At 47.6% G+C, this 288358-nt stretch overlaps 3 protein-coding genes and 1 pseudogene across 5 annotated transcripts; 3 read left to right on the top strand and 1 right to left on the bottom strand.

The window, feature by feature from the left end:
• Nucleotides 1-23514: 23514 nt before the first annotated feature.
• On the bottom strand, nucleotides 23515-27473 carry LOC129387479 (uncharacterized; annotated as a pseudogene).
• A 23334-nt stretch (nucleotides 27474-50807) lies between these two features.
• Nucleotides 50808-53283, top strand: LOC126540781 (solute carrier family 22 member 13-like). Its single transcript, XM_050187626.2, has one exon. It carries the CDS (start codon nucleotides 50962-50964, stop codon nucleotides 52687-52689), a length of 1728 nt encoding a protein of 575 aa, XP_050043583.1. The 5' UTR covers nucleotides 50808-50961; the 3' UTR covers nucleotides 52690-53283.
• Nucleotides 53284-66779: 13496 nt separating this feature from the next.
• LOC126540279 (uncharacterized) lies at nucleotides 66780-70923 on the top strand. Its single transcript, XM_050187087.2, has 3 exons — nucleotides 66780-67749; nucleotides 68564-68710; nucleotides 70185-70923. The coding sequence occupies exons 1-3, from the start codon at nucleotides 67738-67740 to the stop codon at nucleotides 70800-70802; spliced, it is 777 nt and encodes a 258-aa protein (XP_050043044.1). The 5' UTR covers nucleotides 66780-67737; the 3' UTR covers nucleotides 70803-70923.
• Nucleotides 70924-103805: 32882 nt separating this feature from the next.
• On the top strand, nucleotides 103806-213571 carry LOC126540270 (transcription termination factor 2-like). Of its 3 annotated transcripts, none has more exons than XM_050187074.3 (17): nucleotides 103806-104187; nucleotides 104991-105633; nucleotides 111438-111702; nucleotides 112622-112761; nucleotides 115937-116050; nucleotides 116863-117119; nucleotides 126240-126415; nucleotides 133649-133713; nucleotides 137570-137652; nucleotides 138256-138347; nucleotides 139336-139465; nucleotides 142301-142468; nucleotides 158562-158623; nucleotides 174380-174533; nucleotides 184022-184104; nucleotides 198779-198853; nucleotides 213324-213571. In XM_050187074.3, the coding sequence occupies exons 1-17, from the start codon at nucleotides 103936-103938 to the stop codon at nucleotides 213457-213459; spliced, it is 2895 nt and encodes a 964-aa protein (XP_050043031.1). In that variant the 5' UTR covers nucleotides 103806-103935; the 3' UTR covers nucleotides 213460-213571. The 3 variants fall into 3 exon arrangements, 2 of the variants coding, with proteins under 2 accessions (XP_050043031.1, XP_050043032.1); XM_050187075.3 differs by having other exon boundaries at nucleotides 111495-111702; XR_011892886.1 differs by lacking the exons at nucleotides 198779-198853; nucleotides 213324-213571 and adding an exon at nucleotides 175081-175224 and having other exon boundaries at nucleotides 184022-184105.
• The last annotated feature ends 74787 nt before the right edge of the window (nucleotides 213572-288358 follow it).

The raw sequence follows: 288358 nt of genomic DNA on the forward strand, positions 1-288358 counted from the left end.
AAGCCGAATACCTGTTCTGTAGCTTGATCTGGAATTCCTCTATTTTCCCTCTTACCGCTAACTCATTGATCGACTTCTTATGTACCAGCTGCTTCCGTTCCCTCCTCAGGTCTAGGCTAATTTGAGTTCTTACCATCCTATGGTCACTGCAGCGCACCTTGCTGAGCACGTCCGCATCTTGTATGATAGCAGGGTTAGCGCAGAGTATGAAGTCTATCTCATTTCTAGTCTCGCCGTTCGGGTTCCTCCACGTCCACTTTCGGCTATCTCGCTTGCAGAAGAAGGTATTCATCATCCGCATATTATGCTGTTCCGCAAACTCTACTAATAACTCTCCCCTGCTATTCCTAGTGCCTATGCCATATTCCCCCACTGCCTTGTCTCCAGCCTGCTTCTTGCCTACCTTGGCATTGAAGTCGCCCATCAGTATAGTGTATTTTGTTTTGACTTTACCCATCGCCGATTCCACGTCTTCATAGAAGCTTTCGACTTCCTTGTCATCATGACTGGATGTAGGGGCGTAGACCTGTATAACCTTCATTTTGTACCTCTTATTAAGTTTCACAACAAGACCTGCCACCCTCTCGTTAATGCTATAGAATTCCTGTATGCTGTGAATGGTGATGTGAGTGGTGATGTGAGTGGTGGCGCTGGCTAACACTCCCAGGGTTGTACAAGGAAACATAAATACCCAAGAAAGTGGATGGGGAAACGGCGCCGCGGTAGCTCAATTGATAGAGCGTCGCACGCGGAATGCAAAGGTTATGGGAGCGTCCCCCACCTACGGCAAGTTGTTTTTGCATCCACTTTCATTTCCACTAATTTATAGTTTCTTTATTTCATTTATTAAGCACAAGTAATTTCCCTATGTTGTCCTTGGTGTCAGTGTTTGTTGTCTTCTTATATGACTGACAAAAATCGGGTCCCTCGGTTAACCCCCTTTCTTCTCTTTTATATAAATATATACATAGGGTGTTTCACGTAACTTGAACCAGGGATTTTTAAGAAGTGGGTAACTGTAGCCTAATAAAACCAGCGACATACGGTTTGCCGTCAGGTGGCACTATTCAGAGTATTTTTTTTTATGTTCCGCTTAATTGGTTACTTAGCTAAGGCCAATTATGCAATTTTTTTAATATTCATTTTAGGACCAAGTGCTTATCGTTGCGTTGTAGAGGAGTTCAGAAACGACCGAACCAATTTTTTCTGGCGAAGTGCATGCTGCGTGGGCATTTTTTTTTTCAGCGATTAAAGAAAGCCGGCGAAATATGAAATAATAGCACGTCACTGCGCTCGTGCGCTACACAAACGGCGACTAAACCTTCGGTCACCTCAAAGAAAACTTCACCGAACAAGGCATCCCAACTGCAACCAGTTTCGTGTCACTGAAACTAGAAGTGGGGTTCAACTGATATGATTCTATCAAGAATTCAAATACATCCTTCTCAATAAAATAGATCATGAAATCACTCTTTGTGAAAAAAACTATAACACAAGTAGTCTGGTCGCTGTCTCTGCTGTGGTTAAGGTCGTTTCGTAAATAAATTAATATGTAAATATATCTGCGTAATTGAAAATGGTACATTTACAGAAGGCTTATAAAGATGTCTGCGTTTGTGTGAGGGTGGTCATGATAGGTTTGATGCTAATAAATGTGGTCAAGTACTGGAAAAGCTTTTGAGAAACACTACCATAGATATGCGTCATGTAGCGTGCTTCTTTTGCTAGCTCGAAGCAGCCAATTTGTGCATTTTCTCTCTCTACGGCATCAGTGCCGGGGACAACAAAACACTGATTTTGCAGAGATGGCTGGGACCTGCATGACGAGTTGGACAGGCGCTTTCCACAAGGTCTTCCAACCACAACTCTGAGCGATGCACAGCATCAGCAGCCGCCACCACTGGACCCAGACGTCATCTTCGAGGAGCACTTCAGGCGTGCCCATGCCCCACTGACGTTCCCATCAGCTCAGCCTAAGACAACAGCACAGTGTGTGTGTGTGTGTGTTTCTTCGACAGTTTGAATAACAGCCTCCAAAATGGATGCTGCAGGTAGACTAAATGAGGCTAGTCTAGTGTGAGATTGTTTTGAAACCCTTAGTATTCGAATGAGCAATACGATTCTGCGGTAGTTTTTAATGTGGAGAACGTTTGTGAAAGTTAGTAAACGGTATTTGCCTGAGAGTGGCATAAGGCTAAGCAAACATCACCAAGTCTGCAGAAAGAAAATTTTTTGGATGAAGGCAAATTCACCCTGCTCCAGTTTATGCCTTGGACCAACGCCTTTTCAAGGTAGTCACGATATGTTAGCCGAGCTGCTCAGTTTAAATAGTGTGCTTTCGGGGATTATCTAAGTGCAGTTGCTATTTGTATATCTTTAGCGTGTCAAGATGGGCTGTGATGTATCCCATAATACAGTAGACTGTGTTTACCTGAAGATGTGTTTATCTGAAGTTTCATGTAAGCGAGGAACGCCAAAATCACTAACAATCGCTTTATTCGAAAAGCGTCCAAGTGTTTTGATATTACTTCAGTGAAAAAATTGACTTTACTGTGCACTCTGTATGATATTGTAGCTAAAATTGTAGCTTCTTTCGCAAGGTTGTACTCATGCGCGAAAGAATTATCAATAACAATGCGCAGTACTCGGGTTCAAAATAGCACTGCAAACTTTCATCTTTGTCTCTTGCCCTCAGGTTCTCAACAGTACTGCACACTGGAATAGTGAAAGCAATGTCTTCATCAATACTATCATAGTCCTTGCCGAAAATTTCACTTAATATCCATTGTCTCCTCAGGGTAGGTGACCAGGGCATTATCCGAGGTCTCTCATTCGTCGCGATGCGAACGAAGTAGTGGTGGCAGCCTGACGGCAGCAGCCTTGCAGCTTCGACATTTTTTAGTTGCATGAACTTGCCTCCATCTGCCTGGTGGATTGGATTTTGTTCATTATTTATAGCATCATCATTTGACAAGTTTGTTGTACTTTTCATGCTCTATACGCCAATGAGCTAGGTGATGGTTTTTAATAAAGTTCCGTTTAACCGGAGTTCACAAAAATATGGGTGTCGTTTAACCAAAGTATTGTGCCTTAGGTCGGCCAACCATACTTGTTCATTTTTTTAAAACTTCTTGTGCGCAATACAAACGGGGTCGAAGAAAAGGAGCAACACAAGGACGAGCGCTTTCTAACAACTGGTTTTATTTTCGAAGAACCACCTGCTTAAACACCCACAGATCTGAGCGATCTAGTAAACAGAGCACGCCTATAGCGCATATAACAACACTTGTAATAATATGCCGCGGAACAACGCTACCTGGTCAACATAAGAACAGCAAGGCGCATAAAACAAGCGCTTACGATTAGTCTAGCGCATGACGCCAGCATCACAGCGAGCGGGTACCCAGCCTTTCTGAAACGATCAAATTGCTCAAGAAATGCAATGTTTACAGTGTGGTGACATGGCTTCAACAACGCTGACCGAAAACACCGAATGACTATACCATTCTTCACAAGCCTGGAATGGTTTGAGACATTTGAGCTTAAACTATAAAGTTCTGTTCTCGGAAGTAAGGCATTCCAAATTGGGAAAGCGAGAAATTGAACAATGTTTTTATTTTATTTTATTTTTATGCCTGCTAGGTGTTCGCCGTTCTAGTCGTGCAGATATTTGCAGTCGGTTGGATAAAGTGCAGATTCATGTACGTACGTACATAAAATTAGGTTTCAAAGGCATACGGGAGGTTATTTTTCCTGTGAAAAAAATTGGAGGGTGCTACATGCGATGTAAGACTCGCCGCTTATAAAACTTTTGTAAGGCCACTTCTTGAGTGTCAGAGGTATGGAGCCCTCACCAAAGTTATTTGAAGAAACAATTAGAGAAAATTCAGAGGTACGCGGTGCGCTTTATATGCTCCCGATATCGAAGGACTGATTCAGCCACAGAAATTCTCCGTTTTTCTAAAACGGACCTGCTAGAAACGCGTAGACAAAAAAACTGATTGAAATTATTATTCCAAATACTCCAAGGCCAAATAAATATTAGGAAGGGAACATACATACTGGCACCTGGAAAACGGAGCTCCAGAACTAATCATAATCGATCTATCCAAGCTTACACCGCTCACACTGATACATTCAGGTACTCCTTCTTCCCCAACGTAATTGAAATGTAGAACAAGTTACCGATGTGTGTTGTGGAACATACTGATCTGTCTCAATGCAAACAAACTCTGGATGACTATCTGTGCGAGTGCGCCGCTAGATTCCGATTTATTCTGTGTTTGTGATTATTCCATATGTTCTTTTCTTTTATATTTTTTCATAACCCTCTCTGTAAGGACCCTCGCAATAGGCTTGACAGTATTGTTAAAAAATAACTAAAATAAATGCTAGTAACTGCTGTATTTCAGCGTTTGTAACATATTTTATGTGTTGAAAACAGTATTCGAAAACTGATATTGTTCTGTAAGAGATAACTTGCGCTTACATGGCTATATAAATTTGTCCTTTGCAACATTGCCCTCAGGAGGTTCTGATATGTGTGCAAGTTTTCCATATCTCCAATAAACATGTTTTATTATTTTGCAATGATAGGCGTACGTGCATCTCTACATTTCCTCGCTATCAAAAAACAAAAATAAAAGGAAAGCAAGGGCAATTTGATTGCATGCTGATAGAAGTAGTGTTGCCAATGCAAACTAACAAAGCCTGTTTCATGTCACAAAAAAAGAAATGTTAGCTTTCATCCGTATTTGTGTCTTTAATGATGAAAATAAGGGTTGTTCTGCAGTGTTCTAAATGAATTAAGGTACAGTAGAATTTCAATGATAGCAATCTCTCGGGCCGACACAAGAGTTCATATCACGCGAAATTCGCATCACCCTATGCACAAAAAATTTGAAAATTACCCCATTTATACTTAAAGTTTGGCAAGTGAAAATTAAACATTTTTACAGGCAGTTCCTCGTAGAAATTTTTGTCGCAACTGCCAGTTTTGAGCCATCCTACATATAGGGCGCTTGGCAAATGTGGTATCAGGCGTGATAAAGCATAAAACATTTCGTGGGAACTCTTACGTGAAATATTATTACGAAGCATGGTAGCTTAAGAAGGCAGTGGGAATACACAGTTCATTTGTCCTGCGCAGTCACAATGTTGTCAAATAGGCTAAATGAATTTTCTGTTTTCAACAAATACTGTCGGCACTGTCTTTTGAATGACTTATAGCCATGGACCTTCTCGTATAAGACTGCTAAAGGCCTTTGAAATGTGAGCCAGCCAGCTTTATGACTTTGACCCTGCACAGCTGGAATGCATTATGGCCTGTTGGAAATCGCACCGCTGGCACGAGTTGTTGCAAACTCAGCGCTGACACCCGTTGTTGCAATCGGGTCGCAAGCCCCAAGGGTAGCGTTGGCCTGGCGGCCTGGGGCACTGGAAGCATCCGAAGGTCTCGGCAAAGCATGAGTCGACTGGTAACAGAACAACTGGTTTATTCTAACATCGCAAAAGAGCGGGCGGTCAGGTCGACCGAAGTGAGAGACGGGAGAGCACGTAACTCGACAGAAGAAATCGGAGCCTCTCTCTCGGCGTCCGGGGGCAGCTGCTCTTATACTTTCGCAGTTGAGGGCAAGAAGGAAGGCCTCGTGACGAGACCACGTGACGGCGGGTACGGACAGACTGAGAGACACGTTGAGACGAGTGTAGTGACGCATCGCCAAGCTGGCGCCTGTCAGACCTCCTCGCATCACACTTGGGGAGCTCCTCTCCCCGGCTGCCGCGCTTTGACAAGCGTGGGCACACACACACACACGCACACACGAAGACACGTGGCACTGAAACACGCCTGGACGCGCTTGGCGGGGAGACTGCGGGAGCTCCGAACGGGCCAAAATGTCCGCCGCTTTGAACGAAGCTCCGGCGTCCGTTGCATCCGCGCCGGCTATACCGCGCGTTGTAGGCGAAACGTAACAGACCGCCCCGCCGGGGGAAGGAGATCCCGATGGTCAGGGGACTGCATCCGCTGTCCGGAGGGATGTCGCTCGATGATGCTCATAACCGAAGTCGGGCGTCCTTCGGCGTTTCTTGAGCGCAGCGCACAGAGAAGGCCTCGTTCTCTCGTTCAGGTTCACCCAGGACACTGCAAAGTGACTTCGGGAGAGTTGACATTTTTGTTCTCGTTCCCGGCAAGCGTTAGAACTACGCCGAAACTCAACCGCTCAGTCAGCAAGCACGGCACAACCCTCACTAAGCCCTGCCAGGCTCTTTCCCCTTTTTTACTACTGCCTAGTTCCTTACAGTAGTTTAGCAGCACTCAGAACACGTCCACAAATTGGAAAATTGCACGAGAAAGCACATCATCACTTTGAAACACTACACAAAAGCAATATGTTAAAAATCCTGCCTCAGGAAGAAAAACATCAGTAACAAACAATTTTGAGGCTGATTCCCACGTTAGGGGCTTCGACTTAAGCCATCGGCGTTACCGTTGAGACTCCCCTTTTTGTAACGCACCTCAAAGGAATGTTGTTGCAAAGCGAGGCTCCAGCGCAGGAGGCGGCCATTTGTGGAAGAGATAGTCTGCAGCCATTGGAGAGGGCAGTGATCCGTCTCGAAGCATGCGAAGCGGAGATCGCAGCGAGCGACCGTACACCAGCTCAGCTGGCGAAAACCCCGTAGCCGCATGCGGCGCGGTCCTTAATGCAAACTTCACCCCAGGCAGACACAGCTCCCAGTCAGTTTGATGTTCAAAACACAATGCTCTCAACACGCGCTTCATGACGGAGTGGAGCTTCTCAACGGAATTCGACTGTGGGTGGTACACTGAGCTGTCTAACAGCTTTACCCCACACCTTTCGAGAAAGGCTGTCGTCAAAGGGCTAGCAAACACTGTGTCCTGATCTGACTGGATTTCCGCAGGAAAACCAACTCGCGCAAATATGGACAGTAGTGCATTGACTATCTCAACTGAGCTGAGTTCCTTAAGCGGTACTGCTTCAGGGAACTTTGTCGCTGGGCAGATCACAGTCAAAATGTGTCTGTACCCCGTGGCTGTTACCGGCAGAGGTCCCACTGTATCAATAACGAGCCGTCTGAAAGGCTCCGTAATGATAGGTACCAACTTCAACGGCGCCCTCGATTTGTCCCCTGGTTTGCCCACCCGCTGACAGGTGTCACATGTCTTCACAAAGTGGTCTGCGTCCCGAAAACACCCTGGCCAATAGTACTCTTGCAAGAGACGGTCCTTAGTTTTCTTAACTCCTAGGTGTCCGGACCACGAACCCCCATGCGACAAGCGCAACAGATCCTGACGATAGCATTGAGGCACGATCAGCTGATCGAACTCCACTCCTCTGCGGTCTAGATACTTTCGGTACAGGACCCCACCTCTTTCCACAAAGCGAGCATTTTTCTTGGCGATACCTTCCTTGACAATGCAGCGTATGTTTTCTAGGCTGCCATCCTTCTTTTGCTCGGCTATCAAAGCCGCCCGGCTGACTTTTAGCAACCTATTAAGTCCGTCTGACGTAGGCGCGATGAGCAAATCTGCAGATAGCTCTTCTAACTTTCCCGCATCGGGAATTTCCTCTCCAGTATCTGGTGCCTTTAACGCTACAGGCTCAATTTTATTCAGTTCGGACGTGCTCTGAATATCAGCTTGCTGCACCTCTGACCCTTTCTCATTGTTCGACAACGTCGGCCCCGCAACTACCGCCTTTGCAGCGAGCTCCCGAACCTTCGATCTGGTTAAGGCCTGAACGCTAGCCTCACCAAACAAAAGCCCCTTCTCGCGCAGGAGGTGATCGGACCTGTTCGAAAATAGGTACGGGTACTGGGGGGGCAGCATAGATGACACTGCGGCCTCTGTCTCAAGTGCTCCGAAAGGTCCTTCAATAAGCACTTTTGCTACGGGCAGACACACGCTATGAGCTTCCACGGCTTGCTTGATCCATGCGCACTCGCCCGTGAACATATAGGGTTCCACGTAGGAGGGGTGAACTACATCCATTGTAGCTGCGGAATCGCGAAGCACTCGGCACTCTTTCCCGTTCACGAGGAGGTCTCGCATGTAAGGCTCGAGAAGCTTCATGTTCTCGTCAGTGCTGCATAATGACAAAAACAGGACTTTTGTTTTTGTTTCTGGACACTGCGGCGAAAAGTGACCCGGCTTCTGACACGTATAACACACGCGCGCTTGCCTCGCCTCGAACCGTTTTCTGCGTTCGGCTTCGGCTGCCGCCGTCTCCTTAGGTTCGGTCGGACACTGCGCCGAAAAGTGACCCGGCTTCTGGCACGTATAACACACGCGCGCTTGCCTCGTCTCGAACCGCTTTCTCATGGGCGTGAACTTCGGCCTCTCAAACTTCGAGCCAAATTCACCCTTTTGACCGTCCTTAGCTCCGCGAGCCCGACGCGTCACAAACTCCTCGGCTAGCTCAGCGGCTCGAGCCACCGTACTAACGTCTGGCCTATCCAAGACCCAGTACCGCACGTTCTCAGGTAACCGACTATAAAACTGTTCTAGCCCGAAACACTGCAGAACTTTCTCGTGGTCACCAAACGCTTTCTCTTCTTTGAGCCACTCCTGCATGTTTGACATAAGCCTGTAGGCAAACTCTGTATATGACTCACTTTTGCCTTTCTCATTTTCCCGAAACTTCCGACGGAACGCCTCCGCTGACAGCCTGTATTTTTTTAGCAGACTCGATTTCACTTGGTCGAAATCCTCTGCCTCCTCTCTTTTCAAGCGAGCGACTACGTCGGCCGCCTCGCCGGGTAACAAAGTGAGCAAGCGCTGTGGCCACGTTTCCCGAGAGAACCCCTGCTTCTCGCACGTTCGCTCAAAGTTAACCAGGAACAAACCAATGTCCTCTCCAAGCTTAAACGGCCGCATCAGGTCAGTCATTTTGAACGATACTCGTTCTCCTGCACCGTGTGCCTGACTTCCATTACGAGCGCGTTCCATTTCTACCTCGAGACGCTTCATTTCCAAAGCGTGTTGACGGTCGCGCTCTTCTTTTTCTTTCTGTTCTTTAAGTTCGCGCTCCTGTTTCTCTTTTTGCTCTTGAAGTTCGCGCTCCTGTCTTTTTGCCGTCTCCCTCTCCTCAATGGTCTCAAGGCATTCCGACAGCTCGTCATCCTCAGCCTCTAACTCAAGAATAGCCCTTAGCAGTTCTGGTTTTCTGAGTTTGTCTGAGACATCCAGACCCAACTCTCTTGCAAGCTCCAGCAATTTCGGTTTGCGCAACGACTTCAAATCCATGGCTGCTATGAATGCTGCTTCCTCTACTGCCTTCTATTGTCTTGCCGCAAACTAACCCGGCAGCAACGACAACCACAATTACCAGCTCTGTTTCTGACACTAACAAAAGCCTGGCAAAACTCAGAAGAAGAAAGTCCCGCACTCACCAAACCTCGCAGCCAAGAATTCAGCGCAGTCGTTCCGCTGCAGGCAACCAGTCATCACACAGGGCTCGTTGCACTGCTCCCGGATGGTCGTTGTGCTGCTCAGCATACAGTCAACCGCATATCTTCGCTGCTGGCCTCCGTTGTCGCTATCTCACCGCTGGCAACCAGCTATTGGATATCCCACCGCTGCCACCAGCTGTTGGAAATCGCACCGCTGGCACGAGTTGTTGCAAACTCAGCGCTGACACCCGTTGTTGCAATCGGGTCGCAAGCCCCAAGGGTAGCGTTGGCCTGGCGGCCTGGGGCACTGGAAGCATCCGAAGGTCTCGGCAAAGCATGAGTCGACTGGTAACAGAACAACTGGTTTATTCTAACATAGCAAAAGAGCGGGCGGTCAGGTCGACCGAAGTGAGAGACGGGAGAGCACGTAACTCGACAGAAGAAATCGGAGCCTCTCTCTCGGCGTCCGGGGGCAGCTGCTCTTATACTTTCGCAGTTGAGGGCAAGAAGGAAGGCCTCGTGACGAGACCACGTGACGGCGGGTACGGACAGACTGAGAGACACGTTGAGACGAGTGTAGTGACGCATCGCCAAGCTGGCGCCTGTCAGACCTCCTCGCTTCACACTTGGGGAGCTCCTCTCCCCGGCTGCCGCGCTTTGACAAGCGTGGGCACACACACACACACGCACACACGAAGACACGTGGCACTGAAACACGCCTGGACGCGCTTGGCGGGGAGACTACGGGAGCTCCGAACGGGCCAAAATGTCCGCCGCTTTGAACGAAGCTCCGGCGTCCGTTGCATCCGCGCCGGCTATACCGCGCGTTGTAGGCGAAACGTAACAGGCCCCAAACATTAGAAAGCTAAAGTACCGAATAATACCACTGCTTGCCTTTTTGACAGTGCAGTATACTGCAATGTTTTGATCACATCATCTACTCTACCTGTGTTAGCGTTATATCCGGTGATTAAAAAAATTTGACCTTTCACCGCGACATCTGAGGTACGTTTTTTTGATTATCTCACTAGTACCATTTGTTTGCGTTCCATACCATGAACGTTAATTATACGCGACTGAAACAGTCTTGTAGTGCTTATTGTTAGTGACACGATTACTTTAGCATAGCAATTAACTCGGTAATCGAAAGACGACTTCCGTGCTTTGAAAATGAGTAGAGTGAATAAAGTATCAAAGGTACTGTATAAGTCTCGGAAAGGTGCAGCAGTACGAGAGCGCCTGAAATCGCCTCATCTTATTCCATGTTGTTAAGAACGGCCCAGCTGAGGTGCAAGTTTTGCCAGCCAGTTGCGACAGCGGCGTCAACTTTCCTGGAACGCCACCGCAAATCTCTAGCCACGGCGTCACTAAGTCGACTGTGTGTGAAGAACAATACGCGCGTTCTCGACTCTCCGTCGCTGGATCCAAGATGAGCGCGACAAAGCAAGCTTTGTGCCTGAACCCGCCACCGCCATCCTGGTCTGCTGTGGACGATGGAGACCCCGAGGGAAAGTAGTTCGAGGCTCCTTCCCACGCGCCGTTCAAGAGGCAAGACGATGGGCACCTGGCGGTGCGCTACGGGGGTCAACTCGGGGAATAAAAGGCGCCTGTCCTGACGTAAGCCCCGAGTTCTACGAAGTCCGTCTGGCCTCGGTGTTCCGGACCGTGAACCTGTGCGCAAGTGTGTGTGTGTAAGCCGTCCCGCAGAGAGGCGGCTTGTTTACGATGAATGGACGAACGTTTCCCTCACCTTGGGATTGAGGGAGGACCGAGTGTTTATAAGCCGCTGTTGTGCGGCTGCTCAGTGTACTGTCTCAAGCAGTTATGTTAGACTGATGTACTTTCTCTCGCAGTCATGCTAGACTGATGAACTGCATGTAGATACTGTAAATAAACCCATATTCCTCGTTCTCGATGAGAAGCAGTCCTTCCCTTCAACAACGTCCTCAGCGTGGATAAGTTGGACGACGGCATGGGCCAGCTACCATCTAATTCATGCCCGACTCCAATCTTGACAACTGATTACGAGCGACGGGATTGAGCCCCCAATCCTAACAATGTATCGTGAAAGCACCGATTCTTTCGCTGAGCCTAGTAGTTTGTCCTATATGAAATAAAGTAACCTCTTCATTTTTCGGATGTATCTACTGCTGTCAAGATTCTTCTCTTTAAATCGGCGTGCCGAAGATCTGGGCGCCAGAAAAATGCGTTCAAATCGCGGTTGCGATCAATCTGTACAAAATGTTGGACTTTGCGGTACACTGGTAACTCAATGATAGCTTGCTATCATTACTGTGTTGCAAAGAAAGCTTTGCATGCTGCTTCAGCCAGCAAAGTGCTGTCCGACAAATTCTTCGGGCTGGTGGCGTATTGAATGATTTCCTCACCAGTTTCTGCAGCAGGGTGACTTCCAAGATGAAGAGTCTAGACCCCCGCAGGGGCGTCTGCGTCAGCAGGCGTTTGGTGTGTTGCGACACCACGGACCCGAGCACACGAGGGTTGGACCCTCCCGCGTGTAGCCGTGCGCGGCTTAGCAGTGTCTGGGCAAAAGAGGATCCTGGGGGTTGAGCCGATGCTGGGTGTTTGGACCTTTAAGGCCCCCCGGCGGAGGCAACACACCTCTTCGGCCTCGGCTTCACATAGACGGCACCTCCAGACTGACCCACCTGGAGGACATCGGCAGTCGCCTTTTCCTGTCTCTCCCTCCTCGAATCTTCGTCTTTATCTCTCACTTTTTGACCTTTCCTGTCTCCTTCTCTCTTCTATTTACTTCCTTTCTCCTGGCGGAAAGGGTTAACCCTGTGTGGCTATCGAACCTTGGGTACACCATATTCGGTTATAGTGACGGCGTACGACTGGCGTCGAGCAGGCTTGCATGCAAGCTCTGCCGCGTCCCCTCGTTGGGCTCCGTGGTGGGCGGTCGGCGCTGTTGCCGAATGTAAACATTTTTTCCATGGAGACTTCTTTCCCCAAACTTCCTGATCGCCCTCAGAAACGAGGGCGCACCGAAGATTTATTCCAGTTTTTCGGACGCCAAATCCAAAACTTCCCCCGCTTTAACGTTATTCACTCTGAAAAGACAGACAAACGAGTTCGAACCATTTCACCGTTCCTTGTGTCAAAGACCTTGACTGACATTTTCGGTCCAGGTTACAAGGCGTCGAGGATGGCAAGCGGCGACCTCCTCTTGGAGCTCCGCGACCAGAAGCAATATGACAAACTACCGAAGCTAGTGTCATTTGGGGAGACCCACATAATAGTAACACCGCACCGTACAATGAACACCACCCGCGGTGTTGTGTCGGATGACTTGCTTGAGCTAACCGAAGCGGAGCTCCTGGAGGGCTTCAGCGATCAAAATGTGATCAATGTCAGAAGAATTAAGATGAGGCGAGAAGGTAAAGAGATTCAGACGAAGCACTTAATAATCACCTTTGGTTCAAGTGTCTTGCCCGAGTCAATCGAGGCCGGGTATATCAAGCTCCGTGTCAGGCCGTATGTGCCAAACCCACTCCGTTGTTTCAAATGCCAGCGCTTCGGCCACAGCTCGCAGAGCTGCCGCGGCCGCCAAACTTGTGCTAAGTGCAGTGCCCAAGAACACACCACTGAAACTTGTGAGAACGCTCTCCACTGTGTAAACTGCGATGGGGAGCACGCCGCGTACTCGCGGTCGTGCCCCTCCTGGAAGAAGGAAAAAGAAATAGTAACGATCAAAGTAAAAGAGAACATATCGTTCAAGGAGGCACGAAGGCGGGTTCCATACCTGCCAAAGAAAAGCTTTGCCGAAGTGGCGCGTCAGGGGGCAGCGTCACAACGGCCTCCGGCGGCTGTCCGACCCACAAACAGTGAGTCGGCAGTTACGCCATCTGCCCCCGCGGCGGTTGCAGCTAGCGCTGCTCCGCCAACCCAGCAGACGGGGCCATCGAACCCGAAGGTGGGCGCAGCCGAGGCTGCCCTAACCTCCGAGGCCCCTTCCAGCGCTGGCAACGGCCGGCGCAGCCAAATCCCTCAGGGAGCCCCATCGACCTCCGGGCTGGGGGGCGCAGGGGTCTTGCCTTCCGGGGCAGGACTCTCGCAGAAAACATCTCGCTCGCAAGAGCGCTTGTCCGGCGTCTCACAGGAGGCAATGGACACTACACCTGTCCTCAAGGCGCACCAAACGCCTAAGGAGCGCCGAGGTTCGCTCGAACGCTTCAGAAAGAGCAAAACCCCTATTACAGGGCCTCGAAAGGGTTCTGTAATCTAAGACATCCCTTCCCTTTCCGTAAACACAGCACTAATTTAATTTAAAATATGGATACACAAATCATTCAATGGAATGTCAGAGGTCTACTTAGGAATCTTGATGATGTTCAAGAACTCATCCATAAACACAATCCAAAAGTGCTGTGTTTACAGGAAACACACTTGAAATCAAAATACACAAACTTTCTTCGACAGTATGTTACATTTCGCAAAGATCGCGATGATGCTGTCGCATCATCGGGCGGTGTTGCAATTATAATTCAAAAAAGCATAGCCTGTCAACGTGTACAGCTACGAACGGCCCTTGAGGCAGTGGCGGTTCGGGCTATTCTGCTAAACAAACTTATCACTATTTCCTCGCTTTATTTTCCCCCACATTATAAACTAAGCAAACATGAATTTCAGTCCTTTATAGATGAATTGCCAGAACCCTATGTTGTTCTTGGCGATTTCAATGCGCATAACTACCTGTGGGGCGACCCTCGTATAGATGCGCGAGGACGTCTTGTCGAACAATTCCTTTTTTCTTCTGGTGCGTGTCTATTGAATAAGAAGCAACACACATATTACTCTCTAGCAAACAGAACCTATTCTTCTATAGATCTTAGCATAGTCTCCCCGTCTGTACTGCCTGAACTTGAATGGGAAGTTACCGACAACCCTTACGGCAGCGACCACTTCCCTATGCTGCTAAGATCACCGAAAGAAAACGAATATCCACCACACGCTCCTAGGTGGAAGATTGAGACAGCTGATTGGGAGAAATTTCGATCTCTTACTAGTATCTCATGGGCTGACCTGTCTTCGTTAGGAATTGATGCTGCAGTCGAGTTCTTTACAGCCTTCATAATATATGTCGCATCTAAATGCATATCAGAAGTAAAAGGCTTGGCCTGCAAACGGCGTGTCCCGTGGTGGAACGACGATTGTAGTATCGCTCGTAAAAAACAGAACAGGGCGTGGGGGTTGCTACGCGCTTCTCCCACTGCGGAGAATCTTAGCAACTTTAAGAAAGTAAAATCCCAAGGCAGGCGAACCCGCCGACAGGCCAGACGAGAGAGTTGGCAGAAGTTTCTATCGAGTATTAACTCGTTCAGAGATGAGGCCAAAGCCTGGAAGAGGGTCAATAGGATAAGAGGGCGACAAGCATATGCACTCCCTTTGGTAAACACAGAAGGCGATACCCTACAAGATCAGGCGGACTCACTTGGGGAGCACTTTGAGAGCGTGTCAAGTGCCAACCATTACTCGCAATCCTTTCTGAAATATAAACAAATAGAAGAATGTAAGCCACTCATGAGAAAATGTCAACAGAATGAACCATACAACTGCCCTTTTAGCATTGCCGAGTTGAAAGCTGCCTTGAGCCCATGCAAGAGCTCTGCACCGGGATCTGACAGGATCATGTATAAAATGATCAAAAACTTACATAAAGACACCCAAGTTACACTAGTCACAATTTACAACACCATTTGGTCTGCGGGATACCTCCCGACTGCATGGAAAGAAGCCATTGTGATCCCGGTTTTGAAACAAGGCAAAGATCCTTCCTCAGTGGCAAGTTACCGCCCGATAGCCCTGACAAGTTGCCTTTGTAAGGTATTTGGAAAAATGATCAATCGCCGTCCCGTGCATCTCCTAGAGTCCAGTAAAATGCTTGACCCATTTCAGTGTGGTTTTCGGGAAGGACGATCTACAACCGACCATCTTGTGCGCATCGAAGCGAGCATTCGCGATGCCTTCGTGCACAAGCAATCTTTCTTATCTGTATTTCTGGATATGGAAAAAGCTTACGACACAACCTGGCGGTACGGAATCCTGCGCGATCTTTCCGCGCTAGGTATCCGCGGCAATATGTTAAATATTATAGAGAGCTACCAGAGAACCGTACATTTCGAGTGAAAATAGGTCCTGCACTGTCGCGTACATTCATACAGGAAACTGGGGTACCCCAGGGTGGCGTACTCAGCTGCACGCTCTTTGTCGTCAAAATGAACACGCTTCGTGCATCTTTACCACCAGCTATTTTCTACTCCGTCTACGTAGACGATATACAGATAGCTTTCAAATCATGCAACCTTACAGTATGTGAAAGACAGGTACAGCAGGGCCTAAACAAGCTGTCCAAGTGGGCAGATCAAAATGGATTTAAAATCAACCCGCACAAAAGTTTTTGTGTTCTCTTCACAAGAAAGAGAGGCTTGGCACCTGATCCCTGTGTAGAACTGGGTGGACAACAAATTCCTGTTAACAAAGAACACAAATTTCTAGGTGTTATCCTTGACTCCAGGCTTACCTTCATTTCGCACATAAAATGTCTTAAAGCAAAATGTCTAAAAACCATGAACTTACTTAAAGTTCTATCCCACACTACATGGGGTAGCGTCAGGAGGTGCCTGTTGAATCTTTACAGGAGCCTAGTTCGATCACGGTTAGATTACGGTGCCGTAGTATACCACTCTGCCGCACCGAGCGCGCTTAAGATGTTAGACCCCGTTCACCATCTGGGTATCCGTCTGGCCACTGGCGCATTTAGGACAAGCCCTGTTGAAAGTCTATATGTAGAGTCGGATGAGTGGCCACTCCATCTTCAGAGAACAAACATCAGCTTAACGTATTTTCTCAAGGTTCGCTCTAATAAGGAACATCCGTGTTTCACAACCGCTAACGACTTGACGTGTGAAACACTTTTTCATAACAGACCCTCTATGAGACTTCCTTTCTCACTGCGTGCAAGAGAACTTAGCACGGAAATGGATGTCCCAGTTCTCGAACAACGCCTAATGCCTCCAGCTAAGGTAGTACCGCCCTGGGAGTGGCAGCTGATAGAGTGTGACACATCCTTTGTAGGGGTCACTAAACATGCGCCAGAGACACATATCAAAATGCATCGCTTGGAGCTCCAGTACAAGTACTCTTGCACAGAGTTTTACACAGACGCTTCTAAGTCACATGCCGGGGTGTCCTATGCAGCCATTGGTCCATCCTTCTCGGAATCTGGTGTACTGTACCCTGAAACAAGTATATTTACGGCTGAGGCCCATGCACTATTGTCGGCTGTGAAACATATCAGAAAATCAAATATTCAAAAAACCACTTTATTTACAGACTCCTTAAGCGTCGTGAAAGCCTTGAAGTCACACTGTAAACACAGAAACCCCGTAATAACTGAGCTCTATTCCATTCTCTGTAGAGCGTACATGTCTAACCAGCATGTCATTATATGCTGGGTGCCCGGACATAGGGGCATCGAGGGTAACGTTCTAGCAGACCGGATGGCCACATCAATTTCGTTGCACGCAGCTAATCCAACTTCTTCGGTCCCTGTCACAGACCTGAAGCCTTTTTTAAGAAGGAAACTGCGAAACCACTGGCAACGTAAGTGGGACGCAGAAGTACATAACAAACTGCACGTGATAAAGCCACAATTAGGTTCTTGGCCCTCCGTAACAAAATCACGGCGAACAGATGTCCTATTCTGTCGCCTCAGAATAGGACACACATTTGGCACACATAACTTTTTACTCACTGAAAACGATCCTCCAACCTGCGGTAGATGCGGGGAGAGGCTGACCGTCCTCCACGTCCTCCTGGAGTGTCGGGCAGCCGAATCTGAGAGAAAGAAGCATTTTCCCCTAGCATACCGGCAGCAGATCCCCCTTCATCCCGCAATGTTACTCGGCCCAGAACCGCTATTTGATACCAACGAAGTCCTAAGTTTCCTGAAAGATGTTGTCCTGCATGTTGTTAGCCCCACATGTTCATAGCGGGTCCTCTCTTCAGAGGATGCCGCTGTGACAGCTCTTTGGTATAGCACATGCCTCTAGGCCCTTGTGTTTCAAGGGCTCCGGTGAGGCAGCAGTGCTCCAGGTAATTTTTCTATCTCATATATCTTCTATTCTGCATTATTCTTTTACGATGGATTTTAATGTTCATAGTACTCGTCATTAGTCATCGCCATAATTTTATAGCACGTAGATTTTACGCACTTTACAGCGACAATTTTTAGGCCAGTTTACAGCCAAGTCACATCTCCATAATACATCGTCAACGTCACCACTTGTCATGGCGCTCTTTGGCCAAACCTGGCCCTTGCGCCATTAAACACCACATATCATCATCATCAAGAGTCTAGACAAATGAAGCCACCTCATCACGAGTGTCACTTGGGTTCAGAATTATCTCCAGGCTGTGTAGAGCTTCGTTTGCGAAAGCATGAGCAAGGAATACCTTCCTACCCAATAAAAATGAACAAAGCAGTTTGTGACACACATGAATTCTTGATTGCGTTGCTGTCTATCTTATAGTATGTTTGACGCATCCATTACAATATGCTCACGACATTGCACCAAATCTGCCTAGTGTCCTACGTGTAGGACTTCACTTTTTGAAAGGTCGTGACGAAGTTTCAGATATCTAGTATAAGTATCCAGTAGTATATGCATTTTCTCTAGAATTTAGGCAATAACAAATTTAGGCAAACCAAAGTTTGCATAGACAGTCACCTCGTGAATGAGCCTCATCCTTCTCTATAAGCAACTTCTTGTGTAACGGTAAACAAAAGCAGTGTACGTCATGTTGAACACCAGACATGTATGGGTTAAGGGGGGACGCGGTAGTGAAATAGCTGGCTTGCTAAATATCACTGATTTTCTTAATGTTCCTTACGCAGTCATAACACCTTCCTTTTGTAGCGAAATATTTGGAAGAAAAGCGCAGCAAAGTTTGAAAATTGCACTTCTTTAGTATGTTGTCTTCGAAATTGGGAATACAATCGGGATTCGGGAGGTGCTATGAGTGATAGCGACTTCAGGATCGGTCCACGTATGGAGAGTGCTTAATGCCTACTTCACCTCCGCCGAGGGTCGGCCCGGCATTGCACTATCTTCGGGATCGGTCCACGTATGGGTAGTTTTGTGTCTACACACGGGCACGATCCTGGGGGAACTAGCCCTTAACAACTCTGCTGTAAAAATTGCAAAGTATTACTTACACACAACCTACAGACCTTATAGCGTCGTATTGTAATTTGAATATACGAGAAAGCACAATTCTATTGCGCGTAAAGACAAGCCCCTTTTCCAGCGTTTGTACGAGTCGGAGCGGCAAGCCCGGTTCCTTGCGACACCATCCAGATGGCGCTCGCCTCCGCGCATCCGCGGCCCACTCAGGAAGCCGCGTTTCTAGCAGAAAGCTCGCCTTCGTGCGTAGCCATCGCTGCAAGCCTTTCCCGCTAAACATCGTAAACATTACGGTTACATAAGCCGCAGTTGCCAGGAAGTGTGAGCAGCAGTCAGGGGTCTTTGAATATTATCGCTTTCCACTCTTAAGCTTAAGAGTCCTTCAAATATTTTTACAGCGAAGCTGCTTACTTCTACCAACCGGCGATTCTTTCGTGACGGTTCACAGAAAACTCGGCTTTCTCGAAATCGACGATTTAGAGCAAAAAACACATGTAACGCACGCGCACACGGGCGGCATGGTGTCATTGTGCGTGGTAGGTCGCGGCGAGAGTCGCGATCCGAAGTGACCGGCTACGTTGGAATAAAGGCCTCGAAACGAAGTGACAGCCACTCTGCCGGAGTCGCCGTCTACGCAAGAAGCGTGCGTGACTGCGTACACGTTTAAGTCTCACCCGGTCGACTGCGGCAATGTGTGTGCCGTGAAAACCCGTGATGGAATCTTCACCGTGTACATTTTGCCGGGCACTTCCAAGACCAACGTAGAGCGGTTCATGCGAACGCACTTCGCGGTGTTGGCGAGAGATAACACTACGCCTTTAGTCATCGTGGGGGACCTTAACGTCGACATTTCGAAACAGGAAAACAATTGGTTCGTAGGCTTTGTCTTCGAAGAGTTTGTACTAAAGAGTTACACAAAAAAGAAACTACCAACCACCATCCGTGACTAGTGTGTCGACCTAACGTTGGCGAAGAACTTGGCAACTGTCAAAACCCGAAGACATCTGTGTATACCACAACGACCATGAAGCCGTCGTGAATGTCGTTATGCAATAAATGGTTATACACTGTACTTTACGGCGTACTCACTTCATTCGTTAGACTAGAATAGGTTGAGTGGATGGTAAGCTTCGCTGGCAATCCACCTTCACAGAGTGGATTGGGCCTTCAAATTTTTGGTATGTAGCCCGGTTTGTTGGGCTTCCGGCGTATCCTTGCTTTCCTTCAGCTCTTCGTCATGGCACCACATGCAATATTGGACTACGGCAAAGTGAGAAATCTTGTTTTACACTGTGCGACACATTTCAAGCAATTTAAGCTTACGGTACGAAACCGAGACCTGTGACGCAGTTAGCGGAAAACAAACACCTTGGGCGTTCTGGCGCAGTTAATTTGAATTAATGATTTGTACTGGAAAATGTTTGCGATGCTTTCTATGTGCCCCAACATTACTGTAGCTTATTTGGGTAGCTTTAGGGCACGCTCGCGGCACCCAGCTTTGTGACGCACTTAGCGAAAAGCAGCTTGACTGCGTGACGCAGTTAGTTTGGCGTGTGCTGGATCTTACTGGGACACGTTCGTGACGCTTTTTGTGACCCCCAACCTTATTGCAATTTCGTTACTTTTTGGGATGCTTTAGAGGGACGCTCGCCGCACACAGTTTTGTGACGCAGTTAGCGAAAAGTAGCTCGGCCATGCGACGCAGTTATTTTCGCGCGCACTGAATCTTAGTGGGACAAGTTTGTGACGCTTTTTATTGTCCCGCAGCTTATAGCTCTCTCGGTACTCACGCTTGTCGAAAACGCGACGAGCGATGGCCGAGTCATAACACAGGGGTGTGTTGCTTGCGCCGGCATAGCACGCAAAAGATAACGCCGAGCAGCCCCAAAAAATTAGTGCCCTTCCACTATGTGAAGAAGGATAACCAGCGAAGCTGTATTGGGATGACTATATTGACAACTATATTGATTAATACGGTTATCACTATATTGATTGAATAAAGACACATACATACGCAACTTCGTGGTTGTCTTATTGTCTTTTTTTTGTCGCATTCGTTACCACAGTGACCATAGCTTTGTGCTCGCTGTGGTACAGTGCGATCGGTTGTACTATGCTAGACACGTTCTTTCCAAAGGTTAATACTATTGGGGGCAAGGACCCACGGTGTCGCCATCTTTCGGAAGCGCCTTGCTTGCGTATATAAGGGATAACAATGCGCGCATCTCATGGGTTTGGCTGTTGGCGCTCAATAAAAACACGCGGGAGCTCTCCCGAAAGTTTCTGTAAGTACTCTCGAAACGGAGGAAGTTTTTTCTACTGTTGAAATGATCTTGCAGAAGAAGAGAGCACAGAATGGTTTACATACACTCTCTCTTTACCGAATACGTACAGTGAACGCTGTTACCCTCTCGACCGGGTGAGGTGAGGCTTCACCGCAAGAATCAGGAAACGACGACGAAGCCGGGTATCGTGATAATGAAAAACAAGAGAAAAGTTTGTTTTCACTTCATTGGCACATGAGTGTGACTCTCATCTGAGTCTTGAGCGGTTCTGATTAAGACGGGGGCCAGCATGGCCTTAAACAACCCTTTGTGGTCCTGTGGTTGCCGACGTCTTCTTCAGGAGCCTGTGGAATATTAGCGCTTTCTTCGTCCATCCTTTTGTGTCAGCTCGGGAGGACGGGTTGACGCCGTTTCGGAGAAGAGGGCAATTATGTTGACCAGGAGACGCCCGTTTGAGCGCTTCTCACACTTGACAGGACGAGGTCCAAGCTTACCGTTACAGCCTTTTCTGGGACGAGACAAATCATCTTGTTGTGGAAACGTACGCCCGAATGTCTATCACATTTGACAGGTCGATCATAACAGCCTATCCGCCACCACAAGAGGTCTCTAAGGGGCTGCAGTATCCAAGCGCCTCGAAGAGACCGGTAGACTTCGTGCCGCTTGCTTCGCTTCGCCGATCGTTCCAAGGCCTGCCTGGTGATACCTTCTGCAAATAAACCGCGCCAAGCCCTAGGCACTATGAACAGAGAGCACCTAACTAACCACGAGAACTGCCAAGTTCACACGTTCTTCACATAATACCCTGTCAGAAACGTACCTGCAGCCCTCGTTCGAGATTCCTGAAAACTAACAAGGAAAAAAAAACTATTCAGTGCGTATTTCAACCAGCCTAATGCCTAGCATATTTATGTTTCCTTTTGACTGAGAACGCATTGAAACCCACCAATAGCGTTAATCATAAATTCAAAACGGGTAAGCAAAACATCTTCAAAAAAAAGCAAAGAACGAAAAGGGGCCCTATACAGCAAACCAGAAACTTATCGGTGCGCCTAATTCGACAATTATTACCTCTTAATGCGCACTCGATCGGACCGCTGTCTGAAGGCCTTCGGGCCTCGCCCAAGGCAACAAAGGGCGCCAGGTATACGCTGCCTTCTGTCGTCGTCTGCTACTGTGTGCCCGCGGCTTGTCTTTTTGTCCCAGAAGAGGAGGGCGTAAACGCGGGAAGAATTGCCAGCCTCGTTTTTCCCTCACTCTCGCGGCGCATTCTACTGCAGTGACAGTCTGATTGGTCCTGTACGTACACGCACATCTCCTCCCGGTTGACCTTTTCAGCCGCACTCGCAGAGACGCGTTCTGATTTGTTGTTAGATTACGCTTTCGTTTTCTCAGCCGCCACAACGAGCCCTTTCAAGTTCTGCGTGATGGCCTGTTCTCTTGCCATACGTGCTGCGGTGTGGCGACTTTCTCTATTACTTGCTCGGCCGAATACTTGGCTCACTTGATCTTGCGCTGTTTAACCAATTTTTGCCATGCCTGGCGGTCGCGTAATGCACCTCTGAAGTTCCTGAGCGTTGGGTTCCTGCCCTGCTGGACCGCCCTGGCATTCTCCTCTCCTTTTGACGATTTCGGAAAGTCGTCCAAGTGCGGAGCTATGAGTTTTTCAGCCCCTCCTTGAACCTTTTGGGGCTATTTAATCTGGTCTCGTCTCCGCAAAGAACGTCCTTGTTTCTACTTTCTCCGACGTAATTGCTGTATTCTTCCGTCGCGATTCCTTCTTTAACAACCTTCAGTAGGTTTAAAGAGCTTTGCGAATGTATCAGTGGCAAATTAGTCTCCAATTCCTCTGCTAGCCCTTGCTGCGGTATTCTCACTGACCCGGATGCCTCCTCGCTAGCGCCTTTTTCACCAATTTCACTAGCTATGGTCTGTGCTCCCCGAGTGTCTCTGTCACGAGGCATCTTTTTGGCTTCGTTGCCGCGATTTATCTCCGCCGCGATCTCTTGAGCCTTGGAACGCGCGAGAGCTTGGACCGTATGGTCGCCAAAACTAAGGCCCTTTTTCTTCAACATCATTTCCGAGTGATTTCAATATAAGTAGGGGTAGTGTTTCGACAGATTTGGCGATACTGCTGCTACAGTCCAAACGGCCCTTCAATCTTTACGCTGGCTATGGGCAAGCAAACACTATTCTTCTCGACTACCTGCCGGATCCACGCATATTCCCCGGTGAAATCCTCAGGTTTCACAAAGGCAGGGTGGGCACTGTCCATTGTCGCAGCTGAGTTGCTAAGTACTTTACACGGCATTCCATTCACTATTAGGTCGCAAAGGTGGGGCTCTAAGAGGGCCAAATTGTCATTGCTGTAGCGCGGGTAACAACAACAGACACAGTAGGTGCAAGCAATGGAATGGTTTATTGAAGGTAGCGTGGCTGCTTTTAGTCCGTACGAATCAGTAGGTGCATGCGCACTTCGTGATGCGATAGGCGGGCTTGCGATGACGCGATACGGCACTTCCTCCCCCTTAGAAGCCCAGCCTGTCAGGTGGTCTCCTTGTGCGCGTAGAACGCCTAGGAAGCCCTAAGCCTGCCGGTACACTTGAGGTTGCTTCACTGGAAGCAAGGGATGTACCAAGTGATCCGTCTGACGATGTTCAGCGTCTTCCACTGCAGAGGGTTGATTACACTCTGACTTGGTTGTCTCCAGGTCGAGTTGCGCAGAATTCTTGCTTTACTTCATCCGCTGCGAGCCGTGACTGCACTTGGTCTACGTGACGGCGCTACACCCCTCCTGTGGTGTCCACCGTGACCATACGCCTACCTCTTGTTGACGTCACCGTGCCGGGTAACCATCTCTGGCGAGCCTGATTGTACTGCCGCGACCAAACAGGCGCTCCCGGTGAAAAGATTTGCGGCAACGGTGCCGGGGGGCTGCTCACCGTGGAATCCCGTACCACCTCTTCCTCTGGAAAATGTGCACTTAGGCGGGTCCTGGGTTGAAAATCCAGCAACATCTCCGCGGGCGACTTGCCATCTCGAGTCGGTGTTGCCCTGTAGCGTAGCAAGAACTTGAAAATACGACTGAGCAGACTTCCATCCTTATTTTTCTTGATACCTTCCTTAATGGTGCGCACTGCACGCTCCGCCAATCCGTTTGACTGCGGATAGTATGGAGCGGAGGTGACATGACAGACATGGTTATCTTTGAAAAACCTTTCAGTCACTGAACTGCGAAATTGTGGCCCATTGTCGGAAACGACTGTATGGGGCAGACCAAAACGCGCGAAGATCCCTCGCAGTACTTCGACTGTAGTTTCTGCACTTGCTGTTTTAAGAGGTACTGCCTCTATCCATTTCGTTTCCGCATCCACCACCACCAAGATCATGTGACCTTCCACTGGCCCTGCATAGTCGATATGCAGGCGAGACCAACGTTTGTTGGTATTAGGCCAATTTGAAGGGACCTGTACCGCTGGCATGGGCCAACATTGCACGCATTGCTGACAGCTTTGTACCAGCTTGTCTATGTCGTGGTCCAATCCGGGGTACCAAAACATCGTGCGGGCCAGGCGCTTCATTGCAGTCATGCCTGGGTGGGTGTCGTGAAGTTCTCTCAGAATAAGTGCCCGCACGGTCTCGGGCAAAACTACGCGATGACCCCAGTATATTAGTCCTTTACTCACAGTGAGTTCGTATATGCGGGTGAAGTACGGCTGAAGGCACTGTTGCTCCGGTCCCAGCTGGTTTGGCCAACCACAAAGGATCCACGTCTTCACCTGTCGGAGGAGCATGTCCTCGCTCGTGCTGTCTGCCAACTGCTCTGCGCTAAGAGAAAAATCTGTCAAAGCTTGCGCATGTAGCACATATTCGACGGAATCATCTTCACCACGGTGCCCTTGCTCCGGCAGCGGCAAGCGGCTCAAAGCATCGGCATTCGCGTGTAGTGGTCCTTTCCGGAATTCTATGTCATACTGATACGCTGATAAAAGGAGCGTCCAACGCTGTATCCTGGCCGCCGCCATCTGCGGAATTGGTTTCTCGGTATGGAACAGCCCTGTCAACGGCTTGTGGTCCGTTATCAGACAAAATTTATTGCCGAAAAGATAGTCTCTGAACCTTGTCACACCGAAAACTAGGGCGAGCGCTTCCTTTTCTAGTTGTGAGTAATTTCGCTCCGCCGGCGTCAAGGTTCTAGAGCGAAAAGCTATCGGATAGTCTTCGCCGTTGATGCGGTGGGACAGCACTGCGCCCAAGCCGACCGATGAGGCATCGCATTCCAGTCGAAGGGGTTTTCGCGAGTCATAGTGGACCAGAAATTTAGCCTTGCCTAAGGCACTCTTTGCTTCTCTAAATGCGCTGTCCTGGGACGGCCCCCATTGCCACAACACCCCCTTTGCCAGCAAGCGATATAAGGAAGCCAGCGTCGTTGACAAGTTGGGCAAGAATTTAGCATAATAAGTGACGAAGCCCAAGAACGATTTCACCTGGCTTACCGATGTTGGCTTCGGCGCGGCCAGTACCGCCTCGAGGTTATCTTGCCGAGGATGAAGACCTTTGGCATCGATGCGGTGCCCCAGAAACGACACTTGTGCTTCCCTAAACCGGCACTTGGCTTTGTTCAACTTCAGGTTGTCTTCACGAAGCCGCTGAAACACCTGCCGCAGTACTGATGTGTCGTTTTCCTTTTCCGCCACAATGATGTCGTCGAGGTACACTTGAACATTCGGCAAACCTTGCAAAATCAATTCCATGCGTCGCTGGAACAAGGCGGGGGCTGAAGCCATCCCAAACGCTAGGCGATTGTAGCAGTAAAGGCCCCGGTGTGTGTTGAGTACCGCAGTCTTTCTGGCTTCGTCGTCCAGCGGCAGCTGATTGTATGCGTTGCGTAGCTCCAAAGTGCTGAAGACTTCGCCTCCCGAAAGAGCCGCAAATATGTCTTCAACTTTGGGCAGGGGATACTGTTCCAAGCGAGACGCCGGGTTGACTTAACTTGAAGTCGCCGCACAATCGTATATCGCCGTTCTTTTTAGAGCGCAGCTCTTTGGCGTCCGTTCCTGGGTTTCGCGTCGTCGTCGGCGTTGTCGTCGGCCTCGTAACCAGCTCCGCCCCCCTTTCATCCCCCCAGCGCTAGCAGCGACCGACTGATACCGCTGGATGCCGCTGACGCCGCTAGAGAGTCAAGAAAACGTGACTGCATAGAACACCGTCGTCGCCATGCAGAAAGAGGAGGAAAGGGTCCCCCCCCCCCCTGTTCTTGTGTGGCGGATAGGGTGCTCTTCAGTTGCCGACGCGCCGGTTATTTCACGTAGGCCCCGGCACGTCGACGAATACGTGACCACCTTCCCACGGCTAGACCTGGTTCTTAGCGCTGCGGAAGCGAGGGTATCATATTGTTTGTGTCGGCATCGGCGGCGTTGTCCCTGAAACCAACTCCGCAGCTGGGGTTGACTCACTATCGGCGTCAGCGGCATCAGTCAGTCGCTGCTATCTCTTCCCTCCTCCCTTTATCGTGTTGTCCGCTTGCTGCGCGCGCTTCTGCCCCCATCGTTTGCCGCTGGGTGTACACGCCGCCCCCCTCCCCCCTCTTCCTACGAGACTCCGGTTGTCAAAGCGCCGGCTCGAACTTAATTCCTTTCTTCGCTCCTCCTCCAATGCAACCCCTGTGCGGTGGCAATCAGAGAGCCAGATCGGTGGCGGCGGATCTGTATGTGCACCGCCCGAGCCGAAATTGCCGCTGCCGTTCGCCCTGTGCGGTGGCAATCAGAGAGCCAGATCGGTGGCGGCTTGACATAAAGACAAACAGCAATTTCCTAACACTTATGCGGGAGAACATCCCGTTCCTCTCGCTCGTAACGCGTCCCACGGCTGTGACAACCTCGCGAGGCACTTGTATAGATCTCGTCTTTGAGAATCAAGCATTGGTGTACCAAGTCGAACATATATCAGTCTATTTCTCCGACCACAAAGCTTCCTTCATGACTGTCAAGAACTGTTAGTGGAGTCTTTGTTAAAGGAATACGTGTGAAAAATAAAAAAAAATTCTGTGATAGCGCATACATGTGTTGCTCGATTTCTTTGCCTCAATCTATCGAAAAGGTGAAACAGCTTATTTGCTGCGCTCAAATTTCGCATTAGGAAGTAACGTAATCGTCGGTAATTTTTTTGCTACCGGAACCACCGGTGTTGCCCAATCTGAAATGCTTATCGGCGAAAGCACTCCGTCTTGCACAAGACGGTCGAGTTCGGCCGAAACTTTGGAGCGCTTGGCATAAGGCACTGTACGTGCCTTGCAGAAACGTGGGCGGGCTCCTTCTTTGAGGTGTAATTGCACAGGGGGGCCCTTGCAACAGCCAAGCTTGTTCTCGAAAAGATCCGAAAATTCATCGAGCAGCGGCGTCATCTTGTTATCACGAAGAACATTTACTCTTGAGGTGGTTCTAGTGTCCCAGAAGGACACACCCGCCTTACGGAAGGCCTCTATCGTGTTCCGGCCGCAGAGCAGTGGGCCGTTACATGCCACCACGATTAGCGTGCTGGTCACAACAGTCGATCCAGACTGAACCCTCATGGTTATCTCGCCGACAACTGGCAATGGCCCGAGGAAGCATGTTAAGCGGAGAGACGTTTTTTCCAGTGCCGGCCACCATTTGCAATGTTTCTTGAATATGTTCTTCGGTATGACGCTGACCGGAGAACCCGTGTCTAGAATCATTCGCAATTTCCGGCCTTGCCATGTCAACTCTTCCTCGAGAGGCTTCAACGTAGCTCTGTCGGCGGAGCTGTGAGCGACAAGAGCAAGCAACATTTCTTCGCTCTCACCTTCCATTTCCTCGACGGCAAAGGCACCACGTTCTCGAGGGCGGCAACTGCTGCAAACCTTCGCCAGATGACCTTTCCTGCCGGTGGTGGCACTTGGTGTTTCGATGACGGCACATGTGTGTTGCGTGGGGGCCGCCGCAACGCTCACATGAATGGTTGTCCTTTGCAGTGTTCCACTTCGTCCAGGGTCGTCGTCCTCGCTGCGACTGTACAACATTGATGCTGGTTCCCGTAGTCACTGGGTCTGCTCCTCGCATGTCGCGAACGTCGCCTAGCGCCTTCTCTGAAGCTATGGCAAATTCTTCTGATTCCTCAAAAGTTAGCTTTTTCCGCGTTAATAGGCAACGTCGTGCGTCGTCGTCCCTGATTCCGCATACTATGCGGTCTCGCAGCATACGGTGCAGCGAGTCGCCGAAGTTGCAACTTTCCGCCAGTCTCCGAAGGTCGGCAATGTATTCCCGAACGCTCTCTCCGTCCCTTTGCTTGCGCATGAAGAACGAGAAACTCGCCGCTATTTCATTAACTTCAGGATTGTAATATTCCTCGAGGTATTCAACGACTTCATCGTAAGTCTGGCTGTTAACCGACACGGTTGGAAGGCGTCCTTGCAACATGCGCACGACATTATCGCTCAATGAAGACACCAGCAGAGCTCGGCGTTTGGCCGTGTCGGTAATTCTATTGCCCTCAAAATAAGCTTCCAGCCGTATCCTGTACGTGCTCCAGCTGCTCACTGTCTCGTCGAAAACCGGTGGGCGAGATGCCATCATTCGATCCTGTCAGTCGCTGACCATGCTCACATGAAGTCCCACCCTCGTCGCCACTGCTGTAGCGCGGGTAACAACAACAGACACAGTAGGTGCAAGCAATGGAATGGTTTATTGAAGATAGCGTGGCTGCTTTTATTCCGTACGAATCAGTAGGTACATGCGCACTTAGTGATGCGATAGGCGGGCTTGCAATGACGCGATACGGCAGTCAGCGCCGTCTTTCACAAAAGAAAAAACTATTCTAGGCTGTCGACAGCCGATCGCAAAGTGCTGGATCCAGGCTCCTGGAAACGGGAACAGACGACCGGCTTTCTAGCCTCCAACGCCTTTTCTGCTTTTCTTTCGTCTTTTACTGCGGTCTTATTCCTTAATTACCGGGCTGCATGTCTCTTGTAACACCTCCCGCTTTTTACTCTTTGCCGAATTTAGTGACTGGCCTGACGCGTGTTTTCTCGGATTCGCGACGTGCTGCAAGTTCATCTGCTAGCACTGCAGAACGTTCCAAATCCTTTTCGCTCGACCTATTTTGAATCCACAGGCGCATCTCTTCGCTCAAAGACCCATAGACCTGCTCCATGCAGATTAACTCAATACCTTGTCGTGCCAACCGAACGTAACTTCCCCTTTAGGCACTCAATTAAATTGGGTTTCAGGCTGTAAGTGAAACCTTGAAAAGACTCGCGCGGTGGTCTAGCTGCCTTACGAAAACGACTACGGAAAGCCTTCGCTGAGAGCCGATATTTCCTTAGCAACACGGCTTTTACTTTCTAATAGTCATCTGCGTCATCTCTCGTTAGCCTTGCTATTATTTCGGTTGCTTCGCCACGAAGAACGATCAGAATCTGTTGTGGCCAACTTTCTAGTGCCAATCAGCTTTTCTCCCAGGTTGGTTCAAAAGTAACGAGAAACAATCCAATGTCATCGTTTACCTTGTGCGACGGCATGAGATCCCTTATCTTCACTCCTGCTTCACCTGAACGTCTTTCATTTATTAAGATGTCATTTGCCGATTGCATAGCCAGATCACGCTGTACATCTAGTTATTTCAGTTTTAGTTCCTGAGCTCTCGTTCTTTCTTCTGCAGCTCTCTGTTGCTCTCGTCCCTCTCTCACCGCAACTTTCCTTTGATCAGCACTTTGCCTTTCCTCTGCAGCTGTCTGCCTTTCCACTGCAGCTCTTTGCCTTTCTTCTCCAGCTTTCTGTTCAGCTTTCTCAGCTCGTTTCTGTATTTCTTCCCATGCTTCTGAAATTTCGTCCTCAAGAGCCCCGCACTTCTCAGTCGCCTCAACAAGCTGCGGCTCTCCCTGACTTTTCCTGACCTCAATTCCCAGATGTTCAGATAGTAATAACGAATCTGGCTTTTTCCGTTTGCTCAAATCCACGGTCAATCCCGAACGAGGGCTTTCTTACCCTGCTGTGACGAGAGGAAGCTTTCAACAGGAGCCTGCACGCACAGAAACTATTGTGTAGTTTTAGAAAACACGAGCCAAAGCTTGACAAATCCTCAAAGAAAGACAAGCGCTCACCATTCCGCTGAAGCCAGGACGAAGGGCGGAGTATCCCGTAACTGCCAACCAGGTGGGGCTTCATCGCAAGAATCAGGAAATGACGACGAAGCCGGGCATCGTGATGATGAAAATTATAGGGTCTCTTAAGATATCTCTTAAGACGTGAACGGCGAAAGTCTACTCTTCCTCCTTTTATCATTCGCCTCATTAGTAAGCATTTCTATCATTTGTAATCAATTGTAGTCGTTACAATTCGTCGTTAGACATATTGATCATTAGTATACATCACTAGTCATTACAAGTCATTTCAGTCATTATTAGTCATTACTACTCACCACTAAGCATTTTAGTCATTTGTAATCAATTGTGGTCATTACAAGCCGTCGTTAGACATGTTGGTGATATCATAGTCATCAGTAGTCATTACAAGTCATTTCAGTAATTATTAGCCATTACTGGTCATTACTAAGCATTTTTAGTCCTTTCTAATCATTTGTAGTCGTTGCAATTCGTCGTTAGACATATTGGTCATTTCGCAGTCATTACAAGTCATTTCAGTCATTATTAATTCCTGCTCACTAGTAAGCATTCTTTAGTCATATTGTAATCAATTGTGGTCATAACAAACCTTCGTTAGACACGTTTTCATTTCGGAGTCATTATAGTAGTCATTGAAGGTCATTATTAGTCATTACTAGTCATTATTAACCTCTTCTTTAACTAGTCATTATTAACCTCATTCTTTAATGTTTCTTTAATCAGTCTTCATACGGCGTAATGATGCTTCAGTGGACACTCTGGCGGTCAGGTCTGCTGACACAAACTTCACCATGAGCCTAGAAAGGCTTTCGCCGTAAAAAAATAGAAAAGTTTGTGTTCACTTCATTGGTACCGTTGTCAGATAGGAAGAGGAATTGGCCCCCGGAGGTGCCGCGTCCCAGAACTTACATCTATTCATCAACCCGACATCATTCGGTACATTGACCCCGGCTCTTCCGCTCTACCCGGGTTGACTGGGCGGGGGGCTTTGGTTCGTGCCAGCGGTCCTTCCAGGACAAGGGGGTTGCTGTGGTGCAGTGCGACTAAGCTACTCCCCACTCAACACACAAATAGCCATGTCGGTCTTACAGGACACGAGCCTGACATACCCTCGGATTGCCTTAACACAAAATAGGTCAAGGTATACAACAACGGAGACCACCAACGCCATCTGCGTCGCAGCGCGACCACGCGGGGGTGTGCCACGACGGGTTCCGCCTCCTGGTTCCACTGAGCCAAACAAAATCCCGTGGATCGACTGGCACACACTGCCAAGTCGAGCGACCTTAGTAGCATGCATCATAACTTAATGGAGAACTTTCCACCTGACTCATCAAAAATCACGGCAAGACGAGCCCACACCTCGAGGAACTTCTTGTCGCCCAAGTGATGCCGCTCCCGGGTGAGTTGGAATCAGACCTCCTTCCGTGCTTTCGCAAACACTTCGTGAACGCCCGGCGCCCGCCGCCCGAGAACCGAATCACAGCGTGCCAACCAAACTTGGTATGAGCACTCGACAAGAAGACGCACGAACTGGTTGATCACCTGCTTAGGCAAAGGGTGCGAAAATCGAACAGTCTGGTATGAAACACCTGGGAGACTAAGCGCTGGAGAAGAGCTGCGGGAAGCAAACACTGCGTAAAGATATGAACCAAATCCTCACGACCGCTACAGAAAGGGCACAATCCACGAGCCGGAATGGCTGTGAAGGGCCTGTAAATCAACGGCAGGCACACTAGCACCAGGCCGTAGACGAACGTAGCTCGCCTGGCGTCGGGCAAACTAGCCGTAATGAGCTTCCAGCTTCGCCTATGGATGGACAGACCGTACCTTTAGCAACGCAGGGGGAGTCATGGGGTGAGGATATCGACTAGTTCTTAGATTGGAGTTGGAACTACATCGATGCCGGGGTGAGTGAACTTTGCGGAAGCATACTAGAGTTGGCAGCCACCGGATAAATGGTGGACGGGGAACCTGAGCGCGGCACACAGTGGGAAAATGTGCTTTGCGAAAATAAACGGAGTCGGGTATTGAGAAAAAAGGAAATAAAGCTTCGAGTCAGGAGCATATCCGAGTTAAGAGCGACCTGGGTCCACCTGACGTGTAGTGTGTAGCCACGATGCCCAGGTCAGAAATTCCGAGTCTTCGCTTATCCTTGGGCAGCTTAGGCACCTGCCGAGCTACGCAACCAGTTGTCCCTTTCCAGAGGAAAGGAAAGAGTACCCTTTCCGAGATAAGCTAGATTGGGTTCAGACAGTAGACACACACGCCACGTACGTAAGGAAGGAAAACAGAAGTGAGCGAAGAATTGTCGCTCGAGCCGTCAATGGACCTAACATCGCGCTGAATTCCTGAATCCTGGTTTCAAGCTTCTCCTTAGCTTGCTGACAGTTTTCAGGAGACAGACCGTCTGGATCGAATTGGAAACCTAGAATGCGCAACCGCGTTTTCACGGGAAGACCATGAATGGGCTGCGGACTGGACGGAGTGGAGTTCAAATAGATGGCTGTGCTTTTCGACATATTCAACCTTGCACCACTCGCCATGCAGTAACTGTCCATGACATCCAAGACGGTGCAAGCTGATGCCTCGTCCGGGACGATAATAGGCAAGTCATCCGCATAGGCAAAGTGAGCATGCGGAGGGGAACCTGGTGGAAGTATGAGCCTGCCAATTCTACTGTCAGAGGACAACCTATGCAGAAGCTGTTCACTCCGACCCAGAAGCTTATCGTGCGGATAGAAAGCAAGCAGAACGTCGCAATACTGAGCACCCATAGCGAAAACATGGCAGCTAGGATACGAGACATCAACACTGTGCATTACGGCGCCAAAGAGTATGCAGTGGCAACATATATCGCACCACCGGCGAATTCAGCTTGTGGAGTGGCCGATGGCATCCCTCAGGGAACAACGGACACGGAGCTCATGCGCGGGCTGTACGCACACAGAACACAAATCCTACAAGCGCCGAGGGTAGCGATATGGGCTTGTTGGTCGGTCATCGTAGAAAGGTATCTGTATAGCGCAACAAAACAAGGACGCAAGAAGAAAGGATGACAGACGCGCTTGTCTTCGTCTTCGTTTCTTCTTGTGTGCTGTTTTGTTGCTCTATACAAGTACACTACAAGCGCGGATGCAAGGATCATGTGGGACCGCATTGATCACTTTCGAGGGAAGAACGGTGCCGAGGTACATTACCTTCGACGGAGGCGAGCTACGCTGCCTACCCTATCGACACACGCTCAAGGTATACAACGCATGCCATTAAATGGGGCATCGAGCCGACGTTTGCACGCACCCGGACAAACCCACCTGCGAAAGATGCCGTGCAGCATAACCTAGTGATGGACACGAGTCTAAACTGAAATGTTCGTTGTGCGACGGCGATCATGCGATGGCGTCGAATGAATGCCCCAAGAGACTGCTACCTGCGCCGCGCTCGTCGCACAGGCCGCGCAGGAACAGGCACACAAAGAAAACGCCATGGTGGAACAACTGAGCAAGGGTCGCAGACAGCGATCCTGATTTCGGACGCGCTCCAGGTCCAGACCCAGGGTGGCATCGCAACAGCGAGGCGGCAGCAGATCCAGGTCCAAGATCAGAACCAGGTCCGGCAGTAGGTCGAAGACCCTGAGTCATGTGGGCTCCCAGGAACAACAGGTGAGCTGACCAGAACGCTGCCTGCCGAAGTCACAGAGACAAAATCACAAAGCCAAGCAACACGTACAGCCACCACGAGACACAAACACGAACAACACTGCACAAGCGCTTGCGGCCCTAGCGCAGGAACTGCGCTTAGAGATAGCCGAATTTCGCGCACAACTAAAGGCGGAACGAAGCCGAAACAAGCCACCAGAACCAGAAAGTTTGCCCGAACACCGCCACCGCCGTAGCAGCGCGCGTCCACTCCCTCGATAATGGACGAGAAGGTCGAGGAAATGAACACCGAGACGCTGCCCGAGCCGGATCCGACAGCGCGTCCACATTTCAAAGCGAGAGTAACGGCTTGCGAAAGCGGTATTCAGGAAAACAGGAAAGCCATCCAAGAGCACATGTGCAAATGGAGAAGAGTTTCGACGAGCTCCGGCACGTGATAACGCAATTACACGAGGTTTTCACCCCTCTTGTAAACGATCAACGCCATAAGAAGCCGCGAGTCTATCCACACAGAGAGGCAGCCCTCCAGCAAATGCTACAAGAGGATCAAAATGGCCATAAAACCGAATGATCAAAATGAAGGGATCACCTTTTGGCAGTGGAATTGTGGCTTCACTCGCAAGATGGCGACGCTGCTGCAGTACAATGCGAAACAAGACACACCGCTGGACGTAATAGCTTTACAGGAAACAGGAAATCAGGAACAGGAAATCATCGAGTATCACACTCATGCAGCAGCAGAAGCACGTAGGGCCACACTCACGAACAAACACCTCACCGCAATAGACCACACTTATGTGGTCACTAAAATAGTACCGCAGCGCAGGGGAAACACGAGTCTTTTTGTACTTAAAGGGACACTAAAGGTTACTATGAAGTCAAGTTAAAGTGATAAAACAATGTCCTAGAACGTCTTAGGCGTCAATATAATCGCGAACAGAGCTTTAGTAACCGAGAAATTGAGGTCAATGCATGACACGATTTGAGACCCCCAGCGACATTCCGGTACTAGCCCGATGACGAAGGCACTCCTCATCATAATTTACGTCACTAGTACTCAACTACTCGTATTAAAAAGATAATTTCATTAGGTTATAAAACGGAAGAAAATGCTACTTGTCTACTTCTGTTCGATTCTAAGAAAAAATAACATTTTGACGTTACCCTTCAGTAGTATGGGTGGTCGACGGGTTTCGTTTTCGCTCGACTCTGCGCGCTCGACTCTGCACCGCGCGCGCTTTGGAGCTTCTGTTGTTTCATTATCGCGTCGTGCTACGCTGGTTCTGTTGGCTCGCGAAACTTTCATTTGGAACAAGCAACGAGAATGCCACGTCCATGTGACGTCGTGGGATGCGCGAACGGTCCGCGGAACTTGGCCAAGGGGCAGTTGCAGCGGCGAATCCAACGTTACTTATAACTGTGTGCCAACGAGTGAACCTCTCCGTTCGAAGTGGTTCAGTGCCGTACCTCTGCCACAGCGCTTTGGCAAAGAGCTGAAAAACGCATAGTGTGCTCGCTGCACTTTCGTCCAGAGGATTACGAGTTCAACGCCGACGCACTGAAGTCGTGTGGAGTGCCTTTCAAAGCAATGCTTTCCCGTAGCGCTGTTCCGTTCGTCTTGCCTGTATTGTCCAAAGCGCAAGAACTGCAGGTCGAAGACGGGGCGGTGAGTGCGGCATTTGGTTTTCACGAAGGAAAAGCTACAAATGTACGAATATGTGCAGCCATGACATACAGTAGCCGTCGTAGTAGTACGCAACGACGCCAGCAGCGCGAGCCCTCAGCAGCAGGTCACGTTAATCAGTGCTTTAATCGCTGAAGTCGAGCCCAGCATCGCAAGCCAATGTCTCGTTGCCAGGGTCGTCCATCGCAACGAGCGTCAAAGCTGGCGTCATAAAAGAAAGAAGCAGCTTATCGTGGCGCGCTTTCCCTTCCGCTAGCCACCATAGTTCCGCTTTCGTGCTGCCGTCGGCTCTGTCTTGGCTCTGTTTCTGGCCGCGCGTTTACCTTTTGCACAGAAAAGCGTCCCTTTAATAGTGTCCCTTTAATATATACAGCGCGCCGAAGCCAACGCTGGGACCCCTAGACAACTTGGTGCAGCAAGCGATGCAGTTAGCTGGACAAAATGGCCTCCACATATTAGGCGACTTCTACGCGGCGCACGATGCGTGGGGATGCGTCAGACACACCAGAAAGGGAATAACCTTATACAACGTCATTCAACATCACCACCTTAAGATAGTGACAGAGCCGACATATCCGACAAGAGCAGGCAACAGCACGGCCCGCGGCACATGTCCTGATCTTGCACTCACGTCCAGACTTCGGATCGTCGAGTGGGAAAACACTAACGAGACGCTAGGAAGCGACCACTTCATACTCAGCATCGCAGTACACGCAGGAAACTTCCCAAGAAGAAAGATAAGCTCCACCAAAATCACGGACTGGGCAAAGTTTCGCAGTGAAAGAGAAACGCAAGAAGCCCAAGCCATAAGTGATTTGGAGAGCTGGGTTAAAGAACTGCTGGAATCGGTGGCCGAAAACTCCAAGGAGATTGCACTTACCACGGACAAACCACCTCTTACACATGTGGGAAGCGCCCCACAGTCGTCTGAAAAGATGGCGAAGGCAGCGGCACAACCGTAAACTAAAAATTCGCATCGCTAACCTAACGGACGAGGCAGAGCGTTACGCAGAGCAACTTGCACGACGGAGCTGGGACCAGTTCTGTAACTCAATCCAAGGAACGCTGGGCACTGCGAACACCTGGGCAATTCAGACATCTACTAGATCCGACTCAGAAAATATCGATGAAAAAAATCGTTCTGCCGCGCACGTCTCAGAGCGATTTTCGTTGACAGCTTTCGCATGCGTTTGCGGCAAGGTTGCCCCCTGCTCACGAAGTATCCATGCCTGCATCGTTAAATAAAAACAACATGGAAACTAGTCAAATATTCGAATTTTCCTATTATTATTCGATAATACAATAGGTACACCATTTTTAACGTTTAAAAGCGTTGAGACTTTACGACAGCTTGCAGATACGGTGAGTGAGGCGTTGCACAACAGCAGCTTGTACGGCGTGGGTGGGGCCGTTCCGTTTAGCACACTCTAGTTTCGTTGTTACTATGGAAGCCACAACTTTTTTTCCTGGATGAGTGTTTGCTTTTGCAGAAGAACAAGCTACTATTGAGTCTGCATGTATAAGCAGCTGGCGCAATTTGTAGCAATGAAGAGGTTGACGACGGTGGCGATCAAGTGGGTGCGTGCCTTATGTTGAAGCGGCGTCCTTCTCCCGACCTGGATAGCGTGCAGCTTCTCCTTTTAAACGAATTGTATAAGCGGAAGAAAAGAAAAATTTTTATGTCGCTCCTAAGCCGCAAACGCTGGTCGGTACGCCCTATTAAAACATAGCTAAAACTGGAGCGCGACATTGCTCCACAGAGCTACAAACGCGCGGTAAAACAGGAAAGTGCCTATTGTGACAGCGCTTTGTTTCGTCACACATTGCCCATCCCACATTGCGCCGATCGCTGCGACTCAGTGACGGCGCGACCAACTTGTTGTAATCCAGTCGCGGAGAGCCCACGACGTCGCGGGCGGTCGCTGAGCGACGGAATTCGCTGTGTCGCTGACTGAAAATCGCGCCATGCCTTAATACACAACTTCGGAAGCACAAACGATCAGCTATTGTGGGCCCTACAAAGTAGATACGTTGGCAAGACGATACTCGGTGAACAGCCTGCGGCTGAGTACGCCGGATTGGAAAACAGCGAGCTCGACTGGGACATAACGCGTTCCGAGCTGACGCGAGCGATTTCAAGACACACTCGAAACATCACTCCGGGCAAGAGCGGAATCACCAACGAGTTGCTACGTAACCTGGACGATGCAACCGTGAAGGTAATACTTAAAATATTCAATATACACTGGAGCAGAGGGACCTTGCGCCCGGAATTTAAGCGTGCTGAGATCACGCTGATACCAAAGCCGGGAAAAACGCCCTTCCTGGAGAACCCAATGGTATCTTTGACTGCTCGCCTCCATCACCCGAAGCAGAGCCGGGCAGATCCGGCGTTCACCGAGCTCAGAGGTAGAGGACAAGCGCGCAAGCCGAACGTGCGACTCACTCTCGATGGAGGAAATGGCAGATGCTAAACCACGTGACTACTGCCAACGTCCGATGTTTCGCCTATCCAATACCCACCCCCTGACAATTCCTTCACCAAAAACCAGCAGGAGACGTGGAGGCAACTCCAAACACACACCTTCCCCAACCCGTACAAACTATCCATAGTCTACCCAGGGACACACTCCCCCGAATGTACGCTATGCGAGGCCGACAAAGCCGATTTAGCACACATCTTACACGGATGCCCTGAGCTCAAACCTAGAGCCGAATGGCAGCTATCCAACCGAGAGCAGTGGGAGGCTGCGGTGACCAGCTCGGAACCCGCGGTTCAACTGCGGGCCGTGACCTGGGCTTTAGAAGTCGCCGTAAGACACGGTCTGACGGCCACCTCACGAAGCCATCATGACTTCCCACATCTAAACTCATAAATCATTTTCTGTTGACGAATTAAAGTTTTTACCACCACCACCACCAGCAGCAGCTCCCGGCGTTGCCGGGAAAACCGGCGGACGCGCCGGCGGGACGAACGTTCGTCGAGACGCCAGCATGCACGGGCCTGGGTTGCCTAGGTTAAGGCGAACCATCGCCAACAGCAGCGACGCGGCGCTGCGATGACGTTTCAATCTCGACAACTGCTCCGACGACAGGGCTCGGAGCGCCGCAGAGTGCTGGAAGATGGAGGAGAGCAATCGAGAAGAACCAGCCGAACGCAGGGCGCGCACCCTCTTTCAACCAGCCGAAGGCAACGCCGCTCGCGAGAGCGCTCAGAAACGACCAGCCGAAGATGGCATAAGACACATTTCGCTCCCATCTTGCCTCGACTAACTGATGGAACGCGTGATCTTAGACAGGCTACAGACGCATATCGAAGAACATCAACTGATGCCGAACACGATGTTCGGTTTTCGGCCCAACTTGTCAACGCAAGACGTGCTTCTGCAGCTCAAAGAGGAAGTGCTGAATGTAGCAGCGCCGTGCTTCCCGAAAGCAATTCTTTAACTAGACCTAAAGGGGGCCTTTGACAACGGAGGCACGAAGCCATATAGCAAATCTCAGTGACACAAATTGTGGCCGACGAATTTACAACTACGTGAGGCTTTCCTCACACATCGTACGGCCACAATAGGACTGGGAAATGTGAGGTCACAGCGAGTAGACACACCTAAAAGAGGGACGTACACCACAAGGTCCAGTGCTGTCGCCAACACTTTTCAACGTGGCCATGATGAAACTCCCAGCCCAACTCGAGAAAATACCGGGGATTAGACATGCCTTGTATGCAGACGGCTTCACGATATGGATGCTCGGAGGGTCCATAGGAGAACAAGATTCCCTGCAGGAGCCAGTGGACGTCGTAGCAAGATACGCGGAGACATGCAAACTGCAATGCGTGACAGAGAAGTCGGAGCTCCTCATAAACGAGAAACGCCCACGAGGACGATCAAAAACCCAGGCACCAACCATACATTTGCGAATAGGTCCTAGAGAAATCCCCAAAGTGTACAGACTTCGTATTCTCGGCTTACACTTACAAAAGGTCGGGAGCGGAGGATACGCCGTACAGAAGTTACAATACAGGACCACGCAGGTCTTGCGCATGATGCAACGAATTAGCAGCAGCAGGAAGAGGGGACTCAAGGAACAGGACCTGATCCAACTAGTTCAGGCTCTGGTTCTGAGCCGCATTGCGTACTCGGCCCCATATTTTAATTTCAGCAATGTGGAAGTGGAGGTACTCGACCGGCTGGTACGCAAGGCTATAAGCAAGCGCTCGGACTCCCACCCGGAACGGCTACTTTTTGCCTCGAGGAAACAGGGGTCTACAACAACGCACAGGAAATTAGAGAGGTCCACCTGGTAAACCAGAAGGAAAGGCCATACAACGCACAACAGCGGGACACTGCGTCTTGAAACATCTTGGATATTCTGTATGGAAGAGCAGGGCACTGACAAGAATTCCAACACAAATACAGGAAACTATGCACGTCTAACCAATACCCAGAAACATACACCCGACCGTCCACATCGGACGGCGACATGCGCGAGCGCAGGCGCGAGCGAGGAAGTATGTCAACCACCCAAATGTCTTATACGTAGACGCGGTCAAGAAGCACTGCATTTGTCACCAGCGTAGTTGACAATGACGGGACCGAAATAAGTACGTCGTCGGTTTCCAGAGCGAGCACTGCAGAGGCAGAGGAACTAGCTATAGCATTAGCCATAACAATGAGACCGCACTGGGAGTGCGTCACAGTTCTGACGGAGTCTCAGACGGCATGCATGCAGGTATTTCTACAGGGCCGCTCATCGCATTCTGATTGGGGTGCACCAGCTCCCGCCATACATTCAAGTTGTGCGGACTCCGGGCCATGAGTCTTTCCGCGGCAATCAGCAGGCACACGCCTACGCCCGAGGGCATGCACACCGGGAGGCGCCAGAGGGTCACGCCGAGCAGTCCACCCCGAGCCCATACTATTAACCTACACGCACATCCTACAACACTATCACCTTTCACGAAGAACGCTACCGCCGCCTCATAATGCTCTGACATGAGAGGAAGCCGTAATATGGCGAAAACGCCAAACACACATCCTCACTTGAGTCTCTATCACGCCATACACCCTGCGCTGTATTCCTATAAATGACCACACTGCGATCAATTCGCAACGCTTTGCCACATGGTATGGGCTTGCGCAAGCACACCACAGCTCACACCCATAACACACCCCACCACACGGCAATGGGAGGCAGGGCTGTCCAGCTCAGACTCGACGGACCACCTCAACCTGAACAACCGAGCGAGAAGGACAACTGAGGCCGCTGGACTGAGGGGACCACCCATTGCAGAGCGGAAGAGCTACCTACGATCGTGTGTTCGTTTCTATAAAGTTTACTCTCTCTTTCTCTCTCACTCTCTCTCCATCCTTTGTGTCAGCTCGGAGAGAACGGGTGGCGCCGTCTTGACCTTTGGTTTGTCTATCTTCGTCCATCCTTTCGTGTCGGCTCGGGGAGAACGGGTTGACGCCGTTTCAGAGAAGAGAGCAATATGTTGACATGGGGACGCCACGGCGTTTGAACGCTTCTTACACTTGACAGGTCGAGGTTCAGGCTTACCGTTACAGCATTTTCTGGGACGAGGCAAATCATCTTGTCGTGGGAACGTACGCCTGAATGCCTATCACATTTGACAGGTCCATCATAACAACGCCCACTGAGCGCGGTCGCCGCGATGGAGTCCCCCGAACAGGTTTCTTGCGTGAAAAGAAGGCAATCACTGATAGCAAACTATGTAAAATATGTTCTTACAGGGGGCTGTCTGTTAGCCAGATAGAGCATAACAGAATAAAGCCTCGATGCAGCGATCGCACGGGTTCGCGGTGACCGACTGCGTGTCTGCATGCATGTTCGCGCACAGTTTCACTTTCCCAACGTGTCGTGAGCTTCGGGCCACAGCATATGCACATTTCACAGTTCACAAAAAAACCATTGTTGCCTGGAAACTGTCGGAGCTTTTAAAAAATAATTTCGGTGTAACTAGAGGCTTCGATGCTTACGACGTCAACTTGTGATCTCCTGTCGCGACGATTCAATCTTTTTTTTCTTCTGATGTCTTGGACGTTTCAATTATTTCTCAAGTTGGGTCTCACTGTTGCGTCGACGGACGGCGGTACTGAGTCAAGACAGAGCGACAGAGCGGTGGATTCGCCTCTGCAGCTGCTTTTTGGTCAAGTGGCGTAGACTGTTCGGACAACCCGCGACATCATATGGACGTTGAATTCTTTGCTACTTGCCGTTTGTACCGAGTTTCCGGAGCCAGCAATACCAGCGCAGCACTGCGCGATAACGAAACAACTGAAACGCGAAAGCGTGGGCGGTGCAGAGTCGAAAGAAAACAAAACCTTTCGACCGCCCGCGTCGTTGTCAAGGGTAATTTCAATGAGTTCCTTTTTCTAAAAGTGAAATAGAGCTGGACAAGTAGCATTTTATTTCGTCCTGTAATACAAGGATGTCTTTTTGCAACGAGTGGTTGACCCCGCAGGGGCGTCTGCGTCAGCAGGCGTTTGGTGCGTTGCGACACCACGTACCCGAGCACACGAGGGTTGGACCCTCCCGCGTGTAGCCGTGTCTGAGGAAAGGAGGATCCTGGGGGTTGAGCCGATGCCGGGTGTTTGGACCTTTAAGGCCCCCCCGGCGGAGGCAACACGCCTCTTTGGCCTCTGCTTCACATAGACGGCACCCCCGTACTGACCCACCCGGGGGAAATCGGCAGTTGCCTTTTCCTGTCTCTCTCTCCCTCTAGCCTTCGTCTTTCTCTCACTTTTCATCTTTCCTGCCTTCTCCTAGCTTCTCTTTACTTCCAATTTTTCCAGGCAGCAAGGGTTAACCTTGTGTGAATAACCAACCTAAGTTATATCATATTTGGTTATAGTGGGTTATAGTGCAGCTGGCGTTTGCAGGCTGTTTCACAGGTCCTGCAACGTCCCCATGTAGGACTCCACGGTGGGTGGCTGGCGTTACTGCCGAAATTACAATATCTTATGGCTTCTTCTTTCCCCCCATTACCTGATCGCTCCCTCAAGAGGGGGCGCACCGATGATGTCTTCGAATTTTTTGCCCGTCAAAAAGAAACTTTTCCTCGTTTCCACGTAGTGCACTCCGAAACACCAGACAAACCCGTGCGAACGATCTCACCATTCCTCGTGCCCAAGTCTCTTACCCAAGTTTTTGGTACAGGTAATAAAGCATCCAGGATGGCAAGCGGCGATCTCCTCTTGGAGCTCCGCAACCAGAAACAATATGAAAAGCTACCCAAGCTAGTTTCATTTGGTGACGCCAAAGTAACAGTAACTCCTCATCGTACCATGAATACCACGCGTTGCGTAGTCTCCTATGATGTTCTCTTGGAGCTGACTGAGGTTGAGCTCCTGGAGGGCTTCAGTGAGCAGAACGTCATAAACGTTAAGAGAATTAATATGAGGCGTGATAATAAGGCAATACAGACCCAACACCTAATACTCACCTTCAGTTCAAGCGTGCTGCCCGAGTCAATCGAGGCCGGGTGCATCAAGCTCCGTGTAAGACCGTATGTGCCAAATCCCCTGAGATGTTTCAAATGCCAACGTTTTGGCGACAGCTCGCAGAGATGCCGAGGACGCCAAACATGTGCGAAATGCAGTGCCCATGAACATACTTGCTTACAAGAACACTCTTCATTGTGTAAATTGTGAAGGGGAGCACGCCGCATACTCGCGGTCGTGCCCATTATGGAAAAAAGAAAAAGAAATTGTCACGATCAAAGTGAAAGAAAATATATCGTTTAAGGAGGCACGTAGGCGGGTGGCATACCTGCCTAAGAACACATTTGCCGAAGTGGCGCGTCAGGGGGCAGCGCCACAACGGTCTCCGGCGGCTGTCCGACTCACACCCAGTGAGGCGGCAGTAACGCCATCCCCCCCCCCCCCCCCCCCCCCCCGGCGGCTGCAGCTAGCGCTGCTACGCCAACCGAGCAGACGGGGCCATCTACCTCCGGGCAGGTGCCCCCAAAGGCCTCGTCCAACGTGCCGAGGCCTTCACGCCAAACAAAGCGCTCGGAAGAGTGCGTGTTCAGAGCCTCGATAGAGGCGATGGACACAACCACCAGCACGACGGCGCCACCAGCGCCTAAGGAGCGGCGAGGCACTCTCGACCGCTCCAAAAGAGAAAACTTGCGTCACGGCGCCTGAAAAAAGGCCCGTGAGCTAACCTCAGTCTCTTAAACACACAGCACCCAACACATATAGCATAATGGATACACAAATATTACAATGGAATGTGAGAGGACTTCTCCATAACCTCGACGACATTAGAGAAATAATACACAAACACAATCCGAAGCTGCTGTGTGTTCAAGAGACACATCTCAAACCTACCAATAGAAATTTTCTTAGAAACTACACCATCTTCCGCAAAGACCGTGAGGAGGCTAGTGCCTCCGGCGGTGTAGCAATAATAGCCGACAAGGCGGTAGCTTGCCGACCCGTCGCCCTAAACACGCCCCTTGAGGCAGTGTCAGTTCAGGCTATTCTTTTTAATAAAATAGTAACTGTGTGTTCCATATATATATATATATATATATATATATATATATATATATATATATATATATATATATATATATATATATATATATATATATACATACCGCCGAACCAGCGTCTCGAAAAAGCAGACTTTTATAAGCTCATTGACCAGCTCCCCGAGCCCTATATACTCGTGGGAGATTTTAACGCTCATAACACAATGTGGGGAGACTCGCGATGCGACGCGAGAGGCCGTCTCATTGAAAATTTCCTTTTAACCTCCGGTGCGTGTCTCTTTAACAAGAAAGAACCAACGTATTATAATCCACATCATAACTCGTACTCATCAATAGACCTCGCGATCGGCTCCGCTTCCATCTTTCCTGATTTAGAATGGCATGTAATTAAAGACCCATTCGGAGGTGATCATTCCACAGTAACGCTGAACTTGGTAAACAAACATGAATTGCGTCCACACTTCCCTCGCTGGAAATTGGCCTCGGCTGACTGGGAACGTTTTAAGGAATCCACGCACATATCACGGGATTTCATAGATAATTTTACTATAGATCATGCTGTTTCATACTTCACCGTTTTTATCATTGACGCCGCTGAAAAGTCCATTCCTCAAACAAGAGGCACTTCATCCAAAAGACGGGTCCCCTGGTGGAATGACGATTGTAGAGAGGCGCGGAAGAGACAAAATAAAGCTTGGAGCAAACAACGCGAAAGTTCTACAGCGGTAAATCTTATAGAATTTTAACAGGTTAAATCGCAGGGAAGAAGGACGCGACGACGGGCAAAGAGGGCAAGCTGGCAGAGGTTTCTATCTGGTATAAACTCGTATACTCAAGAATCTAAAGTATGAGATGGGCTGAAAAGGCTTAAGGGGCAAGAAATTCATCCGTTGCCCCTAGTAAACGGTGAAGCAAACCGCTTGGAAGACCAAGCAGACGCCCTTGGCGAACACTTCGAGCACGTTTCCAGTTCTAACCATTATTCCAAGGCATTTCTAAAACACAAACAAGTAGCAGAACACAAGGCTATCGACCGCAAACGCAGACAGAACGAACCCTTCAACGCGCCTTTTAACATTGCCGAGTTGAGAGCCTCCCTGACTGCATGTCAGAGCTCCGCACCTGGACCGGACAGGATCATGTACGACATGATTAAACACCTCCCCAGTGATACTCAAATTACTCTGCTAGCACTTTTTAACGCAATATGGGCTGCGGGATACCTCCCTACCGCATGGAAAGAAGCCTTGGTCGTTCCGATTCTTAAACAGGGCAAAGACCCCACATTAGTAACAAGTTATCGCCCGATTGCCCTCACAAGTTGTATATGGAAACTTTTTGAAAAAAATGATAAACCGTCGACTTTTGCACTTCCTTGAATTAAATAAACTGCTTGATCCGTATCAGTGTGGTTTTAGAGTAGGACCATCTACAACCGACCATCTAGTGCGCATGGAAGCAAACATTCGCGACGCCTTCGTGCATAAACAGTCCTTCTTATCCGTGTTTCTCGACATGGAAAGGCGTACGATACAACTTGGCGCTACGGTATCCTGCATGACCTATCGACGCTGGGCATCTGCGGCACTATGTTAAACATTATAGAAAGCTACCTGCACAACCGTACATTCCGAGTGAAAATAGGTAATGCGCTGTCGCGTGCATTCATACAGGAAACTGGGGTACCCCAGGGAGGCGTACTGAGCTGCACGGTCTTTGTAGTTAAAATGAACACGCTTCGTAAAACATTACCCCATCTATGTTTTATTCCGTCTACGTAGACGACATACAAGTAGGTTTCAAATCTTGCAACCTAACAGTCTGTGAGAGGCAGGTACAACAGTGCTTGAACAAAGTCTCCAAGTGGGCAGGCGAAAACGAGTTCAAACTGAACTTGTGTTCTTTTCACCAGGAAAAAAGGGCTTGCCGCAGATCCCACTGTTGAAATACATGGGCAACGAATACCCTTAAACAAGGAACACAAATTCTTAGGTGTTATACTTGACTCCAGGCTTACATTCGTCCCACACAAAATATCTTAAAGCAAAATGTCTTAAAACAATGAACTTACTTAAAATCCTATCCCACACAACATGGGGTAGCGACAGAAAGGGTTTATTGAATCTGTACAGGAGCCTAGTTCGATCACGACTGGACTATGGTGCCGTGGTTTACCACTCTGCCGCCCCGAGCGCGCTAAAAATGTTAGACCCCGTCCACCACCTGGGTATCCGCCTGGCCACTGGCGCCTTTAGAACAAGCCCTGTCGAAAGCCTATACGTAGAGTCAAATGAGTGGTCACTCCATTTTCAGAGAACATACATCAGCTTCACCTACTTTCTTAAGGTGCGCTCTAATAAGGAACATCCATGTTTCACGACAGAAAACGACTTAACGTGTGAAACACTTTTCCGTAACAGACCCTCTATGAGACTTCCTTTGTCGCTGCGTGTAAGAGAACTTAGCGAAGAAATGGATGTCCCAATACTCGAACATCGCCTAATGGCTGCTGCTAATCTATTACCGCCCTGGAAGTGGCAGGTGATAGAATGTGACATATCCTTTGTAGAAGTCTCGAAACACGCTCCTGAGCTTGAAATTGCTATGCATTTTCGAGAGCTTCAATCAAAGTACTCCTGCTACGAATTTTACATAGACGCGTCCAAATTCCATGGTGGCGTATCCTACGCTGCTGTTGGTCCCTCTCTTTCTGAATCTGACGTGTTGAACCCCCTAACAAGTATCTTCACTGCAGAAGCCTATGCAGTACTGTCTGCAGTAAAACATATAAACACACTGAAACTTGACAGAGCAATAATATTCACAGACTCGTTAAGTCTTGTAAAAGCACTCATTTCTTTACAAAAGCATACAAATCCTCTCTTCAATGAACTCTACACACACTTATGTAACGTCTACTCATCACATAGACATGTAGTAATATGCTGGGTTCCTGGCCATACAGGAATCGAGGAAAATGTGCTTGCTGACGAGATGGCCAAATCAATGACATCGCAGGGTACTCGTTCTGCTGCAGTCCATGCCACAGACATGAAGCCTTTCCTCAGAAACAAACTGCGAAGCCACTGGCAACGCTTGTGGGATGCAGAAACGAGTAATAAGCTTCACGTGATTAAGCCTAAGTTAGGTTTCTGGCACCCAACAACGAAAACACGAAGAACAGACGTCCTGTTCACTAGACTAAGAATAGGACACACGTTCGGCACTCATAACTTTCTCCTGAACGGTAACGAGCCTCCAACCTGTGGTAGATGTGGTGACAGGCTTTCTGTCCTCCACGTCTTCCTGGAGTGCGGGGAAGCCGAAAGAGACAGGAGGAAACATTTTCCTTTTGCATACAGCCATCACGTCTCTCTGCATCCGGCCATGTTTCTTGGTGTAAACCGATTTTTAAAACCAAAGCAGTCCTCGCTTACTTGAAAGATGTTGTGCTACACGTGACAAGCCCAATTATTCCGTAGTGCATCCTCTTTCCAGAGGATACATCTACGATAATGTTCTTTGTATAGCACATGCCTCTAGGTCCTTGGCTTTCAAGGGCTCTGGTGAGGCAGAAGTGCTCTAGACATTTTAGCATCTCACGTATTTTATATATTGCATCATTCTTTCTCAATGCCTTCTAATGTTCATAGTACACGTCAATAGTCATTCCGATAATTTTATTACTCCTACATTCTATGGAATTTGCATCAACTCTTTTAGGCCCCTTTACAGCCACGGCACATTAAGATCACAGAAGTCATCTGTCCACTGCGAACTCATTAACATTAGCATGGCGCTCTTTGGCCACACCTGGTCCTTGCGCCATTAAACATCAAACATCATCATCATCATCAACGAGTGGTTGAGTACTATAGCGATAAATTTTAACTGAGGAGTGCTTTCGTCATCGGGCAAGTGCTTGAAAGTCCATGAGGAGTCTCTAATCATGTCCTGCATTTACATCAATTTCTCAATTATTATGGTTGTGGTCTGGATAATATTGACGCGTTACAGATTCTCGAACACTAATCTGTCACTTTAGCTTGATTTAATATTTGTCTTTAGTGTCTCTTTAACTCAAGGCATATGTTAAAATTCCCTTTGCTTGCTTGATCATATGGTGCATAACAACTTGCGCACTTGTGCTTCCTGTCTGCTTTCGATGAGGCTGGCTCCAGGAGGGTCATATTGAGGTGTGGTCAAAGTTGAAGCCTGGCGTGGCTGGAACGGCGAACATTCCCTGGAAATTCTTGGAGGGCCTTTCGGTGTCCGACATATCCGAGCAGCTTGGCGAAGACGGGCAAATGCACACCCGATGCCGATAGCTTTCAATGTAGTCCTGGGCGAACATCTGACACCTTGTATAGCGTTACCAGGTGCGGGCTCTGGCGCGACGCTCTAGCGCTGTTGGGCGAGACAGGTGACCTAGACGAGGCGGGGCCGGTAGACGTACGGAAAATGACGTCTTTTTTTTTCTGTTGCAAGCCGTTATACAGCACACACTATGTCAACGGTCGTCACTGGATCCGTGACGTCAACAATGCACAGCGCAGTGTGCTCTATTGCTACGGACGGCGCGCCATGCGATATCGCCACTCTACTAACATGTGCGTCATACAAATCGTACGCGAAATATTGTGCATGACGTCCTTCCCGTTTCCCGTCGGCGGTGGCTCATAGCAGCCAGCGGGCAGCCAGAAGTGGAAAATCGAAGAGGCGGCCCACTCACCATGGCCAGATGCACCGGTGCGCTCTCACGCGTGCGCCACCGCCTCGTTAGCGTTTAACCGATATCGAGAGACGGCTCGAAGTGTGCCGATAGACGGTTTAAGGCCACAAGAGGCGAGCGCTGACGCGACAATAAACTGACGAGGCGAAGGTAGCCCCAGGCCGTACTGATCGTGCACGTACGCCATCGCTTTGACATTACGTAGGTACAAATTACGCGGGCTGGAACGTCGAATTGCTATCCTTCGATCTTTAAGTGCTTTGGTGTTACTCAAGGAGGTTAAAGAAAAGCTACTGGAGTGGAGGGAGCCCCGTCTAGTGAAGCCGCCGCGTCACCGTCTTGCGGGAGGCAAAAGCACGCCAGTCGCTGCAGCTTATATGTTTCGGGTCGTCGTATCTCGCCGTGTGCGGTGCTGTGCGGATGCCAAAATGTGCTAGCGCGCTCGGGTGTGTTTAGGAGAGTTGACGTACAAGCAGGGTACATGTTAGCGTTGTCCTTCTCGTTTAAGTAAGGTTGCAGATTAGCATTGCCTTACTCTAGAAAAAAGGGAAATTTTATATATTAGGCTAAAAGGAAACGGCCGCTACCAAAGTTCCGAGACCCTCCATGCAATGAAGATGCTAAAGCAACGCTTGATGATAATGAATATAATAAAGTATACATATGATTGTTCCATGTACTGCTATATCTCATGCTACATTTTCAGTTTTCATCATCATCATCAGCCAGGCTGACGATGATGATGACAGCTCGCAGACATATATACCGTCATTCCCATGACGGCACAGCGCCCCTTAGGAAACACCCATAGACGGTGGCGCCACATTTCCCTCTAGGTGTTATAGTAAGAAACTCTATGTTCACCCTAACCCATAGGCCGGTATACGCGACTTCCACTCTAGCACTTTTTTTTTTATTCTACCTTGGGTCCTCTATTGGCACTATAGGTTTTGGCCACATGGATGCGTTTGACACTCTCTCTGATTTCCTACACGCAGCAATACTCCTACTTTTTTACTATCCCTATTCTGTTCTCTATGAGGAAACGTAGAGTGATCACGGCATTGTTCATTGCGAATGTCACGCAAGTCGGAAATCGCAAGCACGCAAGCGTCGGTGTCACGGGCATCATGGTCTGGACTGTAGACAGGGTGACGGGGGAGGCAATCAGCGTCTTTGTGTAAACGGCCAGATCTGCACAGAACAACAAATGTGTACTGTTTTAGCCGCAGCGCCCATCGACCGAGTCGTCCAGTCAGGTCGTTATGCACGAGAGCAAACACGGGACATAGTGATCAGTGATAACAGGACGGCCGAACAAGTAAGGGCAGAAGTTGGCTACTGCCCAGACCAACGCCAGGTCCTCACGTTCAGTAATGGCGAACTTCCGCTGTGTGGACTAGACAAGGCGGCTAGCGTATTGTTGTGCGTGGTGGTCCCTCTGGACAAAAGATGCACACCGGCGGGCGTGCAGCTATGGAATGCCATTCACGCTTCATCGTCTTTTGTCACTAAAGAGCTGGCGACGAAACCAGCGTCACCTGAAGCTAACTGTAGGCGTATGTGTCAAAGCCTACGCTGACGACTTCGTGGGGACAGCGTCGACCCCGGTTCCATATAAATTGCATCTTCGTTGCATCGAGGGCGGGCGGAAGGTTGATACCAGAGGTGGAGTCCGGCGAGGTGGTACGACACCGTGGGTGAGATTTGGAAGAGTGTGCGACAGTTCCAATTGACCGAGAATAAGGACATTGAATTCCCTCGACGAGTGAAAGGGGGAAATGAACTGCTCACCAACAGGAACTGCAATGTTGTGAGGGGTGCTCGGACATGCAAAGACTTTAGCACTACCATTTCGTGCTCCATTTTACCATCTTTAGCTCTTCTCCTATTTCCTGTGGTTATTTGGCATCTACAATTTTCCTGTAGCCATCCCATTTTCTTTAATCCCGTATGTGGGTATGTGCCATGTTTAGGGCTCACCATCATTTTAGTACTGGTAGATTCCCGATCTAATACTGTTCATTTAGTTGCGTCCTGCCTATAGTTCCTCTGTTATCCCTTCCCTTTCACTGAGATAATTGGGCAGCGAGCGATCGTATATTGCAAAGAAAATAAGTGCACGTTAATTAATCAGTCAGCCAAGATCAGATGACGCTTCCCCGTGCACGCTCCGTTGATACTTGTGCGCCACCTTTGTCAGGCAGCTGAAGAAGAAGAAGTGGAGATCTCGAGAGCGTATTGCCTTATTTCGATGTGAGAGAACAGGGATATTCTGCGAAACGCCGCAAGAAAACCAGGATACCGCAGCACACTAGGAGATGACCTTTCTCGTCACACCCATTGCGACGACGAAGGAATTGCTGATAAGCGAGTCCTTTGACTGTTACGACGCGTTCGGTCACGGCACCTTCCAGAAGCGGCTAATGCTCATCTGCGTTCTCGGCGCTTTTCTGGCGAACAGCCACGCCTTGGCGTTCCCGCTGATTTCGAGAGGAGTGGGCTACAGATGCAAGCAGCCGTTGCCGTACTCCAACGTTTCGGCAGCCGCCTCCGAAGAGTTAGCAGAGCAGCTGGGCCGATGCCTCGTCTACGAGGACCCAGCGGAACCCAACAACTCGCGGACGGTGGCGTGCCAAGAGTGGCAGTACGACGACGAGCAGGCGAGGACGACCGTCGTGAGTGCGTGGAACCTGGTGTGCCAAAGAAAGCTACTCGTCGCCGGCATGTCGGTGGTTCAAAATGCGGGTTCCGCAATGTTTGTCCTGGTGGCTGGATACGTGGCGGACAGAATCGGCCGAGCGCCCGTCCTCGTAGCTGCGGCTCTGGTGCTCATGGTCTCCGCGCCCGCCGGCTGCTTTTCCAGCGACTACACGACGCACGCGGTTCTCAAGTTCTTTAGCGCGGGAAGCTCTGTCTTGACCCTGATCTTCTCGGCCATCTCCCTCTTCGAAGTGACAACCCACGACAACAGACCACTGCACATAGCTGTCTGCAGCACGCTCGGTCTGTTGGCCTGCGACGCCTGGTACTTCTTCATGCTGCAGTGGAGCCTCAGGTGGGAGATTGAACTGGCCGTCTTCATCCTGCCGGCCACGATACTGCTGCCGGCCTACCTCACGGTCCACGAGTCCCCGCGCTGGCTGATTGCTAGGGGTCAGTACGAGAGAGCGGAAGGTGTCATACTGGCCGCGGCTGATGCGAATCACTTTCCCCTGCCGCGCGCCGCCTGCCTACTGGACAGGCTGAGGGCGGATATGAACCGCAGCGCGAATCGCAGGGCGACCATCGTCGAAGCGCTTCTCAGCGGCTTCTCCATCCGGCGGCGCGCCCTCATCATGTGTGGCTGCTTCTTTTCCAACACGTTCGCGTTGTACGTCGCCGTCTACACCAAGGAACAGCTGAGCATGCCTTGGCAGCCGTACAGCGCGTTCTTCTTTAACTTCACGGGTTACGCGATTATGCACCTGCTCATCAGGAAGTTCACCATGCTCACTGTCACCGTCACCCTGTTCGCGGTGCTCTGCATGGTCCAGTGCCTGCTGATCCTGAACGTCGCCGCCGGCGAATCGGTCGTCATCGTCGAGGCGCTGACCGAGGTGCTTGTTGCCTTCTACTACACCGGCACCGTCATCTGCTCCGTCTACGTCCTTGAACTCTTCCCGACGGGCTTGCGCGCCACTGCCATGGGCTGGACGTTCGCCTTCGGCCGCCTCGGAGGGGTTTGCGCCGTCCTCTCCCTTGTGCTTAAGAACATCGGCCGCGTGAAGTTGGCGCTCGTCGCGGCGGAATTCTTCCTGTTCGTGTCGCTGTTGATGCTGCGCAGTCTCCCGCCCGCCACCACGGTCGAGTGCACCAAGATGGCGTCCAGGCGCACGTCGGTACAGACCGTGCTCAACATCGAGCGCATGAAGAACACCCTCGAACATGGCCGGGCAGCTCTTTCTGCTGCCGCGAGCAGCAGAAAGGGCAAGAACAGCTCCGAGAGCACCAAGACGGCATCCACCTCGCGCAGCAGCCGCTCTCGCCGCGTGAAAGCCAAGAAATAAATGGCGCTATTACGCGCACTTCGAGTCGCAAGGACGATGAAGAGCTGCAGTTTCATCGGCACCGCTGCCGCAACTGCGGATTGTGTGTCTGCATGGCACCCGTCTACGAGCCATCTCCATGTATGGGATGGACTCAGACGACACCACATATACGATGTCGGCTTTCTTATGAGTCGGGCTAACCAGTTTCGTAGATTTTTTTTTTTTTTCGTATTAGTTGAGCGGACATGAGAGACGGACGGGACTATTTTGAAGAGTGTCTGAATATCATTTCGCGCTTGTGCATTCTTATATATGAATGGCGGACGGCTAACCGAAAATTAGCAAAAGTACTTTTCTCGGTGGCCTTTATTGAAGTTCACTATCTCTCTCGCTTCTCACGTTATTTACGTATCTCAGTCATTTACTCATCCTTTACTATTTCAATGCAGCAGTTAAATATATATTCCTCACTACTAAAAAAACTAAGCCGCTAGACGCCGTGCAAATTAACATGTGGTTCATTTACATATGTGATAAATCTGGAAGCGCAGGCCCCTTCGTAACACAAGGTCTTAAGTCCCTACATGTGATGAACGGATATAAAGAAACATGTACGCCGAAGCGAGTAACCGTAATCTGGAAATTCTAAATAAACGCTAGTTGTGAGACTGCGCTCCTCTATGCCACCGATTTGTGTCTTCTATTCCGTCAATTTGTAGATTTGCATGGCTAAGTCACACGCGCTTTCCCATCTGTGCATTCCTTCGAACACCGAGATGCTTCTAGGGCTATGAAATATCTTTACTGAGACTACTGCGACGTGAATGTCGTTGAAAAGCTTTAAGCTTTTTGATAATTTATTCGGCAGTTCTATGCTTCGGCGTTGCGTGTAGAATCGAATTGGAAATTAAATGATTTCTGGGGCTTCACTTGCCGAAACCACGATTTGAATATGAGGTAACGCCGTAGTGGAGTACTCCAGATTATTTACCACCCCAATGCACAGCACACGGACGTTTGTGCATTTCGCCTCTATCAAAATTTTGATCTCGCGACCTCGAGCTTAGCAGCGCAGCACCATAGTCGCTAAGCCAACGCGGTGGGTCCAATTGGAAATTGAACACAGCCCGAGTGGAACCATATGGAAACGGTGGAACGATCGACACCTGTAGCGCTACATATATACCTCAAAGTGGAATCGGAGGAAGGTTGGCGTTTGGCAGCACCAAACTTTCATAAAAGCGACAAGCCGCCCAAATTTAGAGGGGCGCGTTATCAGCTTGCCTGAGCTGACCCGCTGAAATATTTGCCAAACACATCAACTGCAGTCACTGCAGTCTCCGTAATGGCACTTCATGGGTTTCGCCGAGTTTCGAACGTCACAGGCCTTAGCCAAGAGTCATTGTGTACACTGCATGCAAGTAAAGGACCAGCAGTTGTTCTATCTAATGGTGTCACTAATAATCACCTCAGCTTGTCTGTATGTAGCAATGCTTATATTGAAATTAAACGAATTTAATGGGGTCGTAATTTGGAATTCCGTTCTGAATGACCTGATAAAACGAAATACTTTTTTTTTTTACCGACGCCAAAGTAGCTTTTTGCGATTAGCATTCTTTGGGAACTTCACGCACTTTTAGGCGAGTGTATGCGTCTGCCTAACTTTCGTCGGACCTAACCGACAGAAACCGTTTTCCCGCGAACTTAGACCACTGGTCCATAGTCTAATGGTTAGGATATCAGGCTGCTGTGCTGAGGGAGCACGTTTCGAAACGAACCGTTGGATGAACTTGCGTCCATGGATATATGTGCCACTGGAATCTGGATACGTAGCGCTATTCAATGAACCTCTGTGACGCCAACTTGTGTCAGTGGGTACGTGCCACAGAATATGCGCAATTCTTTAATGGTCAAAATACTAGAAAAAAGTTCTCTCCGGCACAGGACGGACTCGAACCCGCATCTTATGTGTCCAGACAATCTTGCCAGTACTTGTACTCAAGCACCAGGCGCGGACTTCGCGGCGCGTCAACGGGGAATCAAAGGTGATACGGATAAGACGACCTCGTACAGGCCAGTTACGGTAACGTTGGTAATGGCAATGCAAGCCATAAAATCATAACTGTCCAACTGGGTTAAAAAGTGGTGTGCTGGGGGAACTACATAATGGGTTCATACCAGGCAGAGGCTTAGAGGATCATGCGTTTGTACTAACTCAATGCATTTCAGATGAGATTTCAGATAAGGATAAGCACTCTTAGGATAAGAATGGATAGCACTTCTAGATATTAAGTGAACCTATGACAACGTAGACAGAGAATTATTATTGGGTATTATAAAGTACGAAGGCATCGATGGCGATTTCGTGGAGTTGCTGAGATATATATACAGACAACCGAGTACGAATTGTATGGGAAAGTCGAAAATGTAATGAAGTGATGAAAATTCACCAAGGACTGAAGCAAAGATGTTCTCTGTCTCCACTGCTGTTCCCGCTTTATGTTAGGGACATATAAAGATGACTGGGAAACAGTGCATTAGGGTTTCATTTATCTTACACGCATAATGGAGAAATGGTGCAACAGGAGATCCCCGGACTGATGTATGCGGACGACATAGCGCTACTAGCGGACAAGAGAGAGAGAAGAAACTTTATTAATGAATGGTCCGGCAGTTTTGTTGTGGCCTCAAGTGGCGGCTCGAAGTCCTTGGACTCGGGCGGCATCTTCGCCTTGCCGGACGGCCCAGAGCTGGTCTGCCAACTCTGAACTTTTGAGAGCGGCCTCCTAGCGGCGGCGACTCCGGTGGAGAAGGTATAGAGTTAGTAGAACAACTCTAGAGGAAAAGCTGGGCCGGAAAAGTGGGAACCTCTAGGGCGCCGCCCTGTTGCTACTGGTCAATGTGGCCAGCGCAATTACTATTGAAAGAAGTGAAAACAAGTATAGGTCACCTTATGGTTTGTCATCTAAAAACGCATACCTGATGGCTTTATGGAGGTGGTGCATTAATATTAAGTTTACAGAAAGCGATCGCTAAGTCCGTGACTTATGCAAATCACGATGTACGCATTCATGCAATAAGGGATGACGCGAATTTCGGTTTCGAATCTGTTTTTTTGGACGCGTAGTAGTTTCGTACAGTTTAGGTTTGACATGCGATCGCGCGTCGACATCGGACCCTATGGCACACTCGTGCCTTATATGCCACCGAAGCCCCGAAATGCTCTGGCATATACCTTCACATGTAAGTAAACGAATGTATCTCCTTGTTGATAATATCACGCGCGTAGGCAGCTCTTGTGGTGCATCACAATCGTTTGAGAAGCGTCACAGTAGAGCATTTTTCTACATGCGGAGCGGTGTTTTTATTTGCAGGTTTCCCTTCAGTAGGAAATTGCTGGACAGGCGGACCAGCGCACCGGAATTGTACTGGCGAAGCCACAAGCAACTCAAAGAATCTGTTTAATTGTTGCACTTTGAACAATCATGCTTCTACAAAGGCCACAGCAGAAAAACAGCCTGATGCCGAGTATTTCTGTGCCACGAAGTAATCAAGAAGCGAGTGCCTAATGCGGACGAAATCGAGTGCATCGAGACTTAGAACGATAGAAAGCTGAGCTAGTTGGTAAGGATTCATTATGCAAAACAGAGGTGAGGCGTGCAGACAGGACACAAGAGTAGAGAAGTGGGCGGGGCTCGTGTTGTTTGCTTGTAAATACTCTACTCTTGTGTCCTGTCTGCATGCCTCACCTCCGTTTTGCATAACGAGTGCATCAACCCACATATTAATAGCGTAGGCGTTTTATTAACTGCGCAATATTTTCAACACTTCCTTGCATGCCATTTCATGTGGAATAGCTTTTCTGGTCACAAATTTGTGCAGCGAATCTATTTTCATGATCGACTCCGGGCCTGTGGGACCGTTCACTTGCACTTGATGCTGAGTCTTTTACATGTATCCATAAACTGCAGATATGCACATCAGAACCCTGCGAGCATTTTCAAAATTCAATTATTTTAGACAACAGGCACATATGCAATACTGACATAATCTCAAATACCACTAAGCAGCTGGGACACATTTTTGTTGACCATACTCGCAGGTAAAATAAGTAGATCATGTGGACAACTCCAGCTCATTTTCCTTAAATCAGTGTGTACAAGGGGTATGCAAAAATAATTTTTTTCTCGCGCACCGATTATTGTGCTGCATAAGCTTTAGAACCCACCACGTTAGTGTAACGTATCTTGTACATCACACTAATATGTGCTTTAATTTACCAAGTGAGATGAGTTACTTTTATGGCTCATTCAGTCATATCACACTGCAAGCTGCATTCATAATCTTCAATTGGATTTTGCAAATGCTTAATGAAGCATGTTTCCCTTTTATGCAGATATGCAATGGCAAGCCCTTCCGTGTGTTCCAAAGGTAAAATTTAGGCTCTAAATTAAAGAAGACATTTCTAGTCAGAAACAAGCAAGTGAATGCAGAGTATCAGAAGCCCAAGGTACAGAAATTATGAGAAGTGTCGAATGATTTTAAGGAAGAAGTCGTATTTGAAAATGCAAGACTTTTTAGTTGAGGTCAAGCAAGTCAATATAGGTAGAATACTCTGCAAAATTATGCGAGTGAGGGGATGTCAAACAATGGGTCAGGAAATTCGTTGCTTTTCTGCAAAACGAAAGCTGATTGCCATTACATAAGTCACTTTAGCATCATGAGACGGCTGCTTGATAAATTCAGAAAGAAACTAAACAAGCCACGCAAGAATAAAAAGAACAATTTAATGATCCTCTCTCCACACTGGGATAAATAAAAACAAACATATCACATCTAATGTGGACATATCAGACGCCTTGTGAAACATTAAAGGAAAAATTCAGTTTCGAGCTATGGCACTTGCCGCATAGATGTGGGGGGCCTTGCACTAATAGTGATAGTTACCACTGCATTTAGAAATTGAAAGCATTATTGCAGACAAGGATGGTTCTTTATATTTTTGGCTACCACTTTAAATGTCTCCACCAAGTATTGCAATGCTGCACGCAGCCATACTAAGGATCTCGCAGCAACACCTGCAGGTAAAAAGCAGAAGCAGTCAAAGTGCTGGTGTGTACTGGACACTATGTTTGAAAACTTTTAGGCAAGAAGAGTGCAAGAAGCAGATATAACTGCATTTATTTCCATAATTCCCCATTTGAATGGCCTTTTCTTTTTGCTTAGACATTGCCTGCGCCTAGCCACAGCAGCTCCCTCATACAGACTCCGCAAGCCAAGAGGACGCGTGGAGGCAAATGCAGGTAAAAGGCAAGAAGCAATAGCACTGGTATCGACATTCATCTAATTTCTTTCTTTTTCTTTCGTTTAGGCAGCCAGCACACCTCGAACAGCCACCATGACTGCGGGTGTGTCACCCTAGTCGCCAAGGAAACATTTGAGGGAAAGCGACAGGCACTGTGAACAGTGTAAGAGTTGGCAGTCGTAGCTGTAGGAAGGAGCTTGACTCTTCGTCGGGACTTAGGAGAGCAGGATTTATTTACATGTTATTTACAGTCCTCTGTTGGCACAGTACCTCGTCGCTCTCACTCTCGCCTTTAGCCGCCTCTGTTGCCCCTAAGGCATCGTTAGCTGCTAGCACTTCGAGTTCACCTGTGAACGTGCTGCTACTCTCACAGGTACTACTACTACTGTCGGCTTTCGACTGAAATCTGCTGTCTACTTCTTCCCACTTTCGCTGCGTCCAGCCTACAGATTTCTCCAGCTGCTGTTGACTTTGCTTGATGAACTGCTCAAAACCTTCAATCGCTTTGTTCAGTGCATCAATCTACTGCCTCGTTACTTCTGTTAGGCCTTCTTCCTGAGAAATTCTTTTCAGTTCCTGCCTAGCTTTTTCCTGTTCTTGCTTAAATTCTTCCTGCTCTTGCCTAATTGCTTCCTGTTCCCGTTTTTTGTTTAGAATTCGTTTACTCATTTGTTCTATGAATTTCGAATCATCGTTACTTTCTAGAATTGTCTTACGAATTTCTGCTTCCGTCAAGTCCTCCTCTACGTCTACTTCGATCTCCTCACACAACCACAACAGGTCAGCTCCCGTCAAACACATTAGGACCATGGTCGCTACTTTAAGTTTTGGCTCTGCTGTCACACAATACTTGTTGCGATACCCACGCAAATCAGAATACAAGTAAAAGATCCCAGCGAATCAAATCCAAAAACAGAGAAATTGAAGCCTGGTAAATCTTACAGCCAAAACCAAACGCTTACCCACTGAAGCAGCACCATATCACCAGTCCTTCTCCGCCGTACCCAGTCAGTTGCAAGAGGTGGTCAATCTCAAGTCGCCTCCAACTTGATCAGGATACCGGTCGGTCACCACGTGCCAACGTCCGTCAGCTGCCGTTGCTGTCTCCGAGTCGTAGGCCGATTTAGGAGCCGTAAGCCGATTTAGGAGCCGTAGGTCGATCCCACCGCTGTCAACCATATTGTAGGAGTCGTCGGACGATCCCACCGCTGCCACCAGTTGTCGGATTTGGAGCGGTCGTAGTCGTCGGGAGGACCTTGGAGCGACAAGACTAGGCGAGCAGGAATTATTTACATATTAACATTTTGAACATGAGATACATCGACAGTCTAGCGTGACTCCCAAATGGTGCACGCAAGACGACGCATACAGCAAACAGCTTACGAGCACACAGCTCACGAGTACATTTCGAGCACGACGACGAGCACGCAGCTCACGACGACGACCACCCCCAGCAGCCGACAATCGCTGCTTATAAGCTCTCTGCTCGACGTCATAGTTTGTGTCATTCAAGATGACCCGCCCTTTTGGAGGATGAGGGCTTACATACACGTGCCGCACACACACACACAGGTGTAAAGGTCCGGAGCCGACGTCAGAGGGGCTTCGTAGAACTCCTTCACTCGCAACGGCGACGAGGCTAGAGCGTAACGGTGGCGGTTTCAGCACAAAGCCTGCTTCGTCGAACTCCTTCACTCTCAACAGCGACGAGGCTAGATGTTGGCGGTTTCAGCACAAAGCCTGCTTCGTCGAACTCCTTCACTCGCAACGGCGACGAGGCTAGAGGTTGGCGGCGGCGTTCCAAGATGAGGTTACCACCGCTGGCGTAACTGGCTGCCAAACTTGCACTGCAGCTGGCCGTTCTTAACAACAGCCACTTCTCCATGTAAACGATACTCTTTCTCTCGGATGACTCCTACGCCTCACCACGCCCGCACACTTGTGCACGAAGATGCCGCGGAGGCACGTGCTGGTCAGAGGCAAGAAGCAGTGACACTGGTGTCGACATTCACCCATTTCTTTTTCTTACACTGAGGCAGCCAGCACACCTCGAACAGCCACCTTGACTGCGGGTGTGTCAGTTGATTGCTGTTGTACATATGCTCATAATAAACTTCAGTGAACTTGAACTTGATAATAAACTTGAAGGCAAATGGGACATTGATGCATTGTTTTTTGAACATTTATTGTACACATACAATATATGTTATACTTAGCAGTGCTACAGAGCGCATTTTGAAGCTTCCCCCTATATTTTGCACCTTTAATTACGTATGTGCTGTGTGGCCCTCAATGCAGTTCATGTTGTAGCAGCTGCTTTGTCTGTGTATCGCACATTGGCTTAAGCTCGTGATATCCACATACTTTTCTCACATATACAAAATAAAGTTTTATGTAGTCCTCAGTGTTACAACAAAAAATGAAAGTAAACAATCCGATCGTGGAATTGTGTTTATTACAGTGATTCCTATGACAGTTACTGACAAGTTGACAACTTGAACTGGTCAATCCGTCCATAGCCTCCTCTATTTTTCAAAAATAAAGGAGGCTATGATCCGTCATGGCAAGGAATTGTACGTATACATGAAAAAGGGGGTATGTGTGTGTGTTTGTAGTGGGGGGTATAGGATTAGGGCGGTACGAAAAAATGTACGAACACCGTCCTCTAGACCCATTCCGTTAAGGTACCGTAACAAAGCGTATTATGCATTAAGTTCATACAACTAACTCTGATATTACTACACACGCCAGGCGACGCGAGCTACATTTGCGATGACGCATTCGCGACTGCACGGGATGCCCTCCATATTATTCTCGCTAATCATGCTCACTGCACCGAGGCAAAAGAAAGGTCATGGGCGCAGGTGCCTTTAAAGTATCTCGACCTTGCGATGCACTGCTGCGCGTGCCAGGGGAGCTGTCCGTGCGAACACTCCCTGGCACACACCTGCCTCGGCGGCCCCAACATACGTACCGTTCTGCTTCGAGCGTTGATCCCCCCTCTGTCCCTTGGGTGCCCTGGAGGGCAAAGTTCTGACTGGTGTTGCAGAAGTCACGGGATGCGGTAGTGCTGAACTTGGCGTCACAAGTTGGCGGCCGGACGTAATTAAATTTATTCAGTCGTGTTTTTTACTAGTTGTAGCAACGTGTCATTATTTCTAATTATTGGCGGTGCCTCCTGGACGCCAAAGCGGCAACGGGGACATCAAAGCTAGAATCCGGACTGGTCCGTGAGTTGGGGTTCGCCGAGGCCTGCACGTGCCAGGGGTGCATAAGATCTGCCAATTTTTTATGCGAACACCCCGTGGCACACTTCAGCATCCGCGGTCCCAACCCACGGGCCGCCCTGCTTCTACGTTTGATTCCCCCACGACCACTTGGGTGCCCTGGAGACCCTGCGGAAGCCTCCTTTGTTATAATCTCAGTTGCTCTCCTGAGGCCTCCATTTGCTGTTCACATGTGCCCTCCTGGGCGCCTGTAAAAATCCAATCTATCGTCGCAACGAAAAAAGCGGCCCACGACTTATACAACACCAGTCAGAACCTTGCCGCCCTGGAGTTCCTGCGCCGCCTGCTTTATTATTATCTCAGGTGCTTTCCTAAGACTTCCGTTTGTCGGTTACATGTGCCCTACAGCTGGATCAGTACTTACAATAATAAAAAAAACGATCTATCTTCGCGACGATAGATCGCGAAAGCGGCTTTTGCAACATACCGCGCCCGTGCGAAGAGAATTACGGAACGCCAGCGAGGAATCTGACCACAGCTTCGAGCTCGCAACCTCGTCGAGTGACACTCCTGCAACAGGCGTGACCGCTGAAAACCGCATACCGCCGGAAACTTCAATAGGATTATCCCTCGGTTGCATAACTGCCACCTGTACGGCCAACATGGACCACACTCACACCGTCCCGCAACATAGAATAAAGAACCAACTTATAAAGCCCAAACACACGGCTGCAGGCACATATCACGACACTACAAGCGAGACGCCATGCTGCTACGCTGCTACGGTTGCCGGATTAAAACTGACTACTGTCACCAAGTCTAGCAAGCGTCTCAGGAGCTGGCAACCTCGGCGCGTAGCAACATGGCGGCGCTTTTGCGGTTACCGATTTCAATGCATGGGCCCTATGGGTAGCTTATCCTCTAGAGTCAGTATAGTAACTCTATGGAAGAAGGTCCCCGGAGGCCCCCGCAGCCGGGGCGGCGTTGGCAAGAAGCGAGCTCGATGCTTCCCGTACTGTGGCAACGGCCGCGATTACGGACGCGTCGCGAACGGAGGTGGTCTCATTACCGTGGTTGCCGGCACATTCCCAGAGCATGTGTCGCAGCGTTGCTCTCTGTCCGCAAGCTTTACAGGTATCTGTTGGATATAAGCCCGGGTAGCAATGATGTAGGACGGCGGGGCTAGGGTAGGTGTGTGTCTGGAGCAAGCGTAAAGTTACGGCCTCATTCCTGTTTAATTTATCGTGTGGTGGCGGGAATGTGCGTCTTTGAAGTCTGTAGTGTTGGGTGAGGTCTCTGAACGTGGTCAGGCAATCGCCCCACGCCCATTGTGATTCTTGTTGCTGCATTTCTGTTGTAGTGTCCCGATCCGGCAGATCCCATGCCCCGCTCTCGGGGGCGGGGGCGCCGGCCACATAATCTGCGGCGGCTCGGCGTGTGAGACCTCGAGCCGTGGCGTGGGCCGCCTCCTTGCTCGCCAGCGGGACATCGGTGTCTGCCGGGGTCCAGAGGAGGAAAACCGTAGAATTTTGGGGTTGCGAGGTTGATCAGCGAGTCGCTGATCACGATCGCAGCGCTCGGCACCGCGGCCAGTGCTAGAGCTAATGGGGCTTCTTCGGCCGCCTCTGCGTGTCCCGTGGCCACCGTGGCGCTCGCGAGGCACTTACCCGTGCGGTCTACAACCGCGATCGCGTGTGCGCTTCTCTCTCCTCCATATCGCGCAACGTCTACGTACACCGCCTCGTTGCTGTTGCCAAACTTCTTCTGAAAGTCTCTTGCTGGTTTGTTGCGTCGCGCGGCGTGGTGCGTCGGGTGCATGTTTTTGGGAAGCGGCGGGATGATCAGGTGGTCGCGGACCGAGGCCGGAAGCGCCATCTTTTCTCCACGCTGAGTGTGGTACGCGATGCCGAGTGACTCGAGGATGCATCGACCTATCTTTGAATTAGATAATCGTTCGTATTGCGCAATGTCGTGCGCCTCGATTAACTCGTCAAGTGAGCTGTGAAGTCCGAGCTCTAGAAAATTGTCGGTGCTCGCGTTGAGTGGAACGCCGACCGCCCTCTTGAAAGTCTTTCGTATCATGCAATCGACCTTGTTTTTTTCGCCCCCTATCCACTTCAGGTAGGGGGCAACATACGTTATGCGACTTATCGCGTACGCCTGCACGAGACGGATCGCGCAGTCTTCACGCATACCATTGCGTCTATTCGTGATGCGACGCAAGAGTCGGATCGTGTCATCTATACCGAACGACGAAGTCTTCGCACCGTCTCTCAGTTATGGTCATTTGCCTTCAGGTGTAACCCCAGGATTCTGATTTTGTCTACGTGTGGTAAGGGAGTACCATCTGCCAATACGTATTTTTGAGTATTCACGTTCTTCGTCGCACAGGGTTTTACGACCTCTCCTTGTGGGTTTGTAGATTAAGAGTTCGGACTTGGTAGCCGAGCACTCGAGGCCCGTTCCACGCAAGTAATCCTGGACCGCATCGACTCCTGCCTGTAGCGTTCGCTCGACGTGACCGTCACATCTTCCACCGGGAATCCAGTATAGACTGTGATGTAATCCTTCTACTTCTGTTAATTTCTCGGGTAGACCGAGTAGAACTAAATTAAAGAGTAATTGTGATATGACGGATCCTTGCGGCGTGCCGGACGGACCCGTCCCAAATTCCGGCGATTCCTCGTCGCCAACGACGATGCATGCGCGCCTGCACGCGAGGAAATTTCTAACGTAATTATACCTTCTTTGGCCTAGTCCTAATGTTCTAATTGTTTTTAAGATTGATTCGTGTTTAACATTGTCAAAGGCCTTTTTAATATCTAGGTCGAGAATTGCCTTAGTGGAGCTGGTAGTGTCATCTACGATCTGGTGTTTAAGCTGAAGCAATACGTCCTGTGCGGAGAGGTTGCGGCGGAATCCTAGCATGGTGTGCGGGAACGCGTCACGGTCTTCGAGAAAGTCGGTCACGCGGGTGAGAACTGCGTGTTCCATGACTTTGCCGACGGAAGACGTAAGCGAAATCGGTCTTAGATTATCGAGCGTAACTTGCTTGCCGTGTTTTGGAATCATGATAACGCGGGCCCGTTTCCACGCTTCGGGAAAGGAGCCCCCTCGCCAGCACTCGTTGACGTAGGTCGCGAGGCGGGAGATTGACTCGTTGTCTAGGTTACGGACAGTCTTGTTGGTAACCCGGTCCGGGCCGGGCGCCGATCGGGTGTTTAGTTCGAACAGGACTGTCCGAATTTCTGCTTCGCTAAATTCCGCGTCCAGTTTCTCGTTTGCGACGCCGTCGTATTCGGCATGTTGATGCTTTCGGCCTTCTTAAAATAATGGTCCCGTATTGCGTTGAGCAAGTTATCGCCTTTGTAATCTCTTACTAGTCTACGAGTCTTGTGGACAATGAAAGAAACTAGCGGACAATGCAAAAAAATTTACGGACACTTGCGAATATCTGTGGCAACGCAGCGACAAATTAGGCCTTAAGTTTAACACACAGAAATCAGGAATTGTGATCATTAATGAAGAGACGAGTAATTATCTGGTGTCAATTTAACAGGAATTCATACCCATAGCCAAGTAATATATATACCTCGGCGTATATACAAACGAAGGAACGACTTACTCAAGCACCCACCAAGATAATCTGAAAATGAAGGGGAAGCGGAATGCAGCAATAATAAAATATAGACCATCTTGGGGTCACAATGAATGTGAGATGATCCGTGGAAAGGAGTAACGATGTCAGAGCGAACGTTCGCAAATGCCATTGTATGCTTAAAATCGGATATCTTGTCGCGGTTGGAAATCAAGCAAAGATCGGCATGCTGGTTGGCTTTGGAAGCCCACGGTAAAACCACAAATGAGGCAGTGCAGCGTGACATCAGTTCGGCTTCTCTTGAAGTCAGAGAAGCGCAGAGCAAGATCAGTTTCGAATAAGGACTCGGAAACATGGATCAAAATAAATGGGTGACTAAACTGCACAAGTATCTGCACCTGAAAATCGTGTACACAGAATGGAGGAAGAAGTCAAGAAAGTTGCCACTCATGTACAGGGTACTTGAAAGTGTAAATAGATAAGCAGGAGTGACAAGAAAAACGTGAGAGAAACAGAGACTGTGAATTGGATACAAAGAATGGTAAGGAAAAGGACCATGGACATTTACAAGAATGAGAAGAAAATAATTATAGAAGGAAAAATCTGTACGCTAACAAAGAGGGCTGTGCCTTGCTATTTGAGGCTCGAGATGGTTGCCTAAAGACAGAAACATGGAGTAAATATTCGCAACAGTATGCTGCAACGAAACTCCGGAGTACACTCAGCACATCCTAATGGAATGCGAAGGGATCCACCCAGTGAGACCCGTAGGTCAGGTACACCTTCCAGTAGCGCCTGGATTCAGAGTGGACGGAAGCATGAACCGGTCAGCAGTCAAGATAAGGAAGACGCGTTTAGTAGTTTTGGCGGCAAAAGGCAGGGAAGAGATTGATTCGTTACAGACATAGGTAGCGATACGCAGTAGACGGAGAAGTATTGAGGAAGAAAAAAAAGTTTATAGATATGTGTACAAAAATGCTAGAGTGAAAACATGTACAGCATACCATGATCAATTACCTCAAGCAAGTTAAGTGACTGTTTGTCACCACCCCGTTTCAATAGGGCTGCCAATAAATTATTATCGTCGAAGCGTGTGTGAGGGAGAGAGAGAGAGAATAAACATCTTTATTGCATAAGTGAATCGTTAGAGAGGCGTCCTCATTCCAGAATACCTTGAGCTCGGGCCGCGTCCCGGGCCCTCGCAGTCAGCCGTTGCTGCTGACCAAGGCTGTCTCGCAAAGCTCGCTAGTTTGATAAATGTTCGGTGTAGGCGGTTGTAGTCAGGCACCATTGCGTCGAAGAGTGAGACCCTGCTGCATACATGCGCCATGTACGAGGCGTCGATGTGGCGGAAATACGGTGTGTGGCTACACTGATTCAATGCTGACCGCATTAACGTCGACATTCATCGTGAGATGGGTTCTGCGGGAATTTTTTTCTCCTGATAACCGTGGTGATGGCGCCTTGGTGTCACAATGCATTCGAAAGGAAAGCGCGACGCCACGAATCACGATAACGTTTGACACAGTAATTGAATAAAGTACTCGCAAATCTAACATCTGAATGTCCTCGAAGACCCCATGTTAATTTTTTTTTTTTTCTGTCAATCTTATCGCGCCGCGAATTGATTATTCTAACACCGTTGTCTCAAACTGATTCGATGCCTTTTTCTACCCACAAACTCCAATTTTCACGACCTCACCGCATTTACTTGAAACCCTACGAGTCCCAAACATACACAAAACAGTTTGACTGCGTCTAGCCCCATCCAGGCGATAGTTGCCGTTGTTTGGTGAATTGCCCAGCGAGAGTTGTTACTCGGATTTTCTGTGTGCGATATCATAGGCTATTTTCAGTAGCGCAAGCAGGAACCACGCGCACAAGACGACGCAAGTTCACACAAACAGCGCATTTCGGATGGGCGTCACACTGACACACTATGCAAGTGCACGTACAAGGTACTACATGAGTGCACGTATACTTTGGAATAAACTTAAATACTAAACAGAAAGTCTTAAAAGTGACAGAACAATTGTGTAGCAGATACTGCAACAAATGGGGAGGGGGCGCCAATTTGAGAGTTATTAATAACAAGGGCTGGCTTACATGAATGAAACTAGAAAATGACGTTTAGAGAAAACAAAATAACAGACAATAAACGCTCTGGGTTTTGAAATTCTAGATTCTAGAAGTAACTACAACAGTAAGAAAATGTATCCTGAAGTTAAGAACAGATAAAGGATAGGTCATTAATAATTTTTTCCATTTTACTTCTGCTTCTGTTCACGTAAAACGCGATCTAAATGCGCCCTTTCGGTGCGCATAAACGTTGTTATGTAATTTAAATGTAATGTGCCATCAAAGAAACCTACAGACACGTGCAAAAAAAAAAAAAGAAAGTAAGAGATGATGACCTTGGAGCTTTTTAAAGAAATAATCGCCGCACATGTTACATAAACAAAAAGAAATCAGGAATATGTTTTTGAAAGAGGTCACTACCAGCCTATAGAGACATCGCGTGGGAGACAAAAGGGTGCGCCATGCCTTCTCTGCTAGAATATTACGTATGGTTAGGACTGAAAAATGCTTGCAGTCACGTTTGACGCCTCCAGCAGAAATGGACGCCCTCGCGGAGCGGATGCGAAATGCGTTTCACGGGAAACGCACGCTTTTCGTGATAAACGACTTCAGTCGAAATAACACGAGACAATGTTGTTTTGCAAGAAGTGGAAGCAAAGCGAGGAGTGATAAAAAAAAACATCAACAGGTTTGAATGCGTGTTTCGCGTACGCAACAATTTCACACGCGCCGTTGACGAGAGTATAAAAGCCAGCTGGGTCCGGCAAGGAGCCGCAGAAGACATTCGCCATCGCCTCAGCGTCGTCTCGTGGAGAACAACGTCTCTGGAGAGGAGTGGGAGCTTCGTGAAACTCGAAATGTTTCCTGCGGTGAGAAACGAAGCGGTGCCCTTTATCCGTCAACAAACTGCCTCAGCAGTGTCCACTGATAGCTCAGTTACTTTTTTTTCCCATTGGCTATCATGCTTGAATGTGTGAGCGGATGGGCAGGAGAATCGTACTACTTGGAGGCACATTTCTGTGCTAAGTCGATGCGCTCAGCAATTTCGGAACGACTGCATGCGTTGCAAGTTAAGTGGAAGTAATTCAGCCAACAGCGCCGTCAGTATTGTTTCTACGTCCTCTACGTGTGCCTGCATGTTGAACTGTTTTGTCATTGCCTAAACGGAGAAGTGAGGAAGTACACTTGAATGTAGAAAGATGATGGTGGGAATTCCAGGCGTGCAGAGCGTGGAACGCTCTTATCGCAATGAGCTATTATGTTCTATTTAGGTGCTGTAGCAATGTTTCGGCACACATCCATGACTTGTGCATTTTCGTTGTTATTTTAGAACAAAAGCGCCTCCCCGAGAGTTGCCTTCCCCATACTGTGTCGTCCAGCTTTCCTCTAAATTTCGACCGTCGTTTACCAACAGTGGCGCAAGACGCCGCAGTGTTCGCGGAAAGATGAAAGTTTCCGGTGCGTCGAGCCCTTGGTAATTAAGATCCCGACACCCAAAGTATCTATACAATGCCACCATTTCGTCAATCTCAGAAGTACCTCTCGTACGCTTTTGCGTGATCTTGAATGGATGAGTCACGCGTATTTCTTACAACGATCACACGGCACTTTTCCTTGGGGAAAGTAGCGATACGCAGTTTTGCTGCTCCGCAAGATTCACATGTTGTCTCCCTCAAACACAAGGTGCAAGTTCTGCTTCTCTGGCTCGGTGGTAACGCCTTCGCTCAACACCACAACCAGCCGGCTCGAGCCGCACAACAAGGCTTCGACTATCGCAACTACCTTGCTGCTGTGGCCCCGTACGCAGGAGGATACGACGCCTACGCCTCTGTGAGTGCAACCAACGCTGCCTATACAGCCACTCTACAGTAGAATTTTGGAGAAACGGTGCCTTTTAGACTTCTGCGCTTAGGTGCGTGGACGTAGATGCGCTGCCCCGGCGAAAGAAACCTTTCATGTTCGCGTGATCTACCCGGATAAATTCGTCAACACATCTCGTGGTTGCGTTTTATTGTAATGGTAGAATTTCGAAATTATTCAACAAATCAAAAATAGAAATCTTAATAAGCGTTCATGGCAGATTCTGCTGACCACTAACCGGAGTTGTCTCGCTTGGCACCAACGCAAATAAAAAAAATTTTTAAAGCGAAAGCTTTACTGGACGCGAACTTGCGATTTCGCCGTGGCGGTGCTCCAAGGATGCACATTTATTTATTTATTTATTTATTTATTTATTTATTTATTTATTTATTTATTTATTTACACATACTGCAGCGCAATTTGCGCTATAGCAGGAGTGGCTTGAGAAAAGGTACAGAAAATTCATCGGAGTATACAGCGGTAAACACAAATGAACACTTACAAAAGAACACTGACGAAAGGAAAATACACAAGAAGTTATACAAATACATGACGTCACAACGCTCACCTTGCCACGAGTATTTCTCTCTCTCCCTCTCTCGCTGCCTAGCAACTACTGGGCATGGGCCACTGGTAGCACCGAACCACAGGTGTTCCGCAGCTGCGCAGCGCCGCGCCTGTCCGCTTCCGCCGTTTGGTATGACGTCACACCACGTTCCTCGTCGTTGCGCTCGCCTCCGCTCGCGTCGCCAGCTGCGTCGCATGCCTGATAAAATGTCGGAGGATTAAAAAGGAGAGCTCGCGTGCGCCGCAACCACAGTTGAGGCGGCAGTATGGACGGCGACAATTCTGATAAGCAGGAGGAGGCCTGGAATCGACATCGGAACGAAGTGAAGAGGAAACGAATCACCCAGGAAACAGACGAACAGCGCGCCGAACGACTGGCTAAACGCCGCAACATAGCTAGACAACCAGACTAACCTGCACTTGCAATCAAGATTAACCAAGGCTAACCGTGCTATGCCTTAGCTTTCGCTACGTGTATCCTGGCATAGCCGAGGTAAGCCACTGCCATTTGTTTAATGCACGGGCTACAACTCTATCACACTCTTTGTTCGGCGCTTCCTTCGCTTGCATCTAACTCGCGGCTCCAGATGTATGCAAATACCGATTTATGAAGGATGCCTTTTCATAGTATTGTAGAACTTAAACGCTCCTACAGATATTTACACCATCGTCTATACAGGGTTAACAAGCATTTCACTGTGTAACGTCAAATGCCACAGAGTTGAAGAATAAGGGGGACTGAGGGGGCAAGATTTTTTGTTATCCACAACCATAGAAGGAAACAGTCAGGGAATACGAGTGACGCCTTACGTTAGTGCTGCCTTACGTAGCGTTATGCAAAATCGTCGAAGCTATATTATAGTGTTGTGCTCTCCAGCATTTCCAGACTCCGGCGCAATACAGTCTCGGCTATGATGCGGCGGGCGAGTACAACGATCGGCAGTTCGGCAGAGGGCAGGACGGCTCTAACGTCGCCAGTTTCGGCTTGTACGGCTACCCGGGCGCCAGCGGCCTCTACCGCCAAATGAACTACGTCGACGCCGTGCAAGGTTTCCGGGCCCCAGTTGGTACCGTGGGTACCAGCGAGCCGGGCAGATCTCCTGGTGTCAGCGGCGACGCAGTTTTCAACGCACCGCCGATCGGCCTCCCTGTTCCGACAGGACCTGCCCAGAATGCTGCAGCCGCAGCCTATGGTGCGAGGGCCGCTGTACCTAACGCCGGAGACTACAGCCGTTATGGGCGGCCGGCACCCGACCCGTACGCACTTGCTGCTGGCGCTTTCGAGTACGCTCCGTACGGACGCTACGGCTACGGATTCAACGAGGCGGCTCTCGGTGGACAGGCTTACGACAGCTTCACTCCCTATGGTCCTGCCGGCTACGCTGCTGGCTACAACCCCGGTGCCGATGCGGCATCTACCGGGTACACACACCGTCCTTCCGCCCATCTGGCCTCACGCCGCATGGCCACTGGGAGCAGCATGCGAAAGAAGTAGCGCGGGAACTGTGGTCAGTTTACGATCAGAATGTACTGGTAACTGGAACATACTACTTGAAGAAAAAAATAAAAAGGAACTTGTCTGAAGCAGATGCTTAATAGAAAATTGTTGTGGTGGCGCTTGGGAAGTATGCACGGTACCAAATTGCGTTGGGAAATTCCGCTCCGCAAAACATGATCCAGGTGGTCATCGTCATTACCTCGTCATCAATCTGAGTGCAGGCAATAGGCTGGTCTGGATGATGTACTATTATCTTTCTATGTGCGTGCCAGCAGGCAAGAAGCAATGACACGCAAATTATGAAGTGAGCGAGGATAAGGTTGCAAAGTACTGCCCGTCGTCATTTCTTTGTATTTACCGTAGCTCTGGTAGTAGCTGTGAAGTCAACAACCAGTTTGCTCCGCTTCAGCACCTTTCGACACAGGTTGTCCCTGTTCTGCGTGCTGTGAACCTAGAAAATACCTGGTAAGCTTTTCTTGGACAAAGAAACCCAGGAGTTCCTACTAAACCAACACAGCGACAAAGGAGGTCGCCGCACGGGAGGGCTCTGGACTTATTTTGATCATCAGCTGCACAGGCGCCGACCTAGGGGTGGGGGGGGGGGGGGGGGTGAGCTCCTGGGCCCGAGCACCCTCCGAAGTTTTCCGGAGAGGGCAGAGCACCCGCAGCCCCAACCTACAAAGTGTCATTGCCAGAGTTATGTTACCTACATCGATCATTTGATGCTTCTTTGAAGTTGCCTCTACCTTTTCACTTAAAATTTTATTGCGACTAAAAGCTTACTGCATCGTTGTTGGCGCGAACGTGCATGGCATTTCATTCATACTTTCGATTTATTTCTGCAAATCCTGACAACAGGAGGACAAGGACATTAGAAGCACCAGCGGCGGCTACCTCATCCGTATTTCTTCACTCCAAGATATATATATATATTTTTAATTTTCGCTGTGAAAACCATGCACAGACAATATGCTTAAGTATATACACAGTACAAAGTTTATTACATTCTTTCAAAGAAAAGGAGGTAGCCAAAGAACAGCTATTTATAATGGCATGGATAGCTTATGCCTAGGGCATGCATGAATATATTGCTGTATGTTTACCTCACTTCAAATTGCTTTGCGTGCTTTTTTTTTACTTTGTTAAAGACCTGCAGACTTCAGTGGCCGCTTCGGCAAGGTCTTTTATCAACGGCATGTGAAATGCACGTGAAAGGTATGTCTCAGTATCGCTTCTCTTTACACTAGGCAGCTTTAACATCTCATAGAAAACTCTTCTAATAATGTACAACATTTAGTAGGGATTGAATTAAACATTGCCACTTGCATGTAGAGGTCATAATTATGTCTAATTCACTCAGTAACCGAAATGTGACCAAGTAGAAGTTATTCGAAATCAAAATCAATAGCAGTCATGCGCAGCCGCGCTTATACCCGGACTCACAGTAAAAAATAAACAAAATGGCCGCCCTTAAACTAGTGTGAGAAGTGGTGCAAGCGAAGATCGGGATACGCGGCTCTTCGGTGTCGTAACGCCTCGGCTTCGCGCTCCCTCACGGCGGGGTCGGCACGTTGACGACGAGCCCTTCTTCGAGCGAGTTCCCGGAGGCGTTCATCAAACGGCGCCTGTGCTTCGGCCAAACGCACGACGCGCAGCCCGCTCCTGCTGCCGTTCCTTCAACGCAGCCTGCGCTTCGGCAGAACGAACCAAACATGACCTCCCCATCTGACTGCCCGGCCTACGGCGGGTGCGAGGCGAGTGAGCACACGATCACACCCTTTCCCTCTTCCGGAGGGAAAGACGCACGCCTTGCGCTGCGTCTACTTCTTCATGAACATAAAACCCCGCTGTAAAGGTCGCGTATGATGAACGCGAATGATGGGCCGAAACACCGAAACGGTTGTACCTACAAGGGTACATTTCATCCAGATGACACTACACCTAAAACATGTTTAAGATGGAGTCGATATACAACCGGACTGGTACCCCATTTTGGTGAGATGCCTATCCTTATCACCCTTCTAAAGTGGAACCAACGTTTCCACCCAAAATATGAATGCTGCCTTTTCTGTGTGTGACTTTCATTGTACCCTCCATTCTCTGACTATGCACAACTGGTGAACGTCGGGTTGAATGCTACTGTAATAAATACCATGAACGAAAAAAAAACGACAGTGGCTGAATCGGTTAACGTGGTGGTCTCGCAAACCCCGGAGTTTGGTGATTCGAATCCGCAGCCCGAACAAGTTATTTTTGTTTTCGCGCGGCTTGGGTATTTACATTGTGGGGATGCGCGACTGTCACGCGTCCCCTGATATGTTGTTTACTCGCATAGCTCCTGTCTCCTGTAATCCGGCTTTGCAGCGAGGCTTTACTGCAGCGGTCGGTATGCTTGCAGGGTAGTACGAGAGACGGCGCGAGTGTTGCTCTGCTGGCGCCACCTAACGACGCGGTTGGGCGCAAAAAGAAGAAGGCCCTTCCTCTCAACGTTACTATACTAGCTTCAGTTGTAAAACTCTCCGCCCGTGCGCTTACAGCCGCTGTCGCCACTTCTGTGACAGCCGCCAGATGGCAGCGCCGTTCCATCGAGCTCCACTGCAGACGCCTCGCCGCAGCCTTGAGCTCGTGCGGACGGACAGTTTGCGAGTGTGTCACGCTCGCTGGCGTTCTCCCTTGTCCGAATTGGTGATACCATGAGAAAGCGGTATCCACCTACAGAAATAAGATTTATCGGGCCAGTTGGTTCATACTAAAAGAAGGGTAAACTGAACAAAAGGAAGAAACGCATACAGCGAAGCGCAGAAGCTGCGTTTCTAAATGTGTGTTTCTTCCTGTCGTCTTAACGTTTCGCGCAGTTTAGCTCAGGAACCTGAAGATCTGGCCAAAACGCGTGATTGTAGGATGATCTTCATCCCCACTGAAGCTTCTCACCACGCCAAAAAAGCGCTACAAAAAGAAAGATGAGGTCAGTCTTTGAACACACATGCCACAAAAAAGAAAAAAAATCGTCGGCTGTTCCACTCCGTGAAGATGGTTAACCAGAGAAGCTCAAACGTGCGGCCCCTGTGTTTATCACTGGGTTAAACCCGACGGTTTATTAAAGTATTTCTGAATTATGAGGTTACACACACAATCGGCTGCGACGGAAAGAACGACGTCACTGACGGTAGGCCCGCAGTCGGCCGTTGACGCTTGCGTTCGATGTCTCAAGTTTGCTCGGCGGCGTGGTTAGCAGCCTACGCCCGCCATTTGCCGCTTGCGATTCCTTGAAATTAAATTTCTTCAAAATTAAATCTGTCCGTTATGTAAGACAATGAGTGGCTCATGGTCCTCCCACGGGACATCCGCGCCAAGATCACGGTCCGACCTATACCCAAAAACTCACACCCCGAAAACAACAGGGGCAGACGACAAGCGAGAGGACAATTCCTCCTTAACCAAGCCTTGGCGAACCGCGAACGCTCAGCTTTTGTGGACGCGGCGGCAGACGCGGGAAACAAAGCTTTCGCAGTGGCGGTTGTGGACGGCCGCGGATCCACAAGGCATGCAGCCACGGAAATTGCAAGGAAGCCCGAACAGGTTGCTATCGCTGTTGCGCTCACCGCGACGACAATATTTCTCACATCTACAGCGACTCCATAGCCGCTATCAGAGTTTTCCAAAAGGGCACGGTCTGTGCAAAGGCTCTCAGAATCGTCACAAAGAAAGATATTAAGAACCAAGTCATATACTGGTTCCCGGCACACTTAGGGCCAAAGATCGGCGACGTCCGCAACCTTAACGAGGCGGCACACGAGGCTGCGCGCGCGCTTACAGACCGCGCGGCTTCACCCGACCACTCGGAGAACAAGGACGCCCCCACTACATACAATAAAGTCACTAAACACTACTACCTACAACGTAGAGAGTATACGCGCCGTGCATGCCGACGGACGCGCCACTGGTGGCGGCCTTGCGCAGAACACACGGGAGAGGAGCCTGGCGCGCGCCGTAGTTTGTTGTGTCGTTGATCGTGCTTCTCTGTCTTATTCACGTTTTCAGAGCAAGATAGGCAACACCATTCGCACGTGTGGGGTGGCCAAAGCTGCAGGGAATGTCGAAAAATAATTGTTGCAGGGTGGGGGACTCAAATACCGGTGAAAACGTGCCGGCGAAACGGTTCTAATCATTCCCGGCAAAGCCTCATCAGCGGAAGCAACGGTAGCAAAAATGGATCGTCGCTTCGAAGGGAAATTTCTTGTTCTCATCCTTTCCTTTGTCTTGTCGGCGTCTTTTCTTTTTTTTTTTTTAACTCGATCATAGTTAGACGCGTGAGCAACGAAGTTCGTCTGCAGTGCAGCATGAGGTTTAAAGGCATTTCGCTAAAGTTCGGAAAGCTGTTTGCCGCTTATATTGTTTTCCGCGTCTTTACCGCCTTGCGCTAGCTAGGCAGCACGACTGCACGAGCGCATTGCGTTGTATGTTAAAGCTACTGAAGTTTGCAAGAACTGAGATTGTTGGTTTCATGTGGCGCGGTAAATCCTCGCACCAGCTGTCGCGCACTTCATGTTTTTACATCTATTTTATGCGTGGCTTCGCACATGTTTACCTGTTGCTAGTTGCTCCATGCATAACTCTTGTCGATTCTTTTGAGCTGCGAAGTTTTCACCCGGCCTTGTTTGTAAGAGGTATAAATCACGCTGGGTGTCTTATCAGAATGATACCAAGGAAGTGCTTCTTTAACAGCTTTATTTTTTTCGCCCGAGGGCATCTTAGATATTGTTTGCGTTTTTGGAAATGTGTTTAGAAAATGGGTAGTTCAGGGCGAGAATTGCTAATAGCTGCTGCATTTGGTATTTTTGTTCCATTTCTCGCTGAGAAGTTCGCGTCCCGTTTGGGAAGTCATCACACCTCGATGCTGCCTGAGCAAACTTAACACGCCGAGTGATTTGTTTGTTTCACAACGTAGTCCCTTCTTGCATGTGAGTTTTGTACTCAACTGAATTCTTTCTTATACTTACGCTGCAGACGACTAAACCGGGCCTTGTCGCCAGCGCTCCTGTACTTTAACTGGCGCTGCTCTGCCTTTAAATATATCATGTGGCACCTCTCTCTAGTAATATAAAAAAGTACTGAAGAGTTAGTCAGTCCTTAGCTTTATACGTTTCCAAGCAGCTCCCTTGGGGAATTTAAAATTGCAGAAACTGCACGGGGACGGTAGTTCATTGGCGTATGCAGCAGTATTGCATCGGCGGTACAGCACTAACACGCGCTTTTATTAACGCGTGTGTTTGGTGACTTCGTTGGGTAGTGTACGCGTTTCCATCAATAAATTGGCAATTACTCTTCTTGAGGCGACTTCGACTGCAGTTATTCGGCGATGTCACATGTATTCATCGGCAGAAAAATCACAACGGCATATTCAGAGATTGTACCGTGCGGATTTGTTTATATAAGTCTGCACTAACGACGGGTGCTTATTATTCAGGTACAGAAGCAGCATTGCGGCAAGGGTAGAATAAAAAAAAAACATCGAGAGATCGCATCACTCAACAAAATTTATCGGCTAGTCAACATGAGCTCCACGTCATGTACATGGGGTTCATGGCGTTTGTCTGCGGGACACATGTACCTTGCACGTATGTGGACCATGTTGTCCCAAACACCGATAACATCGTGTCCATACCCGCTCGTACAGAGGTCAGCATCTTCCCTACAGCTGTCACCGCAGAAGAAGCAGCCTGGCACCCGAACAAAGGAGAAATCGCAGCCGCGAACTTCAGCCATCCTTGCTGCAAAGGGTTGTTGTCTGCTACTGCTCCCGCGTGTACTGTTGGAAGCGCCCGCTAGGTGGCTTTCAGTGGCGCCTCTATAGGCGGTGCACGAGGCGTATAGCACGCCACATCGCACGCTAACTCGAGCTCAAGCGGTTACACTCAGAATGCTACAGACAGACACATAGCCCACGCAAAACAGACTACACCACTACACGCCTGAGCTCTACGACAAGTCTTATTGCACCAATTGCAACATATCCCTTAACGTCTACCATTTACTCTGGCCGTACTCCCCGCAGGGGCGTCTGCGTCAGCAGGCGTTTGGTGTGTTGCGACACCACGGACCCGAGCACACGAGGGTTGGACCCTCCCGCGTGTAGCCGTGCGCGGCTTAGCCGTGTCCGGGGAAAGGGGGATCCTGGAGGTTGAGCCGATGCCAGGTGTTCGGACCTTTAAGGCCCCCCGGCGGAGGCAACACACCTCTTTGGCCTCTGCTTCACGTAGACGGCACCCCCGGACTGACCCACCCGGGGGAAATCGGCAGTCGCCTTTTCCTGTCTCTCTCTCCTGAAACCTTCGTCTTTCCCTTCCACTTTAATAATTTCCTGTCTCCTTCTCTCTTCTATTTACTTCCTTCTTGGTGGCAAGGGTTAACCCTGTGTGGCTATCCAACCTTGGGTACACCATATTTGGTTATAGTGGCGCCGTACGACTGGCGTCGTGCAGACTTGTATGCAAGCTCTGCCGCGTCCCCTCGTTGGGCTCCGTGGTGGGCGGTCGGCGCTGTTGCCGAATTTTTATATATTTTCATGGAAACTGCTTTCCCCAAACTTCCTGATCGCCCTCAGAAACGAGGGCGCACCGAAGATGTCTTTAAGTTTTCTGGCAATCGTACACAGAACTTTCCCCGCTTTCATGTCATCCACTCTGATAAGCCTGAGAAGACGGTAAGAATGATCTCACCTTTCGTTGTCTCGAAATCTCTGATAGAAGTTTTCGGTCCCGGATACAATGCATCGAAAATGGCTAGCGGTGATCTTCTCCTAGAGCTCCGCGATCAGAAACAATATGAAAAACTGTCCAAACTTGTATCGTTTGGGGGTGTTCCAGTCACAGTGACCCCACACCGTACCATGAATACTACCGGTGGCGTTGTATCGGATGCTGATCTGCTAGAATTGTCTGAAGCTGAACTTCTAGAGGGTTGGAATGACCAGAACGTGATCAATGTTAAGAGAATTAAAATAAGACGTGACGGAAAAGAAATCAATACCATGCACCTAATACTTACATTTGGCTCAAGCAACCTACCCGACACTATCGAGACAGGGTATGTGAAAATCCGAGTGAGACCGTACATTCCAAATCCCCTACGATGCTTTAAGTGCCAGCGATTCGGCCACAGCTCACAGAACTGCCGAGGCCGCCAGACATGTGCAAAATGTAGTTCCCGTGACCATGCCTCTGAAACGTGCGAAAACGCTCAACATTGCGTGAACTGTGATGGCGAGCATGCCGCATACTCGCGGTCATGCCCGTCTTGGAAGAAAGAAAAAGAAATAGTCACTATCAAAGTAAAAGAAAACATATCATTCAAAGAGGCACGCAGGCGGGTTGCATACCTGCCTAAGGCCAGCTTTGCCGAAGTGGCGCGTCAGGGGGCTGCGTCACAACGGCATCCGGCGGCTGTCCGACCCACAAGCCGTGAGTCGGCAGTTACGCCATCTGCCCCCGCGGCGGTTGCAGCTAGCGCTGCTCTGTCAACCCAGCAGACGGGGCCACCGACCCCGAAGGTGGGCGCAGCCAAGGCTGCCCCAACCTCCCTAGCCCCTTCCAGCGCTGGCCACAGCCGGCGCAGCCAAATCCCTCAGGGAGCCCCATCGACCTCCGGGCTGGTGGGCGCAGGGGTCTTGCCCTCCAAGGCGGGACCCTCACTGACAACATCTCGCTCGCAAGAGCACGTGTCCGGCGCCTCACTAGAGGCAATGGACACTACACCTACCCTCAAGGCGCACCAAGCGCCTAAGGAGCGGCGAGGCTCCCTCGAACGCTTCAGAAAAAGCAAAACCCCGGTTACAGGGCCTCGAAAGAGCTCTGTAATCTAAGGCATCACTTCCGTTTCCGTAAACACAGCACCAATTTACTTTAAAAATGGATACACAAATAATTCAGTGGAACGTCCGAGGTCTTCTTAGAAACCTTGATGATTTGCAAGAACTCATCAACAAACATAATCCAAGAGTGCTGTGTTTACAGGAAACACACTTAAAATCCAAGCACACAAACTTTCTCCGTACGTATGTTACGTTACGCAAAGATCGCGATGATGCCGTCGCATCTTCGGGTAGTGTTGCGATTCTCACTCATAAAAGTATAGCATGTCAACCTTTACAGCTACGAACGCCCCTCGAAACAGTGGCGGTGCAAGTTGTTCTGCTAAACAAACTCATCACTATTTGCTCGCTTTATATACCCCCACATTACAAATTAACTAAACATGAATTTCAATCCTTTATAGATGAATTGCCAGAACCTTATCTGGTTCTTGGCGACTTCAATGCACACAACTACCTGTGGGGCGACCCTCGTATAGATGCGCGAGGACGTCTTGTTGAACAGTTCCTTTTCTCCTCTGGTGCTTGTCTTCTGAATAAGAAGGAAGCGACATACTATTCTCTTGCAAACAGAACATTTTCTTCTATAGATCTTAGCCTAGTCTACCGTCACTACTGTCTGAACTTGAATGGGAAGTTAACGACAATCCTTACGGGAGCGACCACTTCCCTATACTACTAAGAACATATAAAGAAAACGAATGTCTACCACAGGCTCCTAGGTGGAAAATCGATACAGCCAACTGGGAGAAATTCCGAGCCTTAACTAGCATATCATGGGATGACTGTCCTCGTTACAAATTGATGCTGCTGTGGATTACCTTACAGCTTTTATTATAGATGCCGCATCTAAATGCATACGTGAAGTAAGTGGCTCGGCATGCAAACGGCATGTCCCGTGGTGGAACGATGAATATATAGTCGCACGTAGGAATCAAAACAAAGCGTGGGGGTTGCTACGCGCTTCGCCCACTGCAGAGAATCTTGTTAACATTAAGAAAGTTAAGTCTCAAGGCAGGAGAACCCGCCGACAGGCCAGAAGAGAGAGCTGGCAAAAGTTTTTGTCGAACATCAACTCGTTTACAGATGAGGCGAAAGTCTGGAACCGCGTAAATAGAATTAGAGGGAGACAAACATATTCACTCCCTCTGGTAAACACACAGGGTGATACGCTGCAACATCAGGCAGACTCACTTGGGGAGCAATTTGAGAGTGTGTCAAGTTCAAAACATTATTCGAAATCCTTTTTGAAATATAAGCAAATAGAAGAATGTAAGCCACTCAAAAGAAAATGTCTACAGAATGAATCCTACAACTGCCCTTTCAGTATTGCTGAGTTGAGAGCTGCCTTGAGCTCATGCAAGAGCTCTGCACCCGGATCTGACAGAATCATGTATGAATTGCTCAGAAACTTACACAATGACACGCAAGTTACACTACTCACACTTTTCAACACCATCTAGGATGCAGGGTACCTTCCAACCGCATGGAAGGAAGCCATTGTGGTCCCTGTTTTGAAACAAGGCAAAGACCCTTCCTCAGTGGCAAGTTACCGCCCGATAGCCCTCACAAGTTGCCTTTGTAAGGTATTTGAAAAAATGATTAATCGGCGACTCATCCATTTCCTTGAAATGAGCAAAATGCTTGATCCTTATCAGTGCGGCTTTCGAGAAGGGCGGTCCACAACCGATCATCTCGTACGTGTTGAAGCAAATATTCGGGACGCATTCATACATAAACAGTTCTTCTTATCGATATTTCTCGATATGGTTAAGGCGTATGACACAACATGGCGTTACGGAATCTTAAGACACCTGTCAGAAATGGGCATCCACGGTAAAATGCTTAACATAATAGAAAGCTATCTGTCCAATCGTACCTTCCGGGTAAAAGTCGGCAATGCACTCTCACGCCCTTTTACGCAAGAAACGGGTGTACCCCAAAGAGGCGTGCTCAGCTGCACGCTCTTTATCGTGAAGATGAACACGCTTCGTGCTTCATTACCACCGGCCATCTTTTACTCTGTCTACGTGGACGACATTCAAATAGCTTTCAAATCTTGTAACCTCGCAGTCTGCGAGAGACAGGTACAGCATGGCCTGAACAAAGTGTCAATGTGGGCAGACAGGAATGGATTTAAGATCAATCCTAACAAAAGCTCTTGTGTTCTTTTTACAAGAAAGAGAGGACTTATGCCAGATCCTTGCATAGAACTGCGTGGACAAAAGATACCTGTAAACAAAGAACACAAATTTTTAGGTGTCATACTTGACTACAGACTCACTTTCGTCCCCTACATTAAACATCTGAAAGAAAAATGTCTAAAAACTATGAACATAATGAAACTTCTATCCCAGACTACGTGGGGTAGTGACAGGAAGTGCCTAATGAATCTCTATAAGAGCCTCATCCGGTCACGATTAGATTGTGGTGCCGTGGTATATAACTCTGCCGCGCCGAGCGCGCTAAAGATCCTAGACCCTGTTCACCATCTAGGTATCCGCTTAGCCACGGGCGCTTTCAGAACAAGCCCGATTGAAAGCTTATATGCCGAATCAAATGAATGGTCTCTCCACCTACAGAGATCATACATTAGCTTTACATATTTCCTTAAAGTACACTCCAATCCTGAACATCCATGTTTTCATACCGTTACCGATATGACGTGCGCTACACTTTTCAGCAATCGCCCCTCCATAAGACAGCCTTTCTCGCTGCGTGTGAGGGAGCTTAGCGATGAAATGCATGTCCCACTCCTCGAGCATCGCTTAATGCACCTAACCAAGCTCTTACCTCCTTGGGAGTGGCAGGTGATACAATGTGACATATCCTTTATAAAAGTTACAAAGCACGCTCCTGAGGCTGAAATCAGAATGCATTTTCTAGAACTGCAGTACAAACACTCCTGCGCAGAGTTCTACACAGACGCTTCGAAGTCAAATGCCGGGGTATCCTATGCAGCCGTCGGCCCATCCTTTTCGGAATCCGATGTACTGCATCCGGAAACAAGCATCTTTACGGCCGAGGCGTACGCATTGCTCTCTGCTGTGAAGCATATAAGAAGATCAAAACTTCCAAAAGCAGCGATCTATACAGACTCTCTAAGTGTCGTGAAGGCCCTAATGTCACTCTACAAACATAAAAATCCCGTATTCAATGAACTGTATTCGGTATTGTGTAAAGCGTACTCATCTAACCAGAATATCATAATATGCTGGGTCCCTGGCCATAGGGGAATCGAAGGTAACGTTCTGGCGGACGAGATGGCCACGTCAATCACATCGCAAGCTGTTAACCCTACCGCTGATGTGCCTGTAACAGATATGAGGCCTTTCTTACGAAATAAACTGCGACATCACTGGCAGTGCACGTGGGACGCGCAAACAAATAACAAACTGCACGTTATAAAGCCCCAGTTAGGTTTTTGGCCCTCCCCAACAAAATCTCGGCGAACAGATCTCCTATTCTGTCGCCTCAGAATAGGACACACATTTGGCACCCATAGTTATCTGCTTACTGAAAGTGAACCTCCAACCTGTGGTAGATGCGGTGAGAGGCTTACCGTCCTCCACGTGCTCCTGGAGTGTCGGGAAGCCGAAACGGAGAGAAAGAAACATTTTCCGCTTGCATACCATTATAACATCCCTCTACACCCGACTATGTTTCTCGGTAAGGAACCGCTTTTTGACACCAGGGCAGTCCTCAAATTTTTAAATGATGTAGTCTTACATGTAATAAGACCATTAAACTCGTAGCGCATCCTCTTTCCAGAGGATGCCGCTGTGATAGTTGTTTTATATAGCACATGGCTCCAGGCCCTTGTGTCGCAAGGGCTCTAACGAGGCCATGGTGCTCTAGTTATTTTAGAAACTCATGCAATTTTTAATATCGTATCATTTTTTGAAATGCACCTCAATGCTCATAGTACGCGTCATTTGTCGTCGCCATAATTTTATTACACGTACATTTTACGCACTTTACAGCGACTATATTTTAGGCCCCTTTACAGCCACGTCATATTAACTCCATAGAACCCATCACTCCACTGCGAAATCATTAACACTTGCATGGCGCTCCTTGGCCATACCTGGCCCTTGCGCCACTAAACCACACACATTCATTCATTCATTCTGGCCGTACTCGCAAGGTCACATAAACTCCGAACCGGACAAGCGCAACTTTGAAGAAGCAATGCGGAGCGATCGTAGAACTCGCTCCCCAACTCTGGGCCGTCCAGCAGACCCACGACGCCGCCAGGAAACTCAACCTCCCGGTTCCGTCGGGGGAGACGCCCACTCCATGAGAGCCCAGAGCTCTCGTGGCCTGCAGGACCTTGAATAAAGTTGATTTCCTTCCTTTATACTCCCTTAAGCAATGGCTCATACCCCCGCAAACGCGGCCTGCCCATTACGACGACGGAATTGAAATTTTACTCTGGAATGATGAACGGCAACACAGTCATCTGTGGAAGACGACGACGACGAACGCGCGAGCAGTGGCACGAGCGCGTGCCGTGGATTTCGCAGAGAGTTCCCGGTCGGCACCAGGAATCGCTCTGTTCCACGCCGAGCGAAGCGTCGCGTTGGTGGGAGCACAGAAAAACTAGCGCGCCGAACTGTCGACATCGTTCCTATAGCCGCCTATGCAGCCAGGTACGCAGCACGTCGGCATCGTCTGCTGATATTCTTAACAAACTCGGCGAAGGCTAGTTTCGCGGATGACATGCTTGCTGAAATGCGCCGTCAAGAACGAACCACAGAATACATCACTGCTGTAGCGCATGCTTAGTCCGGCCCGCCCGCGTAGCCGGCTATTGAGGAGGTGAAGCCGGGCGCGACTGCAGCGCCACGAAGTCGCGGGCGGGTGGCGGTTCCGCGCAACGGCGCCGAGTTTGAAAACTGAAGCTAGTCTATTATATAGCGTCCTCGATCACCTTGCCCCGGGGTTGCCCCGAAACCAGAATGGTGCGCTTTGCACCGCCGTGGTGGCGCACTGCGGAGGGTCAACATCGAGGACAAAACTGCACCCCGTGTAGGATGCTTGCATGCAACGTTACTTTGCCCCTGGCGTGCAAGGCGTGCGCGAACACGCGCGCGCGCACATTTTATTGTTTGCAGGTGCTGACCATCTGCGGCAAGCGCTCGAACCTTGTCAAACTGCGTGCTCCGACATACCTGGTTGCAAGCAAACACCAATGGATTTTATAATTAATCATGACGACCCGTTCAACGAACCTGTCCACTTTCGGCCGCTCTTCACCACATTGTTTTTGGACGAGGTCGATCAGCATGCCGTCTTCGCTGTCAGACGAACTTGAAAAAAGATCATCGATTGCGGCAATTAGCAGCGCTTCCTTTCTCATTGCTGACGTCTCCACTAGCTAACTCCGTCAACTCCGTTGCAACCGCAGCTCTCGGGCCAGAGCATCCGCGGTTCTGCAGTCGGCAGTGCGCGCGCGCGTCCCGCAGTGCTTGCTGGGATTGCACCCCGGCGCACCGCCGATTTTCTCGGTGCGAGACGGGGCAACGGAAAACCGCTCCAACAGGGTGCGCTTCCGGTGATCGAGGATGGTCGGTGCGCACCGGTGCGGGTGATCGAGGACGCTAATAGTAACGTCGCTTCCTCTTTGGCTCGGAGTCGGCAAGCGGCCCGGACCGTCCGCGCGTGCGCCGGTCCACGCTTCTGCGAGACCGTCTCGCGAGGCCTCGTTCGAATGCGCCACCGTTCGCGTGACCGCGTACGCGCGAACGCCTAGGCGTTGGTGTCCAGCATGGGGCGAACATATTCGCTGGCTAGGTCCCGGTGAGTCGGACTTATTCAAATTCAAATTCAAATTTATTTGCCACCATGGTACAGATGATGGCGGGGACCCGTAGTAAAAGCTGCCGTTGGACAGCTTGACAAGGCCACGGGCCCCCACTTTGACAGCAATACAGTGGTTGTTTTTCTTTCCCTTACTTACGCGATTTGTCGCGCGCCCATCGGCATGTTTTGTGCATAGCAACTCGGCTAGCAGGCATTAGTTTATGAAAGGTGCAATAAATGTCATTGTGATGGTTTGCACTACTGTGTTGTCGTTCCTTTGTCCCAAGAGCACGGATGAGAACCCCACAACATATGACTATCGTCCCGTGCATTTTTGTTCTCCGTGAACAAAAAATATCATCATCAATGGCTCATGCTTCCGTAAGCAAGCAAAGAGTGCAATGGCTCATAGCCCCCTAAGACAGAGGCTACAAGCAGTCCGCAAAATGAAGCGAACGGTGCTTAAATTCTTTCTAATCACGCATACAACATACAGAACAACATGTCGAAAACTGCCATCCTCCATGGCTCATATCTCCGAGAGCAATGGCTCATAACCCCATAAGCAAGCAAAAAATGCAATAATTCATAGTCCCTTGTTCATATCCTCCTACTTTGCGTGAATTAGCTGCGATGACACTGCCCCTGTTGCCGTTGTCGGTGATTTCAATGTGGATTTTTCAGTATCGGAAAGGGAGCGGTTTACGCCTTATATCCCATACGATGACACACCGATCTTGCCCAACCCACCAACCAGCCGCTTACGTGCGTCGATTTGACATTATCAGGGAATGGTATTGCATTTGCGAGTGAAATAATGATCACCGATCAAGACAGTAAATGAGTGTGCGTACCTTTCGTCACAATGACCACCCATCAAGACAATAAATGAGTTCGTGCATTTGTTTAAAATTGTGTGTCACCTCCGTGTCGTGTGCTAAACAGCTCCGCTGGTCAACCGCCTTCGCAAAGTGCAATGGCTCATATTTTTTTTTCGTACGGCCACGCCGACGCCGACACGAGTGAGGTAATACAAGCTTCGCTTGAAAAAGAGGCTGCAGTTTTGCAGAAAAGGCTAAGCAGAATTAGTGATATCGAAGTATAAGACAATTATATGAAGGAAGACTCTTACTGCACAGATCCGTGTAAGGGCCACACGCGTGTAAGGGCCGCACCCCCAATTTGACAGCCGTTTAAACAAAAAATGCAAGCAAGAAGCAATCGAGTTCGATGCGCTGATTCCGATCGCGCTCAACAGCGAATTGTCGCGCGCTGCTTACTTTCGCACGTTGCTATGAGATGGCGAAAGGATGCGAGCGCGGAGGCTTACGGCGGATTTCATACTCGTAGTTGGCAGAATTAGGTGAAACGTCCAGGTCCCATGCAAAACTCGTCAAAATCGCGACAAAAATGTGCGGCCCTTCGCGAGTCTATCCGTTAGTTACATCGGCCATATAAATTGTAGTTACCAATCACCTACTAATTAAAATAATAAGCATAGTGTAATACACGGGCCACGTAAGCCTGAAAATATCCCACTGCATGAGCACGAGCGCTCGCTGTCACATCGCTGTCATTGTGAAGGAACGCCGGCAGCGGGGGCGAGCGGCTCGTACAGCCGCGCGATTCACCGCGACTCTGAAAATTGTATTCATCATCGCCACCTGCTCGTTCTTTTATGTCCACTACAGGACGGCCTCTTGTCAGCGATCTCCAATTATCCCTGTCTGCTAACTTAGGCTACGCGGCCTGCAACACTAGGGGTGCGCAAAGACAGCCCCTGGAGGGAAGACAGCGCGCATGAAGTTTGCAGCCATCCCTGCTCGCCCATTATCATGGCACCCACCAATGATTACCAGCAATTATATACGGCACGTGGACCGCGTAAGTGTTAGCCGTGCAGTCATTCGCACCTACAGCAGGGTGACCTAATACGCTCATAACACATACATCTTCCTAACGTCTTTGACTGAAGCCACTTGTCGCAGATGGCTCATATATATATATATATATATATATATATATATATATATATATATATATATATATATATATATATATATATATATATATATATATATATATATATATATATATTGTGGGGATGCGCGACTCTCGCGCGTCCCCTGATGTTTTTCCCGCATAGCGCATCCCCTGATATGCTGTTTTCCCGCACGGCTCGCGTGGCCTGGCGCCCGCGGCGTGGTACAAGCGCGGTGCGAGAGATGGCGCGACTGTCGCGGCGGGGTTACTCGGGCGCCGAAAGGGAAGGCGCTTGGCCTCTTGGGTTGGAGACAGCAAGCAGTACGGACGTGCCGTGCCGCGGGTGGAGCGACTCTCTTTCCCGGCGGGTCGGCGCGCGGCGGAGGACGTCTCCCGCGAGCGCGCGGCGACCGATGCATCTGCGAGACCGCCTCGCGTGGCCGCCTTGGAACGCGCCACGATTCGCGTGACTATACACGCGAACGACCAGGCGTTGGGATCCAGCATGGAGCGAACATATTCGCTCGCGAGGACGCGGTGAGTCGGACTTCTAGATTTGTCGCGCGCCTATCGGCATGTTTTGGGGATATGAACTCGGCTAGCAGGCATTGATCCATGAAAGGTGCAATAAATGCCCTTGTGACTGTTTGCACTACTGTGTTGTCGTTTCTTTGTCCCAAGAGTACAGAGGAGAACCTCGTATCTCCCACATCTGGCGCCCAACGTGGACCTCTTGGGGCATCGGACGATAATTTTAAGTGTTGCTTCGTTCAAGACCTTTGTTTGAACCGAAGCGTAGGCCTAGCGTGGATTTTGATCGCTAGCGTCGGCGGCGTGCTTTCTTGAGAGAGGCGACGGTGGCTGTAGTGTGTTTGGACTTGTCAACATGCTAAGCCTTTTCGCAAGTGTTTTTTTAATGACATTCGTCAGTACGTGAGCCACGTGGTCTGCATCCTGGGAGAGCGAGGCTGAGTGCCCGCGGAGCAGTGGCAAGCCTGAAGCGAGTGAGTACGGAAGCCTCGTGGGTGGTCCGAATTTCTTATGTAAATAGCTTCTTCTATCTCTTTGACTCGGATGAAGTCGCGGCTCTGGGAGCCGGGTGGCCGCGGGCCACGGGTGCCACGACGGGCTGACTGGTATTGCGGCCTGGCACCGGGCGCTCCGACACCGTCTGGGACGGTGGGCGCCGTCAACTCGGATGCTGTGTGCACCGAGCGGAGTAGGACCACCTCACAGAGCTAACGTCTCCTCGCGGCTGCCTGTTTTGCGCCCATTTTGGGTGTTGTTTTTGGATGCCGGTTGTTGTCAGAGTAGCGACGATTTAGGCCTAAGGCTTTACGAAGCTGCCTGTCGCACGTGGAGGGACACAACCTGGTGGACCGTGGCGTTGAGGCGTTGCAATTTGCTTCCCTCATTCTATTTAGCCTCGCACGAATTGAAATTACTCGTTCGACTCAAGAAAGCGAGCTTCGTTCACGTGAACTTAGCATCTGAGTAGCTGCCCGATCTTTTGCTAGCCGAGTTGAACATCGTACCACGTGGGCGATGCGCATGCAGAATTCCTCTCCCTTGCACTACTGTAGTGTTTGCCGAGTGTGTTGAGTTTACGCAGCGTGATTGGAGTCACCCTGGCTTGCTGTCACCTGCACATGGTCTGCGCTGCTGCCCGGAGTACGATCGAGTCACCCCGGGCGATGGTGATGCTGTGGCCAGTTCGGCGCAGCGACTTCGGCGGCCTCCTGCATCCAGCTCGCAACCCTCGGCGGCGGACAAAGGAGCCAGCGGTCACCGACAGCTACGGCGGCTCTTGCCAGCAGGGCGCGTCGGCGCGAGCGACGCTTGCTCGTACCAACTACGGCGTCGTCGTCTCCGGAGTCCTGGCCTGGAATGATGCCGTCGAGTCTGCAAAGCTGCTGCTGTGACCGGCGGACGCCAGCGGTGTACCCCAAGGACAATCGGCTCGCATGTTACGGACAGCGTGTGGACATTTCCCCGGCGCGGCCACTGTTGCATGTACCACCTTGTTCGCGAAGCACGGGTTAATGTTAGACCGTGTGACATGTTTCGCCGGAATAAGAAGTGATTTAAGGTTGGGGGGATGTGGGGATGCGCGACTCTCGCGCGTCCCCTGATGTTTTTCCCGCATAGCGCATCCCCTGATATGCTGTTTTCCCGCACGGCTCGCGTGGCCTGGCGCCCGCGGCGTGGTACAAGCGCGGTGCGAGAGATGGCGCGACTGTCGCGGCGGGGTTACTCGGGCGCCGAAAGGGAAGGCGCTTGGCCTCTTGGGTTGGAGACAGCAAGCAGTACGGACGTGCCGTGCCGCGGGTGGAGCGACTCTCTTTCCCGGCGGGTCGGCGCGCGGCGGAGGACGTCTCCCGCGAGCGCGCGGCGACCGATGCATCTGCGAGACCGCCTCGCGTGGCCGCCTTGGAACGCGCCACGATTCGCGTGACTATACACGCGAACGACCAGGCGTTGGGATCCAGCATGGAGCGAACATATTCGCTCGCGAGGACGCGGTGAGTCGGACTTCTAGATTTGTCGCGCGCCTATCGGCATGTTTTGGGGATATGAACTCGGCTAGCAGGCATTGATCCATGAAAGGTGCAATAAATGCCCTTGTGACTGTTTGCACTACTGTGTTGTCGTTTCTTTGTCCCAAGAGTACAGAGGAGAACCTCGTATCTCCCACAATATATATATATATATATATATATATATATGTGTGTGTGTGTGTGTGTGTGTGTGTGTGTGTGTGTGTGTGTGTGTGTGTGTGTGTGTGTGTGTGTGTGTGTGAAGAAAGGGGTTGAACCGGGAGGCCTGATCTTTATTAGTCATGCCATAAGAAGCCAACAAACATTGACACCAGGGACAACATAGGGGAAATTAATTGTGCTTACTCTCACGTGGTTCCCCGCTCACATGGGATCCATCATAGGAGGCCCCACAAACCTCAACGAGCTGGCCCACTCCAAGGCGCGAGGTCTCGCTTTCCGCGACCATGGAGGACTCCCACGCCGGCCCGCAGTGATGGAGAACAGAGACCAACCGACCACATACAATGAAATTGCGCAGCACTTTTACTTCGGCAGGAGAGACTTTCCCCTTCCACACAAGAAGTTAAATAGAGCGCAGGCATTGGCCCTCAGATTATTGCAAACAGGCTCATATCCCATCCCGGCTTTATTCCACAATATTTATCCCGACACCTATGCCACTAGTTCTTACAGGCACTGCAATGACATCGCTAGCCTAGACCATATACTCTGGCGTTTCCCCTCGTTACGAGGCACAGAACAAATCAATGATTACAAGTGGCTCTCCGCTATCAAGAGCCCCGATGCCGGGGCGCAACTATGGGCTGTCCAGAGGGCCCACGATGCGGCGGTCGGGCATGGCTTGACTGTCCCAACGTGGGAGCGGCCCGCAGCGCGATGAGTCGCGTACCTCAGGACCTTCATTAATGTTTTGCATCCATCCATCCATAATAAATGAAGAGAAGGAAACGATAAATTAATTGAAAATAAAAATGGCGTCCTTGAAGACTATCTTCAAGGACGCCAACTTTTAATGTGTACCCCAGATGGCCCCACGACGCTTTATGCCGTCGAGAAGGGAGTGCCACAAGGAGCTGTGTTAAGCCCGGTATTATTTAATTTAGTCCTCATTCATCTGAGAAGAAACCTGCCCCGTGGCGTCAAAATCACACTGTATGCGGACGACATCTGCATTTGGAGCGCGGCGCGTTCCCGCAGTACCACCCAACAACGTCTCCAGAGAGCGCCGGCAAATATATCGGCCTACCTAAATCCAAGGGGTCTGAAATTGTCCCCCGACAAAGGCGTTGCTATGGCTTTCACGCGGAGGTGTATGGAAAAATGCCCACTAGTGTTGGGAGGTCGTACCCTTCCATACGTCAAGACGCAAATGTTTTTTGGAGTGACGATCGATAGGAACCTCACATGGTCGCCTCAAGTGAAAAAACTTAATGAGAAGATTTCCTCGGTGTCGCACGCATTCCGATTTTTAGCCGGATCAAAGTGGGGCAGCAACTGTCAATCAATGATCCTCCTCCATAAGGCCTACGTCGACGGAACACTACGGTATTACCTCCCGATCCTGCACGAAATGTCTCCCACAAGCAAGAGAAAACTTGAGGCAGCACGGACCAACTGCCTTCGCGTATGTCTTGGCCTTCCGAAGGGGTCGTCCCGCTCAGGAACTGTAGCGGAAGCTGGATGCCTGCCTCTTGAAGTGCTGTCTTCACAGGAGACACTTCGAATTCACCTCCGACACGTCATTCATACGAAGACCCACTTTTTAAAGGATATTTCTAGAACCCGTGCTACATCTAGCTTTGGACGGGCCGTCGGAAGCATGTCTACTTCGATTCCTGCTCAGGCGCCGCAAATTATGCCACGAAACATTTCACCATGCACACTGTCCCCAGAGTCAGTGCGAAAAAGAAAATGCCTCATGCAGCGACTTATCAGATGCACAAAGAATATGCAGCCGTAACGCACATTTTCAGAGATGGCTCTACAACTCCACATCGGTCATCGTGCGGGCTTTTTGTTCCCTCTACAGGGCAACGATTTTCGTTTCGTCTTGAGCGAGCGACATCATCTACTTCAGCAGAGCTATATGGAATTAAGGAGGCCTTGTGTAGGTACTTCGACAGCAGCCGCCAAAGACATGGTGATTTTCACGGATTCAAAAGCAGCCCTACAAAGTATGTGGAACCGGCACAAGCGTTGTAGTAATCAACCTGCAGCATTTGACATTGCTTATCTTCACCACAAGGCTAAGATCCCTGGGCATTGCATCAAGTTATAGTGGATAACTGGCCATGCCGGTATTTCGGGAAATGAAAAAGCGGATGAAGCTGCCCGAAATGGACTCCAATACCGCAATTTTAAAAGAACATTTTTTACAAAAGGCGACGCTTCAAACGTGGCGAAAAAATATGCCTATCAAGAAAAAGACGGCATCTGGAATCTGCCGCTTCACCAAGATCACTTCGTGCGGTACATTTACCCAGAAATGCGACCGAAAATTCCACGACCACTTCCTCGACACTTGTAGCATTGTACCATCGTCTTCGACAGAACGTGGCATACACGAACAATTATCTGTACCGCATAGGGCTTACCACTAGCCCCTACTGTGATAACTGTGGCAACTTAGAGACAAGGGAGCACATATCACTAGAATGTCCCGCGTACCGCGACGAGCGACCATTTTTTGAGCAACAAATGGACATGATTTGCCACGATCCTTTAACATTACCCTAGCATCCTAGCTCCAAAGCCCGGCCCTTCAAAACGGCGACTGGTTTTGGATTTATTGTTCAAATACCTGTCAGAAATTGGTCTAACAGGAAAGCTTTAAAGATTGTAGATTTCATATACAAAAGCCCAAGTTTACCCGCCATGTCACCTGTAAGTATCAAGTCCACTTGCATATTTCATATTTATTTTTATTCTCTTTTTCTTCCATTATCTTCTGAAATCTTTTAATCCCATTCTCCATCCCGATACAGAGTAGCATGCCAGAGGTTGTATACGCGCCGGCAAAATTCTCTGTTTTTCTAATAAAGAGTCTCTCTCTCTCTCTTTCTCTCTCTCTCTCTTGGCGACATGTTAGCCATGTACGCCGCATCTGACCAGACTAATTGGGACCGCATTCTACCCTTCGTGACGTACGCTTATAATACCGCCACACACACCACTACGAAAAGTTTTCTGTTCTTTCTTCATTACGGACGCGAGCCTTCCTGCACAATGGATACCGTATCGCCCTGACACAATAGAGGCTACTAGCCAGTCCGAAGCTGCTGCACGCGCGGAAGAGTGCCGAAAGCTCGCCCGCGCATTTACTACGAAAGATCAGCAGGGACAGAAGCACTTTCAGGATATTCCCGCCTTTGCTGCACCCTATGCCCCTGACTCACTAGTCTGGCTTTGGGTTCCCGCTGCCAGCCCTGGACTTTCACCCAAACTTGTTTCCAAGTACCGAGTTCCCTACCGTGTCGTCAGTCAGACGTCTCCTGTGAACTATTTGGTAGAACCCGTTGAGCCGCCTTCGGATAAGCGCCGCCGAGGGCGCGAAATCGTGCACGTTCAGCGACTAAAGCCGTACTTCGATCCGCCTGTGCAATCCTGCCCGTAGGTCGCCGGGACGGTTCCTTCTATTCTCCGGGGAGATAACTGTACTGGAGAAGAACGAGCACCATGCACTGCTTCGAGAAAGACGACGACAACGAGTGGTTGGAAGCCTTGTGCCTGTGTGACCTCTCGCTGCGGTACTCTGCTCTCCGAGGGTTTTATCAATTAAACTTGAACGCCTCTTGACAATATATATACAGGTTGTCCCACATAACTTGAGCCAAAGTTTTAAAACTGATGGGCACTCCGGACGCGAGTTGAACCGAATGCGTAATGTTGGTACTGGCATAGAGTTACTCAGGTTACTCATTTTTATTTGCCCCTTATCTAACGGATTAGTTATGTTTAATTAAGCTTTTAAGTATTGGCTGCAAACCCTAAGTGGAATACGCAAAGCTGCAGAGCACCTTGAGCAACCTCTGAATAAATTGTTTCCAACACAATATATATCACGTGGTCCTTTTTTTTTCGCATTCCAAAGAAAGCCCGTGAAATATGAAACAAAAAATACCACGTGACGGGCCGCCTGCGCACTCTTGTTGTGCTTCTATCAAGCGTGCGATGCATGAACAAAGTCGGCTGCAGCGAGACTGGCCCGCGACAGGGCGTTATGCCTGGTGTAGGTACCTGGGCGTGCGGCTTGTATCGCATTTCGGTGCAAATGCATGCTGCTGGCCGAGCATTGCCGAAGCGATAAAGCGTCTAAGGCCACGAAAAAGAAAAGGACGAAAGCAGCATTTTGATTCTGCTTGAAATAAGCAAAGGGCGAAGCGCTTGGACACGATGGAAGACGATGATGGCTGCTACAATGTTGCCTTTGTACACAAATGACCTTGTAGTAGTTTTCGAATTGAAAGATCATGCCACAACTTTGAACCATAAGACTCGAATAACAGCAGATAAATCATACTGGGACAAAACTAACTAATGGTAAAAAAAGGAAACATTGGCTATATTCAAGGAAGATTACGCATGTCTTCTTCAGACGATGATGGTCTCCTTCTCACTGTCTACCAGACGTTCTTTTTTTGATCCCGCACCCCGCACGTGGGCATCGCTTCGTGGTCGCAGTATCGGGTGGCCGCGTCTGCTTCACACTTGTGCAGCGTGACCGGCGCGTCAGTCCCTAAGAGAGTGCGCCCGCAGGCTGTTCCAGTTTACCGGATGTAGATCACACCTCATGTACTTCGTTTGAACCAATCCCAGCGAACTGCAATCTATCGAGTGCCCCGCGATCAGGCGCCCGTATCCCTGCGTGTTCTCCACAGCAACGCTATTTGGCTGTGACCAACGTTGAGCGGCAGATATGGCTTACTCCAATGAGGAAAGAGCGGATATGGTTTTGGCTCTAAGTGAATGAAGTGGACATAGAAGGCGCGCAGTTGAGCCATTTCAACGCTGGCATCCAGGTATGCGTCCGAGCTCAATGACGATTGTGCGTGCATATGAAAGGCTGAGACAGACTGGGACTTTTACGAAGAAACGACATAAATCTTCGATCCTGGGCGAGGACGTGGAGACAGATATTTTGTCAAAGTTTTCTTCAGACCCACATGCAAGTGTTCGTAGTGTGGGTGCTCAAGCTGGAGTGTCAAAGTCTTCAGTGTGGAGAGTACCTAAGAAGAGACAACTTCATCCATACCATGTACAGCTGCACCAGATGTTGGAGCCCCGCGATTTCCAAATCGAAAGGACTTTGCAAACTGGATTATAATCGAAACGGAAGAGGACCCATGCTTTTCAACAAAATACTGTGAACTGATGAAGCTACCTTCTCACTTAATGTCCAAGTGGAGATCCACAACGCTCACTATTGGAGCGACGAAAACCCTCACTAGGCTTTGAAGACACATCACCAGTATCAGTGGTCGGTCAATGTGTGGTGTGAAATTTACGGTGGCACTATCATTGGCCCCGTGGTTTTGATACCACACTTACAGGCGAAAGATACCGATATCCTTGATGGGGCACTTGAAGATTTTCTTTGCGAAGTTTCATTGGCTAGGATCAAGGATATTTGGTATCAGCATGACGGTGCTCCCGTGCACGGCAGCAGCAAAGCTCGCAAACGGCTGCATGAAGTATTCCCGCAGCAGTGGATTGGATCGCATGGGCTCATTGCTTGGCCGGCACGGTCACCAGATTTAAATCCTCTCGATTTCTTTCTCTAGGGCCACGTCAAGGATCAAGTATATCAGACACCAACCACATCAGAGAACCTAAAAGAAAAAATAAGACAAGTCTGCAGCTCCATCCCTGATACCATGATCAAGAACGCCTCGGAATATGTGCCCATGAGATGCCAAATGTGCATTGCAGCACATGGTGACCTCTTCGAACACGCATTTTAATCAAAGGGCGCTTTTTCGATTGAAGGTAACTGAAAAATCATTCCGGCCCCCTAACACCGCCTCCCTACCCAACCCCATTACACTCCGCCGGCATGCTGCCAGCTCTTGCCCGTTTCAAGCATGAAAAAATAAAGCTCTGTCCTTGTTCACTTTCTTCTCCTTAGACGTTTTATCACTTCGGCACCGCTCGGCCAGCAGCACGCATTTGCGCCGTCATGCGATAAAAGCCCCATGCCCAGATCCCTACACCAGGCATAACGCCCTGTCGCGGGCCAGTCTCGCTGCAGCCGACCTTGTTCATCCATGACGCGCTTGAGAGCAGCACAATAACAGTGCGCCATTGCCCCGTAACGTGATTTTTTTTTTCATATTTCGCGGGCTTTCTTTGCAACGCGGAAGTACGAACCACATGAGATCTATCGTGTTGGAAACAATTTATTGAGAGGTTTCTCAAGGTGCTCTACAACTTTGCGTATCACACTCGCGGTCTGCAGCCAGTACTTAAAAAGTTGATCAATTAAACATAACGAATACATTAGTTAGGGGAAAATAAAAAATAGCCTGAGTAACTCTAGGCCAGTGCAAACATGCATTCGGGTCGACTCGTATCCAGAGTAAAGGATTAAATTTTGTTTTAAGCGAGAAAAAAATGTTTGAACTGCACAATCGCAAGGTTGCGCGGAGCATCTTTTTCTTTCGTCTTCACTGTACAGCACCTCGGTCGGCGTTTCAGCCTGGCTCATTTTACGTGTTTATTCTTTTTCTTTCTGAAGACAAGGTTTTCTTTGGCGACTTCAGGTTGACTTGGGGTTCATGGGGACTGAGTTTCTGGCCATTGTCATCTTGTAAAATTGGATTACTTCAGGCCTTCTAGTGCACGTAGGACAAGAAAATAGGCGTCTGAGTTAAGCTTGGAAAGAAAAAGACGCACAAACTTAACGTACAACTATATACGGAGAAGTTACAACGCGTAATGGCGAAATATATCCACATGTGACCGTTCACACAGCGTGCGCCCAAAACCGGGATCGGTAGTGTGGCTCCACGAGAAATATGGGCGAATCCCGGAGAGATCGCAATCTAAAATTTTGGTTTCATCCCAAAGGTAGTACACTCTAGACAACAAACCACATGGTGTCCTAATGCGCCATGGAAGACACTTTCTTGAATGTCCACCGCTAGATATTGAGTCGTGTTTTTTTGTCGGGCGCTTCGTTTGCAAATATCTACAATTCCCAAAATCATCATCATCATCATCAGCCTAGTTACGCCCACTGCAGGGCAAAGGCCTCTCCCATACTTCTCCAACTACCCCGGTCATGTACTAATTGTGGCCATGTTGTCCCTGCAAACGTCTTAATGTCATCCGCCCACCTAACTTTCTGCCGCCCCCTACTACGCTTCCCTTCCCTTGGAATCCAGTCCGTAACCCTTAATGACCATAGGTTATCTTCCCTCCTCATTACATGTCCGGCCCATGCCCATTTCTTGCTCTTGATTTCAACTAAGATGTCATTTACCTGCGTTTGTTGCCTCACCCAATCTGCTCTTTTCTTATCCCGTAACGTTACACCTATCATTCTTCTTTCCATAGCTCGTTGCGTCGTCCTCAATTTCAGCAGAACCCTTTTCGTAAGCCTCCAGGTATCTGCCCCGTAGGTGAGTACTGGTAAGACACAGCTGTTATACACTTTCCTCTTGAGGGATAGTGGCAACCTGCTGTTCATGATTTGAGAATGCCTGCCAAACGCACCCCAGCCCATTCTTATTCTTCTGGTTATTTCCGTCTCATGATCCGGGTCCGTGGTCACTACCTGCCCTAAGTAGATGTATTCCCTTTCCACTTCCAGTGCCTCGTTACCTATCGTAAACTGCTGTTCTCTTCCGAGACTGTTAAACATTACTTTAGTTTTCTGTAGATTAATTTTCAGACCCACCCTTCTGCTTTGCCTCTCCAAGTCAGTGAGCATGCATTGCAATTGGTCTCCTGAGTTACTAAGCAAGGCAATATCATCAGCGAATCGCAAGTTGCTAAGGTATTCTCCATCAACTTTTATCCCCAATTCTTCCCACTCCAGGTCTCTGAATACCTCCTGTAAACATGCTGTGAATAGCATTGGAGATATCGTATCTCCCTGTCTGACGCCTTTCTTTATTGGGATTTTGTTGCTTTCTTTGTGGAGGATTACGGTGGCTGTGGAACCGCTATAGATATCTTCCAGTATCTTTACATATCGCTCATCTACACCCTGATTCCGTAGTGCCTTCATGACTGCTGAGGTTTCGACTGAATCAAATGCTTTTTCGTAATCAATGAAGGCTATATATAAGGGTTGGTTATATTCCGCACATTTCTCTATCACCTGATTGATAGTGTGAATATGGTCTATTGTTGAGTAGCCTTTACGGAATCCTGCCTGGTCCTTTGGTTGACTGAAGTCTAAGGTATTCCTGATTCTATTTGCGATTACCTTAGTAAATACTTTGTAGGCAACGGACAGTAAGCTGATCGGTCTATAATTTTTCAAGTCTTTGGCGTCCCCTTTCTTATGGATTAGGATTATGTTAGCGTTCTTCCAAGATTCCGGTACGTTTGAGGTCATGAGGCATCGCGTATATAGGGCGGCCAATCTTTCTAGGACAGTGTTCCCACCATCCTTCAACAAATCTGCTGTTACCTGATCCTCCCCAGCTGCCTTCCCCCTTTGCATAGCTCCCAAGGCGTTCTTTACCTCTTCCGGTGTTACTTGTAGGATTTCAAGTTCCTCTAGCCTATTCTCTCTCACCTTATCGTCGTGCGTGTTACTGGTACTGTATAAATCTCTATAAAACTCTTCAGCCACTTGAACTATCTCATCCATATTAGTAACGATATTGCCGGCTTTGTCTCTTAACGCACACATCTGATTCTTGCCTATTCCTAGTTTCTTCTTCATTGCTTTTAGGCTTCCTCCGTTCCTGAGAGCTTGTTCAATTCTATCCATATTATAGTTCCTTATGTCCGCTGTCTTACGCTTGTTGATTAACTTAGAAAGTTCTGCCAGTTCTATTCTAGCTGTAGGGTTAGAGGCTTTCATACATTGGCGTTTCTTGATCAGACCTTTCGTCTCCTGCGATAGCTTACTGCTTTCCTGTTTAACGGCGTTACCACCGACTTCTATTGCGCGCTCCTTAATGATGCCCATAAGATTGTCGTTCATTGATTCAACACTATGGTCCTCTTCCTGGGTTAAAGACGAATACCTGTTCTGTAGCTTGATCCGGAATTCCTCTAGTTTCCCTCTTACCGCTAACTCATTGATTGGCTTCTTATGTACCAGTTTCTTCCGTTACCTCCTCAAGTCAAGGCTAATTCGAGTTCTTACCATCCTATGGTCACTGCAGCGCACCTTGCCGAGCACGTCTACATCTTGTATGATGCCAGGGTTCGCGCAGAGTATGAAGTCGATTTCATTTCTAGTCTCACCATTCGGGCTCCTCCACGTCCACTTTCGGCTAACCCGCTTGCGGAAGAAGGTATTCATTATCCGCATATTATTCTGTTCTGCAAACTCTACTAATAACTCTCCTCTGCTATTCCTAGAGCCTATGCCATATTCCCCCACTGACTTGTCTCCGGCCTGCTTCTTGCCTACCCTGGCATTGAAATCGCCCATAAGTATACTGTATTTTGTTTTGACTTTACCCATCGCCGATTCCACGTCTTCATAGAAGCTTTCGTCTTCCTGGTCATCATGACTAGATGTAGGGGCGTAGACCTGTACAACCTTCATTTTGTACCTCTTATTAAGTTTCACCACAAGACATGCCACCCTCTCGTTAATGCTATAGAATTCCTGTATATTACCAGCTATGTTCCTATTAATCAGGAATCCGACTCCTAGTTCTCGTCTCTCTGCTAAGCCCCGGTAACACAGGACGTGCCCGCTTTTTAGCACTGTATATGCTTCTTTTGGCCTCCTAACTTCACTGAGCCCTATTATATCCCATTTACTGCCCTCTAATTCCTCCTATAGCACTGCTAGACTCGCCTCGCTAGATAACGCTCTAGCGTTAGACGTTGCCAGGTTCATATTCCAATGGCGGCCTGTCCGGAGACGCACAAATAAAATATCACAAATAAAAAATGCGTTCTCATGGCTGCTTTATGTCGCACGGGATTATTTCAAACCTACTTTGATATAACTTATATGACTGTCCGTGTTTTCTTGTCTCCGTTCGCGTGTAGCCTTCCGCTGTAAGCATATTTCACTTCGGTACTCGAATTACCTCAGTGGTTGAATAGGATGTAACCCCAGCGAGAATTGAAGCCGGCGAAAAGGGCTTCAAGTGATGAAACTTCCGTGTGCCTTTTATGGTAGTCACTTTTCTGAACCGTGGGGACAGCACAATTTTTCTTTTTTGAACACTTTCCTTCGAAACCCACAGAATACTCATCCCTTGGATACTCTCCTTTGCCCACGTGGACAGGTGGTGCGGGGTCAGCATTTGGTCATGAATTGGCTTCTGAAAACTGGCGCGGGGCTCTAGGCGTTTCACGGTGCCTCCAAGACCATCACAGGCACTCTTGCCATGAGCTGTAGCATAAAAATTCCACTCTGCACCAATTCCGAAGTCATCTTCGTGATTGCAGAGGTTCACGAGGTTCCTTTTGTTTTTGTATTGTGCTAGAGCTCCGTCAGAAAAGTAGAGGATTTTTCGTAGATGTGGCAACTGTTGCTTGCGTACGGTACGTCACAACTTCTGCCTGAAACGCGGTCACTGAAACCGCGTCGTGCTCTGTACAGTCAGAAATGACAACGTAACTCTAGACTACAATTTCTTCGTCTGGCCAGCAATAGACTACAAATGGGTGCAGTGTTGCTTCCTCATCCACCCATGGTAGGCCTGCGGGGCATATTGCACAATGAAGGTATAGTTCTCTGAAAAGTCAAGAACAAGCGCTTCGGTTTTGGTAAGCTTTGACTCTGCATAACGAAGGTAGGACGCTTGTTTCTAGCTGATCGACATAACTATCAATTTTCACTTTTTCTAGCATCTCCAGAAATTTCTCGAGAAAGTCATCCGGTGTTAGCAGAAGAGTTTCGAGTTTGCATCGTAGGCCACCTACCCACTGCTGTACATGTATGTGGTCCACTTCTTCGTTGTTAAGTAGCGGGCTGTTACGGAGCGCCGTTTCGGCGTTATTTGTACCGAGGCAGGTCTGGCACCTCCCATGCATGCCATCTTCATTTCCTGTGTCACACACAGTCGTTGCCAACAGTTCTTGCAGGCACTTCTTTAATCCGGAACTGTGGATCACCAACTTAAAATTTCGGTGATCTATGCAGACGCAAATGGAGTGTGTGCCACTTGCCCCTGCTACCACGCAGTTTGACGGTCACAAACTTGCGAACATGGGAAATCCACACGTGATGTTACGAGTCCGTTTCCACTCTGCATACAGCTCCTTCGAATTCAAAAGCAACAGTCGCTTTTGTCGGCCTGCTATGACATCTTTCTTCCCCGGGAGACAACATGAAACACTATCATCGTCATAAAAGTCCTTTATCAAAGTCTTCACGCTTTCGCTGATTGGGTGGCCTTTCTTTTTTGGTGACGTGCTGAGGATTCCATGTTCAGTTCTCAGTTTGACTGCTGCCCGCACTTGTCCTTGCGAGGCTCCAAAATAGTCCATTTTTTTTTTCTTTGAGACCGAGACACAGGAGCAAGGGTTAACAGCTCTAGCTTCTTTTCGCGTTTTGCTTCGGCGTGAAACCTTTTTCTTACATTTTCCACTAAAGTCACATAGTCGCTAAGCGTAAAATCGATGCGTTGTCTCTTTGTCCTTGCAGTCTGGCTGGCTGCCGGAAAGGTTTGCGCTTGTCTCGATCTGTGCAGTGGTTCCGTGGCTCAGGCCTTCGTCTGTTACACAATACGTTAGGCTTTCATCATCGATTGCTGTGCTGGCAGATGTCTCTACAGCAGTTGCAATCAACCCGTTCACACGTCCCACGTGTGTGACTACCGAAACGGCCGGCGCCTTTACATAATGAAGCGCCCCTTGAGAAGAACGCCTCGATCTTCTCCACTTCATAGCACCGGCGCATGCAGTCTTGGCGCAATCTAGCTCCTGGAATGATATCCAAGGACGGGTGCAAATCTGACAAGGATAATGATATTATAGATGATCCTCGGTAATTGTTGATGTGTGCAAGAAACGGATTCGAGCACCATTTGGATGCTATGTGCGATGTGTACTTCTTTACGTAGAGGTGGTAATGATGGCCACATACTGTATCATCCAGTGCACATTGTGAACGCAGGATCAAGAGCCGGCGATCAAGTTCGCTCAGTTCTTTAACACTAGTGATGTACTGACTTTTCACGTAGATTGTCCTGTGGCACCCATTCGGTCCAAGTGAACAGTGCGGTAATTCACCACCTGAAAATAAAGCGTGAAAATACTATTGCCAGGAACACGTGTCATTGAATTATATGTTGGCGCGTACATGCCAGAAAGTCTAACTGACATAAGCCACCTGTGTCACGCAAAAAGAGCAAGAAATGTTATCGTACTTTACGGCCACGTTTTTTGTCATCCTAAAATTGTAAGGCTACAATTTTTATGTGCGTCCGGAAACAGTAGTGAAAATAACCCCTTGTCCTGGAAAGGAAATACGTGAAATAAGAGACATCGTGTATTTTAAACGTGCCATGGATTATTACGCAAATCCATGGCATGTACCTAAATTCTCAGAAAACGAAGGCGCACCAGAACTGTCGTCCACGCCGTCGACTTAATACATATTCTTCACTCATGGACCATTGGAAAGAAACTGTAAACGTGGACGCCGGTTTGCTTCTGCGCCAGCCGTAGCTTTGCCTGGGATGTTCAGGAGCAGTAACAGACGGCACACCTGTCGTCTGGTCGTAATGCACGCTCCTCCCGTCGTCTTGACGTCGCTTTCCCAACCTCCATGGCGGGCGTCGTGGGACGCGTTTACGATAAGAATACGTGTTCTAATCAGACATTTAAAGCCGCTTCGCAGACATTCTCGGTATCCAGCGGGCCAGTGGCCTTTCTCTGTTGTTTTGGGTTTAGCAGAACGCCACAAATCGCCTGTTTGTTGAATAAAGCCACAATTTTGGTTCCTGTTCTGGCGCGCTTTGTGTGAACAGGGACATCTGGATTTAGTTTATTTCGGCGTATTTTGTAAGAATGACACGTTATAACTTCTCCGTATATAGTTGTACGCTAACCTTACGCATCTTTTTCTTTCCAAGCTTAACTCAGACGCCTATTTTCTTGTCTTACGTGCACTAGAAGGCCTGAAGTAATCCAATTTTACAAGATGACAATGGCCAGAAACTCAGTCCCCATGAACCCCAAGTCAACCTGAAGTCGCAAAGAAAACCTTGTCTTCAGAAAGAAAAAGAATAAACACGTAAAATGAGCCAGGCTGAAACGCCGACCGAGGTGCTGTGCAGTGAAGACGAAACAAAAAGATGCTCCGCGCAACCTTGCGATTGTGCAGTTCAAACATTTTTTTCTCGCTTAAAACAAAATTTAATCCTTTAAATATTTCTACATTATAGATAAGCTGCAAAGCGAACTATGCAATGCTGACTAAGCCATACTTTTTACTCGGAACGCTACATTGTGAAAATGAAGCCACAAATTGAGTCAGAACGTAACTTTTTGTTTCAGTTTTGCCATGACATTAAGCGAAAGTTTAGGTTTTATTTCTTATCAGAGTATTTTCATCATCTAGTGTAAGCAGATACCAAGCCCATATTGTGAATAAGTTCCACATAGAAATGTTAGTTTCTTTATAAAAACATATTAAAGAAGGGACAATTGTCGGCCTTTCATTACGGCTAAACATTCTGTAAATTAAAACAAGAAGTAATAAACGACTATAGTCATGAAAGAGTACCGCAGCGATTATATAAAAAATATTCGGAGTAACAGGTCAAAGTGATATCGTTGCAGAAATTTTTCTGCCTGGCATAGTTTCACTTGTGTGCGCAACCTTCGAAGCGTCCTCACGACATTAGAAATTTAAAAGAAAGTCACTTGTATAATTGCTTCCCACATTGAGGTAAAGCAGTATGATTTTTTCAGCAGAATTGGAGATGGTCGAAAAAACATACACTTGAGATGGAATGACACACACACACACACACACACACACACACACACACACACACACACACACACACACACACACGCACACGCACACGCACACGCGCACGCACGCACGCACGCACGCACGCACACACACACACACACACACACGAGAGGCTCGTATAGCTGAATGCCGCCCCCCCCCCTGAAAATATTTAAACTTTCCGCCTATGCAGTGGCAACTGCATTGCTGCGCGGCATTACCTTCCTCTCCCGCCTGTCTAGCACGGCCTACCGCATAACACAGCGGCCAACCTCTCGTCAACTTTCCGAGAAGCCGACAGCAAAAATTGGAAACAATTGGTAGTTCTTTCATGGTTGCACATTTAGACCGTATCCTAGCCCTGAATGAACTTGTGGCGACTTGCCCTTTAAGCGCGGTCCGCTGCACATTTCAAGTTGAATTCAAACGACCCGCTTTAGTTACATGTGTGAGGGAAGCGGATTTGGACAGGACGTAGCTTCATATGAATACTTGTTCTTGAATTCTTCAAGTATATTAGGTGGCTTTAGTCTAATAAGTTTTGCGTAATAAAAAGTTTATTTTCATATGTGTGATAGATTCATTGTAGCAATAGAAAACTAATTAAACTTGCCTTCCTAGATGCGATACTAAAGCTTAAACCGAAAGGGCTTTCTCGGTGTGTCAACTCGTGGTTTTCGGTCTTGGCGGCGAAGTTTGTAAGTGCCTGCCCGTTACCCTACGAACAACTTTAGTTGTTGCATGCGTGTAATGCCTCGTTGACGACAAATCACACATTTTTACGCTCTGGCGCGAAGTATGGAGTCGTCCGGCGAGTGCGTCAAGAAAATCGGCGATCCCGAGCAACTAGAGAGCATCCGTCAGGAAAAGTCGGAAGCGTTTTCGCGTCACCGAGGCGACAAACAGAAAGTGCCGAAGCCACCCGCACCATCGCACTCAAGAGGACTGGAAGATTCGTCAAAGATGCCCACCAAAGACGCGCCTGCGACTAAGCTTCCACTCTTTACCAAGTCAAAAGAGGCACTGGAGTTGGAGATACAAAAGAAAAAGGTGAGAAAGCTACAGTACGCGCGGCTACCTCACTTGCGTTTCTTACGGAAAGCATGCAAATCTGAAGCTTCCATGTCGGCACGAGTTCTTCTCCCGCGGCCTCAGCTTGAGAGCAGAGGATCAGCGATTGGTCGCCCATATGTGACCTGTGTGTTCTGATGTGTGTTGCAAAATGTAATGGCAACCTCGAAAAATCGCACAGGGCGCCGTTTCATCCAGTCATCGCCGCACCAGGGCGACCCGATCCGATTTGTCTAGGGTGCCATGACGAAGATTAGGTGCCATCAGTACGGAGGCGCATGCTCAGATGCAAGCTATCCAGAACCAAGCGTTATCGGTAGATTGCGCCATTGCGTTCAAGCGCTGTAGACAAGTGTGCAGACGACTATCCCGGGATACCTGGCATAAAGCAACATGCGACAACACCCACGGGCCCCAGCCCCTACCCCCCCCCTCGAAAAAAAATTCTGCCTATGCCACTGGCTTCTGGGACCAAGAAACTGGTATCCAAAGGCGCTGTTTCTCTCTCATACCACCTTTAAAAGCAATGACTAAGACATTTTTAAGCAATGTAATGAAATAAGGGAAAAACAGATGTTTAATGATGCATGCGTAGAAGACATATAGTGTGTGAATTAAAGTTGTCTTTTCACATTGTTTTGCACACACTGAGTAACTAGTTACTGAAAAGCAATGCACTGTTTATATTACGAGATGACTTCATGTTGACAACGGAAAGCTAAAACAAGTTGTTGTTCAGAGCTGTGTTTTTTATACCATAGCTGCTGTTTTTGTACATGCAGAAAGTCATGGGAACCATCAAGCTGAACACCCTCCCCGATGGGGGCAAGCGACTCAAGGAACAGTTGAAAGCGCTGGAGGACCAGCTCTCGCTTCTGTGTCTGTCGGCGCCAGGCGAGCAGGGCAACGGCACGGAAAGCAGCTCCGCAAAGGATACGAACACGACTGCTAAACATTCTTGCACTAGTTATTCTCGAGGGGAGTCCAGATCAGATGTATCAGTTGAAAAAGCTGTGAGACAAGCCGACACAGTATCAGAGCGGGCACTTCCTGCCTCTAAAGAGCCGAAAAAGAGTGCTCCAACCAAGAGTGATGTGAGAGAGCACGACTCTTCAAAGGAGCCTCATCAATGCTTGCAAACAAAGGGTAGTTCTGATGCACGTAGTTCAAATGCATCAGCAGGTGTCCATAAAAAGCATAGTGATAGATTAAGCCATGACACAGAAAAGAGCCGAGCTGTGCCCGAGTCTGCAGGAAAGCAAAGAACATTGGAATTAAAAGAAAACAGAGTTCAGAGCTCCCTTCAGGAGCACATTCTGGCAGATAATGGTTTGTCTAGGCACAAGTGTGAGTCCACTTCCCAGAGTACAACAGCAGCTGATATTCCACTGAAGGGGACCTCATCTTTGACAAGTGTGGAGCAAGGTATGTCTGTCCTCCTTTCAGTCCACCTTCTTGCAACTGTGTAAGAATGGGCAGCTGCTCCTGTAGAAACTGCCTGAGGGTTTCAAACAGGGGAACAAATATGTCCTTAGCGTTATTTGTTGCTTTATTTAGTGTAATGCTCTATGCCTTTTGAAGAGTTAGTGGGACCTAGTGCTTAAGTGATGCGGACAAGGAAGAACGACAAGGACGTGCTCACATCCTTCTCATTCTTCCTTGTCCGCGTCACTTAAGTGCTATGGTTCCAATAACTCTGTCAAACCAACTTGCCCAGAAGTCTGCACTCCTGCCTTTTGAAGTGCACAAGCAGGAAATGACATGGTGCATGATACAACTGTACCATCATGACAACCACTAGGATGTTACATTTTCACAGTCTGTTGTGTCTATGACTTGTGCATGTGTTGAATCCTTACACTTTTTCCAGCAGAACATGTGCTGTTGGTCGAAAGGGCATTAATGTGGTATTCCCATCAAAATGTTATCCACTTCAAGGTGGCTTGCAGTGGTAGATTGTGCTCATGCCCTGAATTGGTTGCTATGCAAACAATGTTTCCAGATTGAAATGCTGCCTTATGTGTTCTTTGTACACTGTTGTATCCTAATAACTGTGCCACAACATGATAAAGACAAAGTGATCGTCAGTGTCAGGTTGCTGATGCACTTGAGACTATGTATAGCCTAAACAGTTTTGCTGAAGCTCAAAGAGACTGGGAGGATGTTGTTGCCAAAAAAAAATACTGAGCCCAGCCTCGAAGAATTGGTTGTACCCACACAATGTGCATCGCTTGTAATCCTGCTTAGTGATTTCAGGGGGAAACTGGCATGTAAGTTTTCATGGTTATCTGGTGTGGTTTCCTTGCATAGAAATGTTGCAGGAGCATTTGGGACAATTTAACATTATTGAATTAAGGTCAAGTCAATTGTGCGATGAATGGAAGTTTAGTTTGATTTATTTTCTCTTTAAGTTGAGATATTACATAGAGGAGTGGGTGGCATGTAAAACAACACACATTTTAGTAGCGTAGTAAGCTTTACATTAATTTGTTAACAATGGCTTTCTTGAATGTGTCAGCATTGACGATGGAAACAGGAAGGCAGTGCCAGTCTGTGCTCGTTGTTGAAACAAATGAATTGAAATGCAGGTTAATGCAAACATGACACAGAAACCATTATTTCCAGAAGAAATGCACATCAAATTTCGGCCGCGGCGGCCGCATTTCGATGGGGGTGAAATGCCAAAACACCCGCGTACTTAGATTTAGGTGCACGTTAAAGAACCCCAGGTGGTCGAAATTTCCGGAGTCCTCCACTACGGCGTGCCTCATAATCAGAAAGTGGTTTTGGCATGTAAAACCCCATAATCTAAGAAATGTAAGATAGTGATCACGAAATAGTAGCTTAAAATGCAGCTCTAACGATACGATTTTATAAAGAAGAGACATTCGAGCTTATGACAGCATGACAGGTTAGACAGATCAGAATGGATTTCAATAAAGCAATACTTGCTGTGCTCAAGCAGTTGAGTGAAATCAAATCCTCCATGGTTCTGTCAGCATAGAGAATGGAAACTTGGTTGCAGGTACTGTTGTACATGATGTCACATGGTCCTTAGGGTGGGTGTCACGGCTACTGGCGCACGAGACGTGAATTTGGACCGACACACCAAACACATTTATAATGTATCACACCGATAAGTCCTCGCCATGTCATAAATTTACATACGTCCGCAACAATGGTTACGCCGAGGTTGACCTCTCTCCTTTACACTAATATCTTTCCCGAGTTCTTAAATCATCTGACAAGCTCTCACGTCCTAATAAGTCACGTGCGGTGTGGCGCTTACTTGTCTGAGTCGGTGTAGTTCTTTCGCATTGCTCGGTAGACTACTGGCATCTCTGCTGAGGGTTGTCTCCGTAGGCTAGGCCTGGATTGTCGAGCGCTGTCGTCGGTGAGGGCGAGGTTGTCCCTGTAGCATAGGACGGGGCCATTGTCCTCGAACCAAGCCTTTGCTAGCGACCACGGTGCACAGCCGCGGGCGCCGAGGATCAAACCCGACCAGTGTCCTCCTCCTGCTCAACTCTTCAATCTCGACGTCCTTGGTTCAGCGCCTTCTTCGCCCAATGTTCTAGCCCACTTCTCCTCTAGCGGTGTTCAGCCATTTCCCACCTCACTTCTTGCAGGCCACGTCCGCCTTCTTCCTCTTCCTTGTTCTCCCTCTTCTTTTTCTTCTTCTACTTCATCTCGTGACCATTGTGAACTGAGTGAGCGAAGGTTTTTTATTGGATGAGGATGTGCTTACTGAGGAAGACTACAACTGGGTGGTGATAGTGGCTACATGATCACCCTTCGGTCGACAAAAAATCGAATGAAGGTGACAGCAATCAGCCCCAATTTATAGAGCATCATTTGTGCACTCTTGATCAACCATGGTGGCAGCAGTTTCAGTGTATATTTGTGTACATGCTCAATGTATGTATCAATCAATCAATCAATAAATCAATCAAGTTTGAAATTTATTTTGGCTATAAACAATACAATGTTGCAACTAAAATAGGTGCACACGGGCAAACGCTGTACTTGTACAACGTGGCTAAGCTCTAGTCACTCAAACAACAGCAGTGATGAAACAGTTTACATTACAATTCAGTAATACAAGTACATAACCAGTTACAAAGGCAGTTTTACAGTACAACTATATATATAGGTAGTTACAAAAATTGTTACAGAATATATGTATGACTAGGGATATGGGAATCTTCAATACTTTTGAATAATTAATCATATAATTCCCAATTCGGTATGCCAATCGAACCAAATATTGCTTCAAGAAAATCCTAATGTGTTTTTTTAATGCTATATAACAACTGCACTACATCAAGCACGAAATTGAACCGAAAGTGTGATAACTATCATCCCATTCACGATGGATATGACGTACTAGAGCATGCTCTGTCACCCACACAGCCAGATCTTTCTGGCTAAACATGATCACTCACATTAAAATGTTATTTAGAGTAGGCATTTGAACCCGCTGTGGTTGCTTGGTAGCTATGGTGTTGGGCTGCTAAGCACGAGGTCGCCGGTTCGAATCTCAGCCACGGCGGCCGCATTTCGATGGGGGCGAAATGCGAAAACACCCGTGTACTTAGATTTAGGTGCACGTTAAAGAATCCCAGGTGGTCTAAATTTCCGGAGTCCCCCACTACGGCGTGCCTCATAATCAGAAAGTGGTTTTGGTGCGTAAAACCCCATAATTAAATTTTTTTAGAGTAGGCATTTGGCAGTTGGTACTGCTTGATCATTTATCAATGCAGCGCCTTTGTTCTCTCGTTGCAATAAATCGGAATATCTTTCTGTGCAACTTACCTACTTTATGCGGTAGCGGCACCATCTGTCGCGACCATTCAGACTAGATAAAAGGTGCTCTTTCTTTTTTTCAGTCTGCCATCGCCACAGACGACACACATATCTAGTTTGGTTGCAAAGGTATACCCAGACAATAATTGGCCCACAACATTGCCTTTATAAATTTTATATGGTAATGCATGACCAAATATGCTTCGAAGAGCCGTTGAGTTTGTGAACGATCTGCATAGTTTTTCGTAATGTTCCTGTTGTGCTTTTAATAAAGCATGCTTTATAATTTGCAGTGCATTGGCGTAGGCATAGAGAGTGTTTGGGGGTTCAAGCACTTCCCCCACTCGCTAAATTTTCTGACAAACCCCTCATCCTTCCCCTGCCTCCCCGCAGAACAGAAGGTTTCACGAAGCGAGCTGTTAGAGTGAAGACATGGAGGAAAGAGAAGAGTTAAATGTGAAAGCAAGGTGGGGGGCCACTCGCAGTCACAAATTGGGGAGGAAGAGGGCATCAGAGAGCTGACCCCCCCCCCCCCCCACGTGAACACGAAACCACTCTGCTGTCCCACCAAGAACAAATGAGCAGAATGTACAGTGTATAACGTGTGTGCGTTAGCTCACGTCTGACTGTTGAAAATGCAACCATTATTTGTGATCATTTGAAGAAATAGTGCAAGGGGCCTGCTGGCCGCACCAGTGACAGCTGACACCTGAACAGTGGCGAGCAAGGGAGCTGTAACAAAAGGAAAAGAGTAGGAGAGTAGTCACGGTTGGTGGAGAATCCTTCTCAAAATAAATCTCTGGCTATGTCACTTGCGCATTGTGTAATCACAGAAACTCTCCATTATTGCGAATACCGAAGTGTGAAAAAGGCTGGTGAGAAGGTTGTACATTATTCATAAGCTATTTCAAAAATATTTGATAGGCGAGTCAATTCACTTGTTGCACTATTCCTTTTATATGCAATTTGGTCTCGAAAACTGTTAGGTATTTGTGCACCCTACATGTGACAATGTACAATACAAACAATTTCAAAAACAGTTATATAACTGGTCAGATAAGCTTTTGTTATTAATGGCAAGAATGTCAATATTTTTCTAATTCATTCAGTGTAGTTGCCAGCATTTATTAAAATATTTTGCTTCGATAATAGGTGCATGAAACAGGAATGTGCAGTTGACAATTGACACCTGGAAGGATAAATAACTGTGGTTTTTTCAAGACTTTCTAGATATAGGATTATGGTAATGTTCTATGATATGATAATAAGGGACCTGTGTGTTTTTAAAAGCAGCTACTACAGTGATGATGCAATAGCATTCTGAGCACTTCTTTCAACAAGGTTTAAACGAGATAGCACTGATGACACGCTGAAAGGACTGAACATCAAAACAGCATGAAAGCAAACAACAAGATATGAAAGAAACTGAACTCAGTGCATGAAAACTAAAGCCAGCACAATTCTAGGATGAAGTCTTGTTCTACAGTATTGTAGAGTTGAAACAGAATGTTATGCTTATGCATGAACCCACCGGTGCCATTGTCACACCAAGTACATGAGCTTATTGATTTCCTCTATGCTGCACATCAGGATACTTACATTCCACAGCTGTGTTGTGTAGCCTTAGATGTAGTGTACATTGTGGAATTGAGACACTGCCTAAAAGGAAGTCTGGCACCAATGACAATGGATTTTGCAGAAGTGCATTGCAGCTATCATGAGATAGATGAGCAATGCAGGGATCATGCTTAGTTAGTCTTATAGCTTAGTGCACAATAGGGCTGTGACAGTGTAAGTATTCCTCATGGCAGTGTAATCACAATTACATATGTTCGGTGTCTTGCTCTGTGTGGTAAATTTGGTATGGAAAGCATTCCATGCGATTTAGAGCACTGAGGCGTATTCACTTCACAAGTTCGAGCTTGCAAATTCAGTTTTTCTGCAAACACATCAGTGACTGCTAATACTGATAACAGTGTGATTGACTGCATTTGGAGACTGTTATATGGAAAGATTTAGAACACTCATACACTCTGTACAATGCTGCAGCAGCAAGAGAAAAATGCTCAACTGTACGACAAAGCAGGATGTATATTGGGCAGAAGCAAACTGTGACTCAGAAGTATGCAGCAACTAAGAATCAAAACCATAGCACACCAAAAATTGAAATCGTATTACAGTAAGCAAATAGGCTGTGCTGAATGTTAAGGAGTCATTCTCGTGGTGCTCAACTCAAATAGCTGCTCACAAATTTGATTGCTCAGAATTCTAGCAGCCCTGGATTTCCTATGCAACAAATTCACAAGAAAGTCTATGGTGTGGGGGTATACTGTTCACCTGTATGGGGATAACCATCTTGCTTCTCAGTATCGTTAAGTGTGTTCACTCTACGACATACCCCTATCCCCGACACCCACGGCCACCAGGGTCCAGTGGCGGCGTTGTGGCAAAGAGGCGACCCGTGAGCCCTGTGGCACGTGCAGGCATCTGCGGGGAAGAGCCCCGCCCTCCGACAACCGCCTTGCACAGCGTGTACGACCGACGTACGCTCCTTGTGTCCCCGCTGCCACTCAGCAAGACAGCTGCTCCGTCGGCTGTGGGAAGGAAGGGGGCCACGCTGGAGGCACTGGGCACCCGTGTCCCGAGAGGCCTCTCTGAGCGCTCCACGTCCCGCCTACAGTACTTGTTCCAGTGGGTGCCCCTCCTTTTAACCCTTATGCAGTTGTTATGAACTTTGGCACAGAGCAGTGTGCTTAGATGGACACAGAAAGCGCTTGCGAGCACTTGGCCAAATTATAGCTGAAGGTGCAGTGCGTGCCGTCGGCCAGTCGTCACTCGAGACAGGCACGCACATCCAGCTTGCCCTCGAGGTGTGAGGATGCTCGCTCTACTGTGATACGTTTGCTCCTGTCTTTTTTTTTTTTTTTTGTAAGCGAGAAAATGAACATTCAAGAAAAATTAACCAACACTATTGCAGTACGGTGAGCATCCTCTCACCCTGCGGGCAAACTGGATGTGTGCGCCTGTGTAAGGTGATGACTTGCCGACAGCGCATACTGTACTTTCAGTAATTCTTTGGCCACAGACCTGTGCAATCCTATTAGCCTATCTGAGCTCTGTACAGTTGGCACAAAAAGTTCACAAACTATGGGATATGAGTGAAAGCTGAATGTACAGTCCTGTATTCTGCTCTTCAGCCTGTGATAATATATGTGCAAAGGACACATTGTTGTACGGTTTAACTCGCTATGGGTACAAAGTAATTGGAAATTGGACGTTTCATCAGATCTTGCAATCTATAAACTTTTACATTACTCTGTAAAGAAGCATTAAAACCATGAGGCTCACTTTTTCGTCAAGAACCTTGTGAAGCTAACAGGCTACGAAGTCAACTAAAGCATAGAGGAAATTAACAATAATGAACTGTTGAATCAGTTATAAATTGAGGGTAAGTTTTGTGTTAACCTTCGTATCTTCAGTGAAGAAGAAAGCAGTGGAATGGAACACGAAAAGTTTGATACTAAAAGAAGAGTATTCCAATCAAAATTTTTATTAATTACACACCCCTAATTTCCATGCATGTCTGCGATCCTCTGGTTGTGCCAAGCAGAAGCTTGTCCACTCAGCCTGACGAGTGGGATGAGAGCCCTCAGCCGGAGGGGGTACGGACCCCCCTGATGCCCCACCAGCGACAAGCACTGCGGTGGATGCTCTGGAGGGAGGAGCAGGAGGCTCCAGGAGGCATCCTTGGTGAGCCTTCATGTGTAGTGCCTTAAAAAAAGTGAGGGGGTAGTGAATCCCACAATTAGAACAAGGGGTTCAGTGAATCCTACAGTTAGAACAAGGGGTTACAGAAGGAAGCTTGGCAATAGCACTAACGTCACAGACAGCAACAGAAAGATATGTTAAAACCTGAAGTTAGAGATTCAGAGGCAATGTAATCAATGGAAATAATGTTGAGGAAGCCAGTTGTGGAGCTGCATTGAGAGGAAAAGAATGAAATCAGAGTGTAGTATCTGTCGTTCTATGCCTGATCAATCTGTGCGAGAGCAAGGAGTTTTAGGAGGGAATTGGCTGATAGCACCAGAGACAGCAGTGTTAAATGTATTGGGGGCGAGCTCCACCACTGGAAACGCTGGCACCACCATCGGCGTGACGTGGCATGAGGGATCATGGGGACACAGTGGCCATGTCGGCTGCTTTGGAAGCGGCGAAGCGAACTGAAAACGAAAGTTTAAAGTCCCACCTGCACTACGGTTCTGATTAAGTGGTGAGGCTTTCCCACCTTGGGTGTCTGCTTGACAGCATTTGAAAGCACTATAATAGGTAGTGGCTGCTTTTGGAGGCGTGCAACATGGTAGGCTACTGCTCGGTGCCGCAGTGCTGGACGTATGCAACTGAACCCGGCGTCAGCCTTATTCACACGTAGCCGCAGGAAAAGAAGCTGCGTGAAGCTTGGCTCGCAAAACTTAGAAGCGGCAAACAGCCATCGGCTACAACTCGGGTATGCAGCAAGCACAGATGCGAGGAAGTTTTCTGCTACGGCGTCAGGACTGCGATGTTCCTTGAGTAGCAGAAAACGCGCACAGAGACGCTCGCCTGTGCCTGCTGCCCGGCTAATGTCATGACACTTAATTTGGTCTATGAACTTGTTGATGCTAGATTCTAGCAAGTTCACTGGAATGGAAAGGGAGCGGTAAGAGGCACATTAAAAAAAGGCATGGCACTTGATTATGTTTGTGTTATGAATTAATGTACTGAATTACAAAATAGAAGCAGTGGAAAATCGCACGCTGAGAAGACAGATAAATGTGCAGTGCAACACAATTTGAGAAATAATATTGAAAAGTCCAAGAATTTAGAAGAAAAAACATTGTGTCATCATCACGACGGCACATCACAGTCGCCGTAGGCGTTGAAGTCTATAACGAAATTATTTTTCAACAGCTCTGATACCACCCACACAAAACTGGTTACTTGTGTACTGTCAAATGTTCGCATTCTGCAGCCTAAAGCTCACGGCACGGTGCGAAAACGCACTCGTAGTGAAAGCAAAACATTGTGCGCGGACATGCATGTAGATGCGCAGTCGGTCGCTACGAACCCGTGCAATTGTTGCATTGAGGCTTCATTCTGTTTTATGCTCCATTCGGTTATACAGACAGCCCACTATAAGAACATATTTCCCACAGTTTGCTGTCAGCGTTTGCCTACGTTTCACGCAAGAAGCCGTTTCGGGAGACTCCATCACGGAGACCGTGCGCTGTTGCGTTCACAGTACATATTCGGTAAAGAGATAGCGTCTGTAAACGATTCTGTGCTTTCAGTTTGCCCAAGGTTATTATTTTGACAGTAAAAAATTTCCTTCGTTTTGAGAGTACTTACAGAAATATTCAGGAGGGCTGCTGCGTGGTGTTTTTATTGAGTGCCGCGTGATCCCTGATACTACGCAAGGGAGGCGCTTCCGGCAGATGGCGACTCCCTAAGTCCCCGCCCCCAATTGCCTTAGACACCAAGGTAGTATGGAACAGATCGAGAGAAGGCCAGCTATGAAACCTAATCAAAAGGCAGAGAAAGGATTAATATTAAATGGGTGGTGTCCTACTGTTCAAAGCCAAGTCATGCCTTCTGAGAAGGAGGTGTCACGCGAGGAAATTAGTTAATGAATATCTGGGCGTAGTGTGTGGAAATATGGAATTCTTACTACAGGATGTGCGCAGGTCCTTGAAACTCTTGAACACTCTTGAAATTGAAAAGTATGTTTTCAAGGCCTATGACAGTCCTGGAATCCTTTCTTTCTCTTGAAAACCCTTGAATTTCTTGAGTAATACAGTCTAAGATCAATTTCGTGACCTTCTTTCTTTGGTAAATGAGCATGGACCCAGCAAACCTGCCATTTTAGAAACAATGGTACAGTAAAATAAAAAGGAGGAGAAGAAAAAATAAATGGGATCCGCCGCATCACCGAGAAAAGCTATTATATACGAATTAGAAAGTCGGGATCCTCAAAAAATGGCCTGGAAGTACAAAGAGGTCTTAAACAGAATTCTTGAAAAGCAAGCTTTACAATTAAAAAGAAAATGGTAGGTGACCCTAATCTTTCACTTAGGTGTCTCTTAGTGGCACTCGCACCTCGGTGTTGATGTTCTTTAGGTTAAGCGAGCGAACATCTTTCTCCTGCCATAATATGCAGGTGAGGAGCGAGGAAGGGTGTGAAGGAAGCGCAGCGCACGCCATCTGGTTAATCTTGAGTTCAAGGGGCTTATAATCTTATATTCTTGAGTTCAAGGGGCTTTACTATCACAAGCAACACTCGTCATGCATGCTCATGGAGGAAGAAAAAGGTGGGTGCGAGTGTAGGGCTGCTGCACATTGAAATGTGACAGCTGCACTGCTGAATCTAAAAGGTGAAAGCACGCAGTTTTCTTGACACTTTGTGGGAAAGCGTTATAGTGCTAATGATGCCTTCTCGCAACGTGACTTTGCCGTGATTGTGTTAAGTGGATATGTTATGGCTGAAAATTTAGTTAAACAACTACTTGTCGCGTATTCTACTGAGTTCTTTTTTTGTCATTCATTGCACCGCTGCCCAATGACTTTTTGCAGCTGGCTTAGTTTAGTGAGCATTGCATGCTCTTAATGCTCTTGCATGCCCGAGTTACTCAAATTTTTGTCTCCGTGTGTGCTACAGTTCCCGCAACTCTCGAACCGTCTCCGGCAAACTGGAAAGCTAAAGTAGAGATTGGAGAAGGCTTGTTGTCATGTGATCATCGTGACGCCGTGCTGGCCTTTCTATCGTCATTCTAGTTTCATCTTCTGATTGTCGTCACACCGTCTTCATGCAGTACTTTTTGACGGAGCTTGATCTCGGGGCCTGCAGGTTGTGATAATATGGGTGCCTTGAATTTTCTTCTCTCATCTGCAGCTGATGCGATGGGTCTCGGAAAGACTCTGACCATGCTGACTCTGGTTGAGCAGCAATGGTCAAACGACAAGTCGTACAAGTCGGCCACAGGCATCGAGAGTAGCACAAAACATGGTATGTGCTTTTTGTGCTTGCATCTATTTATCTTGCCATTCTCTCGTTCTGGTACTGAGGAAGGGACATAAATAAGTTTTGTTATTTGGGAATGATTTCGGTTAAGCTTTTACTATTCAAGCATTCTGGCATGCTGATTTCAAATTTACGGCAAGTTTTCTTCCACAACTAACAGTTTACACTCTATCGTGGAATGTACACGTGCTTTTTGTTTGGAGGTGAGCTTAGCTCTAGATGGCATGAAGAGGATTGGCATTCCAAGACAATCTGTAATGACCAGAGAGTTGAATAAAACAAAAAAAGTTGGTTTGAACCAAAGTTGTTGAACCTAAAGTATTGAGCCAGTGTACTAACAAACACCCACTGCTTGGAAACGTAAATTTTCAGACAGGTGTGAGATGTCGAATAGAGTCGAGCCTTGATATAATGAAGACAGATATAATGAATTGTCATCAGATATACCAAAGTAAATCTAAAGAAATGGTTCTCACTGATATTGGCACGTAATGAACACATGCTTACAACGAATATTGGAAATAATGAAGACATTTTTGTGTTGGATGTGATTTTGTAATAGAGAGGTTTGACTGTATAATAATGAAAAGAAACAAAACTTCATTATGTGCAACATGTTTTTCAGTTTCCAAAGACTCATCTATAAGTGTATAATTTTCGTTTAATAGAGTAATCACAGGCCAGAAAGCGTGGAGATGTCTGTGTGCGTGTCTCTTTTAACCCAGCCTTGTGTGTCACGCTTTTGAGGCACCCACGCTCTGTGCATTTCTTCTTGCTACAACTGCACTCTGATGCAGATGAAAGCGATGACTGTGAAAGAGCGGCTGCTGCATCACCCAGGGGTGGGACCCTGGTGGTGTGCCCGCTGTCTCTGCTGCACCAGTGGGAGGAGGAGGTGCAGCGGCACCTGCCTGATCGGTGGCAGGTGAAGCTGCATCACGGGCGTAACCGCACTGGTGACCCTAAGGAGCTTGCGCGCTGCGACCTGGTTGTCACCACCTACGACACCATCAGCAGTGACTGGGCACGCGTTGATGCTACTGGCAACAGCGGGGTTGGTATTGCTGTCCACATCTGTGATACCACGAACCATCTTATATTAATGACGTTTGAGCTGCAATATTGCAGTGACTCCTTCCGCTCGATTCTATGCCACTCGTATCATCCACCGTTCATGGCCAGCTAATATCATTGATAATGCGGACGGAGCGTTGCCCTGACCACTGACAAAGCACGAAAAGGAAATAGCATCGGAAAAGGCATCACTGCAAAAACACGGCCCTGTATTTTGTGTTTTTAGCTTGGTCTGAATGCACTGAATAAATAGGCACTAAATTAATGGTATGTGGGTATTTAGCCTTTCCAATATATATAGAATAGTGTTTAATTACTCACTTCACTTTGTCAATTTCCGACACCGCAGACCCGAGCACATAGGGGTTGAACCCTCCCGTTGTCTAACCATATGCGGCTTAGCTGTGTCTGGGGAAAAAGGGATCCTGGGGGTTGAGCCAGTGCTGAGAACTTGGACATTTATGGCCTCTCCATGGAGGCAACACACCTCTTTGGCCTATGCTTCACGTAGATGGCACCCCTGGACTCACCTACCTGGGTTAAATCAGTAGTTGCCTTTTCCTATCCTTCTCTCTGATCTTCGTCTTTCTCTCTCACTTTCCATCTCTCCTGTATTCACTTCGTTTTACTTCCAATTTTCCAGACCGCAAGGGCTAACCTAGGGTAGCTTATCCAATCCTGCGTCTATAATATTAGCTTATAGTAGCTATGTACAGCTGGCATATGCGTTTCCTTTGGGTCTTGTGGCATCTCCTTGTTGGGCTCAGAAGTGGCTCGCTGGCATAGCCACCGAAATTATGTAGATATTTATGGATTTATTGTTCTTCCCCCATCTGCCTGATCGCCGTCTTACCGAAAGAGGGTGCACCGAAGAAATGTAGTTTTTTGGCCAGTGCAAAGAAACCTTCCCACAATTTCACGTTACGCATAGTGAGAACCCTGAAAAGACCATCAGAATGATTTCATCCTTCACTGTTGCCAAATGTCTAACTGATACACTAAGTCCTGCCTATAAGGTGGCAAAAATGGCCAGCGGCAATCTCCTCCTTGAGATTCGCGACCAGCACCAGCATCGAAAACGCCCCAGTCTCATAGCATTTGGTGATGTACGAATCACGGTGACTCCACAATGATCGATGAACACATCCAAAGGAGTAATTTCTGATGGAGACCTCTTGAACTTAACCAACGAAGAGGTCCTAGAGGGCTTGAAAGAACAAAAAATGACGCAGGTACAAGAAATGAAGAATAAACGAGACAATACTAAAATTTCCACAAAGCATCTAATCCTTACATTTGGCTCTAGTACTCTCCCCGAGACCCTTGAAACAGGATATAAGCCAACTTGACTCCTCTTGACACACAGCATAAAAACACTAACATTATCAATACACAAGTACAGTTAAACCTCAATATAACGAACTTCAGTATAATGAAATTCTAGATATAACGAAGTATTTAGCTTTTCATAACCTCTTGCCCATAGAACACCACGTATTTAGAACCTCAGTATATAACGAAGTGTGTTGGTATGTGATTTCAATATAAAAAAATTTCACTGCCGCCGCAAAGGAATGCCGAGACAATAAATGGAAACCTCTAAAGACGCATATGGTCAAATGATCGAATTACAAGCAGCTGCTTGCAAACGCACTTCTTAAACCACATGCCGTGCAACAAGAGCAACCACCGCAGTCTAGCCTCTTCATGTTCCGTATAAAGTCCAGGTGCGATAAGATCCTATTGTGCCATGCACACTGTGTGCTTTAGGTACGAGTGAAAGTGTGCGAGGGTGAGACAAGAAAGGTGGTGGCTTTGAGTGCCGCCTTCCCGCGTGATCAAAGGGAAAGAGGAGGAGGGGAGCGAGCCCACGGTAACGTGATCAAGTGTGTGCGAGGGGGTGGAGTGGGGGATAAGTTGACGCGTGTCTCAATTTCTGGCGTGTGTCTCGGCCATAGCTGCACATGGCTACAGTTGAGCACACGTGCAGCTGCGCACCCTACTTTAAAGGTAATCTGCCGCTTGTGCAAAGAGTGACATGCCAAGATGGCGTGGCACCATGAAAGCTGTCTTCCCCCTTGTTTAGTATCAGCAGTTGTGTAACCTCAAGTTTCGGTGACCCGCTGGAACGAGAGGCAGATGAAGCACTCGCTCCCCACTGTTGGCGCTTTTCCTGATAGCTTTGCCCTAGTGTGGGCGATGCTATCAGTCACAAAGGCAGAGTACATGCGAAAGCATGGCTGGCTTTGCTTAATTTGTACTGCCGATGAGACCATATCGTCGACGTACGTGGCATGAAGCCGTATTATTCGTCGCCAACTCCCAAATTTATCAAAATCAATTGTTTTCTCATTCAAAATTGATTTTTTCGGTTGCCCGATAATACAGAAAATTCCGCAGCCCCTTTCTATCTAAGAAAAATAAATCGGTTACTTCACTTATTTGCATAAGAGGTAGAATTTCAATACAACGTAATTTAAATATAACGAAGCAAATTGCCTATCTTACTGACTTCGTTATATCGAGGTTTAACTTTATTACGCTGGAATGTGAGGGATCTTATCCACAACCTTAATGACATTAAAGAACATCTACACAAACACAATCCAAAGGTGCTGTGTGTTCAAGAGACGCACCTTAAATCTAGAGACACAAACTTTCTCCGTCAATATGCCATTTTCGGGAGAGACTGAGAAGACGCTGTTGCATTGTCCGGTAGTGTAGCTATGATAGTTGAGAGAGGCGTTGCCTGTCGGCAACTACAACTCCGCTACAACTACAAACACTTACACCCTGAAACCCACAGAACACTATTGTCATTGTTTAAGGGGAGACCCTGCTTTTTGGAGATGGAAATCGGCCCAAATACAGTCAAACCTTGATATATTGAACACGGATACTTCGAATTATTGCGTATGTCGAACACTTTCTATATCACCTGGAAAATCGCACACATTTATAATTTTTTATCTTGAACGTGGTCGGACATAAAATAGATATATTGAACTTCACCACCCCAGACCACGTGCACGCTGTTGACAGGCGGTGAGCTTTCCCGCAACACTCTTGAAGATAGCGGTGGCGTGATGAGCGTTCCCAATTGCTGCACACATTGATCGCACCGGGGCGCCATTTGAACGTATCTGCTTACCGCGGCTTGGCCCACTTGGCTGGTTCAACAACATCAACGACGCATTGCATTTGCTGCACTGACTCCTCTTAGGTGCTGTGCTCTGCGCGTCACGAGAACTGCCGGTTTGCACAGTTTGCATCTACAAAGAAGCACGACAGCGCGCGCTCACTGGGCTCACTCATAGGTGCCTTGGCAGACACCGCTTAGGTAAGGGGAGATATAGGGCAAGAGTGGAAGCGGGAGAAGGACAACCAGGCGCAAGCACTGCGAGAGGTGACAAATGCCACTGAGGAATGCGCCCTGCAAATGGGGAAGGGAGAGGCACGGCTGAGAGCCGTACAGCCACGCAGTGCGGAGACGGAGGAGTGGAGAGCTGTGGATCACGCGTGAGGCAGCAAGGAGTGCCGGCTGCCAGCACCGCGACAGTGCTGCGACAGCTGGAGAAGGGATGGCGAGGGAGGAGTGGACGGTAGTGGCGAGAGTCACCATAATGGTGCTGCATGGAGGAAGGGGGTGAGAGAATAGTCAAGAACACAGGATCCAGCTTTGGAGGACAAAGGGAGAGTAAGGCTCACGCCGTGCGCGAGACATGGCTCCAGGAGCGTGCGCAGCTAGAGCAGCGTGCTGGCCCCAGCTACGGAGCTGGCTACGGCGAGGCACAACGGCGACGCAAAACGCGGGAATGGCCGCCAAAGAGCTTTGCTCTAAAAGCAGTTGCTTTCTCTTCTTGAATAAAACAGCTATACTGCTGGACCCTGTGATAGATATAAAGGGAGGACGACTATCTGTAAGCTGTGAACATAAATTTTTAGGTGTCATTTTAGACTCCAAGTCAACTTTTGTCCTGCACTTGAAGTACCTGAAAAAGAAGTGCTTGAAGGCTATGAATTTGCTTACAAGCTCTTGTCAAGCACATCATAAGGAGGCAACAAGAGATGCATTTGTAGCTTATTCAAAAACCTTATACGGTCACGCCTTGACTACGGAGCCATAGTTTATAACTCTGCAACACCTAGTGCTTTAAAAATGTTAGTCCCTGTTCACCATCTGGGTATTTGGCTTGCTACAGGCACTTTCAGGACTAGCTCTGTAGAAAGCCTGTATGTTGAGTCGGACGAGTGGTCTCTGCATGTTGAAAGAATGTATTTAAGTTTATCTTACTCCCTGAGGATAAAGGCAGATGTCGAACACCCATGTCATTCCACTCTAAAGGGCATATTTGCTACCAGGTTTATTGGAAACTGTCTGTCTGTAAGGACTCCTTTATCCTTGCGTTTAAAAGCGTTGGCTGGAGAAACAGGCATACTACTTCAAGAGAATGTCCTAATGACTCCAAGTCTGTTTCTAATGACTCCAAGTGTGATGTCTCTTTTATAGAAATTTCCAAACACGCACGTGAAACCAATATGTGTTTGCACTTCTTTGAACTTGAAGCAAAATACTCGTGCGGAATTTTACATAGACGGTTCCAGATCCCTTACTGGTGTTGCTTACACAGCTCTGAGACCATCTCTTTCAATGTCTTGCACACTCAATCCACATAATTTTTACAGCAAAAGCATACGCAGTCCTCTCGACAGGTAAGCACGTAAAGGAAATTAATGTTACGAAAGCAGTTGTGTTCACAGACTCAATGAGCATCCTTAGATCTCTAAGGAGTCTGCAAAAGTGCAAGAATTCAGTTTATAATAAACTGTACAGCTTATGCTCAGCCTACATGGGCAACCAAGTCGTCGTAGTAGACTGGGTACCTGGCTTTAGAGACACAAAAGGCAATGTAGTTGCACACAAAAGTGCCACGTCACTAATTTTCGAATATATAGATGCAAAAATTGCTTTCTATTCCACGGACCTAATGCCTTTCTTGCACCATGAGTTGCAGAAAACTTGACAACGGCAGTGGGATACTGAAAGGTCAAATAAGCTACATATGATTAAACCAACAAGGGGAAATAGATGCCCAAGAAAACAGCAATATACAAGGAAGTGCTACTTTGCAGGTTAAGAATAGAAATATACCTATATAACACACACTTACCTCCTTACTGGAGGTGATCCTCCCACATGTGGTAGGTGCCACGACATTGTTGCAATCCTCCATGTTCTTGTCCAGTGCCCTGAAATAGAAGCCCACTGTGTAAAAAGTACTCTTATCTCGCATAGTGTGAGCAAACCCCTCTTGACTCGGCATTGTTTCTGAGCCATTAGCCGCTTTTTGATTTTAGAACTCGCCTAAAGTTTTCAGCAGATGTAAACACTCTACAAATCACCTGGCGAGGTTATCTGTAGCACAGCCTCGCCTTGCAGGCTGCAGCTGCTGTGCAAGATGTTTTCACAGCGCATGCCTCTCAGCCTTTGACTTCAAGGGCCCTCTTGAGGCGCTAGTGCTATTGTACACATTTTATTATATCACCTCTTTGTAACGGAACTTTTCTGCTCATAGGTCACGTCACTAGTCATTGTCATTATTTTAATACTCATATATATTACACAATTTACAGCAAATTGTCTTTAGGCCTGTCTACGGCCGCAATACGTCTGGTATTCGTAACTGATTTAATCATTTCAAACATAATGCATAGATAATTCATTACCTTATGTCATGGCGCTCCTTGGCCATAGCTGGCCCTTGCGCCATTGAGCACCACACATCATCACTTTGTAAATTTCACATTGGAAGCTCTAAAAATATGTTTCTGACCAAATGTATGGGATAAGAATAGCTGTCAAAGTCTACTGGAAGAATGAACTTTGTAAGACCACATGGAACGACCAGACTGAACTGGAAATCACCATTCGTGCAAGACCACTGCTTTGAAGGGCTAAGCTTCAGGAGTCATTGTTGCAGTAGAAAAGAAAAAAAGAAAAAAAAAACTGCTTTACGAGTTGATGTTTAGACATAATGATTTTTCATTCATGATATCATACAGACACCTAATCAAATATGTTTTGTCATGTGGGTTCCTGCAGATTAGTTTCATCAGCTTATGTGACATATTGTTATGCTTCCTTGATGCACCTCGACAGGTTCACATGGGTAAAGGGATCAATATTCTTTGTCTTTTAGATATTGTATTGTTGTCAAAATGCATCTTTATATTTAAAGCCAGATCCTATTTAAAGCGCACACAGTTGAACCCATTTATAACAATATAGTTCCGTGAAAGTGGTCGTTATGTCAGTGCAGTCAAATGTTGATATAACGAATCATGCGGGAGTGCTGAAAATCGTTGGTTATTCTGAAAGGTCGTTATAGTGAAAGCCCTAAAATTATTAATTCCACCCATCAGTCCATAAGTTTTTAAATTGTCGTTGTTTGAGCTATCCACGAAAGCATTGCTGTTGGATCTCGGCCTGCGCTGTTGCTATTATTAATAGATTCTGCCGCCGCACACCACCGTATAATAAGAGTGACACATGCAAAGCAAACACTGAGAAAACTGCTGACAAAAAGGAAGCTCCCTGTCTCCTCCGAAGTGCAATGTTTCTTCTTGTTTGTGTGTTTTTCACATTTTCTGTCAAGGACACCGCAACTGTCTCATTCGAGGTGGACACCTGAACTAGTCCAAAGCGCAAGCACGCATAAACGACACCGTCCGGAAAGTCCAGAGTATGACCGTGTGGCATCCCCTCAAGTACGGAGGTTACATTTCTCGGCGCGCTTAACTAGTACGGCCACAGAAAGAAGCGCGAAAGAAAGAGGCGTGCATAGAAAGAAGCGGGAAAGAAGAGACGTGCCTCCATTGCTAGGCGACACTTGCCTGGGTGGAGCGTGCGCTCGTAAAACCCGCTCGCAAAACCCAATGCGTCGTCGCCTCCGCAATCCCGCGTTTTTTTATTGAGCGCCGTCTCAGGCTATCCGAACCCGCGCGCTGTGGCGTCTGCTTTCTGCACCTTGTCTGCTGGTCTACTGTTTCGGCTGCCGTGAAGGATACACAGAATTCTAAGAATCCCCCGATTTTGGAATATTAGTTCGCAGTAGTATTGAGGCGTTCTTAACACGACATGGAAACTGAATAATGATCGTTATTGTGAAAAGTTTGGTGTTCTGAAGTTCATGGTACTGAGATATTTTTACAGTGAAACCATAACATGGCAGCAAGGGATTTCTGAAAAGTTTACTAATGTGGTGTTTGTAGTAACGAGGTTTCATTGTAGTTTGTTATATGTGGACTCACCCTTAAAAATGCTCAAACGTTAACCACACTGAAGCTGGCAACAGCAGTTACAATTTGGCACGACTTTGGACTGAAAACCAGGTTTTCTGTGTCATTTGTGCTGCTGGTATGTTTCTGCACCTAGCTGGAAATTTCCATTAGAAACGTCCATCTAAAGAACGAAATGCAGCGTGCGATCGCTGTTTCGAAACGGCACCCGATTCCGATCACTTGTAATTTCTAAACTGCTAGCACAGCTGCCATTTTTTATTCCAGAGTTGTGATAAATTTTACTACCAGCAGGACATGACCGTATTTTGCATAAGAGATGAAGCATTCTAGTTGGCCAGAAGCATAAACTTTTGGAAGCTACTGCAGCACGCCACCATTCTGCGAAGGGCTTGGACATCATGGTCTCGGCATTACGACTCCGCATCAGCCACACAAGAGCCATAATATTACATTATCTATGTCACTTCGGGCAAAAAAGTGCGATGTTCGAAAGGTATAATGTCACCGCAAAACCTTTATCGGCAATCTGCAACACATAAACAAAGCTTCGCCGAACCGTGGTCATCTGATAACCGCTTAGTAACTGCTGCTCTTTTGCAACATTGCGTAGTGCAGCATTCTTGCCGACCCGGGCAGCGTGAATATCGACAGTAACATTAGGAACGCTTGAGCAGTCGTTGTTCCCATGGTGGAAGACATAGATAGTTGTTCCAAATTGTTGACATAGGCGTAGTGCTGCACGGACAATTGTGCACAAATGGCAGTGCCGCTGTCATGGCATCCAATATTGCAGTGGCGCACGTGACGGTGCACACCACACACTGTGCTGTTTATGATGTATGTCACCTCCTGCTCTCTGGAGGTGTGCCTAAAAGTGAGTGACTGTCTTCACAGCTTCCGAAATTTGCACGCTGCGGCTGCTCGTTTGCTCATCTCGAAGGATGTATCACTGTCGTGGTTTGACTGGAGTGGACGGCTCTGCGCCTAGTTTGGTCATGCTTACGTGTATTGGTACTTAATGTGTGCCCTCTTTTTACCATGACCGCGTTCAAAGTGTTTGTTGTAACATTACAGAGATTTAAATAAACATTTGTTATATCTGGAACCCGCCGTGGTTGCTCAGTGGCTATGGTGTTGGTCTGCTGAGCACGAGGTCGCGGGTTCGAATCTCAGCCATGACGGCCGCATTTCGATGAAGGCGAAATGCGACAACACCGTGTACTTGGATTTAGGTGCACGTTAAAGAACCCCAGGTGGTCAAAATTTCCGGAGTTCTCCACTACGGCGTGCCTCATAATCAGAAGGTGGTTTCAGCCCGTAAAACACCATAATTTAATTTAATTTTAGTTATATCTGGAAGCAGTTTCAATAGCATGGTCGGAAAATCGTTAATGCACTGAAATGTGATGGTTATTTCTGACGATAAAAAAAAGAAACACCAGATTTTTGTAAATCGCCAACTGTGTTTGGCGCTATCGTTTTTCTCAGAGTGTAGCCTGTTTTTCTGGGCACAGATTTGCCCAATGAAGAGTTCATTTTGCCATTCACAGTTTTGCTACTGGGTTCTTGACCGTCACTACCACGTGACATGATTATCTCAACCACATTGAAACAGCGACACATCCCTTTAGCTTGGCCTAATATTTGCCTTTAGTGTTCTCTTAAGGAACCCAGGTTAGAATAAGAATCAGTTTCACGTTTGCCATGGTGGTATCCCCCCTTGTAGCCTGTGTGTGTGTGGCTTTGTTGCACTAAATTGATTGCTTCTCATTCCTCTTTCTCTTTCCTGTCCACACAGCTGTCTCCGCTGTTTACGGTGAGGTGGCGCCGTCTGGTGCTGGATGAGGCACACAGCATCCGCAACCTGCACACACGGCGTGCCAAGGCCGCCTGCGCCCTGTTTGCATGGTCACACTGGGCCCTCACAGGAACCCCCGTGCACAATGACCTCGGCGACATGCGTTCCTTGCTCAAGTGAGGGCAGCCACCATGCTCCTTGCTTGCCTTTGTTTATTCTCTTTAAGGGGGACACTGCTTTGAAAATACATCTTACTTATTTCTTGAGCTAAGTTGGTGAAAGTTAGCATAATTGTTCAGTTTATTTAGCAGGTTCCGAAAATACAATTTCTTTTTCTCTTGCATAATCAGTTCCAAAGATAATTAAACATTAATTGTCATAGTTTGTGAAATCAATTACACCACAACCACTGGATATAAGTTATTAGCATGTTTGTAGACAGTGTAAGGAATAAAGAACACCGCGTCGCAGATTTTTTTATTGAAGAATTATGTCTGATATTATAGCAATTTGAATATGAGTGCCCCATATGAGCCAATTACCCAGTCAGAAATCGCACCATATAATATAATTTTAAAAGCGAAATGACAAATGTGCTTGCATTGATGTGTACTCTCTTCATTCAGCTATGCACTGCAAAAAGAATTATGGTTGTGTCTGCAAGTGGTGCTCAGATATTGCATTTGTGGATTTACTGAGAGGCCAAAATTCGAATTTTGAGAAAAGGGTGAAAAAAAAAGGAACACAAGCTTTATTTATTAAAAAATAAATGGAAATGTGTACATGTTTGCCCTTGCAAGCCACCAATATGCTTCAGGGGCTTAGTCACTTTGTTAACTGCCACCTTTCAAGGCGATTCTTCAATTTATGCTGCACATAGTCTGCAGATGTACACTTGCATGCAGATGTGACCGATCGCCGCTGGTCCTTCTCCCTCATGCTTTTGGTGCTTCGCTGGCCAGGATTCAGCCTTAGCTCTTGTAGGATTGCCGTTGAGGTTCCTTTACGGCCTGCATTAAGGTTCATAAGTGCTTATCCCACCACTGCATCTTTGCTGAAGAGAGATGCACATCTCCCTTTTAGTGCGAGTGCCTGTATTAGTCAGTGCAGGCTCTCATTACCATGTTGTGCCTTGCTGCACACACACTGCTCAAGAAGGTTTTTCTCGGATAAGTGCTCATAAATAGGCAGCAGATCTTTTGCCACTTGTTCAGGAAGGTTGTAACAGTGTCGTGGTGATGCCTCTCCTTTAGGCTGTGCAGCATTTTGCCGGCACCAAGAATCGGGACCAGCGGGACAGAGGCCGTGATTGGACTCGCTATGATTCCATGTTACAAGTTGATATGTCGCCATCACAGCCTTTTGCATTGTGTCAACATTGCCACTTTGTGACTTGAGAGGCCAGCTTTGGTACAAGCCGAGTTTGTTGTTTGTAAAGTCCCCCGTCAACCTCCGTTTACCACCCGGTGGTTTGGAGTTGCAACCCTTATATTTTGCAAGCAGATTGCACAGGACTGTCCCCATGTGCTTCTGCGCATTGTTAATGTAGTCCTCTTTCTGATTATCTCTATACCCATAGACTTCAGCCTCTTTTATGGCAAGCAAGGTCCTGCAGTTGCCATCTGACAAAACAGTCATATATCTCAGCTAGTGAATTTCCAAGAACTTCTAAACAAGATAAGGCCATCCTCAACCTCCATTGCACCAGATTTCTCGTCTACATTTTTTTTTTTGGCATACGTGACTGACCTTCCATTCTTCATAGTGGGGGTCATCAGCCTTTGGTCCGTGCTCACAACCAACACAAAAGTTGCCGAGTACAACTTAGTCTAAGATGAGCTCCGAAAGAAGTTCAATAGCCATGCCGGCTCCAATGTGGGATGAATGCCCGCATATCATCCAAGACCCATTGTAGAACATGGCAATATTCCCAGGACTGTCCAAGTAGAGCTTTCTGCACTGGTTTCCGGACAGTTTCCGGACTGGTTCCATGCTCTCGATTTCGTATTTCTCGGCAGCGTGAGTCACGGCAGGTGTAAACTTCGTCTTCTGGTAGAATTGTCATGTTTCTATGCATAGTCTGCGGTGCGAGATATTCATGACGGTGCAAATATGATTGAGGGCCCTTTGTTGGTTGCCAGTGGCTTGCATCGCCCGCGCAGCCAGAGTGTTGATAGCGAACAGATTCACTTTGTTATCATTGTTCATGTGCGGCGAGCTCCATACCGATTCCTTTTTACCACAGTTGGAGCAGAAAAGGGACAGCTTTAAGGCGAGGCTGTATTGTTGCTCGTTGTGGTAGATCTTTGCATTTCCACTGCATATCTTGCACTTTAAGTGCCCAAGAAGTGTGTTAACCATTTCCAAGCACACCACGATGAAGCTGGCCTCATCAAGCAGCCAGGCATCAGCATCGTTTGGGGCCAACAAGTCCGACTTGCTGTTATCAGTTGATACAAGCTCTTTAACTCTAGCATCAGTTCTTCTTTCACTTTCATTTATATCTGAAAGTGCCAGGATAACCGTATGATGACGAACACGGCAGGCATTGGGGGCACTTGTTGATGGGCCCGTTAGGCCTAATCCTGAATTGCACTGCTCGGCGGTTCCGTTGCTTGACACCTGAAGTGGCTTGCCTTCTATTTGCAGTGCGTCCTCGATGCCTCTCGATTTCTCAGCAACCCGCCTGATGTTCTGGATCAACAATTTCTTTCTTTTCTTGCTTTACGTGTGTCTGAACATGAACTTTCATGCTAACATTGTTGCATGTTTTTCGGGTCCGATGGCACAACAAAATGGCACCCAGGACTCGCGCATCTCCGACCGAAGCGTGCAGCAGATGATACTCTCAGCCAATTGCATAACCCCTTTTCGTCACATGCTGTCGGCAACCAATAGCCACAGGCCTTTTATCACTTTTTCGCACCATTTTTCTACCGATACCAGTGACTGGAGAGAAGCTTTGGCACATGAAATTTGAACACGAAGGGCTGATCTTTTAAATAAAACCAGCATGGTAGCAAGGTAGCAACATGGTAGCATTAACAAATTAAAAATTTCGAGTGCTCTGGGGCCTGACAATATTCCTGCAAAGTTCCTTAATAGTACTAAGGACGTGTCGAGTCGCATTTTGCAGATAGTTTTTGTGCAGTCCCTTTTAGAAGGTGAAATTCCGCACGACTGGAAGACTGCGAAAGTAACCCCGGTTTTCAGAAAGGCAACTGCTCTGACCCGTCAAATTATCGGCCTATATCGCTGACATGCGTTGCATGCAAACTAATGGAACGCATCATGTATTCCCACGTCACCAGTCATCTCGATAATGATTCTTTCTTTTTCCGCAAGCAGCATGGCTTTCGCCCCGGCTTATCATGCGAAACACAATTATTCGAATTCACTACAGACAATTAACTTGAACTTGGATTCGTCTTTTCAGACCGACGTCATTTACATCGATTTTTCAAAGGCATTTGATTGTGTTGCTCATCGTCGTCTCATGGCCAAACTCAGTTGTCTTAATCTTGACCCGCTTATCTTGTCATGGATCAAAAGCTTTCTAACAGCACGATCTCAGTTCACAGTCATTGGCGGTAAGCTTTCAACAGCAGCACAAGTAGTATCCGGCGTCCCTCAGGGATCAGTTCTTGGCCCGCTTCTCTTCCTTATCTTCATAAATGGCTTGCCATCTGGAATAACGTCATCTATTCGCCTCTTTGCTGATGATTGCGTTGTATATCGTCGAATCTCAAACAGTAGTGATCAATCATTACTACAATGCGACCTAAACCTAATTCAAACGTGGTGCTCGCGCTGGTTGATGGAGCCTAATACCTCAAAGTGCAAATGCATGGTGGTTTCACGAAAAAAAACTAATCTGATCTTTCAGTATTCCCTTAATTCGAATGTTTTATCACATGCTAGCTCTTACCGATACCTAGGCGTCCTCATTAACAGTAAACTGACATGGTCGGAGCATATCTCGAATGTTGTAACTGATACCTCAAGGTTGCTAGGTTACCTAAAAAGAACACTACGTCTGTCCCCCCCGAAATCAGAAAAATAGCCTACGAAACATTCATTAGGAGCAAACTCGAATATGCTTCTCCTATTTGGAGCCCTTACCAAGATTATTTAATTACCTCTCTCGAGTCGGTCCAAAATCGTGCTGCCCGATTTATTTCATCGAACTATAATACACACGTCAGCGTAACCCACATTAAATCAACTCTTCAACTACCCCCTTTAGCAGTAAGACGCAGAATCTCACGTCTCAGCCTGTTCCATAAGCTATATCACAACTTTTCTAACCTGCATGGTACACTGTTACGGCCACCCGCTCGAACTTCTCGCTGCCTGTTCAACTCCAACAGTGTCCAATACCTTCACGGTTCGACTCTTGCATTCAACAAATCGTTTCTTCCCGCAGCCATTGAAGACTGGAATTGCCTTCCCGAAGCAGTTGCTCTTGAGAGAAATCCAGAAAAGTTTAGGCAGTCCTTAACTGAGCTCTTTGTTAAATAACTTGAACTACGCATTTTTTGTTTTCTAGCACCATTTTTACGCTACAGGCATTGTCCAATAGAAGATATTGACTTACATTATGCTTTGTATACTTTGACTTGTAGTTCAATGTCCGTTTGGGTGTCAATCTCTTACTACAATGTATCTATTCATTTGTTAGCTTATTCCTAATTACTTGCTCCATCCCATCCTTGTGTTTTACCTTTTTTTTTTGCCTTGTGTTTTGCACTGCTCTTTACTGTGTCCTTTTTTTGTGCGCTCTGTACGGAAGGCCAGCCCGGGCAGCTCAGGCGGTTTGCATGGCTGCCGCCTCAGCCCAGACACCGGCTCCTTTTCTTCCTCTTTGTCCGTCGCCGCCCCGCAGCAGTCACACGCATTCGGCCGCGCCATTCAAATAGTCCAAACTCTATCACAGTAATTGCTTCAATGTTGAGTGGCATTCGCTCCATTATATGTTATTTCAGTACGGTTATGTACTGAATATGTTATTTCAGTACGGTTATGTACCACCTGCCCCCTTATGTAATGCCTTGTTAAGGGTCCTTAAGGGTTAATAAATGATGATGATGATGAAGCGTGGCGGTGATTAGAAAACTGTGCATTGATGAAATTGCACCATTTTAGTTTCTGGACCTACTCAAATTGAGCCACCTTTCATGTCAAAAATTTATATTATGGTGAAAATATATGCATTTCAGATATGAAACTTGGCACACTAGGAGAATAATGAATGTATATTTCAAAAAAGGCATTTTAGAAAAATATATATTGTCACGACCCATATCTTCCCTTAATTCAGTCAGATTGAGCCTTATTTGACTTATAGCTCGCAATGCAGTTACAAAAACTGTTGGGCTTATGACTGCTTTCAGCACAGTTATGTGCACCTCAGCATATATGCGGCTTCGGTGCACTGAACCTATCACTTTTTTTTCCAAGTCTTTTCTCTTTCCGGCCCCTTGTGTTCACCGTTATGCTTCGTTGTAGTCAGTTCTACAAAGCAGTGCAAATACATCCAAGTCCAACAATGGCTGTCACAATCACATTTGCTTGACAGGTGCATCAAGGGCTGCTTCATCCCACCAAAAGCACATCGTCCACATTAATAGGTTGCACTCACTGCAGACATGCTGCAGGGAAGGATCGTAGTGGCAAGCAGTAATAAGTGGCAACAAAACATGCCTCCATATCAGCACAACAATTTGGCAAAATCTACATCCTGGAAAACAATCTTCCCTGTGCACGCGTGAACAAATAAACGCATTATGTAAACAATAGTGTTTGCTCTCATTGCAAAAAAAAAAAAAAGATACATCATGGGTTTATGTATGCATGGCAAGAAAAACCAGACTGAAATGGCCCACTTTTGTGTAAAGGCCACACCGTGTCTAAAATGTGGGGGAAAAAAAAAAAAAAAGATGCAGCTCTTAACGATTTTATGCGGTAGTAAAGGTAGAAAAGGATGCAAACGCTGCTACAAAATCACGGCGATAAGTCGTTTGCCATGTGGATGCTAGGTGACGCCACAATGCCACTCTCTGAACTAATGCTTTCTGACCTCGAGTTCACCAATGTTTCCACAATTGCTCCAAGAGCATTATTGTAGAGGTGTTCTTCACCAAGGTGCACATTCAAATACCGCATTTATTTGATTATGAGGCAGTCACGATCATAAGGCGAGGGGACCCAAGAAGAAGAGAACTTAAAGATGCGCACTAATGTAGGCTGTACGAGTAGCCAACAGATTCAGACTGAGTGGGGATCGCCCGAAATACTGCATTACCAACGCAGCCGAAACGCAAAATGACGACCACGTAATTGGGAGAAGGGAGCTTCAAGATGTCGAGCACAGCTTATATGCAAATTTTGCCTTTTGGTGTGGCTTTATGGCATTGCGAATCTCGCCTTAAAGTGCAGCTTCATGGCATCGCAGCCCATGCTGCTGTAAAGGTGCACTAAAAGGCGAAATTCGTGCTGCCCTGAAGCCACGCCAAAAGGCAAAATTTTCTTATAAGGCAGTGGGGGCAGGTGGTAACCTTGAGGCTAGGGATTTTGGGAGAAAGCTTCACCTTATATTTGAATAAGCACTGTGTCACGTGAAAGCACAGAAGGTTCGAATGGCATGACAACGATGGTATGATAAGAATTCGATGATGATGATGGAACGAACACAGTGACATCATAATGAGGTACGATAACAAATGCATGGCGAAGACTGTATGATGATGGCATGACAGCACCAGCATAATCACGATTTAATGAGAACAGCACAATTGCATTGGAATGACGAACGTATGACTTCAATGAAACAATGAAGGAGATACGACGATGATGTCATGATGACAATTCGATGGTGATTCTAAAATTATGCTGATAATATGACAGCGTCACAATGATAGCATGACGACAATAGTATGACGACTGTAAATGATGGCGGAATGATGACGGCATGTAGAGATTCAGATGACTAAACTGGAACAGTGACGATGGAACAACCACGATGGCATCACGACTATGAACACATACCCAGTGGTTCAAACCAGTAGACAACTTAGGTCACTGGGTCAGCGTAACTGGCTAAATAGATAGACACGAAGTGCTTGAAGTAGGCAAAAATGCCGATCGCGCTAAGAAGCAACCTGTAATGCATACCTTGTCATTGCAAGGAGTTACCGATTGTACAAAGATGTATTAAATTCTCTTGATAGTGCCTATGGTGTTCGATGATAAAGGGGCCTGTGGTATCCTCAAGAAACAGACTTGGCAGTGAAAGCTTGCTTTTATGAGGACACTGAAATGATGTGACCCTTTATAACATTCTGTAGCAGTCAAATGGATGACATTCTTTAGTTCTTCCACCAGCTTGAACTGTAACTGCATGTACGCAGGTTCCTGCAGTGCCGCCCATTTGACGACGATTCATTTTGGAAGCAATGGATCAAGGACAACCATGGTGAGGCACACTTTGATGATGATGCCAGATTCATGAAGTTGCTGATATGGCCACTGATAAGTCTTGCTGTCTTAGCTGTTGGGGATCAACATACTTATTGGTAATTCCTAGTGGCCAAATGTTCTTTAGTAGCTTATCAATTTTACTGCGCTGGTTTGGCATTTGTGTTTAGAAGCTTAGTGCTGCACTACACCAAAACCTCATTGATGTCTATTTTTTTAGGATCTTTATGTTGAGCTAATCATTGCTGCTGGCATGCTGCATGAATCTTGTCTCTAGCACCTCACTTAATGGAGAAGGAAAGAGAGAGAAAGGCCTCAATTGGGACCCTTCTGATGGAAATGGTGCAGTTCGTTCGGTTTTCAAGACTGTAATGTGTAGGAAAAGTGAGTTCGTTCTTCAAAATGCCATCTGTAGTAAAAACCAACTCATGTTTCAAATGTGAGAAACTGTGTATTTTGTTGTAGGTTACTGCACTGCTCAAGTATTGGTGTTTCTGTGCTGCTTCCGTCATGTAGCACTAGGGGCCTGGTCATGTGACTTACTGTTGCTTTTTTGCCTTGGTACCATGACAGTGATGTTTTGTGAAATGCAAAAAAAAAGAAAAACAAGACAAGTGGGTTTGGCTTTGGCAAACGAACGGCTGTAGTATCTTTTGCCTTGACAAAGATGAGTGTCATTGCACGTCATTGGACAGGCACGGCTCCTCTTGTTAAAGTGATGCTGAAGAGAAAAATGATTTCAGCTGTGTTACAGTCGAACCCACTTATAACAGTATTCAAGTGCCATTGTTATAACCGATAATTATTATAACTGGGTTGCATTAAAAAATCAAAATAGGGGGATGGCACAGCTAATGTGAGAAAACTCTATAGGCAGGGATGCCACTGCCCCTCCCTACCACATTCCTCCGCCCGGCTGCTGATTGTGTTCACTCTTTTAACTGCTTCCTGGGCGCTCCGATCGCATGTAACAAGCCGCGGCTGCCGGCGTTAAACAATGTCACTGCTATAACAACTGCTAAGAGGTGCCACAGATGGCAAGCTATATGCGAGCACCGCCGAGGCATCACTTTGGTGGCCCAAAGGGGCCTTTTAGGGAATTTCGAGAAGGCTGCCGTGGCAGCCTGTCAGCTTGAGAAATCTACAGGAAACGCTGAGGACAGATCGTCACAAGCATCTTGCCACGTACTTCTCACTGGCTTGCATGAGAAAAGCCTAAGTGCGTCAGTCATGCATGCTTTACGTGAAGTTTGCCGATATCCTTCTCCAAGTGCTCCACGTAGTGCAGCAGAAGATTCCTCATGAAAACAGATCCCCGGAGGGACTGAATCATGCCTGCCCTACCGCATCATCGCTGCCGTTGTCGCCGTGGCTATCTGATGCCAGCATGTTCGCGACGATTGTCTCACCGGTTAGAAGCACTTAGTTTCCAAATTTATAGCCGCGAGCTTTCTTTTCACCCTCGACAGCGTGCATTGCTGATGATTAGCAGGTGGATCAGCCATCTTCCGTTTCGGCGGCGAGTCAAGCGAAGTTGAGAAACCGGGTGGCCAGGAACGACTTCGGCACAACCAACAAAAACTAACGCGAATGTTTAAGCTGTTCGCAGAACTGCACTGAATGAGGAGCCAGCGAGCAGTAAGCGAGCAATCTGCTTGCTGCACAGTTGGTGCGGTCCATTTGTGTTTTGGAGGGTGGGGCGGCGCAGAGCGATGCGTGCAGCCCTTTCGTGCTCGGAGGGGTGGAAGGGCGACGGGAGAAAGCCGTACGCAGGTGGCTGGAAAATGAGCGCGCGGCGGCTGTTGGAGCAGCAGCCGGTCGTGCAGCGGCTCGAATTTCTCATTTTCCTTTTTTCTTTTCAAGGATTTCACATTTCACCACCTTTCAGCTTGGACACCCAGCAGCCAGACTTCATCGTTATAACCGATAATGCGGCATCGGGGCATTGTAATAAGCAGGTTACTTCACCATGGAAAACATACAAAAGTCGGTGGTGCAGCAGCTTCTCTTTGTTATAACCGATATATTGTTAAAACCGGCATCGTTATAAGTGAGTTTGACTGTAATTGCTAGTAAATTGCCACTTTACAATGCTAAAGAAGCCACTCTTACTGCGAGGATACACCGGGCACGCCAGAAAATAATTAAAATTTAATAACGGATGGCACCAGTTTGCCGGGATGATGGATTGGGATGCTGTCTGTTCAGGCCTAGTTGAATTCTTTTATTGTTAAAAATGGACTGCATTGCATTCTATGAGAGCCACGGACTGATCTATTGAAAATTTCTAGAACGTTTACTGAACCACAGCAGTCTAAAGGCAAAAAAAAAAAAATGCTTTGCAGTCCATCACGTCACACTGACATGCCTGCTATGGGGTGTCAGCATGAAATTAAAAAATAAAGCTTTGACTATCATTTTCTCGTGTAGTAATCAAGCCATTACCGAAAAATCAAAGGTAGTAGAGTTCCTCAAGAATACTTAATCAATCTAGACTGATTCATATTTTATCTATAGTACCCCCCTTAGCACATTAGGAGCAGAAGCACTGTGCCAAATCACGCAGACCGCGCTAGATTGCTCCAAAGTATGAGCTTCGAAATAAGTCACCAAATTTTAAAGCAAGCTGCTCGCCTTTATCGACGCAAGCATGGGCATAGCTGTGCCGTGGTTAGCATTTAGCCTATAAATGCAATACAATTTAACCTGTCTTAGCTGTCAGGTCCATAAAAAATAATTTTATTTTCATTAATTATAACTTGGCTGTTGTAAGAGCAAGAGCAAATGTTATTTATGTTATTAAGTGTTATTGGCAGGAAGGTCTTGTTAATTTTGATTACACAGGAAGAGAAAGAAATGTCCAAATGATCTGAAGTTTAAGTTAACAAACTGATCAAGCCAACAAATGCAATAGCATGTCTTTATTTAGTAAAAGTATCTGCTGCCTTCATCTTTCTGCTCCATCGACTGTGGGTGCAAACTGCAACTTTTGCTACTGATAATCAAGCACTAGTGGTGGCTAGGTCCTTGTGACATCCTTTGCAATGTAGTAGCAGCAGTGTGACATGTGGATCTTCATACTACAGGTGGTCTCTTCACTAGGTGCATATCCCTCGATTATTTTGTTGTCATCAAGGTTGCTGGCAACTAATCATCCATTGGGATGTAGAGGCAAGTTTGACGCAAGCGTGCGATATGGACCACAGTTGAAGTGTCCTTTGTCTTCTACAGCTTCCACTGTGTCTTTGACATGCACAATCTGTACTGAATTAGAACAACATCGCTGCTTGCTGCAACTGCTGTCATAACCACATCAAAGAATCTGCGGTCACAGCAATGACAACCACGGAGATGTGTAGCCACATGGCCAATGTGGTGTCGTACACAGGGCAGAATGTCGAAGATAGAAAAAGCAGAATATTTCAGAATAGTTTGCTACGATGGTTCCCATTGCAGACTTCTTAATTTCCAATGGACCATTGTACGAGTGCATGCTCCCCAGCTCTACAATGTCCCAAACTTGTTATGCACAACACAAATGCCTTTACTATTTGAAAAATGTCAGCGTAAACCATTGTGTCACTTGCAAACTCTTTTATGTGGGAGCAGTGCTTTTCAAACACGACCCAGTGTGTTCAGAAAGTGTCGAGGTGTCTTTGACACTTGTGTGCACTGAAGGATAACATGCAATAAGGGCAACAGGCAGGACAGTAGGTGTGGGAGGTAAACAACCTTGTGTTGTCTTCTCTTTCTAGCTTTCAATGTCTGGTTTGCAATATTTAGACATGCGACCCGCAGGCTGTCCCATGTGTGTGATCAATTTGTGTCACCTGCATTGCCTCTTCTACTTGCAGGGCCAGAGGCACTTGCTATGGTGATGAAATGTGTTCTGCTTCGCCGGACCAAGGAGCAGATGGGAAAGGATGGCAAGCCGCTGGTGAGCAACGCTCACATTGCAGACAGCCCTTCTACCTCTGCTTCCTTTCTATTGCATGCAGCCCTCCTCTATTGCAGTTTTCTTGGCCAGTAACCTTTCCTGACGTGTTTATGACTCGCATTGTTTTGCAGTTCGTCAAGATTTTTCATTGGTGTCACTTCAGTAAAGCCTTTTTCTTTTTCTTTTTTGGAAATGCAGGAACTTATGCTGAAGTGCTTTAGCTAGTCTGATGTTGAAACCCTCTTAGTCATAAGAGATACTGGGTCAGCTCGTAGACAGGTGCCTGTGTCGTGTGTAGGCTCCCGTTACATGTTGTGTCAATTCGCTGACCTACACCAGCTAGAGGCTCATTTGGCACCTCTCGTGACATCACAGCGATGTACAACTGCCACGGTTTCGACATGAAGTTCTTTTATCCTGCAAGTAATCAACCTTTATCTCTCTGTCTCTCTTTTTTCCATACCACTAAAGAAGTCGAGTTTATAGAAGACAGTTTACTAGCCCAGAATGATTTGCTGCTGCTCTTAAGCGTTATTTTGAGCTGGGTGAGAGCAGGGGAGTTTGCTGACCAGGTGTCTGTATTTCTTTTGTACCAATTTGCAGGTACCCCTGCCTAAAAAGAGCATCGTCCTGCACAGGCTCTCCCTCGAGGGTACCGAAGCCAAGGTGTACAAGGAACTGGATGAGTGGTCAAGGTACTACTGTTAGTAGTACTATGCTAAACTTCAAGCTATAGGCAACAACACTTAGATTTCTTGGCCTGCCCCCCCCCCCATTCTTTTCTTTTCCTTTCCATTCCTCTTTTTTTTTTTTCAGCGGGCGTGTAAGACGCCCTTGACACAGCAGCTAACACGCGTGTCGTCGTCTAACAGGTTGACAGACCGGGGTGGGGGGGGGTGGGGGGGGGCTGGCCCTGGCTTTGGCCTTGTGCACAGCGTTCCTTTACTCTCGATTCGACACGCTAACACACCTTCCCTCATTTCCGCACCCTCCCGTCTCACACCCTCTCCCCTTTAGAAGAACCCCATCTATATATACTGTGGCGAGGAAAGCGTACGTCGCCTTGAAGAAGACAAGTCCACTTGTCGAAACGTTGGCTCCTGCATTCACCTTGTTCACGTTTTGCTCATCGTCTTGAATTTCCATCTCCCGCATTCCCCGTGTTTTCCCTAGTAGTACTACTGTTGCCCTGTTTTCCATATGGTTGTTTGGCATTGCTTTGCATGAAATACATATTCATTACCACTCACTGCTGCAGTTTTGTATTAGTAGAAGTCATGTCGCGTGTCCGTGATGCCAGCTTGAGGAACACTAATGTCATCTGTAGTCAGGGAAAATAAACACAGAAACATGCACGAAGCCACCAGATGCCAATTGACAATCCGATTCTGCTACAGAAACAAGCACATACGCATGCACACACATAGATGCATAACACATGCATGCACGTACACATAAATCAACAGAGCGAGTCCTTGATTAATGTAAATGTGGTGTTGCCATTGGCAACATCCGCAGTGGGAAAAGTTACTTTTAGAAATGCTTGGACAAGCTGACTGCTACTCATTCTTGCAGTGAGTGATTAAGCTTGGTGTAAAATAGGTGCTGGGAGGTTGAAGCCATTTGTAGTGAGCACGAATCAGTTCTCTCCTGTTGCACTTGTTGCTTCAAAAACGTTTGCAGGTCGAGTGGGCCCGAGAAGTACACGGATCCTGTGACTGGGCGGGAGCTTTACCGCAACACAGGCTCTCGGCGCTTTGTCATGCTCATCCGGCTTCAACAGGCCTGCTCTCATCTGGCCCTGCTCAAGAAGGTGCATATCGCAGAGAGGACAGTAAAGGCCCTGTGCAATGAAATGTACAGGCTGAAACACATGGGTCCTTTGTTATGACAGTAGTGCAATGGTTCATGCAATAAATGTTAAGGGACACTGAAAACTAGTACCAAATTGTTTCAGACTGATGGGTTATTGTTTAGGAAGTCTGCGACTGTTTGGTGAAAAGAGGCTGATGATTAGTGCAGAAAATGTTTCCAAGCTGTCAAGAATAAGAATAAAAGGATAAGATAAAATAAGAAACCTAAGAATAGCACAGATAAGACATAGACAAGTAGTATAGAATAGGCACCTGTCTCATCCATGTCATGTCTGCATTATTCTTAAGCTTGAATGATGAACCGGCCAGCATAGCAGCAAGTATTTGTCCAATTTTTCTTTTTGAATTTGACTTTCATCTGTGGCATCAGCTTGACATCACAATTACGTAGTGTTTCTACACAAAGAATCCACAAAAATCTACAAAAATTGGCAGATTGAGTCATTTTGCTAACTTTGGATGCAGTGTGGTCATTTCTTGAGAGTAAGCAATTAACTAGCTGATGTCATGGATAACTGGCAAGGGAATCTTGGAACAGGGTTGCTACGTGTCTTTTAACATTTGCATCTTTTTTATATTATAAAGACTGAATTGTATGTAATCTAGGCTAGCTTAATGTTTCTGTATTTAGTGGCACGAGCATCGAGTGACACTCTTGTTTCCTGTGCAGCACTTCTCGTTCACCTCCTGAGACGACTGGGCAGGAAATTAAAAAAAATAGTACAGTACAAAATTTATTATAAATATGATATCAGAGCATAAGTTTAGTGAGAAGTTGAGTTGCTTAAGTGTCTGGAATAATCAGAATTAATTAAAAATCACTGCGATGACCCGGGACAAAATTCAGAATAAATCAGAAAAAATAGAAAAAGAAAACAGTACAGTACAGAATCATGGGTTTCATTATAGATATATCAGAGCACAAGTTGAGTTACTGAAGTGTCAAATAATTAATTAAATATCACTGATTACCGCACACCAAAGCAGAGAATCGTAGACTTTAGAGACCCGCCACATGAGCACAACTTTGGCGAAATACCTGGAAACCCGCAAGTAGAAAGCAGAAGTAAGGACGTCACTAATGACGTCAAACATAAAAAGGTGGCATGATGTTTAACTGGCTAATTAATGGAAAACCGTTGCCTCTGAGTTCGGTTTCTGCATTGCATTCGCCTAAAGTTAACCTAAAGAACACTGACATCGAGGGGCGAGTGCCACTACGAGACACCCGAGTCAAAGATTAGGGCCACCTACCGTCTTCTTCTGTCCCTTTAACCTTCGTAGTTGAATAATTTCCATAGGAATCAGTGTATTGCAGGAAATATCTGACATTGACAAAAAACAAGGTTATTTTTCAGAAATGAGAGTGTCAGCTATGCTAATTGCTACAGTTGTGTGAATACTTGAACATTGCTTAATTGAATGAAATAATTAGATTTGTGATTGGAATATCTACTGGTGTTTGATTTTTCAAATACAGTCATTACTCGATATAACACGGTTGTACTTGCTGCGATAAACATGCTTAAAAGGACGGAGGCAGAACATCTATGCCTGCAAGCTCTCCAGATTTTTTCCTAATGTCTACAAATTTGTCCACATTTTATTATTTTACGAATCTTGCGTCGGCCTTTATGAAAAATAAATTCTGTTTGTGAAGAAGGTTCACTCGTTGGTCAGCAAACCTTCCATTGAAATTCTGATGGGGGAAGGACTCATCATGGGTACTTGCTTCAAGCTTATACAGATTAATACGTGAAGCATGCAATTTTGGCAACAATAAGATCACCCAAAAAGAAACTGTGGTCCAAAAAAAAAAAAAATATGCACCAATCCACTCCTGCGAAGGTGGTTGGTCAGTGAAGCTGTAGATATGTTGCGCCTAATGTGGGGCAACTTGTCAAGCACTGGTCCCATGATGTGCGCCCATTACGCACATTGCTCTTCAAAGTGATATGACACAAACACGTTTCAGTGCAGTTTACAAAACCTTTATTTTATTTATTACTTTGAAATTACTGCTTTAACTGCCTTCTAGTCACTATGATACCACGTAGATGCCTTCTGTTTTTATTTGAGAAATGTTTTTGGCCAAAGTTAAATCGATGCATGCCCCATGTACAGTAGTTAGTTGAATTGGATCGCTGAAGTAACCGAGGCCAAAGCCTTCCACGATGTGAGTGAACAGCTGCTTTGTTTCCGGTTTTGAGATGTCTACGTTAAAGTATCTGACAACGACCAATGGTGAGAGATTGGCAGCAACGTACGGCAGCAACATACGGTGTCAATGTGGAAGTGTGCGCGCCTTGTCATCAATCTTGTGTTTTGACGGCTGTTTTTATTTGTGCGTTTCGTATTGAAAGAAAAGCTGTGCCATAAGGTTGCTTCATTCCTCTGCCTTGAACCATTGTATGAACCATTGCTCCCGGCCCTGCACTGCCGTAGGATCGGCCCACTGAGTTTTCTGTCAACGTGAAAGACGCGAAAAAGTCGCAGGATCCTAGCCATAGACAGAGCTGTAAAACAATGTGTTGCTTGTGAGTCCTTGCTGTTCTATTTTTGCTGCTATTTGTGTGCCATGTCCAAATGTTAATAGTAATGATAATGTTAAAGTGTGTGCTATACCTCCGCCACAGTTCTTCTCCTCATTTCCTCCTACTGTATCAGTTCTGTGGGATTTAACGAATTTTAAAGCTCACAGGTTGGCAGGTATGCGAAACACCTGCCGTTCACATCCCTTTGCGATGCTCGGCTGTGTGATTTTCGTTGTGCAGAAGGTACTCGAGGACGCGGCTGTGGACACGGATGAGCTCCTGTCGGCCAGCATGGCAGGACTGCAGCTGTCAGATGAGACGGCCGCGGGCGAAGACCGCCTTGATGCGCTGAACCTGGACAAGTACACCAGCGCACGAGAATTTGATTCTGCCTATGTCAGCTGCAAGGTTCGTCTTGTGTCTGTTAATCATTGTGTAAGATTGGGGCCTTTAAAAGGGCGGTAAAGGAAGATAGTTAATCCAGATTGTTTCACTGCCATTTTAGAGACTTAGTAACACTGATTTTATGCCAAGTGGTTTTCCTTTGTGGAGCGCTACTGCCTGCTTTGACTTTCTGCTTGACTCTGATAAAGATAGGCAGAAGTTAAGGACCAGTAATATTAGTCACTGGCTCAATAATATTAAAATTACAGCACCATAATATTAGTCACTAGCAGTGGGTCATTGCTTGAGTCTGTCACTTTTTTTCCTATCAGATGGATCACTTATTCTATGATGCTTTGCTTGATACCAGTGATGATGTGATAGACTGAAATTTATAAATGGCAGCACAGATCAGATCACTAGTGGCTCAGTCACGGTACTGTGACCTCATGATCTTTGCATGCTTCCTGTAAGACCCACAGCATGTGGCATAGCGGGTGGAGTGTGGGGGGGAGGGTGGGACCGGGACAGGATCTAATAACATTTGGACTTTATACGGACCATGACAGCAAAAGGGCCTTGTTGCTATTCTGCTTGCAGCGGTGACGTGCAGCGTGCGGTATGAGAGGTGTGTGTGCAAGCAGCCACACGTAATTAAACAATTTGACCATCTGGGTCCATGATAGTTTCCATTTATCGCCTTGGTATTCCTTTGTGGCAACAGTGAACTTTCGTTATAAAGTTAAACCTCTATACAACGAACTTCATTGTAATGAAATTCTTTATATAGCAAAGCATTTAACTGTATAACTCCTTGCCCGTAGAACATGGTATGTGCTCCTTAATTATACACGCATGTACCTGCTGTCTCTTGTCACAGTACGAGCACCGATAGGCCTAATAAGTGTACTGGCACAGCTCTTTTGGACATGCCAGTGGTGATTTGCACCCTTAGGGATAGTAAAAGGCATGCATTCATTTTTTCGGACTGCCCGATTTATCAGACATTTTTGCGGCCCCTAGGGAGTCCAATAAATTGGATGTTCACTGTATTTTGAACCTCGATACTGTGCAGTCCGCTTATGAAGATGTCAAGAAGAATGAAAGATATCTATATATCTGGACTGCTGTAAAAAAGAGCTGCCACACATACCTTTGTAGCACCAAAACCAAATTTGCCACCTGCACTAAAAAACAGTCATTGTAGAAAGTAGGCTGTGAAAAATAAAACATTTATTTATACGTCTAAACAGTGTGTCACGCATTAGGCGCACTGAAATACTCAGATATCTGCACTTGCTTTTGCTGGAGTTTCATGTTCTCAATTGCGGTGTTCATTGCGCCCAGCTGTTGCACGAATACTGGCAGCAATAATTTAGCTTGCATGAAATCAATGAGCGACTCTGTCAATAAAAGCGCACTTTGCTTGAACATCGGGTTGTTGTCAAAGACGGCCCATCGTCAATCTCGTTGTCACGTGCCGCAGCCGTCATCGCACAACGCTGCCAGCTGTCACGACAGCTATCGCCCTGTTGGAGGCTTCTTCGCAGAACGAGTCAGCACTATTGGCACTGAGGAACTTTTCCATCAAAGCAACACCTGTTTCATCATCAGTAGGGACGTGAGCTCGGCAATGTCAGCAGCTTCCACCGTGTTGGTTGCACCCATCGGGGGTTGCACCCTGGCCCACAAAGCCTGCCTTTTCCATTGATCGGCACGGCCACTGGTTCCAGCCTTCATGATTGCGGCGCACACAATTTTCGAAATTGTCATTATTACCGGCTGCGTGAGCTCATACTTCTTGGAGTCTCGCAAAATTTGCAGCTTCGTCTCAATGGACACAACTTTACGCTTTGCGCTATAACTGGGCTGTCCGCTGCTACCACTGTTTCGTGACTGTTTCTTTGATGCATTTCTGCACCCACTGAGCAGGAGAGATTGTACAAAGGGTGGGCACGGCATGCCAATTTGCTTTTAGTTTTCTTTTTTTTTCTCTCTTCTCTGGACGCTTATAGAGCATGATAGTTGACGAAGTGAATGTCAAGCAGCTGGCGTCGTCTTGTGGCAGGCTGCGCCAACTCGCAAAGCTTTTGTGGCTTTTGAAATTGGTGCACAAGCGGGATGCGCTGTGCGCTGTAGTGGCAGCAGATACAAACTCACGTAGGCAGACTTTTCGCCCCTTCTCAGCATCGTTCATTTAAGGGGAACTTAGAAACGCAGATGTGACAATTATTCTGCATGGAATACACCATCTAGAAGGCTAAATTTTGATTGTTATATCCCATATGTGGTGAATAACATATCTTTACGTGTGGCTTTTTCTGTCATAGCCATAACGCACAAGTTGGTACTCTTAGTTGACTCATTGTTATAGCCAATACTTGTATATCATTATATGGGGTATTATTATAAGTGGACTGCACTCTATAACGAAGTGTGTTTACACTTGATTTCAACGTAACGCAATTTGACCACCTCTGTGAAGGAAGACCAATGCAATAAATGAAAACTGCCACAAATGCAGAAGGTCAAATGTGGTTGAATTACATGCGGCTGCTTGCGAATGAACCTCAAATCACGCGCCGCACGGCAGAGAGAGGCCCCTGAACTGGGACAGCAAACAGTGAAACCTCGTTACTACGAAGCACCATGTTAACAAAATTTTAAGATTAATGAACTTTTCAGAAATCCCCTACTGACTTCTTAAGGTTTCAATGTAAAAATATTTCAGTACTACGAACTTCAGAATACTAAACTTTTCAGAATAACGGTCAATATTTCATTTCCGTGTCATGTTAACAACGCCTCAGTACTATAAAATAATATTTAGAAATATGGAGATACTTAGATTTCTGTGTATCCTTCATGGCAGCCGAACAGCAGGCTAGCAGACGATAAGGCACAGAAAGCAGATGCCGCGTTGTATGAATTTGGAAAACCTGACAAGGCACTCAGTAAAAAAATGTGGGTTAAGAATTGTTTTTAATCTATTGCGGATGCGACGAAGCATGGGGTTTTGCGAGCGCATGCTCCGCCCTGGAAAGTGGTGCCTAGCAACGGAGGCACGCCTCTTCCTTCTCTTGCCCTTCTTTCTGCATGTGCCTCTGTCTTTTGCACATCTTTCTGTGCCTGTACTAACTAAGTGCGTGGAGAAATGTAACTTTCATACTCGCGGGGATGCCAGACGGTCGCACTTTGCGCTTTCCCGATGGTGTTGTTTATGCATGCTTGCACTTTGAAATAGTACAGGTGTCCACCTCAAATGAGACAGTTGCGGTGTCCACAGCAGGGAACTTGAAGAAAAAATAAACAAGAAACATTATGCTTTGGAGGTGGCATGGAGCTTCCTTTTTGTCAGTAGTTTTCCCAGTGTCTGGTTTGCGTGCGTCACTCTTATTATACGGTGCTTCAGTGGTGCTTGGGGGTGGAATCTATGGAATATAGCCACAGTGCAAGCCGAGAGCCAACAGCAATGTTTTCGTAGATAGTTCAGATGGCGGCAACTTATGAACTCATGGGCAGAATGGTTAATTTTGGGCTATCATTACAAATAAATAAGTAAATAAATAAATAAAGAAAGAAATAAAGAAATAATGAACTACCTTTCAGAATAACGAACAGTTTGCCGTGATGATCCCCTGAAGTTTCTTATATTGAGATTTCACTGTATTTGCAAAGTGGTCAACTTTCGATATAGCAAAGTTTCAATATAATGAAGTAAATTGGCGATTTTACCAACTTGGTTATGTTGAGGTTTAACTGTATTGAAATCATGTATAAACACTTTGTTGTATAGAGGTTCAAAATAGATGGTGTCCTGTGGACAAGCTATAAAATTTTAAGCACTTTGTTGTATCCAGAATTTCGTTACTCAGTCAAACCTCGATATAATGAAGTTGTACTTGCAGCTAAGAACTTCGTAAAAACTAGGTTTTTAAAGTTTTGGCGGTGAAATTTACACAAAATCTCAGAGAGTTCCTGGTGTATAGGGCCTTGTCCGTAAACACTTATAATCGCAAGATCAGGCCATGATGGCACAATTATGAGCTTTGGCTCAAGCAGTGCATATAGTGCTGAAAGCAATGCATCGGCATTGCTCAAGAAGCCAGAGGTTTGTGCGGGTTGCGTCCCGTGGTGTCGTAAATCTTGGATGCCATGGCTGATGGCACTTAAAGCCCGCAGCCATCATCTGATGGCGCCCACATATTAAAAAGATAAATATTCATTTTCCTTGAGACAAAAAAAGAAGTTGCACTTTCGCCCTAAAGGTGATTTGTTGGCAGTAGCAAAGAGACTACATGAAGTAAGGTTCGTAGTTTTATCGGCCACATAAATTGCAATAAGCGTTTGCTTGCTACCGTATTTACTCAAATGTAATGTAACCACAATTTTAATGCAAGGGTCGACTTTTCAGTCCGTGCATTAAAAAAACAACATAAAACTGCGAATGTAAGTGAGATGAACAAAAGGAAAAATGGTACCTTTATTCAAGGAATCAATTTGGAAATGAGTTCTCTTCAGTTATCATCGTCTGAGAAGGAGACAGAGCTTTCCTTGGGTAATATTCTCGGGTGATCACTTTAGGAGATCGTTTCACTTTTGCTAAATTTTGCATGACTCGACACCGAAAGCGTCCCCGACAAGTGTTTCAGGTGCTGTGCCGAGCTCGTTATCAGTGCCAAGAGCGCTGATAACGCTGAGCGCTGTCTGCCGTATACTTGGGGTTCGGTGCCGAAACGAGCCAAGTCTCGTGAAAGTGAAACTGTTTCCAAAAGTGATCGCCCAAGAATCGAGTCATCCATTTTGTTGAGCTCGTTTGAGGTTAAGTACTTCTTAAAAGACCGCGCAACCATTCATTCGGGAACAGTACCAGGCCAGTACGAGGCCTTTCTGACCGTCCCCACATTTACAAAGGGCCTCCCATTGGCACCACCATCCGAGAATCGTCGACTCATTGACGTCATTGATCATACTTAACACTCTGCGTTGCCGTAACGTTGCCATAATGTTGTAAATGAACATAGAAGCGCAAAAGGCCACGGGGTAATGCACCACCCAAACTGTCACACGAGCCACAAGCACAGCAAGAACAGCACCGATTCGAACAAAAAAGTTTTGACTTCGGTCGACTTGTCTATGAATTGAATCGAGACGTAAAGGTACAGATTCATTTTTAAAAATTTTTGTGTGCAAACAAACAGGGACGAAGAAAAGAAGCAACACAAGGACGAGCACTTTCTAACAACTGGTTTTATTTTCGAAGAACCACCTGCTTAAATACCCACAGATCTGCACAATCTAGTCAACAGAGCACGCCTATAGCGCATATAACAACACTTGTGATAAAATGACGCGGAACAACGCCACCCAGTCAACATAAAAATAGAACAATCTGAGAACAATCTGCGTGTGGTTCAAGCAGACAGGGAAGGCTTTCTGGTTGTTGTACCAAATGATTGTTATTTAGAAAAGGCTTTCCTAGCGGTGAACAGGTGCTTTAGGAAATGTGATGTGAATGTAGAAAACGTAAAAAAGAAGGCGGTGGAGCTATTAAAAAATGTAACCAAGAAAAGCTTGCGTCATATGTAAAGGATTCAAAAGTAATGAAATTGGAGATATTTTTTACTGCAAAAGCACACAAGCAAGGAATTCCGTTTAGGCCTATTGTGTCCAAGCGACCGTGTTGGCAGGTTCTGGTCGCGGGACCCCTGCAGAAAATGTTGAATTCCTTAGAAGTACAGGATCCGTACTTATTGAAAAACTCTGAAGGCCTTGTGAATATTCTGGCATCAGATAGTACAAGTTGCAGCTGGGGATCCAGCATAGATGTTCAAGATCTCTACTATTCCTTACCGCATGGGCCCCTAATGTGCAGTGTTAAAGATTGCATGACAAATCAGAATGACAAGGTGTCATTCCGCAACACGTGCAGGATGGCTTTTGAATCCTTTCTTGAACTTCTGCATTTTTATTTAGCGCATACACATGTAGGATTCTGTGGTGAAACGTATATACAGGCTGTACAGGTGTGTGCATCTGGTCAAAGGTAGCTCCCATCCCTAGTAGCATTTTTTGGGAAGCATAGACAGAGAACTGGCAAAAGATTTAGAAGGAATAGTATGTAAGGTATATAAATATGTTGATGACTACTTGATTTTGGGCTGTCATGTAGACAAGGGTGCTTTCAAGAATAGGGTAGTAGAAGCCTTTAATTCTCTGGGCAAGGGCTTGACATTTACTTCGGAAGTACCGGTAGATAATAAGGTACAGTTTCTTGATGTCAAGTTAGAATTTCTACCAGAACATGTGTGTTGGTCATTCTCGCCCCAAGCTGGTAAACCGCTAATGAACTATGCCTCAAACCATTCCAGGCTTGTGAAGAATGGTATAGTCATTTCGTGTTTCCGGCCAGCATTGTTGAAGTCATGTCACCACACTGTAAACATTGCATTTCTTGAGCAAGTTGATCGGTTGAGAAAGGCTGGGTACCCACTCGCTGTGATGCTGGTGTCATGCACTAGACCAATGAAAAAACTTAAACAGGATAAAGAACCCTGCACAAAGAATCAAAGACAGAAGGATCTAGCTTCCAAGGTTTCAGTGATTCCGTATGTGCACGGCCTTTCACACAGGCTTAAAAAGGTGGCTGGGAGTTATGAAGTAAAAGTGGTGTTTTCGGCAAAAAAAACAAAATAGGTAGTGTGTGTTCTAAGGTAAAAAATAAGTTGAAAAGTAAGGATGGTGCAAAGAAAGAATGTAGTGTTAAACATCCGCTTAAGAACGATTTTGTCAATTGCGCGAAGAACGTTGTGTCAGATTCCTATGACGTGTGGTCATGTGTACGTAGGGCAGACTGCGAGATGCATTAACACGAGACTAAGGGAACACTTGTCTAGTCTGAAAGGTCGCCCTAGTACGCATTTGGCAATGCATTGTCAAGAACATGTTGCTCACCTTGTCTTAGTAGCATCAACATTTTGTTTAGGCATAGGAATCAAACCACAATAGAAATTGTGGAAGCTCACTGGATTGCAAAACAAAAGGAAAAATGCATCAGCCATCCTTCTGTTTCATTGTTGGATAAAGAAAATTCGCTTCTGTCATCATATCTTTAACGCATTTTCATCGTAAGTGCTTGTTTTATGCGCCTTGCTGTTTTTATGTTGACCGGGTAGCGTTGTTCCAGGGCATTTTATTACAAGTGTTGTTATATGCGCTATAAACGTGCTCTGTTGACTAGATTGTGCAGATCTGTGGGTATTTAAGCAAGTGGTTTTTCAAAAATAAAACCAGTTAGAAAGCGCTTGTCCTTGTGTTGCTCCTTTTCTTCGTCCCTGTTTGTTTGTGCAGAAAAGCGGTTTTTAAAAATCAATCTGTTTTAACTAGGCCGACTCGCAGTTATGCTAAAGGTGCAGGTTGCCGACATAACATTGAAAACCGAGAAATTTAGAATATTTGTTTTAAATATTTCAAATTTTGCCATTATTCAAATGTAACGCGAGGGTAGAGTTCAAGCAACGAAAATCATGAAAGAACTCGTGTTACAATCGAGTAAATACGGTAATCAAATTAACAAGCATGGTCTCATGCATGCACTGCCACACTACCCCTTAGGCACGGCCTGTGGCCTGCGTGTGCATGCAGCCGCGCAAAGAGCCGTGTGCAGCCACGGCCAGGGTAGACGAGGAGACGGGCGCACCAGGGGCCGAGTGCAGATGGCTGCGTAGTATTTCCTCCCACGCCCTCTGGCGCAAGCTTGATCGTGTCGCCTCGTGCTCACCCCCTTCCCACCTTCCTTGCTCTAAAGGGTTAGCTCTGGTGTTAGTACTTCAAATGAAAGCTTGCTTTATCCAAGTTGCCACGCACTGCACGGCCTTTGCAAGTTTTTTACCCACGCGACTGACGGCGCTGCGGTGCATCCTGCATACCGTGTTCTCGTGTGCACTCTTCGACGGCACTTTTGTCACTCAACCTTTTCACGTGGAAGGACGCGTGTCAGTAACTTCTGCCTCGGCTGATATATTTGTAATCCTTTTGGTAGGTTTAGCAGCCATACAGGCTCCAAGTACATACATTAAATGGCCGAAAACTCGGTTAAATTTAAACTGTGTCATGAAATAGCTTCGTTAAATCACATAGAAAGTACACAGTATTTATTGGAACTAAGTTCGGGAAATTAAAATAGTTCATTGCATCACCGATATAGTTAAATCAAAATTCGCTCTACGAAGGTTTAACTGTATTTTGCTCCAAAACCTACATTTTTTTGCCTTGAAGATTGCTCCAAGACCTGTGCCACCTTTGCATATCAACAAGTTCATTAATACAACAACACATCACCACAACACATGTTCTTATGTTACACTGCAATCCTTAAAAAGGCCCCGCAGGGGTGTCTGCGTCAGTAGGCGTTTGGTGTGTTGCGACACCACGTACCCGAGCACATGAGGGTTGGACCCTCCCGCGTGTAGCCGTGCGCGGCTTAGCCATGTCTGGGGAAAGGAGGGATCCTGGGGCTTGAGCCGATGCCGGGTGTTTGGACCTTTAAGGCCCCCCGACGGAGGCAACACACCTCTTTGGCCTCGGCTTCACATAGACGGCACCTGCAGGCTGACCCACCTGGAGGACATCGGCAGTCGCCTTTTCCTGTCTCTCCCTCCTCGAATCTTCGTCTTTATCTCTCACTTTTTGACCTTTCCTGTCTTCTTCTCTCTTCCATTTACTTCCTTTCTCCATGGCGGCAAGGGTTAACCTTGTGTGAGTAGCCAAGCTAGGTTATATCATATATTTGGTCATAGTGGTAGCGTACAGCTGGCGTTTGTAGGCCTTGTTTTTTACAGGCCCTGCAGCGTCCCCCTGTTGGGCTCCATGGTGGGTGGCTGGCACTACTGCCGAAAAATACACTCACTTATGGCTAGCTCCTTCCCTACACTACCTGATCGTTCCCTGAAGAGGGGCCGCACTGAAGAAATCTTTGAATTTATTGTACGCCAAAAAGAAACTTTCCCGCAATTTCATGTCATCCATTCTGAAAAACAAGAAAAACAAGCACGAGCAATCTCACCTTTTGTTGTTTCGAAATCCCTTATTCAGGCACTTGGACCAGGCTATAAAGCATCAAAGATGGCTACCGGTGATCTCCTTTTGGAACTCCGCAACAAAAAGCAACACGAGAAACTGCCTAACTTTGTATCATTTGGAGATGTCCCAGTAACAGTGACCCCGCACCGCACTATGAACACCACCCGTGGTGTAGTCTCAGATGATGATCTGATGGAGCTTACAGACGTTGAACTATTAGAAAGCTGGAGCGATCAAAACGTAATCAATGTTAAGAGAATTCTGCTAAGGCGCGATGGCAAAGCGATTAAAATAAAAGATCTAATTCTTACCTTTGGTTCAAGTGTGCTCCCTGATAGTATTCAGGCAGGATATCTGAAGATCCGGGTCAGACCATATGTCCCAAGCCCTCTGAGATGTTTTAAATGCCAGCGATTTGGCCACAGCTCATCGAACTGCCGCGGCTGCCAAACTTTTGCAAAATGCAGTGCTCATGAGCACTCCGCTGAATCGTGTGAAAACACTCTCCGCTGTGTCAACTGTGACGATGAGCACGCCGCGTACTCGCGGTCGTGCCCCTCCTGGAAGAAGGAAAATGAAATCGTAACAATCAAAGTAAAAGAGAATATATCATTCAAGGAATCATGAAGGCGGGTATCTTACATGCCCAAGAACTCTTTTGCCGATGTGATGCGCCAGAGGGCAGCGACACAACAGCCTTCGGTGGCTGTCCGACCCATAAGCAGTGAGTAGGGAGTTACGCCATCTGCCCCCGCGGCGGTTGCAGCTAGCGCTGCTCCGTCAACCCAGCAGAAGGGGCCATCGACCCCAAAGGTGGGCGCAGCCAAGGCTGCCCCAACCTCCCCGGCCCCTTCCAGTGCTGGCAACAGCCGGCGCAGCCAAATCCCTCAGGGAGCCCCATCGACCTCCGGGCTGGTGGGCGCAGGGGACTTGCCCTCTAAGGTGGGACTCTCTCTGGTAACTCCTCGCTCGCAAGAGCACGTGTCCAGTGCCTCTCAAGAGGCAATGGACACTACACCTATCCCCAAGGCGCATCAAGTGCCTAAGGAGCGACGAGGCTCCCTCGAACACTTCAGAAAGGGCAAAACCCCCGTTACAGGACCTCGAAAGAGCTCTGTAAACTAAGGCATCACTTCCGTTTTCGTACACACAGCACCAATTTGCTTTAAATATGGATACACAAATTATTCAATGGAATGTCAGAGGTCTTCTTAGAAACCTTGATGTGCAAGAACTTATCCACAAACACAATCCAAAAGTGCTGTGTTTACAGGAAACACACTTAGAACCGAAACACACAAACTGTCTTCGACAGTATGTTACGTTTCACAAAGATCGTGATGATGCTGTCGCATCATTGGGCGGCGTTATCATTGTTATTCATAAAAGCATAGCATGTCAACGTTTGCAGCTACAAACGTCCCCCGAAGCAGTGGCAGTTCGAGTTGTTCTGCTAAACAAACTTATCACTATTTCCTCGCTTTATTTTCCCCCACATTATAAACTAAGCAAACATGAATTTCAGTCCTTTATAGATGAATTTCCAGAAGCTTATGTTGTTCCTGGCGATTTCAATGCACACAACTTCCTGTGGGGCGACCCACGTATAGATGCGCGAGGACGTCTTGTTGAACAGTTCCTTTTTCTTCTGGTGCGTGCCTGCTGAATAAGAAGGAACCCACATATTACTCTCTTGCAAACAGAACCTGTTCTTCAATAGATCTTAGCAAAATTTCCCCGTCTATACTGCCTGAACTTGAATGGGAAGTCACCAACAACCCTTGCGGCAGCGACCACTTCCCTATACTACTAAGATCAGCTAAAGAAAATGAATATCCACCACAGGCTCCTAGGTGGAACGTCGATACAGCCGATTGGGAGAAATTCCGAACTCTTACTAGTATCTCATGGGCTGATATGTCTTCTTTAGAAATTGATGCTGCTGTGGAGTACTTTACGGCATTCATTATAGATGCCGCATCTAAATGCATATCTGAAGTAAGTGGCTTGGCATGCAAACGGCGTGTCCCGTGGTGGAACGACGAATGTAGGATCGCTCGTAAGAAACAGAACAAAGCGTGGGGGCTGCTACGCGCCTCCCCCACTGCAGAGAATCTTATCAACTTTAAAAAAGCAAAGTCCCAAGGCAGGAGAACCAGCCGAAAGGCCAGAAGAGAAAGCTGGCAGAACTTTTTATCAAGTATTAACTCGTTTACAGATGAGGCCAATGTCTGGAACAGGGTAAATAGAATTAGAGGGCGACAAACATATTCACTCCCTTTGGTAAACGCACAGGGCGATACACTGCAAGATCAGGCAGACTCACTTGGGGAGCACTTTGAGAGCGTGTCAAGTTCAAACCATTCTTCGCAATCCTTTCTCAAATATAAACAAATAGAAGAATGTAAGCCACTCATAAGAAAATGTCCACAGAATGAACCGTACAACTGTCCCTTTAGTGTTGCCAAGTTGAGAGCTGCCTTGAAATCATGCAAGAGCTCTGCACCGGGATCTGACAGAATCATGTATGAAATGATGAAAAACCTACACAACGACACCCAAGTTACACTACTCACAATTTTCAACGCCATTTGGGCTGCAGGATACCTTCCAACTGCATGGAAAGAAGCCATTGTGGTTCATGTTTTGAAACAAGGCAAATATCCTTCCTCAGTGGCAAGTTACCGCCAAATCGCCCTCGCAAGTTGCCTTTGTAAGGCACTTGAAAAAAATGATTAATCGGCGACTCATCCATTTCCTTGAAATGAACAAAATGCTTGATCCCTATCAGTGCGGCTTCCGAGAAGGGCGCTCCACAACCGACCACCTTGTACCTATTGAAGGAAATATCCATGACGCATTTGTACACAAACAGTTTTTCTTATCGATATTTCTCGATATGGAGAAGGCGGACGATACAACATGGCGCTACGGAATCTTGAGAGATTTGTCAGAAATGGGCATTCATGGTAATATGCTAAACGTAATAAAAAGCTACTTGTCCAATCGTACCTTCTGGGTAAAAGTTCGCAATGTGCTGTCACGTCCTTTTACACAAGAAACTGGTGTACCCCAAGGAGGCGTTCTCAGCTGCACACTCTTCATCGTGAAGATGAACACGCTTCGCGCTTCATTACCACCAGCAATCTTTTATTCTGTCTACGTGGATGACATACACATAGCTTTCAAATCCTGTAACCTCGCAGTGTGCGAGAGACAGGTACAGCATGGCCTGAACAAAGTCTCAATGTGGGCAGACAAGAATGGATTTAAGATCAATCCTAACAAAAGCTTGTGTGTTCTTTTTACAAGAAAGAGAGGACTTATCCCAGATCCTTGCATAGAACTGCGTGGACAACAGATACCCGTAAACAAAGAGCACAAATTTCTAGGTGTTATACTTGACAATAGACTCACTTTCGTCCCACACATTAAACATCCTAAAGAAAAATGTCTGAAAACAATGAACCTAATGAAACTTCTATCCCAGACTACGTGGGGTAGTGACAGGAAGGGCTTAGTGAATCTCTATTCAGCCTTATTCGGTCACAATTAGGTTATGGTGCCATGGTATATAACTCTGCCGCCTCGAGCGTGCTAAAGATGCTAGACCCTGTTCACTATCTAGGTGTCCGCTTAGCCACGTGCGCTTTCAGAACAAGGCCGATTGAAAGCTTGTATGCCTAATCGAATGAGTGGTCGCTTCACTTGCAGTCATCAGCTTTACATATTTCCTTAAAGTGCACTCTAATCTTGAACATCCATGTTTTGGTACCGTTACCAATATGACGTGCGCTACACTTTTCCGCAACCGTCCGTCTATAAGACAGCCTTTCTCGCTGCGTGTGAAGGAGCTTAGCGATGAAATGCATGTCCCACTCCTCGAGCATCACTTAATGCACCTAACCAAGCTCTTACCTCCTTGGGAGTGGCAGGTGATACAATGTGACATATCCTTTATAAACGTTACAAAGCACGCTCCTGAGGCCAAAATCAGAATGCATTTCCTAGAACTTCAGTGCAAGCACTCCTGCGCAGAGTTCTACACAGACGCTTCGAAGTCAAAAGCCGGGGTATCCTATGAAGCCGTCGGCCCATCCTTCTCGGAATCCGATGTACTGCATCCTGAAACAAGCATCTTTACGGCCGAGGCCTATGCACTATTGTCGGCTGTAAAGCATATAAGGAAATCAAAACTTCTAAAAGCAGCTATCTATACAGACTCTCTAAGCGTCGTGAAGGCCTTAAAGTCACTCAGCAAACATAAAAATTCCTGTATTTAATTAACTCTATTCAGTATTGGGAAAAGCGTACTCATCTAACCAGAATATCATAATATGCTGGGTACCTGGCCATAGGGGAATCGAAGGTAACATTCTGGTGGACGAAATGGCCACGTCTATCACATCGCAAGCTGTCACCCCTACCGCAGATGTGCCTGTCACAGACCTGAGGCCTTTCTTACGAAATAAACTGCGAAACCACTGGCAGTGCACGTGGGACGCGCAAACAAATAACAAACTGCACGTTATAAAGCCCCAGTTAGGTTTCTGGCCCTCCCCAACAAGATCTCAGTGAACAGATGTCCTATTCTGTCGCCTCAGAATAGGACACACATTTGGCACCCATAATTTTCTGCTTACTGGAATTGAACCTCCAACCTGTGGTAGATGCGGCGAGAGGCTGACTGTCCCCTCCACGTGCTGCTGGAGTGTCGGGAAGCCAAAACAGAAAGAAAGAAACATTTTCCGCTTGCATACCGTTATTACATCCGTCTACACCAAGCTATGTTTCTTGGTAAGGAACCGCTTTTTAACACGAAGGCAGTCCTCAACTTCTTAAATGATGTTGTCCTACATGTTATAAGCTCATTAACTTCGTAGAGCATCTTCACTCCATAGGATGCCGCTGCGATAATTGTTTTGCATAGCACATGCCTCCAGGCCCTTGTGTTTCAGGGGCTCTAAGGAGGCAGTAGTGCTCTAGCCAATCTTATAACCTGATATATTTTACACATCGTATCATTCTTTTGAAATGGATCTCAATGTTCATAGTACATGTCATACGTCATCGCCATATTCTTACTATACAGATTTTACGCACTGTAGAGTGACTATTTTTAAGGCCCCTTTACAGCCACATCACGCCAACTTCATAGAAATCATAATTACACTGCAAACTCATTACCACAGACATGGTGCTCTTTGGTCGTACTTGGCCCTTGCGCCATTAAACATCAAACATTCATTCAATCCTTAAAAAGGAGAAGAATGATTTATTCTTGCTAGCTCAGCATCAGAACCATAGCAGTTAGATTAACTTACAGATTTGTGCCCTTGCTGGATTTGCTTGATAAAGAGTGGAGCTCTCTTTGGTGCAACCCAAAAACCAGCTGGCAGCCCTGGAACTGACATGGACCGGCGTCTTTATTCCATGATGAAGTTCTCACAGATTTGCTGTTTGATGGCACTGTTCTCTACAAAATCACATAATGAAACAGCAAATGCTACCTAATTATCTTCACTGCAACGAATACACTACATACCATCAAGCACTTCATTGCTACTTTAACCCTTTAAGAAGAAGCTTTAGCTCGGGTGCTCCTATCTAAATACATGTAGAAGGAGAATTCGTTTATCTCGGTTTGTTGCATTTAAAAAAGAACTTGAAATCTAGTGACTGTTGGTTTCCAATTTTTTATTTAGATCATCAATTTTTTATTAAAGATTGGCAAAAATAAAAAAATTTTAAGAGAACTAAACTATCAAATTTACAACCCTGTGACTCAGCAGTGACAATATAAATGATACCACAATTCTGTGAAGTGCACCCAATAGTACATCTAAAGCGGACAAAATTTATGTTACACATTAATCTCAAAAAATTTAGTAATATGGAAATACAGCTTTTGCAGAACCCTTGTACACAACGTAATGAATTATAAATTGACATATCGAATTTGTCTGCTTTGAATGATCTAATGGATGCCATTTACAGAACCGCTGTAACTGTTTTTGTTGCAGAGCTATTAATTTGTAAACTTCGTGCTTCTATATTTTGTAACTTCTGAATTTTTGAAAATTCTGTTAAGAAAATTTATGCCGTAAATCGAAATTTTGCTTCCAACAGTCACTAGAATTTAATTTTGTCTCTCAAGTGCAACAAATTTCAATAAAATCGGTCCAGGGGTTATCTCAGAAAAATGTTCCTGTTTTACATGTATTTGAATAGGCCGCGTCGGAGTTGGGCTTGAACTAAAGCTTCCTCCTAATGACGGCACATATAAGTACTACACCCCCAAAAAATTTATTTGCTATGTAAATATGCAAAAGACATTGAGAGTAAGCCTGATGAATGAACACAAAAAATATTTTGTGAAACTTTTTCAGCAACAATGGTGGGGGGGGGGGTGCAGCACCAGGTGGAAACTTGGAAGTAGGCTTCACCCTCAGCCACCTATGGCTTTGTTTGATATTTGTACAGCCAGTTCCCGTCACGTGTGTTCCGTAGGCGTAGATTTCATTTGTTTTGCATCACGTGTGTGATACCCCTGCAGCTGGAGATCTTGCATCGGTCTCTATCCTCTGCCCTTACTTTCGAAAGAAAGAGAGTCGCGTGGCGAATTGCTTCCTCGTCCTGTGTTCCTGCTATAAACCAACAAATGACGCTTGCGGCCTGTCGTTTAGTGTTGGCCAAAGACATTTAGCCAGAAACTTAGTACAAAACTCAGCCAGAAAAAAAAAATTCATCTGCTATGTTGCCTGGAGGTAACAGTCGTCAATGAAGAGTTAATAAACCAAATAGCTTTCTAGAAGCACTTGGCTATTCGCTCATATTGACAATCATCGTTGATGGTTTTTGAAGAATACTTTGCACCGATATTGCTGTTTCATGACTCTCTCATTGTCCTAGCATCTCCTATCTGACAACTGTTTGCTCATTTTTCTCACTTAGTTTTGGCAATTGTGGCTTGCCTTACAGTTATTTTGAGTGCTGATCACCATAATTGTGATCACTCTTTTCTCTGTGCCTACAGATCAGGACTCTGCTCGACATGCTGCTCAAGGTGCGAGAAGAATCAAACAACCAAGACAAGAGGTGATGTCCAGCTGTTAACTTGTGCTGGTCAGATGTTTGGTTATACTGTTGCTACTGCTGCTTCGTGGCGTTGGTACATTTGTGCTAAATGCTCAAACTAGTCGCAAGCGATGACGTCCGTACCCCAAATTGTGCTTGCATGAGTGTCCACAGACAGTATTGCTGCAGTTGGCTTCTGCGAATTGGCCCTGACGGGAGTGACGAAATAGACTGAATTATCCTGCGGGTCGAATTGAACAAGGTGCAGAAAAAATGTCCCACGATTATGATACTCCCTAATGGAAAATTTGAGCGCAGCTGTATCCACGTTTTCATTTCGTGATATATTGAGGCAAAGAATTTGAGACATAAATCACTGCACCGACGGGCAGTGGGCCAGTGCTGTCAGTGCCATCACAGAGGAAGGGGTAGTACGGGAACGCTGGCATGATGAGCAGCATCAGAGCCAGCTGTGGAAGTTGACGACGATGAATGCGCAGGCAGTGGCACGAGCGTGTTTGTGCTGTTACACTCAGGGACGGCAATACTCAACCCAGGAATGGGTGCCTGAGAGCTGCGCATTAAAAACGCCAAAACAAACCACTAATTCATATGACATTATTTCCCCTATTCCATAACGCCCCCGAATCAAACACGCACCCGCTTTTTATGTGTCTAATGTAGAGTACTAACGTAGGAATGACATTAAAGCTCCTAAACGAAATAGAAATCTAACCCGCACCCAATTTTTCAGCTAGAATATTGTTGCACAGTGGTGGTTGGTTTCCTAAAATCAGCTTTGCCACACAGTTTTTTTAGTCAGCTCTGCCGCAATACATCCAGGTTATGCATGCAGTAAAGTATACAACTATTGCTAAGGCACTTTTGGTATTGTGCTCGATTGCACCACGGTGGCAATATTTGGCCTAATTTTCTTTAAATAGAAGAAAGGAATGCATTATAATAACGTAAACGCTGTAATAAAACATTGTGAGCTACGGTTATTGGTTGAATATCTTCCCAGGGCAGGCCAAAAATAGGTGTTTTCAGTGAGAGAGTATGTGTGATTGATGCATTCACTGTTCTCTAAGCTCTGCCAAGACTTCCACTGCCACTGAAGGGGTCGCTATCTGGGGTCATTATAGGGCTCAGGTGCCTTCGTGCGGACTGGTAAAGTTCGAATTATCTGGCGAAGGCCAATTTTAGGACCAAAATAACTAAAGTTTAAGCCAATAGAAATGCATAGGCGCCAGCCGGGACCGTCAGTTGGGATCAGATTAACCGAAAAATTGAATTAACTGGAGTCAACTTAATGGAAGTCTACTGCACACGATTTCATTTTTGCTGATGAGCTGGCTGCACCACCACATGGCACATTCGAGCAGGCTTGACCATGATAGAGATCAGCAGTGTATCGATATTGTAGTTAACACTTATCAACACTCAATTTTACACAGGGCTAAGTGATAACTGGTACACCCAGGAATTTCTCTACAAATACAGAAAATACTATGTCTGTCAAAAACTGCTGTAAAGCACAGGATTTCTACTAAGTGGGTTTTAGCTTGGTTATTGCATGGCTTCAAATCTGCAATTGTAGCATGTGTTCTGAAGTGATTAGCTGCAAAGTACATTAGTTTAATTTTGTTAAAAAGCTACCATCACTCTCGCAATTTGTCTTGCAAGTGGTCTCCATCTCTTCCAGTAATAGAGCCACAGAACTGTGGTTTCTGCCACAGAATATTTTTAATAAATACAGTCAAACGCCTTTATAACGAACACCTCTACGATGAAGCGACCTAAGGATTGATTATGTCCCAGTTGAATTGCTGTCGTGCTACCTCTCATATGTATTGCGAAAGCCTCTACAACAATGACCAGTACAAGGAATTTAGGCGACTCTGATGGCTAATTTGTTGCTTTACAATGAATGCCACATAGTGCTGCTGCCACTGCTCTTCGCACACGCCACTGACCTGTGATCTGCGCTATCGCTAACAGTAGCGCTAACAACACATTTGACGAATGTGCTGATGTCGGCGAGCTTTACAGCCCTGCAGCACTGCTCCAGGAATCGCTCAATCTGTACGATATGTGTAAAAAAGCAGGAGATGCAACGGCTGATGAATGCATCACAATTGATGACGATGTGATTATGTAATACAGTGCAGTCCACTTATAAGGATATCAAGAAGAATGAAAAATCCTATCATTACAACTGTTCAGCACTATATCTGGACTGCCGTTAAAGAAAAAAAAAAAACTGTCGAACACATTCTGTAGTTATGAAATCAAATTTGCCACTTTTCTTCTTCTTGTGCTTTTCTTTCTTTCTTTCTCTTTTCTTTTGTGAAGCGCGGAGCATGACTGTGGGCAATGCGAACGGGAAGCAGCTAATGCCATCTTGTGGCAAGCTGCGCCAACTTGCGATGCCCTCCGTGGCTTTCGTAATCGGCGCGTGGGCTGGTGGCAAGACGTGCTGTGTAGTAATGGCAACAGATGTGAACTTGCGCAGCCAAACTTTTCACCCTGTCTCGGTATCATTCGTTTAAGGAGAATTAAGCAACACAAATGTCATGATTATTCTGCATGTAAAGCGCCATCCTGAAGGCAAAATTCTCATCGTTATATCTGATATACGGTGAATAACATAATGTCATGAAGAGGAAGCCTGATGCACAAATGTATGTACAACTATTTACATGGGGAAAAGTTTGTGGTACTTGCACACGCTGGTACAAAGGTCACAGCTCCAGGAGACAGTCTACCACTTCCTCCTTGTCTCCCACGAGCAACCCTGCGAGACTTATCATGAAATAGCCCATAGGTATCGCTTGAGACATCACGCACTCCCACCACTGGCCAAGAAACTCGATAAAACACAAGCGGTCCTGTTTAGGCGACTCCAGACAAACACATACCCACACCCATAGTACATTAACAAAATCACAGGGGGCAAGGAAAGCGACCAATGTAGGCTATGTTCACAAGCAGAAACATTCACACACATAATGTGGGAATGCACCTTGCTCCCGTTTTCTCATCCCCCCATCAGCAGCGAGACTGACTGGACAGCCTGGCTCAGTTCCGGGGACGTCGACCGAAAGCTTGAACTGGTGGACTGGGCGGAGAAGGCCAAGCAGGCCCAGGGCCTTACTTGAGCCCGATCCCTCATCCACGTCCCCCTTTACCCTTCCCCTTTTCAATAAAGCTTACCACCACCATCACCACCTGGTCTCCCTCTTGCACACACAGTCCTGCCCAAATGCACTGCAACATAACCCTCGGGGGCTGGAGCGCTGTCTTGGCACTTGTTGGAAAAATAGTGAACTAGATGAGCAGCACGGGTTTAAACTGGACATGCGGATGACGTAATTTCGTAGCTGGGACAAGGACGCCGTGTCTTCAACAAGGGCGATTTCGTAAATTAACTGACCTAATTGTAGCAATACCCAGTAGGGCCCAATATAGCATGACAGCAGTTTTTCGGACAGGCCGACTTGGTGACTTGTGGAGTCTACAAAAGACCAAGATTTCTGGGAGTGAACTGAAGGTTCCGGTGGCGATTGTCCTAACGGGTCTTTTGTGATGCTTGAGCCGCTGTAAGTCAATCAAAGGCTTAAAGGCAATCTGGCAAGCCATACGAGCTGTCCAATGGCGTCATGGGCGTAATCTGTGGTAGGTTGCAGCAACAAAAGTACGGTCAAACCTATTTAATATGTACCCGCTTAATGTGTAATTGTGGTTTAAATGTAGTCGCCCCCACAGGGGCGTCTGCGTCAGCAGGCGTTTGGTGTGTTGCGACACCATGGACCCGAGCACACGAGGGTTGGACCCTCCCGCGTGTAGCCGTGCGCGGCTTAGCCGTGTCTGGGGAAAAGGGGATCCTGGGGGTTGAGCCAATGCTGGGTGTTTGGACCTTTAAGGCCCCCCGGCGGAGGCAACACACCTCTTCGGCCTCGGCTTCACATAGACGGCACCTGCAGGCTGACCCACCTGGAGGACATCGGCAGTCGCCTTTTCCTGTCTCTCCCTCCTCGAATCTTCGTCTTTATCTCCCACTTTTTGACCTTTCCTGTCTCCTTCCCTCTTCTTTTTACTTCCTTTCTCCTGGCGGCAAGGGTTAACCCTGTGTGGCTATCCAACCTTGGGTACACCATATTCGGTTATAGTGACGGCGTACGACTGGCATCGTGCAGACTTGTATGCAAGCTCTGCCGCGTCCCCTCGTTGGGCTCCGTGGTGGGCGGTCGGCGCTGTTGCCGAATGTATACATTTTTCATGGAAACTTCTTTCCCCTCCCTTGCTGATCGCCCTCAGAAATGAGGGCGCACCGAAGATGTCTTCAAGTTTTTTGGATGCCAAACCCAGAATTTTCCCCGCTTCCACGTTATTCATTCCGAAAAGCCAAACAAAGCAGTGCAAAACATTTCACCATTCCGTGTTTCAAAGGCCCTGACTGATGTTTTTGGTCCAGGTTACAAGGTGTCGAGGATGGCAAGCGGCGACCTCTTCTTGGAGCTCCGCGATGTAAAACAATATGAGAAACTACCGCAACTAGTGTCATTTGGGGAGACCCCCATAACAGTAACCCTGCACCGTACAATGAACACCACCCGTGGTGTTGTGTCAGATGATGATTTGCTTGAGCTCACTGAAGCGGAACTCCTGGAGGGCTTCAGCGAACAAAATGTGATCAATGTCAGAAGAATTAAGATGAGGCGGGATGGTAAAGAGATTCAGACTAAGCACCTAATAATTACTTTCGGATCAAGTATCTTGCTGGAATCAATCGAGGCTGGGTACATCAAGCTCCGTGTTAGGCCGTACGTGCCAAACCCACTCCGATGTTTCAAATGCCAGCGCTTCGGTCACAGCTCGCAGAGCTGCCGAGGCCGCCAAACTTGTGCAAAATGCAGTGTTCAAGAACACACCTCTGAAGCTTGTGAGAACGCTCTCCACTGTGCAAACTGTGACGGGGAGCACGCTGCATACTCGTGGTCGTGCCCCTCCTGGAAGAAAGAAAAAGAAATCGTAACGATCAAAGTAAAAGAGAATATCTCATTCAAGGAGGCATGCAGGTGGGTGTCGTACCTGCCCAAGAAAACCTTCGCCGATGTGGCGCGTCAGGGGGCAGCGTCACAACGGCCTCCGGCGGCTGTTACGCCATCTGCCCCCACGGCGGTTGCAGCTAGCACTGCTCCGTCAACCCCGCAGACGGGGCCACCGACCCCAAAGGTGGGCGCAGCTGAGGCTGCCCCAACCTCCCCGGCCCCTTCCAGCGCTGGCAACAGCCGGTGTAGCCAAATCCCTCAGGGAGCCCCATCAACCTCCGGGCTGGTGGGCGCAGGGGTCTTGCCATCCAAATGGGACCTTCGCAGGTAACTTCCCGCTCGCAAGAGCATGTGTCCGGCGCCTCACAAGAGGCAATGGACACTACACCTGTCCTCAAGGCGCAGCAAGCGCCTAAGGAGCGGCGAGGCTCCCTCGAACGCTCCAGAAAGGGCAGAACCCCCGTTACAGGGCCTCGAAAGAGCTCTGTAACGTAAGGCATCACCTTCGTTTCCATACACACAGCACTTATTTACATTCAATATGGATACACAAATTATTCAATGGAACGTCAGAGGTCTTCTTAGCAACCTTGATGACTTGCAAGAGCTTATCCAAAAACACAATCCAAAAGTGCTGTGTCTACAGGAAACACACTTAAAACCACAACACAAACTTTCTCCGACCGTATGTCAAGTTTCGCAAAGATCGCGATGATGCTGTCGTATCATCAGGCGGTGTTGCCATTTTTATTCATAAAAGTATTTCCTGTCAGCGTTTACAGCTACAAACGCCCCTTGAAGCAGTGGCGGTTCAAGCTCTTCTTCTAAATAAACTCGTCACCATTTGCTCGCTTTACGTACCCCCACACTACAAATTAACGAAACATGAATTTCAATCCTTTATAGATCAATTGCCAGAACCTTATGTTGTTCTTGGCGATTTCAATGCGCACAGCTCCCTGTGGGGCGACTCTCGTACAGACGCACGAGGTCGTCTTGTTGAACAGTTCCTTTTTTCTTCTGGTGTGTGCCTTCTGAATAAGAAGAAACCCGCTTATTACTGTCTTGCAAACAATACCTTTTCTTCAATTGATCTGAGCATAGTTTCCCCGTCCATACTGCCTGAACTTGAATGGGAAGTTACCGACAACCCTTACGGCAGCGACCACTTCCCTATACTGCTAAGATCACCGAAAGAAAACGAATATCCACCACAGGCTCCTAGGTGGAAGATTGAGACAGCTGATTGGGAGAAATTTCGATTTCTTACTAGTATCTCATGGTCTGACATAGCTTCGTTAGGAATTTATGCTGCTGTTGAGTTCTTTACAGCCTTCATAATAGATGTCGCATCTAAATGCATATCAGAAATAAATGGCTTGGCGTGCAAACGGCGTGTCCCGTGGTGGAACGACGATTGTAGGATCGCTCGTAACAAACAGAACAGGGCATGGGGGTTGCTACGCGCTTCTCCCACTGAGGAGAATCTTATCAACTTTAAAAAAGTCAAGTCCCAAGACAGGCGAACCCGCCGACAGGCCAGAAGAGAAAGCTGGCAGAAGTTTTTATCTGGCATCAACTCGTACACAGATGAGGCCAAAGTCTGGAACAGGGTTATTAAGATAAGAGGGCGACCAGCACAATCACTCCCTCTGGTAAACACACAAGACGATACCCTGCAAGTTCAGGCAGACTCACTTGGGGAGCACTTTGAGAGCGTGTCAAGCTCAACTCATTATTCTCAGTCCTTTCTCAAATATAAACAAATAGAAGAATATAAGCCAATAATTAGAAAATCCAGACAGAATGAACCCTATAACCGGCCTTTCAGTATTGCCGAGTTGAGAGCTGCCTTGAACACATGCAAAAGCACTGCACCGGGACCTGACAGAGTCATGTATGATATGATCAGAAACTTACATACTGACACACAAGTTACACTACTCACACCTTCCAACACTATTTGGGCTGCGGGATACCTCCCATCTACATGGAAAGAGGCGATTGTGGTTCCTGTCCTGAAGCAGGGAAAAGACCCCTCCTTGGCAGCAAGTTATCGTCCGATAGCTCTTACGAATGATGTTTAAACATGGCCACCATGATGTGGTTCCTGCTCATGCAGCTGTTGCCAATTTCAGCGCAAGAAAGCATGGCCTCCGAGATTCGCTTCCGGTAACGCGAAGAAGCTGCCAGTAGGGGTGCGAATTCGCTGTCGCCGTCGAACCCAATTGAATTCAATTCAAGTAGTAACCGCGAAGCAGCTAAAATTTTTTAAATGCTTACCCAATGAGAAAAATGTCCCTCCGTCCGACCATACTGTAGGACAACAGCTTTCAATGTAAAGCTCGCAGCAGCGAACTGTACCTTCACGCTGCCTGTTGCTTCAATGCGAACGAGGTGGCGAGAACACAGCGCCCACGAAGCTCTCGGCACAAGCCGCACCCTGCCCGTTTTGCAGATCGCTTTCGAGATGTGAGCCCACGTGTCTCTCTTCAGCGCGCAGCGGCGGAAACGCAGAGCAGTCGGCACTCTCTGTCTGCATCGCAGATCGTTTTCAAGATACGGTCTGCATGGCCATGCCATATACACAGGCACCGCCGGTGTACGTTTGATCATGGTTCATAATGGTTTAACACGGATGGATAAGGCACTAATGAGCAATAATGGCTTATAATGATCAGAACGTCATAATGATCAGAACATATAATGATCGGAACGACGATGTGGAAATGGACGACGGCCCTTCATTGTCTGACGTGGCACGGGCTTTGAGCGTCATGCGAGCTTTCACATAGAAGCGGGGCCTTGTGGACAAACTCGCTCGCCGACTTGCCAAGTTCAAAGATGTCATGGCAAGGCCACTACGGCGGCAAGTGATGATCGCCGATCTTTTGCTGCTTAACCAGAAATAAAGCCTGTCTCAGTGTGTGTGTTTGAGAGCATCGTGATGTAGTTCTTTTCTGGCCAGTAAGCAGCTTCTAAACTGGCATAGGCAGTTGATTCGTACATCGTTTAGTGTGTACATATATGTAATTCCCGGCCGACTACGTATTAATGAGGTTTGGCTGTAGCAAGGTGTCAAAAGCTAAAGTGAGATGGCAACTAAACAAAAGATAGAAAGGCGAGAAACCAGTAGTATCATGACGTGACGAATCGTACACATGTCATATAGGGCAAAGTGCTGTCCAAATTGCGGTGGTTTGCTGAAACCTACCTAGACAGCATCTCTGTAAGGGTGCAATTCAGTCACTCAGTTTGTTTGTGGGTGATATGTGGTTGTGAGCTTGCGTTTGGTGGAGCAGAAATGAAGCACGTCTTCGACAACTTGGGACAGGAAGTAGTGACCACGATCTGTCGGCAGCTGCCTTGGCATGCCATGTTGAAGAATCACGTCTTGAAGTAAAAAGTCTGCTACATCTGTAGCACAGATGGTGGGCAGGGCACATGTAAGGGCATAGCACGTCACATAGTCTGTGGCAACGGCTGTCCATTTCTTCCGTTTCATGGATATGGCGAAGGGGCGAAGAAGGTTCTGCCGACACGGAAGAAAGGCTCCGTGGGAAAATCAATTGGATGAAGGTGGCCAGCAGGTTGCGCACATGGCCGCTTTCGACACTGGCAGGGGTCACAAGCTGCAATGTAATGTCGCACAGAACTGCAAAGGCCTGGCCAGAAGAAGCGACGTTGAACTCTGTCCTAAGTGCAGGAGGTGTCAAGGTGTCCGGCAGTGGGTGCGTTGTGGAGCTCAGCAAGTAAGTAGAACAGATGACAAGGGGCAACTAGCAGTAAATCTGGTTCATCAGAGCTGATGTTGCATCGATAAGAATGTCGTCATGGAGCACAAGCATGCTGGTTGAACGATCTGGCTGTCCTGAAGTCAAGTGCTCAATGATCCGCCGGAGACAGTTCTCCTTTCGCTGCTCATTAACAATGTCGCAAAAGTCAGAAATGGCCAGAAGGCAAGTGTTGGCATCCTGTTTCTCATTGTCTGGATGATTGACGGGATGACGAGACAAGCTGTCGGCGTCCAGATGTAAGCAGCTGGACTTGTAAACCACAATGAAAGAATACTCCTGAAGTCTGAGTGCCCAGCGATCAAGGTGGCCAGTCGGGTCTTTCAGTGATGATAGCCAGCACAGAGTAAGGGGGTCCGTGATGACAGAAAATGGGCAGCCAAACTAGCAAGGGCGAAATTTAGACACTGCCCTCACCAGAGCGAGGCACTCGCACTCTCTGATAGAAAAATTGTGCTCTGAAGGGGACAAGAGGTGACTGGTGTAAGCACTGGTGCGCTCGACTCCATTTTGCTGTTGGGAGAGGTCAGCACCTATGCCATGGCCACTGGCGTCTGTGCGAACTTTAATTTGTGCAGAGGATCAAAGTGGCCTAATATCAGAGGCGTTGTCAACAAGTGGATGAGACCCGCCGTGGTTGCTCAGTGGCTATGGTGTTAGGCTGCTGAGCACGAGGTCGCGGGATCGAATCCCGGCCAAGGCGGCCGCATTTCGGTGGGGGCAAAATGCGAAAACACCTGTGTACTTAGATTTAGGTGCACGTTAAAGAACCCCAGGTGGTCAAATTTCCGGAGTCCTCCACTATGGCGTGCCTCATAATCAGAAAGTGGTTTTGGCATGTAAAACCCCATAATTTAATTTAATTTTTTTTAACAAGTGGATGAGGGTGTAGAAGGCATCGGCTTGTTCATGGCCCCAAAAGAACGCAGTGTCCTTCTTGAGAAGGTCAGTCAGTGGCCGGGCGATATCTGCAAATGTTTTACCAAATTAACAATAATAGGAGTATAAGCCCATGAAGCTGCGCACATCTTTTGCTAAGCAGGGTATAGGAACGTTCTTCACTGCATGATTCTTATCAGGATCAGGATGTATACCGGCAGCACTGACAGGGTGACCAAGAACTTTGACCTTGCGGGGTCCAAAATGGCACTTCGAAGAGTTAAGTTGAAGGCCAGCCTCCCTAAAGATTTCAAGAATAGCAGCCAAGCGGCTGAGGTGGCTGTCAAACGTAAGGGAAAACACGATGACATGGTCCAGATAACTTATAGCCCTGAAGGAGCTAGTCTATCAATCTTTTGGAAGTTGCTGTAGCATTGCAAAGTCTGAAAGGCATAACCTTAAAATGGTTAAGGCCATCTGGTGTAACGAGAGCACTCTTTTCACGGTTGATTTTATCCACCGAAATCTGCCATTGACCGGATCTGAAGTCAATTGTGAAGTATTTCGATCTGTGAAGGCAGTCGAGAGCATCATCATTCCACAGGAGAGGGTAAACATCCTTTTTCACGATCTGGTTCAGTTGATGGTAACCGACACAAAATCGCCAGCTGCCATCCTTCTTTTTGACCAAGACAACCGACGATGCCCAAGAACTCGAAAAGGGCTCAATTACACTTTTAGTTAGCATCTTGTCTACTTCAGTTTGGATAATGTGGCGTTCTGCGTGAGACACATGGTAAGGTCATCGGTGCATAGGACTAGCGCCACCGGCCTCAATCCCATGGGTCACAACGGACTTCTGTCCCAGCGGGTGATCCTCAAAGTTAGACGTCGGAATAAGACTCCGGGACGGGACAAAGATCTGCAGCCTGTTCAAGAATCAGGTCTTCAGCGATCATCTTTAAAAATATACCCGAATCACATGTGGTGGAACTGATCGGACAGCAAATGGTTGCAGACAAGCACGGAACATCCAATACAGAGGTGGCGGTATCGTTGATGGGAGAATCGTGGCCGAGTGACATGCCTTTCGGAGTAGCTTGCCTACTTAAACCAAAACTTAAAACAGGAAGAAATATGTGATTATTGGTGATAGTCACAATGGTATGAGGAACGGCAAGTGTGCATAGGAGGAGAACATTGACATTAGAAGTCAGCACATAGTCACCGTCAGCAACAGACAGGAAGCACGTCAAAGGCATACACATGGCGGCTTGAGACGGCAACCATGTGAAGTCTACACAACATAAACCAGGCTCAGCTGATTTTGGAGGACAGCAGTGAATAGGCAGCTCGAGTTGGAGGAGGCCAGCAGTGCAGTCAATCAGTGCTGAATGGTCCAATAAAAAGTCGAGGCCGAAGATCAAGTCATGAGAACAGTGTTCCCGAACGGCAAATAAAACGAAAGTGTTGAAACCAGGAACAGTTATTCACGCAGTGCCAAGGATAAGGGGTGTTGCTCCGTCGGCGACCTGGATAGCACGAGGTGTAGCAGGTGTAAGGATTTGTCACAATGTGGCAGGCGGCAATGAAGATGGTTGCTCACCACCGAGATATGGGCTCCAGTGTCAACAAGCGCTGGGACAAATACACCGTCAACTCCGGGTCAGCAGGGTGAGAGACTTTGGCCAAGACATCGACAATACAGCGTCGCTTCCGGGAGCACATCATTTAGTTTTCTGAAGGTGTGCGCCCAGGTCGGAATGACGCCAACAGGCGACGAAACTGGGATGACCTGGATGACGGGCGATGACTTTGCGGTGAATGGGACTGGCGACTGCTTGGCGATGGTGATCGATGGCACCATGCAGTCGTGCCGTCAGTGGTGTGCAGGTACGGCTCAGCTTGCAGCTGGATATGGTGAAAACCGCAGTCTGGACTAGGGCTGTTTGAGAACGGCATGGAGGACCAGCGGTTGCGGCAGTATCGGGCAATGTGACCAACGCGGCGACAACTGAAGCAAATAGGTTGATCATCCAATATTCACCACTCTGCCATGTTGCGAAAACCTCGAGGGATCCATTGATTTTAACTATGCACGAGCAAAGGACGTTCAGTAGGCCAGGAACTGGCTGCAGTGCAAACTGACTGCAAGCCGACATTGGCGAGCTCTTGGCACACAATAGCCTGAACAAGGGGAATCACAGGAGTGCATGTATCGTTGACAGGTGGGTACAGAGGCGCGGGACACATGGCTTCCAGCTCAAGGCACACAATCTTCATCAGCTGATCTGGAGGCTGCTCCTGCCATGGAGGAGAGTCCTGTCGGTCTTCACAAGACGATGCTTCAGCCGTATTGGGAAGCTGTGCAAATGACTGATAAAAACGACAGCTTTTCACCTGCTTGAAAGGCTTGCACTCCGCGATATTGTCATTAACCAAAGTACAGTTCTTACAAATGAGTAAATTGAAGGCATCATCAGCGATACCTTTTAAGACATGCCTGGCTTTTTCACACTCCGGCATTTCAGTGTCGGCCTTGCAGCAGAGTGCCAGCACGTCTTGTATATAGGCGACGTAGCCTTCGATAGACGTCTGAACTCGTGATGCCAACTCTTTCTTGGCGAAGACTTTCCGATTCAGTGGTTTTCCGAAGAGGTCTCACAGCGTCTGCTTGCAGATCTTCCAGTGATGGAGTTCTTCTTCGTGGTTTTGAAACCACACTTGTGCTGTTCCCGCCAAGTAGAAAATTATGTTCATCAGCAATTGCTGTGGGATTCCATTTGTTGTGGCTGCTCACCCGCTCATACACCTCCAGCCAATCGTCAACGTCGCCGTCGTTGGTGCTGCAGAATGTTTCTGGATCACACGGATGGGCAGGTACAACAGTTGACGCAGGCGTTGCTGAGCCAGGCACCGTCTTCTGCGACATCGGTAAAGAACCAAAGCAACATCCACTGCAAAGCTCTGTTCCAAGTCGTTGCTCAGCACCTCCACCAAATGTTACGAAGAGGAAGCCTGATGCACAAATGTATGTGCAGCTATATACATGGCGAAAAGTTTGTGGTAATTGCACAGGCTGGTACAAAGGTCACAGCTCCTGGAGACAGTCTACCACTTCCTCTTCGTCCCCCTCTTGCGTGCACGGTACTGTCCAAATGCACCATAACAATATCGTTACATGTGGGTTTTTTCTCATTGCCTTAATGCATAAGTTCATACCCTTAAGTCGATTCATCGTTATAACCAATATATTTTTATATGTGGTATCGTTATAAGTGGACTGCAGCATAGTAACTGGTGGCCAATGTTTTCAAAGCTGTCTAGGGCGGAAAGGACACAAGTGCGAATAAAAGCGACAGTTATAAAGAGCCGGTAACCGAAGCAAGAATTTTGACAGCATGGGAGGTTAATCAGGATTTGACAGTGTGCATGTTTACATTGCGTTGCTCCCCTTTTTCGCCGCGGAGTATGCCATGAACCTTGGCGCAATAATGTTGGCTGCAGTCACACATTTTGTGGGATGAAGTGTCACAAAGTACAGTAGAACCTTGTAGATACGTTTATAATGGACTGTGGGAAAAAAACGTACAAGCAGGGAAAACGTAACCTAGAGGAAGGGCTCAGATCGCTACAGCTTGTCGGAAACAGTCCGAATGACTGCCAGCGCAGTCATTGCATTTCTCGGGGCTCGTACTGTGACCAGGAACAACGCAGGCACGCGAGCATAATTAAGGGACACGTATGCTTCAATGCATGACACGGTTCTACTGTGCCAAAGCTGACTAAAGAGAACCGGCAATAGTGAAACACAAATAAGACCCTTGCAGGACCCAAAGTAAATGCAGCCCTGTACTTGTTCCTGGTAGGTTTCAATCAGTGTTCACTTTTTCAGATGCTTCGCCAACTGCTTTGTGTGTGCTTTCTCCCAATGTATGTTCAGCGCCTGGCTTGTGCAACTTTGGTCGTTTATTGCAAACACCACTAGCTTGTTGCAACGAATTGGTTGCTTGTAGCAACGAATAGATTGCTTTTTGCAGTGTGCGAGAGCCAGTTTTTACTGTATTATTGACTTCCACTGTATAGGCGAGGCACAGGCACATGCTGAATAATGACAACACGATAGACGTTTGAGCGCAATCATATGATGCAGCAATGCAGGAGACTTTATTTCTGCTTTTCAGATGCACAGTAATACCACGTTAACTCGAAATTGCATACAGTTAGACCTCGATGTAAGGAGATTGGTAAAATTGGCAATTTCCTTCGTTATATCGAAATTTCGTTGTGTTGAAATTCAACCTTTTGTGCAAATAAGTACAGTCGCTGATCGATTTTTCTTACATGAAAAGGGGCCACAGAATTTTCTGAATTATTGGGCAAGCAAAAAAAGCAAATTTGATGAGAAAACAATTCATTTTGATAAATTTGGAAGTCGGCGATGAATAATTCGGTTTCATGCCACGTACAACAACGATATCCTCGTGGCGGTACAAATTAAACAAAGCCATCCAAGCTTGCATGTGCACTCCGCTCCCTCAGATGATAGCATTGCTCGCACTAGGGCGACGCTATCGTGAAAATTGCCGGCAGTGGGGAGCGAATACTTCGTCTGCTTCTCGCTCCAGCGCTCACCAAAACTCAAGGTTACGCAACCTCCAATACTAAAGACACGGGAAGACAGCTTACATGATGTCATGCCGTCTCGAATACCTCTAAAGCAAGCTGCGCGGCTGTGTATGCACTCTGCCGCACTTACAGCCATGCGCAGCCATGGCCGAGACGCGCGCCAACTTACTCCCCACTTCCTCCCCCCTCGCCCTCTTGCACGTGCTTGATCATGTTACTGCAAGCTCGCTACCCTCCCCCTCTTTATCTTTGCTTGTGTGAGAAGGCAGCACTCATGAAGCCGCCATCTTTCTGGTCCCACCGTCGCATACCTTGCCTCGCCCCTAAAGCACACAGTGCACAGGGCGTGATAGGATCTTATCGCGCTTTGACTTTATGCGGAACATGATGCAGCTCCACTTTGGCAGTCGCTCTTGTTGCGCAGCGCACAATTTAAGAGGTCATTTGCAAGCAGCCATTCGATCACTTGACCATCTGCATCTGCAGAAGTTCCCATTTAGTGTCTCGGCATTCCTTTGCGGTGGCAGTGAAATTTCGTTATATTGAAATGCATACAAACACACTTCGTTATATTGAGGTTCTATGAACAGAAAGCTATGAAAAGCTAAACACTTCTTTATATCGAGAATTTAGTTATATTGAAGTTCGTCATATCGAGGTTTAATTGTATCGAAAAATCAGCTGTCGAAATTTTCTGCGGCACCAAACTATTTCACATACGCGCCATGTATTTATTGCCCTTTTTCTTGAAGTATTTTCACAGCAAATTGTGGATATTTCAAAATCTTGACTGAGAGTGGGACAAAAACTCCGCTGCCGAACCGTTTAACGAGCTTTGCGTGAGGCTACAAACGGAGAGGGCAGTTAAACAATGGTGACGACGAAGGACCTCAAGAGGTGCTGACATTAAGCGAAACAAGAAACATGCTTTGCTTCCAGCGAAATAAAGTTGAGTGTAGTGGCGGGAACGATCAGCTCATGCAATGTGTGAAGCAGCCCAAGAATGTCTTTCTAGGTCTAGGTGTCCAGAATAGCACCTGCAATCGTCTGCGATTGCCGCCAGCTTCCCGCCTAGTGTTTCTGGCTTGTGAGCATGTGCAACTGTTTCCCACCAGCGTCCATGATTGCGCGTAACAGTGTGCTTGTGGAAACCAGCCCCTCCTGCTTGTAGCTTCTGCTGCCAAGGCACAGAAAGTTGTCCCCGAGTACAGCAAACTTGAAGCCCGCGAGGTGGGCGGTGGTGTGGCAGGTGGTCATAGAGGTGGGCGGTTGGCCATAGTAGAGGGCAGCAAAACCACTGCTACCCACCGTGGGGAGAACCCTGGTTATAACTGATATATCATTATGTATATGTGGTATCATTAAGAGTGTATTGCTCTTTACTATGTTATTTGAGATTGGTGTTGCGGCGTGTCATGCAGTGTTGTGGTGTCTCGGTGGACTTCACTTCTGTCGTTGGTGCGCCGGCACCTTGAGAGGCGGGGCATCCCCTGTGTCACCATCCAGGGCAGCATTCCCGGCCACCAGAGGGCTTCTCACGTCACCAATTTCAACCAGCAGCAGGGGGGACCCACGGTGAGTCGCCTAGTAATGCAGCAGTGGTTGGGTTAGTGAACTGAGCTGCCAGAGTTCTCTGACCATGTAACTCAAGTCTCAATTGCCTTGTCGAGCTCTTGCACCATAATGTGGCATTTAGGATGAAACAAAGTGTTAGAAATTTACATTTGCCATATCGCTTAGCAGAAACAGAGTCGCTTTTATTGTGGCAATAAGAGTGATCACAAGATATTTATACAGTTAACCCTTTGCGGACATGCGTCAGGCCCACGCTGCCATGTGAAAATGTCAGCTCCGGTCACATGTTGGAAATCGCCCAACACGCTCGCTTACTCGCATTCTCCGTTTAGTTGTATTGGTTGCAGCATCTCTCAGCAGCATTCTTCACCTACTAATTGCAGTTTTTGTTGTCTCCACATGAGGGCAGCACTTTTTCAAATGCACTTGGAAGAGATTTTTGCGTGCTATTTGTGGTGCGTACTGCTGACCAGACAGCGACGTTTTCTGCCCAGGCATTGTATGGATGTAACTTGCGGGAGTTTAGTGAGTCTGATGATGATTTCAGTGCCGAGGAGGACTATGTGCTGCCTTCAGAAGGTCATCAGATGTCCTTGGATGACAGCATGTCAGAAGACACTGACTGTGATGACCCGGGAGCCGATGGTTCATGTGGTGATCGCCAACAACGTGGTGCGGGCGGCTAGAGACTGTACGCTACATCTTTTAAAGATTTCAAGAATATTTCCTTCACAGTGACAAATTCCGGCTCTAAGGTTGCTTTTTCCAATATTCACAATGAGCTTGATTATTTCCAGCTGGTATTTACCAATGAGCTCATAGAAGAAATTGTTCAAGAAGTGAATTGGTATGCCATCGAGGAAAATTGCAAGTGTGAGTTCATTGCGAGGCTTTGGAAAACATGGCAGTCGATATCTGTACACCGAGTTTAAGGTGTTTTTAGATTTAATAATGAACGGGGCACTGAACCTAAAACCTCACATAAATGTATTTCAGCCAGAATGCATTGATGAAGATGCCCTTCTTCCCTGTGGTCTTCACTTGCACCAGATTTCGTCAGATATTTTGGGTGCTGCACATTCGAAAGCCAAACCAAGATTCTCCAAACAAACATGTGGCAGCAAGATCAGAAATGTTGAGTGCATAGACAAGAAGTGCCGAGAGCATTTCAATGCAGGACCAAAAATCTGTGCTGACGAAAGCACTGTTGGTTTCAAAGGCAGGGTGTAATTCAAGTACAGTCGACTCTCGTTACTACGAACCCTGGTAATCCGACAAATAATGTTCATTTTATCCGAAGTCCATAATATCCGAAACGCCTCACTTCCAAAACTGGTTGCGATGTATAACAATGTTATTGCAAAAAGCAAGTGAGAAACGTCCAAAGTAAAAAACAAACAAGGAAGGTCGCAGTTTCACGCAAGAGGCAAAGCATCTATTGCGATAGCAAGTTAGTAGACAGCTATGCGAAGTAAGGATAGTAGTTTTATTGGCCGTACAAAATTGTAAGCACTTACTATCTAAATTAACAAGCATGATGTCACGCACACACAGGTAAACATGAACGCATCTCGCTCGATGATCGTGGGAAGTTACTGTCAAAACATTGGAGTGAGGAAGCGCGGCAGCATCAGCAAGTGAATTGACCTTCGTGCTGTCTCTTGCTTCAATGCAAATTAAATGTCGAAAGCACAGTGCATATGAAGCTACCGGCACTGGGCGCACTTTGTCCACATCACAGATCGCTTTCAAGATATGGCACCCGCATGGCTGCGCCATAAGCAGCAGCTGCCAAAGTAGAACCCTCCCTTGCCTTCCCCCGGTGCCTCGCAGGCGAAAGAAGCGGGCGCGCTTCAGCCCTGCTTTTGTCCCTCGGGCGTGCCGCAATCGTCAGCTGCCCCTCACAAGTCAGTTGTCAGCCCGTGTCGACAAAGCAAAAGTCCGTTTTATATGCCTGGTGTTGACAAAAATTGCCACTAATTTCATCCACTGTAGCCGATAGTCCGTTATAGCGCAAACTAAGATTGAGATATGCTTCCTCATATCCGAAAGCCTGTTGTACGCAGGTCCGTTGTAACGAGTGTAGACTATTATAATCCACAAAAACCAACGAAGTGGGGCCTTTGTGCATTTGCACTGGCCGACTGCAAGACTGGGTATGTTCCAGCCTTTAAGCCATATTATGGAATCCCTACAACAGAGTGCTTCTGTTGACTGGACTTCCCGTTTACATGCTTCATCGTTCTACACCTGTCGTAGGAAGTGCTTCTCACCAGTGGTGGTTCTGGGTACCACTTGTACACTGACAGGTGCCATACATCACCACTGCTTGCCAAAGAATTGCTTTCGAAAAATGTGTGCCTCACAGGAAGAATATGCTGCAATGCAGCAACTACAGAAAAAGATGAAGAAAGGTGAAGTGGCTACGTATTGAAATGGTGACTCACACATGGCCCTGGCTTTGTGAGATAGGCGGGTCAGCCCAGCGATTTCAAGAGATCACAAGAAAGCAATCTCGTGGCAAAACTGTGACATTGCAGACACGTGTTGTCATCTGTGACTTTACAGTGAACATGGGGGCTGTTGACAGACATGACCACTACTGCGCAAGCTATACGGTTACACGTAAATCAGTGAAATGGTGGAGGAAACTGTTCTTCTGGCTGATTGAGGTTTCTATTGTAAATGGCTACCTTTTGATGAAAATGAAGTTGGCTGCTGAAGGCATCAAGGCACCGAGACACCTCTCCTACTGACAAAAACTTATTGAACCTCTTGTTGGAGACATCTTGTAAAAACCGAAGAGGTGCCTGTTTGAAAATTCCCAAGGGGATGAGTGCTTGGATGGCAATCCACAGTTCATATATAAGAATGCGAATGGTAACAGCAAGTACTGCGCTGTGTACAGTGATAGGAAGACGGTAGCAGGAGTGAGACTCTTTTCTACTGCAAGACATGCAGTGCACATCCTGGCCTCCACCCTGGTGACTGCTTTGAGCATTACCATACTGTGCTGAAGTACCACTGACAACTAAGGGCATCGAGAAATATTTGTCCAATAAATCCCCTAACATCTGTTTGTGTACCTGAGCGTTTTTCTGCATGGCACCTAAAAAGCGCAGAATGGCTTCTGACTGGAACTACCGCAAATTTGGTAAAGACTTATGGCCACAAAGGGGTAAACCTCGATTATAAGAACTCTGTAAAATGGCAATTTGCTTCTTTATAGCAAAATTTTATTATATTGAGATTCAACCTTTTATGCTAATAGGTACAGTTGCCACTGGATTTTTCTTACATGGAAAGGGGCTGCAAAATTACCCAAATTTTCTAGCAATCAGGAAAAGTAAATTTGAAGAGAAAAAAAAAATATACAGTCAAACCCACTTATAGCAATATTCAAGTGCCACGAAAATTTCATTGTTATAACCGATAATTGTTATAACTGGGTTGCATGAAAAAATCAAAATACGGGGATGGCAGAGCTGATGTGAAAAAACTCTATAGGCGGGAATGCCACTGCACCACCTTCCTCTGCCTGGCTGCTGATTGTGCTCAATCATTTTAACTGCTTCCTGGGTGCTTCGATCGTGTGTAACAAGCAGCAGCTGTCGGCATTAAAGAGCGGCACTGCTATAACAACTGCAATGAGGTGTCACGGGTGGCAAGCGATATGTGAGCACCGCCAAGGCATCACTTTGGTGGCCCCAAAAGGGGCCTTTTAAATATTTCGAGAAGGCTGCCGTGGCAGCCTGTCAGCTTGAGAAATCTACAAGAAACACTGAGGAGAGATCGTCACAAGCATCTTGCCACGTACTTCTCACTGGCTTGCATGAGAAAAGCCTAGGTCCGTCAGCCATGCATGCTTTACGCGAAGCTTGCCGACATTCTTCTCCAAGGCATCCAAGTGTTCCATGTTGTGCAGTGGAAGGTTCCTCGCGAAAACGAAGCCCAGGAGGGACTGAATCATCTGCAGGGCCTCCTGTGAGGACAACGTTGAGGCAGCCTGCCCTACCACGTCATTGCTACCGTCGTCGCCATCGCTGTCTGATGCAAGCATGTTCGCAACGATCGTCTTATCGGTTAGGAGTACTTATTTCCAAATCTATAGCCGTGTGCTTTCTTTTCACCAGCAACATCGTGCATTGCCGATGATCAGAGGGGGCGGATCAGCCATCTACCATTTCAGTGGCGAGTCAAGTGAAGCTGAGAAACCGCGTGGCCAGCAACGACTTCAATGCAACCAACAAAGATGAACACGAGCGATTAAGGTGTTCGCAGAACTGCACGGAATGAGGAGCCAGCGAGCAACATCCGAGCAATCTGCGAGCGACGCAGTTGGCGCGGTTCATTCCTGTTTCGGAGGGTGGGGTGGCTTAGAGCTATGGGGGCAGCCCATTCGTGTTCGGAGGGCGGGAAGGTCGATGGGAGAGAGCCGCGCATAGATGGCTGGAAAATAAGTGCACGGCGGCTGTTGGAGCAGCTGCCCATCGTGCAGCGGATCAAATTTCTCGTTTTCTTTTTTTTTCTTTTCAAGGATTTCGCATTTCACTACCTTTCAGCTCGGACACCCAGCAGCCAGACTTCATTGTGATAAACGATAATGCGGCATCAGGGTATTGTAGTAAGCAGGCTATTTCACCATAGAAAACATACAAAAGTTAACGGTGCAGCAGCTTCTCATTGTTATAATTGATATCTTGTTAGAACCAGTATCGTTATAAGTGGGTTTGACTGTATTATTGAGCTTGAGAGTCGGCAACGAAAAATACAAATTGAAGCCACTATTGCTTTTCAGCTTCAGTTTGCCTCTGCAATTGATAGTGTTTGCTGTAGTGGCACGAGGCTATCCTGAAAAGTGCTGACAGTAGGGAGTGAATGCTTCATCTGTGCCTCACTTCAATGCATCCCCAAAACACGAGATTACACAACCTGCAGTACTAAACAGAAAGGTGGTGCACGATGCCATGCCGTCTCAGCTTGCCCAGCCTTTGTAGACATCGCAGAGTGGCTCTAAAATGGCGTGCAAGATGTGCTCAGCTGCGCAGACACCTATCCACAGCAGTGCTTGTCCCCCACTTCCTCCCCCCCCCTTCCCATTGTGTGCTTGATTGCGTTGCCGCGAGCTCGCTCTCCTCCCCCCTTTTCCCCTTGCCTGCACGGAAAGATGGCGCTCATCAAGTCACCGTCCTTCTCGGCTCACCTTCACCAGCTTTCACTTGCACCCAAAGCACACAAAACATCGGGCACAATATGATCTTGTCGCACTTGAACTTTGGAACAAGATGCTCCTCCGCTTTGGTACGTAGTTGCTCTTGGTCTCGCATCCTGCGATTTGAGAGGTGCATTCGCAAGTAGCTGCTTGTGGTTCAAGCATTTGACTATCTGCATCTGCAGAAGTTTCCATTTATGGTCTCAATATTCCTTCACGGTGGCAGTGAAATTTCGTTTTTATTCAAATTTTGTATAAATGCACTTCGTTATGATGAAGTTGTACATACATGGTGTTCTATAAGAAGTTATAAGCAATTTATACTTTGTTATATTGTTACGGGGATGTTGGGAGTTTAGAAGATTATATTTACAATATATACACAAAATGAGTCTGAGTAGTTAAGGTGGCTGACCACTAACAACCCGCAGCAGCCAGCATCTTGCAATCTTCTTCTTCCTCTCTCTTTTTTCGTCCTTCCGTAACAGGACCCTCGGGTGGTGAAGCACTGTCTTGGCGCATGGTAGGCGAAGAACTGCAAGCGAAGTATGGCTTCAGCCGCAAAATGTGCACGACGTCAACAGGTGGCAGACTTGAGGCTGGATCAAACTGTAACGGCGCGATCTCGTAATTGACGTCACTAACTTGACATAGGACTTCATAAAGCCCTGTGTAGTGAGAGAGAAGTTTCTTCTTCCTCTCTCTTCTTTCATCCTTCCGTAACAATATTGAGGCTTTCGTTACATTGAAGTTTAATAAATCAAGGTTTAACTGTATATATGAACTTCAAAAGTGTTACGTTTTGGGCGAGTTGGTTGTACATGGTTCTTATTCTTCGCTCGACGTCCTGTCTTTGTAGGCGCAACAGTTTAATAAGAACCATGTATATATAAGGCGGTCCCTAAGGTAAAAACTATAACCTCCTTTCCAAGCTAACCATAATAAAGCAAACAAGACAGTACTTGCAACAACTCGTAAACAAGAATTAAAGTGCAAGAGATTGCACTGACACTGGTTCATGTTGTGCAAAGGCTGAAAAATATGATTCGAATCCCATTATATCTACAAGTGTGATTCTCATTTAGGTAAATGAGACCAGACATAGCATGTGTGCAACTGCGAACAGTGCACTTTAAAAGTCCCCTCACCTGGCCCCATTGCAAATTTCGTTTGCACACTGGAGGCTGTAGGGTGCTGTCTGGGGAGTCTTACCGCAAGAATTTTTTTCATTGGTTCATTATTAGAAGAGGTAGAAGAAATTGAAATGTCACATAGCACGGCTACCAAAGGGCAACCTTCACTGCCAATGTAGACACTCTCTCCTTCTGCCTCCACTAGCATCCACAAGCGACATTTCTTCCTTGTCTTCTCTCATACCGGAGCCAAGGCTCTGTGTTACGTTTACATCTTGAGCCTCAGATACCTTTTTTCATGCGATAAGAATTATGTGGACACTCCAAGCACATTTACGCCATCGTTGTCGGTCTTGCCATGATGTTCTATGTAAAGTCAAAGTGCAATAACATCGTTGCTGCGTGCTGTATGCTGTGTCTCCGAGGGAAAGTGTGCGAGGGTGAGCCGCGCTTGGTGGCTCGATTTCGCGCACACAAAAGTCTTTCGTTGCGCACAAGGCACCACCGGGTGAGTGTTTTACTCCGGTGGTAGCTGTGTGTGGCGCAACTGAGTGCAGTCACACAGTCCCTATCTTGAAAGCGATCTGCAATGGGGGACACAGTCTAGTCGCACCCAGAGCTGATAGTTTTGTGTGCATTGTGTTCTTGCTGCTTAGTTGTGTTGAAGCGACAGGCAGCATGAAGGTCAATTCGTAGGCTGCTGCTGCTGCCCTTCCTTACGCTAGCCTTTCACCTTTCACCGGTCGACACTACGACTTTCTTTCTTCTCTTCCTTTTGTTTCTGCGCAGTGCCTTGCTGGTGGCAGTATTGCGCATTTTGCATGGGACAATTGGACAATTTACTGAGGTCACATGCTATAATTGATGACAATGCAGGCAACGTGTCTTACATAGAGGCATTTGTGCGTGTGATCTTGACTCTCTGGCAGAGAGTAGAGCTTCCTCGGGAGGAAGGGCACGCAGCCTTCTGTTTCAAATTTCAGCTGTTCTTGTGCAGTGCACCTGCTTGATAATTTCCATACATGATTGCCACCGCGTGGTCTATGTGCTGCGCTTGTCTGTCCACAGTGGCCAAACCTACTGAGCAGTCCTTTAAAACGGTATCACATGTGCTTTAACTCTTTCCCTACCATGGGGAAAATAGGTGTTTTTTTGTAGGTTACGCCAGATTTTTTTTCTGAAGGAACTACTGAAATCAATATTTTATGTAGTATGTAAACAAAAGGCAGAATGAATGCACTTTACCTGTATAAAATGTTTATTAACGAGATATATGTCATAAAGAAAATATAAATTGCCAAAATCAAGATTGCAAATGCAAAACTTGTGGTATTGTTCCCCAACTATGGCAAGTTGTTTTTTCATCCACTTTCATTTCCATTAATTTATCGTTTCTTTATTTCATTTATTAAGCACAAGTAAATTCCCCTATGTTGTCCTTGGTGTCAGTGTTTGTTGGCTTCTTATGATATGACTAATGAAAATTGGACTCCTCAGTTAACCCCCTTTCTTCTCGTTTATTACCTAACCAGGGTCTCGATGTTCTGGGCAGGCTTGCATCATTGTCGGTTTCAGAGTCCGATGCAAAGGTAGCATCCTCAGATTCACTGCTGCTCGATCCATGGATGCAGTCAGCCACAAACGCATCGGAATTTCGAGACCTTCGATCTTTCGAAGCATGTAGTACCTCTCCCGGAGGTGGCCATTTTTGCTTTCTCCTTTGATGATTGCCAAACTTCAAAGTGCATTCAAAAATTAACACCTGTGGGGAAAAAGCGAACTGCTTAGAAAACAAAAATATAGTTCTCCTTCATGTCCTATGGTGCAGAGTATCCGTGAACACCGCAGAAAGTCTCGAAATCGGCATCTCAAATCATTGATAGCGGCCGGCCATTTTTGCTTTGTACTTTGATGAGCGCGAAAACTTCTGAGCGCATTCAAAAATCACCACCTGAGGGAAAAGGCGAACTGCTTAGGAAACAAAATAGTCCTCCTCCTTCACGTCTGATAGCACAGTATGTCCATGAGCAGCGCGGAAAGTCTCGAAACCGGCGTTTCAAACCATAGTTAACCGGCGAGCGATGTCCAATGGGCGCGGTACAGAAAGAGTTAATGAGTGTTTGCTATTTTAACATTCTTTTGTTGTGATGTTTTCCTGTTGAGATGTGAAACTACTGCTCATCCTATACTTATGTTGTTTTGTTTATATCCTTGAACCTTTACTAGCCTTTACGGCTATGTGTCAATTACGATCAAATTGTGTATACTTTATAAGACCGTGAATAAACTTCAAACTTTCATTATTGCAGAAATATGTTTCCCGAGTGTGGGAGCTTAACATGCTGAAGCGTATGCCCTTATGTTTCCGTGATAGTTTTCCACCCAAGTGCCCTTGATGTCATACTCTAGCATCCTACTACAATTTCCTGTTTTGACCCCCTCCTCATTTCTTCATACCTTGTGGCAATATATTCTGCTACCTTTAGGTGGAGGCCAGAAACAGAAATGCTGGTTTGCATGTACAGATGTTGCTGCGAATGCTTCCTACAGGGCTTTAATTATTGAAAACTCTTCACTGCTGCACTTTGGAGCTGTGCTTTGTCATGGTGTTAATAGCCACTCCCTATTGACAGCTACAATTTCCACCTTTATCTTGCATCGTGGTGCAGATTACCCATGTAGAGTTGAAGCTCGCTATAGTGAAGTTGCATGTGGCACAAAAATACATTTCTTATATCTGATATATTGACATATGATATACATTTGTTGCACATTGATATTGGCAAACAACATTTTCAATTGACTTCGTTATATTCAATAATTTGTTACATCAAGGTACAAATGTAGCATTGACACTGTTTGTGGCCTCCTGCGAGCAGTACTGCGTGTCTCTAGTACTGAAAGAGAGAGATGTGTTACAGTTTGATGATGTTCTGAGCTATAAATAGCTACCTTTCTCTGAAGCCCCTAAGTAAAGCCAACATTCACAAAGTGCCTTCCTTTCTTCAGGTGATGCTGCTCTCTCTTGAAGTTGGCAGCGCGGGCCTCAACCTAATCGGTTGATGTTCTGAGCTATAAATAGCTACCTTTCTCTGCAGCCCCTAAGTAAAGCCAACATTCACAAAGTGCCTGCCTTTCTTCAGGTGATGCTGCTCTCTCTCGAAGCTGGCGGCGTGGGCCTCAACCTAATCGGTGGCAATCACATGTTTGTGCTCGACGTACACTGGTGAGTAGAGTGAATGTATGGTGGCCGAAGCTAGCCTGGTTTGATCAGTGGTCGAACGTGCATTCAAAGGCAACTGCACAGAAATGTCACTTCCGGTAAATTGATTTTAAATCAGTAGTATATATCAGTGAAGCAATCTTGGCAAAAATGTGGCATTGATAATTGTGCAATTTTCTTATTAGCAGCCTCTAAACAGCGCCTAAGCAGACAACACATGCACCTGGTGGTTAGCAGCTATGGCATCAGCTCCTAGATTTGTGTTCTTTGGGTAGGTGCCACCTAATCTTGGAGGTGATGCTGAAGAGCTGGCAGCACTTCTGAATGATCTGAGTCATGCATCACTTCTGGCAAGTGATAAAAGCAGTCTTCTTTTCGTTTATGTTTCTTTTTTTCAGTTTTCATATTAGAAACAGTTATTTTTCACAACCTTTCTGTGATACTTTTACTCATGTTTCAAATGCAAAAATGTTGTGCAGAGGCTCCTCAATCTTAAACTAAGCTTGTTACCGAGTCAGAAATTTCGTTACAGTTGGCCTTCAAAGACCATTATGTGAAGCTGGGTTGCATTGCTCAGACAAGTTGTCACACTCGGAAGGATATGTGTGCAGACACATCTCCACACGCAAAAAGGTGGCGCACATGTGTTCTTTTAATGCGAATAGCATTCTTTGCCTACATCAGCCATCTTGAGTCTATCTATCTGTCTAGCTGTCTGTCTGTCTGTCTGTCTAGCTAGTTAGTTAGTTAGCCTCTTACGCTGACACAGTGCCCAAGTTGTCTACCTGCTTGGGCCACTAAGTACGGGCTCGTGGTCATGATGCCTTTGTGGTTGTTGCATCGCCGTCATTCTAGCTTTGTCATCCGTCACTCGTCATGCAGTCATCGTCACACCACCATCGTCATACAATACTCATTTATTTGTTGTCACACTGCCATGGTAAGGCCATCGTGGTCGTTGAATTGTCGTCGTTTCCAGCTTCATGGTCAATATGGCTCTTGTCGTGCTGCCATCGTCACTCCTTCCACTCCGACCCAGTGATCCAAGTTGTCTAACAGCTTGGGCCACTAGGTATGTGTTCGGGGTTGTGATACTGTCGTCATGCTGTCGTCATCCTTGCAGCTTTGTCATCCGACTCTTGTCACTCCATTGTAATCATGCCCTCATTGTCATACAATCGTCGTCATGGTGTCGTTTCATCAGTGTCATCACTTCAGTCATGTCATCCCATTACCTTCATGCAGCCTTTGTCATGCCGCCTTCCTCGTTCCATCGACGTCAGTCTTTGTCATTGTATTGTAATCATACTATCATTAAATCGTGATTAGACCACCCTTGTCATGCCATCACAGACAGCTGCTATCATTTCTCCATTGTCAGACCGTCACAATGCCATCATGGTGGTACCATTGTTGTCGCACCAGTTTTGTCATACAGGTTTCATGATGGAGTCGTCATTGCATTGTCTTCCTGCCGTTGTCATCGTCACTGCATTCCCGTCATGCAGTCGTCGTTGTGTATTTGTTATCATACCGTCATCTGGATGCCATCGCAGTCATCTCATCGTCATCATTGCAACTTCAGCATCAGACTCTCGTCGTGCCATTGTCATCATGCCATCATTGTCACATTGTTCCAGAATTGCCATCACTTCAGTATTGTCATCCCATTGCCGTCAGGTCATCATTGTCATACCACTTTCGTCGATCCATTAGTATCATTCCTTGTTTGTCATTCTATCGTAATCATGCTGTCATCATTCTGTCATGATTATGCTGCCGTTGTCATGCCATCATCATTGCATCGTTGTCACATGTATGCCATCATGCATTCATTGTCATATCGTCGTTGTCATGCCTTCTTGGTCATGCCATCGTCGCGATTCCCTCTTCTTCATCTGATTGTCGTCATACAGTCATCGTCATCTCATTGTCTTCATGTTGTCAGGTTGTTGTCGTCGTCAAGTTGTTGTCATTATACCATCATCATAATATAAATGACGACATTTCATTGTTGTCATGTCGTCGTCGTTATACGCCTTTGTCATTCAATCAGCATCACTCCAGCTTCGTCATTCCATTGTCATTGCATGGGCATCATACAGTTGTCATGCCTCCACGATCATGGGCTACTTTGGCAAGCGAGTGCCATAGCAAAGTGGGATGATATTAGAGTATGGGGCATATAGCTGAAGCAAGGAAAGTCTGATAATTGCCACTAACCATAATAAAGAAATGAAACATCAGGAATTTGACCTGTCGCTACATTGCTTGATTGCTATTTGCATTACTGTCAATTGTCATCGTGAGATTAGTTCTGCTGTAATTTTTTCCTTGTGTGTGTGCTGCTCTCAGTGCTATGTTTAATGTTTGACCGACTTGCCCAACAACAGACTTCTATGAAATACTGCGTGGGACACAAATTAACAGCATTGCCTGAACAAGGAACAATGGTTAGGGACAGAGATGTATTAATGTACACTGGCACACACGCCAGAGTTGCACAGTGGCAACTCCAAAGTTGGAATGATTCCAGAATCATTCCACATTTTCAAACACCTGGGATGGAATGGGAATGTAATGGTAGCACCATTGTGGCAGATGGATGGGAGCCTGAAATTTCAGAATGGAGTTGGAATGGAATGGGCACATAGTCCAGGAGTGCTAATTGTTAATTTTAAGCTAGACTACAAAACTGGTAAATTTGTCAGACTGAACTAGACATGGCTAATTTATGACATTTTTCGGTGTTTGCTCAATATGGCTCTTTCAGTATGTGCATAGGTGATTACCTCTGCCGCGGTAATTATAAACGGCATGGCATTCTGCACATTCTTCACTTCTGATAACACAATGTCAAAGGACATTTAAAGACAGCAGTGTTTAATTGAGTTAACTTTTCAACTTTAAGTTAAGGAGATACGTTAGTAAACTCCTTAGCTTTAGTGGACTTTTAAACGTTTAACAGGGGTGGGACTCCTGCGCCGAATGTGCAATTGTGATACAAGCACAAATTTCTGTGCCAAACTGCGCCAAACACACAAAATTGACCGAAATTGCCCCATGCTGCGCCAGAACTGCTTCGGCATGTGCACAAAGCAAGTGGGTTCGCTCTCCGATATAGAGTGTAGCCGTTGACATTTCACACACCGCGCAACGGTGCCTCCTCACACATTCTCGTAATTTTCGTGCTTATAACATGGACTTTTCGGTGCTTACGGCAAGCTGCCGGCGCATGCGCGGCCACTCCCAGCATGAGCACGAAGGGCTAATGCAGATTTGGAATAAGAACATATTGGAATAGTCTTACGTTATATCGGGAAGTTATGCATAATGTGCTCTGTGTTATGCAGTGGTGGTCCAACTTTTGCGTCATCTTGCTACAATTCGACTTACCTGCTCCTGGCTGCGCCCGCTCAAGTGTCATTTGCGCCAACTGCGCAAAAGTGCGTTATTCTCGCGTTTTCGCGGCAATGCAATGGTTTCAGTAGGGTTATGTTATACAACTACTCCACTATATGAATCGATTTGCGAACATTCAAATAAAGTCAGTCTGATTTTCCCGATGGCTGGTTTTTCACACAGGCCCGAAAATTCGGACACCTTCGCGGCACCGTCACGTAGCCCATAGAGTCAATGATAACACCGTCTGAATCTTTGGATGCAAAAAAACCTTTGCGTTTGATTTTCCCAACTTTTTGCCATGACCACATATCCGAAACGGCATTAATCTAAGCCATACGAGAAGCCACCACTGCAGTCATGTCGATTATCCTGCCGCCTCGAACCGGCTCTCTCACACGCAGATCCGCTGATAGCCGTAGCCACCACCGCGGCAACGTTAGGCCTAGCTGCTTTGACATTAGCTACCAAGCTTGCAGTTTGGTGCCGTGTTTTTCATTGAAACAATTCGTCCCTGCTAGCAATGGCGCGACTCCGCCTTTGTAAACCTCGCCAATGGCTTCGAAGCTGGGAAAGTACGGCGCACTGCATAATGCTAGTTCCCGAATGTGAGTTTCGCCTTAATACAGAATGGTTACGCGGTGAAGCATACGAAAAGTGGAAAGGGGCATTGTCACTGGACAGGGTATGGTTCCCTTAATTATACACGCGTGCACCCACCATCTCCTATCACAGTACGAGCACCGATGCACCTAATAAGTACTGGCAGGCCTTTAGACTTATTTAGAGCTTTTGGTGCACATGTTTGTTCTCGTTAGCCTACAAATTCTGTTTAATTGTTTACAAAATTAAGTCCTTTGCCTATATACCCAAATAAATATGTTTCAAGATAGTGTGCACGGTATACCGTCCGTGGGAAAACAAGCTTAATTGGTTGCTGTTGGCTTTGTGTCTTGCTTCACTTTTGAGCAGCACTGAACAGCAGGTTGCCATTATCCCTCAAGAGAAAAGTGTATAGCAGCTGTGTCTTACCAGTACTCATGTACGGGGCGGAAACCTGGAGGCTTACGAAAAGGGTTCTACTTAAATTGAGGACAACGCAACGAGCTATGGAAAGAAGAAAGATGGGTATAACGTTGAGGGATAAGAAAAGAGCAGATTTGGTGAGGGAACAAACGCGAGTTAATGACATCTTAGCAGATTTGGTGAGGGAACAAATGCGAGTTAATGACATCTTAGTTGAAATCAAGAAAAATAAATGGGAATGGGCAGGACATGTAATGAAGAGGGAAGATAACCGATGGTCATTAAGGGTTACGGACTGGATTCTAAGGGAAGGGAAGCGTAGCAGGGGGCGGCAGAAAGTTAGGTGGGCGGATGAGATTAAGAAGTTTGCAGGGACAACATGGCCACAATTATACATGACCGGGGTAGCAGGAGAAATATGGGAGAGGCCTTTGCCCTGCAGTGGGCGTAACCAGGTTGATGATGATGATGATAACTGATTGCGCAGTAATAACAAGCTTTGCCAAATGGCTACAGATTACTGCTGTACTACTCCAAGTGTTCCAAAAGACCAATTTTCCTGCTCTAAAACTGCACCAAAATATGCTGTTGTGGCTATTCCTAAACTGCTCCAGAGTGTTATTTCTTTGTCCTGAAATCGCTCCAAATCCTAAACTGACTGAACCACCACTGATTATGAGAAATGACTTCCAATAAAACAGAGTAGTTCGTAACTGGTTTCTCCGTACGGTTTGTTGGTAAAGCACATTCCCAGGCACTTCAACAACACTGCAGATACATCAAAGAAAAATGTAATTATAAAAGATATCTTGGGCTACTTTTTGAAATTTTGGTCTCACTATTGCAGAATGCATGCTTTTTGTGATTGCTACCACTAATTAAAAATCTACGGGCACTATTGCAAAAGGAAGTTGCAGTTTCACGCGAAAGGCGAAGCATTATTGATTGTGATATACAAAGTAAGGACATAGTTTTATCGGCCGTATAAACTTGCAAACATTCGCTTACTAACTAAATTAAAAAGCATGGTGTCAGCGTGCGTAGGCAAACATGAACACATCACATTCGATGAGCGTGGACATGCTGTCATAACACTGGGGTGAGGAAGCATGGCAGCAGCAGCGAGCGAAGTGACCTTCGTGCTCTCTCGCTTTAACGCAAACTGAGCGGGCGAGAAACGCAGCACGAACAAAGGTATGAGTCGTCGAAGTGCCTGGACTCTGCCTTCAATGCAGATTGCTTTCAATATATGGCCTGCACGGCCGTAGAATTCACAGTACAACGCCGCACCCCTTCCTTCTCTACTCCCCCCCCCCCCCCCCAAATCAAGCGCACGACAGAAGATGACGCGCTTCCTTTGTGCTTTCCTCCCTTGCGTGTGCAACGTTGAGCCGCGAACATGCGCACCCCTCGCATGCTTTCACTTGCACATACGGCGTGCGGCGACAGTGTTATGTTCCTTGGACTAACATTACAGCGACGCTGATGCCGACGGCAAAAATGCACCTGTAGTCTCCACATAATTGCTATTGCAATAAAGTTTGCGTACGCAATGCAGTTTCAGTATCAGTGTAACCTGCTTCAAAATTCAGCTTAAGACAGTTGCAGTACAGCGCTCATGTTGGTTTATTCTGTGTTTCATCGTGGTGTTGAAGTGCACTGCCATATTGCGTTATTCCACCAAAATTCAGACGTGCCAGCTCCACACTGCTTCAAAATGAAATTTTATCTGCTCCAAATTGCTCCAAAATGAAATTTAGTCCGTTACAAGCTGCTCCAAAATGAAATTTCGTCAGCTCCAAATTCAGGGTGTCTACCAACCGGGAATTCTCAGGGGTCTTGAATATTCCGGAAATAATCAGGAAAACTCGTGGAATTTGGGCTTCTGTTAAGGAAAATGACCTGTAATTTTATTGAAAGGGAACAAAAGTCGCGCTAATGCTGGCTCGAGTAACAGAGAAGGATTGTAACAAATCGTCTTTGACGCTGTGTCGTCGGCTGGAAGAGTTTCCAGTGTAGTCAACGATCAATTTTCCGGACGCCCGATTTTTGGGACATGCCCAATAATTCGGACAGCTTCGCGGCACCACCATGTAGTTCCATGGAGTCACTGTATAAGGACATGAAATTTTGGACGCAAGAATCATTCGCCGTCCGATTCTCCCGACTTTTTACCTTGACCGCAGATTTGAAACGGCATTAATCAAAGCCGCCATTGTGATTATCTCGCCGCCTCGAACAGGCGCTCTCGCATGCAGATCCACTGGCAGCCGTAGCCACCAGCACGGCAACGCTAGGCCTAGCTACTTCGACGTTCGCTACTGTTAGCAATTCGCCGCTGCTATCAATGGCGCCAACTCAGCCTTTGTAATCCTCGCCAATGGCTTTGAAGCTCGGAAAGCTTGTCGCGTTGCATAATGCCACTTTTCGAAAGTAAGCTTTGCCTCGATACAGTAATGTTACGCGGTGAAGCATATGCGAAGTATTGCGGTATTACGGTATTATGCGAAGTATTACGCACGCGCCGCCTCCTGTCACCGTACGAGCACCGAAATACCCAATATGTGTACCGACAGGCCTTCAGAGCTTTTTCAGACGTGCCTGTGGTGATTTGAACCCTTAAGGGCAGTAAATTAAAGACATGCATTCATTTTTTTTGGTCTGCCTGATTTTTCGAGCATTTTCGCGGCCCCTGGAGAGTCCGAAAAATAGGACGTTAACTGTACAACTCACCAAGAGGATGCTTCAAGTGGTCTGAGAGGTGAACGCGCGGCGGGAGGAGGATGAAGACAGAAAGGACCGACACATTAAGGAATGAACGGAAAAGGAAGTGTGCCGCCACTTTGAAGGAGCTTGAGCTCAAAAAATTAAGTGGTAGCCAACGCCGAGATGCACATGTTCCTCATCCAACCAAAATAAACTCTTTACAGTGAAATGCAACACTGAGGCATTGTGCTTGGGCTGAGAGTCTGTTGGGAAAGGTGAGGTTGACTTTCCAGCTACTGAGAGAGCATCTCACTTGTGACATTGTTTGGGCCTCATACCAATGAGCTTGCTATCAGTTGATAGAAATAGCTCATACTTGAAAACATCTGCTTTTGTATGCATCTATTTTCATTCATATTTGAAAATGTTTGACTGAATTTGCAGTGGGCTTTACCACTTTTTTCAAAGATTTTATTCGCTGTGCATTTTACTAATGCCTCCCTTCTGTTTTCTTTTTGAGTAAAATAAACAGTACTCCTTAATATTCAAACTGGATTAAATTATTTTTTTATTTTTTGACATGTTTACTAGAGAGTGACAGCATTGGGCAACATGGTGTCAGTCCGTCTTGACATAAAACGAAGTTCTGTGGCACTCAGGGAAAACCTATAAAACTTGGGGAATTTGGAAATGTCAACTTGGTAGACACCCTGAAACTGCTCCAGAATGCAATTTTACTTGCTCCAAAAATTGCTCCAAAATGACTTTGGGCAGTCCCACCACTGATTTAAGCATAATTAAGCCTAACATAGCTAAGCAGTTAGGTTGCCAAGAATTATTGGATTTAGCAAAGTCATGCTTGACATACAACAAAGGGATGCAGGCCTAAAACAGCCATGTCACAAATTTTTGCACCTCGCACAACTCTATAGTGATTTAAAAAATGTGCGATAATTTTTTCGCACACTGTGCGATAACAGGTGGTGAGAGTGTGTCCTGGAAAATATTGTCGCAACGTCAAAAAAAACTGGTCGTAGAGCAGAAGGCACAGCAGCAGGTCGCCATTTTAATTATGAGCGCAACCACGACTTTTTCTTCCTCACTGCGCCTTGACAAATACACTCATACACACTCGCGTGGTCCTCTTCTTCAACAAAGTGCAGGCGCAGCATTAGCGTCCCTCCGAAGGACGCATCATATAGGAGGTGATGCTGCTATATGATGTTTAACAGTCTCGGAAGAGAACAGCAGTTTACGATAGGTAGCGAGGCACTGGAAGTGGTAAGGGAATTCATCTACTTAGAGCAGGTAGTGACCGTGGATTTGGGTCATGAGACTGAAATAATCAGAAGAATAAGAATGGGCTGGGGTGCGTTTGGCAGGCATTCTCAGATCACGAACAGCAGGTTGCCACTAACTCTCAAGAGAAAAGTGTATAACAGCTGTGTCTTACCAGTACTCACCTACGGGGCAGTAACCTGGAGGCTTACGAAAAGGGTTCTACTTAAATTGACGACGACGCAACGAGCTATGGAAAGAAGAAAGATGGGTATAACGTTGAGGGATAAGAAAAGAGCAGATTTGGTGAGGGAACAAACGCGAGTTAATGACATCTTAGTTGAAATCAAGAAAAAGAAATGGGAATAGGCAGGACATGTAATGAGGAGGCAAGATAACCGATGTTCATTAAAAGTTACGGACTGGATTCTAAGGGAAGAGAAGCATAGCAGGGGGCAGCAGAAAGTTAGGTGGGCGGATGAGTTTAAGAAGTTTGCAGGGACAGCATGGCCACGATTAGTACATGACCAGGGTAGTTGGAGAAGTATGGGAGAGGCCTTTGCCTTGCAGTGGGCGTAACTAGGCTGATGATGATGATGATGAAGGAAGCATTGTCCCAATGTGCAATTTAAGCGTACGAGGGCGGTGTATAATAGCACAGAGTTAAAAACACACACACAAAAAAAGAAAAAAAATCAAAAGTTAGTTCGACAGGTATGGCTTCATCCGTACCACATGCACCACTTCAGGTAAGTGCTTGCGGCAACTGCAAGTATTGTCACTGTCAGGAACAACCTCGTAATTCATGTCACTCAGGCGGCGGATCACTATCTACTACCCAGAGTACCGTCGTACGAGTTTTTCGGAACGTCCATGGTGGCATATGGGTATCCAGACCCTTACCATTATTATGCCCCATGTCCGTTATTATGCCAGTAAATGTGAACAAAAAAAAGGCAGCACATTTCAGCAATGTAGGTGAGGAAAAAACGTTTTAGTAGTATGCTGGTGGGCATGGATTGCAGTACAAAATATGCTAAATCCCTCCAAAAACATGATTGGCACTGGCGCCACAGTAGTCCTTTCACAGTTACTTTTTGGAGCTGCAGAGTGGGCAGCCAACAGCGTTCCTGGCAATGTGCGCAGATAGGGAGCTTGGTGGACCACCAGAAGCACTGGCGTAATATGACGTGAGATCTCATGATGACGTGAGATCTCATGAGCGTGATAGTATCTTCGAAAGTGCTCGGTCAAGAATATCACTCCAGATCCTAGTCAAGCACAAAATGAACCCACAGCATGACCCATAGCAACTTTCATAAAAGCGTGCTTTGTCCCCATCTTGTGATGGCGATGATGCTGAATCTGATGTCTGGTGGCTGTGACGGTAGGCTGCTGAGAGTGCCGCTAACAACTTTTATATTTTTAATATTCAACTGTAATGGCATAAGCAATCCCCAGCCTAATTTTTTGGAGGAAAGGTGCTTGTTAGATTTGGTTAAATACAGTAATTGGAAAGCTTACATGCAACAGTCTCATAAGAGATAAGAGGCCACAAAGCATGTTTGTTCTTGTGCGGAAAAGTAGTAATATTATTTGTTATGTTTTTAAAACTTCAAAAGTATGTTTGTTTGTTTTTTGTCGCTAGGCATGCAAGTTCTAGTAGTAAACAATTATGAAGAAAGTGTTACATTTACTGGAATTGGAGAAATGGAATGGACCAGCCCAACCACTCCAGGAGTGGGAATAGCCCAACTCGCACCATTCCGAGGAGTTAAAAGAAGGGGAATTCTGGGGATCTCCATTTTCTGGAATGGAGTGGAGGGCACCACTCTGCAACTCTGCTTCACATGCACGCACATGATGAAGTGCAGGCTGCCATGCCCGAATCAAGTTGTCTAGTGCTGTCAAACCCACTTATAACGATATTCTTGTGCCAAGAAGGTTTCTGTGCTGTAGCTGATAATTATTATACACGAAAAAAAACGGAAACAAAAATCAAATCATCTTAATTCGACAAACAAAACCTAAGGAGATGGGACAGGTCTGGAACGACCCGTTAGATTCGAGGGCAGTGATGCAAATATTTACAGCCAGTTCCACTGGAACATCTGTGAATAGTGACTTAACATCAAACGGAACCATTACGTCATCATGAGTAGGAACAAGGTGTCGTATCTTTTCAATAAAGTCACCAGAATTGCGTACGTGGCTGCCGCCTTTTCCTTGCAAGTGGCGAAATGATCCAGCATAAAAAACCGGAAAGCTTGTACAGAGGTGAGTGAGTGTGTTCAACAATGAGTTGCTTAGGAACACCTTGCTTGTGCATCTTTGGTGGGCCATTAAGTGCAGGAGCTGATCCATTGTGACAAAGTAGTCGCTAGTAATAGAGTGATTTGAGCTGGGGCGGGACCAAACGGAAGATGTCAGCTAGAAGCTTTTGGAAGTTCCTATGCAGTTTTCCTGTGGGGTCATACATCAGGCGAGTATAGGCATTGGCGTCATATAAAAAAAAAGGCACGTGGCCTCGAGTGCCCTTGGTGAACATGTGGAATTGACAGGCCGTAATATTGACTGGGCAAATGCATATGTCCTGGACAAGGAAAAGAAGCTTGCTTCATGCCTGCATCTGGAATCCTTGCACATACAGACCATGGCACTCATGCTGAGTAGGAATGATGGGACACTTCCAACAGTGCATACTCGCTGCTTGCGTCACGTACTAAAGCATATTTAAATACACAGTATCTTGTATCTCTGTTATGGGTTTTATTGTGAACAAGGCTCCCGTATGGGGAGCCGAAACGTCGTTAAACTTTCAGTTATCTTCGTTGGTGCATCTTCTCATGCTTATTCATTATGCTGCATTATAGATTATAACAATTTAATATGGCTAACTGGGTGTCTGCACTGCAAGAAGAATGAACACGAAATCCATGGCATCTTCAGTTTTGCGCAATTCTCTCCCTTCCACTTCTCCAAAACATGAGTCAACTGCGCTGATGGTCACTGTCAACTTAGTAGCCAAGCTAAACTGTTATAACCAATAATGCAGCATCGGAACATTGTAGCAAGTGTGTTATTTCACTATAGAACACACAAAAGTTAATAGCGGCACGGCTGCTTATTGTTGTATCTGACATACTGTCAAGACTGATATGTTGTAAGTGGGTACATGTTGTGCATGACTCAGGTCGGGGACAGCTTGCACGACATCACCAGTGTAAATGCTACACTTCAGGAATCGCGTGAGCAGCTAAAAAGTATTAAAAAAAATATAGGCCGAACATGCAAACATAGTTGTTGACCACTTGAATAATCGAATGCGACGCAATAACTTTATTTTTAAGGGCATTCCGGAACAAGAAGCAGAAGAATGGAAAGACTCGGAGAAGTTGGTAAGCGACTTTGTCGCGAAGAACCTTGGCATACAAACAGGTCAAATCGAATGTGCTCATCGAATAGGAAAGAGAGAAACAGACTATGACTGCCCCATTCGTGTAAAGTTTCTTAACTTTAAGGATAAGAGCAATGTTTTGAAGAATGCCTTTAGATTAAAGGACATGGATTCACCTCGTGTCTGGATCGAGGAAGGCTTCTGGCCTCGAATTCAGTTGATTAGGTAAAAACTCAGGGAGTTTGCACGCAGCGAACAGCAATCCGACGACGAAAAGTGCAAATTACTGTTCGATAAACTTGTTTTCAATAAAAAGATATATGCATTCGATCCGTCAAGTCAGGAAGTTGTTCCTCTTCCTGGGCACGAGGCTTCCCATATCAGAATGACGCAAGAAATATGCTACGGATGGAAACCTTTCCTTCATCGTGTCTAATTTTCGCAGTTAGCTTGGCAAGCAGGACAGCCTTAGCGCACTCATTGAATGTTGTGAGGCAGATATTGTCCTGGGAACCAAAACCTGGTTGCATTGTGATGTCGATGATAGGGAACTGTGTTTGTTTCGACATTTTTCCGTATTTAGGAAAGACAGGTGTACCTCATGTGGTGGAGGCATTTTAATTGCTGTAAAGAAACACCTCCATGTCAACCTGGTAGACAACCCCTCATGCATTGAAATCATGTGGCTTGCATTGCAACTGCCTGATTTTGCTACTTGCGTCGTCGGCATTTGTTACCATCCACCAGATTCGCCTGGCGAATTTATTGAAATTCTGAACGAAACGCTTAGCTTTATACATGATAATTATGCCAACTCAGTAACAATCCTTGCTGGTGTGGTGACTTTAACTATCCAGGAATGTGCGCAGCCGAAGGCGGTGCAAGGAAAAACGAATGTAAAGAATTCCTCTGCTCGATTTCTCAGTTCGGTTTATCACAGATTGTTTCTGCTCCGACACGTGGCAACTCGGTTCTAGACCTTGTCCTGGCAACACATCCTGAAGAAATGGCAGTGCATATTTTGGGATCTATCAGTGATCATAATGGTCTTCATTGCGAATACTCGTTAGAAATGTAACAGATCGGAAATTGATAAAAATATAATTTACAATTATACACGAGCAAATGTTAACGTATTGATTAGTGCATATTCATCGTGCTGTGACCAGCTCATGGAATCGCTGCAAAACTGCAGTACGAATGACAACTTGAATCTACTAAGTACTAAACTGACCGAACCAAAGCAAAGACACATTCCAAAAATCACTATCACGACATCATCACAGAGCATTGGGTTCACTTCCGTTAAACGATGCATTGGCAAGAAGCATCTTTGCACTAAGGCAAAACAATTGGCATCTGAAGGTGATTGGAATAACTACCACGGGCAGCCAAAACTATGTCAAATAGAAATTGAGAGAGCCAAAGATAAATTCTTTAATCATAATCTATCAACCTTAATGAGAATGAATACTAAAAAGTTTTGCAAAGTAATAAATCCTAAGCCCCCTTCGTCTAGTCTCATAACGATAGCAAAAGACGGCAAATTTCTTCAGACATCTGAGATTGCCACTGAATTGAACGGCTTTTCTTTTGAGAAACCCGTATGGGTTTCCTTTGTAGCAATTGCTATGAACGGGTGGATGTCTGATTTTCCCTTTATTCATTACTTCCCTCCACCTTGCGGGTTTCCGCAGAACTACTACGTCAAATTCTTTAACTCCGTGTTTACTAGCGAAACACCGATTCCTCCCAGGTGTTAATACTGCTACTATTAACGCAGTCATGAATGACATTGTGATTATGCAGGAAGGAATTGAGCAAGCTATTGATCGTTTGCCAAATAATTCAGCCTCTGGACCTGACAACATATGTCCAAAACTACTGAAGCTAACTAAATCATTGACAGCTCGTATCCTCACTGCAATTTTACAGCAGTCTATTGATACAGGAAAAGTGCCTGACGCCTGGAAAATCGCACGTGTTATACCTATATGTAAATCTGCAGATCCTTCTGCTCTTTCAAATTATAGGTTTATCTCATTAACGAGCATACCCTGCAAAATGCTGGAACATATAATATCATCGGCAGTAATGACGTACGTGGATCAGCACAACTTCTTTTTTCAAAACCAACACGAGTTCTTGCGTGGTCGTTCCTGTGACTCACGATTGTTCGAAATCTTAGCCGACCTTCATGGCGCTGTTCATCACCTAACAAGAGTTGACGCCGTCTTCATCGACTTTGCAAAAGCGTTCGACAAGGTTGCTCACACTCGTCTTAAAATGAATCTCGCAAATCTTAATATAAACACGAATGCCCTGAACTGGATTGTTAATTTTTTAACTGACACCAGTTTGTTTCTGCCAATGGATCTTGTGCACTAACCCGTGTAAAGTCTGGTGTTCTGCAAGGTTCTGTGCTTGGACCTATTCACTTCCTTATTTATATTAATGACATAAGCAACAACCTTACTTCTTCTATTATACTATTTGCTGATGACTGTTATCTACACAAGGATCACTGACCCTTCTGATACTAATGCCTTGCAGTCCGTTCTTGACGAAATCACTAAGTGGTGTGAACAATGGCAGATGGAGATTAATGTTTCCAAATGTTTCCAATTATGTGGCCTATAGTAGTACTATACACCATTATTAAACACCATGACGATTTCGATGGGGGCGAAATGCAAAAACATCAGCTTACTTAGATTTAGGTGCACATTAAAGAATGCCAGGTGGTCTAAATTTCCAGAGTTCCCCACTACGGCGTGCCTCATAATCAGGTCGTGGTTTTCGCATGTAAAACTCCATAACTTAATTTTCTTAATTAGACGCCATCACCACATTTATTTACCCTTCTAGGAACCCGGCCCTGGAAGCACAGGCGTTTGACCGTATCCACCGTGTGGGACAGACCAAGACGGTTGTCATCAACAGGTGCGTATGCAGTTAAACATCAACATAAAAATTTTTTTCATATAATGAAGCACTTAACTTTTTATAACTCTTGTCCATAAAATACCATATATTTTGAACCTCAGTATAACGAAGTGTGTTTATATACACGATTTCAATACAAGTTTTTCTGCCACTGTGAAGGAATCCCAAGACGATAAATGGAAACTTCCATGGATGCAGATGGTCATTTGGTTGAATTAAATGTGTGGCTACTTGCGAACGCACCTCTGAAATCGGGTGACATGTGACCGCTGAAGCGGAGCAGTGTTATGTTCTCTATAAAGCAGGAGACACGCGGTACAATTCGGTGTCCGATCCGACATGCAGCGCTGCATGCTCCGGCATACGACGATTCGGGGCACACGGTGCCTGCATCCGAAACATTGAGCGGCGCGTAAGCTCCGCCCAGATCCAGCCCCCCCAGCTTGACTTCATAGCCACATTGAGAAACGCAGTATAAACAACTCTGCACAACACTGCTTCGCTTTACGCGAACACGGTCAATAAAATTATGCCCCTGCGAGCGACAGAACACTTCACGACGGCGCGTTGTCCACTGACGACTCCGCTAACAGCCAGCGATAGGGCCGGTAGGCCTAGCTAGGCAGACACCGCGGCCGATGGCACTTACGATCCAACCCGAGCTCATCGAAGAGCGCTTATGTTTGCCAAAACAATTAACACTGTACGCTTAGGTCGCCTGTAATTAAATACAATTGGTTTACTCGACGCAGTCGTTGCGAAGGGCAAATGTGCAAGCGAAGCGGGCAGCCTCGCTCAGACGGTCGGTGTCTGATGTCTGCCCGCGAAATGCCCTCGCGTCGCAGCTCCCAATCTCGCCAGCAGCTTAGTACTAGTGTACTAGGCGCTGCTTTGCACAACAGGCACACGTTCGAGATAATTTTACTGAACTGGTAACTATTTCGTGTCGGAAACAAACTGCAGCAGGCAAGGACAAAAAAAAAAGGACTGCGAGAAAACGGTCAGCCAGCGCCGCCTCCTTGGAAAGAACCTCACATGCCAGCCGCGCTGTCATTGGCTGCGGCCAGACGACGGTGCGGTTGTCGGACGCGTCAGACGATGAAAATCTGCCAGGTTTGTCGCACGCCGGACGTCGATCCGGCGCTTTGGCACGGCAAAATACATCGATTCCGGCGCATCGGACGCCGGATCGGACACCGAATCGGACCGTGTGTCTTTCGCTTAAAGTCCAAGTGCAAAAAGTTCCTATTGCATGCCATGTGGTTCAGGTGCGAGTGAAAGCATCCAAGGATGAGCCAAGAAAGATATTTCTTGATGAGCACGATCTTCTCACACAAGCAAAAGGAAAGGGAGTGAGCTTGTGGTAGTGCTATTAAATGTGCACGAAGAGGGAGGAAGAGGGGGCAGGCTGGCGCATGCCTCTTTTTCTAACGTTGCCATGACTGCACATGGCTGAGTTTATACAAAGCCTGAAGTTGAGAGTATGACGGAAGCCCGTCTGGTCGGGATGATGCATACTTAAAAGGAAGAGGTCTGGACACCGACCAAAAATGGTTTAAAAGAGTTATTTACGTTTCGGCTCCCCCACGGGAGCCTTGTTCACAATGAAAGAAGCGGCAGAGGTGGCGCCCCTTTTTATGTGCGTCTCAAAACATGATTAAGGCACCTGGCATACATGGGCGGCAGATTGCCTTCATTGCGATTAAGAGTGTGCGCCGTGGTTTGGATGATTAGGGACTCAAGATAAAGACGCGAAGAATGATTTCGCTCCTTGGCAATCACACGAGATTTCTCCCAGTTAATCTTATGTGATGTGGCTGCGCAGTGTTCGGCCAAGGCATTTGATGCAACGTGTCGTTTCTGGACGTCATTCATGTGTTGCTTAAGTCTTGTTTTGAAGTTGCCGGTTTCACCTACGTAGACGTACCGACAATCCGCACACGGAATGACATACACCACGCCTGGGAACTTGTCCTTTTCCAAAGGGTCTTTCACATGCACGAGCTCGTGTCTAAGTTTCCGGGAGGGCACGTGCGCAGCCTGCACGTCATATGACCGCAGGACGCGTGCAAGAGTCTCGCTTATGCCGGGGACATACGGAATCGAAGCCCGTCTTTTAGGGGGTCCAGACTGCGTGGGTGCTGTGCGAGCCAGCTGGCGCCCTACTGAGTCAATGACGTACTCAGGGTATCCACAAGCCATTAATTCCCTCCGCACAAGTGCATTGTCCGCCATGTGGTCTTCGGCTGTTGTGCACACGTTTTTTGCCCGACGAAGAAGAGAGCCGACAACAGACCTCTTTTGCGAAGCAGGGTGCACCGATCTGTAGTTTAGGTAGCGGCCCGTGTGAGTGTGCTTCCTAAACACCTTGAATAACAGGTTTGGCCCATCTCGCTGCACAAGGGTGTCCAGAAACGGCAGTTGCCCTTCAGATTCCACTTCAACGGTGAACTTGATTGCTGCTTGTATATTGTTTAGGTGAGCCGTGAAAGGGTCAAGGTTCTTCCTTTGCAAAATGCTGAAACAGTCGTCGACATATCTGAGGAAGACTTTAGGTGCCGGTGTAAACGACGACAACGCTTGAGCTTCGATAGCCTCCATTGTTAGGTTGGCTACTGTGACCGAAATCGACGCACCCATTGCTGCTCCGTGTACTTGGCGATAAAATTTCTTCTGGAACGTGAGATACGTATTTGATAGGCAAAATTTTAGTAGCCTACCTAGGTCAGGCACATCGATGGGGGATCTGTCAGGCAACGTCGGGTCTTCGTCAAGGGCGGCGACGCAAACTTCCACGGCCATGTCTATTGGTACGCTTGTAAACAGTGAGACCACGTCAAAAGAAACTAAGACTTCATCGGGGTGGACGCTTGTCCCTTTAACCTTTTCAATGAAGTCGTACGTCGCACACTCTTAACCACGGCGCACACTCTTAATCGCAATGAAGGCAATCTGCCGCCCATGTATGCCAGGTGCCTTAATCATGTTTTGAGACGCACATAAAAAGGGGCGCCAGCTCTGCCGCTTCTTTCATTGTGAACAAGGCTCCCGTGGGGGAGCCGAAACGTAAATAACTCTTTTAAACCATTTTTGGTCGGTGTCCAGACCTCTTCCTTTTAATTATACAAAGCCTGCGTGCCCTGTTTTAGAAGTAATCTGCTGCTTGTGTAAAATGTGGGTGTGCCGAGATGGAACGACATTATGTGCACTGCCTTCCCGCGTGTTTAGTACTGGAGGTTGCGTAATCTGGAGTTTTGAAGACGCATTGAAGCGAGAGGCAGGCAAAGCATTCACTGCACTTACAGGCGCTTTCCACGATAGCTTCGTTGCACATCCCCGCAGGGGCGTCTGCGTCAGCAGGCGTTTGGTGTGTTGCGACACCACGTACCCGAGCACACGAGGGTTGGACCCTCCCGCGTGTAGCCGTGTCTGGGGAAAAGGGGATCCTGGGGGTTGAGCCGATGCTGGGTGTTTGGACCTTTAAGGCCCCCCGGCGGAGGCAACACACCTCTTCGGCCTCGGCTTCACATAGACGGCACCCCCGGACTGACCCACCCGGGGGAAATCGGCAGTCGCCTTTTCCTGTCCTCCTCTCCAATCTTCGTCTTTCTCTCTCGCCTTTTTCATCTTTCCTGTCTTCTCTTCACTTCTGCTAACTTCCCAGTCTCCCGGCGGCAAGGGTTAACCTTGTGTAGCTAGCCAGCCTTGGTTATGCTGTATTTGGTTATAGCAGCGATGTACGGCTGGCGTTGGCAGGGTTTCTCTAGCAGGAACTCCTGTCACGTCCCCCTGTTGGGCTCCATGGTGGGTGGTCGGCATCGCGGCCGAAAACCCTACTGTACTCATGGAAATCGCTTTTCCTAAACTCCCTGATCGCCCTCACAAACGAGGGCGCACCGAAGATCTCTTTCAGTTTTTCGGACGACAAGTCCAGAACTTTCCTAGATATCATGTGATCCACTCAGAAAACCCAGACAAACTAGTGCGTAACATTTCACCGTTCCTTGTTTCTAAGTCTTTAACTGAAGTGTTTGGAACAGGATATAAGGCGTCGAGAATGACAAGTGGTGATCTTCTCTTGGAGCTCCACGATAAGAAGCAGTACGAGAAACTGCCGAAACTTGTCTCATTTGGGGAGACCCAAATTACAGTTACTCCGCACCGAACCATGAACACCACCCGCGGCGTTGTCTCGGACGATGACATGCTAGAGCTCACTGAAGCTGAACTCTTGGAGGGCTTCAGTGAACAGAATGTCATAAATGTTAAGCGAATTAAGATCAGGCGAGACGGTAAAGAGATAAATACGAAACACCTGATACTCGCTTTCGGTTCAAGTGTCCTCCCCGAGTCCGTCGAGGCTGGTTATATCAAACTTCGTGTTCGGCCATACGTTCCCAATCCTCTCAGATGCTTTAAGTGCCAAAGGTTCGGCCACAGTTCACAGAACTGTCGAGGCCGCCTGACATGTGCCAAGTGCAGTGACAATGAACATTCTTCCGAAACATGCCAGAAAACTCCACATTGTGTCAACTGTGATGGCGAGCATCCCGCATATTCGCGCTCATGCCCGTCCTGGAAAAGAGAAAAGGAGATTGTTGCAATCAAAGTCAAAGAAAACATATCTTTCAAAGAGGCACGTAGGCGGGTGTCATACCTGCCTAAGAGCAGCTTTGCCGAAGTGGCGCGTAAGGGGGCAGCGTCACAACGGCCTCCGGCGGCTGTCCGACTCACAGGCAGTGAGTCGGCAGTTACGCCATCTGCCCCCGCGGCGGTTGCAGCTAGCGCTGCTCCGCCAACCCAGCAGACGGGGCCATCGACCCCGAAGGTGGGCGCAGCCGAAGCTGCCCCAACCTCCGAGACCCCTTCCAGCGCTGGCAACGGCCAGCGCAGCCAAATCCCTCAGGGAGCCCCATCGACCTCCGGGCTGGTGGGCGCAGGGGTCTTGCCTTCCGGGGCAGGACTCTCTCGGAAAACCTCTCGCTCGCAAGAGCGCTTGTCCGGCGTCTCACAGGAGGCAATGGACACCACACCTGTTCCCAAGGCGCACCAAACGCCTAAGGAGCGTCGAGAATCGCTCGAACGCTTCAGAAAGAACAAAACACCTATTACAGGGCCTCGAAAGGGCTCTGTAATATAAGGCATCCCTTCCATTTCCGTAAACACAGCACCTATATTTCTTTAAATATGGATACACAAATCATTCAATGGAATGTCAGAGGTCTTCTTAGGAATCTTGATGATGTGCAAGAACTCATCCATACACACAATCCAAAAGTGCTGTGTTTACAGGAAACACACTTGAAATCAAAATACACAAACTTTCTTCGACAATATGTTACTTTTCGGAAAGATCGCGATGATGCTGTCGCATCATCGGGCGGTGTTGCAATTATAATTCAAAAAAGCGTAGCCTGTCAACGTTTACAGCTACGAACAGCCCTTGAGGCAGTGGCGGTTCGAGCTGTTCTCCTTAATAAACTCGTCACCATTTGCTCGCTTTACGTACCCCCACACTACAAATTAAACAAACATGAATTTCAGTCATTTATAGACGAACTCCCAGAACCTTATGTTGTTCTTGGCGATTTCAATGCGCACAGCTCCCTGTGGGGCGACTCTCGTACAGACGCGCGAGGTCGTCTTGTTGAACAGTTCCTTTTTTCTTCTGGAGCGTGCCTTCTCAATAAGAAAGAACCTACATATTACTCTCTTGCAAACAGAACCTTTTCTTCAATAGATCTGAGCATAATTTCCCCGTCTATACTGCCCGAACTCGAATGGGAAGTTACGAATAATCCCTACGGAAGCGACCACTTCCCCATACTATTAAGAACACTTAAAGAAAATGAATATCCACCACAGGCTTCTAGGTGGAAGATTGACACAGCAGACTGGGAGGAATTCCGAAACTTTACTAGTATATCATGGGATGACATGTCTTCTTTAGAAATCGACGCTGCTGTGGAGTACTTCACAGCCTTCATAATAGATGCCGCATGTAAATGCATACGTGAAGTAAATGGCTCGGCATGCAAACGGCATGTCCCGTGGTGGAATGATGAATGCAGAATCGCACGTAGAAATCAGAACAAAGCGTGGGGGTTGCTACGAGCTTTGCCCACTGCAGAAAATCTTGTCAACTTTAAGAAAGTAAAGTCCCAAGGCAGGAGAACCCGCCGACAGGCTAGAAGAGAAAGTTGGGAGAAGTTTTTATCGAGTATAAGCTCTTATACAGATGAGGCCAAAGTATGGAACAAGGTAAACAGAATTATAGGGCGACAAACATATTCGCTTCCTCTGGTAAATACACAGGGCGATACACTGCAAGATCAGGCAGACTCACTTGGGGAGCACTTTGAGAGCGTATCAAGTTCAAATCATTATTCGCAATCCTTCCTGAAATATAAGCAAATAGAAGAACGTAAGCCATTAACAAGAAAATGTCGAGAGAATGAGCCTTACAACCGTCCATTTAGTATTGCCGAATTAAGAGCTGCCCTGAGCGCATGCAAGAGCTCCGCACCAGGATCTGATAGAGTCATGTATGAAATGCTCAAAAACTTACACAATGACACGCAACTTACACTACTCACACTTTTCAACACCATCTGGAATGCAGGGTACCTTCCAACCGCGTGGAAGGAAGCCATTGTGGTCCCTGTTTTGAAACAAGGCAAAGACCCTTCCTCAGTGGCAAGTTACCGCCCGATAGCCCTCACAAGTTGCATTTGTAAGGTGTTTGAAAAAATGATAAACCGGCGACTCATTCATTTCCTTGAACAGAGCAAAATGCTTGATCCTTATCAGTGCGGCTTCCGAGAAGGGCGCTCCACAACTGACCATCGTGTACGTGTAGAAGCAAATATTCGGGACGCATTTGTACACAAACAGTTTTTGTTATCCATATTCCTAGATATGGAGAAGGCGTATGATACGACGTGGCGTTACGGAATCTTAAGAGACTTGTCAGAAATGGGCATCCATGGTAATATGCTAAACCTCATAGAAAGCTATTTGTCCAGTTGTACATTCCGGGTAAAAGTCGGTAATGTACTTTCGCGTCCTTTTACGCAAGAAACGGGTGTACCCCAAGGAGGCGTGCTCAGCTGCACACTCTTCATCGTGAAGATGAACACGCTTCACGCTTCATTACCACCGGCAATCTTTTATTCTGTCTACGTGGACGACATTCAAATAGCTTTCAAATCCTGTAACCTCGCAGTGTGCGAGAGACAGGTACAGCATGGCCTGAACAAAGTCTCAATGTGGGCAGACAAGAATGGATTTAAGATCAACCCTAACAAAAGCTCTTGTGTTCTTTTTACAAGAAAGAGAGGCCTGGTTCCGGATCCTTCCTTAGAACTGTGTGGACAACGAATACCTATCAGCAAAGAGCACAAATTCCTAGGTATCATACTTGACTACAGACTCACTTTCGTCCCCCACATTAAACATCTTAAAGAAAAATGTCTAAAAACAATGAACATAATGAAACTTCTATCCCACACTACGTGGGGTAGTGACAGGAAGTGTTTATTGAAACTCTATAAAAGCCTCATTCGATCACGCTTAGACTATGGTGCCGTGATTTATCACTCTGCCGCCCCGAGCGCACTAAAGATGCTGGACCCAGTCCACCATCTAGGAATCCGGCTGGCCACTGGTGCTTTCAGAACGAGTCCCATACAAAGTTTATATGCAGAATCGAATGAGTGGTCACTTCATATCCAGAGAACATACATCAGCCAAACATATTTTTTGAAAGTCCACTCTAATCCTGAACATCCCTGTTTTAACACCATTAATGATATGACATATGCTACACTGTTTCGTAATCGTCCTTCCGTAAGACAGCCTTTCTCGCTGCGTGTGACGGAGCTTAGTCATGAAATGCGTGTTCCACTCCTCGAACTTCGCCTAATGCATCCAGCCAAGCTGCTACCTCCTTGGGAGTGGCAGCTCATACAATGCGATATATCTTTCATGCAAGTTACGAAACACGCTTCAGACATTGAAATCCAAATGCATTTCCGGGAACTCCAGCACAAACACTCCTGCACGGAGTTCTACACAGACGCATCGAAGTCACACAACGGGGTGTCCTACGCAGCCGTCGGGCCATCCTTCTCGGAAACCGATGTACTGCATGCGGAAACTAGTATCTTTACGGCTGAGGCCTACGCACTATTGTCGGCTGTGAAGCATATCAGAAAATCAAAACTCCAGAAAGCAGTCATATATACGGATTCCCTTAGTGTTGTGAAGGCCCTGATGGCATTCTCTAACCACAAAAATCCGGTAATTAACGAACTCTATTCTGCTCTGTGTAAAGCGTATATAGGTAATCAGCATGTCATCATATGCTGGGTGCCAGGTCATAGGGGCATCGAAGGTAACGTTCTGGCGGACCAGATGGCCACGTCAGTTGCATCACATTCTGCTAATCACACCGCTGCAGTTCCTGTCACAGACCTGAAGCCCTTCTTACGGAGGAAACTACGGAACCAGTGGCAACGCCTATGGGACGCGGAAACAAATAATAAGCTCCACGTGATAAAGCCACAGTTAGGATTCTGGCCTTCCGTAACAAAATCACGCCGGACAGATGTCCTATTCTGTCGTCTAAGAATAGGACACACATTTGGCACACACAACTATTTACTCACCGGAAACGAGCCTCCAACCTGCGGTAGATGCGGGGAGAGGCTCACCGTCCTCCACGTCCTTCTGGAGTGTCGGAAAGCCGAATATGAAAGAAAGAAACATTTTCCCATAGCATACCAGCAGCAGATCCCCCTTCATCCAGTAATGTTACTCGGCCCAGAACCGCTATTTGACACCGTCGCAGTTCTAAGTTATCTGAAAGATGTTGTGTTTCGTGTTTTTAGCCCCACATGTTCGTAGCGTCTCCTCTCTTCAGAGGATGGCGCTATAATTATTTTGAATAGCACATGCCTCTAGGCCCTTGTGGTTCAAGGGTTCTGGCGAGGCAGCAGTGCTCCAAGTAATTTTACCATCTTATATATTTTATAATTTGCATCATCCTTCTACGATGGATTTTAATGTTCATAGTACTCGTCATTAATCATCGCCATAATTTTATAGCACATGGATTTTACGCACTTTACAGCGACTATTTTTAGGCCACTTTACAGCTAAATCACATCTTCCATAATACATCGTCAACATTAACACTTGTCATGGCGCTCTTTGGCCAAACCTGGCCCTTGCGCCACTAAACACAACACATCATCATCATTCGTTGCACAGCGGGCGACACTATCAGTCGCAGGAGTAGAGTGGATACAAAAGCGTGGCTGGCTCTGTGCCACCAATGTGAACATATTGTTGACATAGCATGAAACTATCTCATCGCTGACTCAAATTCATCGAAATTAATTTTTTTTCTTATTCAAGTTTGCTTTTTCCGATTGCCCAATTAATGTGAAAGTTTTGCAGTCCCTTCCATGTAAGGAAAGCCCATCCGTGACTCTACTCATTTGCATAAAAGATTGAATATCTATATAAGAAAATTTAAATATAAGGAAGTGAATGGCCAATTTTACCAACTTCGTTATTGAGGTTTAACTGTAATTTAACTGTAGTAAGTCACTTGCCCCACACACAATGTAGTTCAGAAGCAGCAGTTGCAAGGTAACCTTCACATGTTGAATCCGCAACGGAATGTCAGCGCAAAGAAATAAGCGAGAAGGGACATTCACCTTGCCATGTGCATCAGTGTTTGATTGGTTAATTCACCACTGGCCTTGACGACTCAGTAGCTATAATGTTCTGCTGCTGTGAACACAAGGTTGCAGGTTCGATGCCCAGCCCTGATGACCGCATTGTGATAGGGGCCGGAATGCAAAGACAGTAGTGTACTTAAAATTTGGGGCCTTGTTAAAGAACCGCATGTCATCAGAATTGATCCCAAAAGCCCCACTAAGGCATTTCTCATAGACCTGTGACCCACTGTGGTGGCTTAGCGGCTATGATGGGCTACTAGCACGATGTTGTGGATTCAGTCCCTGAAGGCAGCAGCTGCAGTTTGAGGGGGTGAAAGGCAAAAACACTTGTGTACCAAGTGTGGGGTGCATGTCAAATAACACCAAGTGATCAAAATTAATCTGGAGCCCTCCATATAAGGCATGCCTCATAATCAGATTGTGGTTTTAGGATACAAGACCCAATAATTTAATTAGTAATTAAATTTAATAGCCCACATGTTGCATTGTGATGTTAGACCCTATCTTCTGTTTGTTTTGCCTGATGCGCCAGCTCTTAGCTTCAGGGCTAGAGCAGGTTTAGTTTCTACTTAGTCGCTGCATCACACATCACTATTTCAAGCAGGTAAGTCTGCAAGCAGGTGCTCTCCCTTGTCTGTGCTCATTCGCTTTTCATTCCTGCATGTAATAGCACATACTATGCGACCACAGAGTGTGGACATGAAAGTACATGGCAGCCTGAGCCTGTCATACTGAACTGGCATCTGCACCAAAAATGGTGTTAATAAATGTATTACTTAAAAATTATAAAATGGGAAGCACAGATTCATATTAACCCACAGTCAGGCTGTTGTAATGTTTCCTGTACGTCACAAGGACTAACATGAAAAGCTTTGCTGTTGCTAAACCCATGCTCCAGGATGGTGTGTACCATTGTGGGCAAATGAGACAAAAGCAAGTTAGCATTAGCTAGAATGTAATCTTTTGTTTCCTTCTTTGACCACTCTTGTAATATTGTTATGTAGGAAGATGCAGACGAAAAGCTATATACAAGTATATTTACAAGAAAATACGCCGTGCTTGGCCAAGAGGCAACAGCCTGCGCTAGCCTCTAATCGTCGTCGTCGTCTTCACACTGCTCGCCTCTTCGTGATCGCAAATACTGTTCCATAGCAATATTGACAGGATTTCAGGTCATGCACTTGGTTTGGGGTCTGCAGCATCTTTGATGATTGCATAACAAAATGGAATGTCACCGCACTCTCGAGTTATTGCTCCAAACAGGCATTCTGCTGAGTACTTTTCTGTTTGGATTTTATTATAGTATGTCTACGTTTATGTAGTACAGTAGAACCTTGTTGATGTGTTCCTGTTCCTTATGTTTTCCTGAGTCTTGCACTTTGAAACACTGGCCGCATAGGCTCATGTGGTTTCCATAATGTCATGTGTACTAACTTCCGGTTAGTTATGCTTAATTCTACCATTGGTTGCATCCGAAAACTATTAGAGTCAATCCCTTTAAAAATCTCAAGCAAAACTATAGTGTTGTACTATGCATGCACTGAACCCTTTCACTGCCAGGTTCAATATATAGAACATGTTGCTGCGCTACTGCAAGTGGGCTTCTCCTAATGGAAACCCTATCACCTCTCGCGTTGTCAGAAATATTTGTTTATGTTTATGTTTATATTTATGTTTATGAAGGGCAGTAAAAGTGAGCAGGGTGCTCTCGGTTTTGCTTGCTGTGTATATGGGTGGCTTATGCAAACTGTCTGTTCGTTATCGGCAAGAGCAGATTGCCACTCTACTTCAAGAACATGAAAGGCCTCCCTGTCTGATACACAAGAAAGCGTTGATGATACTTACAGTATTTACTCGATTCTAAGCACCCCCTTTTTTTCACGATCGCGATGCCCAAAGTGAGGGGGGGGTGCTTAGATTCGAAAAATCTAGAATGACCCCCCTTCCCTCTTTTCGCTGCAACATCACGACGAGATAGCTGCGAGAAATAACATTTTATTTTGCAAACATTCAAAAGAAAAATCGGTGCAGACAGTGAACCCACCGCTTGTGTAGGATGCTCAGTCACTATCACTGCCACTCGAGTTCGTCGCAACACTTGAACCGCTGCTCTCGGTATCCCACAGCAGGTCGTCTTCCATTCCGTCGAAGTTGTTTATGATCGAGCACTTCTTAAATGGTTTCACCATAACGTCCACTTGGACCCTCTTCCACGCTTCCGAAATCCACTTTGCGATGGTTGATGGGGACGCTTTCTGCAGCTATCTCGTCGGCGTCTTCTTCCGGTCAGGGTTTCGCACCCAGTCTTCGTACTCCTGTCGGAGATTGGCTTTGAAGGGCTTGTTGACTGAAATGTCGAGGGGTTGCAGCACTGGCGTCATGCCACCCGGAATCACAACCACGATGCTATTGATGTTCCGAAGCTTTGTCTTTACCTCTGGGGTCAGATGGCCACGAAACGCGTCCAACAGAATCATCAACCGCGTGCCTGCAGGTCCGCCGAGCAATGATTCCAGAATGAGCAAGCGCGTTTGGCGGCCTTGGCTACGCACTCTTCCTAACAAATTGGGGGGTGCTTAGATTCGCATGCAAACTTTTTTTCTAACTTGTTCGCGAAAATAGAAGGGAGGAAGGGCGGTGCTTAGAATCGCGAAAATACGGTAATCTTTTTACTGAGTGGCTTCAAGCATGTGATCCCGAACTAGAGATGCTGCATTGCCAGGTTTGTCTCGTAGAACAATGCTTTTTGCGAACAGCAATTTAGGATTCTGCTAGCGGCTGAAACAAATCCTACATCAACCTTCACTTGGACAGATCTTTACATTTCAGTATGGATGAAAAATAACACTGCACTTCACTGAAGACCATTGTGGCAGTGGTGTACAAGAGTGGCCGCGAGACATCAGAGCGCTGAGCAGCATGCTAAGAGAGATGCGTCGGCTTTTAAAGGCAGTCGAGAAGCAAGGACGACTAGTACCAAGAGCAAGTTGGTTCCGAAACCCAACACAACAGTCCACTTGGCTCGTTGCCCACACAATACCAACAATACGCACAACATATTGTTGACATTGCAATGGACACACAGCAGAGCATTTTCACGCTTAATTTGCGTCGAAGTATGCTGATTGTGGCATAGTGCTTATCTATACAGGCTAGTTTGCTTCTGCAATGTGTTCATTTCTACCTTATCTTGGATAAAAACACACAAGCACTTGACGCACATGAGGCTCACCGCGGTCTTGCATCCTGGCGCCGCAGGTTTTTAAGGTTGGCATTGAGATCGATATATAAGAGACCATTCTGCAGCCCAAGCGAGTTGCAACATTTTTGAGCAAAAGATATGTTGACTTTCGTCTAGTTGACACTGCTTTGGAAAAGCAAATCCTTAAGTTCCTGCCATTCACAATCTCAGGAAACAGTCTGAGCTTTGCGGAAATCTCTGATTAGCTTCAGGTAGGCATACTTTATATTTTGAATGAACAATATAGTATTGAACTATTTCGCGACCCCTTTTGAGTTCAGTATATCCAGGATGGACTATACTGGTATACTTACTTTTAACTCAAATCAAAATTTTTGTGCACGAATGCACTCCTTGTGGCCAGAAATAAAAGTGATAGGTATTCTATTCATCCTCGATGTGGAATGGCGTTTGGGTTTTCCATGATTGAGTTGTGCTGTGTAATGAAAAACGTGATACATACGAGGAAGCTCGATTCCTTATGCTTTCATGCTGCATGTTGCTTGCATTCAGTGTGATTTCAATGACATTGTTTGATGCATGCAACCTATAAGCATGAAGATGAAGCTTTTGTTCTGCAAGTGCCTTCGTTGGGCTTTATACTTGATCAGTCACTTTGTGGGACATCACTTTTTGTTTCGACTCATTGGCCAAACTGGCTGAAGTGGTCATGAGTAAAACATGACTGTAGGAAGCAGAATCTTGATTTGGGGCTTGGAATTTATCGTCAAAATTGCTTAATATGTAAAGCATGAAGTTTACAAATCTGTAACAGTGCATTAAAACCTGCATCCATTAGAGCATTTTAACCTATCATATTTTTGTATAAGAAATTACAGCTCATGTAAATTTGTTACAATGTTTACAATGGTTTTGGGAAAGTCCTACTCTCAATTTGGTCGTGTAACTCTGATAGGTGTATTATACATCAATTTTGTTTGCTTTAGATGTGTATTGTTAGGTCAGGCTACAGAATTGTGATATTGAGTTATTGAGCTATAGAGTTGTAAACTTCACAGTTTTCTTTTTTAATTTTAATATTTCAATACATTATAAAAATGGAAGCCCAAAAATATGTAAAAATTATAGAGTGGAACTTTGATTTTCATTTTGTCTTCTGATCATCAACTTATTACTACGACATCAGTGAAAAGAGTTCTCCAAGAATACTTTTTGTCAACCTAAATTGATTTGGTGTTTCTAATGTAAACTGGTTCTTAGCTTTCTGATAAATTTGTATGGGTTTCCTTTGTAGCTTCACGCTATTCTTAAGTGGATGAAATTTTCCTTTCACGTTTGTCCGCTGTGCTAATTACCTTCAGGCAACTTAGACTCATTCAGGCACAAGGTCTTTTATCTCAGTACCCTCTCTTTTGTAAAAGAAAGTAAACCTCAAACTTGAAAGCAAAGGTACCGCTGAGAGGAATCATTGAGAGCGCAATCACCGTAACCGAACCAATTTTTGTTCTGTCCGCAGGCTCATCTGTGCAGGCACCATTGAAGAGCGCATTCTAGAACTCCAGAAGCACAAGCAGCAGCTTGCGGAATCGGTCGTCGCACGGCGACGCCTGACCGCCGATGATTACGACTTCCTCTTTGCGAAAAGTTCTTGACAAACACATAGATTGTTGAATGGGAGTGCAAAGAAGTTTGGGCTCTGAGTTATTTAGATCTTAAATTTAAACAGTTTTTTTATATAATATAAAAAAGACGTATTGCGTTACAGTCCGGTGTCCGTGCCCCTTTTCTGTGTCTGAATGGAATCAAGAATTTGAAGAATTCGCATTGCATCGGGACTCGGGCGTCTGTGGCCGAGTCATGTCAAATCTTGTGGACGTGGTAGTGTTTCCGAAAGTGATCACCAAGCGAACAACGTTACAGCTTGGTGCTTTCCGCCTACTCGCGATATGAACCAAACCATGGCGTCCAGTAAGCGCTCAGGCTAACTTGCTTGGCACACTCACTGCTTATCACTTTAGCTCGTGCGCATGATCGCGGGCCCGCTCATCGACGAGCGGCAAGCATTTCGCGACGATTTGCCACGCCTGCCTCGGCTTTTAAGCCTAACCAGCGCTGCTTCGCCCGGTGTCGGCCACCAAAGTTATGGTCGATCTAGTTGCACTTTCGTGCCGAGTCGACGCGAATTTATTCAAAGCGACTGCACGGCTTTCGGAAAGCTGAGAAACGATCTTGCTAGCGAAAGTGAGTATGGCGGACCAACGCCTGTCAGTTCCGGCGCCACGCAATGGGACCGCCGCGGACGCCTCGGTTCACGTGCCGCTCGCATCGCGGCGCTGCTAGCTGCCACTATGCCGCCGCTCAGAACGTTGCTGAAACATACGCGCCGCGCCCGACTTGCGCAGCTCACGTTGGTTGTCGAGTTACATATTGCACTATAATTTATTTAGTTCGTCCAGTATGTTAACGAAATACTGCTCCGGTGCTTATAACCTAAATATTTATTGTGATACAAGCGATACGGTTGCGTGACATAGCCGCCGCGTTAGTAGCTAGCAGTTTCGTGTGTTCGTTCAGGTATTCCGATGTAGACTAGCTACTAGCCAAACGCATCGATTGTCACTCACTGAGCTCGGCAAAAACGTAAAGCGTAATAGCCAGAAACTGTACTTGTCCTCTATTTTGTGATTTGCCCTGCTTTTTCAAAAGCTTTCGTTCCCAAGCCCCGAATTTTCTCACAAGTCAACCACATGGGACATTTAACAATCGAACATTTATTTGCAGTAGTTATCTAAACATGTCAAGAATGCTACAGTTCACATGGCATATGCTACAGTTTTAGCAGCTTCCGTGACAATGGCTTCTTTGCATATAATTTGGCAACTGAATTCTTATCTGTAATGTTAAAAGCATGGTTAGACAGCAGTGGTTTGATGAACTTGCGGCACAAGAGTTCAAGGAACATCTTCCTGTGGCCAGGCTCTTCGTTCTTGCACATCAAGACGGGGACGTCCACAAGCACATCAACAGCATGTTCTACACTGGTTTCGAGCGGTTTGGAAATGAACTTCCTGTGAAACAACATTATGTCAACAAACCGCTTGAGACCTATCAAGACGGACACCAACTCTTTGGTTGGATACTTCAGTCCACCACGGTCTTGGTACGCAATGAGCCCATCAACAGGGGCATTGGCCTTTGGTTTTTCGACAAGTTGAATACAACTCTCGCAGCTCAGCCTTTCTGACAAGGCTCTGGCTAGATATCCACCAATCAGGGCAATACTAGCCACTTCGGGGTTGGGGAGCCATGGTGTAGTGCACAGGTCCCGCAATCTATTCTTTGCTGCTGATGGGAAAAAAACCTTGCTTGTACAGCTGCGTTTCTGAGTGTCTCCATTAGAAACTGCTGCATCAGTACGGAATGAGGTTGAGCTGTTCACATTGCTTCGAACTGATGCAGATACAATACCAGTCTTTAACATCTTCTCAAGTCCGCAGAGTACAGTCTTCACACCCATGGCATCATTGCAACCTGCTGTCCTTCGAAGGAAACCGAACAGTGCCTCAATCGGATCACTTGAGAACTTTCGAGTCAAAACAAATATGAACTTCTTTTCCTTCAGAAGAAAACGAATGCATGCTACATTCGATGTTGTCGTCAGGACCAGTGCTCGGTATGTCTCACTGGTAAAGAAATTGTCAGGGTGGCTCTCCTGTCTCAGCCTTTCGATATAGTTAAGGAAATCAGTCTCTAGCCACTGCAACCTCATGTCGTCAACATCACTGAAATGCCGGCTGTCAGGGTCATTCCTGTGGACGTGCTGCTCTGTGTTGCTGACATCCATCAGCGCAAACCACTTGTGCATCAGCGACATAAATTCAACAGTTGGGCCCACTGACCTGAACTCCAAGTCACAGGTGTGACCAAAGTCACAGGTGTGACCAGCCTGGTCCTTCAAATACTGGAGGGCAGCAGTAACTGGCGGAGAGAAGATTTGCACTGAGTGTCTCACACTCATCTTCTCAATATTTGATGGATATAGGTGTTTCCGTGTTAAATATCGTATTGGCTTCACAGTTGAGCCTCGCTGCATTCTGTACAGTTCTTTCAAAGGAGCTGACGAAATTTGTTTTTTACCACCTATGTCCTTTGCAAGAAATTGTAATCTGACATTCTTAATTATGTGAGATTGGTCAAAAGCAAGATAAAGGAGTCTTGAAGGATCCGCTGGATGTGGAGCAGAAATTTGAGCCGTTCCCTTGCTTAATATGTCCATGGCAGCGACGTTTGTCTTGTGGTTATCAGTGACAAGACGAACTATTTCAAAACCGAGTTCCTCTGTCTTCTGGACAACGTGACAAATGGTCTGCGCGAGCTCTGCTCCTGTGCAGGCTTTAGTAAAAAAGTACCCGACAGGTATCTTAAAGCTTGTCGACAGGCCACAAAGCAAGAAACAAAGCAATGAATTTGCTAACTGGTCGCTGTCACTTGGTATCAGATGCTCCAGATCAATGCTCATATTGACGTCACCAACAAAAGCATCACTTTGTTTATTATATTCAAGCTTTTGCTTGATGTGCATTTCGTCTACTACCAAACTGCACACTTTTGACTGCGATTTTGTAAGACCCTGAAGCTCTGTTTTGAGCCTGCAGCGAACCAGAGGGCTGAAGCCAATTTCCCCAGTTGCCGATCCAATACACTTTTGCAAAGTATTTCTACATGGTAAACTCAGAAGATGTTCAGTCCGCACGTACTCATAGGCCTTGGTCGAGAGATTCCTCAGGATCACGCAGTACCTCACGGTAGTTTCAGACCACGTTGGTCTCTTCCTACCGTAATTGATGACTTGGTCCACAATGAATACAGCCTTTGCCTTGTTTTGGTGCGCATCGGCTACAACGTCCACAAAGGCACGCACATTGCAGTCGTCCTTTAGCTTGCAAAGTTCTTCTTTGTAACTTTCAACTGTCTGTTGCAACCTGGCGATCTGTAACCGAAGGGCTTTCTCTTTGGCTCGTTGTTTTCGGCGATTTACGAAACTGCTTGAACTTGCGGTGCTTTCCGTCCGAGTTGAAAATGTTCGCTTCGCAAACGCCACTGTTCTGCAAGTTAACGCTTCGGTACGCACCGCCGTCGCTACAGTGCATACTGTACCACTCAAAGGAAGAGATGCGTTCGAGCATGCTGGCCTGTTAGTTGGCGCTAAGGCTGGTCGCGCAACTACTGACGTCGCGACGCCAGGGCAGCCAGGTTCTTCATTCTCGTTGAAGGTAGTAGCAGTTACTGCTTTCCGTTTTTTGCTAGTCTTCTCCTGGCCACAGTCGAGCTGCACAGTGCGCTTTCGACTACTTGCATCACTACGTACCTTGGCAGGTGCAGGCTTCATGTACGAGGGGTAGCACGTGAACACGCTGGGCACCGCTCCCTTGTTTAATTGTCGGATTTTAGTATTCTCCCGAAAGTCCGAGGCAGCGAAGTGCTTACTGCAAACGACGGAGTAATTAGATGTTGTATTCGGCTCCCAGTTATTTCGTGAGATCACCTTTAGCCATCGTAGGCGCAACTCGAGGTCTGCAGGAATCTCGTGGAATGATACTCCGTCGTCCTTCTTTCTTGCACTTGATGTGCGCATAGGCACACAGCAGTACCTCATGCTGAACACTGTCCGTACACAAAACAGAAGCAAATCAAACTTCAGAGCATCTTTCTACGCACGTTGACACTAGCGAACAAAACATTGCTTTGTTTACCTCGCGCCACGAGTCCCGCAAGCCCGAGACGGACGGGACACTGTAGTGTCAGCCGGCAGCGCCACGAGCGGCAAGCGCCGGCATATGGGGAAGAGCGACAGGAAAGGGTGTGATTGAGCAGGAGGGGCTCTTTTGACAGGCATAGTTAAATAAAGGAGGCGTTGGGCGGACAAACTGAATTGCGCAAATTTCACGGCCGCCATGTTTAACGACATAATGCGGGCTGTGATGCCCGGAAAAAACGAGCCAAACAACTTTAGGCGTCCACAACTTCGGTCGCCACCATGCACTGGTTCAGTAGCGAGGTGGTGAAGCTGCGAGGTCAATATTCAACTAACCAAGCAGGTGCAAAATTCAGCCGGCGGCTGTAAGCAGTGGCTGTAAGTACCGTATTTGGCTGGTCTTGGCTATGAGCAATGTTATGGGAATAAAACTTGCCCGTCGAAACTGCCTATTATAAACCTCTTTTCAATGTATATTCGTTCGTTTTGAATATTTCGAAAACTTTGAATAATGTAATTCGAACCGAAGTGAATATTGTCACGTGGTAGTGACGGTGAAGAAACCAGCCAAACTGGGAAAGACGAAACTAGCGTTTTATAGGGCGAACTTGTGCCCTCAAAAACAGGCTACACTCAAAGAACGGCGACAGCGGCGAACACAGTCGGCGATCGTCGAAAATCTGATCAGCGGGTCAAGCGCGTCGGCTTTTATAGATCAGTCGTCGAATGCTCCAGAGTAACCGCTGGGACCCGCATGCCTTCCACAAAGTTCTACGCCATTCGCGTCGCGCATACATGCAATCGGATTACACACGGTTCGGCGACAAAAGATAGCGGATGGAACCATCGATAACATTCCAGGAACTTCCGACACATGCAAGCGCGTCCTGCGCTGTGATAACATTTGTTTGGCGGTGAAACGTGTCGCCCGATAAAGACAAGTACACGTGGCAATACCCCCCGCCCCCCTCTTAAAAAGCATCTGCAAACAAACGAAAGTAATAAAGAAAAGCACTCGCAGCAAAGAAAACAACAAAGGAAGTTCGTCAGCGTCCTTAAACTGGTTTAAGACGCGGACTCCAGACTTGCTGATGACGTGGCCTAGGAACAGAAGTTCATCGTAAGCGAAGCGGCACTTTTCTGGCTTCAGAGTGAGTCCTGATGACTTGATGGCCTCTAGTACTGTCGCTAGCCGCCTAAGGTGATCGTCGAAATTTCCGGCGAAGACGACAACGTCATCCAAGTAAACAAGACAAGTCTGCCACTTCAATCCTGCTAACACGGTGTCCATGACGCGCTGGAACGTTGCAGGCGCCGAGCACAGTCCGAATGGCATGACCTTGAACTCGTAGAGGCCGTCTGGCGTGATGAAGGCGGTCTTTTCGCGATCTCTCTCGTCGTCTTCTATTTGCCAGTAGCCAGACTTGAGATCCATCGACGAGAAGTATTTTGCGTTACAGAGCCGATCTAATGCGTCGTCTATCCGTGGTAGGGGGTATACATCCTTCTTTGTGATCTTGTTCAGTCGACGATAATCGACGCAGAAACGTAAGGTTCCGTCCTTTTTCTTCACCAAGACAACAGGGGATGCCTACGGGCTTTTCGACGGCTGGATGATGTCGTCGCGCAGCATTTCGTCGACTTGTTCTCTTATAGCTTCCCGTTCTCGCGGCGAAACTCGGCAAGGGCTCTGGCGGAGTGGTCGAGCGCACTCGGTGATTATACGATGCTTTGCGACTGGTGTTTGTCGAATCCTTGATGACGTCGAAAAGCAGCCTTTGTATCGTCGGAGCAGACTTCTGAGCTGTTGTTGCTTAATCATGGGGAGACTTGGATTAATGTCGTAGTCTGGTTCGGTAATCATGGTCGTCGGAGTAGATGCGGCGGAATCCGAGAGGACAAACGCATTACTGGTTTCCAGAATTTCCTCGATGTACGCGGTCGTCGTTCCCGTGTTGATGTGCTTGAACTCTTGGCTGAAGTTTGTCAGCAACACTTCAGTTTTCCCTCCGTGCAGTCGAGCGATCCCTCTTGCGACGCAAATTTCACGGTCTAGCAGTAGACGTTGGTCACCCTCGACGACGCCTTCTACGTCGGCAGGTGTTTTGGTGCCGACGGAAATGACAATGCTGGAGCGAGGCGGGATGCTGACTTGACTTTCGAGCACGCTCATGGTGACTGCGAGAGCTCTCCGGCGGTATCGCTCGATCTTCCGACAGCGTTATCGACTTCGACTTCAGGTCGATGATTGCGCAGTGTTGGTTCATGAAGTCCATGCCGAGAATAACGTTTCGTGAACACTGTTGGAGGATAACGAAGGTGGCAAGGTAAGTCCGGTCATGAACGGTAATTCTTGCCGTGCAGATTCCAGTCGGCGTGATGAGGTGTCCTCCAGCGGTCCGAATTTGAGGGCCTTCCCATGCAGTTTTAACTTTCTTCAACTGGGCGGCGATGTGTCCACTCATTACGGAGTAATCAGCCCCTGCGTCCACTAAGGCGGTAACTGCGTGGCCGTCGAGTAGTACGTCGAGGTTGGTGGTTCTTTGTCTGACGTTGCAGTTAGGTCTTGGCGTCGGATCACGGCTGCATCGTGTTGAACTGAAGCTGGAACGTCGCGTCCTCTAGTTGTCTTTCGCCGGTGTAGTCTTGGCTTCCCGACTTCATCGGGACGGCGGCGTGTCGTTAGTATGTCGTCGAGATGGTCTCTTCGTCGTCTTCGTCGTCGGCGGAGGACCTTCGTCAGTTCGAGGAACAAAAACCGCACCTCCATCGGTTGCTGCTTTTAGTTTTCCGGGTATGGGCTCGCAGAGCGGCCCCGGGCTGGGCCAGTGTATGGTCGGCGCGGCGGCGACAGGGAGCGGCCTGGTGACGGCGAACGGGACGGTCGTCGAGGGCTCCACTGAGTGGCGGCGAGGTAGTCGGCGATGTCGCGAGGTCGTTCGCCAATCTGTGGTCGCGGCGCGTTAACGGCGAAACCTCGCAGTCCCATTTCGCGGTATGGGCATCGGCGGTACACATGGCCGGCTTCTCCGCAGTGATAGCAGAGCGGGCGGTGGTCGGGGGCTCGCCAAATGTCCGTCTTCCTAGCGTAGGTGGGCTGGGCGACGGGTGGGCATGCGGGCGGCGGCGGACGACGGAATTGCTTCATTGCAGGGCCCTGGCGCGGTCGCGGAGGGCGACCTTGACGGCGTGCGACGGCGGCGTATGTCATCGCTTCCGGCTGGGGCTGCGGTGATTCTGGTTGCTCCTCAGGAACTCCAAGGGATTGCTCAAGCTCATCTTTGACGATTTCGGCGATTGAGGCTACTTGAGGCTGCGACCTGGGGCACAACTTCTGCAGCTCTTCTCGTACGACCGCTCTGATAGCCTCGCGCAGATCGTCGGTGGCCAGTGATTGAATTCTTGCGTAGTTGGTAGAGTTCGTACGGCTGTTGAATTGCCGGTTCCGCATTTCGAGTGTCTTCTCGATGCTGGTGGCCTCGCGAAGGAACTCTTCTTCTACGGTCTTCGGTGGGCTTCGTATCATTGCGCCGAAAATTTGTTCCGTCACACCACGCATGAGTAGGCGGACTTTCTTCTCCTCGGGCATATCCGGGTCGGCGTGGCGGAACAAACGGCTCATTTCTGCCGTAAAGATGGCAATGTTCTCGTTAGGTAGCTGCACTTGGGCGCCCAGCATAGCTTCGGCCCTTTCCTTGCGCACGACGCTCGTAAAGGTGCGCAGGAAGCCGCTACGGAACAGGTACCATGTTGTCATGGTAGACTCTCGGTTCTCAAACCACGTTCTGGCGGCGCCTTCTAAGGCGAAGTATACATGCCGCAGGTTGTCGTCGGGGTCCCAGTTGTTGAAAGTCGCGATTCGTTCGTAGGTCTCCAGCCAGTATTCCGGGTCTTCAGTAGCTGCTCCATGGAAGGTCGGTGGGTCACGAGGTTGTTGCAGGATAACGGGAGACGCTGGGGCAGCCATTGGGGTTGTCTTGGCCACGATCTTCTCTGTCGTCTCAGGTAGAAGTCCGTGCACTGGGGGCTGACCTTGCAGTCTGCGGCTAGCACGCTGGTCTTGGGCGATGTTGGTTTTGTCCTCGGGCTTCGAGCTTGGATCGCGGCTTTGCGGGGGCGTTCGGTACATGAACGCACAAGCACCTCCGCCAGATGTCACGTGGTAGTGACGGTGAAGAAACCAGCCAAACTGGGAAAGACGAAACTAGCGTTTTATTGGGCGAACTTGTTCCCTCAAAAACAGGCTACACTCAAAGAACGGCGACAGCGGCGAACACAGTCGGCGATCGTCGAAAATCTGATCAGCGGGTCAAGCGCGTCGGCTTTTATAGATCAGTCGTCGAATGTTCCAGAGTAATCGCTGGGACCCGCAAGCCTTCCACAAAATTCTACGTCATTCGCGTCGCGCATAGATGCAATCAGATTACACACGGTTCGGCGACAACAGACAGCGGATGGAACCATCGATAACATTCCAGAAACTTCCGACACATGCAAGCGCGTCCTGCGCTGTGCGATAACATTTGTTTGGCTGTGAAACGTGTCGCCCGATAAAGACAAGTACACGTGTCAATATCAAATAGCATGCCGTTCGATGCAACATTCGCACAAGCCTAGATGTAACCAAGGTTGCCACAAGGCACAAGGTTAACCCTCGCTGCCTGGAAGATGGGAAGTAACACAGGAGTAGAAGACAGGAAAAAATTCGCAGTTCCGCCCGAAATGCGAAGCACCCATTGTGATAGCAAATTAGTAGATAACTGTACGAAGTAAGGATAGTAGTTTTATTGGCCGTATAAACTTGTAAACATTCACTTATGAACTAAATTAACAATTATAGAGTATGTAAGCGTGACTCAGCAAGAACGTTGAAATAAACAGACACACATATAGCCCTGTCTTTGTGTGTCTGCTTCTTTCTGCGTCCTTGTTCAGTCGCGCTTACACGTTCTATCATGGATTCAAACCAACTGGCACGCCAACGTGTTCAAACTAAATTAACGAGCACGGTGTCACGCGCGCACAGGTCAACATGAACAGATCTCGCTCGATGAGCGCGGAAGCTCGCTGTCGAAATTCTGGAGCGAAGAATCGCGACAGCAGGAAGCGAACTCAGCTTCATGCATCTTTCACTTCAATGCGAACGAAACGTCGAAAACAGCGCATGCGAAGCTACCAGCATTATGCGCACTCTCCAAACATCGCCGATCGCTTTGAAGATGCGGGCGCGCACTTTGGCCATGTCGCAAATCGCTTTCAAGGCACGAGCGGCGGCAACACGTCCCTGCGGTGTCCGCCAAAAACGTTTACTACGGCGCCCCGCCTTTGGATGGATGGATGGAAGGTAGGAGTGTCCCCTTTGAAACGGGGTGATGGCGGTTGCCACCATGCTCAGCTTTAGTACGTCGAGCAGCCATGGCCAGTGGAGTCCTGGAATGAGGACACCACCCACTCGACCTCAAGAGCAACCACCTCGATGGTTCGAATAAATGTTTTCTCTCTCTCTTATTTTTGTTTAACTGTGTTGTAAGTTATTAAAATTCGCCATTTTCTTTAAATACGTCTTAATACACTTTTAACCTAATGTCGCCTCTATGCTTTTGAGCCACCAATCCTCCAATTGCTTTTTGCTAATTTCCACCGCATATTTATTTACATGACTATTGTTATCTCTGAACCCTAGGGCCTCGGGAAGCGTGACTTGCCCGCATCGACATCGGGATGGATACCATCACATTTTAGTACGAGGTGTTCGATTGTTTCTACAGATTTACCACACACAGTACATGTGTCTTCGTTAAATTTTTTTTTATAGCTCCGTGTGCTAAGACATCCTGACCTAGCTTCAAAGAGTAGGGCCTCTTGAGTTATCATAAAATGCTTCCTTCCTGACCTACTGTTTCCAGCATCGATATAGTTCCGCAATATGCTTCTTTTCCATTTAATTTACCGAATTTTCACCTTCCGCGTTTTTAACCTGTCGTTTAATGCTCTGTCTTTCTTCGTCCTCGTGTCTGGCATACTTACTGGTTAGCTTCCTAGTTCCTTTCCGCCATTGTGAGTCAACGCTCTTTCTGTATACGTATTTAAATACCTTAGCTGCCCACCTGTTATCGTCCAATTTCCTCAGGCGTTTTTCGTGTAGGATTTTACTCTGCGCTTCCCGTGCTTCGAACGATACCCAGCCCATATCCCCCTGCACTGCTTCGTTTGTGGTTCCCCCGTGGGCACCTAGTGCTAATCTTCCAACATCTCTCTGATTTACTTCTAGTCTCGACTGAACCTCTGCCCTTAAGCACAGAACCGCATTCCCAAAAGTAAGCCCCGGCGAATGGGTAGGAACTCGCGTCGCAGAAAAGCCCTTCCAAATACCTCTTAGTACCTCATGCCTGTTGTAACCACACAATGCCCTATGTTTCATTACTCTGGCATCTCTTCGCCCTTTTGCTATGAGAGACTGTTCGTGCTTTTCCGTGTACATCTGCCCTTTGTTTATCCATACCTCGACATATTTGTATAAGGCCACTCGGGGTATTTCATGGCCTTGTATTAACGCGACAGCGTTATGGAACTCGCGTCGCAGAAAAGCCGGTGTCGTCGGCGGTACCCACTCTGGTACATACGACTGCACCTTCTGCTCTTCGACAAAATGGGACACCGATTCGCAAAAATATTCGCGAACTGGTCTAGCCTCAATATGCGTATTGTGTACAGCAGTCCGAGTTCGCCATATACTGTGCAGGCCCAGGAGCATAACCAGATCGAAAGGCACATCATCGTCGTTTTCCACCGTGAGATGACGGATTCCATGCGGACTTAATGGCAACTCTATTTTCAAGGTTCTCTGTAAGATGTCCCAGAAGAACACTCCACCCCAGCAATCTAAAAACACATGCTCAATTGTCTCTGGTTTTTTGCATAACAAACAATGCAACAAATAAACCCTTTTCTTCTAACCATGTTTTAACAGGTAAGGTTCCTGTGTGCAGCTTAAAAAAAAAGGTTTTAACCCGTGGTGCAACTAGCATTTTTTTAACGCCTTTCAAAACAACTTTTCCTTTGCCTGCACAGTATAATTTACGGTACAATGGCACAGGAAATAACACATCCACAAGGTCCTTGTACAGTTTTTTACGTGACACATCAGTCAAATATTGCAAAGAAAAACGCACCGATAAGAAGCGGAAAGATGGCACCACTTCTTTTAGATACCCCCGTACTGGTCCTTGCTGACACACCGAAGACAACAAACTTGCTCAGCCTTGCTCAGCCATGAGTTCGATGGTTCAAACGGGACAAAAGCGCCTCTAGTGAACGCGGTGTTGCCTTAGAAACGTGCCGTAGAAAGTTATACTGCGGTGTATATCGGTAAATATGAGCATGTAAATTATAGAAGTCGCAGTTAAAGGAGTAGCGAAGTGCGTTTCCGCTACATTTCTTCTGCGCTTGGCGCACACGCAGAGCCATCTTGCGGCAAACACAGAAGACCCCTTCTTCGCAATGTACGGCACTGCCCCGACAGGTGGTGCGCCACTCGCCCGCTCCTACTCGAACCCTCGTGTTTAGGCGACGCGGCTCCTCTGCGCTCACAGTGCGATTCCTAGGTGCAGCGTCCGATGTGGGACGCCTCTGACGTGATTGCTGCGCCGTAGCGCGTCTGGTGGGAAAGCATCTCCTGCGATGTGTGCCTGCTGGCGAGGAGTCATGCGTCTGCGTGGTGCTCCTGGAACAAATAATTAGAAAAGTGTGCTGTGGACTTAGAAGTGGTGTATATGAAAACTATGTCCTTGTGTGCGAACGGGGTGCGATAACGCTATCGCGTTCCACTCTTTAAGGCGAAACTTATGCGTCCTCCAATTTTTGTAAGCTCCTGATCAGTTGTATCGTTGAAAAACATCCCACCGGACTTAGCTGCACTAAAACTGAAACCTAGATTGTCTCCTTCGTTTCCACAGTAATTAACCAGAGTTTGCAAATCTTCCTGGCTGTCTGCTAACTGTACAATATCGTCCGCATACATTAAACCCGGTAGTCGTTGCTGAACAATCTGTACGACAGATTATACCCTAGATTGCTTCCTTGTAGCCTTATTTCCATATTTATTATATAAAGCATGAACAGCAGCGGTGATAGAGGACAGCCTTGCCTTGATCCTTTGTGTATCTCGACCCCCCCCCCCCCAATTTGACGCACTCTTAATTCCTTCCCATGTTATTTCAACATTATTTTCTCGATATGGTTTCCTGTAGAAAATCAATTACCTCGTGACCGATTCCTTCCTCTTTTAATATGTTCCACGGGACTTCCCGCTGGTGCAGCGGTGGCGTAGAGGTAGAGCATCCGCCTCGCGTGCAAGAAGACCGTGGTTCCAATCCCGGTGCCGCGCAGTTTTCCACCGGATTAAAAGAAAAAAACAACATCCACGTGTTGATAAAATTGCACAAAAAGGCCTGATCCCGGTAACTAGAACTGGTAACGCACTCCCTCACCAGAGCAGGATTGGCCACCCTGGTGCAGTACTTGGCCACAACCTCCTATATGAATGCAACAATCAAACCCCGGGCCTCAGTCCCCAGCAGCTGCGAAGCAACTGACCACGGCGGCGGTCAGACCTGCGACGCAGCAGAGGGTGCTAAGAATCCCTGGCTCCGGACAGGCCGCCATTGGAATCTGAACCTGGCAACGTTTAACGCTAGAACGTTATCTAGTGAGGCGAGTCTAGCAGTGCTAGTGGAGGAATTAGAGGGCAGTAAATTGGATATAATAGGGCTCAGTGAAGTTAGGAGGACAAACGAAGCATATACAGTGCTAAAAAGCGGGCACGTTCTGTGCTACCAGGGCTTAGCGGAGAGACGAGAACTAGGAGTCGAATTCCTGATTAATAAGAATATAGCTGGTAACATAGAGGAATTCTATAGCATTAACGAGAGGGTGGCATGTCTTGTTGTGAAACTTAATAAGAGGTACAAATTGAAGGTCGTACAGGTCTACGCCCCTACATCCAGTCCCGCATCGGGCCCCGCATCGGGCCCCGCATCGGACTTTTCACCCACCAATCACACGGTGAGCGTCGAGCAACGCAGCGTTCGGCGCGGCAACGGAACGTGCCCCTGAGCAAGCGGAACGAACCAAAGAACTCGGTGTCTCGGAGGGGGAAACGATATACGCCAGCCTAACGTCGTGATCGGCACGGGCAGAGAGGTAGACAGATAGTGATGTAAAGAAAGGAAGGCCGCTTGATTCTGCAACCCGTGACGGAGCACGGCGAAGCGTCGTCAGGGGAGAGGGAGTCCGGGCCGCTTCGCGCCTCGCACCGGCAGCACCGGTCGCCGCACAGCCCCAATGCTAGAGTCACTGAAAAAAATTTTTCCAGTGACTCTACCTCAATGCGCGCGTGGCGCGCCACCTGTCGGGGCAGCGCCATACATTGAGAGGAGGGGGTCTTCTGTGTTTGCCGCAAGATGGTTCAGCGTGTGCGGAAAGCGCAGAAGAAATGTAGCGGAAACGCACTTCGCTACTCGCGTAAGTGCGACTTCTGTAAGTTACATGTTCATAGTTACCGATATACACCGCAGTATAACTTTCTACTGCTCGTTTCTAAGGCAACACCGCATTCACTAGAGGCGCTTTTGTACCGCTTGGAAGCATCGAACTCGTGGCTGAGTGGTAGCGTCTCCGTCTCACACTCCAGAGACCCTGGTTGGATTCCCACACAGCCTATCTTGCAGGTTGTTTTTTATTGATGAAGTGCCTCCCGGTATTTATCGCTCACGGCCACCGCCGCCGACAACACCGGCTTTTCTGCGACACGAGCTCCTTCACGCTGTCGCGTTAAAATACACTGTACTGATGGGCGACTTCAATGCCACGGTAGGCAAGAAGCAGGCTGGAGACAAGTCAGTGGGGAATATGGCATAGATTCTAGTAATAACAGGGGAGAGTAATATATTAGTAGAGTTCGCAGAAAAGAATAATATGCGGATAATGAATACCTACTTCCGCAAGCGGGATAGCCGAAAGTAGACGTAGGAGCCCGAATGGCGAAACGGGAGATGAAATAGACTTTATACTCTGCGCTAACCCTGACATCATGCAAGATGTGGACGTGCTCGCCAAGGTGCGCTGCAGTGACCATAGGATGGTAAACAGGCACGTACCCAGGATTTTTTTTTGGGGGGGGGCCCACCAACTCCATCATCATCATCACCATCATCATCATCACCATCATCACCATCATCATCACCATCATCATCATCAGCATGTTTTATATCCACTGCAGGACGAAGGCCTCTCCCTGCGATCTCCAATTACCCCTGTCCTGCGCCAACCGATTCCAACTAGCGCCCGCGAATTTCCTAATTTCATCGCACCACCTAGTGCTTTGTCGTCCTCGACTGCGTTTCACTTCTCTTGGTACCCATTCTGTAACCCTAATGGTCCAACGGTTATCTAACCGGCGCGTTACATGACCTGCCCAGCTACATTCTTTCCTCTTTATGTCAATTAGAATATTGTCTATACCCGTTCGCTCTCTGATCCAAACCGCTCTCTTTCTCTCCTAACGTTGTGCCTAGCAATCTTCGTTCGATCGCTCTTTGCGCGGTCCTTAACTTGCTCTCAAGTCTCTTCCCCATATGTCAGCACTGGCAAAATGCACTGATTGCACCACCTTACTTTTCAATAATAATGATAAGCTTCCAGTCAGGAGCTGGCAATGTCTGCCGTATGCGATCCAACCTATTTTTATTATTCTGTGAATTTCCTTCTTATGATCAGGGTTCCCTGTGATTAATTGACCTAGGTAAACATACTCCTTCACGGCCTCTAGTGGCCAACTGGCGATCCTAATCTCTTGTTCCTTTGTCCGGTTATTTATCATTAGCTTCATCTTCTGCATATTAATATTCAACGCCACTCTTACACTCTCTCTGTTAAGGTCTCCAATCATTTGTTTTAACTCGTCTGCATTGTTGTTGAATAGAACAATGTCATCGGCAAACCGAAGGTTGCCGAGATATTTGCCGTCGATCTTTACTCCTAAGCCTTCCCAGTAAAATAGCTTGAATTCTAAGCACGCAGTGAATAGCTTTGGAGAAATTGTGTCTCCCGGTCTGACCCCTTTCTCTATAGGTATCGCCCTGCTTTTCTTGTGTAGAATTAAGGTAGCTGTAGCACCTCTGTAGATATTATTACGCGAAGGACGAGTCAGTAAGACGAGAAACTATTTACAGATTATATTTACAACAACGGTTGCAGCGCTGACCGGTTAGATTCACAGCGTGAGCCCAGTTCGTTCTTCCTCCTCTTTTCTGGAGTGATGGCGCCCACGCGCCTCGTTCAAACAAACAAATACCACACGCATGTAGCAATATTTTCCAAGCTTTTTACGTAAGCGTTCTGTACTCCTTGATTACGTAGTGCCTCTATGACTGCTGGTATCTCTACTGAATCAAATGCATTTTCGTAATCTATATAAGCCACATGGAGAGGCTTATTGTACTCTGCAGATTTCGCGATAACCTGATTGATGACATGGGTGTGATCCATTGTAAAGTATCTCTTCCTGAAGCCAGCCTGTTCCCTTGGTTGACAAAATCCAGTGTTGCCCTTATTCTATTGGAGATTATTTTGGTAAATATGTTGTATAATACTGGGAGCAAGCTAATGGTCCTATAATTTTTCAATTCTTTAACGTCTCCTTTTTTGTGGATTAGTATAATGTCTGCATTCTTCCAGTTTTCTGGGACCCTTGCAGTCGATAGACACTTCGTATAAAGAGCCGCCAGTTTTCCAAGCATTATGCCTCCTCCATCTATGATTAAATCGACTGTTATGCCACCTTCTCCTCCCGCTCTTCATCGTTTCATGTCTTGCAGGGCCCTTCTGACCTCATCGCTAGTTATAGGAGAGTTTCTGTATCCTGTTCATTACTGTTTCTAAGTGAGGTATCGTGACTCCTCTGGGTACTGTATACAGGTCAGCTTAGAATTTTTCCGCTGCTTTTACTATATCTTCGAGATTGCTGATGATATTATCCTTCTTATCTTTTAGTGCGTACATCATGGTTTGTCCTATGCCAGGTTTCTTTTTTACTGATTTCAGGCTGCGTTCATTTTTTACGGCTTGTTCAGTACTTCTCATGTTATAGTTTCGAATATCAGTTATTTTCGCCTTGTTGATCAGTTTTGACAGTTCCGCGAATTGCGTAACGCTGTGCGGCTGCCAGTCCCATACAACCGCGTAGAGCGCAGGACTCTGCGATTCTAGGCGTACTGCGCTCACCGCGAAAGGTTAGAAAAACACCCACATAAGCAGAGCAGAGAAGTAGCTACGTGAGGCGGTTCGACCGATAACTGTAGAAGCGTCATTCAAAACAAGTAATTGTTCTCCACTTCCGGCGGCGTTTTCTCTCCTTCCTTTTTAAATAAAAAGATGTTGATCCATAAATATTCTCATAAACAACCGTTAACTTTTTTATTATTCGCTTTTGCTTGCAGTTTGGTTGTTGCCTTTGCTCTCTCCCTTAGTAGATCGCTTAATTTCTCAACTACTTGCGATTTTTGTTTCTAGTTGCCAATTTCGCACGATAAGTGCTATACAATTAGGGAAAAACAGACGAGGTAACGGGCGACAGTCATCTTGCTTATGGGTTTAAGGGTCATTGCAGGGTTTCATGATGGACGCTCTTTCACATTATTTTATTTCCCACCATATCTAACCCATATCACGTGTATATGGTTCCGGGCATCTGCCAGCGTCGCGGAGAGCCGTAACTCAAGGAAATAATGAAGCAAAGGGAAAAGTTCAACGCAATTGGCGTTTTCTCCGGCAGCAACTCGTTCCATGAGAGTACAGACCAGCTGAGTAACAGCCGCATCCCTCTCCTGGTCCCAGGATCAGCCTAAACAAAGAAGGTTGAACTAACAAAAGCAACAGCTATGCACGTGATGGTTGAATAGATGGTGACAACTGAACGCATATCGAGTTAATCGCGCGGGTGCGGAATCTATGAGAAAACTGTCCTTCACATTACAAGAGATGCCGATAACTACCGCCATCTAAAAGGAGTGAAAAAGGCAGCATAATGCTGACCGATGAACAGCTGCCAAGTCTCAACATTGATCTGGCGGCGCTTTAGGAATGTGTGAGGAGTGGTGGCGTGGGTGGGGAGGGTATGCCACTTGATTTCGGGGGGGGGGCCGGGCCCCCCCCCCTGGGTACGTGCCTGATGGTAAGAAATCGAATTAGCCTAGGCTTGAGGAGGGAACGGAAGAAACTGGTACTTAAGAAGCCGGTCGATGAGTTAGCGGTAAGAGAAAATAGAGGAATTCCGGATGAAGCTACAGAACAAGTATTCGGCTTTAACTCAGGAAGAGGGCCTTAGTGTTGAAGATATGAACGATACTCTTATGGGCATCATTAAGGAGTGTGCAATAGAAGTCGGCGGTAGCTCCGTTAGACAGGATGCCAGTAAGCTATCGCAGAAGACGAAAGATCTGATCAAGAAACGCCAATGTATGAAATCCTCTAACCCTACAGCTAGAATAAAACTGGCAGAACTTTCGAAGTTAATCAAGAAGCGTAAGACAGCTGACATAAAGAAGTATAGTATGGATAGAATTAAACATGCTCTCAGGAGCGGAGGAAGCCTAAAAGCAGTGAAGAAGAAACTAGGAATAGGCAAGAATCAGGATCTATGCGTTAAGAGAAAGCCGGCAATATAGTTGAAGTGTCTGAGGAGTTCTATAGAGATTTATACAGTACCAGCGGCACTCACGACGACAATGGAAGAGAGAATAGTCTCGAGGAATTTGAAATCCCCACAAGTGATGTCTTGGGAGTTAAAGACATTCCCAAGACAGGGGTAAGGCAGCTGGGGAGGATCAGGTAACAGCAGATTTGTTGAAGCATGGTGGGCAGATTGTTCTAGAAAAACTGGCCACCCTGTATACGCGATGCCTAATGACTTCGAGCGTACCGGAATCTTGGAAGAACGCTAATATAATCCTAATCCATAAGAAAGGGGACGCCAAAGACTTGAAAAATTATAGACCGATCAGCTTACTGTCCGTTGCCTACAAAGTATTTACTAAGGATATTGCAAATAGAATCAGGAACACCTTAGACTTCTGCCAACCAAAACGAGAAAGTGTTTGATTCAGTCGAAACCTCAGCAGTCATAGAGGCATTGCGGAATCAGGGTGTATACGAGCCGTATGTAAACATACTGAAAGATATCTATAGCGGCTCCACAGTCACCGTAGTCGTTCATAAAGAAAGCAACAAAATCCAAATAAAGAAAGGCGTCGGACAGGGAGATACGATCTCTCCAATGCTATTCACAACGTGTTTACAGGAGGTATTCAGAGACCTGGATTGGGAAAAATTGGGGATAAGAGTTAAGGGAGAATACTTTAGTAATTTGCGATTCGCTGATGATATTGCCTTGCTAGTAACTCAGGGGACCAATTGCAATGCATGCTCACTGAGCTGGAGAGGCAAAGCAGAAGGGTGGGTCTAAAGATTAATCTGCAGAAAACTAAAGTAATGTTTAACAGTCTCGGAAGAGAACAGCAGTTTACGATAGGTAGTGAGGCACTGAAAGTGGTAAGGGAATACATCTACTTAGGACAGGTAGTGACTGCCGATTCGGATCATGAGACTGAAATAATCAGAAGAATAAGAATGGGCTGGGGTGCGTTTGGAAGGCATTCTCAGATCACGAACAGCAGGTTGCCATTATCCCCCTAGAGAAAAGGGTATAATAGCTGTGTCTTACCAGTACTCACCTACGGGGCAGTAACCTGGAGGCTTACGGAAAGGGTTCTACTCAAATTGAGGACGACGCAACGAGCTATGGAATAAAGAATGATGGGTGTAACGTTAAGGGATAAGAAAAGAGCAGATTGAGTGAGGGAACAAACGCGAGTTAATGACATCTTAGTTGAAATCAAGAAAAAGAAATGGGCATGGGCAGGACATGTAATGAGGAGGGAAGATAACCGATGGTCATTAAGGGTTACGGACTGGATTCCAAGGGAAGGGAAGCGTAGCAGGGGGCGGCAGAAAGTTAGGTGGGCGGATGAGATTAAGAAGTTTGCAGGGGCGACATGGCCACAATTAGTACATGACCGGGGTTGTTGGAGAAGTATGCATGGGAGAGGACTTTGCCATGCAGTGGGCGTAACCAGGCTGATGATGACAGGAGTTCCCTGTTCACGTTGTCGTATGCACCGATTATGTCCAGGAAGGCTAAATACAGAGGTCTATTTTCCGCCTTAGCTATTTCTATGCACTGGGTAAGCACGACCAGGCTATCATCTAAGCGCCTACCACTTCTGAACCCGTTCTGAAGATCTCCGAGTATTCTATTACTTTCTACCCATGACTGCATTTTTAATTTCACCGCCTGCATCGCCAGCCTATAACTGATAACTGATGTTATCGTAATTGGTCGGAAGGATTTTATGTTCATCGCCTTTCCCTTTATAAATCAAATTCATTTTACTCTGCTTCCAACTGTGTGGAATTAGCTTATTTGTTATGACTGCCTCCAATGCTTTTATCAGCGTTTCCTTGCTTCTTGGGCCAAGTTCATTAATTAATTTGATTGGAATTTCGTCTATCCCTGCGGACGTGCATTTTGGAACATTTGCTTCCGCCTTTTTCCAGTTAAGATTGGTCAGTTCTAAGCTGCTTTCTATTGTGCTATCCTGTGTTGCTCCCTCATTTGGGGCGATTACCTTATCGTCTTTCCTAAATGACTCAGCTATAACTGAACCAATGTAGTTCACACGTCATCTCCCTCTAAACAATTTCCCTCGGCATCGTGAATTTGTTCCTGCTTTCTGTGATTCGCTTTACCCAGCCAGCTTATATGGTTCCAGAATTTTCTTGACCCCCCCCCCCCCCCCCCCCCCTTTAGTTACATCGCGAACTTCAGCCAGCCAACGATCAGAGGACTGCTTTGTTTTAGCCTGGACGAGGACCTGCACTTGTTGTTTCTTTTGTGGATAAGATGCCATACAGACCGTTGATAATTTGAAAGTAGCGACACTCTTTGAACTCTGCCGCCGCCGCGCGACCTCCTCGCCTCCTCTTTGCCCCTTGCGCGTTCCCCCTGGGGCAACCAGTTTTGCCCACGTTTTTCTGCACGCCGATTGGTCTCCCTGCCGTTGCCCTTGGAAAGGCGCGCATATTGAGTTTTGCTTGTGTTTTTCATTTTCATTCGCGCCATTTTCCTCCTGAGCACGGCTGGCCCTGCGCTTTAGCTCCGCGTAGCGCACGTTGTACACTGTGTTTCCTGATCTATGTTCTAGCGCTATGCCGGGCTGTTGCGCATATAACTGCAGCAAGAAGCCTGAATATGGTTATGCCGTTTTTATGATACCACAAGGAAAGCGTGACGGCTTGCGCAGGAAGCAGTGGCTGCATGACATTGGCCGAAAGAACTTTGTTCCGACAAAGAAGAGCGTTGTGTGCGTGCTGAGGCGTCTTTCTGATAGCTCTCAATAGTAAAGCATCCCGTAATGCTGCATTTTTTTCCTTTCTTCCAGCCTGCTCACCAGCGTTTTTTTTGCGGTTGTCCTCAGTATGCCTAATATTCTGGGGCGCCTCCATCACCTCGCACGTCGCTAACTGTTGTTATTCAGTCGGAAGTGCAGCATTATAGATTCTGCTTTGCGCCCTGAAAAAAATTACTGCCAAGTATACCCGTGGTTTTGCAGGTGATGAGCGTTATCTAGTCAACACTGAGTTTTTTTTTTAAGTTTTAAGGCGAAAGCCTTTAGATCTCTATGTTTGAAGGTCGCGTTGTAAACTGGAAGTATCACGTCACCCAAGAAAGGCCAGAGGTGACCCAAAGCATGTCCACCCCTGTATAAGAGAATGATTACCCAAGTTAATTAATGAATCATTAGTGATTGACATAAGGTGGATTAGGGAGGATTAAGGTTGATTAGAGTGTATTAAAGAAGATTAAGGTCGTTTAGAGTGCATTAAGAAGGATTAAGATGCATGAATATAGATTAAGGTGGGTGGAGGAGGATTAAGGCGGATTATGGTGAATTATGGTGAAGGGTTGATGAAAGGGTATTAAGACCGATTAGGGTGGATTAGGGTGCGAGAACAAGGATTAGAGAGTATTAAGGTGGATAAAGGGAGATTAAGGTCGATTGTGGATTAAGGTGAATTATGGTTTATAAAGAAGGATTAAATCCCATTAGGCTAGGTTAAGGTGGATTAGGGACCATGGTGCTGGATTAGGTATGATATAGGTGGATTAGGGTGGACTAAGGTAAATTAGGGTTCATTGAGTATTAAGACCGATTAGTCTACCATAATCCTCCTAATGCACATTTTTCCACCGAATCCACATTCATCGACCTTATCCCTCCTTCATTCACTTTAATCCACCATAATCCATGAAAGTCCTCCTTAATGCACCCTATTCCACCTTCATCGACCTTCATCTACTCTAACCTTCCTTAATGTACTTTAATCCTCCTTAATCAGCTCTAATGCTTCCTCATTCACTTCAATCCACCCTAATCCACTAATATCGTCCCTAATTCACCTTAATCCACCCTCATCCACATTCATCTACCTTAGCCCACCCTAATCCCCCTCAATCCACCCTAATCCTCTTTCATTCACTTTAATTCACCATAGCCCATCATAATCCTCCTTAATCCTTCTTAATCCACCCTTATCCTTCTTCATGCACTTTAATCCACCCTAATCCACTATAATCATTCTTAATGCACCTCAACGCACCTTCATCCACCCTAATCCACCTTCATCGACCTTAACCCAGCCTAGTCCTCCTTTATGCACCTTAATCCACCTTCATTCACCCTAATGCACCTTCATCAACTTTAATCCATCTTAACCCTCCTTAATACACCCGAATTCATCTTAATCCAATCACTAATCAATCATTGCTTTGCTGATCATTAATCATATCTTATACGCGGCTGCAGATGCTTTGGTTCGCTTCCGGCCTTCCTTCAGTCACGTGATATTTTCTGTAGCTCACTACGGGACCTTGAAACAGAGGTCTAAGGCTTTCGCTTAATAAGCCGCACACAAAGGGATGTGTCACAAGCAATACTAGATCAGACGCACGAAGTAAAGCATCTGATCATGTGGCAGAAAAATTGTCTGGAGTATAGAACTCGCCTCAAAGCTCCCTTTACATCGGTATACCCCATTCGTACGACTTTAAGAAAAAACCAACCTCCTCATAAACGTTGCATCCAGCATTATCGATGCTGTTATTAGCATTTCTCAAAATTTTCAACCCCACTGGGGCACGCAACTGGCCCAAAATAACACGCCTCCATAGAATCCTGCGGCCCGTCCGCGGGAGCCCAGGAGTTAAAGCGCGCCGTGCGCAGCCGGCGGGCGAGGAGAATCGAGGAGGAAAACGCCGTGAGGAGGAGAGTGTCGCTACTTTCAAACTATCAAGGGGTTTTAAGATGCGATGTATTGTGGCGCCATCGTGTGGTGGCCACGAGAAATAATTTGGCAAGCGCCGCTGTGCGCCGCGACAGATGCCCCACTCAAGACTCGCGGCCAAACAAGCAGCGTGTGAGACAAGACCAAAACAACGTATGCGCGCCGTCATATTTTGTCATCGTCAGCTAGCCATGGAGCCCGCTCGTGAATGCTTTGTACCCGAAGGTTTCTTCAGCGTGACGAAATGCTGGAAGAAGAGCTTCGGCCACGCTTTACAAGCTCCTCCTTGGGCTGAAACTGCTGCAGCTGTGGTGTAAAGTGAATAAGTAATAAAACAGTATGAGTACGCACAAAAACGTATGACTGGAATGGGGCATGAGGTGTTGTTCTTAGGGTGAACGTTTTCACCACTGCATATATTGCTTTATGGTATGCAATAGTGCTAGGCACCCGCCGTGGTTGCTCAGTGGCTGTGGTGTTGGGCTGCTGAGCACGAGGTAGCGGGATCGAAACCCGGCCACGGCGGCCGCATTTCGATGGGGGCGAAATGCGAAAACGCCCGTGTACTTAAATTTAGGTGCACGTTAAAGAACCCCAGGTGGTCGAAATTTCCGGAGTCCTCCACTACGGCGTGCCTGATAATCAGAAAGTGGTTTTGGCACGTAAAACCCCATAATTTTTTTTAATAGTGCTAGGTAGGCGTACATACATAGACAGGCAGTCGGGAGGCCAACAGAATGCCAAGTTGCATACGTTATTTACCCACGTAAAGTGTGTGTTCATATATAAAAATAACAAAATATGGTCAGAATGACCAAAATCGGTGATACCTCCTGTTGGTGGGGCGCCTGTCTTCCTCTTAGAAATCGCCGCTGTGCGAACGTAGCGGGCGACCGCGTCCTTTATTTTATTTTTTGAACTGATGCGTGTACACAAACAGCGTCGGTATTGCCACTTAGTAGTGACGGCAAAGAACTCAGTAGCAATACTGTGAACGACGAAATTAACTTTTATTGGCCGAACCTGTGCCCACAAAAACTGGCTACGCTTAAAGCGCAACCGCACAACGATAGCGGCGAACACAGCTCGGCGATCGTCGAAATCTGATCAGCGGGTCAAGCGCGTCAGCTTTTATACATGAGCTATCGAACGTTCGAGACTAATTGCTAGTGCCCGCGTGTCTTCCCCAAGGTTCTACACCATTCGCGTCGCGCATACATTCATAAGATTACACAAGGTTCGGCGACAGCAGACAGCGGATATAATGATCGATAACACTCAAGAAACTTCCGATACATGCGGGCGCGTCCTGCGCTGAGTGATAACAATTTTTTGACGGTGAAAAGCGGTCACCCGAAAAAGATAAACAAGTACACGTGTCAGTATGAAGTCCGGATGTCTGGGCGACGGCGAAGGCGCCCCTGAAATGTGTCAGTTACACAATAAGACGCGCCACTCGACTCCAGAAGATGCCGCACAGGAAAGCGAGCCTTAGTTTTGAAATATTAGAAATAGAAATATTTTGTTGAGATGTGATTTTATGTCTTTTTTATGTTTTGCTTGATTATTATTATTTAATTCTGAACATTTGTATGACCATTTGAGCGTTTCTATTTTCGATTTCATTGTTTAAACTTTTTTGCAATACTCTATATGTATAACTGGTGAATGTTTTCTCTTTATTGACTGTAACTATTGTATGTGTGTCTTATTTCTGTACCACTCGTGTACTACTGCTTGTAGGTGTTTTCTGGACATAGTGAAGCTGCTCATGCAGCTTTTTGCCAGAAAACCCTCCAGTTGAACCTAGAAAATAAACTTACTTACTTACTGATTTAAGTACATACTGTACTACATCCCGATCCGCTAAATGAACATCAAAGCCTCCTGCAAGTAAATATTACTCAGTGTCGACAAGAATGACAAAACGACAACTAGGAACGATTGCTAAATAGCACTATCAGCTACTTCCACAGTGCGCGCTGTTTCCCACGTCAGCCCGGCAGTGCAGGTGAGCATGGCTCCGACAGATAACTGTGTAGTGACTTTTGAAGGAAACAGATAACTACACCGACATCACAAGCATTCGCTAAGCGTTTATAAAGCTGCAAGTGTGCACGTTGTGAAGTTGCGAAGTGACGGCGTTCTAGCGACGGACGCACAGAGACTATATATATGTATATATATAAAAATTCGCGTTTCACTCAACCAGGTCGCGCGAGCTCAGAGATAGTTTGTTTCTCTAGCTCAAACGTACATTTGCGTCTTCGTCTAGATTACTCGTGCGAGTCAGTAATGACAAAAGCAGAGTTGAACTGCATATGCCAATACATACCTGTCACAAAGTGCAGCCCTAATCCAGGCTTCACGGCGCTGTCGATCGCATTTTATACCGACGGAAATGAGAAAATCCGCATTGCCCTGCTGGGATGGTCACGGGAGGTGCAGCCGTGAACGAGACATGACATTTTCGATGGCAATAACGTTCGAAAGGCGTTCCGTGCGCGCGGCAGCGACAATGGCAAGGCTGACAAGTGAGTGAAAGAACTTTATTGGAGTTCCGGTGAGGACGCGAACCCGGCTAGTCCCACATCGGGACCGGCAGGTCAAGCCCACCGGCCCGGTCACGGGCACGCCGGACAGCCAGGATTTGCTTGTCTAGAGCGGGGCCACGCAAACGCGAGTCCCCCTCCTCCTTGTTGAACTTGGGGTATCGCGACCAGCACTCCCAGGGCATGTGTGCTATAGAGAAGGTCTGCCCGCTGGACGGGCAGGCGTCGTCGCGGCAAGACACGGATATGCACCGGTCCGTAATAAGAGCTTAAGATAAATGGCTGGCGCCCTATTCCACTGACAAGTGCAGCGCCTGCCACGGCCGTACTCCACTCACTCAGAGGAGATTCGAGTCCGGCCGTGCTGCTGCCAAATTGCTTCGGTCGTCAGCCGCTAGGGCGCTGCACATGCGCAGTTTGGCGTCGCAAAAGGCGGACCGTAGTAGAGCGAGTAGACGCCACGAGACAGAGAGAGAGTGTGTGTGATTGTGAAGAGGAAGAGGCGCTATTTTCTGCAGCTCTTGAGGGAGCACGACTCGGCGCCTTGGGGAAAGGGGAGGGGGGGACATAAAGAAGAAAGAGAAAGAAGGTCGAAGCGATTGCAGAGCCCGGCACCGTCAGGTACCGCTCATTCACAATTTACACGACAGCCTCGTGCCATCCAGAAATGTAAGAAGGTGCCTGAAGACGGAGCCGTGGTGCCGGCCGGGAAACAGCAGCTGAGATACCGAGACTGCTGGGAGTCCGAGGCGTCGGAATGAGACGCGGAGAGAAGCCCTCTCTTTGGAGAAGGCGGGACAGGAACAAAGTAGATCGCCGATTGTTTCGTCCTCGCCGCACGCTGAGCAGGCCGGGGATGAAGCCAGGCCTTTGCTGTACCACCGGGATGCTGTCCAAGAGCAGCCGATCAGGAGACGCAGCAGGAGAGACCGCTCATGCTCTGTGAGGCCGCGTTCAGGAAGTGGACGCGGAGGGCGACCGCTGATGACGCGCCGATGCGGCTGGTGGTGGTGGTACAAACTTTATTTAGTGAAGGCCAAAAAGAAAAGGAAATTAAGATGCCGCCGTTTCGTGGGTGGCCTTCAGGCTGCCGGTCGTGGCCACCAGATCATGCCTGGCGGCGACTTCCGCTGCCCAGATCGTTAGCCGTAGCTGGACACCCGGCTCCGAGCTGGCCAAAGCAGCCTCCCACAGCGGCGGACTAGATACATGCCAAGAGGCAGGGGGTGAGTGTTTAGGGCATGAATACAGAATATGAGCATAGTCTGCTCGTAGGTGTCTGCAAAGCGTGCATTCAGGTGAGAAGACACCGGAGTGAATAAGGGCAAGTCGGGCAGGAGAGAGGAAAGTGTGGGCCTGTAAATGGCTCCACGTGCTCTGTTGGAGCTTAGACAGGGATTTGTGAGGGGGAGGGAGGGATAGGCGGGAGTTGCGGTAATGAAGGGTGATGTCATGGAAGGGGAGGAGGGAGTCACGCGTGTCCATCCCGGAGTGGAGGGGGCCAGCTCGGTCTATCATCTCGCGAGCGATGGAATTTGCCGCCTCGTTGCCAGGGTGCCCCGCGTAAGCCGAAACCTAGAGGAGTTGGATACGACGAGAAGGGGGAGGGGATTGCTCAAGGGTGCTGATCGAGGAGGATGCTCAAGGAGGAGATGCGACCCTTCGCAAAGTTGTGGACTGCAGCTTTGGAGTCACTGAGTATGAAACGGGCTGGGGTAGTGGCAATGGCGAGCGCAATAGCTGCTTCCTCTGCGGCAGTGGAGGTGGGGGCAGGTATAGTGGCAACGGTCAGGGGAGAAAGTGTGTGGCAAATGGTGGCAAGGGCGTAGCGGGGTGGGAATTGTATGGCGCCGCATCGACATACACAGCGTTAGTACTGGCGCCAGAGGGTAGAGGCACGGGCAGAGCGGCCGGCGGCGTGATGCTCAGGGTGCATGTTCTTGGGAAGAGGGTTGACAGTGAGCATGGAAGATACAGAGGAGGGTAAGGGGCGGGTTATGCAGGCAGGGGACACAGGGGTCAAGCGGAGGGAAGAGAGAAGGACTCTACCAGATGGGGTGCGAGAGTGGCGGTCGAGTTGTGCCGTGCGATGGGCCTCCACAAGCACTGAAAGAGTATTGTGAACGCCCATTGCCAACAGACGAGAAGTGGGGCTGTAGGTGGGGAGCGCAAGGGCTGACTTGTAGGCTTGGCGGATGAGACGGTTCACCTTGACTTCCTCGGCGCGAGAGAGCAAGAGATAGGGGAGGGAGTAGACAAAGCGGCTGAGAACGAAAGCCTGGACAAGACGAAGGAGGTCGTGCTCACGCATGCCGTGGTGCCGGTTAGCGACACGTCGAATAAGTCTGGTGGTCTGGTGAACGGTGGTAGTTAGGCGGGAAAGGACGGCAGTGTGTTTGCCGTTGGATTGGGGAAGGACCGATCCGGGTGGAGCACCGTCAGGTGTCGCTCCAACGTGTACCTTGCTAATGCCCCTTAATAAATTTATGCCTTGCATAGTCGGAGACCGTTACAACGGTGCTGACTGGCACAGTGGAATGGTGTGCTGCGGTTGTCTCCAATCTGTACGGAGCGGCGAGCGAGGAGGACAAAGAGGCGCCCTAGCAGCCGCCGAAGAACGCCTCCTCCCCCGCCTGACCCCCCTGCCTTGCGCGCGACAGGAGAAGGCACGCAACCGGGCCGCGTTCCTCGCACGCGCACGCGACATTGAACCACCTTCGCCGACTCAGCTTCATACGCTGAGGTCCCTCTATTATCATATCACCCCTCTTTATCATACGCTACCTCACAGCGACGCCGACGGCAGAAATGCTCCTGGAGTGTCCATATAATTGCTATCGCAATAAAATGGAAAGTGAGAAATGCGAAGGTTGGAGAGGAGGCCAGGAAAAAGGACAGCCAAGAATCGGGCTCATTTAAGAAGTGTAGGTATGCATTTTGGCTAAGGTGAAAGCGCAGCAGCGGCGCGTCCAGTTCGCTTCGTCGTTTCTGCAGCCGAATGCAACCCGGCAATCCGCGTCTTTAACCCTTCGCGCCTGTCGATACGGAACGCACGACAACGCTGACGCCAACAGCGACGGCGCGAACTGAAGTCCCTCAGCGCGAACACGCCTCGAGGGCCCCTGTTAGCCCGGAGATCACTGATTGGCGACCTCTCGCATGTGATATCAATGAGGGAACTCCGTTGCCGCGTCGCGCGTGCACTCGCTACGTGACGGCAACTTGAAGCTGTCGATCAATGTGCTCTGCTCGAGTATTTGAAGTGTGAGTTGGCAGGTTCGTAGAACAGTATATACGGAATGTTCCAGGACACTATTCCCTGCGAAATCGAGCGGAGCCGCAGTCGTCATCACGCTTTGTGGATTGCTCTTGGAGTCATTTTCTAGTCACCAGTCTGTACACGCGTGTGTAGGGGGTGGTTTCTCGTCATCCCAGTTTCGTTGTGGCGCAGCCATAATGAGTTGGCCATCTTTTTTTTACGATGAAGTGCGGCAGTTGCTCACCTACTGTGTCAACGCTGTATGTTTAGCTGTGCAGCGCGTGCTGCGTGTTCGGTCGCCGGCTCCGTTGGCCACAGCGGTCAGCATATCACGAAATACGTTTGATGCCATTTTCAGGAAACTACGTGGTCGCTGTGGCGCGTAAGTGCATGCACTGCTTTAGTGGAATATCAGCAAAATGCCATATGGAATGTCTGATACAAGGCGGAGAAAATTACTGGGCAAAACAAAGACATGTAGTCTTGTGCTGCAGTGCTGACCTTCGCAAGAAAGCTTTATTTAAACTTGATTGGGGCACCGCCAGGTGTCGTCGGCATAATCGGACGCGCTCGTTTGGCTCATCAATTTTTCGCCTATTCTTGCGGTCAAAGCCTTAGGATTTCCACCAAGATTGTCGAGTGCGTGCGGTATTATGCAGGGAGTGGTGCGGAAATATGCCGGGACTATTTTGGCACCAAATTTTCGTGCCAGCGAAACCGATTTCTCCCATTCTGAAGCGAGTGAAGACCAAGCGTGCCCAGCCGCCATACTAGGCCTAACGGCGGAGCGAAGAGGAGCGCATCAACCACCAACCCCCGACCTGCGCACAGCGATGCAACAGCCAGAAAGCCAACGGATAATGATGTGTAAACGAAAGCGGATAGCATGGCTCACGCTGAATACACCGTTAACAAATTCTCAAGCACCACTATATACGCACAATAAAAATGTGAAAACTCAACTGGGCTCTGAAACAAGTTGCGCCGAGGATTCCCCTTCGGGAAGAGGCGATACAAGTGGAGTTATCGAACTGTGACAAGAGCGAGGAATATGAAACGTCAGATGCAGATGACGACGAAGCCAAAAACTGTCAGCGGCAGCTCGCTAAGCGCGCACCCTCTAAGAACCCAGGCAGGCCAGCGATCTTCAACTGCCTGGATTACTAACCCTAACGAAAAGAACAATTAAAAACATGGGCGACGAAACATGCGCAGCTGGCGAGAACAACGCCTGTGGCCGTGACAGGACACATGTGGAAGCGCACGACAGCAGGCGCGATGCAACAGGTGCGACGAGAGGCTGCCGACGCTCTCGAGCGGCGCCTCTACCCGAGAACGATATGAAAATTATAATGCGGCTCAAACCAGGGCTCATAGTGAGAGACTTAAAACATATGAAGTAGCAAGAGTCATTGAACGTGCAACTGAAGATCCGGGAACATGCAGACGTGACAAATTCCTGCAGCGCCTCCGCAATGAATCTAACATCATCATTACGAGTACTTCGAACTAGCAAGTAGCAGAGGACAGGAATCAAGGCGCTGGAACTGAACACCAGACGTCGTGTGAATACCTACATTTCTACACCTGAAGGGTACCTTAAGGGAGTATATCCAAAGCCACATATAGAACAAGTTAAGGCCTGTTAACTCTCCACGTGTCATCGACGTTGCCCGACGTTACGAAGGAAAAAGACACTCGGTGGCCGCTTCGGAAAGCGGATACTTCTCCTGCAGTGTGTGTGACCGATATATATATATATATATACATATACATATATATATATATATATATATATATATATATATATATATATATCCGCTCCGATATATCCGTTCGCGACAATATATGCGCCGCGTGCCTCTGGCCTGTGAGTATGCCACACCGGCACGTTTATTAGGAGTGATGTGCACAGCCTCTTTCACGCGGACACGGCTCACTGCAGACGCAGGACTGGGTAGGTACAGTCAGCCACAACATTTTACCAAAGACAAGATCTGAGAAAAAACTGAATATCCGCGCTGCCTCTACCAGTGTATGTGAACATCATCGTCATTTTCGGTTTTGCTGACTACTGTTACAGGCTACTCAGAAATTGATTGTTTTCTGAGATCGCGTGGTCCGTAAACTTTTGCGGTTGACTGTACCTCTGTACGAAGAAACTTCTTGACGCCGACATGGAGTGCTGGACATGTGGTACTCGGTTTGTGTTGGTACAATGAATTTCTTTGACGCCAACTTGGGTGTCGTCTGCGGGTGTCTGCCGCTCTTCAATGAACGTTTTTGACGACAACTTGGGTCACTGGGTATTTGCAACTGGGAATGTGCCGTTCTACAATGACGGAAAAGATCCCTTAAATTTGTCTGATGCTTAGCGGGATTTAACCTACGTCATAAAGGTTCCTCAAGGGCAGCAAGCAGCCCGATGCATTAGCGGGCCGCGCTACTAATGCACCAGGTATGTGCGGCTATTCAATGAGCGCACGCCTGTCACGCTAACGCTTCAGCGAGCGTGCCATGAATGCACTAGTTATGTGCCGTTCTTCACTGAACCTCTCACAAAACCGGGTCACTGTGTGACAGTGGGTGTGCGGACATTCTCAGTTTTCGTAGGCACCGGCGCGCCACGCTTCTCGTCTCGGAGGCCGGGCGCAAACTTCTCGGCCGTGCCTCTAGATGGCGCAGCGTGTCCAGAAAGAAGCGCGAAAGAGGAGCCCCGTTGCCGCATGACGCGTTTTCAAGTGTTCGCATGCACCGGCGCGCCACGTATTTCGGAGGCTACGCGCAGGCGGCGCTAGATGGCGCCGAGTGTTCTTAGAGAAGCGCGAACGAGCATGCCGCTGCAGTACATGCCGCATACATAACTCGTTTGGACGGTGGCAATACGCTGTGTCGCTGTAGTGATTCTAAGCTGACGCATTACTGTCGACAGTCATCGTGAAATTGGTTCTGCCGCAATTTTTTTCCCTCATCGAAATTACTGAATCCGAAATCAAATACGCGCCCGTCATATGCACACATGCGGCAATACTTCGGGCTAAGTGCCGTTAAGCGAAAGCGGCGCCGACTGAAGTCGGTATGTGGAACTGCAAATTGTTGCAGTATGTACATTCAAACTTCAGCAACTTGCGGCGGCGGATTTCTGAGCGTCGTCTTTTGCAGATACAAGCGCAGATACTCTCGCAGGCAGGCCACAGGGGCTGTCGTTTTCTCCTCGGTGGCAATTCTTGTGCATGCCGATCGAACGGCTGTGTATGTCATTGGACGATTGGCTGTTGAATATATAATATTGGATGCGACTTGAAGTGGCGTCACTCGAATTCCCAGTACCCGGTGTGGCTGCTCGGCGTAAACGATGCCCTGCACGTACATATGATGCCCTGTATGAGACAAACAATGCCTATAGCGAAATATTATTCCTCTTCATTATAACCGAAAACAGTTACTTTTCATAAATGATCCCGGAATAAGAGAAAGATATTGAGCGAACACTTTGAACGGCCACCACAGGTGTATTTAAGGTATAATGAACAAAATTCAGCTTACACGAAAACAAATTCAAAGCCTATTCGCTCCTGAACTTGTACGTTCAACGAAAAAATTATATTCCGCTGGTATCGCAGCTTCCCCGTGCCCATTCAGATGCCACGGGCGCTGACGTTTGCCGCATTCGGCTACGAGCCGCGGGGAAAACTAATGAATAAGTGGTGACCACAGCACAGCACCTCCTCAGTGGGCTGCTCCCGGAGTAAAAAAACCTTGGAGGTAAAGAAATCTTTAAAAAAAGTATTTTTAAGAAACCTGGGATGATCCAAAATAATCAGCAGCCCTCCTGAGCGCTTCTTTATTTCTTGCTGTACTATTTTGAAAGATTTCCGTGTGGCTTCGCGTAAAAGAAACTTATTGGACATTTTGTAGGTTCCGTGCGCAGAACAGGAACAATTCCCGAACAAAAAATGTTGAAGCTGAGCTAATTGGTTCATAATTTTACAGCTGCTACTAGGGCTACTCGAAACACGCACACACGCGCGCCCGTACACACACACACACACACACACACACACACACACACACACACACACACACACACACACACACACACACACACACACACACACACACACACACACACACACACACACACACACACACACACACACACACACACACACACACACACACACACACACACACACGCACGCACGCACGCACACACACACGACGTATATATAGTGGAGATGGACAGCACTTTGCGACATGGTCCCGCCAATGTTTTGCTCTGCTTCATTCTTGTTTTCTAGAGTATGTAGATATTCATAATAGGAGATGATTAGAACTAGCCCGTTGCCGCTAGTATGATTGACTTCAGAAGAGGATGATGACTGCCAACAGACCCGTGGGTCATATGTCTTTTGAAGATGACTTTTTCAATAAATTTTCGTCCCGTAAATACTTCACAAAACAAAAACAACGACAAACCCGTAGTGTGCATCTGCTTTGGACGAGTTCTTTATTTTCTCCTTGCAGTATAGTATGATCCAGTTACAATGCACACACATCGTAAACTGGTCATAGTTCCCGCGCTGCATTCGGTGGCCTTGCCGCGCTTCTCAACGACGGCGGTAGCCTCGATGGGCGGAAGGAGGGTTTGCATACCCGGTAGATGCCGCATCGGCACCGGGGTTGTAGCCAGCAGCGTAGCCGCCAGGACCATAGGGAGCAAAGCTGCCGTAAGCCTGTCCACCGAGAGCCGCCTCGTTGAATCCGTAGCCGTAGCGTCCGTACGGAGCGTACTCGAAAGCGCCAGCAGCGAGTGCGTACGGGTCCGGTGCCGGCCGCCCGTAACGGCTGTAGTCTCCGGCGTCAGGCACAGCGGCCCTCGCGCCGTAGGCTGCGGCTGCAGAATTCTGGGCAGATCCTGTCGGAACAGGGAGCCCGATCGGCGGCGCGCTCAAGACCGCGTTACCGCTGACACCAGGGGTGGGGCCCTTCTCGTTGGTAACCATGGAACCCACGGTGGGCCGGAAACCTTGTGGGGCACCCACGTAGTTCATCTGGCGGTACATGGCGTCGGCGCCCGGGTGGCCGTACAATCCGGAATTTGCAACGTTCGAGCCACCCTGCCCTGTGTTGAACTGCCGGTCGGTGTACTCGCCCGGAGTATCATAGCCGAAACTGTACTGCGCCGGGGTCTGGAAAAGCTGGAGAGCACAACACTAACAGCTTCGAGGATGCTGCATAGCGGTACGTCAGGTAAAATCGCATCACTGGCATTCATTGGCTGTTTCCTTCTGTTGTTGCAGGTTATATATATATATATATATATATATCGGTATATCAGTTTCTGTTATTCCTCAAGTTTGTAGCATCTAGCGTCATTCAGTGAAATCCGTGTTAATCTTCTAAGAAAGAGACAACTTAAGTTTGACGACGGCGTAAATGTAGTCTGGAAGGGCATATGACTTCTGGTGTAACATGAAAGACCATCCTCAATAAATTGGTGTGTTCGTGAGTTATATACGCACGAAGGGGCGCTGAAGAATAAGTGTGTAATAGCTACGAAGTCTTCCTGATGCTTTGAACGTGTATTGCTGCAAAGCGACACAACTCCAATTCTTGGTACATACAATAGGCCATGAACACTCATTACGATCTATATTTCTCGTTTATTGAATAATTTTGATAATCATATGGTAAGAATAATAATTCTAATAATAATAACGAAGCTACGAGTCCTGTTAAATCATTTATCCGGGTAGGTCACGCGAACATGAAATGTTACTTTCTCTAGTCAGCGCGTCTGGATTCAAATGTTTAAGCGCATAAGTCTAATAGCACCGTTATTCCAAAATACTATTGCGGAGTGGTTGTATAGGCAACGTAGTTTGCACTCACAGAGGCGTAGGCGTCGTATCCTCCTGCGTAAGGGGCCACAGCAGCAAGGTAGTTGCGATAGTCAAAGCCTTGTTGTGCGGCTCGAGCCGGCTGGTTGTGGTGTTGCGCGAAGGCATCACCAACGAGCCAGAGAAGCAGAACTTGCACCTTGTGTTTGACAGAAACAGCGTCAACCTTGTAGAGCGATGAAAGTGCATATACGTACTTTCTACACGAACACTGCTCTCCAGTAGTTACAAAAAAATACCGGCAGAACCCATCTCACGATGACTGTCGACGTTAACACGATTAGCATGCGAGCAGCGTGGCGACATTGTATTTCCACCGCCGAAACGTGTAATCTACGAGCCGCGTACTACAGCCGGGCTCCTCTCTCTCTCACTCTCTCTCAATTCCCTTTGGACAGAAGAACTTCAGTTTGGCCTAGTTGGTGTTTACTACATATCATATTGACCACAAATGTCACTGCGCACCTCTCTTTAAGGAGATAAAGATTCTGGGGAGAAGCCAGGATCAGACTGATAGAGGCTTAACACATAAAAAAGAAAGCCCAAGACTGTGTTGGTGGACACTTCCATTAGGTTGTTTCAATCGGAAGTAGATTTTTTTTTTCTAATTGGTTTCCCCACTAGGCTGATGAGTGTTCTTGTTTGCTGCGTTCTGCGCATGTTATATATGTCTATATGCCCACGGGCCGCCGTGAATAAACCAGTTGAAAATTTCCGCCCGTGTTGTTTATGTGTTCTCTTCCGCCTGTCGCTTTGGACACGTTGCGCCATCTAGCGGCACGCGTGCGAAGTCCGGCTCGCCATGCCCCCACCCCCCCCGTCATTTTGCCTGGCCTCCGAGATCTCGCCGGTGACGCGCCGTGCGTGCTAACGCGGATAATTGATGCCTCGCTAGCCGAGGGAATTCGTGGCTCGGCGATAAAGCATCGGACTGTCGTTGTGGAACCCACGTGACGCGGGTTCGAATCCACCCAGTACCGGATAAATTTTGTTGTTCTCTATCACTGAAGAGGCGACGTAAAGAAGCTCGATAATAAATGGGCATAAAACGGCCGAAGTTGTGTGGGTAAGAATGCAATCGCATTAGTGCACATGATTCATCCGCTCAAGAAAGAGAGTGAGCGAGGTACTTTCAGGATGAAGGAAACGGTGGCATTGTTGACGCTAAAGAACTCAATCCTTTACGAGAGTATTGGACACTTCTATCTCGGCGCGAAAACTACGATTTCTTACACCGCTGTAGGTACAGGGAGTTGACATTTAAGGAATGCTGGAAAGGATAGATGGGGAAGGCGATTCTCGTGAAGACGTGTTGCCCTGATACGTTAGAAAGACGTGATGCACAAAAGCTCTGTTTTACTGTAATAAAGGAAAGAAGGAAGGTGATTAACCGAGGGGCCCGATTTTTTTAGTCAGATCATAAGAAGCCAATTGTTTTAATGTAGCAACACAAATGCAGACGTTAAGAAAATATGTTCCGAAACTTTGCGACAGCGCGGAACAGTAGGGCGTGCGTATAGTGGTCATGGCGAAAATAGTTTTGCACGGTCCGCACACCTCTAATTCCCATCATAGTATTTCGACGTTGGGCAAAACACAAACAATACTGACGGTGCTTTTGGCTAAATGACTGCTGCTTAACTTGCAATGCATGTTGCTCTACTGAAATTACTGGACGTAATGACTTAGCACAGGAATATACGTACAGCAAGTGCGATGCTCGCGCGTATCCGCTTAACATTCAAGCATGATAACCAAGGAGGAAAGAATAAATGACTTGAGTATTAGTGGATACTGCCGAGTTTGTTCGTTAATTGATAAAGAGCACCACTTTGTGTCTTACCGCAGGAAACATTTCGAGTCTTATGAAGCTCCCACTTCTGTGCAGAGGCGTTGTTCTCCACGAAACGACGCTGAGGCGATGACGGATGTCCTCTGCCGACTCCTTGCCGCCTGCAGCTAGCTTTTATACTCTCGTCAACGGCGCGTGTGAAATTGTTCTGTACGCGAAACACGCATTCAAACCTGTTGCTTTTTTATCACTCCTCGCTTTGCTTCCCCTTCTTGCAAAACTACCGTGCCTTTTGTTATTTCGACTCAAATGGTTTATCACGAGAAACGTGCGTTTGCCGTGAAATGCATTTCCCATCTCCTGCACGAGCGCGCACATCTCTGCGGGATGCGGTAAACGTGATTGCAAGTAGTTTGTACATCCTGGCCATGCGTAATTGTTTGGCATGTGGACGGTTTCGTATCCCACGCAGTGTCACTGGGCTCGTATCGGCCCCTTTCAAAAGCATATTCTTGCTTTCTTGTGTATGGAATTCGCGCTGCATACTTCTTTTAAAAGCCCAAGGCCACTATCTGTAAGTTTCATGGCACAAGTCTGCAGATTTCTTGGATGGCACAAGACATTCAGTGTACCAAAAGAGCGCTTTCAGAGTGCGTTTCACGTGAGCGGAAGGGGAAGTAAAATGGAATGTCATTTAACATCCTACCCTATATCTGCACTTAATTTCGCGATACATTTTTCTTATGCTGTAGTTACTCCTAAAGAGTGGAACCAAGAGGGCATCAGAGTTAAGAATTGGTTTGCTGACAAGACATACGGCAATTAGATCGAGCAGGAAGGACCCGTCCTTCGGAAAGCATTTGTACGCGTGATGCCTTTATGAATGAAACGAGAACTGCGTCTTTAGTGAGCAAACACCGCAAGCCATTCCATCGGCCAAGGTAAAAAAAGATCGTCTAATCTTTAGTAGCAATGTTTTTATCAAGCGTAAAATGTAGCACTGCACACGACAGAGGAGGAATATTAGCTAAATATGAAATGTATCTGCGTATGTATCGCGGAATGTATGTATTCCAGCGCACAAAAAAAAAGTATTGGAGGAAGCTTAAGCGCCCTTAAGAAAGGAACGCGATAGCATTCAAAGATCATTGTTTCGGACGCTTCCCGGAAACTGGAGCGTATGTAACCGTAATGTTTACCGGGAAACGCTGGCCGCGAACGCTATACGCGAGAGCGGGCTTTGTGGTAGAAACGCGGCCTCTTGCGTGGGCCGCAATGCGGCGGAGGCGAGCGCCAGCTGGAGCTTTTGCAAGGAACCGGGGCCGCCGCTCCGTGGCCCCAGAGACACCCACGAGCCGGTGTACGTAAATGGCGGACGCCTTGGTCGGTCTGTGAATTGTGGAAACGCTGGAAGATAGGTTTCTTTGAGTTTTCGCGTAACAGAATTATGTTTTCTCGTATAGTCATATTACAATTCGAGAGATATCATGTCTGTAGTTTGTGTGTATATCGTAGTTTACCATTTTTCCGCGTATTTTAGCTTGAGAAATTCAATTAGTTCAGTAAATTTCTTGCGTCACATGTATAGCCTGGGTATAGGTGGCTCGAAAATCTTTTTACCAAAGCTACGCCCGACGCGGGACGCCAACACCATATTTTCTGCGACAGGGGATCCTTAACGCTATCGCTTTAGGATTTGACTAGGTGGTGAAAGCATTAAAAAAACTGAACCATTCAACGCAGAGGACTTAGCGAACATTGTGCGGTTCTTGTAGGGCAACGCGCACTTCTTTGAACTCACATACAGCATGTCTTTAAACACTAAAGACTAAACTTCTCTTTTGTGTATTTTCATGAGATGACATCATTCATTTCACATAGTTACAATGATTATATTTCAGGACTTGTGAAGGCGATCGTGTAAAGCTTCTTTCGCGTGGGTTTTCTTTGCTTTAGTAATCCTAGCAGTCAGCGTTCTATAACGATCGACGCGTATCAATTTTTCTTCCTTTCCTTTTCTGACCTTTCCCCTTGCCCCATTGTAATGTAGCAGTCTAGGTGCAACCTTGTTAACCTTTCTGCCTTTCCTTTTCTAACTCTTCAAAATGTACAAGTGGAAACCATATGCGGTATTTCGGGCCGAAATCGGAGAAGTTCTCGCACATCCCGCACATAAAGACTGTGCAAGTTAACGGGAAGTCATTCACTTCATGTAAAATAACGCAGCGTCCCTGTCAAAAAAAACGAAAATCGCTTTATTACAGGCTTGATTAGAATACATATTTTTGTTTTGCACCGCATGCACTGGGCACTATTGATTCCATGGCGCGAATTTTAGACTCGCTCAAGAAATGTTCCACGGTTGATTCACCGATATGCTAATCATACCAAGCACTCCGCTGAAATGACGGTACCGGCGACGCGCTCATTCCAATCGAGACTTCTATTTTTCATCCTTCGGTGTGCCGCCGTCGCTGGGGGTAGTTTCGTAACGAAGCTTGCTGCGGCGGATGGCCGCCGTCAGACGAAGTCGGGAGTCTATCGAAGCTTCACTTCCGCGATTTTCTCGCGGCAATGCCGCAGCGTCGTCATCCGGTACCACGGTCGCCATGTTTGCGTTGTCGGTGGCAGTTCTCTCTCCGGCGAGATCATTGGCGTTCAGGGTCATATTGTCGACGGCGTAGATTACGCAAAATGTGAGCAGCGAGGCGCTCAGCAGCACCAGTCCCATGAAGGAGATGTGAAACCAAGTGCAGGCTCCTCCCACGGTCGACACCCGCGGCGAATCTTCTTCCGAACGTTGCTTGGCAGCGAGGAACGCGTTCTCCGACTCGGTGCCGCTCCAGACAAACGGAGACGCCGAATCGGTGAGCGAATGCTGTGTGGCCGTGTCACGCAGCTCGCGACGGTAGCCGTGGCGTCGGGACCTTCTCGTCGCGTCTTCGACCAGTACCTCGCTGAGGCTGACATTCCTGGCTTCTACGGAAGCACGATGGTAGGCGGAGGCGGCTAGCTTAGTTCCGTGATGACAATGGCAAAAGGATGTGGGCGGGTCGTGTCCGTCAGCTTCGTTGGTTGCCGAACGGGGGCGGTTCGTGAACCCCGGCACCTGCCTTGACGACTTTGCGAGTGTTGGTTTTTTGGCCACTTTGTCATCGTTCTTACCGGTGATGCGATGAACGACGCCAGCCGCTTGGATTCCTTGCCTAGTAACAGTCGCTTCCGGTTTGTACGTCCTCTTGTCCCTGAAGTCTGCGGCGACGACCGGGACTATTCTGCGTCTTTTTAGTCCTGCCGTTTGTAGGCGCCCTGCATCAGCAGGCTGCAGCTTTGTGACCGGTGGTTGGGTCTGGGCCGACGACAGTGCCGTGCACACAACACGGATGGGCACTGACGCAGCTCTCCGTGCCTTCAGGCCATCTGTGCTCGCTCCGTGCAGCCATCTCATATCTGGTACGGACAGGGACCGTTGATGTTTCTTCACCGAGACGCGCGCGGCACGTTGAACTTGGCGACGACCGTAACGGAGAGAAGCCACCTGTGCAGCCATACCCTGGTTTGGAGCATCAGATGATTCTCGAGAGCATGCAGCCTTGTTCTCTTCTTCTTCTAGGTATTTTCAAATAATGACAATTCGATTCGAGGACGTAATCTAATAATGACTATTAGTGCAATTAGCATTATTTGCCTACTTCAGGCGTTTTGAGCACATCTATCTATCTATCTATCTATGGTTGTAGGTAACCGTTTTCCTTCCTACCTGGGTCGCTGGGTAGTCCGTGGTCGAATGACTAGCGCATCGGGCTGCTCTGCTGAGGTAACAGAGCTCGAAGCCAACCATCGAACTATCTTGGGTCGCTGACTAGGCGCCAATGTCTTCTTACGTGCCGCTCTTCAACGAACCTCTTTCACGCCCACGTGGGTCACTGTAGATGCCAGACCGCGTATGCAGCGCTGTTTGAAGGAACTCTTTGACGCCTACTTGGAGCACTGGGTACGTGCCACTCGATCCGTGCTCGTCTTCAATGCATTTCTTTGACGCCAACTTGGATAGCTAAGTACGTGCCGCCGGAAAAGCACTGCTCTATAATGGCAAAAAAGATCCCTTAAATTTATCCGATGCTGAACGGAATCGAACCCACGTCTCAAGGGTTCCTCAAGGACACCAACCTGATGCATCAGCAGGCTGCGCAACGAATGCGGCGGTTATCTGCCGCTTTCAGTAAACGCCTTTCACGCCAACGCTTTAGCGATCTGTGTCGCGTATGCACTGGGTATATACCGCTCTTCATTGAACCTCTCGCCAACTTGGGTTAGTGAGTCTGGGCCACTGAGTGTGCAGCAAACGAGGGAATAATTCTCAGCGTTCGCAGGCACAGGCGCGCAGCGCTTCTTGTCTCGGAGGCCACGCGCGGACTTCTAGGCAGTACTTCTAGATGGCGCAGCGTGACCGGAAATGAGCGCGAAAGAGAAGTCCGGCTGCCACGTGACGCGTTTCGCCGCGCATGCACCGTTGCACCACGCATTTCGGAAGCCACGTGCCGGCTTCACGGCAACGGCACCTCACAGTGTCGAGTGTTCTAAGGAAAGCGCGTAAGAGGAGTCTCGCTTGTGGGAGATATGGGGTTCTCCTCCGTACTCTTGGGGACAAAGGAACGACAACACAGTAGTGCAAACAGTCACAAGGGCATTTATTGCACCTTTCATAGATCAATGCCTGCTAGCCGAGTTGCTATCCCCAAAACATGCCGATGGGCGCGCGACAAATCTAGAAGTCCGACTTACCGCGACCTCATTGCGAGCGAATATGTTCGCCCCATGCTGGATCCCAACGCCTGGTCGCTGGCGCGTACTGTCACGCGAACGGTGTCCAAGGCGGCTACGCGAGACGGTCTCGCAGAAGCATGGTTTGCGCACGCGCGGGTGGCACGTCCGTCCCGCTCGCTTCCCGAACCCAAAGAGCCCAAGCGCCTTCCCTTTCGGCGCCCAAGTAACCCCGCAGCAGCGCGGCACTCGCGCCATCTCCCGCACTGCGCCTCAACCACTCCGACCGCCGCGGGCGAAGCCGCCCTGCAGGAGACGAGCTATGCGGGAAAACTAGATCTCAGGGGAGGCGTGGGAGTCACGCATCCCCACATCCCCCCAACCTTAAATCACTACATATTCCGGCGAAACATTTCACACAGTCTAACATCAACACGTGCTTCGCGAACAAGGTGGTACATGCAACAGTGGCCGCGCCGGGGAAATGTCCACACGCTGTCCATAACATGCGAGCCGACTGTCCTTGGGGTACACCGCTGGCGTCCGCCGGTCACAGCAGCAGCTTTGCGACTCGACGGCACGATCCCAGGCCAGGACTCCGGAGACGACGACGCAGTAGTCGGTACGAGCAAGCGTCGCTCGCGCCGAAGCGCCCTGCTGGCAAGAGCCGCCGTAGCTGTCGGTGACCGCTGGCTCCTTTGTCCGCCGCCGAGAGTTGTGAGCTGGATGCAGGAGGCCGCCGAAGTAACTGGCCACAGCATCACCATCGCCCGGGGTGAGTCGATCGTAGTCCGGGGCAGCAGCGCAGACGATGTGCAGGTGACAGCAAGCCAGGGGTGACTCCAATCACGCTGCGTACACTCAAAACACTCGGCAAACACTAAAGTAGTGCAAGAGAGAGGAATTCTGCATGTGCATCGCCCCCGTGGTACGATGTTCAACTCGGCTAGCAAAAGATCGGGCGGCTACTCAGTTGCTAAGTTCACGTGAACGAAGCTCGCTTCCTTGAGTCGAACGAGTAATTTCAATTCGTGCGAGGCTAAATAGAATGAGGGAAGCAAATTGCAACGCCTCAACGCCACGGTCCACCAGGTTGTGTCCCTCCACGTGCGACAGGCAGCTTCGTAAAGCCTTAGGCCTAAAGCGTCGCTACTCTGACAACAACCGGCATCCAAAAACAACACCCAAAATGGGCGCAAAACAGGCAGCCGCGAGGAGACGTCAGCTCTGTGAGGTGGTCCTACTCCGCTCGGTGCACACAGCATCCGAGTTGACGGCGCCCACCGTCCCAGACGGTGTCGGAGCGCCCGGTGCCAGGCCGCAATACCAGTCAGCCCGTAGTGGCACCCGTGGTCCGCGGCCACCCGGCTCCCAGAGCCGCGACTTCATCCGAGTCAAAGAGATAGAAGAAGCTATTTACATAAGAAATTCGGACCACCCACGAGGCTTCCGTGCTCACTCGCTTCAGGCTTGCCACTGCTCCGCGGGCGCTCAGCCTCGCTCTCCCAGGATGCAGACCACGTGGCTCTCGTACTGACGACTGTCATTAAAAAACCACTTGCGAAAAGGCTTAGCATGTTGACATGTTCAAACACACTACAGCCACCGCCGCCTCGCTCAAGAATGCACGCCGCCAACGCTAGCGATCAAAATCCACGCTAGCCCTACGCTTCGGTTCAAACAAAGGTCTCGAACGAAGCAAAACTGTTAAATCTATTGTCCGATGCCCCAAGAGCCCCACGTTGGGCAGCCAGATGTGGGAGATACGCGGTTCTCCTCCGTACTCTTGGGGACAAAGGAACGACAACACAGTAGTGCAAACAGTCACAAGGGCATTTATTGCACCTTTCATAGATCAATGCCTGCTAGCCGAGTTGCTATCCCCAAAACATGCCGATGGGCGCGCGACAAATCTAGAAGTCCGACTTACCGCGACCGCATTGCGAGCGAATATGTTCGCCCCATGCTCGATCCCAACGCCTGGTCGTTCTCGTGTACGGTCACGCGAATGGTGTCCAAGGCGGCCACGCGAGACGGTCTCGCAGAAGCATGGGTCGGCGCGGCACGGTACGTCCGTCCCGCCGGGAAAGAGCCGAAGCGCCTGTCTCTCGGCGCCCAAGTAACCCCGCCGCAGCGCAGCACTCGCGCCATCTCCCGCACTGCGCCTCAACCACTCCGACCGCCGCGGGCGAAGCCGCCCTGCAGGAGATGAGCTATGCGGGAAAACTAGATCTCAGGGGAGGCGTGAGAGTCACGAATCCCCACACGCTGCAGTACGCGCCTCATGCGTAACTCGTTTCGACGGTGTCGCTACGCTGCGTCGCTATATTGATTTAACGCTAACGCATTACTGTCGTCGGTCATCGTGAGATTGGTTCCACCGCTTTTTGTCTTCTTTGTTTCGCTTTATTAGGATACACGGCTAGGCTATTTCGGTTCTCGCAAATTGACGGGCTTGTAGACACACACTGCCGTAAGGAATAACGCGGAGCGCTGCGCGATACTGCATAGTTCCGTTTTTCTTAACAGGCATTTATCCTATACACGGGCGCACAGGCGCTCGGGCACACACCCTCCGTTGATTGCGCGGACGAGTCCGAGTCGACAGAAGCATCCAATGACGCACTGGCAATTGCAGGCCTGCGGCGAAGGCCGCCCACACACGGCGGAGCAGGCAGTGCCACACTGCGAGAACCGCTCACCGGGTCCGTAACGCCGACAGGGAAAACCACCTGCAATAGCAGTGCTCAGATTCAGAGAATGAATACAACGTACCGGTGGCATAACCTATCTCAGGGAGAGGGATTCTGCCGTTACGGGCCTCGTAGTGCGAGACCACCTTCGTTTCTGAACAGTCCAAACTAAATAAATAAATAAATAAATAAATAAATAAATAAATAAATAAATAAAATACAATGATATAGCTAGAAACTTCTATATAAAATATAATAATCTTGTATTGAAGACAACCACACCAAAAAAGAAAATAATGATGAGGACGCAAAAAATACGGAGGAAATAAATTTTTAGGTTTGATTGAAGTGTTGAAATGAGGCCGACAAATATGTATAATGGAAACGTAGAACGAACGGATGACTACCTTATGTCAACATTTCAAGTAATCGTGGCAATCAATATCCGCTATGCTCTTTCAGCTTTCATTGTCAGTAGTATTCGTATGGTTGTGACTAACAAAAGAAGCTTCCGCCGATCAGACCGCCTTGTTATTCGCGCTGTAACTTTTTTATTGTTACCTTTCCCTCCCGTTCGTGACAAAATCACATTTGCGTCCCTGATTCAATATCCACGATAGCGCGATTGACGAATACGTCGCTAATTTCTGTTATCGAATACACCCGGCTGCAGTGAAAGGCCGAGTTACTTCTACCCTCCCGCTTTTTTTGTTTTTTGGTTGCGAACCTTACTCGTCTTCGCTTGTAAATGGTTCTAAATTTCCCGCAAGCTATGCGTAGGGTGAGCTAGAAATGTTTTTGATCAGTTTCGTAAACATACTGAGCATCATAAAGGCACACGGCGGTTACGAGCGTGTGACCCGAATGTTCACTGTGGCCAGGGGTTTTCGCTCCCGATCTCGATCACCGAATTGCTTGGGCGCTACCGCTACCGACGTGATGATTCAGTATAAATGATGTCTTATACCGCTATAGCTTTAACTACTGCGCCCATTGCCAATGCTCGAATGCTTGCCGGCTTTTTAAGCATATACAGTGACGCAGCCGAGCAAATTGTGGTGCGACTTGCAAGCAACCACAACGCCCGCTCCCGTAAAAATCACCTGGCGGGAAACGCCCGCGCTGCCACCGACTCACGAAGGTAATGGCGAGGCGTGACCACGCCGCGATAAAACTTGTCACGGAGGGGTTCCGCCACCCATGATGGATGGATGGATGCTATGAGCGTCTGCTTCAGAACGGGGTGGTGGCTTGCGCCACCAAGCTCTTGGTATTATATTGCCTAATGTACTATCTATGTTAAAAAAAGAAAAAAAAATGAAAGGAAAAGAAAACCGCACGATAAATTCCCGTAATCAAACTTTTTGAACTCCTATTGTGAACTTTGTTTTTATACGCCTCCACTGTTTGTCGTTTCCCCAGATACTTTTCTTCCACCAATCTTCCACTCTTCCCTTACTAATCTCTACTGCGGACATGTTTACTTTCTCCCTGCTCTCGATGAACGCAAGGGCTTCGGAAGCCAGAGGTGCCTAAATCGACCGCTGGGCAGGTATATCCAAATATTAATTAAACATGTTCGATCATTTCCCTAGCTAGGCCGCAGCAAGCACATGCTTCTTCTTCCTTCTTATATCTCGCTTTATAAGTGCGTGTTCTAAGACACCCTGATCTCGCTTCGAAAAGTAATGAGCTTCCCTTTGAGTTACCAAAAATTATTTATTTCCTTATTTCGTTTTTCCCTCTTAAGTAGTTACTCATGGCAGGTTTCTTTTCCATTGCCGCTACCCATGAGATTCTCTCAGCCTCTCTGACTTTCCGCTTGACCTTCTTTGTTGCTGTGTTGCTCACCATACAGGCCGCATACCTGCTGGTAAGTTTCCTAATTCTTTTGCTCCACCGTGAATCACTGTTATTACTGTACAAATATCTGGACACTCTCCCAGCCCATTCACTTTCTTCCATATTCCTCAGCCGTTCTTCATACTCAATTTTACTGCGAGCTTCCCCCACCTCAAAACTAGTCCTGCCCATATCACCCTGCACAGCTTCATTCGTAGTCTTCCCGTGAGCGCCCAATGCGAGGCGACCCGCTGACCTTTGGTTCCCGTCGAGTCCTGATTGTACCCCTGATTTAAAGCAAACAACCGCATTTCCAAAAGTAAGTCCTGGAACCATTATACCTTTCCACATACCTCGGAGCACCTCGTACCTAGTATATCCCCACAGCGCTCTGTGCTTCATTATGGCCGCATTTATCTTCCCCTTCACTGTTATTGTTTTTTCCTGTGTTTCCATAAATGTATTGCCTTCGTTTATCGATATACCAAGGTATTTATATCCTGGTACCCGAGGTATTTCTTGGTCCTGTATCTCCACTGTCTGTTCACTGTTTTCATTGAATACCATAACACCTGATTTTTTAACACTAAATTTCAAACCTAAATTGTTGCCTTCCTGTCCACAGAGATTAGCCAGACGTTGCAAATAGTTTTGCTTGTTAGCCAGCAACACAATGTCGACCGCATAAAACAAACCTGGAAGCTGCTACTCTACTACTGTACCTTCCTTGCCTTGTCCGTCGTACATGTTCTTCTTTTAGTCCGCGTCTTCTTAGCGGTCTTTTCTTCAAATGTACCTTCCTGTTTCTGTGAGAGATTAAAGCAGATATTACTTCCCTCTAGCGCCCTTTCCATCCTAACCATGTGCATAAAAAAAAGCAGTTGGGATAAAGGACACTCCTGCCTCAGTCGCTTGTTGATATCAACTTTCTCTTCGCTCCGCATCCCCTTCCGTTCAACGGAAGCGGTATTTTCTGGATAAATCTCTCTCAAAAGCTGTGTATACAATCGTCGCCTAAGCCTTCCCCTTCCAGAATATCCCGCAAAATGTTGTGGCCTACGTTGTCATACGCTCCTGTAATGTCTAAAAAGGCCGCATATAACGGTGTCTTTTCCACTCTGGATATTTCAGTACACTGAGTAAGGACAAATAAGTTATCATCCAGACGCCTACCTATTCTGAAGCTATTCTGAAGTTCTCTCAGAATGCCACTAATGGGCGCGGAGCGCGACGCCACCTCTGGTATAGCAAGAACTGAGCTTTCTGTCACATGATCTAACTCCCCTTCTCATTGGTGGAAGAGCTGCGCGCGCTTAAAGGAAAACGGACACAAAATACCCTGAAATCGTGTTAAAGAAAGTCACTCGATCCAGCGCACGTCGACTGTTCAGCTGTATGCTCGTATGTTGTTACTAGACGCGGTTTTGATTTCGAAAAGCACTTGGTGCTCCGTGACGTAAGAGCTATGCTTGGAAAAAATCGACGGTCACTTGGGCTCGCGTACCAGTGACGCACACTGGCTCTCCGTCTGCTATGCCGCCCGTGCTGCTGTTTCGCCAGATAGTTCGGTGGAAAACCTGTGCATTGCTCCATCATCATAATGATTCGTTGGGCAGAAGTCCACTACGCAGTATGTTCCCGGCATTAGTGAGTTTTAGCGTTTTCTCAAACTTCTTAACGTTTGTCGTTTACCGGGTAAGTGAAGAGGTGTACGGCACGATGATGATGTTTATTGGCATCCCCTTTGTAACGGGATAGCGACAAATAGTCACCTAGTCTGCTTGATTTATTTGGCTTCGCTACAGCTGACGCCGTCTAGAATTTTTCTTGTCTGATCTCGATCATTACTTTTCTCATTAAAACCTCCATCTCTAAACAGAACAACGCTTGTAGCGATGTCTGGTGCACGCAAAACTAATACTGCAACTTAAATATTATGCCTAGCTGCTGGTGCAAAACGTTAATAGCGACATAATCGTTAAGATATCGTGCTTTTGTGATAATTCCCTTCGACAATAACAATGACGGAAATCAATTTTTTTCGAAGCATTGCAGCAGAACAAAGAGAAACAAGGTGTCGGCACCAGCTTTGCTACTGCCGGCCACAGCTCTGGTAACTTGGTGAGCCGTAAACGGTATGAACCTTGCACGCACACATCGTGTGCACTCAGTGCAAGACACGCAATCAAAAGAGTATTGAAAGATCTTTCGAACGGCGAGACAAGCAAAAGACATCGGACGTCCCCGAAATCAATCGCCGAAACTCGTAGCATGGCATTGTTTACAAATGGTACGTACGCTGATTAATACATCGATACGGATACAGTTTCCAATTCGTCACGAGAACGAATTTCAAAATAAATTGAAATGCATCCTAAGCTGCATCTGCATTTGGCCCGGTAGCACGTCCTGTGCTACCGGGGCTTAGCGGAGAGACGAGAAATAGGAGTCGGATTCCTGATTAATAAGAATATAGCTGGTAACATAGAGGAATTCTATAGCATTAACGAGAGGGTGGCAGGTGTTGTTGTGAAACTTAATAAGAGGTACAAATTGAAGGTCGTACAGGTCTACGCCCCTACAGCCAGTCATGATAACCAGGAAGTCGAAAGCTTCCATGAAGACGTGGAATGCGCGATGGGTAAAGTCAAAACAAAATACACTATACTGATGGGCGATTCAATGCCAAGGTAGGCAAGAAGCAGGCTGGAGACAAGTCAGTGGGGGAATATGGCATAGGCACTAGGGATAGCAGGGGAGAGTTATTAGTAGACTTTGCAGAAGAGAATAATACGCAGATAATGAATACCTTCTTCCGCAAGCGGGATAGCCGAAAGTGGACGTGGAGGAGCCGGAATGGCGAGACTAGAAATGAAATAGACCTTATACTCTGCGCTAACCCTGGCATCATACAAGATGTGGACGTGCTCGGCAAGGTGCGCTGCAGTGACCATAAGATGGTGAGAAATCGAATTAGCCTAGACTTGAGGAGGGAACGGAAGAAACTGGTGCATAAGAAGCCGATCAATGAGTTAGCGGTAAGAGGGAAAATAGAGGAATTCCGGATCAAGCTACAAAACCGGTATTCGGCTTTAACTCAGGAAGAGGACCTTAGTGTTTAAACAATGAACGACAATCTTATGGGCATCGTTAAGGAGTGTGCAATAGAAGTCGATGGTAACTCCGTTAGACAGGATACCAGTAAGCTATCGCAGGATGCGAAAGTTCTGATCAAGAAACTCCAATGTATGAAAGCCTCTAACCCTACAGCTAGAATAGAACTGGCAGAACTTTCCAAGTTAATCAACAAGCGTAAGGCAGCTGACATAAGTATAATATGGATAGAAATGAACATGCTCTCAGGAACGGAGGAAGCCTAAGAGCAGTGGAGAAGAAACTAGGAAATGGCAAGAATCAGATGTATGCGTTAAGAGACAAAGCCGGCAATACCATTACTAATATGGATAAGATTGTTCAAGTGGCTGAGGAGTTCTATAGAGATTTCTACAGTACCAGTGGCACCCACGACGATAATGGAAGACAGAATAGTCTAGAGGAACTTGAAATCCCACAAGTAACGTCGGAAGAAGTAAAGAAAGCCTTGGGAGCTATGCAAAAGGGGAAGGCAGCTGGGGAGGATCAGGTAACAGCAAATTGGTTGAAGGACGGTGGGCAGATTGTTCTAGAAAAACTAGCCGCCCTGTACACACAATGCCTCATGACCTCGAGCGTACCGGAATCTTGGATGAACGCTAACATAATCCTAATCCATAAGAAAGGGGACGCCAAAGACTTGAAAAGTTATAGACCGATTAGCTTACTGTCGGTTGCCTACAAAGTATTTACTAAGGTAAGTGCAAATAGAATCAGGAACACCTTAGACTTCCGTCAACCAAAGGACCAGGCAGGATTCCGTAAAGGCTACTCAACAATAGACCATATTCACACTATCAATCAGGTAATAGAGAAATGTGCGGAATATAACCAACCCTTATATATAGCTTCCATTGATTACGAGAAAGCGTTTGATTCAGTCGAAACCTCAGCTGTCATGGAGGCATTGCGGAATCAGGGTGTAGACGAGCCGTATGTAAAAATACTGAAAGATATCTATAGCGGCTCCACAGCCACCATAGTCCTCCATAAAGAAAGCAACAAAATTCCAGTAAAGAAAGGCGTCAGGCAGGGAGATACTATCTCTTCAATGCTATTCACAGCGTGTTTAGAGGAAGTATTCAGAGACCTGGATTGGGAAGAATTGGGGATAAGAGTTAATGGAGAATACCTTAGTAATTTGCGATTCGCTGATGATATTGCCTTGCTAGTAACTCAGGGGACCAATTGCAATGCATGCTCACTGACTTGGAGAGGCAAAGCAGAAGGGTGAGTCTAAAGATTAATCTGCAGAAAACTAAAGTAATGTTTAACAGTCTCGGAAGAGAACAGCAGTTTACGATAGGTAACGAGGCACTGGAAGTGGTAAGGGAATACATCTACTTAGGATAGGTAGAGACTGCGGATCCGGATCATGAGACTGAAATAATCAGAAGAATAAGAATGGGCTGGGGTGCGTTTGACAGGCATTCTCAGATCATGAACAGCAGGCTGCCATTATCCCTCAAGAGAAAAGTGTATAACAGCTGTGCCTTACCAGTACTCACGTACAGGGCAGAAACCTGGAGGCTTACGAAAAGGGTTCTACTCAAATTGAGGACGACGCAACGCGGTATGGAAAGAAGAATGATGGGTGTAACGTTAAGGGATAAGAAAAGAGCAGATTGGGTGAGGGAACAAACGCGAGTTAATGACATCTTAGTTGAAATCAAGAAAAAGAAATGGGCATGGGCAGGACATGTAATGAGGAGGGAAGATAACCGATGGTCATTAAGGATTACGGACTGGATTCCAAGGGGAGGGAAACCTAGCAGGGGGCGGCAGAAAGTTAGGTGGGCGGATGAGATTAAGAAGTTTGCAGGGACAACATGGCCACAATTAGTACGTGACCGGGGTAGTTGGAGAAGAATGGGAGAGGCCTTTGCCCTGCAGTGGGCGTCACCAGGATGATGATGACAGGAGTTCCCTGTTCACGTTGTCGTATGCACCGAATATGTCCACGAAGGCTAAATACAGAGGTCTATTTTCCGCCTTAGCTATTTCTATGCACTGGGTAAGCACGACGAGGCTATCATCTAAGCGCCTACCACTTCTAAACCCGTTCTGAAGTTCTCCGAGTATTCTATTACTTTCTACCCATGACTGTATTTTTAATTTCACCGCCTGCATCGCCAGCCTATATATAACTGATGTTATCGTAATTGGTCGGAAGGATTTTATGTTCATCGCCTTTCCCTTTATAAATCAAATTCATTTTACTCTGCTTCCAGCTGTGCGGAATCCACTTACTTGTTATGACTGCCTCCAATGCGTTTATCAGCGTTTCCTTGCTTCTTGGGCCAAGTTAATTAATTAACTTGATTGGAATTTCCTCTATCCCTGCGGACGTGCATTTTGGAACATTTGCTTCCGCCTTTTTCCAGTTAAGATTGGTCAGTTCTAAGCTGTTTTCTATTGTGCTATCCTGTGTTGCTGCCTCATTTGGGGCGATTACCTCATCGTCTTTCCTAAATGACTCAGCTATAACTGAACCAATGTAGTTCAAAGCGTCATTTCCCTCTAAACAATTTGCCTAGGCATCGTGAATCTGTTCCTGCTTTCTGTGATTCGCCTTACCCAGCCAGCTTATATGGTTCGATAATTTTCTCGACCCCACCCCCCCCTTATTTACATCGCGAACTTCAGCCAGCCAACGATCAGAGGATTGCTTTATTTTATTGTTTCTTTTGTGGATAGATGCGATAAAGTCCCTTGATAATTTGAAAGTAGCGACACTGTTTGAACTCTGCTGCCGCGGCGCGACCCCGTCGCCTGCTCCTCGCCCCTCGCGCGTTCCCCCGCGGCAACAAGTTTTGCCCACGTTTTTCTGCACGACGATTGGTCTCTCTGCCGTTGCCCTTGGAAAGGCGCGCATCTTCAGTTTTGCTTGTGCTTTTCATTTTCGTTCGCACCATTTTCCTCCTGAGCACGGCTGGCCCTGCGCTTTAGCTCGGCGTAGCGAACGTTGTACGCTGTTTCCTGCTCTATGTTCTAGCGCTATGCAGGGCTGTTGCGCATATAACTGCAGCGAGAAGCCTGAAGATGGTTATGCCTTTTATGATACCACAAGGAAAGCGTGACGGCTTGCACAGGAAGCAGTGGCTGCATGACATTGGCCGAAAGAACTTTGTTCCGACAAAGAACAGCGTTGTTTGCGAGCTGAGGCGTCTTTCTTATAGCTCGTAGTAAAGCATCCCGTAACGCTGCTTTCTTTTTAAATTTCTTCCGGCCTGCTCACCAGCGTTTTTGTTGCGGTTGTCCTCAGTATGCTTAATATTCTGGGGCGGCTCCATCGCCTCGCACGTCGCTAACTGTTGTTATTCAGTCGGAAGTGCAGCATTATAGATTCTGCTTTGCGCCCTGAAAAAAATTAGTGGCAAGTATACCCGTGGTATTGCAGGTAATGAGCGTTAGCTAGTCAACATTGAGCTTTTTTTTTAGTTTTAAGGCGAAAGCCTTTAGATCTCTATGTTTCAAGGTCGCGTTGTAAACTGGAAGTATCACGTCCCCCAACGAAGGCCAGAGGTGACCCAAAGCATGTCCACCTGTGTATAAGAGAATGATTACCCAAGTTAATTAATGAATCATTAGTGATTTTCATAAGGTGGATTAGGGAGGATTAAGGTTGATTAGAGTGTATTAAAGAAGATTAAGGTGGTTTAGAGTGCATTAAGAAGGATTAAGATGCATGAATATAGATTAAGGTGGGTGGAGGAGGATTAAGGCGGATTATGGTGAAGGGTTGATGAAAGGGTATTAAGACCGATTAGGGTGGATTAGGATGCATGAACAAGGATTAGGGAGTATTAAGGTGGATAAAGGAAGATTAAGGTTGATTGATGTGGATTAAGATGAATTAGGGTTGATAAAGGAGGATTAAGACCGATTAGGGTAGATTAAGGTGGATTAGGGACCATGGAGCCGGATTAGGTTTGATATAGGTGGATTAGGGTGGACTAAGGTGAATTAGGGTTCATATTAGGGCTCATTGAGGTTCATTAAGACCGATTAGTCTACCGTAATCCTCATAATGCACATTAATCCACCGAATCCACATTCATCGACCTTAATCCTCCTTCATTCACTTTAATCCACCATAATCCACGAAAGTCCTCCTTAATGCACCCTATTCCACCTTCATCGACCTTAATCTACTCTAACCTTCCTTAATGCACTTTAATCCTCCTTAATCAGCCCTAATGCTCCCTCATTCACTTCAATCCACCCTAATCCACTATTAGCGTCCCTAATTCACCTTAATCTACCCGCATCCACATTCATCTACCTTAGTCCACTCTAACCCTCCTTAATCCACCCTAATCCTTCTTCATGGACTGTAATCCACCCTAATCCACTATAATTATCCTTAATGCACCTGAACGCACCTCCATCCACCCTAATCCGCCTTCATCGACCTATTCCTCCTTTATGCACCTTAATCCACCTTCATTCACCCTAATGCACCTTCATCAACTTTAATCCACCTTAACCCTCCTTAATACACCCGAATTCATCTTAAACCAATCATTACTTTGCTCATCATTAATCCTCTCTTATACGCGGCTGCACATGCTTTGGTTCGCTTCCCGCCTTCCTTCGGTCACGTGATATTTTCTGTAGCTCACTACGGGACCTTGAAACAGAGGTCTAAGGCTTTCGCTTAATAAGCCATACACAAAGGGATGTGTCACAAGCAATACTAGATCAGACGCACGAAGTAAAGCATCTCATCATGTGGCAGAAAAATTGTCTGGAGCATAGAACTCGCCTCAAAGCTCCCTTTACATCGGTATACCCCGTTCATACGGCTTTAAGAAAAAACCAACCTCCTCATAAACGTTGCATCCAGCATTATCGATGCTGTTATTAGCATTTCTCAAAATTTTCAACCCCACTGGGGCACGCAACTGGCCCAAAATAACACGCCTCCATAGAATCCTGCGGCCCGTCCGCGGGAGCCCAGGAGGAAAAGCGCGCCGCGCGCAGCCGGCCGGCGAGGAGAATCGAGGAGGAAAATGCCGTGAGGAGGAGAGTGTCATCATCAACATCATCATCATCAGCCTGGTTACGCCCACTGCAGGGCAAAGGCCTCTCCCATACTCCTCCAACAACCCCGGTCATGTACTAATCTTGGCCATGCCGTCCCTGCAAACTTCTTAATCTCATCCGCCCACCTAACTTTCTGCCGCCCCCTGCTACGCTTCCCTTCCCTTGGGATCCAAGGAGAGTGCCGCTACTTTCAAATTATCAAGGGGTTTTAAGATGCGATGTATTGTGGCGCCATCGTGCGGTGGCCACGAGAAATAATTTGGCAGGCGCCGCTGTGCGCCGCGACAGCCGCCCCACTCAAGACTCGCGGCCAAACAAGCAGCGTGTGAGACAAGGCCAAAACAACGTGTACGCGCCGTCAGATTTTGTCATCGTCAGCTAGCCATGGAGCCCGCTCGTGAATGCTTTGTACCCGGAGGTTTCTTCAGCGTGACGAAATGCTGGAAGAAGAGCTTCGGCCACGCTTTACAAGCTCCTCCTTGGGCTGAAACTGCTGCAGCTGTGGTGTAAAGTGAATAAGTAATAAAACAGTATGAGTACGCACAAAAACGTATGACTGGAATGGGGCATGAGGTGTTGTTCTTAGGGTGAACGTTTTCACCACTCCATATATTGCTTTATGGTATGCAATAGTGCTAGGCACCCGCCGTGGTTGCTCAGTGGCTGTGGTGTTGGGCTGCTGAGCACAAGATCGCGGGATCGAAACCCGGCCACGGCGGCCGCATTTCGATGGGGGCGAAATGCGAAAACGCCCGTGTACTTAAATTTAGGTGCACGTTAAAGAACCCCAGGTGGTCGAAATTTCCGGAGTCCTCCACTACGGCGTGCCTCATAATCAGAAAATGGTTTTGGCACGTAAAACCCCATTATTTTTTTTAATAGTGCTAGGCGTACATACACAGACAGGCAGTCGGGATGCCAACAGAATGCCAAGTTGCATACGTTATTTACCCACGTAAAGTGTGTGTACATATATAAAAATAACAAAATATGGTCAGAATGACCAAAATCGGTGATACCTCCTGTTTGTGGGGCGCCTGTCTTCCTCTTAGAATTCGCCGCTGTACGAACATAGCGGGCGACCGCGTCCGTTATTTTATTTTTTTAACTGATGCGTGTACACAAACAGCGTCGGTATTGTCACGTAGTAGTCATGGCAAAGAACTCGGTAACAATACTGTGAACGACAAAATTGACTTTTATTGGCCGAACCTGTGCCCACAATAACTGGCTACGCTTAAAGCGCAACCGCACAACGATAGCGGCGAACACAGCTCGGCGATCGTCGAAATCTGATCAGCGGGTCAAGCGCGTCAGCTTTTATACATGAGCTATCGAACGCTCGAGACTAATCGCTGGTGCCCCCGTGTCTTCCCCAAAGTTCTACACCATTCGCGTCGCGCATACATTCATAAGATTACACAAGGTTCGGCGACAGCAGACAGCGGATATAATGATCGATAACATTCGAGAAACTTCCAATACATGCGGGTGCGTCCTGCGCTGACTGATAACAATTTTTTGACGGTGAAAAGCGGTCACCCGAAAAAGATAAACAAGTACACGTGTCAGTATGAAGTCCGGATGTCTGGGCGACGGCGAAGGCGCCCCTGAAATGTGTCAGTTACACAATAAGACGCGCCACTGGACTCCAGAAGATGCCGCACAGAAAAACGAGCCTTAGTTTTGAAATATTAGAAATAGAAATATTTTGTTGAAATGTGATTTTATGTCTTTTTTATGTTTTGCTTGATTATTATTATTTAATTCTGAACATTTGTATGACCATGTGAGCGTTTCTATTTTCGATTTCATTGTTTAAATTTTTTTTGAAATATATTATTAGTCTCTGTATGTATAACTGGTGAATGTTTTCTCTTTATTGACTGTAAGTATTGTATGTGTGTCTTATTTCTGTAACACTCGTTTACTACTGCTTGTAGGGGTTTTCTGGACATAGTCAAGCTGCTCATGCAGCTTTTTGCCAGAAAACCCTCCAGTTGAACCTAGAAAATAAGCTTACTTACTTACTGATATAAGTACATACTGTACTACATCCCTATCCGCTAAATGAACATCAAAGCCTCCTGCAAGTAAATATTACTCAGTGTCGACAAGAATGACGAAACGACAACTAGGAACGATTGCTAAATAGCACTATCAGCTACTTCCACAGTGCGCGCTGTTTCCCACGTCAGCCCGGCAGAGCAGGTGAGCATGGCTCCGACAGATAACTGTGTAGTGACTTTTGAAGAAAACAGATAACTAAACCGACATCACAAGCATTCGCTAAGCGTTTATAAAGCTGCAAGTGTGCACGTTGTGAAGTTGTGAAGTGACGGCGTTCTAGCGACGGACGCACAGAGACTATATATATGTATATATATAAAAATTCGCGCTTCACTCAACCACGTCGCGCGAGCTCAGAGATAGTTTGTTTCTCTAGCTCAAACATACATTTGCGTCTTCGTCGAGATTACTCGTGCGAGTCAGTAATGACAAAAGCAGAGTTGAACTGCATATGCCAATACATACCTGTCACAAAGTGCAGCCCTAATCCAGGCTTCACGGCGCTGTCGATCGCATTTTATACCGACGGAAATCAGAAAATCCGCATTGCCCTGCTGGGATGGTCACGGGAGGTGCAGCCGTAAACGAGACATGACATTTTCGATGGCAATAATGTTCGAAAGGCGTTCCGTGCGCGCGGCAGCGTGAATGGCAAGGCTGACAAGTGAGTGGAAGAACTTTATTGGAGTTCCGGTGAGGGCGCGAACCCGGCTAGTCCCACATCGGGACCGGCAGGTCTAGCCCACCGGCCCGGTCACGGGCACGCCGGACAGCCAGGATTTGCTTGTCTAGAGCGGGGCCACGCAAACGCGAGTCCCACTCCTCCTTGTTGAACTTGGGGTATCGCGACCAGCACTCCCAGGACATGTGTGCTATAGAGTGAAGGTCTGCCCGCTGGACGGGCAGGCAAGACACGGATATGCGCCGGTCCGTAATAAGAGCTTAAGAGCAATGGCTGGCGCCCTATTCCACTGACAAGTGCAGCGCCTGCCACGGCCGTACTCCACTCACCCAGTGGAGAGTCGAGTCCGGCCGTGCTCCTGCCAAATTGCTTCGGTCCTCAGCCGCTAGGGCGCTGCGCATGCGCAGTTTGGCGTCGCAAAAAGCTCACCGTAGTAGAGCTAGTATAGACGCCACGAGAGAGAGAGTGTGCGTGTGTGATTGTGAAGAGGAAGAGGCGCTATTTTCTGCAGCTCTTGAGGGAGCACGACTCGGCGCCTTGGGGAAGGGGAGGGGGGACATAAAGAAGAAAGAGAAAGAAGGCCGAAGCGATTGCAGAGCCCGGTACCGTCAGGTACCGCTCATTCGCAATTTACACGACAGCCTCGTGCCCTCCAGAAATGTAAGAAGGTGCCTGAAGGCGGAGCCGTGGTGCCGGCCGGGAAACAGCAGCTGAGATACCGAGACTGCTGGGAGTCCGAGGCGTCGGAATGAGACGCGGAGAGAAGCCCTCTCTTTGGAGAAGGCGGGACAGGAACAAAGTAGATCGCCGATTGTTTCGTCCTCGCCGCACGCTGAGCAGGCCGGGGATGAAGCCAGGCCTTTGCTGTACCACCGGGATGCTGTCCAAGAGCAGCCGATCAGGAGACGCAGCAGGAGAGACCGCTCATGCTCTGTGAGGCCGCGTTCAGGAAGCGGGCGCGGAGGGCGACCGCTGATGACGCGCCGATGCGGCTGGTGGTGGTGGTACAAACTTTATTTAGTGAAGGCCAAAAAGAAAAGGAAATTAAGATGCCGCCGTTTCGTGGGTGGCCTTCAGGCTGCCGGTCGTGGCCACCAGATCATGCCTGGCGGCGACTTCCGCTGCCCAGATCGTTAGCCGTAGCTGGACATCCGGCTCCGAGCTGGCCAAAGCAGCCTCCCACAGCTGCGGACTAGATACATGCCAAGAGGCAGGGGGTGAGTGTTTAGGGCATGAATACAGAATATGAGCATAGTCTGCTCGTGGGTGTCTGCAGAGCGTGCATTCAGGTGAGAAGACACCGGGGTGAATAAGGGCAAGTCGGGCAGGAGAGAGGAAAGTGTGGGCCTGTAAATGGCTCCACGTGCTCTGTTGGAGCTTAGACAGGGGTTTGTGAGGGGGAGGGAGGGATAGGCGGGAGTTGCGGTAATGAAGGGTGATGTCATGGAAGGGGAGGAGGGAGACACGCGTGTCCATCCCGGAGTGGAGGGGGCCAGCTCGGTCTATCATCTCGCGAGCGATGGAATTTGCCGCCTCGTTGCCAGGGTGCCCCGCGTAAGCCGGAACCCAGAGGAGTTGGATACGAGGAGAAGGGGGAGGGGAGTGCTCAAGGATGCTGATCGCGGCGGAGGAGATGCGACCCTTCGCAAAGTTGTGGACTGCAGCTTTGGACTCGCTGAGTATGAAACGGGCTGGGGTAATGGCACTGGCGAGCGCAATAGCTGCTTCCTCTGCGGCAGTGGAGGTGGGGGCAGGTATAGTGGCAACGGTCAGGGGAGAAAGTGTGTGGCAAATGGAGGCAAGGGCGTAGCGGGGTGGGAATTGTATGGCGCCGCATAGACATACACAGCGTTAGTACTGGCGCCAGAGGGTAGAGGCACGGGCAGAGCGGCCGGCGGCGTGATGCTCAGGGTGCATGTTCTTGGGAAGTGGGTTGACCGTGAGCATGGAAGATACAGAGGAGGGTAAGGGGTGGGTTACGCAGGCAGGGGACACAGGGGTCAAGCGGAGGGAAGTAGGAAGGGCTCTACCAGATGGGGTGCGAGAAAGGCGGTCGAGTTGTGCCGTGCGATGGGCCTCCACAAGCACTGAAAGAGTATTGTGAACGCCCATTGCCAGCAGACGAGAAGTGGGGGTGTAGGTGGGGAGCGCAAGGGCTGACTTGTAGGCTTGGCGGATGAGACGGTTCACCTTGACTTCCTCGGCGCGAGAGAGAAAGGGATAGGGGAGGGAGTAGACAAAGCGGCTGAGAAGGAAAGTCTGGACAAGACGAAGGAGGTCGTGCTCACGCATGCCGTGGTGCCGGTTAGCGACACGTCGAATAAGTCTGGTGGACGCTGGTAGTTAGGCGGGAAAGGACGGCAGTGTGTTTGCCGTTGGATTGGAGAAGGACCGATCCGGGTGGAGCACCGTCAGGTGTCGCTCCATCGTGTACCTTGCTAATGCCCCTTAATAAATTTATGCCTTGCATAGTCGGAGACCGTTACAACGGTGCTGACTGGCACAGTGGAATGGTGTGCTGCGGTTGTCTCCAATCTGTACGGAGCGGCGAGCGAGGAGGACAAAGAGGCGCCCTAGCAGCCGCCGAAGAACGCCTCCTCCCCCGCCTGACCCCCCTGCCTTGCGCGCGACAGGAGAAGGCACGCAACCGGGCCGCGTTCCTCGTACGCGCACGCGACATTGAACCACGTTCGCCAACTCAGCCTCATACGCTGAGGTCCCTCTATTATCATATCACCCCTCTTTATCATACGCTACCTCACAGCGACGCCGACGGCAGAAATGCTCCTGGAGTGTCCATATAATTGCTATCGCAATAAAATGGAAAGTGAGAAATGCGAAGGTTGGAGAGGAGGCCAGGAAAAAGGACAGCCAAGAATCGGGCTCATTTAAGAAGTGTAGGTATGCATTTTGGCTAAGGTCAAAGCGCAGCAGCGGCGCGTCCAGTTCGCTTCGTCGTTTCTGCAGCCGAATGCAACCCGGCAATCCGCGTCTTTAACCCTTCGTGCCTGTCGATACGGAACGCACGACAACGCTGACGCCAACAGCGACGGCGCGAACTGAAGTCCCTCAGCGCGAACACGCCTCGAGGGCCCCTGTTAGCCCGGAGACCACTGATTGGCGCCCTCTCGCATGTGATATCAATGAGGGGACTCCGTTGCCGCGTCGCGCGTGCACTCGCTACGTGACGGCAACTTGAAGCTGTCGATCAATGTGCTCTGCTCCAGTATTTGAAGTGTGAGTTGGCAGGTTCGTAGAACAGTATATACGGAATGTTCCAAGACACTATTCCCTGCGAAATCGAGCGGAGCCGCAGTCGTCATCACGCTTTGTGGATTGCTCTTGGAGTCATTTTCTAGTCACCAGTCTGTACACGCGTGTGTAGGGGGTGGTTTCTCGTCATCCCAGTTTCGTTGTGGCGCAGCCATAATGAGTTGGCTACTTTTTTTTTTTTACGATGAAGTGCGGCAGTTGATCACCTACTGTGTCAACGCTGTATGTTTAGCTGTGCAGCGCGTGCTGCGTGTTCGGTCGCCGGCTCCGTTGGCCACAGCGGTCAGCATATCACGAAATACGTTTGATGCCATTTTCAGGAAACTACGTGGTCGCTGTGGCGCGTAAGTGCATGCACTGCTTTAGTGGAATATCAACAAAATGCCATATGGAATGTCTGATACAAGGCGGAGAAAATTACTGGGCAAAACAAAGCCATGTAGTCTTGTGCTGCAGTGCTGACCTTCGCAAGAAAGCTTTATTTAAACTTGATTGGGGCACCGCCAGGTGTCGTCGGCATAATCGGACGCGCTCTTCTTGGCTCATCAATTTTTCGCCTATTCTTGCGGCCAAAGCCTTAGGATTTCCACCAAGATTGTCGAGTGCGTGCGGTATTATGCAGGGAGTGGTGCGGAAATATGCCGGGACTATTTTGGCACCAAATTTTCGTGCCAGCGAAACCGATTTCTCCCATTCTGAAGCGAGTGAAGACCAAGCGTGCCCAGCCGCCATACTAGGCCTAACGGCGGAGCGAAGAGGAGCGCATCAACCACCAACCCCCGACCTGGGCACAGCGATGCAACAGCCAGAAAGCCAACGGATAATGATGTGTAAACGACAGCGGATAGCATGGCTCACGCTGAATACAGCGTTAACAAATTCTCAAGCACCACTATATACGCACAATAAAAATGTGAAAACTCAACTGGGCTCTGAAACAAGTTGCGCCGAGGATTCCCCTTCGGGAAGAGGCGATACAAGTGGAGTCATCGAACTGCGACAAGAGCGAGGAATATGAAACGTGAGAGGCAGATGACGACGAAGCCAAAAACTGTCAGCGGCAGCTCGCTAAGCGCGCACCCTCTAAGAACCCAGGCAGGCCAGCGATCTTCAACTGCCTGGATTACTAACCCTAACGACAAGAACAATTAAAAACATGGGCGACGAAACATGCGCAGCTGGCGAGAACAACGCCTGTGGCCGTGACAGGACACATGTGGAAGAGCACGACAGCAGGCGCGATGCAACAGGTGCGACGAGAGGCTGCCGACGCTCTCGAGCGGCGCCTCTACCCGAGAACGATATGAAAATTATAATGCGGCTCAAAGCAGGGCTCATAATGAGAGACTTAAAACATATGAAGTAGCAAGAGTGATTGAACGTGCAACTGAAGATCCTGTAACATGCAGACGTGAGAAATTCCTGCAGCGCCTCCGCAATGAATCTAACATCATCATTACGAGTACTCCGAACTAGCAAGTAGCAGAGGACAGGAAAGCAAGGCGCTGGAACTCAACACCAGACTTCATGTGAATACCTACATTTCTACACCTGAAGAGTACCTTAAGGGAGTATATCCAAAGCCACATATAGAACAAGGCCTGTTAACTCCACGTGTCATCGACGTTGCCCGACGTTACGAAGGAAAAAGACGCTCGGTGGCCGCTTCGGAAAGCGGATACCTCTCCTGCAGTGTGTGTGTGAGCAATATATATATATATATATATATATATATATATATATATATATATATATATATATATATATATATATATATATATATATATATCCGCTCCGATATATCCGTTGGCGACAATATATGCGCCGCGTGCCTCTGGCCTGTGAGTATGCCACACCGGCACGTTTATTAGGAGTGATGTGCACAGCCTCTTTCACGCGGACACGGCTCACTGTAGACGCAGGACTGGGTAGGTACAGTGAACCACAAAATTTTACGAAAGACAAGATCTGAGAAAAAACTGAATGTCCGCGCTGCCTCTACCAGTGTATGTGAACATCATCGTCATTTTCGGTTTTGCTGACTACTGTTACAGGCTACTCAGAAATTGATTGTTTTCTGAGATCGCGTGGTCCGTAAACTTTTGCGGTTGACTGTACCTCTGTACGAAGAAACTTCTTGACGCCGACGTGGAGTGCTGGACATGTGGTACTCGGTTTGTGTTGGTACAATGAATTTCTTTGACGCCAACTTGGGTGTCGACTGCGGGTGTCTGCCGCTCTTCAATGAACGTTTTTGACGACAACTTGGGTCACTGGGTATTTGCAACTGGGAATGTGCCGTTCTACAATGACGGAAAAGATCCCTCAAATTTGTCTGATGCTTAGCGGGATTTAACCTACGTCATAAAGGTTCCTCAAGGGCAGCAAGCAGCCCGATGCATTAGCGGGCCGCGCTACTAATGCACCAGGTATGTGCGGCTATTCAATGAGCGCACACCTGTCACGCTAACGCTTCAGCGAGCGTGCCATGAATGCACTAGTTATGTGCCGTTCTTCACTGAACCTCTCACAAAACCGGGTCACTGTGTGACAGTGGGTGTGCGGACATTCTCAGTTTTCGTAGGCACCGGCGCGCCACGCTTCTCGTCTCGAAGGCCGGGCGCAAACTTCTCGGCCGTGCCACTAGATGGCGCAGCGTGTCCAGAAAGAAGCGCGAAAGAGGAGCCCCGTTGCCGCATGACGCGTTTTCAAGTGTTCGCATGCACCGGCGCGCCATGTATTTCGGAGGCTACGCGCAGGCGGCGCTAGATGGCGCCGAGTGTTCTTAGAGAAGCGCGAACGAGCATGCCGCTGCAGTACATGCCGCATACATAACTCGTTTGGACGGTGGCAATACGCTGTGTCGCTGTAGTGATTCTAAGCTGACGCATTACTGTGGACAGTCATCGTGAAATTTGTTCTGCCGCAATTTTTTTGCCTCATCGAAATTACTGAATCCGAAATCAAATACGCGCCCGTCATATGCACACATGCGGCAATACTTCGGGCTAAGCGCCGTTGAGCGATAGCGGCGCCGACTGAAGTCGGTATGTGGAACTGACAATTGTTGCAGTCTGTACATTCAATCTTCAGCAACTTGCGGCGGCGGATTTCTGAGCGCCGTCTTTTGCAGATACAAGCGCAGATACTCTCGCAGGCAAGCCAGAGGTGCTGTCGTTTTCTCCTCGGTGGCAATTCTTGTGCATGCCGATCGAACGGCTGTGTATGTTATTGGACGATTGGCTGTTGAATATATAATATTGGATGCGACTTGAAGTGGCGTCACTCGGATTCCCAGTACCCGGTGTGGCTGCTCGGCGTAAACGATGCCCTGCACGTACAAATGATGCCCGGTATGAGACAAAGAATGCCTATAGCGAAATATTATTCCTCTTCATTATAACCGAAAAGAGTTACTTTTCATAAATGATCCCGGAATAAGAGAAAGATATTGAGCGAACACATTGAACGGCCACCACAGGTGTATTTAATTAATGAACAAAATTAAGCTTACACGAAAACAAATTCAAAGCCTATTCGCTCCTGAACTTGTACGTTCAACGAAAAAATTATATTCCGCTGGTATTGCAGCTTCCCCGTGCCCATTCAGATGCCACGGGCGCTGACGTTTGCCGCATTCGGCTACGAGCCGCGGGTAAAACTAATGATTAAGTGGTGACCACAGCACAGCACCTCCTCAGTGGGCTGCTCCCGGAGTAAAAAACCCTTGGAGGTAAAGAAATCATTTAAAAAAGTCTCTTTAAGAAACCTCGGATGATCCATAATAATCAGCAGCCCAGTCCTGAGCGCTTCTTTATTTCTTTCTGTACCGTTTTGAGCAAGATTTCCGTGTGGCTTTGCGTAAAAGAAATTTATTGGGCATTTTGTACGTTCCGTGCGCAGAACAGGAACAATTCCCGAACAAAAAATGCTGAAGCTGAGCTAATTGGTTCATAATTTTACAGCTGCTACCAGGGCTACTGGAAACACGCACATACGCGCGCGCGCACACACACAGGACGTATATATAGTGGAGATGGACAGCACTTTGCGACATGGTCCCGCCAATGTTTTGCTGTGCTTCATTTTTGTTTTCTAGAGTACGTATATATTCATAATAGGAAATGATTAGAACTAGCTCGTAGCCGCTAGTATGATTGATTTCAGAAGAGGATGATGACTGCCAACAGACCCATGGGTCATATGTGTTTTGGAGATGACTTTTTCAATAAATTTTCGTCCCGTAAATACTTCACAAAACAAAAACAACGACAAACCCGTAGTGTGCATCTGCTTTGGACGAGTTCTTTATTTTCTCCTTGCAGTATAGTATGATCCAGTTACAATGTACTCTCATCGTAAACTGGTCATAGTTCCCGCGCTATTTGTTTCGCGCGCTGCATTCGGTGGCCTTGCCGCGCTTCTCAACGACGGCGGTAGCCTCGATGGGCGGAAGGAGGGTTTGCATACCCGGTAGATGCCGCATCGGCACCGGGGTTGTAGCCAGCAGCGTAGCCGGCAGGACCATAGGGAGCAAAGCTGCCGTAAGCCTGTCCACCGAGAGCCGCCTCGTTGAATCCGTAGCCGTAGCGTCCGTACGGAACGTACTCGAAAGCGGCAGCAGCGAGTGCGTACGGGTCCGGTGCCGGCCGCCCGTAACGGCTGTAGTCTCCGGCGTCAGGTACAGCGGCCCTCGCGCCGTAGGCTGCGGCTGCAGAATTCTGGGCAGATCCTGTCGGAACAGGGAGCCCGATCGGCGGAGCGCTCAAGACCGCGTTACCGCGGACACCAGGGGTGGGGCCCTTCTCGTTGGTAACCATGGAACCCACGGTGGGACGGAAACCTTGTGGGGCACCCACGTAGTTCATCTGGCGGTACATGCCGTCGGCGCCCGGGTGGCCGTACAATCCGGAATTTGCAACGTTCGAGCCACCCTGCCCTGTGCTGAACTGCCGGTCGGTGTACTCGCCCGGAGTATCATAGCCGAAACTGTACTGCGCCGGGGTCTGGAAAAGCTGGAGAGCACAACACTAACAGCTTCGAGGATGCTGCATAGCGGTACGTCAGGTATACCATCGCATCACTGGCATTCATTGGCTGTTTCCTTCTGTTGTTGCAGGTTATATATATATATATATATATATATATATATATATATATATATATATATATATATATATATATATATATATATATATATTGTCGCATTTAGCGTCATTCAGTGAAATCCGTGTTAATCTTAGAAGAAAGAGACAACTTAAGTTTGACGAGGCGTAAATGTAGTCTGGAAGGGCGTACGACTTCTGGTGTAACATGAAAGACCATCCACAATAAATTGATGTGTTCGTGAGTTATATTTTGATAATCATATGGTAAGAATAATAATTCTAATAATAATAACGAAGCTACGAGTCCTGTTAAATCATTTATCCGGGTAGGTCACGCGAACATGAAATGTTACTTTCTCTAGTCAGCGCGTCTGGATTCAAATGTTTAAGCGCATAAGTCTAATAGCACCGTTATTCCAAAATACTATTGCGGAGTGGTTGTATAGGCAACGTAGTTTGCACTCACAGAGGCGTAGGCGTCGTATCCTCCTGCGTAAGGGGCCACAGCAGCAAGGTAGTTGCGATAGTCAAAGCCTTGTTGTGCGGCTCGAGCCGGCTGGTTGCGGTGTTGCGCGAAGGCATCACCAACGAGCCAGAGAAGCAGAACTTGCACCTTGTGTTTGACAGAAACAGCGTCAACCTTGTAGAGCGATGAAAGTGCATATACCTACTTTCTACACGAACACTGCTCTCCAATAGTTATAAAAAAATTCCGGCAGAACCCATCTCGCGATGACTGTCGACGTTAACGCGATTAGCATGCGAGCAGCGTGGCGACATTGTATTTCCGCCGCCGAAACGTGTAATCTATGAGCCGCGTACTACAGCCGGGCTCCTCTCCCTCTCTCACTCTCTCTCTCTCAATTCCCTTTGGACAGAAGAACTTCAGTTTGGCCTAGTTGGTGTTTACTGCATATCATATTGACCACAAATGTCACTGTGCACCTCTCTTTAAGGAGATAAAGATTCTGGGGAGAAGCCAGGACCAGACTGCACGCGAACTGATAGAGGCTTATCACATAAAAAAGAAAGCCCAAGACTGTGTTGGTGGACACTTCCATTAGGTTGTTTCAATCGGAAGTAAATATTTTTTTATAATTGGTTGCCCCACTAGGCTGATGAGTGTTCTTGTTTGCTGCGTTCTGCAGATGTTATATATGTCTATATATGCCCACGGGCTGCCGTGAATAAACCAGTTGAAAATTTCCGCCCGTGTTGTTTATGTGTTCTCTTCCGCCTGTCGCTTTGGACACGTTGCGCCATCTAGCGGCACGCGCGCGAAGTCCGGCTCGCCATGCCCCCCCCCCCCTCCCCCCTCATTTTGCCTGGCCTCCGAGATCTCGCCGGTGACGCGCCGTGCGTGCTAACGCGGATAATTAATGCCTCGCTAGCCGCGGGAATTCGTGGCTCGGCGATAAAGCATCGTACTGTTGTTGTGGAACCCACGTGACGCGGGTTCGAATCCACCCAGTACCGGATAAATTTTGTTGTTCTCTATTACTGAAGAGGAGACGTAAAGAGGCTTGATAAATAAATAGGCATAAAACGGCCGAAGTTGGGTGGGTAAGAATGCAATCGAATTAGTGCACATGATTCATCCGCTCAAGAAAGAGAGTGAGCGAGGTACTTTCAGGATGAAGGAAACGAAACGGTGGCATTGTTGACGCTAAAGAACTCAATCCTTTACGAGAGTATTGGACACTTCTATCTCGGCGCGAAAACTACGATTTCTTACACCGCTGTAGGTACAGGGAGTTGACATTTAAGGAAAGCTGGAAGGGATAGATGGGGAAGGCGATTCTCGTGAAGACGTGTTGCCCTGATATGTTAGAAAGACGTGATGCACAAAAGCTCTGTTTTACTGTAATAAAGGAAAGAAGGAAGGTGGTTAACCGAGGGGCCCGATTTTTTTAGTCAGATCATAAGAAGCCAATTGTTTTAATGTAGTAACACAAATGCAGACGTTAAGAAAATACGTTCCGAAACTTTGCGACAGCGCGGAACAGTAGGGCGTACGTATAGTGGGTCATGGCGAAAATAGTTTTGCACGGTCCGCACACCTCTAATTCCCATAATCGTATTTCGACGTTGGGCAAAACACAAACAATACTGACGGTGCTTTTGGCTAAATGACTGCTGCTTAACTTGCAATGCATGTTGCTCTACTGAAATTACTGAACGTAACGACTTAGCACAGAAATATACGTACAGCAAGTGCGATGCTCGCGCGTATCCGCTTAACATTCAAGCATGATAACCAAGGAGGAAAGAATAAAAGACTTGAGCAATCAGTGGATACTGCCGAGTTAGTTCGTTAATTGATAAAGAGCACCACTTTGTGTCTTACCGCAGGAAACATTTCGAGTCTTATGAAGCTCCCACTTCTGTGCAGAGGCGTTGTTCTCCACGAAACGACGCTGAGGCGATGACGGATGTCCTCTGCCGACTCCTTGCCGCCTGCAGCTAGCTTTTATACTCTCGTCAACGGCGCGTGTGAAATTGTTCTGTACGCGAAACACGCATTCAAACCTGTTGCTTTTTTATCACTCCTCGCTTTGCTTCCCCTTCTTGCAAAATTACCGTGCCTTTTGTTATTTCGACTCAAATGGTTTATCACGAGAAACGTGCGTTTGCCGTGAAATGCATTTCACATCTCCTGCACGAGCGCGCACATCTCTGCGGGATGCGGTAAACGTGATTGTAAGTAGTTTGTACATCCTGGCCATGCGTAATTGTTTGGCATGTGGACGGTTTCGTATCCCACGCAGTGTCACTGGGCTCGTATCGGCCCCTTTCAAAAGCATATTCTTGCTTTCTTGTGTATGGAATTCGCGCTGCATACTTTTTTTAAAAGCCCAAGGTCACTATCTGTAAGTTTCATGGCACAAGTCTGCAGATTTCTTGGATGGCACAAGACATTCAGTGTACCAAAAGAGTGCTTTCAAAGTGCGTTTTACGTGAGCGGAAGCGGAAGTAAAATGGAATGTCATTTAACATCCTACCCTATATCTGCACTTAATTTCGCGATACATTTTTCTTATGCTGTAGTTACTCCTAAAGAGTGGAACCAAGAGGGCATCAGAGTTAAGAATTGGTTTGTTGACAAGACATACGGCAATTAGATCGAGCAGGAAGGACCCGTCCTTCGGAAAGCATTTGTACGCGTGATGCCTTTATGAATGAAACGAGAACTGCGTCTTTAGTGAGCAAACACCGCAAGCCATTCCATCGGCCAAGGTAAAAAAAGATCGTCTAATCTTTATTAGCAATGTTTTTATCAAGCGTAAAATGTAGCACTGCACACAACAGAGGAGGAATATTAGCTAAATATGAAATGTATCTGCGTATGTATCGCGGAATGTATGTATTCCAGTGCACAAAAAAAAAAAATTGGAGGAAGCTTAAGCGCCCTTAAGAGGGGAACGCGATAGCATTCAAAGATCATTGTTTCGGATGCTTCCCGGCAACTGGAGCGTATGTAACTGTAATGTTTACCGGGAAACGCTGGCCGCGAACGCTATACACGAGAGCGGGCTTTGTGGTAGAAACGCGGCCTCTTGCGTGGGCCGCAATGCGGCGGAGGCGAGCGCCAGCTGGAGCTATTGCAAGGAACCGGACCGCCGCTCCGTGGCCCCAGAGACACCCACGCGCCGGTGTACGTAAATGGCGGACGCCGTGGTCGGTCTGTGAATTGTGGAAACGCTGGAAAATAAGTATCTTTGAGTTTTCGCGTAACAGAATTATGTTTTCTCGTATAGTCATATTACAATTCGAGAGATATCATGTCTGTAGGTTATGTGTATATCGTAGTTTACCATTTTTCCGCGTATTTTAGCTTGAGAAATTCAATTAGTTCAGTAAATTTCTTGCGTTACATGTATGGCCTGGGTATAGGTGGCTCGAAAATCTTTTTGCCGAAGCTACGCCCGACGCGGGACGCCAACACCATATTTTCTGCGACACGGGATCCTTAACGCTATCGCGTTAAGATTTTACTAGGTGGTGAAAGCATTAAAAAACTGAACCATTCAGCGCAGAGGACTTAGCGAACATTGTGCGGTTCTTGTAGGGCATCGCGCACTTCTTTGAACTCACATACAGAATGTCTTTAAACACTAAAGACTAAACTTCTCTTTTGTATATTTTCATGAGATGACATAATTTATTTCACATAGTTACAATGATTATTACGATATGATTCCGCGAGAGACGAGCAGCCGCGAGAACGACGAAGAAGTTGGTCGGTGCCCTCGGCACGAGCGAGTGTCAGCCTGGCTGCCTGGCTCCAGTGTAAATAGCGTGTAAATAGCATCTCTCGTCTGTGTCTTTCCACACGTAACATTTCTGGTGGAGGTGCTGGGTAGGCGCGCAATGTGGTTTGAGATACGGCGGCTCTTAGCCTGTTCAAGGCGACGGCATTCTTTTATAATGGCATCGATAGTCGACACGTTGCCGAAAACAAGCAAATTGAAAGCGTCGTCGGCGATGCCTTTTAGCACATGTGCCACTTTATCTCCTTCGGACATATGATCATCAGCTTTACGGCATAGAGCCAAGACGTCGAGGATGTAGGAAACGTATGGCTCTGTAGGTGACTGAACACGAGATGCAAGAGCCTTTCTCGCGGCAGCCTTGCGCGCAATGGGGTCGCCGAACAGTTCCCGCAGTTTTTCTTTGAAACTGTCCCAACTGGTTATTTCGTCATCATGTGTTTGGTGCCACACGCGGGGGGTGCCGCCGAGATAAAAGATGACATTGGCGAGCATAATCGTTGGGTCCCACCTGTTATTAGCGCTGGCATGTTCATAGAGCTTGATCCAGTCGTCGACATCCTGTCCCTCCAGGCCAGAGAACACACCTGGGTCACGATGTGGGGCAACCGTGACGACTGGAGCAGTCGGACAAGCCGAAGCCGTTGCGGAGGCGGGTTCGTCACCGGGAGGCATGGTGACAAGCTCGGTGTGCCGACCACTTCGGAGTTCCGTGGTGAGGACGGGGATCGCTGACCTCCACCAGAAATGTTACGTGTGGAAAGACACAGACGAGAGATGCTATTTACACGCTATTTACACTGGAGCCAGGCAGCCAGGCTGACACTCGCTCGTGCCGAGGGCACCGACCAACTTCTTCGTCGTTCTCGCGGCTGCTCGTCTCTCGCGGAATCACATCGTAATAATATTTCAGGACTTGTGAAGGCGATCGTGTAAAACTTCTTTCGCGTGGGTATTCTTTATTTTAGTAATCCTAGCAGTCAGCGTTCTACAACGACGCGCATCAATTTTTGTTCCTTTCCTTTTCTGACCTTTTCCCTTGCCCCATTGTAATGTAGCAAACTAGGTGTTACCTTGTTAACCTTTCTGCCTTTCCTTTTCTAACTCTTCAAAATGTACAAGTGGAAACCATATGCGGTATTTCGGGCCGAAATCGCAGAAATTCTCTCTAGTATCCCGCACATAAAGACTGTGCAAGTTAACGGGAAGTCATTCACTTCATGTAAAACAACGCAGCGTCCCTGTCAAAAAAAACGAAAATCGCTTTATTACAGGCTTGATTAGAATACATATTTTTGTTTTGCACCGCATGCACTGGGCGCTATTGATTCCATGGCGCGAATTTTAGACTCGCTCAAGAAATGTTCCACGGTTGATTCGCCGATATGCTAATCATACCAAGCACTCCGCTGAAATGACGGTACCGGCGACGCGCTCATTCCAATCGAGACTTCTATTTTTCATCCTTCGGTGTGCCGCCGTCGCTGGGGGTAGTTTCGTAACGAAGCTTGCTGCGGCGGATGGCCGCCGTCAGACGAAGTCGGGAGTCTATCGAAGCTTCACTTCCGCGATTTTCTCGCGGCAATGCCGCAGCGTCGTCATCCGGTACCACGGTCGCCATGTTTGCGTTGTCGGTGGCAGTTCTCTCTCCGGCGAGATCATTGGCGTTCAGGGTCATATTGTCGACGGCGTAGATTACGCAAAATGTGAGCAGCGAGGCGCTCAGCAGCACCAGTCCCATGAAGGAGATGTGAAACCAAGTGCAGGCTCCTCCCACGGTCGACACCCGCGGCGAATCTTCTTCCGAACGTTGCTTGGCAGCGAGGAACGCGTTCTCCGACTCGGTGCCGCTCCAGACAAACGGAGACGCCGAATCGGTGAGCGAATGCTGTGTGGCCGTGTCACGCAGCTCGCGACGGTAGCCGTGGCGTCGGGACCTTCTCGTCGCGTCTTCGACCAGTACCTCGCTGAGGCTAACATTCCTGGCTTCTACGGAAGCACGATGGTAGGCGGAGGCGGCTAGCTTAGTTCCGTGATGACAATTGCAAAAGGATGTAGGCGGGTCGTGTCCGTCAGCTTCGTTGGTTGCCGAACGGGGGCGGTTCGTGAACCCCGGCACCTGCCTTGACGACTTTGCGAGTGTTGGTTTTTTGGCCACTTTGTCATCGTTCTTACCGGTGATGCGATGAACCACGCCAGCCGCTTGGATTCCTTGCCTAGTAACAGTCGCTCCCGGTTTGTACGTCCTCTTGTCCCTGAAGTCTGCGGCGACGACCGGGACTATTCTGCGTCTTTTGAGTCCTGCCGTTTGTAGGCGCCCTGCATCAGCAGGCTGCAGCTTTGTGACCGGTGGTTGGGCCTGGGCCGACGACAGTGCCGTGCACACAACACGGATGGGCACTGACGCAGCTCTCCGTGCCTTCAGGCCATTTGTGCTCGCTCCGTGCAGCCATCTCATATCTGGTACGGACAGGGACCGTTGATGTTTCTTCACCGAGACGCGCGCTCCACGTTGAACTTGACGACGACCGTAACGGAGAGAAGCCACCTGTGCAGCCATACCCTGGTTTGGAGCATCAGATGATTCTCGAGAGCATGCAACCTTGTTCTCTTCTTCTTCTATGTATTTTCAAATAATGACAATTCGATTCGAGGACGTAATCTAATAATGACTATTAATGCAATTAGCATTCTTTGCCTGCTTCAGGCGTTTTGAGCACATCTACATATCTATCTATCTATGGTTGTAGGTAACCGTTTTTCCTTCCTACCTGGGTCGCCGGGTAGTCCGTGGTCGAATGACTAGCGCATCGGGCTGCTCTGCTGAGGTAACAGAGCTCGAAGCCAACCATCGAACCATCTTGGGTCGCTGACTAGGCGCCAATGTGTTCTTACGTGCCGCTCTTCAACGAACCTCTTTCACGCGGGTCACTGTAGATGCCAGACCGCGTATGCAGCGCTGTTTGAAGGAACTCTTTGACGCCTACTTGGAGCACTGGGTACGTGCCACTCGATCCGTGCTGGTCTTCAATGCATTTCTTTGACGCCAACTTGGATAGCTAAGTACGTGCCGCCGGAAAAGCACTGCTCTATAATGACAAAAAAGATCCCTTAAATTTATCCGATGCTTAACGGAATCGAACCCACGTCTCAAGGGTTCCTCAAGGACACCAACCCGATGCATCAGCAGGCTGCGCAACGAATGCGGCGCTTATCTGCCGCTTTCAGTAAACGCCCTTCACGCCAACGCTTTAGCGAGCTGTGTCGCGTATGCACTGGGTATATACCGCTCTTCATTGAACCTCTCGCCAACTTGGGTTAGTGAGTCTGGGCCACTGAGTGTGCAGCAAACGAGGGAACAATTCTCAGCGTTCGCAGGCACAGGCGCGCAGCGCTTCTTGTCTCGGAGGCCACGCGCGGACTTCTCGGCAGTACTTCTAGATGGCAGTATTTCTAGATATAGCTAGGAACTTCTATATAGAATATAATAATCTTGTAGTGAACACAACCACACAAAAAAGAATAATGATGAGGACGCAAAATATACGGAGGAAATAAATTTTTAGGTTTGATTGAAGTGTTGAAATGAGGCCGACAAATATGTCTAATGGAAACGTAGAACGAACGCATGACTACATTGTGTCAACATTTCAAGTAATCGTGGCAATTAATATCCGCTATGCTCTTTCAGCCTTCATTGTCAGTAGTATTCGTATGGTTGTGACTAACAAAAAAAGCTTCAGCCCATCAGACCGCCTTGTTATTCGCACTGCAACTTTTTTATTGTTACCTTTCCCTCCCGTTCGTGAAAAAATCACATTAGCGTCCCTGATTCAATATCCACGATAGCGCGATTGACGAATACGTCGCTAATTTCTGTTATCGAAAACACCCGGCTGCAGGGAAAGGCCGAGTTACTTCTACCCTCCCGCTTTTTTATATTTTTGTTTGCGAACCTTACTCGTCTTCGCTTGTAAATGGTTCTAAATTTCCCGCAAGCTATGCGTAGGGTGAGCTAGAAATGTTTTTGATCAGTTTAGTAAACATACTGAGCATCATAAAGGTACACAGCGGTTACGAGCGTGTGACCCGAATGTTCACTGTGGCCAGGGGTTTTCGCTCCCGATCTCGATCACCGAATTGCTTGGGCGCTACCGCTACCGCCGTGATGATTCAGTATAAATGATGTCTTATACCGCTATAGTTTTAACTACTGCGCCCATTGCCAATGCTCGAATGCTTGCCGGCTGTCACGATCCACCCCCGGTCGTGAACAAGGGAGGGCTTCTGGCACCCTCCGATAGACGGACGCTCCGCAGCGTGGTGGTGCTGAATGATTACTGACCGGCGAGCCGCCGTGCTCGTCGGTGTTTATTGTGGCTCGGCGACCAATGTTGCCTGCCGAGCTTTAGCAGGCCACCGAGCTGGGCGGGCTAACCAAGATTATGCCCGACGGGGCGTCACATACTTGCTACAACCCCTCACCCCCAGTTTGTTTGTTAAATAAAAAAAACAAACGTCCAAGTTCACACTATGAGGCTCTGCCTCCACCCTAGCTGGGTCGACAGTGCCTGCTACCCAGGCGAGTAACGGTCTGGTGGCCTCCGCCGTCAAGTACTCCGCCTGGGCACCGGTGTTGACGGGTCGGGTGTGGCAACGCCGGGTGCTGCCTGGGCCAGCCTCGCTCCATCCGGAGGGTCCGTAGCGGTCGGCCTTGCGAGTGGTGCCGGGCTTGACACCGGTCCCACGGATGCCGCACCACTGGCTACGGTTGCCGCCTCCGAGGTAGGTGGTACTCCGCTGGAAGCGACTGGTGCTGCCGCTAGTCCTCCTGCGGGCTGGAACTCAGTGGCAGTCGAGGGTGCTGGCCAGGTCCCGAGGCGAGGTCTGACATGGTCGGCGTGTCTATGCCACATGGCCCCGTCGGGCATGCGCACGAGCAGCGATGAGGCGCTGGCAGGAGACACCACCTGTCCCGCAGACCAGGGTGGGCCAGGACGGAAGTTCCTGGCGAAAACTGGAGCTCCCGACTCTGGCAAAGGCCCGAGACGGCATCCTTGGTCAGCAGCCAGCTTCTGCTTCAGCTGCTTCAAAAGCACTGTGGATCGGAGGTCCGGATGCAAGACGTGCAAGGGTGTCTTGACCATCCGACCCAGCAGAGCTCACAGGGGGCACGGCCAGTGACATAGTGAGGTGTGGTCCGGTACTGGAATAGTATCCGAGCAATCTGCGTCCGGAAATCCCCAGTCTGGCTCTTCTTGAGCTTGTCTTTGATGGTTTGCACCACCCGCTCGGCTGCACCATTTGAAGCAGGGTGGTACGGTGGAACCATCATCCGGTGGATTCCGTTTTTCGTCAGCCAGGCCAGGTACTCTGCGCTGGCGAAAGCTGGACCATTGTCGGACACGATGACATCTGGCAACCCCTGGGCGGCGAAGACCTGTCGTAGGGCTGCAATGGTCGCGCCTGCTGATGGGGTGGTGACGGGTATAACCTCCACCCACTTTGAAAAGGCGTCCACCACCACCAGGAAGTAATGGCCCTTGAAGGGTCCCCCAAAATCCACATGTAGGCGGGACCAGGGTCTCTGTGGGAACGGCCAGGGGGTGATTTCCACACGACGCGAGGCTCGCTGATTCTCCTGGCAGATTTGGCAGCTCTGCACGACATGCGCGATGTCTTGGTCCAGGCCAGGCCACCAAACATGGGACCGGGCCACCATCTTAGTCTTTTCTATCCCTGGATGACCCGCGTGCAGCAACTGCAGAACCCTGGACCGGAGACATTGTGGGATCACCACCCTCGAACCCCACAGTAGGCAGCCCTGCTGCAAGCTCAGCTCAGCGGCCTTGTGGCTATAGGCCTGCTGCACCAATTCCTCTCCACGGAACACCGCCTTGACCACCTGAGACAGGACTGGGTCCCG

Source organism: Dermacentor andersoni, chromosome 2, assembly GCF_023375885.2.
Source record: "Dermacentor andersoni chromosome 2, qqDerAnde1_hic_scaffold, whole genome shotgun sequence".
Classification (NCBI taxonomy): domain Eukaryota; kingdom Metazoa; phylum Arthropoda; class Arachnida; order Ixodida; family Ixodidae; genus Dermacentor; species Dermacentor andersoni.

What these genes read in the sequence shown, in the direction of transcription:
- LOC126540781 (XM_050187626.2), top strand. Translation starts at nt 50,962, where the DNA reads ATGACCTTTCTCGTCACACCCATTGCGACGACGAAGGAATTGCTGATA.
- LOC126540279 (XM_050187087.2), top strand. An exon ending in GATACGACGCCTACGCCTCT is followed by an intron (nt 68,711 to 70,184) that starts GTGAGTGCAACC and finishes TGTGCTCTCCAG; the next exon opens with CATTTCCAGACTCCGGCGCA.
- LOC126540270 (XM_050187074.3), top strand. Translation starts at nt 103,936, where the DNA reads ATGGAGTCGTCCGGCGAGTGCGTCAAGAAAATCGGCGATCCCGAGCAA. An exon ending in AGCAGCAGGGGGGACCCACG is followed by an intron (nt 174,534 to 184,021) that starts GTGAGTCGCCTA and finishes GCCTTTCTTCAG; the next exon opens with GTGATGCTGCTCTCTCTCGA. An exon ending in TTTGTGCTCGACGTACACTG is followed by an intron (nt 184,105 to 198,778) that starts GTGAGTAGAGTG and finishes TTACCCTTCTAG; the next exon opens with GAACCCGGCCCTGGAAGCAC.